Genomic DNA, 258,928 nt, shown 5'->3' on the forward strand with positions numbered 1-258,928 from the left:
GTAATAATTGCCACTGCTAGAGGAGCACAGACTCACCTTTGAAATGGCATATTTTCCTTCCACCGTTTTCTCTGTAAATATCTCAGTAAATATGGGGACATGCTAAAATCAGCATATGGAGATATGACCAAACTATTATATACTTTTCTAGTACATTTATACAAGGAATAGACTGTAGAAGGCATAATGTTTACAGACAGCTTACTAACAACAAACAAGCCAGAACCCACTACTGCTAGGCTGAAAGGATTTAGTTTCATTGAAAGACAAACTATGAAGATAATTTGAAGTTAGAACACTAACAAGAAAATGAAGGTCTCCTTGTCTGACTACAGATACTCTACCACAGAACTGTGACTATGATTCATTTCAACATCTGCCATCTCTCACCCCAGCTCTCATACCAACATAAGACTTTGGTCTTGCTTAATGCTGAGAGGCTAAGTACATCCTGATCTCAAGACTAGTTCTTGTAAACATGAAAACTTAGCACCATGTATGATGCATCAAATGCATAGACACATGCACAGAATTGCAAGAATTGCATTGATTTCTGATGTTCAGTATCACTAACCCTAAACATCCAAAAAAGCCAAGACACCTCATGCCCACTCACTCTTGACTGGAATTATTTAGCGGATTTTCTTTTTTATTGATCTCTAAGGGTTTTTTTTGTTTTGTTTTGCCTTTCATAAATATAAATTTGAAACAAACAACAAATATTAGAGCGTCCCACATGAAGCCCTATCATTGAGAGCTAAGGATTTAGTAAGTCCACCAACAGAATAAAATTCCTGATATGATAAGAAAAGGTGACAACACTGACACTAAGAATTGTTGTAACATGAGCTGTGATGAAGAAGTATTGTTCATCTCTAAAATCCTTTTCCCCTTTTGTGTTATTTATAGCTCTATTTAGCTGAAGAGATGACGCCATCCTTCTGATATGGGCTCAAAGAACTTAAAACCTTCTCTGGGGAAAGCTTGATTTAAACACTGCTGGACATTATTTGTGAGATTGAACTGCCAAAAGCAGTTACAAGACAACAGAAACGATGTCAGATGTAAACAAGCCAAACTGTCTTTTTGCTACAGTAAGGGATGCCAAAAGCAAACAAACAAAATAGGACCTTTCTAAAGTAGTGTTTTTGTGTAATGCCTTATTACAACTCAACGTGTTTCCTGAAATTCTTTGTGGCTTTTGAACAATTGTAAGGGCCTGACTCTCCATGCAAACCTCTTGATGAAATATCCCAGTCGAGCTTAAATCTGACTCCTCACACCAAGCCACATGTTACTCCCAGCCATTTCCCCAGGTAAGGCTGGAGGCACAGGTCCATGGGAAGGTGACAGAGTACTTGCACCCAGCCAGGTGCAGCTCTGCCCTGGAGCCACCCAGCTGCACTATCCTTCCCAATGGCATTTCCTTCTGTTCCCTCTGTGCAGTTCACCAAAAATGAAGTGCAAGTGTCTTCCTTAATGGCCCTTAGCTATCATTAAGATGTTTTGTACAGATCTTAGCCTTTGGAAGAGCAATGAAACCATTTTATAAATCAATAAAGAACCTTGCAAGCACTGCTTTCAAAAGCCATAATTTTGAGAAAGATTAAAACGAACAAACAAAAAATCCCAAAAAACACCAACCCTGATTTTCACAGTTCTCCAGACAGTTGTGTCAGTCACCTCCTTCCATGGCCACCCTTCCTCCCATCTGCCTGACAGCTCTGTTTTCAGCCCTCCTCTCACTCAGGATGATTTGCTTTTTCCTCATGGATTCAGCTACATTATCATTCATTTCTCTCTCTTTTTTTCTTCTTATTTTAACTGTGCATTTCCAAGCACATAAGTTTTGCAGTTGGAAGTTATAAATTTCTCCTTTCCTTTGTCATATTTAAAACGTGCTTACTCTTCCCTCACCCAGAATTCTAAAGACAGAACTTTTTTTTTCTCCTCCTTTTTCTTTCTTCATAACAATTTTATCTCATACATGTATCCCAGGATATCTTTCTAAACATCACCTTTTACTAGCCATGCTTACTGCCATACTCCCATTCAAGCAGCCAAACCCAATCTCAATTACAACTTCCCCCCATCACTCCCACCTTCCTGCTCCAGCTTCTTCTCTTCTTCAATCAAAGCCAAAGAACGTTCCTTTTGACAGTGCAGACTTCACTGCTTATCTCTGCTTTGTGCCACTACACCTGCTGACTCAAACATCCAACCTTCCATCTATCTGATTATTTTTTCTACATAAGTAACGGAGACTGAAGTTTTTTAAAGTTACAGCTCAGGTTTTATTTCAAATGCAGTCATGCAGCAGCAGCAGCAGCTTAAAAAATAATTGATGTTTATCAGTAACTTACAGAGGTGGAGAATTATGCCACAGTGCTGGAACCTCCAAAATATATATCCTTCTAGGGTTTATCTAAGCTTGATTTTAACAATATTTCAGCTATTCATTTTACCATATCATACCACCATTTGCATCGGTCCTTACTAAAATTATTTTATTGGGGTATTTCATTTTTGTTGACCTGGTAAAAACAAAATACTGAGGCAATTATTGGCACTATTTTTTTCAGATGATCGCTCTGCTGCAGCTGATTTCCACACATCCCATCAAGGCCTAGCAATCCCTGAGACAGCCACAGCTGCGCCAGCAAATGCACCTAGTTCCTTAGCTCCCCAGGGCACGGCTTTGAATTAGCTGCTGCTAAGCAGTACCCCTCCCACCGCAATTAATGTGATGCACGTTGTAAGGTTGTTTTTTTTCCTTCTATCACTACACTCATGTTGTTGTGATAAATGTCAAACTCACATGCTATTTGTGACCAAGTTGTCTTACGTGATTCATGTGGATTAAATTTTACAATACTAGTATACGGAAGCTGCTTGATTTTGACATGCATTTTTGCTTAGAAGTGATCTCAGTGGTTGATTTGCTGTTATTCTGATTCTCACAATTGTGGTTATCCTAGAGCTTATTGTCCTAGGAAGCACCTTGGTGTACCTGTTCCCTTTCCTTTTCCTGCCATCTCCCATTATTTTAGAGGTAACCAATCAGAAGCCCAACCCATCACACTTTTGCTGCTCCCCACTATGGAAATAGAAGCAGTCACAGTCCTGCTGTTCCTAGGTGGCTGCACTCGTTCTCGAGGAAGCAATAGAAAGGGGAGAAAAGGCACAAAGCGTAGTAAAGGTGTGGGAAAGCAACGCCAGAAATCTGCTGGAAGAGGGATGACTGAAGGATTAATGAACTATGTAAGCATTCTCTTCAGGGAGGGGAAGAAGAGATGGCAGTGCTCTCTATGCCAGACTTCAGGAGAGAATTTAGTCCCCACCTTAGGCAAAAGGAGAGAGCAAGCCCTTTCCCTGTTCATTTAAAATACAATTGAGAAGAGAAAATGAAGGGGTTTCACCTAAAGACTAAGAACAGCCTTTTAATTTTAGCTGCTAAATACTCTTCCTTCCTTTCTTCTTCTTCTTCTTCTTCTTTTTTTTTTTTTAATATATATATATGGTTCACTGGTTTTCTTTTCTGAATGCACTGAGTAAGAACATCTTTTGTAAGCTAGGTGCAGCCAAGAAGTCAATTACTATACTGGCAAATATTTATACATCTGTGCCAGGACTTTTCCAGGTTAAGTTTTGCATATCTTCCCCTGTATTTCCCTGCTCACCCAGTAGAAATGCACATAACTCCATACTCTTCTCTCTTTTCCATTTTAATCCCATATTTGCCCAGACAATGTAGATATGGCTGAGTAGTCTGTTCATTTGAACTGCAATACTTCTCGCAGTAAGCTGATGGTATACTTGATGTACAGTAGATCACACTGGCTGAAGTGTAACTACAGAACCCGTCACTAGCTGCTAATTACACCTGGCATCTGTGCTACTGATTACAAATGTACCAGAGTTGAATGTTTACTGAGACTTCTATTTTATGACATTAAATAGGTAGGAGAACGGATACTGTTTCAGTTCCTGTCTGAAAATGAACTCTTCCCATTCTTCTTTCTGAGGGCTGTGTCTGATGCCGTCACAGATTTCCGAAAAGAGAGCGTGAATGAGAGATGGAGCATCTGCAGGTGGTTCCACCTGAAATACCCATCTGGAAAAGACAGCTTAAGCAGCATGCATGATAACAGAGTGAAATGAGAAGCACTGAAATGACGGGCAGGACTTTATTTATCATTTATCTCATGTATTAATAAGTCAGTTTGTCATAACTGTTCCTAAGTACAACCGGCTGGGAGGGACTGTTCCATGATTATACAGAAGAACACTGAGTCTTCACAAGAGGTGCAAATGTCAGGAGGTGGGGGCTGAAGCACTGCTAGACTGCTTTTAGGCTGGAGATTCGGAGCCCTTTTGAGATTGCCCTGGGCAGATCTGGCTCTGCAAAAGGAGAAGCACACAGCTGCTTATGGGAGGAGAGTCCACAAACTCGTGGCTTTCCCAGACCCTTCCTCTCAGCTCTGGTTGCAGCTTGACATGCCGACACACCATATGCCTGCTCTGGTTGGGGTTTACTCATCTTAATCTTGCACCAAATCCTGTGCTGCTTCCTGAGGAGCGTTTGCAGCCTCTCGCTGAGCACTCCTACACCGCTGGCCACTCCGTGAACTTCCTTCAGCTTGAAGTACTCTTTCTGTAAAGGAGGATAAAGAGTGTTATTATCAGCCTCTGCATCCAACACAGAGAAAATCTATTGAAGACAAACTGTGCCCATATGTTGAGAAGACAGTAGAGAGTAATGAGAAATCTTTTTTTTTTTCCTTCCCCCAGAGGGAAGAAACATGGGAATATTGAATAATCTCCATAAATAAGAGTACCCATATGGTTTCTCTAGGACACTGTAAAATGAGGTACTTTGCTTCTTTTATGATCCCCAGACACTGCAAAAGAAAAAGGTGGGAGATGGGAACTGGGAAACTCCAATGAATTCACTCTTTGACAGAAGTGGTGCAGTCACCAAACAGGTGACAGGACTTATGTGCCATGACAACTGAGATGGAGGCTATTTCTGCTTTAAAGGGAAAACTTTCTGCCAGCTAAAGAATGTCTGTTTCAATGTTAATTTTCCAGAGCAAAAGGAATAGAACTCTTCTGGAGAAACTCTGTACAAGATGGGGATTCATTACATGTATCTTACACTATTGTCATTTTATCTACTTTGAGGAAAGTTAAGAAATAAGAGGGTTTATTCCAAGGAAAATAGGCAGGCACAACTTCCTACATTCAGAGTGCAAGGACCTCAGTAACTCTGACTGCCACATAGCATTCTCAGGAATGTTTATACACACCATCACCATTAAAATGAAGGACTTGGGATGATCATAACCTATGTAAGTACTACTGAAATGTTCACCATAGAAAACTGGAACTGTTTAAGTGTTAGGCTTGTCCTTGTATGCATGTGTGGATATGCACTAGTTACTGAAAATGGAAATTCTATAGTACCAATGTGGAATTTGTGCAGTTAAAGTATGCTTTTCTTGTACTTTCTTATACTCCATGAAAAGCAGAATACTGTCCTTTTTCAATTCTTATGTATGTAGTGTTAATATGTATATTTATCAAGATGCATAAATATATTCATTTATATTTATTATGTATTATTTATTTATATTTATTATTTATTACACAGAAATGTACCTGTGAGTGGCACTGGTAGGCCTAAATACATATTTACATAATCACGTAAGAGAAATGTTAACTTAGTAAAAGGCTTGCATTCCTTGTTCACTTTAACATCTGAATCATTAGTAGTATCATTAGCTAGTATAGTTAAAAAAAAAAATGACTGTGTTGTATAATGGTGCACAAACCTTTTGTGTTCAGCAAAAATAAAAGTACATTGGCAAGATTTTCTTCCTCGTTCTCACTTTTCAGTCATTGAGGAATGCTTCAAAACAGTGTCATGACATTAGAGGCAAAGCATGGGGGTGACTGGAGTAGAGCTGATGAACCCTGCTGGGATTATCAGCATCACCTCCCCCCTGCTGCTCTTGAGACAACTGAGAGGGCACAAGGAGGAAATCAGTAGGGGCCACTATATGATAGGTCTACGTTCTTATTCAAGGGAAGTAGGTTGCTATTACCATGTTATTTATTGTATCTACAACATCAGAGGTGTTCCTGGCGCTCTGAGAACTAAGTAAAAGATGAATGGCTGAAAAAACACCTATTGTCTTAATGCAAAGATATAGCAGTAACAAAGGCTTGTAAAGAACACAGCAACACATTATCTTGCACTACTCCATCAGCGCTGGCAAGAGAAGGTGAGAGCATTGAAGAGGTGGCCCTATGGAGCACTTTGTTCAAAGGCATCAGGCCTGGTCTGTTTCCAGTAGTGTATAGAAGAGAAGTTCTGTGCTCTAACTGGATGGTTTTATGGACCCCTTGTCGGAAGTGTGGATGCTACCCTAATTACTGAGTGACGAATAATCACGCCCAGCAGGATTCCTGTTAATCTTGTCTACCACTTCCACTGGACTTCAGCTCACTCGACTAATCCCATCTACTTGGTTTAAAGCAGTATCACACCAGAAGGATTCAATAATATAAGCAGAGCTGACATGTCACAGTGTTCACTTTCAGTGTCAATAACTCTTCCAGTATAAAAGTTCTACTTGCTATGGATGCAGGCAAAGAAATTCTTTGCATCCTCCTTAGAAAGGGAGTTGTTGGTCTAAGCACACAGAGGCTAGAAAAAGCAAGAAATAGCATGAATGTTCATACAAGGAACATGAACCAAAATAATCCCTTTCAAAATTAAGAAATTGGTCATCAATTCATTCTTTTAGTAACTATGAAAATACCTTGCTATGAAATATCTTTTTTTTTTTTCATTTATGTGATGACATGATTCTGCTAGATTTTAGACTCTTGTATCCTATAGATATGTTCCTATCCTTTACAGGCATATTCAACACGTGGCGAGCTCTGGCTCTGTACTCGCTACTGTTCATCTTAACATGAGAACGGGACTGCAACCGCGATGAGCTCGGAGCGGTACGGCAGTGCAGGCGGCGGCCGGCAGGTGGCGGTGGTGCATCACCCCGAGGACAGCACCGAGCTGCTGTTAACGACTGAGATACGCTGTACGTCTGCCTCTTTTGAATTGTGGAGAAATTGTATTTTCTTTCTCTCTCTCTCTCTCTCTTTTTTTTCCCCATGTGCAAATCAAAATGAAAGAAGCGAGAAAAGATATTATAACACAATGGCAACACTGCTGTTTCCCACCTTGCTCCCTCTTTCACACTGCTGTAGGCACAGAAGCATATGTTTCGAGGTGAAGAAGGGAGTGAAGGAGCTGGCCTCAGCCTCCATCTCCCAGGCAGGTGTGTCAGAGGGGAGGCACGCTATTTTACAGCAGTTTGTTCATGTACAGAATTCTGCCATGCCTGCATCTCAGAAGCTTGATCTGTTTTCACCGCCCAAAGGAATTGTAGCAGGGATGAGCGTGGCACAATCCATCTGGAGCTGGTGTATTCGTCATGATGATGGAGGCGTTCAAGCCCACAACCTGATCTGGTGGGTGGCAACAGGGGGTTGGAAATGGATGCCCTTCCAACTCAAGCCTTTCTGTGATTCTATGGTGAACTATATTGAGCTGGGATCTCTACTGAGAATGGAAGAAGTGAATCCTGTTCCAGGACAATGAGTGCATATGGTTGAGCTGCCTTTGAGCAGTACTGGTGATGAAGCTTTATAGCAGGAACTCTGATGGGAGAGACACGCTGAAAGAAATAGCTAAAGTGGATTAGACATGGGAAAATACTGTTTCAGTTTCTTGGTCACACTGACTAAGAGAGAAAGGGAGATAGAGGGGCTGACTAAGTGCCAGATCGTGTGCATGAACAATCAAAGCTAAAATAGTAATTTAATTTGGGCTAAGTATAAAACCTATTATGGAGGTAAAAACAGATGTAAGTCAAAGCTGAACTAACACTTCAGAGCAGAAGAGGAAACTGATCCAAACTGTTTCCTTTTATCAAATGTCTGGTGCCAGAAGAAGAATCTAGCGTTAGAGAGGAGAATTGAAGGGGTAAGACTTAGCTGAAAGCATCTTTTCACAGTATTTGTTCCTACTGAGAAGTTTTGGTTTGGGTGCTATCTTCACCCAGAAACAGAACTTCATTATGGAAGTGGTGAGTCTTATCTTGAAAACGTTAGTAGAGGCTGGGCAGTGAAACAGAGAAAAATGTGCCTGAGGCTTGCAGAGGAGAAACAAAAAATGACCTTTTAGAATTTTCCCACTACATCTGATTATCGTTTTTTCCCTTTTCCTCCCTCTCTACTTTGCTATAATTTTTCTATCACCTAGGAAATACAGGAAATGCTTGCTTGAGGATGTAATATAGAGAGTAATTCCCACGCTGCCCCTTTTGGATTTGAAAGCGGGTAAGAATTTATAGCTCAGTAAGTTAAACTTGATAATTTGATATTTCTGAGGGCAACGGCTATCTGAATGCATCCTTATACTGTCTCTGGGGTGCTGCTGCAAACAAAAACTGTCCCCATGGGCAATGATGTCACCTTTATGACTGAATACAAAGAATTGAAAACCATAACAAATATATTTTATGAACAGTTTCTCCTTTATTATGTCCTACGAAAAGCTGCATAGTTTCAAAAGGAAAAAGCAAGGAGACAGTGAGAAATTTAAATAACTTCCTTCATGGTAACTTCAAATACTGAAAAAGGAATATAAAAAAAAAAAACATTTCAGAAACACATCTCTGTCCAGAAATAATACGTTTTGCACTATGAAGATGTCAGGGTAAAAACATTACCCATGTTAGAGAAAAAAATCAAGTCTTAAGATAAATTAATATATTAGAGAAAAATCATATTACAGCTTGTACTGCAAGGCTCAGTCATTAGTGAAGTTGTTTAATATTGATGTTTCATCATGTGTTGTAATTAAAATGATAAGTTAATCACAGTTCTGACAGTTCTTTCTTGATTAATGCCCACTGTTCTTATAGGCTGCTAGTTTTCAATCATAGAGTCATGAACTCTTGGCAAATTGAGCCTGGAACCTCCATACAAAGGGACAAGATTTTTGGTGGAAATGGAATCCATGACCCTTCAAAGACTTAAGAAAATGTACCTTCCAAAATTTAAGCATCTCTGGTAATTGGATGGAACAAATAGTCCTAAAAGGAATGTGAAGTTCATGAATGCTGCAGAAGGCATATATTTGATACAGTCTGACCATCAATTATCATACCTATCCAGGTAACGTGAAATCTCCCTAGTTTTCTTTAGCAGATGTGTCACAAGGGATTCAGGGACAAGGCACTACCTAAAAAAAAAAACATAATTGTCAACATTACAGTTAAAAATATCAAGCTCCCTGTTTCTTACTCTATGACAAAGTACGGAATTGTACTCCCTGTTCCTGTAAATGATGCCTATCTTCAAAGAAAGGAAGGCAACAAAAGCCAAAACTTGATCTTTGACTTGAATTTAGTCATTTATTTTGTATGAACTATTCTCCAAATGAAAACATTTCAAAGAAAGCAACACGGAGTATTAGAGTTTCAGGCTTTCTAAGGCACATGATGGGATCTTTCCTCTTGCCTGAAGACAGATTTTTCAGCACAGCACTTCAGAACAGCCACTCAGCTATACTGCTGCTGCTTCTTAGGACCTACAGCCACCAAACACCATGCTGGGCAGGGCTCTGCTCGAGTCTGTGTCCAGCTCTGCTGCTTGAGCTCAGCAATCTGGCATGTGCCCTACCCACCCACTGGGATTTCACATCCCAATCTTCCCCAGGCTATATGATTTCAGTGCCCTGGCTGACCAGAAGCACTTTCTAACATCTACTCTCTATTTCTCTTGGTGACATATAAACATCTTACCTTTGTTGTATCCAACATAAGCATGGTGAGCAGATTACTCCCTTTATCTTCTCATCTGCATTTTTAATGTTTAAAGGTCATTGCCATCTCCCTCCTCAGTGATCTCTCAGCTCAGCAACCCCATTTTTGTCAGTCCTCCAAGACAGCTCATCATTCTTATTGCTCTCCTTTGGAGCCTTTCCAGGTCATCCACACTTTTTCTCAAAGCAACTGGGCTTGCCAGATACCCTTTTTATAGTATGGGACTTCCCATATTTAAGCCTCAAATCTCAAGTGCTGTATTAAAAACACGTGATATATTGCCTGCTCTTGTATTCTCTCTATATTTTAATAGGGGACACACGTTGTGAGGCTAAAACACAGAAAACCCTGCAGCTGCTTTCCTGCCCTGTTCTTAGATCCTCCTTTGGGAGCACAGAGGCACGATCCCGTTGGTGGTGGCTGTGACAGGAGTGAGAACTGGAGCAGCCCTAAGGAACTGAGGAGGGCTGCAGAGCAATGAACACAGTGAGGCACCAGGAAGGCAAGTCAGCCTTTTCAAACTCAGGATGCAGGAGCTCCCCTCTGCTGCCCCACATCAGGTGTAATTGATCCTCTAGCCAAGGACTCGCCAATGTGATGAGAGAAGAAATATTTGTCTTTTCTAGGCAATAGTTCTGCTTATGCAGCTCAGGAGATAGCACCCTAGGACAGTAACTTAGCTTTGGTTTGGGATTCTTTATGATCTTTGAGGTAGTAGTCAGCCAGCCATGCTCTGTCCTGCATTTGGTTGCTTGTTCTTACTAAATAACCCGTCTTTACTGCAGTTAAGCTTTTTCCACTTTGCAACGCTTCAATTTGTCAAGATCATACTGACTTCAAGTCCTGTCCTCCATCGCTCTTGCCATTTCTCCACACCTGGTGTCATCTGTGAGTTTAAGTCTACCTGCTTTTAAAGCATGCAAATTATTAAAGAAAACACTAGAACTAGACCTTGGACAGACCTTTGAACTATACGTGATGTGTCTTTAATTTCCTCAGAGAACCATGTACTCTGTTACTTGGAGCAATACATGAGCGAAACAGACTCCCACAGACAATTTCCATGGATACCAGGCAACACAGAGGTCTAAGCTTGCTTCCTCCATTTCCAGATGTGTGGAATTACCATGTTGCTCACAGCATCAGCTCTTGTCTCTGGAAGACAAGTCTGGAAGTCAGCCTGACTGTCCTCATCCCTCCCCTCCGTGCAGTATCACTGCTCCTCAGACACACATGCAGACCTAGCTGGAGCAGATCAACCCAAAGGAGGAACCATCTCAGTCCTGAGAATGCAAAATATCCACCACAAAAGACAGCAGTTGTTCGTCTGGAGGTTCTACGCAACTTGGAAATATGAGAGAGAAATTATCATTACCTTTTGCAGCCTATAAGATTTGTGACAGCCAATTACAACAATGTCCATAACTTCTGAAAATGAGAGCATTTTTTTTTCTCCTACTGGCACATCCCAACGGCATGAGAAATGTTTCCTTCAGCATATCTCACTTCATGAACCATGTTATATGGCTTCTTTTCCTAATTTTGTATGACCATCTGTGAATCTTCCCAATCCAGGTTCTATCAGAAGTGGGACCTGGCAGTTGGAAGAGATTCAAGACCAACTCACTTGATTCTTTTTCTGCTGCTCAGACTGATGACATCTCAGTGTAAAAGGAGGCTTTGAGCTGGTGTTGACTGTTCTTTCTATTCTATTTGAAAGGAACGTGCAGCCAGTGGCAAATTCATTCCTTATGGAGTTAGGATGTCCTTGCAGGACCACTAATACTCTTCTTGGTAATTCAGTTGCTGTGAAAAGCTTTGGATGACTGGAGTGGGCAGGAGGGAGGAAAGAAAAGCAACCCAAAGTAAGTTTTTAAGTTCCTTTCGTTCACTTAATGCTATTTCTGTCTTCTAACTTCTGAACAAATTGCTGTCGTAAGCTAGAACATCAAAAAATAAGCTTGTCAAAAATGGAGAAAGCAGTATAAAGCATCCACCAGCCAATAGTGGGAACAAAGGTGGCTGGAAAGCTCTACCCTGTACAGCCTGTCCTTGAAGGATTTGTACGTGCTCAGAACTACTCATGGGATTGTTCTGTGCTTGTGTGGTCAGGCCTGTGAACGTCATGGAGTAGTTTTGCTTTGCAGTGATGCAAGGAGGTAATAATTCCCACATTTTTCTCTTGGTGTCAGAGGGAAGTTAACCTGAAGAGCAGGAAGGCTGGGGATTGGGATCTCCAGTTTCTCTAAGGTGATATTTAAAGATTGTTTAACTCCAGACGCTTTGTGTTACTAAGCTCCTTGAAGATTTATTACCTTTATGACAATCATTTTCCTCTGTGAAATTTCCCTTCTGCTTAAGTATTTACAGGAAGAAAAAGCTTTCCTTCTTTTCCCCTCAAGGCAGCAATGCTTATCCTGTGAGGATTTCTGAACGAAAGGGGGGATTACTGCCTTAGCTCAGTTTGGAAGCATTTATGGGGCTTCCTGCCGTGCCTCCTGTCCAGCTGCCCTGCCTGTCTCTGTGTGCAACTCTTCAGCTTTATTTTGCAGGAAGGAATTGGGGAAAAATCCACTAACAAGCTTTGAGACGCTTTACCTCATAAAATCCCATTTGGGATATCACGGTTTTTGAGGAAAAGAGGGGACTTCACATAATGGGATTAAGGAAATTTCCATCTGTTTAGAGCCTCCTTTCTTCTGCCTCTCGTTGACAGGGGAAAAAGTTTAATCACTGTAATTGTGTTGTGGGATGATGGCTGCTGGCTATGTGCCCAAGGCCAGTTTTATCACCTTGTGGCTACCAGGGGCTGAACTGTATGGAGGGAGCCAGTGGCACCCAGGGGCTTTTGCCATGACCAATCTCTCACCGTTACAGAGAATATTTATTGTGATCCTTAGCTGCATTTTAATATTTGCCTGAAATTAACAGCTCTCTCTTTGTCTTTTTTTTTTTTTAATTTAATTTTTTTTCCACCTACTTGGGGGTGTGTTTAAAAAAAATTGCAAATCATCTTCTTTTGTAGAACATTAGTTCTTCACAGAAAATCACTTTGAACTGATTTCCTTCCCTGCTTCTTTTAATTTTGGAGTACATCTCCCTGTGACAATGATGGATCTGCATGGTGAGATTATTTGCCCTCAGAACTATTTTATTAATGGAACAACGTAGAGATACTGCAATCCACATTGTTTCTGAGATGATTATGATTTGTTTCTGAGAGTTAGACATCTTTACCTTTTCTACCCCCACCTCCAAATTTATCTGCCATCGTAGATTGGTTTCCATGAAATATTTAGAAGGCTGTTCAAGGAGTGTGTTTACACTATTTTCAGACTGAGAACTACATGACCACTATGCTACTACTGGGATTTTTCAAAATAAAAAATCTGCAGATGGACTTTTAACATGATTTTTTTAGTATCCCGTACTACGCTCACTGTTAAAAAAAAATCCTCTCCATAATGGTTTCTAAAATAGAGGTCCATGGAGAGATCATAGATGCGTACAATCTTTAAGGTTGGAAAAGACCAGTAAGATTATCTAGTCCAAGCCATTGACCAAATGCTGTAATATTTTTAAGAACACAGCAGTACTTATCTGCTGATACGTGTGTAGCTGTTTCAGAATATTTGCTGTTCAACACATTGAAGTTTTCTGAGAAGTGAAATTATTCTGTGCCGCAAGGAGTTTGTGAAAAGATACACCAAAAGGAAAGGATGCAATCTTCATTAGCACACCATAGTCAGTTGGACTGGATGGTCTTATAGGCCGTTTCCAACCTTGTGATTCTATGATAGTCCAGTCTGAGGCAAACATGTGCGACAGTCTGTGTACTTAGAGCTTTCTACTTTCTGTTTTACTGCCCAAAATCTCTTTCAGAGAGATTTTGCTCACCAGAGCATCTCACTCTGCTTTGAAGCACCTCTGCCATAGAGACCTCTGTGCTGACTCAGCATTCCTTCACTTATGTACCTCCATGTTAACACTTCTGATTTCTGTGTACATGCACTTGTTATTCATAAGTTCATAAGTTCATAAGTTCATAAGGTTGGAAAGGACCTATAAGATCATCTAGTCCAACCATCCTCCTATCACTATCTCTACCCAACTACTAAATTAAGTCCTTAAGCACCTCATCTAAACGCTTCTTGAACAGCGCTAGGGATGGTGCCTCAACCACCTCCCTAGGCAGGCCATTCCAGTGCCTGACCACTCTTTCAGAAAAGAAATGCTTCCTGAGGTCTAATCTAAATCTTCCCTGGCGCAACTTGTGGCCATTCCCTCTCGTCCTGTCATTACTTATCAGGGAGAAGAGGCCTACCCCCTCCTCACCACAACCCCCCTTCAGGAAGTGGTAGAGTGCTATAAGGTCTCCTCTGAGCCTCCTCTTCTCCAGACTAAACAATCCCAGCTCCCTCAGCCGCTCCTCATAAGACTTGTGCTCCAGGTCCCTCACCAGTTTTGTTGCCCTTCTCTGAACACGCTCCAGGGCCTCAATGTCCTTCTTGTAGTGAGGGGCCCAAAACTGAACACAGTACTCGAGGTGCGGCCGCACCAGAGCTGAGTACAGGGGGATGATCACCTCCCTGCTCCTGCTGGCTACACTATTTCTAATACAGGCCAGGATGCTGTTGGCCTTCTTAGCCACCTGTGCACACTGCCGGCTCATGTTGAGCCGAGCATCAACCAACACCCCCAGGTCCTTTTCCTCTCTACATTCTTCAAGCCATTCTGCCCCAAGCCTATAGCATTGCATGGGGTTATTGTGGCCAAAGTGCAGGACCCGGCACTTGGTCTTATTGAACCTCATCCCATTTTGCTCAGCCCAGCTGTTCAGCCTATCCAAATCCCTCTGAAGGGCCTCCCTACCCTCAGGCAGTTTGACACATCCTCCCAGCTTTGTGTCATCTGCAAACTTACTGAGGGTACACTCAATTCCCTCATCTAGGTCATCAATAAAGATATTAAACAAGATGGGCCCCAAAACTGACCCTTGGGGGACACCACTCGTTACAGGACGCCAGCTGGACTTAACTCCATTAACCACTACCCTCTGGGCACGGCCCTCCAGCCAGTTCTCCACCCAGAGAAGAGTGAACCTGTCCACACCACGGGCTGCCAGTTTCCTTAGGAGAATACTGTGGGAGACCGTGTCAAAGGCCTTGCTGAAGTCCAGGTAGACTACATCAACAGCCTTTCCCTCATCTACCTGTCTGGTCACCCAGTCATAGAAGGAGATGAGGTTGGACAAGCACGACCTGCCCCTGGTGAACCCGTGCTGGCTGGGTCTGATCCCTTTATTGCCATGCACGTGTCGTGTGATCTCCCTCAATATCATCTGTTCCATAACTTTCCCTGATACCGAGGTCAGGCTGACAGGCCTGTAGTTCCCCGGGTCTTCCTTACGGCCTTTCTTGAAGATGGGAGTCACATCGGCAAGCCTCCAATCTTGTGGGACCTCTCCAGATAACCAGGAATGCTGATAAATGGCAGAAAGTGGCTCGGCAATCACCTCTGCTAGCTCCCTCAGCACCCTTGGGTGGATCCCATCTGGCCCCATGGACTTGTGGCAGTTCAGATGGAGGAGAAGATCTCTGACCGTCTCTGCTTGAATCACAGGGGGTGCATTATGCACCCCGTCCCGGACTTCCAGGTCAGGGCAAGTACCATGTGGACAACTGTCCTGTCTATTAAAGACAGATGTGAAGAAGGCATTGAGAACCTCAGCCTTTTCCTTATCATCTGTGGTTATATTGCCTGCCTCGTTGAGTAAAGGAGGGAAATTTTCCTTAGTTTTTCTCCTGCTGTTAATATATTTGTAAAAGGGTTTCCTGTTCTCCTTTACAGCAGTAGCCAGCCTAATTTCAAGCTGGGCTTTAGCATTTCTAATTTTCTGCCTGCAGATCTTGGCCAGTTCTCTGTAGTCACCCCAAGTAGCCTGACCCATCTTCCAGAGGACATAGACTCTCCTTTTCTCTCGGAGTCTCAACAAAAGATCCCGGTTCATCCACACTGGTCTTTTGCTCCTCCGGCTTGACTTACAGGACTCCGGGACTGCCTGCTCCTGTGCCTTTAAGATTTCCATCTTGAAGAGCATCCAGGCTTCCTGGACCCCTTTACCCTTCAGGAGCAAGTCCCAAGGGACCCTTGCAACAAGTGTCCTGAACAGGTCAAAGTCTGCCCTCCGGAAGTCCAAGGTAATAGTTTTGCTAGTCACCCTCTTGACGGCACCCAGAATAGCAAACTCCACCATTTCATGGTCACTCTGGCTAAGACAATCTCCAACCTTCACATCCCCTACTAGTCCTTCCCTGTTAGTGAAAAGTAGGTCAAGCAAGGCATCTCCCCTGGTAGGCTCTTGCACCAGCTGAGTCAGGAAGCAATCATCCACACATTCTAGAAATCTCAAGGACTGCTTCCTCTGCGCAGTATTGTATTTCCAGCATATATCAGGGAAGTTGAAGTCCCCCATGAGAACGAGTGCTGGCCATCGTGCAACATCTACGAGTTGTTTATAGAACATCTCATCTATTTCTTCATCCTGACTAGGTGGTCTGTAACAGACCCCCACCACGATGTCACTCCTAAGGACTATCCCCCTATATTAATTCTTAATTCAATTGATGAGAAGAAAAACAGTGGTTTTCTTCAGGATGCCAGAATTTTTCTATTTGAACTTGTTGAAAACTGGATGAATTGCTCTTTCACTTTAAACATTTTTAATGGAAAATTTTATATTTTCAAAGGAAGCATAAAAATATTCACAAAAACTGTTATCAGTAGAGTGAGGTATTTTCTATTAAATAATAATTTTCAATTTTTCCTAAAGAGTAAAAAACTCTTCCCTCAGAAAGACCAAGGAAGTTGAAATTAATGCTCTTTGATTTTGCCACCAGCCTTGTAAGAAGCCTCAGGGACTTTTATTAGAAGCTCTGGCACCTCAGTTGCATCATTTTTATGTAAATGAAGCTCCTGTTAAATGTTAAGCAAAGTTAAATCATGCTCTGCAGAGATTGCTAAGCAGCTTGACTAAAATTTCTCTTTCCTCTTGATCTCTTGATTTTCTTGTGAATTTGACACATCTCTACCTCTCTCGTTCCCATATAGCTTAAATAACTTATTGAAATCAGTTGAACATTCCCAAATAAAATAAAAAACACAGCAAAGTAGGACAGTAATTTGGGCAGAAAACAGGGTAGGTAGAAACAATAATTTTGTAGTGCTCTCCGTAGAGAGAGTGTCCCCCTATGCGTATCATTCTTTGAGTTAATCAATGCTGTATGAATTCCACTATGAAAGTATTCTACCTCTTTTTTTTTTTTTTAAGGATTATCTAATACTAAGTTATGCTTCATTGATTCCATTAACACATTACATCTCAATTATCTTTGACTATCTCTTGTTTCACCATTTTCTCCAACCTCCACCAACACACCTGCTTGAGGGGCCACAGGACTCCAAAGTGCATTGATGCTGTGTGAATCACTGCTGGAAACTGACACTGGAAATTCATCTTCATGCTGGCCTGGTTCCTCAGCACCTATATCACTAAAGCACAACTTCAATATCATGCATATCTCCTTTGAGGTGTTTTTTTCCCCTCTATATACCATGTTGAAATTCTGCTTTTAGCAAGTTTAAAACTGGGAGCTACATTATGTTTTCAGAACTGAAAAAGAAATCTTGGTGAATAAATAAACCTTGGGAAGTATAGCTACAGGGAAACAGACATAGACCTTGTGCCATTCACAACTTAAAAAAAAAAAGTGTTTGAGCTTAGTAAAGTCAGCATCACATGGCAGATTAGAAGGAGGGCATGCTCTCCTCATGAACTTGAGGAAAACCCACACATATTCAAGAGTTCATAACTCAGCTGTAAAATGTTAACAACTGTTTTCCAGACTTCTCTTTGGTAGACACAGTTCAGCCCAGAAACTCTTCCATTTTATGAAGTATGGTTCAAATTAAGGGGAAAAAAACCCCTTAACATATATTTGGAGCTTTTTTTTTTTTCACAACACCAGGGTTCTATCAAAGTGGGAATCTTTATAAACTATAGACTATGAATAGTTGTTTTTATTTGTGAAAATTGAATATGCAATGTTAATCAGACCGACACCTAGATCTGTGTGGTACTTTTTACCAGTAGGTTTTAAGAAGATAAAGAATGAGAACCTGACTTTGCAACCAAAGAAATTAAGAAACATTGTAAGTGACATATCAGCTACTGGACTAAAAACCAAGCCATGAGAAAGGCAAAGGAAGGTATGCATGCAGTAAAAGCCTTCAAATGTTGCCAGTCTGGATTTTTTTCTGTAACAGACAATTATTGTACAGTCATGATATTCTAAATAGCAGGTTTCAGTGCAGTTTTTGCCACTGTCCAAAATATATAGGTACCTGGATATGATGTAGGCAGTTTCACACAGAACAGAAATTCAGTTCCCTCTGATCCCCCTGAGAACAAATTAGAGAACAAAACCAACCATTATTATCCTTCCCCTGAACACCTCTAGTGGTCATAGCTTTGTAAAATGTTCCTGTACAATATCTACCGAGCGTTAGCACTGTGCACTTCACACAGTGATTCATCATCTTTGAAACTGCCTTTTCTTGTAATTTTTGTTTATTGTCCCATGAAAAACTTACAAGTATTATATATATATATAAATAAATATATATAAATATATATATACATTAAGCTCATAAAAAGGAGTAAATAATACAAACTAGTAGTTTGATTTCTTGCTGCAGTATGAAGTTGGAAGTTCAGCCTTCAGTAACCTCTGTGAGCTGTTCTATATCCCTGCACAGGCACTTCAGTGACAGTACTATGGAAACATCTGTACACAGCATACAATTATTACCCTTTATGAAGACAGCATTTGAACAGAGATAATTAATTACATTAAATTTAGCACCATGGATTTAAGGGTTTGACTTCTATTAGCAAACAGGGGAGGGAAACTTAGAAGGTAGATAACATCTATTGTAGACAGGGATCATATAAATGCCTATTTCACACTTACTTAATCTTTCAAAAGCACTATCAGAGAAAAGGAGAGAAGGAAAAATCCCCTCAGATGGAAAGGTCTGCTCCATTCCTCAAAATATTGCCCTCTGGAGCTGGAACCTCTTTGTCTATCAAGGTACAGCTGAGAAAGTGCAGCTGAGAGGCAGGTCCCTGCACTTTGAAACACTGCTGTTAGGGAAGAATCCAGGAATAGACAACTGTGGAGCCTTCGGTCCAAGACTGAACAGTCAGTACTGACAAACTCTGGAGTAGGCAGCAGGACTCTGCTTTTACATATCCATATTTTTTACAGTCTAAAGCTGGAAAAGCTTTAATTTAAATCTTACTGATAACATAAAATAGAAAAAAAGCTATCGACTTAAATACTTTCTTTAGCATGTGAAGTATTTTATTAATGATTAATAATTAATAACCTTTCCTTAACCATCACAAGATAGCTACATTTGTATTTTTCTTGTTAAATATATAATTTAGGCTAAAACATTTCACTTAATTCATCTCTGATGCTACTAACCTTTTCTTACTTAAATTTGTCTTGAAAATTGATAACGATCACCATCAATAGTAACAGATGAGTCTATCAAATGTCTGTGGCCCTAGGGATGGCTCTGCTCTCCTGATCTTTTCAACACTACTCCTCACAGAACTCCTTTGCCCAGATCAAATCATTCAATAGCTGATGCTGGTGGTCAGAGTGAAGCAACTCTCCCACATCTCTCTGGACATGGCTTTCATACTTGGCTGCATCTTCAAGGGATCAGCATTTGACTCTACAACTCCCCTCCTGGCCATCTTATAATTCAGACATAGTCCCCACAAGAACCTGTAGCACAGGGGTCATAGAAATCTCATCCTGTTGCCCCCAGTTACTTTCATATATTTCAACATCAAGTAAAATACATGTACCAAAACCAAACTGGGTACGCACAATCACCTGTCCTTCCTTCAGGCAAGGCCACCTCAGAGATGCAAGAATAGTCTAGGAAAAGTTTCAGAGACTTTTTTCCAATGTACCCAAATCTAGTTACTTTGTTCCAAGGGGCCGAATTCCAGAGGTACCCCACTGTTAGTTAATTTGGCCTAAACGTCAACACAGAACAGCTGTGAGCACTTCAGGAGCCACCATCCTGCTGAACAACATTGACCATCCAGTACAAACCACCCCATCCTAGTACTGTGACTTTCTTTCTGTAGGGTTTCACCTTCTGTTGTAGCCTTTGCAAATCTCATCTAACACTGTCTCATCTGGTCTGTGTTCCAAAATCTTATTGATGCACCTGTATTTATTCATTTTTTGCTTGGCTTTGGTTAATTTCTGTCTAATAGCAGAGACAGTTGTACTTCTGGCAGCTCTCAGAAGTTTATACATCACTTAAAAGCCATGCATTTGTAGATGGATAAAAATGATCTTAGTGTTTTAATTGAAGTGTTTACAGTGCAACAGTCAGTGTTGGCAATGACAACAGTCAGTTACTGCTAAAGATACCTTTCATTACACCCGTAAACCAACCTCTACTGATTTAAGCAATTTCTGCTAGCATCTCTAGCTTATGTGCTGCTGACATTCAGTTTTTATCCTACTCATGTGTACAGTTATGGTACCCTTATTGCTGGTTAATCCCCCAGAATTGCGAAACATCAGTCTCAGATTTTCCACGTTAGCTGTTGTTTTGCCACTTCTGCATATAAGCTTGCTTGGAACCACCTCAAATCACAAATTCATTGGCTAAGTTCCTGTTACCCACAGCAACTCCATATTAGGAGCTACATGGCTCAAATAATCAGGCAGCTAATATTAAGCAAGTTTCAAGACAAGGATGAACGAAAAGAATTCTGAGGGACAGCTGTGCAGGAAAATTGAAGTAAAAAAGGAAGGTTGCAGCAGAGACCACAATGGGACAGAAGAGGAGCTCCTAGCTGCGAGCTGTCTGCAGCTCCAAGAGCCCTGGCTTTTTGCACTCTTCGAAGGATTGCAGCTGCTGATAGTGTCAACAGTCCAGAAAAAAGTAGCAGCTGCAAGAGAGGGAGGGAGAAGGACTGTATAGGACTACCTGACTGAACTCACTTCTGTAGCATAGATAGTTTCTCCCTCCCTCCTGCCATACCTCACCCATAAAAAATTTGATTACTATAATTTCATGCAGGTGGGGGGGAACTTCACTTTCATGGCTTCAGAGCTGTTTCATTTTCAGATCCTAAGGGTTTACAGAGCCTGGAGAGATCATGGGTGTGATTTTTCAAGTGTGGGGCTTGGGGGCACTCATTCCTGGAACCTGCATGTTTACCACTGCTGAAAAAAATCTCCTAGAACTTGAGGGTTGCAAACTATCAAGTGAATGTCATAAAACGAAATACAATTTTTGCAGAAAGTGGTTTCTCTGTGGTAAATTTCACATCTGCTCATTGTAAAAGCATCCTTGTAAAAGAAAAAGATTCAATATTCATGTAATTTTTTGTTAAAAGACAAAACATGCATTAAAAAAAGCATGGCATTTTAAAATCTGTCACTTATTGATTCTTGTCTTACAGAATAAACTGTGAATACTCAGTATATAAAGTGACTATAAAATAAAAACTGATTTCCCACAGTTATTTTTTCCTGAGACCTTTTTTCTTATTTAATATAGTTCCAAAGGAATACATTGTTTTGATAAGTGAATACTTTATAAGATATTTCTCTAGCACCAATTCAGAACTTGCTATTATGTTCTTCTGTACAACTGCACAGGCTGGGCATATAATTGGACATAGCTTTTAGCAGATGTGATTCAGTTTTTTTCTTCAATAAATTATCCTTTTTATCATTAGAATATATATTAAATGTATTTTTGAGACAATTGTACAGCCATTTTGGAAGGGCCTATATTAAGACCTGGAGCCTTTCATGTCTGCATTATGCTTTAGGGTCTCTGTGGGAGGCTGGGGAACAGGAAAATCCATCTGAGCTCATAATCACAGGTAACTGGGACCACAGAGTCGTCTCCTTATTTTTGAGCTGCTCTTCTGAACTGCTTGGATGGTTGTTGCTTCCAGCTGGGCAACAGCTAGCAGCACTGCCAAGTCTGTGGATGGCTTTTTGACATGGGAAATCCAACAGCAGTTTGGGGTAGGTATCTATTGTACAACCCAAAACTAGATCAGAAGAGATGGATATGTGAAGGATATTGATCTCTTACTGTGGAATTGGTTGGAGTGCTCCAATTTTCCTTCTCGGAAGACTAACAAACTGTATAACAAGAAAAAGGTCTGGTAGGAATTCTCCCTCAAATTCCTCATTTTCTCCTGCATCAACAAGTTTCAATCAGTCCTTGAGAACAGATCCAGGCATTTTTCACCCCAAGCCCTCCTGGCTGCTGCTCACAATGGACAACCAATGTTCCTTGGCTTACCAAGTTCTTATCTAGAGAGAAGCTGTCCCAAAAGCTCTGTTTAATAAAAACATTCCACCCATCACACATCATAAAAATGAAATAGAGGGGCATCAGACAGCAAACATAAACACTCCCACAGACCTCCTGCCACTGTAAAATAATTTATGGGGTTGAAACTACACTGGCATACTGTCCGTGGTAACATTCCCATTGGCTTACCAGCATCTATAGTTTCTTTGGCTGTTTGCAGAACAATTCCAGTTCTGGTTCCAGCTCAACAAGTAATTTTATTCGGGTCTGGCTCTTCGGAAAGTCTCAGATGTGGCCAGCTGTCCCTCACTGAGTGGAAAACTGTGTTCAGCTGCATCAGAGTAGCCATAGGTAAGTTCATTTTAAGCCTTGTGGCTTTTTATGGAATAATTCCAAAGAAAAAGTGAAACTGCCACTGCCTCATTTTTGTCCTCCTCAAAGAAATCACTGCAAGAGGTCTAGGCAACAAAAATATTCTTACAAGCAGTCTTTCATTCCCACAAAAGCCTCTTCCAGGGAACAGCTCTGAAAACAAATGGAAAGCCTCAGGCAGGAAGCAAAGGAACATTTGCAGACTGGACCAGAAGCACCAGACCACCAGAAGCACACTGGTATTGCAATTGGAGATACAGTGTCACACTGCAGTAAACCCACAATGGCAAATGCTCGTGCTGAATTTCCTCTCTGATGGTTTATGGGAGCATCAGAAAATTTGCGAAAGACTTTATATCCCCACAGAGACTCAAAACCGATCACAGTATTTGAGAACAAAACGTCAACCGAAAGCACTTTTCTGCTTGAATGGGGAGTACTCTTATGGTAAGACACTACTGAAAGGTGCTTCTCATATCTAACACAGCACTGAGCTTTTATTAACATACTTTTATTAACATAAATCAGATGGATATGGAATGCAGTGCTCATTACAAAATCTATATCACATGATTGGGCTGATTTCATTTGAATGCTCTGTCCTAGTGTGCATTTCTCTCTTTTTCACTATTACAGCTACTACTCTGAGAAGTTATACCACTGAAATGAACTGCAGTGTGTACGATGCCCACTACTGTACCATTGTACACGTTTCCAGCACTAGCTAGAGAATGCTAGAACAAGAGTCCTAAAGGAAATCTGTGCCATTATAAATACATAAACTTAGAAGCTTATTTCTTTTTTTTTTTGCTCATTGAAATCAGTTTCAAAAATATGGCTGGGTCAAATGTGCTTGGGATAGAGGGGAAAATGCATGGAAACATGTCGCTGCAGAGTGTTTACTGCACCAGAACAGTCTTAGATGGGGGGTAAGAGACACAGTAGATATAGGATGTGGGGAGGGAGAAATACTTCATACAAGCCATTCAATAATGCAGGAGCTGTTTTCCCAGAAAGGTCTCTTGTATTTAAAATCACCTAAATTCAAAAGGGAAAAATAATGATGGGCTATGTTCTTAAAGAAAGTTAGAAAAGAATTCCTGGTCAGAAATGAGCTCTAAGCACTTTCATGACATCGAATACCCACACATTACTAGTTCACTTTTCTTTAAAACAGAAAACCCTACATGTCCCCTATTCAGTTCTGTGAGACCTGAGGGCCCCACCTCACAAAACATTTAAGCATTTACTTAATTTTAAGCATTTAAACTCAGATGAAGCCTAGAGAACAATTGAATTCAACCCTTTTGTGCAATAGATAAAACCAATAAATTATTTTGTTAGAAACTCTGCCAAATAACAATTTTTTAAAATAGGAAAATAAAGGAAGACAAATATGAAATTAAATCCAAATCTGAGCTTGATTCTGTGTTCAGATACATAATTGTCATTAATGAGAGCACAACACTGAAATCAGAGGACTACATGGAGATCATTCAACTTCCTCAGGGCAGAAAACTGTCAGTTTCTGTTCTTTCTTCCCAAATGTGAGCATTGACTAAATAAAGTTGTCCTTGTCAGTGGTAATACCAAAGCAGAATAAGGTGTTGAATGACACGTCTGAACTGTGGATAGAAAAGCTTGATCAATGATATTTTTATAGAAGCCCTTTGAGCTCTCATTAAGGAGATTGCAGGGTATTAAGTGTACTGAGGCCTGTAATGAGCACAGAGCTTCTGGCTTCAGAAATATACCTCTTAATAAAAAGTTAACTACACTCTGTTCATTAGCAAATCCCTGAATGAAACTATAGGCAGTCTGAGGGTACTTAGAACAGTGTGCAGTGACAGAAACACTATTGTGCTTTTCCAAGTCTGATGGTGAAACATGAAATAGATTTTCTCCTATTTATACTACGCTCAAAGTTAACAAGGTAACTATCAGTAAGAAGAATTGTGGGAATACTTGGTACTCCATATCCTTAACTGCTATCATGATGGCTCTTCAAAATCCTTTTCTACATCTTCACAGAACCACAGAATCCCAGGGGTTAGAAGAGACCTCAAGAGATCATCAAATCCCACCCCCCTGCTAAAGCAGCTACCCCACAATAGGTCACACAGGTAGGCATCTGGGTAAGCCTTGAATAGCTCTGTATAAGAAGACCCTGCATCCTCTCTGGGCAGCTTGCTCCAGTGCTCCCTTACCACAAAGGAGTTCTTAACACGTTAGCATGGAACTTTCTGCATTCATCTTCTAGGCCTTGTTCTCTTGCAGCACACCACTGAGAAGAGCCTGGCCTCATCCGTTTGCCTCCCACCTCCCTCTAGATATTTATAAGCATTAATCAGATCCCCCCTACATCTTCCTTTCCCCAGGTTGAACTGACTGAAGTAACTCAGCCTTTCCACATACAGGAGATGCTCTAAGCCCTTTATCATCCTTTTGTCCCTCCACTGGACTCCTTCTAGGAGATCTGTCTTTTTTTGTAACTGAGGAGCTCAGAACAGTAGAGGGGGAGGATCACCTCCCTCATGCTGCTGCCCACGCTCTTTTTAATGCAGCCCAGGATTCCAGTGGCTTTCTTGGCCACAAGAGAACACTGTTGGATCATGACAAACACGTTGTCCACCAGAACACCCAAATCCTCCTCCACACAGCTCCTCTCCAGGAGATCAGCCCCTAACTGTACAGATGCATGCAGTTATTCCTCTCCAGGTGCAAGACACTACACTTGCTCTTGCTAAACCTTGTTGGGTTCCTCCCTGCCCAACTCTCCAGTCTCTCAATCTCTCTACGCCCCTCAGTATCTTCTATTTCTCTCTATGCCTTCTAGATTACTATCATTATCATGTATGAAGTTAATAGATAATGCAGTGGTTTTATCACACAATCTAAGTTGGTTTTAGCCATGTGTTAATCCTGAAGGAAGTATGGGGAAGATAGAGCTGTGAGGCTATGCAACCTTATCCCAGCTTCATCTGTCCCTGGCTCACTCCACACTGGGACAGCTGCTCTTGACTGTGGAGTTCCTGATCACTGGAGATGCACCTGAACTTGGATTGCTTTGTTTTAAATAAAAATTCCTACTTTAGAATAGTTCTGTGACACCTTTTCATGGTGTGACACAAACACTAACACAGGTAGCACAGAAGAGCACCCACACACAGATCCTGAAGTCATGGGGCCAAATCCATTCTCAGTATTGAGGTACTGGCACTAACAAAGTTACATCTGGGATGTATTTGGCCCCTAGCCTGTGAAAATGAAAACCTATCATGGAGTTAATGACAACGTTGAGCAGTAAGTAATTTTCCACTAGGTTCCAATCCACAGCGGTAATAAATTTCAATGAGAAAATTGTTTTCCTTCTTTATTGGCAGCCAGCTTCATTTAATCAGACTGCTAGAAGGTGGGAACTGTCCAGAAATCCAACTTGCACTTTGCTCTTCAAATACAGTATCTGGCAGCATGTGTACCTGTGACATGCCAGAACAGCCTCCCATGGCAGGCTTGCTCTACACAGAAGCAGTCAGCCTCTCCCTCTGCTGTCCCCAGAGGGCTGGGGTTTGTGAAGAAGCAAAACTGACACCCTGACTGAAGAGCAGAAAAGGCTAGTGCTCTAATGCAATAAGTATTACTTGAATGAGATATGACTGGAGGACAGCTCTCAAGATAGCAGATAAAGTCCTGAGAGGAGAGAATCTCACTGAAATATCACCACCCTCTCAAAGGAGAATGTAGGTGTTGCAGGACTTTGTGAAGGCAAAGGAAAGGAGGGTACAGGTTGAAGATGCTCATTTTGGAGTTAAACTCTGATTTCAGACCTCTAATTCAGAACCGGTAACTTTGGGGTTAATTGAAGTGTTAATTAAAACATAAATATATATATTTATCTATCTATATATAGAAAATATTCAGCCTCCCTCTTACCACTGACAACAGAGGTCTCTGTCTAGCATGTAACTTTCTGCATGCCTCCATGGAAACTTCAGCTAGAGCAGATAGAAAAACTGAATGTGCTGCTTCATGCTAGCCATACTCACATTATCATGATACACAGTAATGTAACTGGTTCAGAGCAGTCATCGTATCTATGGAGAACTCCAATGGTAGAAGTATTTCGGAAGAACTCAAAGTAATGTATTATAAACCATTCTCATTTTCTTTAATCAAAGTGAACCTTTCCAGGTGTTCTTTAGCCAAATCACTTAAGCAATGCCTAGGTTTCTCTACAAACAATGTTCCATTTGCTGGCTTATAGTTTCCTGTCCTTTGCCCTCTTTAAAACGCAGGATTCAAATATTCTACTTCTTAATCTCCAGGAATCTCTCCCTGACCCTTGTGAACTTCTAGGAAATGTCAGAGAAAGCACTGCAGATGTGTCTCTCCTACAGAGTTATGGATGTACATTATCTGTGCTTCAGGCTCTGTCTGCTTTCAGTGCATCTCTTATTTTTAGTGATGATACTGCTGCTATCTTTAACTTGTGAACAGAGTTTCATCCTCTCATTACTTTCTGAAGACAGCTACAAGTGAGGTGTTTAACAAATGTGCTATTTCCTATCACTCAATCTATTCCTCACGATCATTTTTCCACTGGCCCTGTGATTATCCATTGCCTGTTGCGTATATAAATAAGACCATTTAACATTTATCACACTAACGACTTATAAATTCCAGAACAGGACAGTTGTAGTTTTTTAATGTGAAATCAAAGTCACTTGAATGATTTGCAGATGTGATCTCAGAGCTGTCCATGAGTGCAGTAGTGAGAGTGCTTACTGTGACCAACAGCCTTCCTCAGGACTCTGGAGAACAACCAATGTTGGCAGTGTTAGAGTGAGTCTGAGGAGCTTCCACTGATGTCTGCACTGTCACTTCCCACTGTGGCTCCCCATATTTTTCCAGAACACTCTGGAAGAGCTGACAACATACTCACTGATCAGTAGGTGACTCCAGCAATATTTGTGGCAAAGATGTTAGTGCTTTTGAAAAGATTTGACACATCTTACTTCCCTCAACAGCTTTCTGGAATTCCACAGGGAGTGTTTCTAAATAAAACAGTGTATTTTGTACTTAGCACCAACTTCTCTTGCATATCCTCAGCATCCTGCCCTCTCCATAACTCCAATACCACTTGATCAAGGAAGACAGAGAATGCAAAGGGCAACCAGTATACCTATTGCCACTTAAGATGTTCCATATATTGCTTAATATTTCACACATGGTGAAAGTGCCCTACATTTTGTTTATTTTTAAAAGTATCTTGAAATACAGTAAACGTTTTTAGGAGGTGTTATAGGAAATACTTAAAACATTATGACCATCAGGCAAAATCATTGCATCTTATTGTGATATTTGTCTTTGTAAAGTGAGCACCAGAAAAACGTCCCTCTCCAGTAGAGACACAATTCATTGTTTTCAGGTAGGCATAAGTATCAAACATTTTTGTGTTAAATATATGCAATAAATATGCTCTTTCCCTTTTTTTTTTTTTGCTTTCCACTTTCCTTCTTTTTTTTCCCCCTTGTCTTTCCTTGCCTTCTTTTATCTTGCGTTTTTTCCTTGTCTTTCCCTTTCCTGCACGGCTCCTCCCAGAAGCGCTCCTAGCACTGGATTTGTGCCATCTGCCAAACGACTCGCTTTGCACCTTAAAAGAGATATTTCCAAGAGAATAAACTTAAACAACAGATTTTAACGGAAGTTATCCCCGAGTTTCTTGCCATTTTATTTTTCTGTTCTACATTCCCGCAGCGAGCCACGCGAAGAGCCGGAGTCCACCGCCAGGGGGCGCCGCACCACCGCTGGAGGAACGCTCCTCTGCTGAGGGGAGAGCACTGCTCACACAGAGCTTCTCCCCCTCCCCACAAAGACTTCTAGAAATATCACACACAGATAGAAACAAGACTACATATTGCTGACACTTCTAATCTAAACAACTCTGCCGGCTGCCCGCTTTTTGCCTCCTGTTGTTGCGCTGGCTGTGCTCCTGGATGGCAGTGCAGATTTGGTATATTCATCTGTATTCGCTTTTCAGGGACCTGAGTTGGTCTTACAACACTTGATTCACAGAGCCTGCACTCCAACTTTGTTCTAATAAAGTTCGCTAGAGATGGATCACAGGTATATAAGAACTCCAGCTCACTTCTATTCCTTACAACCCCTAAAATTCTGTGATTCTGTGAAAGAACGGACGAGGAGAACAAACATTCTTCAGCTGTCCTTTGTGACAACTTCTCTGAATTCTAGGAAAAGGGCAGGAAGGTAGAAAAAAAAGAAGGAAAAAGAGAAGACAACTGCTGGCAGTTATACTACAGTGTGTTCTGGCTTCTCACCAGTGGTGGTCTTAGAGCTGAGGTGGGTCTCCAGGTCACTGATGGGAAAATTAACCCCTCAGTATGAGAACTTCATTTCTGTGATGATCTCTCATAGAAGCTGATTTTCCCACATTTACCTGAATAGCAAGCCCATAACAAGTGCCAAGTGCTGAGAGGTGGCATATGTCAGGTTTGGCACAGTGCTACACTAATGGCACAGCTTCCAGATGGAAGCTGGCTCCTGCCATGCAACTCAGAGAGAGGCCTGGACAAACACATGTTTGCCCGTGCCCATCTGAAGGCCTTAAGGCCCTCAGCTTTCCTGGGAGGTAAGGAAATGCCTTATCACACAGAGCATATAGATTTCCCTATCAGACCTAGTTCACAGCTACACTAGTAGTACTAATCAGGAACACAGGGAAATTAATCTTTAGAACAAGAACTTTTCAGAGCATGCTAGCTAGAACTAATACATAATACCATAATTTGTCTTGCTGATGTGCAAGTGTTCACATATAATTTCCCTTCTGCAGAAGGGGACCCTTAAGTTGATTTGAAGAGGTTACTTTGCAACCAGGCAATAGTGCTATGATGGTTCATTAACATCTGTTTCTTTCATACTGTGTGCTTGGGCAAAGAGGCACATGAGTTGTACTTCCCTGTGCAACACACAACCACATTAATTGGCACAGAAACAATCTTAACTACAGTTCCACTTCCCAACATTCCCCTCTGAAACAGACAAATGAAGCCCATCAGATTTTGGCCAGTTTTGCCCTCTTGACTTTTCCAGTGTCCAACCTACATCCTGTATTCTTTCATAGTGCACTTAAGGATAAAGTTTTCAAACAAAAAAAAACTACTGCAGTAGCTTTCCTTGTTCAAAGCATGAAACCAAGCAGTTGCCTCTTGAAAAACATGAAGGTGTTGTTGTGAACAGCTCTCTAATACATACATGGGAATGGAAAAAAATAGCAGCTTTTTAAAAAGATTTAACTCAAATCCCCATGTGCAGCAGCACTGCCTCCGGCCTAAAGCCAGTTCAGTTTTTGATCCTAAGCCTTGCAATCTGAAGATATCCTGTGTTTCTACAGTTGTGTTTGTTTTGGAAGACGCATAACAAATAACGAAAGGAAGGATATATGAGATATCACAGAGCTGTGGGGAAAGGGGTTACAACTCCAAGGAGGGGGAAGCTTTGTGCGTATGGCCTCTGAAAACCAAAGAGCGTATGCAGATAACATTTGCTTTTTCTACACTTCCTTGCACTCCTTTGAGAAAACAAAAAAATAAAAAAAATAAAAATTCTCCACTGTCCTTTAATTTTTTTAAGCTGTAGCCTTTGGTTACTAAAAGCCTATCTGATCCTTAATCAGTTGATCCACTGAACAGAGGAGCAAAAATTTTTAGCACTTAAGTTTTATGTCCTATGGAAGGACATAGGGCAGAGAGGAAATAGGCACTGTAAATGGGAGTCTGCTGTGAGCTAGCTGAAATGAAGAGTTCTGTTCTTGGGAAAAAAAATAGCCATTGGATTTCTTTGTTTCAAACACTGGTTGGAATTAAAGGTCAAAATTCAGACTCACCCATAGACTATTCCCCCAGTGATGAACTTCGGAAATACCAAACTGGAATTATCACAACATTTGATTTGAGTGAAGACCACATCTTGTCATGATAAAGCCAAAGGACTTAGTTTTAGCTTTTGATTTGGTTGCTCTTTGACACAGTCAATGGCTGAAGCATGTTCTCTGGAGAATGCTGAGCTCACTGAACATCTTGTGGATTGTATGTGCAAGTAAGCTAGGGCAAAAGGAGTTAATCAGAATCTAACTCTGCAACAGTGATCATCTTCACAGTAGCTTGAAAACCACTAGAAAAGTATCACCAGTATTGAGTGGCAACAGCTTGAAAATCATCAGTACCCACAAGAGTATTGGAATGGATCTGTGCTCTTAAGTCTGTGAAGTCTTAAATACCTGTAACAGATGTAGAGGAGGACAGTCCCTCCATCTTCCATATGTCAGTCACTGATCACAGCCAGGCCAAACTTCATTAGCTCGAGGGAGCAGTATGGTAATGCATTTTGATCAAGTCAAAATAAATGGCTTTAGTATATTCAAAATTTTCTTATGTCTTGAGAACTTTAAAACACAGTGAAGGCACTGAGGAACACTGAGGACTCCCTGATTTTGGAAAGTGATGATTCAGATTCACGTTCTCACATGACTGTTGGAGTAGTCAGTTTATAAAGGTGGAAAAAAATGACTCATTTTTACTATAGTTTCTCCTACTGCAGGATAATATCACGAAATCTACTGAAAAACTGCTGTAGTCTCCAGCAAGATTTTAAGCAAGCATTATTAAGAAGACAAGGACAAAGAAAAGAGTTGTTTGCAACTGAACAGATGATTGTGACTGGCAGTTTTAAGCTACAACTAGCAGTTATTATCCTGAGATAATTTGCCTTTAGGAAATGTCAGGCCAGCACTGCCAAGCAGCCAGCACCACAGGCTTCTGGGCAAAAAAGACAGTGTTACAAGAAATGAAGATGGAAGCATTGCAAGTAGTTTAAATGTTTAGTAGTGGGGATGAGGAAGAAGAAAAAAAAGAAAAACATTATTGTTGTCCTCCTGAGATTTACAAAGGAAGAAAGCTAATGAACCTGCAAGGAAGAGCAGGATCCACACTAAGTGTCTGCAGGCATATTGCTTTGGCTTAAGGAGTCTGTCACTGTTGACTCCTATGAAAATAATCAGATGCAGAACCTTGTAGTCAGTAATCACTAAAGAGACGATTAAGAAAAGGTCTGTGATTAAATGCAAGATAAATTTCACACACAAGTGGGCAATGGAGAGGAGGACTATTGACAACATCTGATAAAAAGCAACATGCACAGAACAAGCTGAAACAAAGAGATAGGGACAATAGTGATTAACCACAATTGAGTTCTTAATGGAGACAGATTAATTTCAGGTTCTACAAGAGAAAGGAATTAAATTTGTACTCTGTTATCTGATCTTATACTGAGGAGGAGGGCAGTTGTTTTAAAGGAGATTCATATGGTTGATAAGGAGGAAGGAAATAAGAACAAATTTAAATTAAGACATGGGAAACCAGGGAGAAACAAAACAACAAACACTGACAAGGAGATGGACTAGATGACCTTGCAGGTCTTCTCTATCTCATGCTTGTTTGACTCTTTAGGAAGTCATCTGGGTCTCAGTAGCAGATATTTGAGATGTATTTATGACTAACCTTGGCAAATTTGTCCAGCTAAGGGGTCTGATCTTTCCATAACTTCTCTATAATCATAAAATTACTAAAATACAGCTCTGAGTTTCATCAGATCATCTCTTTAAAATACTGCCATTGAACAGAAGTGCAGCTTTTCTCCTTTTACAATTCATGTGTGATGATATCTGTGTTGTGAATTATTTTGGTGTTTTTCCAGCTGCCTTCCTAGATTGCTGCTGAGACTAACCAGGATATTTAGCTGTGCTGATATGCAGTCACCTCACAAAGAAGCCCCCCGTTCACATGCTGGCACGCATCCAGTCTGTATTTGGCCTTTATGGGGCCATTTCATGTTGTTGGAACCAGGCTGCTCTGGATGTCCTGGCTCTAAGAAAAAGCAGAAGGAAACATCAGCCGTGGACACTGACCCATGGAAATGTTGAAGGGAATTGCTAAGGGAACAGCCAGCCACTCACAGGAATGTCATGTAGCATTGAATTAAACCAAGGGGTACTGACTAAAAAGATAAGCCCTTATTTTTAGTATCCCACTGCAGCCTATATTTAGATGAATTGAGCTAGACTTTTGTACATATTAGCAGCTTTGACCTGATTATTGCTGAAGTGCTGCCTGGAACTGGACAGACACAGGAACACAGCTGCAACTGAGTTATGCTGGGTATAGCCAGCATCATCTTGTTTATTGTTGTTTGTACTGTTTTATTTATTTCCAATTTTAAAATATGTTTTCATTTATTTGTTCATTCAATTCTGACTATTGAAAAAGGCAATTTGCTGCAGAGTAGTGTTATAGGCTGCTGGAAAACAACATCTCCAGAGTTGTTCCTCATCCTCTACTTGTCTTCTCTTCTGGGCAGCCCACTCACTTACTTGCAGCCTTCAGCCCCTGCACAAGAAGCATTTGAGAATCGCTCATCAGGGCTGGTACTTGGCCAGGAATACCCTTAGCCAACTCTTCCTGGCTGCAGTGATTTCTGCAAGTGGGCAAGACAAAGGCCCTTCTTCCTTCATACCCTTCCTATGTTGTGATCAGGACATATCAGCCTCCAGGAACTACTTTAGTAGCAAATGATTTGCATGAACATATCCAGATGTCAGAAGTTCCTCCACTAGAATATCCCATGTCATTTATTTCAGCTCAAATAGATAATGTTTGAAGGGAAAAATCACAATAGTTTTCTTCATATTTTCTTGTCCTTCATTTTCACAAGGCCAAGGTGCACCAGCTCTTAGCACCAGCCAGAGCAAAGAGTGTCTGGATCCATTTAGAGGAGAGATCAGCTGTCGCAAATAGGCCAGGTCGCAGGTTTTCAGTAGCCCATATATGTGAAAGAGCATCTCCTACTGAAATTCACTGAGGTATAGAGGATTTGCTTTGCATATTTCTGCTACAGAGCCTCTGTACAAATAGTTTATCTAGCTTTATAAACGATGCTGTCTGCTTTCTACCTCTGTGTTAGAGTGTAGGAGAGGGCATGCTAACACAACTGGGAAAGCCCTGCTGTATACTGTCTTCTCATTCAGTACATCATAGAGAGGAAGAGAAACTTTAGCAAAGCATTTTGACTTTCCCCTAACTTTCGCTAGAGATTCATCCTATAATTTATGGTTTGATTTTTTAAAATGACTTTTCATTGGACCATGCACATACACGAGAGTCCATCAGTCAAGAACAATATACACACAACTCCTAAAGACTAGGCTCCATTTATTTTTTTTTCCTGTGGGGGGAAAAGTAAAGAAGAGCATCATGAAGAATGCCTTTAGTGTTTCCCAGTTTTTCCTAAACTGGAAAAAAAACCTGCCATTTGTGTTCTACAGTACTTTACTATCATCCTACAGCTGCACTCAGCAGATTTAAGGTCAGTGTCCACTCTTTCCTCTTTTCCCAACCCCTCTTCTCCCATGGCATCTGAGATCTTATAACCAGAAAATTCTTAAGATTTATCAGCTCTAATTATCTAGCAGTGGGGTTTCAAAGAAGAAATAGTTGCACACCCAGACGTAATACAGATGTCCCAGTGATGACATGTCAGCAGAAAGTGTTTTTCTTCTCTGCCTCCTCCCTCTTCCTTATTCCTTATCTAATCTCATTACCCTCAACACATTTGTCAGTGCTATTGACATGATGCTTGGAAGTGGGAGTGAAGCAGGAGTGGCCATGCCATGGGCTGTGGGGCAGGGAGGTCTGAAGCCAAGGTGCCCCTTGCACCTGGTGGGCATGCTCTTTAACCACTACATGCTCTCACCCACAGGCAGAGGGGATTGTTTGCAGGGGGGTTCACAAGTAGCCAACCTGTTGTCCTTGTGTGTTACACCTGAGAAACCACCCCACAGAAATCCCACTGCTGTCCTGGCTGTGTGCAGCAGTGCAGTCATCCCACAAGGCTGGCAAGCTGCAAGCCATCTGGGTAGAAAGGGCTCCCAGTGATTTGGCTTCTGCTGCACATTCACTTCATCAAAACCAAAGTTTGGATGGAGATTTTCCTTTAAAAATGCTTTTTGTCCTGAGGAAACGCAATAAAGGATTGAAATTATGTTCTCAATCCAAAATTAATCTGGACAATTGGACAAGGGAGGGAAGGGATGAAGCAAGAGCTTTGATTTGCAAGGGAGAAGTTTTTCTATCAGCTCTGTGTATAAGAAGGTGAAGTGTAAAAATAGTGTTTATCTAGGATTTTCACATTTTCTTCAAGGAAAAAAAACAAAGAACAAAAGATCTCAAACAGCCATTTTGATAAGGAACATTTCTCAAAGAAAGAGTAATGGAAGCAATGCTGAGTCAGGATTCTTCATACACGGTGATGTATGAAGACCTCCTCCTCTCCCCCTCAAGCCCATACTGCATGCAAGTTTTATTTATAGTCTTGTCACTGCAAATCATTCTTCAGCTGCTTTACAGTACAGGAGTAAAGGCCAAATTGTTTAAGTACAGTTGCACACATTTTAAATTTCAGTATATCTGCAGGCATAGTTATAACTCGTCACACATTTACAAGTGTCACAGATATGTCACGTCTCCTTCTATATCCTGTGTATTTCTGATGTGAGGAAGCCAGACATGGAGTAAGATAGGCTACTCATTAACTTCCAAGTTTTAATTCCCTTTCCTCTTCCATTAAGAGAGCACATAGATGCTGCTCTGTTCACCTGGACAAGATCTCCACAAGGACACAAACCTCCTGCTGCTCCCCACCACCTACACAGTCAGGGTGAGATGCAGCTGACCTGAGCACAGGAACCTATCCCGTACCAGAGGAGGAGAGAGGGCTTCCTCTGGCACTGGGACCATCGCAGGCATAGCCATATATTTTCTTACTGCAGGTAAAACCTTACAAACTTCATCCCTTCCTTGCTAGATATCAGGTATGTAGGGCAAGAATAGATCCTGCCTTATCTGCTAGAGATAATTAATCCCTCAAAGGGAGACAACAGTGAAACCCTTCCATAGGTAGGTCCTAAAATTTCCCAAGTAGGTCTGTACTATGCAGGGCTGGCAGCTTGGGCTGCTGAGCCAGCTTCTAAAGGGCTATGGTAATGCTACAGAGGAAGTAACAGATTTCTTGCCACTTAATATGCACTGATGGAATATGTATTTGAGTTCACGTGTATTTTAAAACATAAGACTATACTTCTATTTAATAAAAGCTGCAGCACTGATGGAAGGCAGGCTTCTTTAAAACTCTTATTATTGTAGAACACTTTGAACTGGAATACTAGTTTCAGTCAGAGCCCCTGTGACCCACATTCATGGATTCAGTGTGGGCTTACTAGATTAGAAACCAAACAAAAAATGTGTATCAAAATATAGTTTGGAAACAGGAGAAAGTTAGCAATTGAACGTCAACACTAGGCACCTATGCTTCAAGGAGAAATCCAGTTCCTGCTCCTATGTCTTTAATGTTCTTATCAGTAATTTGACAAGAAGTACGAACATTAATATAACATTAGGATAATTTAGTTGAAAAAAAGTTACACCAACATAATGCATTGATAACTGTAACATGAAGGAAAGTACAACAATGACAACAGCATACCAAAGTCCTAAGCTGCAACAAGTGAGAATTTACTCAAACAACAACAGCCATATGCACAGAAACAAAAGAAAAAAAACTGCTTACCTTCAGAAGACCCCACGCATGCAATGATCTCCAGCAAGATACCATTGCCTCCACTGCCAACCCTTAAATGAGTTTTGAAAAGGGGTGGTTCCTGGCTCCACCCCTTCTGGTCACTCAGGTGCACTGCTTGCACCTGAGCTCCCCTGGGTTGGCCCTGCCTTCCCACCAGGTTCTCAATCACTGGTTCAAGCTTGACTTAGCATTTCTGCTACAATAACACACTTCCCTTTCTAACAGAGAGGTGTGAGAATGTGCAGCAATTGTGTGCTGAAGTTAAAGAAATTTGGACTGCAAATGAATCTTTCAAGAGCACAGCTAACTGATGGATTGAATGTAATGTGTAACTAGTTCCTATGTAATTAGGGGCTCAGATGTTGCAGATTCATGCTCAAGCATAATGAATGGCCAGAGCTGTGGAAGGTGCAGTACAGTCTTTGGTTTCATGGCAATGGCCTGGTCGTTGCCTTCATACCTGTCCTGTTGGAAGCAGTGGCTTTGTTACAAGAGCGAGCAAGGAGACCTTGTCACTGTCCTACCTTCTTTACAGTGCTTTTCACAATTTTTGAACGCGGTTGCTCATCCATATTCCTTCTGATGACACATGTAACTACCAGGACTATTCCTGGAGATGGATCAGGAACAAGACAGGCACACATGGAAGTGCTTCAAAAGCCAGTTGCTAGATGAACTGCAGATGTTCCTTTCAAATACTGGTAGCTATTCTGCTCAAAATTATTTCCAAAAATACAATAAGGGAATAGCAAATTCCTTGTTTAATCAATACTTTCACTTTAAAATACTTATTTTTTCCCTCAGTGCTTGCCAACTTAGAAAGAATTTGCTGCAAATAGAAGCTAGAATTTCTCAGACAAAACACAAACACAAACAAAAACAAAAACAGAAGGTCCACAAAGGGGAAAGGTAGTTTCTGTTCTCCACTAAATGTCCTTTTTAAAAACAAATAAAGGACAATATTTCTTCATTTGTCCCAAGTCTGGCATGCTTTTAGGAAAAGCAAAACAAGAGCAGAATGCAGGATATTGTATATTACAAGTACTTCAGGCATTATGAGTGGAAAAACAAATACCTACTGCTGACAATGCTTTTACCTCAGAGATGATTTTTTTCTCTTCTCTGGCTTTCATTGTTCCCAAAGCAGTTTGTTTATGAATGTCTCAAAACTGTGAGGCTGTGTGTAAAAAAATCAGAGCTTAATGATAATCGTTTTACAGATACCGCAACATTTTAAAATGACTTTGTGACTTTTGCTTAGATAGATAATAAGGGCTTCCATTATTGACCCTTCCTTTCAGAAGCTGGCTTGGTTTTAAGCAGTGAAGTGTTTGGGCAAGTTTCTTCCTTTTCAAAAATTCAAAAATAAGAACAGAGGCAGATAAACACTTGAGTTTCAGGATCAGAAATCAAACTTTTGTTTAAAAATTGTTTAATGACAAACTACATCAGCTTGAGAAAATGTCAGAGAGTGGTTTTGAACTGTGTATCATTCACATTTATAAACTAAAAAAGCCCGAGTTCTTGCAAAGTGGGGTCAGAGAACTACATCAGGCATGCTGGAGCTGCAATACCTAGATTTCCCTGATCTCCACAGCACTAATTTACATCAGAGAAAAACACTTTCCTTTTCCGCTTCTTCATACCATATGATGTTTCAAATTCAGAGGAGAACTCAAAGGTGGATGATGTTGTCTTCCAACCTAATAGTTGTAGCAGGTGAAAGAAGATGTGAGGCTGCAGCAGATGCAGTACTTCTTGCTGATCCCCATGTCACCGTATGCACAAGTGGTTTCTTTCTCTTCCAAACACCTTGATGCCAGATGAATTCAGTGGGCTCTGTGAACACCAAAATCTATCAAAAATAGACGATGATAAGATTTGCTTCTACTGTCAAGGCTGTGACTTCTTAAATTAGCTTCAAGTCCAGTAGAGTTTCTCTTGCTGAGATGCTCCTGACATGAGGCCATATGGGTAGCACCAACATTAATCTCTCTCCAGGGATGCTCTTGCACTCCCCCCACTGGAATTTGCACTGAGGCTGCATTTGCAAACACAAGCAACATGTATCTGTGTTCCCCGAAAGAGAAGCAAAATGGCTGCGCGGAAGGAACTTCCGCATTACACACATTCCAGTTGTTCCTTTGAGCCACAGCCATAACTCCCTCCAGATGTAACCCTTCACTTCTCCCTCTTTACAAGTTTATTTTCCTTGTAAGGAAGAAAAACATGGAAAAGATTTTTGGTGGGTGTAGACCGAACTGAGAAGTACTGAATGTAAAGAATGAAGAAGGCTTTGTACAACATCCGACTACAGCCACTAAGCTTAGGCACACACAAAGCCCCGAAGTGCTAAACCCTTTCAGATGCCTCTGTCTAGGTGAAATTCATCCTCTTGCCTAACTGTACTTGGGAGAGGTGTATGCGTGTGTTTGTGTGCAACACAGGAAAAGAAACCTGAGCCTCAGTGTACGGCCTGAGCAGGGAGCTGTGTGGCTTTCTGTAGCTCCTGTTCTGACTCTGGGGCTGATCAGATCTGAAGGTGCTGCAGGCATCCCTTCTGAGGGGCTGATCAGGGCAGACGTGTGCAAGCCTGGGGCAGATCCCCAGCTCTCATGCTTCTCTGCCAATGCTCTCTAGAGGAGGACAACCCTCCACTTTCACAATTCAGTGTTCTCCTGGGGGCAGCATGGCGATCATGTTGAATTTCAGTCTGTTTGGGTGTAGGCACTGTACCGGTTGACATGTACACTTACACTCCTTGTGTGGAGGACAGCAACGCCTCCTGCTTTCTGAGGCTGGAGGGTGACTGCAGCTAAGACTATGCCTAGGCATCGTGGTGAGTAGCAGCACAATGGTAACAGCTGAAGTGCTTAAGGTGTGCTCTCTTTTAACCCAAACCTCAGCCTTGATGATCCACCTTCAGAAGAGCTGGGGCAGGTCTGCCATGTGCTCTTGGCAATGCCATTCCCCAGACACCCAACAGCAATGACGGCCACAGTCCCCAGAAGACTTTTCTAGGAGTGCTTTAGTGCACCAGACAAAACCAAAACAACAATCTCAAAACATTCACAGTGTTTTATAACTTCACCATGACACCGTGCTGATAAATGGTTATGTTGTTTACCCCATTAATGAAAGAAAAAACTGTGGGTTTATTTCCTCTGAACACAGAAGTAAAGCACAGCACATACACAAATGTGGCATCATACCATTGGCTTTTTCTCACCCATAAATACTGCTGGGGCTTTCTGTTTGCCCAGACCTTTCTGCCTGCATCTTGCTGTTCCTTCACCCTTCCAATAAACGATCCCCAAAAGCAGGCTTACAAGACATGGACAACTGAATTTAATCCTCTTGTCTAGCAATAGTTGCTACTAAGATAACGGCAGGAGAACAGAAAACATAAAAGCCTTCAGGCACCACTGCTTTATTTTTAAAAAGGCCCAGAGATAAAAGTAATAATGAGGGACTGAACAAAGGCTTCCTGCTGAGGTATGATAGATACCTGCATCATTACCACACAGCACATAGGTGTGTAACCTGCTAGCTTGGTGGGTGTCAGGTACAGAAGTTCTCTTCCTAGGATGCTCTGAACAACTGATTCAATAATTCATATTTGGAAAAAAAGTACCTGTATATACAGATGCAATAGGCATAGGGTAACTCCCTATTTTGTGTCAACACATAGATATCCTACAAAGTATTGTTTTTCTTTCTTCTTATTCCTCCTTGTTTGTTTTTTTTTTTTTTCCCTTCTTTCTGGTTTATGTTTAGATTCTTATTAGAAACATGTGATAAAATCAAAAACATGAATTTGACTGCCAAAAGTTAGGTCTCTGAAACCATATGTAGGCATCTAAAGTGCCTGACTTTTAGAGATTCTGGGCTCAGAGTGGCAGAGCAAGCTAGTGATTTAGGTATAAAAACATACATCTTCAGGTTCTTGTTTTGAGCAATCAAACAGGAAATATTTTGGCCACTACATTCAGGCAAGAAAATTTAACATGACAAATATTGGAGCATCTAACAAGTTAAACTCTTAAATCATTAGCAGAATGTGGCAAGGCTGTAAACTTTCCAAGACATTTCACTGAAAATCTCAAATTAAATAGTTGGAATTCCAGGCTCCTCTAAGTTCATTTGTTATTGCCAAGGGACCACTTTTAGACCAAGTATTGGCAAACCTGGGGCTGATTTAAGAGAAATTTAGGAGTCTTAGTTCAACAGTGCAATTGGTACCATGTATTGGTTGAGGCCGCCAGCCCCTGGGGGAACTGAGCCTTAGCTGTGCTTTTTGCACTGCAGTTCTCCCTAGGCTCTCATGCTTTGCTGCATACTTTTGGAGTTGGCTCAGCCTGAGCATTTCAGTGCCAGAGGTTTTGCAACTGGTGCAGCACCAGAAAGGACCAACAAAGAAAGGGGTGCTGCATGTTGAACAGCCCCTTGGCTGCAGCACTCAGGCACAGAGCAGAGAAAGTGGATGCTTGGCTGTATATAGGATCTGAATAACCCATCAGGATCTGAATAACCATTTATTTCTCAGGGGCACAAGGGAGTTGCTGTCCCATGACTGACACTTCCACTGACTGTATAAGGCATTGGTGTAACTGGGAGAGATGCTCTGAATTGCCTTGCTGGGCCAGAAGACTGTTATTTAGGTATTAAAATGACCAATTTAGGCATCCATAATAGGAAGCTTGCTTATTGCATTTGTGTGCTGTAACCATTGCGTATTATGCTGTTCATAATCGTGTCATTGTTTCCGTATGCTTCCTGTGTTATTACATCCATCTGCTGCTCCATATTTTACATTTGAAGTGCAGGCTTTCTGTGCCATGGCTTTGCTCAGTGCCTAGAACACAGAAGAGGCATGCCAACACTTAAATTCTGCATTTCCCTGCAAACATTGGTAGAAGCACTTGATGCTTAAATTGAACAGTTCAGAGAGGAGATCAGAAATATGCTTAATTTCTACTTTTGACTACCAACATTTGTGTTGTTTGCATGCTGATATCTGCCACCTAAGGGAGTGAAAAATGGAGGGCAAATTAAAGGATTGATTTTCCTATCAGTTTCCAGACTCTTCAAGCTGTAAATGTCATTGTCAGCATGCTGGGAAGAAAATACATCTTTCACAAAAACTTTATAGGATATTTTTGCACCTATGACAAGCCAGCCCCAACAAGGAACTGTTAACACACAGGCTCCACTGCCACCATCTTGTACTCATAGTAGTTTCACAGAGGCTTTGGATGCATGAAGCATTCCTGCTAGCTTTAATAAAAGGCTGTATGTGGGCCGAAGTTTTTAAGAGTTATCACATTTCTGGCTGCTCAGATTAAAGCAGTTCTGATTTTCCAGAGGGCACCCAAGGATTCAAAGCCCTGATCACTTCACTGTCAACCGCCTCTTGATTGAGTCAGCACCCCAGCCAAGATGTTGTCAAGGATCATATTTTCCTCCTTGTAAAACCCCTGTGATGATCTGGTTCGTGGCTGTTTGTGTATCTGTACTCCCACTCAGCATTCCTTCAGCTGGAGACAGAAGCAATTCTCTAGCACAGAGTAGAGAAAAGGCAAGAAAGGCTATACATCTCTAACTTGCTGCCGAAAAGCTTCAGAGTAATTTGTTAAGAAACTCTAGAAATCACATGTAGCTTCTGCATAACTCTATATTCAAAAGAAAAGCAAGCCTGATCCCTTGGATATCCATAGATTCAAAGATGAAAAGAGTATTTGGTATTTTTCCCCACCTGAATTGCTCTGCACAACAGCTTGGAAAACTATTATTTGTATGACAGTTCATTAGCTTTGAATGTGTCTGGATTAATGGTAATGGAATAAGCAGACTTTTTCAGCTGGCCTGAGATGAATAAATAGCTGACATCACAAGACACATAACTACTTTCTTCATTAATTTGGTTTTAATTTATTTCACCAGTTCTACCAGGTGGGACCTGGTTTCCACCAGAAGCAGTTGTTATCTGCAAGATGCGTCCCATGCTGTTCTTCAGTGTTCACTACCCAAGATGAAGATATGAGATATGAAGTGCTTTGCCCAATATTACAGGAAGTGTGCAGTGAAGTTGATGGGCAGACTGAGTTTACTCATGTTCAGTCTCAAGCCCAAGCACAAAGCTATGCTTTCCCTGCCTTGTCCTCCATGTACACTGACAAGTGGCCACTGCAGAGGAAGCTGCAGGGCCTGCAGTGATGGTGGAGAAGCTGCTAATAAAGCTCCAGAGCACACATGATGCAGGCAGATCCAGAGACCAGGCTGTGTTAGCAGCTGAGAGGAATGGAGCTCAGCTATGACAGGGTGTTGGGAGGGCTCATTTCGAGAGCCAGTTTGCAAGAAACAAACCAGCACGTGGTTCTGAGAGACAAGGGATGAACCTGGAGGAAAAACGGGGCAACAGACTTTATGTGGAGCAAAAAGAGAAGACCAGAGAAATACTGTTATAGATGAGAAGGCAGGGTTGTGTGTGTGGGAATAACAGGGTATGAGCTATCTGTGGGATGCCTGTTTAGATGTTACTACTTGTGTAACACCTCAGCAGCCCTGCAGAGATAATCCTGTTGCTTTCCCTGCTTAGACATGGCTGGATTCTGCCCAGGCCTCCCTTGGAGGAAGGAGGAGGCAGCCATGGTGTGAGATTAGCCCTCAGGAGACCTATGGTGTCCAGCTGGGGCCTCATTGTGTCATGGCAACAGCTGGTGGCAGAGCTGGGGACCTGCTGCTGTGTGGGAACACTGGGGGATTTCAGCTGGAAACACAGCAAGGAGCTGCAGGAAGGAGCAAGAACTGAGGCAGAGGGAGGGAGTTTAAGAGTCCACGAAAAGTTTTGCAAGAAGGTTTGCTCTTGAAGACATTGCAGTGAGTCAAAGTAGTGGAAACCCAGCGGTTTCACACACTGTTGTTAGCTTGAAATGGCTGGAGGGTCGAATTCATAGTCTTCGTTTTACTAAATTACTGAACAAAGACTTGGCTGGATGCTTAGTGAAATAATGTGTAATAGACACCACAGGGCTGACTGCCTTTTTGTGTGTATATGGGCATTAGAAGAGTGGGGGCGGAGACTAAAACTCTTTCCCCAGAATCAAGGAGAACATATTCTCATAACTCCTGTGGGAATTACTGAATAGTTGCAGATGTGTTCATGAGACAGGAGTCACCCTCAGGTTTTTAAACAAGAAGCAGATCGACAAGAGATTGCATCAAATCTCTATTGTCCAAATCAAGGTGAATGAAGAGGAGTCAGTGGAGCAGATAGCATAAAACAAGCAGCACCCAACAGAGCAGAGCTTTGCAGACATTAAAACCCATAAGATGCTTCAGAAACCTTCAAGGCAAAGGACTGGGAACTGTGGTATGACAGGATTTCCCCTTGTGAGAGTAACTGCTTCTGTCATGCCATCAGCGCAGCTCAGTTGCTGAGCAGGCCGACACCGAGAGGAGCAGGCCCTTCCTCCTCGCCCTGCTTTCCCACCTCATCTTTGCATTAGTGACTTTCTCATTACATTGAGCACTTTGCAGATATGCTCAGATTCAGCTATCCTCAGGAATGGCACCATCCTCCTTTACTATCAGCTCCTGTAGCCTTGCCCGCACTGTAGTAAGCACATGAAAATCCTTACATTCAGACTCAGATATGAACCAAGCAGAATCACTGTTATTAGTGTCAAAGTGCTTCATTAGTACTGAAACACATTAAATGTAGAATTAAATAAGTGGTAAACCTAAAAAAACACCAAGCAAAGCATTCATTGAGGCTAAACCTGGAAGTGAAACAGAATCAGTGAATCTTGCATTGAATCAGTTAACTTTTCAATTCCATTGCCAGTTTGACTGTGCCCCCTTCATTGGTTAGAAAGGAGCTACTGCAGTTCAACCACATCTTAAATACAATGATACTGACTTTTCAGTGTATGTAACAACATGTGATACAAGGAAAGGAAAAAAAATCCCTTTTAAAAACCACTGTAGTCCTCAGGTCTCTTGGGTCAGCTATAGGAAGAAGGTTTCCATGAAAGATTTACTTTTTTCTGGTTTGAAAAAGCTGTCTTTGGATAGCACAGTCTGTACTGTGCCAGTGGAAGATGTTGTACAGCTTTAATGAATACTAAACCAGTTACTCTGAAACAGCAGCTAAGCCCGAATCTTTCAGCAGACATTGGAACAAATTCAAGTCTAATGTCTTCACCACCTCCTTCCCTCTCTTAAAGCCAGCGAAGTGAATACAGCCTTTCACGTAGGAATGAGAAGGATTCACAAATAACTCAATAACCCTGACACAGCTGCAGAGATATTTTTTCCTGTCATTATCTAATTACTAGGGATATGCTCTTCCTCAAACTCTGTATGACCAATGAATCAATTGGTCGTTGTGGAAAAAGAAAAATCACTGTAGAAGATCATTAGTCTCGTTATCTTCTGGGGTCATAACTTCTCATCTGCTGCAGCAAAGCATTATTTCCAATCCATCCATCTTACTAACCATCTTCTTGTTCCTGTGGTAACACCTGTGTGTTTAAAGCTTTGATTTCTCCTCTGGAGCCTCCAGCTCTTACTATTTCTTTATCTCTGTCACTTATAGTTAACACCCTGCAGCCTTCTTTACTGCCTAAAGCCCTTTGTGCCTTGCCATTTTGCAGTTATATGTTGGCCAGTTATGCTTGGAGGACAGTGCTATCACAGTTCCATGTTCTTCCCTAGAAAAACAAATCTCTTCTTTTAAACACTGAGAAAATTCACTCTTTGTCCTTCTCCACAGGAAAAGTTTGTTCTGGTGTACCGAGTCACATCACAGATTTCTCATCCCGCTGCCTACTTTGATGCTTGCATTCACCCATGCTCTGCTTTTTTGATACACCAGAGCAAGTAGGATGATACAGTGCTGGATCTTTAAAAATAACATTTTCTGTTTGCAGGTTAGTTGGCATGGAAGTGTTTGTTGAAACACAGACATAAGAGTCTTGGAAGTCTCAGCAGGCACCTGGGATATCTCCCAGTGTCTCTTCTGTGCCTAAAAATGGAGAAATCCAGCTCTGAGCCTGGGTCTCCTCTGAGACCTCACTGTCAGTTTAAATATATTTTTTCGGTTTTTACTATGCTGACCTCACTTTTCCTAAATGCTATTACAATTTTAAAAGGTAAGAAAAAAAGATGATGAATTGTCTCAAGGACCAAGATCTATCACACACATACTTAAAAAATGTCAAATTTCTACAAAATTCCTGGAGTAATTTTGCAATTTCAGGGATGATTAGATTTGAGGAAACATTTTTTTTCTGAAAGAGTGGTCAGGCACTGGAATGGCCTGCCTAGGGAGGTGGTTGAGGCACCATCCCTAGTGCTGTTCAAGAAGCGTTTAGATGAGGTGCTAAGGGATTTGATTTAGTAGCTTAGTGGGTAGGGATAGTGATAGGAGGATGGTTGGACTAGATGATCTTGTAGGTCCTTTCCAACCTAATGTACCTATGAACCTACGAACCTATGATTTTCTGCTTCTCCTGAACAGAGAAGGGCAGATTGCATTTGCTGGGAAAAAAATAATGTAAACCCTCATGACCAGGAGAATGCATCAGAAGACACATTGTTTGCATTCTTGCCATGCACTTGATTTGACTGCCTTTTATTTTTCCTACTCAGATCTAAAATGTTCCCACATCCATCTGCCTTGATGTGCAGATTGCTGGGCATTTGGTCTTTACAGTGATAATAAAAGAGGGCCCACTCTGGCCCCATTTACAGGAGAAATGGGGAATCTAAAGTTGATGTTTTGTTAATATGACTCTGGGTGAATTTGTATAGAGCTGTTGGAAAATCAATTATGCCCCACAATGCACTGACCAGTTCACACCACATCCTGAGTTCTGTTCTGCTGCTTCTGCCCACTTCTGGAAAAGCAATACTGCCTGCCACAACCCAGCGATGGAACGAGCTGCTGCAGTTTGCCACGCAGTCCCTCCTGGAACAAAGGAACAGTACGCAACCAAACGAAATGCAGTGCACCAGTCAACTAGATGCAACACAATGAAAATGAATGAAACCAGCTGAAAAGCGAGCTCAACAATTACTTCCATTCTCATCTGAAATCCCCATAGGTAAGCAGGGTAGCATCTTGAACAGTTAAATGCCAGTCCAATCCAGCACACAGTCAAAACAAGCGCAGTCCTTCAATATTAAAAGCATTCCTGCTGTGTCACATCACGGCGCCTGCCTAAGCTGAATTCAAGACTCTTTATTGTCAAGAGGCACTACCATTACACTACATTTTATATGGATCTTTGCCAACAATCATAAATAAAACACTCACTCATAAACAATTCCTGAAGGCAGTTTGTCACATGGTATTTCATTAAAGAAAAATTTGCTGCAAAGTAGTGGAATACCTCAGTCCTTGAGCAGTAAGGGCTTTCTCTCCCCTATATCTCCTTCGATGCTTGGTCAGCTCCCAAAAGGCTTTTTAGCTCATGTATGTAGAAGATCCTTCCTGCAGATGGGTGACAAAAGCACAGCTAAAAGAGAAAATCGTGGCCGTTTTCAAGATGTTTAATATGGGGAACCTGTCGTGGCCTTTGGTGCTGGGAAGTTGGATAAAGTTGTAATGAAGTTGCAAATGAGTGACAGAGTGGTGACAGGAGAAAGTTGTTATTAGTAACCCGATTCAAATGTACCATTCCCTGTTAGGCAAATTCTGAAATTTTCAGAAACCAGAAAACTTCGCTTGACAGTCTTAAAAAAATGGGTAATCTTAGGGAGCTTGCTGCAGAGCACAATCTGCAGGAAGCACATGAAACAAAAGATGATGTCTCTCTGTTTATCAGACCACTGTGGTGGTCATGGCAGTAAAGAGCTTTAAAAGATTTTGAAGTAACCTCCTGTTTCCCACTCTCCCAACTATCACTGTACTCTCAATTAGCAGCTCACTGTGTCTGCTTGGATGCCTAAGGCTGAATTACTTTTACAGAAAGCTGCATCTAGGAACTCATTACAAAGCTGACATCACTGAAATGCAAATTCACCCCTGTGGGGATGTGGCAGAGGTTATCATGTCACACATTACTAATATACCAGGGGACAGATTATGTCTACTGCCTGCTGGCGTCCACCTCCAGGATGCAACATCCCCGGGGGATAAACACTCTTGGCAAGCACTGAAACCCAGAAATCTCCTTTGCAGAGTTCAATTTGCAGCCAAAACCGTCCACAAACGCTGGGATCCAGGACCGCAGTCCTTGACAGCACGCGGCTCCAGACGTTTCTATGGGGGAAGTTTAATCTACGAGGATGTAGAAATCTAAAACAAAGTTTTGCTCAAAGTAACTGTTTGTCAGATCATGTGCCTCTAATTTGGTTTCCAGTGACATTACACAGCTGCAGCCAATGGACTCCTGCCAGGCCCAGCAGTTACTGAGGTTCTTTTTGGTTTAAATTTAGTATCTGAACATGTTTTGCCCATCGTTAAAATGGAGAGTAATTGCTCAAAAGTGAACCGTGGATGTTACAACTGCAAAGAACTTATTAGGTCACCTAGTCCTATCCTTGGGGCAATGCAGAATTGAAAACACATTGGAACAAATACCAAACAGAGCCACGTTTGTTCTTTTTCCTTTTCTTTTTTTTTTTTTTCTTTATTGTAATCATTAATCAGTATATTCAAAAGTTCAGAAAACAACCACAAATGCCAGTGTAAACATGCTTCATGTATATAAGTAATATAAAGTATTGCACATACAAAAGTCCTACGTTTGGTATCGCCTTATGGTGCTGTTTCATCAGAGCTGTGCCAACGATGTGAATTTCAGGAGCTGGCAGATCTTATTTTGAAAGCTGCTTCATGCATCAGTTCAATATTTACAAAGGCTGCAAGCTCCCTATCCTTTTCTCAGGAAGATGATCCTACCTGGGATGCTTGGCATACAGAAGTGTGCACATGTGGACTGGGTTGGCCACAGGATGGTGTTTACCAGCTGATCTCCTCTACCCCTTTGGGGAAAGCTGCTGGTGGTAGCTTGCCAGGGAATTACATGTGTTCATGTCCTCCCTTCCTCAAAACCCAGAGGTGCAGCACTTCCTTTGTCCGTGTCTCCTCCTCTCAGTCAGTCTCGTGGGCACACTGTGAGCAATCAGCTGAAAGCTCCATGAAGGTCTTGCAATTTCCCTTGGATATGAAGTTGGAACACACCTGCTCAGACTTCCTAGTTCTTGCTTAGATTTCACAGGTCAGCCTGTTTGCCAGGAATGGTGAAATATCTGTCAGACCGACAGAAGTGACCTTGTCTTATGGCTCCTTCTGTCCTGAAGTCTTTAGAAGTGGGGGGGCAGTTACCCTAAAGCAGCCACACAGAGGCAGAATGGATGAGGCCATCAGACCATTTCAGAAGCTGAGATGGATGGGAAAGAAAAGGAGCTCAGGAAACAGATGTGATGTTTGTTTCAGAAAATTAACAACCCTTCCTGAAGTTTACACAAGATAGTAAATTCCTCACTTAGATTGCACAGGAAGACTTGGGCTTTCAGGCAAAAATTTGCACAGATCCAGAGCTTAGATCTCCAGCTGAGATAAGGACCAAGCTATTTTTGCTCATAGAGGTAAAGCCTCTCTTCATCAGGATCCCAAAGTCAGGAAGACCAACCAACCAAAACCCTACACCAAAAAACACCCAAACCAAATGTGTGTATTGTTTCTCTCAAAACATCTTTCCTTCTTTTTGTTCATGCTTGGCTGGTTGTCATCCTATTTTCTGCATAAGTAGAAACCTTGCTCACTTTCCCTACAAGACTTTGCTTAAGGGATCATTAAATTCTGCCATAAACTTTGGAGAAATATCTTCAGCTCTTTAAATATACTGCTGGATTCTTGTCCATAAAATGAAAACAAAAGGCAAAGATTTCTTTAGATGAACAAAATATTAGGGTCTATGACATAAATTCAATTGAAAATACAACAGCTATAGCCATTTTAAGAGAGCACCTCACCAAGTAACAGGGTAACGGCAAAAAATAAAACTCATCCTAGCTGCAAATTCCCAAGTTCTCTCCATATCACCATTGTGATCATTTAAATCAGTAATTTAAATCACAAAGGACTGCCTGTATCAACTGCCCAAGGAGCATCAGCAGTGGGGTGAGAGGGCAACTCATCCACTGCATTATACAGCCCATGGATTTTGTTATCAGGGTGTGATACTGCCAGCTCTGGGCTGAGATTACAATACATATTTGTTTATCATATGTCTTATCTTGCAAAATATTGCATAAATCCTGTTTTGAAAAACACCTTGTAGTCAAGAAAGATGTGCTCTGTGTGTTCAGTGGGTTTACTTTTCTATTTACATGCAAAATAAATGTATGTTGTTTTTTTTCTTAAAATGCAAGTTGATGATCATACCAGATACTTTTCCTGAAAAGGTAGAAAAACAAATAATTGTGCCCCATCTATAAAATTCTTCATAGACTACATTTGTTTTTCAGAAGTACTTTCATAGTACTGATTTATTACTTGTCTCCCTGAGCCATAATGTCATAAGAGTTCTTAGGGAGGTGTCAAAAGTATTCTGTGTGATACAGTAGTGTTCAGAATCTCTGTCCTGTTCCATCTTCTAGACAGTACAGCAATGCAGGTATTTTTTCCTTGGAAGATTTGGGCTTGTTTTGGAAGCATCTCAGTATACCACACGTGTTCAACAGCATCTCTTAAAATGTAGACTGACCGAAATATGGAAAAACATTCTGTTCAATGGTATGTGATTAATTTTTTTTCTTTGGCAAGGATGGCCATCATGTGGCATATTCTCAGAACCTAGCATAGATCAGATTATGACACCATTTCACTTGCAGATACAAAAGAAGATTGGAGGAAGGAAACCTTCAGTTAATCCTCATTGTGTTCTAGTCTCAGGCAGGACTCTGACTTGATCCATCACTCTCTTCCTCTATGCATCAGTAGTCTTGTTATTTGTCAGCTGTTCTCTGTCAGCCATGTCATCTTGAGGGGGTCTAGCTCTGTCAAAGAAGCCACACTGTAGAAAACAATCAACAGAAACAAAGGTGTCATGATAAGACAACCACAGGAGGTCTCAGCTGTAGTTTCATACTACACTCACTTGATCTGAAAGGTGGGGGACAGTCTATGATGGCCTGATAGACTGTGAAGTGGTTTTGTTTCTATTCAAATCATTGTCTATGGAAAAAATCAGCTTTAGGACCAAGGCATCGAGTTCCAAAGTATAGCTTTAAAAATTCAAATGATATGAAAGCTATCTTTGCAGATGATGCGAGGGTTTCTTTGAATGCTGATACTAACTAACTCCAATGAGAAAACTGCCAATTTCTGTTCAGTAAAACATTCTTTCAGAAAAGATTAGGATGACAAAATAATAAGAATGGAATATGTGTTGGGAAATGTATATGGGACAGTGCTGTGACCAAGACTAAAGATCAGTAAAGATGCCATTTCTGTCAACTAACTTTAAATGCCTAAAAGTTTATCTTTTTGGTTGAAGCTTGTTAACATAGGCCTCACAAAAGGTCAAAGCAAAGTACTACCCAGAGATAACTCCTCTCATCCTCCCATGGTTTAGAGATTTGTTGTTGCTGTTAAACCAATGAACTACAAAGGGAATCAGGACAGTTAGAATTGGCTGAACACCTGACCCACAACCTTTAGGCAGCTAAAAACAGAAGAGCAATATCCTATCATGCAGTTATTCTTTAGAGAGGAACTGTAAGGATGGCAAAAAGCCACACTAATTCCCTGTAATGTAGCAGATTCCAATAACTTGCCTTAAAACATGCAAAGGGAGTGTAACAACCAACACACTAATATAAAATGAAATCTAAAAATTAATCAAAACTGGGAGTGTTGTTACATGCTAACAAAAACTGGAAATTCCTGAAGTGTTCGGAGAAAACAAAGTTAGAGTCACTTCTTTCTGAACCTAAACATCCTGAAAAAGAGGCTCATAGGTCTTGGGAAACAGAGCCAAACTCTGTAGTATGCCCATTTATAACCACACTGTAATAATAAGGGAGGACTTTGAAAATAAGTTCCCTACATAAAGGTCAGTGACACTAGCATGTCAGAAATGCCAAAACAAAGAAGACACATGTCTATTGTTGCTTTCCCTCCAAACTTCCAACCTCTTTTTTTTCCCTCATCTGTGAGTATCTTCCAGTATTTTTTAAGGCAACAGTAACAGTAATAATGCAACATACCTTCCATAAAGCGAGGGTCAACATCGCTAGTACCAGCAGTCCTAGCAGTATTGCTAGTATTATAACCCATAAAGGGATGACAAAGGAAACATTTGGAGTGGACCAAATGACCGATGTTCTGATCTGAAATGAAAAGAACACATGAAGTGAATAAAAAATAAGGAAAGCAAATTTGACAGTAGAATACAGAGGTTATAAGCATTCACTTCAATAGCATTTTTCAGATTAGAAACACACATCGCTTGGAATTTTCCCATAGTGGCTTCATTTACTGCAAGTTTTTTTCCCTTGTTCACGATGATTACTAGAAATGGGATTTGCACATACACAAATGTACTTGCCATCTCCGATGTAAGAATCATTTTTCCTTAGTACAGTGTAGGAGAAAAAAACCCTTTCTTAGCAGTTCAAGCAGCAAAGTTCTATTCACGTTTATACTGGTATAGCCTACACCAGTATAACTTACATAGAAAAATATTCAGAAACAATGGTTGACAGCAGCCCAAACTCTCTATTCAAACCACAACAGATACCAGCTTTTACAGTTTCTGCTGACAGATCAGAATACATTTTCTCTGATTTGTGTTTCAGCCAAGCAGTCCAAAAATGAAAACCAAGCAAAAGGCACTGCCCTCGTGATACAGCCTAATGCCCAGTATGATGTTACACCCCTTAAAAGAAGACAAGACTCCATTACCTACAAAGGGGGTAAGAGTAAAACACACTGTCCCATTGTCTGAGGCTCTAGACAGCAGCAGATGTGAATAACACAACTTATGGAAGGTTTTAGTTGAGTCAGCAAACTTCTCTCTTTAGAGCTTCATCTTGACAAAGAGCAATAACACCCCTTCTGTATTTCTCCTTCTGGGTCATCCATATAAGTAACCTTCTCCTTGCTCTCCCCTCTGTACGTTGTACCAAATGTATTCTCTCAAACTCTGCTAGGAAGGCTCCTCATCAATCTCATTTAATATTTACTCTCTCCCTGCTGCTCTTAAGTGGAAAGGAATGAATCTGAGCTTTCCTTATCTCCTTCAGCCACAGTTATGCCCCTTCAGGTTTGTCTTTTTTTGTCTGTGTGTGTCAAACTGTCTTCTTAATTGCTAGGCTAGGAAGTTATTTCTCTCTGGGGCTTTCAGCTGAACCTCTCTCATTTACTTTCAAACAGAGTCAGCATGTGGCAGATGGAAGTTATTTTGTTCTTCGTGACAAGATGACAAGTTTACTTTGCAAACTGAACACGAACTCTCAAATTATCTTCCTCTTTAATACTGGAGGTACAGATAGAAAATCTGATCTTCTTAATAAGTTTCTTGACCATTGTCCACTCCCTGATCTGCTCTCACTGCAAATTCTACTTGTTTTTTGTCTATTAACTCATGGGCTGATACACCTGAAATTTAGCAGAACTCCAACTGCCAGATTCATGGAACAGCACGCTAAGTCTGAAGACTGAACTCTGTAGTCCAGTTCATAATCAATTCTATTTCTGTGTCTCTAATTTCTCTCCTCAAAGATGGCAAATTCAGCTTTTCCACAGCTCTCTCACTCTTCCTCACTCTTCTAGCAGATCTTTCTCCCAGTTACCATCACACTTGACTGGAAGATGCCTCAGAACAGTGTTTTCCACATACTTCATCTATGCTGCTAACTATGCCCTCTTTGACACAGTGCTTGCAAAAAAGGCAGTCTGTTAAGGACTCCTGACACATTTATTTTTTATAGCATCCCTCACTGTTTTGGGACACAGTTGAAATTAAGAACAAAATTTCTGTGTGGGATAATAATTATCTTCTACCAAAGCTTACACTGAGGGTGACACTGGAATTCCTGAGAGACTTCCCAGGCCTCACAGTGATGGCACTTCAACACTGACCAGTAGCCTGACATGTTTGCTGCGCTGGTCATACAGTCATACAATCCTAACAAATACATTCACATAATACACTTCTATTAGAGCAGCTGTGAATACTGTGAATACTCTACAAGACTTAATTTTTAGTCAAGACAAAAAGAAAGTATATGCAAAGAATAAATATTGGTTCTCCAATTAAGGCAAGAGAAATTCATTTCAAGGCCAACAAAGACTATGAAAAGCCATCCCTGGGTACCAGCAGATATCTTGTGTGAGTCATCATGTCACTGTAAGGATACCACTGCCATCACTTTGGGAAGTTTCTTAAGCACTGCAGAACTCTGTGGGCTCTCTGTATCACAACGTTCAGCAATAGCAGTACTTATTTCATACAGACAAAGTAGTTCTGAATGGCTTTCCTTGTGTCTCAGAGTGGTACTGTATCTGGTGTTAAAATGCAAGGGCAGAGAAAATGAGAAAAAGGTCAGTGGAACTGTCTGCAGAGATTCCTTTCAGAGAAAACCTTGTCAAGGAAAAAGATGAATTCAAGTAAAAGGCTCATCTGGCCAGGGACATCAGAAGGATGTGGGCTGCATGAAGCCTGCAGCAAGCAGCGAGCTCAGCTGTCCAACGAAGAAAGCATCTCCTTTCTGCTGCTCTGAGGCAAATCTTAAAGACCTGACTGCATATAACACAAGGGCAATGGATTTCATTAGGCTTTGGCTAAAGATGATGGCAGTGTATGGAACTACAGATAACCATGTAGCTGCTCTGTGTCTCCTCTTAGGCACTATTTCCCTTGTCTTAAGTTCCTGAGAGCCAGCGAATGGTTGTGCAAAGTGCTTGAGATTTATTTGGAGAGCAGAGGACTACATGCAGTGTCAGACTCATCCTTGTGTGTGCAGGATTATTGCACTGGACCTCCTCCTTTTACACCTGCACAAATACTTGAGGGGCTGCAGACACAGCTCCTGGTCAACAGCTTGACACCACAAGTGCTGAACACCCACAGGACTGAAGCAGGAGCGAAGGAAAAGCAAAGGAAGAAGCAGAAACAAAGCATCCCATCAGCTCTGCCTGCCCCAGTTCTCCATCTCCACAGAAGACAAACCCTCCTCAACCAGATGCTGTCCACAGTGCTCTTCCATATGATTTTGATTTAAGATCAGTCTGCATTGTTCGGCTTGGATTTCTGTTCTTCTCCATGTGGTAGGTTTACTGCTGCAGGACCAGAGCCAGGGAATGTTTTGGGGAGGATTTATCTGTTTTCATCTAAGGTGGCCAACATGAAGAAGTGGAATTCTTGCACGTGCTGCATGTTGGCACTGCCCTTCAGATGCATTTTAGCTTCTTGCTAAGTTCAGAGCTACAAGATTTCCTTATGCTGCCCTTTTTAAAATAAAAACAAATCATTTTTTTAAGTTCATGTGCCACATTTAAGCACATTCTAACTAATAAAATAAATATATATACATATCTTTTTGCTATTGGTTTTCATACAGTTTGAACTTTGCTCCTGATTTAGGTGTTATTCAACATAGCTCCAGAATCGTCTCTGTCTCCAGTGGACAGCAGAGAGGGAATGTGTGGTGCCCATCAGGTGGGAGCTGGGTTCTACTGGTGGGAACACCCAGCACCAGTGCAGTGCCTGCCAGTGAGCCCTGCACAAAGCTTTTTACCCTACTGTCCTTTAAAAGAAGCACTTCACAAGCCTTACTTTATCTGTATTTTTATCTGCGACTTTAAGAAACAGTAACTAAATTAATTACCCTAATACCAGGATTTTTACTCCAGATGTTGGCCTTTCTCTAATCTTCAGTCAGTTTGCTTAGAGACTGAGCAACAGTAACTCTTCAGTATTCCTACATGCTCCCATCCAAATTTTGCAGAATTATGTTCCTGCATGCTCTGAAAAAATGCTCAGAACAGAGTGTAAAATCTCTTTGGAGTTTGGAGTCCTAATTACTACAGACATCGATGTTTACTCTTTACAAACATTTGTACACATATATTTTGTAGGGCACAAAAGCATGTTTAAAATAAAAGTACTCGTAAGTGTAGAATAATTAAAAAAGAGTTATAAGGCTGAGCCTGAAACCAGTTCTGTGCACAGCAGGACACTGGTCAAACAATTTATAAAAATGGCTTCCCCTCTGAAGATCCTATCAAACACCTGAGAAAAAACACAGTATCTTAATCTAACTCTGTACTTTGTATAAAGAAAAATATTATTTCACCTTCCACTATATATTAATCAAGTATTATAGTCTTATTACCATGATAATATCTCTAAGAAAAAATTACATTTTATCTTGAGGGATACATCAGCTAGCAAGGAAATCCAACAGGTTATACAATAAATAATTGTAATTCCAAGCCTATCAAAATGAACAGAAATACTTCTATTGACTCTACTGAATTCTGATTTAAGCTCCACTAAGTTTCAAGCTATTTTCTATTCAATGCCAATTTTATGCTAAATTTTTAGTATAAAACATGATGATGAAAATGAAGACCTCAAGGCTACAAATACATAAGCGCATATCACTATTGGTGTTCATGCAAATATTTATTACATTAAAATTAAAGGCACACTCTCATCCTCTGTAACTGGAACCCAGTACCCTATGAGTTAAATGAAGAAGTGCTCTGTTCTTACACAATATATTATCTTAACTACATAAACCGTACAGTGCTAGCTGGTTCTTAAGTACATACTGTTGACAATTGATTTTAAGCTATTAAAATCTTTATTCCATTTCCTGCCTTGCATTGTCTGAAAATAAAAACAACCCATGAACTTCCAAAGAAATCTTTGGAAGCTTTTAAAACACAGCCACTGACCTTTTCCAGAAGAAGCAAAAATATCAAGCATTGCCCAACTTCTTGCAAGTGGAACATCAAAAGAGCTTGCGCATATAACACGTCAAGCTGTAGAGCTGGCAAAAATCCACTGCCATGTCCAGATATGAAACAACATAAAAGCACTATCATTTTTCAACATTTTACAGTTGCCATTACAGGCATTTTGCTGTAAATCATCTCCATCAAATAACAAGCATTATTCTGCTGGAGTAAGAGAAGAAAATGCTTTATCTGATCACTGGTAGATCATCTGACACTTGCTGAGAACAGCAGGCTATCACCTGGGGTACAGCACTTCAGTCCAGATGAAGGCACCACTACCAAGAGAGTTCTGCACAACATATGTTTGTGGTATGGAACACATGGTGCAAGAGAAAAAAAAAGAGCCTGAATATATCTGTCAGCTTGGCGCCTTTGAACCTTTCTGGGTGAATACTGCATTAAGCATGCAGTCTCTCTGATGAAATCACAGCTCTCCTGGTGTGAGAGCATGAAGTTCTGTCGCTGGGCCTATACAACAATGATTTTATTTTGTGTCTTCCCACTGCAAACATCAACCAGCCATTGAATCTAAACCCTATGGCTTGTATCCACTATCAGATATTCAGTGTAAACTTTAAAGTGTATTAGGTTGGTTTTAATGACGAGGAGATATCCTGTTTCTTTCTACTACACTTCAACAGACCAATACGATGTATATATATCAGGATTTAACCTGTAGAAGTTTGGACTGAGATCACCACGTAAAGAACTGTGAACAGTAAATCTTTATAAAAATGAGAACAATAAGCCTTCACATTTCACATGACTCATGCTAGAATCAAATTTTGCACTTGTATTTTACAGTAATGAAAAAAGAGTACATTTTATCCATGATATTAGACACCTGAAGAATAAACTCCTTTAAAGTTGCTCCCCATTTTCAGTGCACTGGCAATGGGAAACAAACTGAATGCATACTCCCAGGATTCATTTTTCATATAACAACCCAGAGCCATACTAATCTCTCTCTGCAAAGAAGGCAGAGAGTACTTTGATATTCAACTAAAACACCTGTAGGGATTACCAGGTACTTTCATACCCCGTCCCTGATGCTCTGTGAGGTAGCAAAACCTAGGGTGGCAAGCAGATCCTTCTGAAAATAAGGGTCTCAAGGACGTTTAATATAGCTAAATGTTGCCAGAGATAACCCATAAGCTTGTGTAAGGGAGCTGCTGACTGGAAGAAGAATATCTCTGACCATGGGAGAAACAACATTTTGGATTTTTCACAAAGAAATTCCTCCAGAATTGCTCTACTCCAGATGAGGTAATTAGATACTCGCTTCCACAGTTTTGTTGTTTTCTTCTGGGTGAAAAATCCATCCAGATTGCAATAACACAGTCCACACATGACTGCAGCAGGCAATTATTTTAAAATTGAATCAGTATCACATACCAGCAACTTCCACAGAAAGCAATAAACACGTTTCCTTTAGGTATTATTTAAAGAATTTACACTAGAAACACAGGAAAGACTGATCTCAATACTTTTACCTATAAAAACTTTCACAGCTGAGATCAGAATGACCAAATACATGTGCTTCACACAAAGGTATCATTTTCAGTCACTTACTGCTATGCTTCCCTCTGGGAGCTTCACTGGTTGTACCTTATAGGGCATGTTCTTGACTTTGAAGGACACATTGGAAGATAGAGTATAGGGATCATTTTTCCTCTGAAATTAAATAAATAGAAGAAATGATTAAAAACCATATCTGTACTTTTAAACATGAGAAATAAGCAGAGAATATAGAGAACTGATTTCCTAAGGCAAAGACGTTTTTTTTTGGTAAAGGATTCAGGTTCCTGGGACCTGTGTGCATCCATTAATTTCAGGATATAGCTGAAATACAGTGCATCTATAAAGGGTTAGATGTGCAGAATGGCACATGCATTTGTTTCTCATATTTCTCCTTGCAATAGGAGACTGGTGAGCTTGAAGCAGGGGAGATTTATGGGGTGTCTATGTTTTAAAACACTGCCTGTGCTCAGGAAGCCCAACTAGAACCAGAAGTACCTTGAGAAGATTTCCAGGCCCACATTGCGACCAGGCTGGTAGGGCTCTTTGTTGGCATCAAAGGAATGGCCGTGCACTCCCATCACAGAGCAACAATAGGGACCAACATCTCTGCACTTTATGTAGAGTGGGATTGATTTCCTATTGCAGTAGAGTTCAAAAAAACCAGAACAACTCGCCTTGCTATTTTACTACACCATGCAACTGCAACATCAATGCGTAGTTGTTACAGCTTAACAGGCTGCCTAATAAAATGTTTACATAGCTCTCATTAAGCACTTCTATGAACCCAAAGAGGTTCAGACTAAACAAATCGTAGCTGTCTGTTCTTTGTATTTCATTTAAATTTGCCTGTATTTATTAGATATTGGATTGGATATTAGAGTAGACTAGGCTAGGCTAGAGTAGATTAGACCAGGCAGCATCTTCCCTGGTTTAGAATGACTAAAAGTTATATAAAAGTTGTTAAACAGCTCATGCAGAGACTTTTAATTAGTCTTGTCACCATCTGGAAGCCAGGAGGGCACTGACACCTTCCACCCAACTGCCTGCCTCACTGTGCAGTTCTGCCCTTGACGATGACCTCCTACCCAGTGCAAGAGTCTCAAAACAGTAGCTGTGAAAATTCCCACTGTTAGGAACTCGTATAAACCCTGACACACGAAGACTGGTGTGCAAGAATCTTAATGATTGCAACGTTTACTTTAAAGGATACAAATATTTTCCACACACATATTTTGTATCCTTCTGATCTCTTGGCACCATCAGTATCTAACTGGAATTGGTTTTGAAGGCTAGGTATACTACCTATCAAGTAAATCTTTCAGAACTCATTGGAGTCTCTCAGTTTCACTGAATGCCATTTTGTTAAAGAGGTGAGATCTTGCACTCTGATTACCTGCCTCCTTTCTTGTTTTTATCCCAAGGATGGATGCCTGGTAGGTTACCATGCTCTTCTGGAAGCCAAGAAACCTTTTTCTCATTCCATCTCTGCAGCTGATTGTTCTGAGTGACACTACATGCAACTCAATCTTCCCTATCTCATGTGAAGTTGGATACTCCTGTATAAGTGCTTCAATTTGCCATGAAGATAATTAAATAAGGCCTTGGAGTTATGATTATCATTCTCTTTGCATTAGACTCCTTGAAGTAACAAAAGTTAATCTTACATACAAGAGTATTTTGGAAGCACTTATTCATTTTTGCTACCTGTCTCAATCCTGTCTGAAATACCAGAATTAAACACAGTACTCCAATACTAATTTATGGAAAGACAGAGCCTTGTAAGTAAAGCAATCCCTTGTTTTGGCAGCAGCTTCTTACAGAGTACATTGAGTAATGAATGAACTGGGATGAATTTTAAATTATCCCAGCAACCTGAGCCAAGAGTAAATTCTACCTTATCCATTTTGCAAAGTTCAGTTGCCTCTTGTGCTCGTCATAATCTCTCTGCACTTATGAAATTTCCCCCATCTTCAAGGCACTCTAATGTGGAAGTACTGAAAGCCATTTCTCATCTTCTCAAGTCAGATTTGTTATTTAATAACTATTGAAACCTGCAGTACTTCCCATTTTTATAATATTTCCTGTGATTTTTTTTCTGCATGCTGCACTGTGCTTTATTGCTTTATAAATCATTAAATTCATTCTAACCATCACACTTACTAGTTTTTTTTACTGGCTGTATTCATATCCAATGTATTTGGAATGACCCTGTCATTTCCTAAATCACCTTCTGCAAAACTCTTTCTTTCTCCTACCAAAAATTTTGGAACATTTATAAGCTCTGTTCCACTGACAAGGCTTAGCTCCTACATAATTATCCAGAATCTTTTCCTCCTTCCTAAGTGTTGTTTTCCTCTGAAATTTCCTGTTGCATAAAATGATATAAAACCTTTCAGTCTAAGAAAGGTTTCCCCCTATTCAGCTGTTTTATGGAACAAAGACTGAGGTAAAAAGACTCCATGACAGTATGGGCAACTCTTTCCTTCCTTCACTGATTGAGAACCATTTCTTTGTAGACATGACATGAAATAACCAACATCTGGGAGATGGCTTGGGTGAAGCTGGATGGTCATGCCCAAACTCAGTCTTCCCAGAATTGCTGATGCTGGAAGATGCATCTGGAGAACATCTAGTCCAAGAACATGCACAGTGTTGGGTCAATGAACAGAATACTGAGGGCCATGTTAGTTGGGTTTTGAATATCTCCAAGAATGAAAGCTCCACAAAGTAAGAGCAACCTGTTCCAGTCTTGGACCTGTTGTTTTATTTCTCTTTTCCATGTTCCACTGAGCAGGAGGTCCATTTTCCTCAGTCTTACTTTTCTTCTGATATATTTCTGGGAGCTGCATTGTTGCCCTTTAAATCCCTTGCTGGGCTCAGTTCCTGTGGGGTTTTTTTTGGGATTCCCAACCCGGCCTCTACCCCAGGTCAACTGAATCTGCTTCCACTTCTCACATTAATTCCTTTTTACTTTTGAGTTTTAGCAGGAACTCCTTGTTCACCTATGCAGAGCTCCTGCTACCTTTGCTTGACTTTTTGCATGTTAGGATGGACTGATTGTGAGCTTGAAGGAGGTAATGCTTGAGAATCAACTCACTCTCCTGGAGCAGTCTTTATTTCCAGGATCATCCCCCATGCAGTTCTTCCACGCAGATCCCTGAAAAGCTGAAGCCTGTTCTCCCGAGCTCCAGGGCTGTAGTTCTGGTACTTGTCTTGCTCTTTCTGTTTCGTTTTTAGACAACAAACCTTCTCTTCAAGTATGTGAGTGTTTACTAGTGACATTAAGCCAGCATGTTTATTCTCTTCTGGAATTCATTTGCCTATACATTAATTTTGTTCTTTCAAAATGTTGAGAGCAGCTGAACGTATATTATCAGAACATTCAAACTCCTCTCTGGGCTTATACTAGGAATAAGCAATAGGAAGAAAACTGCCTTAAGAGACGACATAGGAGCAGTCAAATCAGTTCCTTAATACAGACAGCATCTAATGGAAGAAACTACATTTTCTATCATTAGTGTTTGAAATAAAAAATAAACGGACATGATATTAGACTTAGAAAATAAACAATTATTATAAACTTTCATGGTGCTTAACATCTATGAGACGGTCTTCAGAAAAATAATGTTTTCTTTACCACATTCCTTATTTTCCATTTTCAGACTCGAGGTATTATTTAACTTATATAAGAGATTCCAAGCATTGGACTCTTTCATGAAACCTCAGCATGTTTCTGTTGCTGTACAATAATTTGCATTCGCCAATTCAGAACTCCCACTGCCTGAAAAAAGCCTCATGTTTTCAGTTCTAAGCAATTCATATTAAGCAGGATTCAGGCTATGATTTATGTGATTTATAAAAATAATCAGTAGTGGAGAGAGGGCAGGAAATATTAGAGTATTAAAGAAGCATGTATTAGGCAGACAGACTGATTGGCTAAGGTACAGTGAAGGCATTAACTCTTGAAATATCCTATAAAGACAGAACCCATAGAAAAACAAATCATTTCACCTACTATACATGGCTTATTTCATTTTCTGCTTATATCAGCAATAAGAACATCAGAGGCAGAGGAGGATACTTCCTGTGAATTAGTGCTTGGCTGGGGTTAACTACTGCGGGTTGCGCCCACTTCCACCTAGTGTTCTCAACCCGTCATAAGGCTCTGGGAAATGTTGCACATCTCCACTGCTTTATAAAAATGGGGAATATAAAAGAGTATTTTCCTGTATTTGCAGAATTCCATGCTTGCGGCAAAGAGTTTTAAAACAATGACTGTGGTCAGCATCAATTGGGAATAGGATTTTACTTGTATCAACGCCTTGGAGACAGGCAGCTGTCTCAGTCATGCTTATAATCTTCAAGTCATTGTGAGAAACAGCACTTCTTTATGCATATAAATTAGCATATGATTTTAGCATATATATTTTAAACAGCGTATATTTAAATATTCAGTGTTTACTGGAAGGAACAGGACTTACGGTTTGCAATTCAGCTGAGGGCTTCATTATGGCTCAGAGAAAAGGAAAGAAGGAGTTTAGTCTAAGAGCATGTCAGTGCCTAATGACCAACAGGAGGGGGCCCAGCCCTGCCTACATCAGCCTTCTGAAGTTCTCTTGGTGGCCAAACAACTGAGCCTGCCCCTGTGCACATCGCTGAAACAGCTGTTTGTCCAGACCCTGGCTAGGTGGTGGAAGCCGGCCATTCCCTGTGCTGCCTGGGTGGCAGATCCCTGCTGCTGTATTTGCTAATGCTTCCCTCTTTCCACATGCTCCTGTTTTGCAAATAGTTTCAACTGAAGCCCTTGTTTTCTTTAGTAGTTGTGAGACGCAAGGAACAGCCAGAAATACTGGAAAGCATTCACAATAAATATTCAGCGCAGTATTTCCCTAGGTACTATTGAGATGAACAGAAATAAAGTGGGGAGTGCTAGAAATGCTTGGAGAAATTGGAAGAAAGTTCTCCAGGTTGTGGTGGAATGCTGGCAGTTTCTGCAGGAAGCTCAGGTAAAGACCTGAGGTTTCCTGAAAATGTCTTTAAGGCACACTAAGGCTTCTTAGTCAGAGGGCAGCCTGACATGCAGGGGGTATTTCCAGCCCAAGGGGAGCCAGACTGAGAGCAGGAGTAGAACTTGAAGCAGCATGAAGAAATCTGACAGCTGACTGCCTTTCTCCAAGTTGGAAGAGTTTTAACTACCAGAGAGACTTTCTAGAATGACCTTGCTCCACTGCCATTCATCTTCTCTGAAATACAGTTTTCTGGTTAGATGCAGCCTAGTGAAGCTGCCCTACCTGAGGAGCAGGAGCTGTCTCTATAGCAAGTTGCATTTTGCAGTGGAATTTTCCCCCCAGAGCCGCTATCTCCTGCAGACAGAGTTCAGTGCCATTGAAATAATATTGGCCCTCTTGATTAATACTTGTTTCCCTCCATGTCCACCACAGTCTGGCATGTTTTAGAGAGGAGACGGTAAGCAATATGGTGTTACCTTTTAAATGTATGCTTAGGGAATTCATTAGTTTGCTTTCTTTGACCTGTACCTCCAAAAACCTGAACAACTGCCAATAAGGAGTAGCTTACATAAATGCTGAGAGTAGAGGTCATGCAACTATTTGTTCTGTAGCAACTAAAAAAAAATGGATCTCTCACTGTGCACGTGGTGAAAAAATGCTATTTGTACTAAGACAGCAAGCCCATGCCTTTGAACAAAGATAAAATGCCTTTGAAAATCAACACCTTCTCATCTCTACCTTTAATCCTTTACATTTAACATACTATCTCTCTTAAATGACACACTATATCATTTAGATGGAGAATTTTAATTTATAACAGAGGCAGCTACTTCATAAGATTTCAGATAACTTTAAAATGATTTTAATGGTTATCAGTTTAAGATGTCTATTTTTCCATAAACTTAACCTAACATATACTCCAGCACACCTAGCAAGATCCTTATGTTCTGCTCTTGTTCACATTTTGACATTATTTTGAATTAGAATGAATGAAAACAAAACCAGCCTGCACCCAAAAGAACATGCAGCTGGCTCAGCCCAGTGCCAAAGTCTCTGTTTCTGGCTTTCACTCCAAATAAACAACCAAATCCAGCATAATATGGTATTTTTGGCCACACACCGTTTTCTTTTTTTCTTATTTTGTTTTCTCAAATAACAACAATTGTTTGACATAAAGGCAGATTTCTCTGACAACTTCCTCCTATTGTTATTACTGCATGTGTCCTAAAGGGCAGCGCATCAGATTTATGGCTTTTAGTCCTCAGTCTGAATTAAACTAATCTACTTAAACTTCTATAAATGGCCACGGTCTGTCTATGGCAACTAGGGACAGATCACATCCATCCCCCTGCAAACACCACATATGCTACACCCAGGACAGTGGGTGAGGCCCCACTACAATGTCATCTGCATCTGTATAGTTACATCAACTCATTGACTGAAAGACACTGACTAACTAGCATAGAGGATTTCTGCCACACTACGAAAAGCTTCTGAGTTCACCAGTAGTAAAATAAGGAGATTCTCAACAAAATTTCTCATCAAGGAAGTGTGTGTAATTAGAGCACGTACTCTAAAAGCGATGATAGCACCAGGTGCTGAGCAAAGCAAATGAAAGTAATGGTAGGAATTCTAGCTGAAGGCCCCAAATACCAAGTTTTTGCCAAGGCTCCTTCTCATTTCCTACGCCCTTCCAGACCACTGCATTCCCTTTTGTGTCCTTGTACAGGTTTATAGGAAGAGGGAGACCCTCTTCCTATAAAGATGGGATGTGGGACTTCTTGAGCTAAGGGAGGGATTGAATTCATATTTTCCAATCATGAATTCTGCAAGAATGCTGGCTCTAAATCTTGCCAATGAATTCTGAATAAACAATGTCCTCCTTAAGTCTTTCAGGTAATGCTGTAAGTATATCACTTTGTGACTGATTTTTGCATTCTGCATTCTGCGTAGAGATAGGGTAGAAATAGTGTTGCTTAATCCCGATTTGGGTGCATACCCTCCTGAGAAAGGAGAGCCTTCAGGTAGCACCCTGATGGTTAGTGCAGGTCAGTTTGTCTTTCTGAGGTGCCCACTGCCTCTGTATGCTCAGCACGGAGCCCAAGTTTGGGATTCCAGTCTGAGACCAGGCACTTATGATGTGGGTGTTGCTGCAGCCATTGCCTTTACTATTTGAAGCACATACTTCCGTATTTAGGCCTCTAGAAAGATATTGAAGCAGTGCATGTTCAGGAACACTGAAAAGAGAAGTGTTTCACAGAGAAGCCAAAGCATGGTTTGGTATTCTAAGGGAGCACCAGCTTACACAGTGGCTGCTATCCTTCTGTTGCTTTTGAGCTTTCTCAGATTATAACCAGATTCATTCTCTCTGATAGCAATTAAAGTTTGTACAGTCAGAAGTGCCAAACTCAAGTGTGTGTAAAAGCCAAGAGAGAACAATACAACTAATAACAGCAAAAAGAAAATAAATCTGAAGCATCTTGGGAAACTCGCTCACCCTCCGTGGTTTTTTTTTCCACATTACTGCTCCCCTAAGAGCCCCAGAAGATTGTTATCACTTGTGAGGATCTTTCAATACAGGCTGAAATAGGAGCTAAGGATGAGCTGAGGTCCACTGCCTGTAAGGCTGTAAATGTCCAAAGTGCTTGGAGCCTGGAAGGGTGTCTCTAAATCAGACATATGGGGCAGATGCAGCACTTAGAAATACATTTTTAGAACTCCTGAGCATTACATTAAGAAGTACCCATCAGAGTTCAAAGAACACCAGACAGGATCCCCTTGGATCTCCTTCTCATGAGTCAGGAATGCCACAATTAGACAAATGGGGATATCACAGTGCCCTAACAGCACACAACATAACGTAGCCATGTAAGGTTGTTTCTCTTTTGCATGAATCAGGCCACTATTTGCTAGATCAGCAAGTCTGAATCCAAAAGTCAGCGTTAGTGGAGGGTTCACATTTACAGCCAGGCTTTGAAGTTAATCCAAAAAACGTCTGTGATCCTTCTTGGCCTTTGTACAATGTCTGTCTCTATCTTTGTTGGCTGCTTGAGAAATTTGGGCTGCTTTATTTACTCAAACACGTCTACTCGTAGCGCGTCATTTAGCCGCTATTTGTTACGGGAGTTTGAGCTTTAGGGTGAGAGATTACGACTGTCAAGAGGCAAAGGGGTCAGCTGTTGCCAAATAACCTAAGTGGAACAGGAAGGAGTCACTCACTACAGGATGGATCTTTTGTGGTAACAAAACATACAGGCTCATCCACAGAGCTTCAATGAGAAACACAAATTATTTCATCCACGCATTAATCAATCACTTCAAGTTCTTACCAGGTTTGCAACAGCGTATCTGTAGGGAGCATGTCTGTGAGGAGAAAATGCATACTGACAGGTTGTGCTCAGCTTTTATGGGCACAACATTTCTTCTGCAGATCAGCATATATTCACCTGGATTATAACACAGTCGTGGAATGATGCATATCACCACCATCCGGCCTTCTTTGGCACATGAAAATGTTGTGCATTAGAGCATGTATGAAACTGGGATGTTGCTGTGGAGAGGGCAACTTTTCCTCTGAGCTTCTGCCCAAATGCTCTAGTGTGGGATCATTGTGTTCTGGTTCGGAACCGCCACATCCTGACTATTTTGTCTGTATCTTAATCCTCAATTGGAATCTGCAGATTTCAGACGTGCTCACAACAGCAGTTTGCTGAGGTGTACTTTCCTTTCCTTCTGGAATAATCTTGGGAACTAAAAGTTTACAGGCTTACTAACAGCAAAGACTGCCCTTTTTAGGAAAATAATTGTGTTCTACCCTCTTTTACGGCAATGGCTGCCTAAGTGTTAATTTTAAAAGGGGCTTTGAAAAGGGAACTGTTTTGAGGTGAGTGGGAGGAAGGCAACCAGATCCCATCACTCTATTTGCCCTCTCTCTCTTCACAATATATGTTTGCACGTGAAGCAGGGGTCATGTTATTCTGGCAGCTTTTTAGACATAAATGGGAGGATGCAATAGTTCTCAGGGGACTGCTGGTTTTTATACAGAAAAAATCCTGTTGCTGTAAGTGGAGTTTTCTGGGCTTTTATAAGGCCTGTAAGTTATTATCTGAAGGAAACAGCAATGCTTCCTGAGGATATACATAAAATGTAAAATCCTCACAGCCCACTAAAAAAACAAAATAAACCAAAAGTTGTTTGATAGCAAGGGTATGCAAGGACAGTGCAGCACCAAAAGACATACCTGTATGGGTGTGTGTCATGAGGTCTCAGCACTGATGGAGCCTACAGGGGGACTCATTCCCAGGGGTATGGGGTCCACTTCTGCCTTAAGATCACTTTGTGGAAGGAGATACAGTCATAGCAAGCAGGCTTTATTAAGAGAGAAGAAGATGCTAAAGGGATTGCAGGATCCTCACTGGCTCTGACTCTGTGTTTGCAGACAACTGTGTCCCAAAGCACAGCTGTGACCCTTCTCCACCACTCACATCAAAACAGTAAGAAGGGTGCTCTGAATCGGCTTGATAAAACATCCTCTGCAGACACCTCTCTTTCTTGCCCCTGTCCCTATACAATTAGAACAGAAGCTCTGGCATATAACTTCCAGATGAATAAAATGAAGTAAGATGAGTTTCACTGCTCCTATAATAATCATACCACTAAATTTCATGCAGTTATCCTCTGCCTGATACAAAGACATGTTGTCTAGAAAAAGCTCATATTCAAGCTTTTAAAATATATACTCTTCAGCTTGTATTCTGGAAAAGATATTCTGTCTGTTAGGAGGAACTAAGAAAAGGAGACTGTGTCTATTCAGCTACTTTCTTCTAACATTACACATCCTTTGTCACAACCAAAAACTTAGAGAACCCCTCTCTGTTTCTCATTAAATTTGTTTAATCGCTTATAGTTATTTCCTGCTACATATAAAACTGGACTCAGAACACCCTGACACTCTAGGGTTAGGAGACAAAATAGCTGTAAACGACCTAGAAAACTGGGTTTCATTTACAAGTTTGCTTTTTAACAAGGCAAAGCTTTGGCCCTTACACATTTACTTAGATTTTACCTGCAGAATGATGAACAGAAAGGCTTGATTATATCCTGAATGTGACAGGTCCAGCTCTCAGTACTGCAGCTCACAAAGAGAGTTAAGCTTTGTCTTTTGTTTGGTGAGTAAGATGAAGAAGGTTCACTTGTAATATTGCTTGGACACAGCAGTGATCAAAATTATCATAAATAGTTCAAGCCAAGAATAATCTCTACCTCTCTGGCCATCTCTACGTGTTAGGGACAGTGAATCCAGTGAATCACAGAATCATACAACTGTAGGGGTTGGAAAGGACCTCTAGAGGTCATTGAGTCCAACTCCCTGCCAAAGCGGCTCCCTAGCCCAGGTTGCACAGGTAGCCGTCCAGGTTGTCTTGAACACCTCCAGAGAAGGAGACTCCAACTCCCTGTGCAGCTGTGCCAGTGCTCCGTCACTGCACTGTGAAGAAGTTCCCACACACATTTGTGTGGAACTTTCTATGCTTCAGTTTGTGACCATTTCCCCTTGTCCTATCACCAAGCAATTGGACTAAGCTCCTAAAGGAACATAACAGGGGCTAGCCAGTGTGCAAAGGGCCCACCTGCTTTCTTATTTCTCCAGTGAAGGAAGTTAAATGAGGAAGAATTTTTCTACTTTCATGTTTGCAGAAAGGGAAAAATTAACTTCAAAGGTATGAAGTTAATTACAACCTCCTGGTGTAAGCTGAACATTCTCTCTTCTTCTCCTGCTAAGGTAAGAAGCACTGTGGGGATAAACCATTCTTCTCCAGCAGCTACAGAGAACACAGGAAGGCTACTCTGCTCCTGGTAGAAAGACCAGGATTCTAATTCCTTGAAGAAGGAAGGCGATAATCTACCAGTTCCATCACAATAGGATCTGCTGTTATTTCCTAATAACATCAAACTGAAATAAAATTTCTCAGCATCCGGTGCTAAAGATTTTCACCCAAATCCAGAGTGCTGATGTTCTTATTCTCTTAGCCCGGTGCTTAAAGGTGTTATCTCTAAGAAAAACAAATCCTTCAGAGAAGCACTACAGCAATGCAGATCTGGAAAGTTTCACATTTCAGACTGGGATATATATCATGGGATTTTTTTTATTTTCAAAAACAATACACAATCTCTTTATTTTTTCAATAGCATAGAGAGGATTCCCTCTGAAGGACCTTTTGGAAAACACTACTGTATAAAGTCAAATCCATGACAACTGCATTGTACCGAAGTCATGTGGTGAGCTACAAGTTAACAGCTCACACAGCACATTCTCTCTGCCTTACATAGCTTAAATACAATTCTGAGAGCACGTGAAATTGGAATTGGAAGAATTTGGAAGGAAAAGTTCATTCTTTCCATGGTCTGCACTGCCCCATCTTTTTTAGTGGTAGGTCATATGCAGTACCTCCTTGAATACTGTATGTCATATGGGAGATGAAATTAGATGATCTTTAAGGACTTTTCCAACCTAAACCATTGTATGATTCTGTGATATGAACTTAACACATTTTCTTCTTCCCTAGTTTAACAGACAATGAACAAAAACTTATTTGTAAACTGGAAACAGTGTACACCATCTACAGTGCAGCTCCTCAAGAGATCTTTCATCTGGAAAGATGTGAAGAATGCAGGGCACCCCAAAGAGACCTAAGAGGTGATTGACTTGGGCTAGTCCAGGAAAACAATGAAAAACAGGAAAGATGCTTAAAAAGCATTGTAGACTTTTCAGAGAAGATCCAGGAGATGAGTCTGAGAGTGGCTGATAGTGGGTGAAGGGAAAGTAAGCAAGCAGCATCCATGTGATCTCAACAGGAACTACTCAGATGTTACCTTCAAAGGAAGTCAAGCTCACAAGGACTTACATTTGGTCCATTTAATTTCATAGTTTAAATTCGTAAATATTGGATCAAATAAAAGATGCAGAGATCTTTGTATAGCAAGTTTTCTGTTTGTATTACCTGCAGGAAAGTTTCAGCCCATAGCCGGGACCTGATTTTCAGCGCTGCACTCTTCCCTCTTTCCAGTTGTCCCACATTGCAGGAAATTAGGATACACTTCACATTTGTGCAGTTCTGTGCATAAAACAAGGGGAAGTCATACTCTCATTATAAAGATGAATAAAATCACTTTCAAATGCTCTGAATTATCAAAACAAACTGACTTTTCCTTTAAGAGTTAAGCAGTCTGAAAACAGTGATGTAATCTAATACAAATGAGATACATAATGAGCTGCTGTGAGAATATAAACCACAAGGGAGATGTCATCATGTTTGTGCCATCAGTGAATATAATCAACTACCGTATAACAAAAATAAAAGCAATAGCTTTCACCTGTCTAGTCTGATGAACTCTTAAAATGCCCAGGTACTCATCAGTCCTTTGAAGCATGTATTTTGTCTCTATTGATCGTTTTGTCATTTCAGTGTGGGTTTTTTTGTCCTCTCTGCCTGAAGCCTACATTTATGTTCTTAAATCTTTTCCCTCTTCCAGCTCTTCCAGCTTTCCTACTGATATTTACATTATAGCAGCCAGAATGTTTGCTAAGATTCATTAGTTGCTCTATTTAAAACTTGTGGCTCATGAAACATTGCTGATGAGCAGTGATTCTGGCTTATACACAGAAATTAAGGCAAAAGTCAAGTCAAGTAACTCAAAACCATATACACTGTTACAGTCTGCCATAAGAATGTCACAAACATTGTTAAAAGCTGACTGCAAGCCACAGAGTCCCACGGGAAACCACAGAAATGATAGGGTTGTTTGGGGTTTAAAAGAAGAAAGATCTCATAGAAAGGCTATTAAAAATGTTTGAAGGTCTGAAAAAAAATATACTGTTGTATGCATACAAATGAGTTTTACCTGAAACATTTTGATTTAACACCAGAGGAAGGCTATTGTTTTATCTGATTCATATTTTTACAACAAAGTGGGGATTTCTTTTCTTATGGATGCTTATCAACAATCCTGACAGGATATCTTGTGATCTTGATGGCAAAGGTTATTTCTCATAAGTGTGTTCCTCTGGGGGAGGAAGAATGGCTGCATTACCAGAGCCCATATTTCAGAAACTGAGATGATGGCAGACGTAATAGATTTGAAAACATCTTTAAGGAATCCTGTATCTCCATGGACAGCTTTCCCCACAAATTCTACCTTATTACAAGTTAAGTAGAAGCTAAATACTTACACACTGTTCTATAAATCTGACTGAAAATGAAACTGGAACTTGCAACTGTTAACTTTTTTTTTTTTTTAATGAGGATTTCAGAGTATCTGCTTATTTAGCTTTTCATTTTTAAACATCCTCCATCCAGATTTATTTATCTTGCAGGAAGGAGGGGAGCTGTATTCATTAATCATAACAGCCAAAACAATATATTAACAAAATAAATTATTAGTATGCAAAAAATCTACTTTTGGCTGACATTCTAGGGCTAGAACACATATTTCTATGAAGTAATGCATTCAGTCCACAGCGGTTTTTCAGAACACTGTAACAGTAGAACTAAAGGAAGAGTAACATAATGTTTTACAAACTGTATAAACAGCATAAGAAGTTCTCAGAACATTTTTCATTTCTGTGAAATTAATTTAATGAAGAAACATAAAATTTTGAACAAAAAATTGCCTTTGGCCAATCAGTCATTTTCAGCAACAACATTCACTTACCATAAATACCCTCCATGAGACAAAATTAAAAAAAACATATATATTTTTGGATGTTTAGTGGTCAGTGCTGAAGGCAGACAAAATTGGGATCAGTTTCTAACAGAATAAATGACGTTTGCTTACTTTTTTCTGCCTATCCTGAAAAACCCTGCTATTTATTCATTGGCAGTCACTGTACCCAACCCATTCAGTACAATGTGCTTTATCAAAAGCACATTGTACTGGAGGACTGCTCATCACATGTATCAGTTTAAATTATTGTGTACTCTCAGCCTGCATCAAGCAGCTGAAAAATCCCTGCCTCGTATTTTAAAATGAGTAATAAGGTGCAGACACAGTGCATACTTACAAAGTTGGTAACCATTCATAGTTGCTGCAGAAATTTCTATGTTGGCAGCATATAAGCTTAATCACTGAGGAAGATAACTGATAATTAAGGTATTACTGAAGAATGGATTAAGTGTTCTGTGGTATGGACTGGTATGTCTGAAAGCCCAGGCATTTTTCCTTCAACCTCAGTGGAGTCAGATGCTTCCCAGGACATTAAGTAGATTAAAGAATTACATGGGCATCAGCAGTGATGACTATTTAAAATGGGGTCATCACTGATTTTTGTTCTTAATTACATTATGGTGTTCATTATGTTCATTATGTTCATATTCTTTTTCCTGTTATAAAAATTGCCCAGTTAATATTCAGAAGCAGTGTAATTATTCTATTACTCCAAAACACCTACATCTGTGAGGTTCTTCCCTTCCTACCAAATTCTGGTGAAGACAAGGAATCCAAAGCTGGCAGTAAACAGCTTATAAAGAGACTGCATGGCATGAAACACACTCTGCCTGAGGTTCATAAAAGTAAAAGGAAAGCACTGACTGCATGAATCCCACGATTGACCTCCAGGTCACCAGCTCTGAGCACAGCCTCAGGACCAAGGGAGCTGTTGCCTGCAGTGCTGCAGTACCCTTGAGACTGGACATAGAATGTAGGAGTGAAAAAACAGAAAACCCATATGAAAAAGCAGCCAGGTACGTACACACTCATGTACCAGACTGACAAAACAGAACTGTTTTCCCGGTCTAGCTGGGAGATAGAGTTTTGCTCTTGCTCATAATTTTAAACACCTCAGCTGCTGGTTGGAATGTAAAAAGTGTGGTGACCTGTCCCACCTGCCTTGCTTGTGGTGCTGGAAAGGGAAGGAGTCTTATCTTCCCACATGTATGCAAGTACTTACTGGCGGGGCCAAAGTATTTGCATGTCAGAGGTGTTAGTTCACATGAAAATTTTCATTTTAAGCATGAGGTACTTTTTATGAGCCTGTAAATAAAGTGCAGCCACCGAGATTGCACCACATAGATAGTCCCAGTGTACAGATTTCAGTTAGCTCACCAGTATCTTTGCAGAGTTCCTCCTGTAAGGTTCTGCCACGGTCACCTCCCTTCTCCTGATGTAATGAGAAATTGTGGAATTGTATAGAAAAGCGGCAAGTTCAGGAGTGTCCTGTGGAATAGCAAACTACAAAGAGAAAAAAACAATTAAAAAAAAAAGTGAACATTAATGATATATGTGTACAATGATTCTAACAGATGGGTGCCCTTCTCAAAGGGCTCTTTCAATTTTGAATGAACATTGTTTTTTCAGTTTTACAATACCAATGTGAAAATATACTATCTTCACTCAGAGTATGATTAGCAGTAGCACAGCAACATATTGCTTGGCTATAGGAATTACAGTAGATAGCATTTCTTCACTCCATACTTATTTTTGTTAGACTCTTGGGGCTGGGTTCTATTCTCTTTCATTAGATAAATTCAAAATCTGGTCATTAGTTCAGATCAGAATCTTCCTTTGAAAGGTAATAATTTTACCAGCATTACCAGAAAGTAACAGGAAAGAAAGTAAATCTGAATTGTAGCAGCACAGCTTTTCATCATTGTTGACTTTTTAAATAACAACTTTGTATAATGCAACCATTTATTCATTATTAATCTCATGTTAAAATGCATCCTATTCTGCTTTATCATCATGGATTTCTGACCTCTGACTGAAAGCTGATTCTATTGCTGCCAGTTTATCTTTAATCCATACACAGAGCATTTAATGCTTCTTTCAATAAGTCTCAGAATGACTGAACATTCAGTCTCTATGAAGGGAAAGGTAAGTTCTAGTTTATGAGAATCTGATTGAGTCAAATAACGATAAAATGTAGGTAAAAGTTTGTAATAAGTTCTCAAAGGAACTCACCTAAACATAGCAACAGTATTCAGTGGGGACCTCAGATTAGAAACATATCAGATATCATCATATCATATAGAAACATATCATATCAGATACATCTTCAGAATCATAGAATGGTTTGTGTTGGATGGGACATTGAAGATCATCCAGTTCCAAGCCCCTGCTATAGGCAGGGACACCTCCCACTAGACCAGGTTATTCACAGCCCTATCCAGCCTGGCCTTGAATGATTCCAGGGAGGGGACATTCACAACTTCTCTGAGCAACCCGTTCCTGTAACTCACCACCTTCACAACGAAGAATTTTTTCCTGATATCTAGTCTAAATCTACCCTCTTTCAGTTCATAGCCATTTCCCCTTATCCTGTCACTACATGACCTAGAAAAAGTCCCTTCTCAGCTTTCCTGTAGGAAACTGAAGAACACATTAGCCATGTTGTAGCACAGAAGTGAATCTACAGCTACAATCCCACAAAACTTTCCAGAGACAAACACGGTGCTGCACTGGGTTTGGAATATTTGAATAAAATTCTAAGTCAGAGGGGGAACAATTTTGACACTGTCTGAGATCTTCAGTGAGAAGCATCCTGCAAAGTAAGAGATATTGCAATTTATTAATTGACAAAAACCATATATCCAAAAATGAGAATCTTTTTTTCTTTTGCTTAATTAGGTTAGCATTGTCTTTTGCAATAAGGGAACAGTAGAGTAGCTAGTAAATCTCTGCCTCTCCGCGTGATAACATGTGGGAATTCTCTTGCCAGGATTCTTTCATCAGGTCATATAGACTTCTATAACGATGAAGAAAAAACCCACAATATATTATGACATGACTTTGAAGAAACTCTCAATATATGAAGACAACTTATACATATGTAGATCAATGTGAATACTTCATCATTTTTACATTTACTTATTTTTTAATAGATCATAGAGTGTCAGCATCTCTACTTACAGCCAAGGCTTGAAAACAGCCCAGAGGGACTAAGAAAGACATGAATGTCACCTGCAGCAATTTAAAAGCAGAATTCCTCTAGTGGCCTAAATATTCAGCTTAAAGATATCAGGTAAAAGATAGCAGGCTAAAGGTATTATTTTAACTGTCTTGAGCCAATAGCACAGAATTGGACAACTCTGTCTCCACAGCCATTCTATACAGCATATATTTTGCACACCATGCCTTACTTGAAATTGATTCTCCTTCTCTTTAACAACAACGGCCTTTCTTGGTTTCCCCACTGGGAAAACTGCACTGCGAGCTTTGTCACCTTGAGCAGACTTCCAGGTATCTCCTGTTCCTCAATTTCTTACTCAGAACCCAGTTTAGCCTTCCTCCTTTTCTAACCTCTGCTGCAATGTGCAATGCCAGCAGAAATGTTCAGGAAGAGGACTTTTTGTGTCCCCAGACCAGAAGTGGCACACACTGCTGAGAGCTCTGCAACACAGGGGACACAGCCTCGGGACGATGTCGTGCCTTCCAGTGGGTGCACCTTACCCATGTGGTGGCCTTACTCTGTATGTTCTGTACAGTTTATTGCAGTCAGAAAACAATGCCTCCGGTATTTACAGGAGGCTGCCTAAAACTACTTCTTGCTATTAGCAAAGCAAAAAAAACCCCTCATAAATACTGGATCAGGCCAAAGGTCCAGCTTGCTGAGCCCCTTCTCAACAGCCCTGCCTTCAAACAGATGTGGAAGGAAGAACAGGAACAAGGCATGCATTTGTGATACCCTCTTCTAATAACTTTCAGCTTCCAGCTCAGGGACTTCCCCATGCAGATGAATTTTCTGTTCACTTATTAATCTACTGAACTTCTCTTTTGCAAATTTGTCCAGATCTCTCTAAACTCATGTAAACTTTTAACCCCAAATGCTTCCTCTGGCAACAAGTTCCAGACATCCAATGCTTGTTGCACGAACCGGCACTTCCTTCTGCTTGCTTTGAATCTGACTGCAGGATTCACTTGATGCTCCAGTTCCTGCGCTGTGAACACATGGCATTCCTGTGCAGGAGCAGGCTGAGGGCAGTCAGTCCCCCACCACGCTGTCCCCGCCACTTCCCATCTTGTAGATGGTATCTGTGCACAGACTGAAGCACCCTAGCATACTGAGCTCTTTTGTGCAGTGAATCGGTCCCATACATTGGATCAGACCTCTTCCTCCTCTTTACACCATTTGCAAGATTAATAACTTTGCCATCACCACCCTGAGAGAAAAAGAAGCTACAGAAAAGCCCCCAAACAGGCGTCTTCCCATGTGTATATAGGTTTACAATCCGTTTATCTTTGAGAATGAAACAATGATGGAAAGCTTTCCACAAGACAATAAAATTCAGCAGTGGGAAGCAATATATACCACTTCAATTGAAAGTGAACAATCTAAGTAATTTTTAAGGGGAAGCACCCAAACACCCTAAGAGAGCAAGGTCCTGAAATCCAAGAGGAGCCAGGCATGTCACATCCTTAGCCTTATTTGGAAATTGGAGCCAGACAGCCCGATGTTTATACAAAACCCCCGTATCCCCTTCCCATTTGAAGCAGTAAGCATGAAGTATTTGAAACCAGTTGTGTATTCATGCTGTTCAGTGCTCTGGAAGCAAAAACAAGGAGAGGATGTTTAATTCCTGCAGTAATGACTGAAGCTATCTTCTGCTAAGACAAATGGACCGTGATTTCAACAAGAAATTTCACACTAGCCTCACAAGGATTTGTTCTTGTTTAGGTGACAGATGTAGCCATTGTCAAATAACAGAGGAAAAGCAAACTCACGAAACCTAAAAAAATCATCAAAAAATACACTGCCCTGAAAATGTTATTCAGAATTTTGGCACTATTCCACCCATGGGCTCTGCCTTCCTGAGAATAACATTCCCATTTCAGCTTCTAAAGTGAAACTCAAAGCAGCATCCAGTAGCCAAGGGGAAGGATGCTGAACTCCTTTCCATTATTTGCAACCTGATCTGAGCAGCAGCTCTGAGCTCCTAGGGTTGCAAATACAAATTGGACAGCTTAGCTTCCTGTCCCTCATTGCTTCTAAAAAATAAGTGGAAATGAAGTGCAAAAGATCATAGAAAAAAAAAAATACTATCTCCAAACTTGTGTTTTGCATGCAAAATGGAAACATCTTGAGTTTCCTCTCATTTCCTTTTTCATCCTCTCGTGAAACTAAAAGAAAAGGGAGAATCCTAACTCTTCTCTGCCTTCCTTGAGGGAAATGTAAAAAAGTAGCCGTAATGTGTTTGTTATATATCAATTTTCCTATATATATTCTTGTGATTATACAACGTATTTCTGCCTGTATAAGCTAGAGACTTATCATGTAGCTCCCGAAGTGGCAAGCAAGCCTGTTGGCTAGAAAGCTGTCTTCACTTCTCTCCACTGTAGTGAGCTCAGCCTCTCCTGGTAAGCAGAAGACGAAGCACAGTTTTAGCATTTGGAATGCAGCTCTCCCCACAAGATGTTTAACAGACTACTGGTTACACTTGAGAAGTGGTGCTTATTCCAGAAGTGTCTGGAATCAGTTATGCTTAATAAACTGGATACCTTGTTTTTGATGGGATAATAAGGAGAGCTGTGCTCTGCTAAATCTTCCGACTTTGAGCCAAACCCAGTTCTTTTTGCAGGATCTGCCATCACAAACAAAGACCTTAAAACAGGCTTTGAAACCCATTGCCAATCAGCACTGTGCTGAGGAGGCTGTGACCAGGCTGTCCCTTGGTCTTGTCACCTCCTAACTCCAAGATCTGCAGTTCTGCTGCAAATGAAGAACTGCCTGCATGGAAGGAGAAACAATTTAGACAGCAAGCAACGTGTAGGAGGACCAAGAAAAAGCTAGCAGGGGATTTTTTTTTCCTTTTTGTTGTTTTGATTAAAAAAATTACAGAACCAATTCCAAGCAGGAAAAAACAAAAAGCCTGTCATGTTGCTGACAAGGTTGTAAATTTTATGAGTTAATGTTGATTAAGGCATAAAAATAATTATAGTCAGTACGAATCCTTTCATCTGGTAGCAGTACATGAAGACATTCATTTCTGGAGTATACCTGATGCAGAACTGCATTTGCTAGCTTGTTTTATAGGACATTCAGTTGCTGACATGAGTATATTACACAGCACATATCACATAAAACAGCTGCCACACTAGACACATTCTGGACTATATCTGGTTTGCTTTTTACTCATGAAAATGAGCTCATGGCCATTGAGAAAAATTTACAAAAACCTCCACCCATTGTGAAGTTGTAGGCAGAGAAAAAGCAAGAAAATGTAGACTGGGATGGAAATAACAGTGGTGACTTACATTTATTTGCATTATATTAATAGGAGAGCTTGTTTGACAGTGCAACGGTCCATGTGTCTGAATATGCAGAATGTAAAGAAGAAACTCTTCTCGACTGGACACAGGCCAACCCACATGGAGAACTGTATTGTTGATGGCACTTGGTCCTATATTGTGAAGCTGGGAAACAAACATTATTGATTTCAAAGGCAGAAAACAGTAACTAAAAATACATCAATTATCACTTCGATATTTCCAAATTTTTTATGTCTATAATCATAAAGTACTTTGGGAAAGAGGTACAGATTACTAATATTATTTTATTGATAGAAAATCTGTGATAGGCAGCAAGAAAGAACATTCTCATGTTAGTTTGAAAGCAAATCTGGGAGAACATTTTTTTTGTCTAAGATTATGTTGTAAAAAACTTTTTCCCATTTTTTCCTCTGTATGAGAGATCTGAAATGACCTAAAAAAACCCCAAACCAACAAGATCCAAACCAAAATACATTAGCAAAATACACTGTACAGATACAAACAACAAACCAGAACAAAAAATACTGAAAACGATAGGCTAAATATCATGACACAAAAGAATCACATTTCAGGGTGAAGGATTAGAAGGTATAGTGGAGCCTAAGGTAGTGGTTAAGAACTCTATTTTCAGCATTTCTCAGTTCAAAGTTCCCGAGAAAAACGAACAAGTCTTCCTGAAGTAACATCACAAGACAGCATTATTTTCTGGGGGAAAAAGAAGCACAGAAACTATAACATAGGTTTTTAAAAATTTTCTTGTTTACGATTTGAAGATGTCTGATAACCACATGAGGTTTGGGTATGTGCTAGCACTGGATTTAAGAGCTACAGAAGCAAAATACCACAAAGCTTTACTCAAATTTTCTGTAGACTTGAAATAATCCCCCTCCCCTCCCCTTCTTTTATTTTTCTTTTTTAATGTATAGAATTTTTGTTACAGCTGTACTTTGTTTTGAACCAAACAAAACCCACTTTCAATCTTACACCTTCTTCAATATGGGCTTTTGTGCTGGTGTTTGGTACTCATAATGTCTTGCTGATATCAATCACGAAAGAGACCTTCTGAATCACCAATCATCATTATTAAAACTGAAATCACATATTTTGCACCACAAACCGGTGGGTGCGACAGGAAGACTTGTTAGATATTTTCAGTTTACAGAAATATTTTAAGATGAGGAAATCACAAGTAAGAGTTTGTATTTTACAGTCTGATTCACTACAGTTCATTATATCATGCAAATGTTAATCTTCCACTGTTGGTAAGCTCTTCGAGCACTGATTTGTGAATTATAACCATATGTGAGGCATTCTGTCTTATGGCCTTGAATAAAGGTCATCCATCAGATTCCAAAGATGCTTTGTATTCCATACAGTGCACTCAGGACACTTGTTTCTAACCAGAACTCCTCTACTCATAAAAACAGACAAGTCAGTGAAAACATTTGACATTGGCATTGGCAGTGAGCTTTTAATCCCTATCTTTAATTCTTGCCAAACATCCTTGATGTTTATAGATCTCTTAAATGTCAAACACAGATTTCTAGCATCAACTAGCATCTCCTTCGCTAATGTGAAAAGGGTTATGAATTCCCAGATTAAATTTGGGTCATGTTCTGAATTAGGAATATTTACATGTACAGCTTTATTTAGATGTTGATAAAGACAATAATTCAAATTCCTCCGGATTTCATTGGGAGCAGTGTCAGGTCCTATGGAATCATGTATCATTATTACCTCATAGATGTGTTCAACTAATGGACCGATTTCTTCTTCTTTTGTAGGCTCATCTTTGGGTTCCCAGTTGTGAAGTGGCAGAACAATCTGTGGTGGGTGAGAGACTCTGTAATACATAAAATGAGTGAAAACAGTGGTTAGTTGCATTACTTTAAAAAAACATCCTAAGCTCACTATAGAAACCTGAAACCTTAAGAGCACAATCATTACCATTATGAGAGGTTCACCTACTGCTATGGAAACAATATGATGCTTCATAAAGCACTGCCCCATCCTTACAACTAGTGATGGTGACCATTTAGTTCCATGCTTCCTTGGAGAGGTAATCCCTTCCAGTTAATTGAGTGTATTTCTCTGTTGGCAAAGAGGAAGGTAGTCTTCCTGGCATCCACATCATCCTCACCGATGAGGCATATAAATACTCTATCCACAGAGCTAAGGTAACGATTTTTAAGTAACATATTCTCATACTTAAAGACTGTATGTACTCAATGCAATGCACTTTCCTTTCCCACAAACTGCCTGATGCTATTCCTTTAAAGAAACTGACAAGGTAGTAATTTATCTCATTTTATAGGTGGAAAAGTGAAGTATAGGTATGGCAAATGATTCCCATAAAGTTACAGTGGAAATTAGTTTATCAAGAAACTCAATTTAGGGCTACAGCAATTTAGGCCTACCTTACTCCAGGCTTTCCTTTTTGTTTTGCAAAGAAAGTGACAGATAGGGCACTGCCTGAGACATTGCTAAAATATTCACATTTGAACATAAATGAAAAAAAAAACCAACAGTGGCTTAGAATTTGACATCATTCTTTAGGTCTGCTTCTTTACTTTTCCCTTCTGTGCCTGGTCTCAATAAAGGACTAAGCAGTTTTCCATTACTATTTCCATCTGAATCAGAAGCATTATTTCCCACAACAAATGGAAGTTCCCTAGAGGGGCTTTATTCATATAGATGCCACCTGTAACCTCGTTCTGTTGTTGAGATCTTGGGAAATCAGATCCCAGGAGTTTCTTTCAGCAGAGCAGGTGAGCTCTGGCCCAGGCATCTGCCATCTGCTGGTAATGAAAGCACTCTTGGTGCTAAAGCAGTAGGCATTACCCATTTTTTCTTTTCTTTTTTTTTTTTCCCCCAAGAGTTACATTCTCACTTAGTTCTGCTGGTTTCCAGATTCTTTAGCTTAGAGGAAAGGCATAAAATCTCAGTGTCTGTCCTCCTAAAGCTGGGAGTTGGTTGACAAAAAACTTCTGAATTAAAATTGCTACCTTTTTTCTTTTTTGTCACAATATAACATTGGAGTAAAATGATGGACTTCTATTTACTGATGTTAATTCCCTTTTGCTTGTGTCTAAACAGAAGCATAACTGCAGATGCAGTTTACTCGTTAAAGAAGAGAACAGAAGAATGGATTCTTTTGCTGGCATTTATATAATAGTTTAGGAGGGATAAGTGTTGCCAGTTTCAGCTCTTAAGTCATATACAACAAAATAAACAAATATTTTACACAGAAATATAGTTTCTCAAACAGTGTGGGATCAGAGAAAAGGACAGCTTAATGCCATCCAGCCAAAGTACAGTTTCACGAAATGTAAGCCATCTTGGTGTATCCTTGCTAGATCTAAATACTTCCCCATATTTCAAAATACTAGTTAGTTCCTACCAACAAAAACATCAGAAGTCAAATTTACAAGCAAAACCAAATAATGAAGGAAATGAAACATATTCTAGGGAAATACTGGTGGACAGTTGGACTAGATGATCTTGGAGGTTTTTTCCAACCTTGGTGATTCTATGATTCCTATATTCTATATTCATAGTATGTCATTACAGATGAGGTACTTAGCCTAATCTTTCATAAACAACCTTGCTTCCAATGAGCACTTTAAGCATAAATTGTCTTTGGAGAGTGGGACCTTTTCTGTGTACTTAAAAAAGCCATGACATAGAGACCCTTCAGCTACCACAAAACTTTGCAAAACACAATGTGAACACAGATGAAAAGAAGTAGGCATAAGGTTTTAAAAGTCAATGCTTTCTATTACATTCCCAGCATAGTGTTCTTCTCATCTACAGAATTACAAAGTGCAAGTGTAGACATGCTACTAAAATTATGATAAAGTATATAAGAATATGTACTTTTGTTTTAATAGATTTTACGTAGTTATTTTAAGCAATTCTACTACTTACATTCAAGTATAGTAAAATCAGGTCAAATTAAATAGAAATCTGCTCTTTTGACTATCAGAACATTTCTAACACTTGAATGATTTTCTAGATGAGGATTTTAGGTGACAATGATCAGCCAAATGCGACCACTTAAAAATAAGATAAAAAAATAAGTTCTACAAAAAATGGCCACGTGTGATATACAATAAAATATCTGCCTGTTGCAAGTCCTTGCAGTCCAGATTCCTTCCTTCCTGCATCCCTTCCTCATTCCTCTACTGCTCTTTCAGCATTGGGAAATCATGATTACAGTTATAAAGTGCTTAGATTTTTATAGGAACAAAAAAGGTTCACAGCATAATCAAATCTTAGTTTTCTGAGCATCTACTCAAATCTACTCATTGAATGAACTGTCTAAGGAGTTATCTCAAATTTCTCTTGAGGAGGATATTAGAGATTTCTTCCTTTCTCATAGAGATAGTATTTCCACGCATCTACTGTGTAAGTACATATGCATATATGCTGATGCAGTTTGGTAACTGCACTTAGTTTTCCTCAGTACAGTGTATAATGATTCCAGTCTCACTTCATCCAATCCTGTGCAGAGCAGTAGGGGAACCAGAGTAAGACATTTTCCAGTCCAAATGTGGACACAGACTTTCTTTTATCTAGGAAATAATGAGCAAATAGCTCCTGTGGAGCTGTATGCTTCACCATCTCTGAGTAACAAGCAAAATCTGACAACAAAGCATTTGGGAATTTTCCCTTGTACACGCATATAACCACTAAAATGAAAACCAAGAGACTTATGAGGAAAGCAACTGGAAGTCACTCAATTAAATAATTCCTCTGTATTTAACAACCTGATCCTTAGCTCTGCAGCCAGCAACTCAAGCCTCTTTTTCCACTCAGAGGCACGCTCCTTTTAACAGCTGAGGTTGTTTTTTCCATTTTCGGTGTCTACCTATCTATTTATTACAGAGCTTCTCATTACAAAGAACACCCCATGGTATAGAAAGAATGTGATGGATACAAAAAGTCTACAAAAAGTTTTCAAAGTATACAAAATGCTTTTAATATATTTCTATGAATGTGAAGAGTAATATCATCGAAAAAATCAGAATCTTCAGTGCAGAAAGCAGCCCTTACATAAAAGACTCATTAGGCATCCATAACCTTCTCATTACTGCACTTAAACTCTGCTCCTTAACCTGGTTGCCCACCCATGGCAACAGCCAGTAGTTGTTCTTTCCCAACATCTCTCATATCAGCGGGTCACTAATTCCTGTGGTCCTTACTTTCTCAGCCTCTAGTTGTACGCATTGCCACTCATTTTGTATTCTTCACTTATTAATATGACATTCATCATCCTACCCAACTCATTTCTCTATCATCACCACTAAGTCTAAAAAATGTAATCACTGTCATTTCTGTTCTTGACAAAAAGTCACTCTGAAGTGACATTTTGGAATACTTACCCTCTGACCTGCACCTGAGCCGCAGCGGTGATGTTGATATGAAGGTTAACTAAATTGCTGGTGGAATTAATCTTGTTAGAACTGGAAAAGATTTGCACAAAGGTTAAAAAATACATGTATATTTTTAACAGAACTCTAGACTGCTATAGACACAGCACTGAACACCCACAAGGCCCACAGTTAGGAAGTGGTGCCACTGGGCATTATACAACATGGAGTTTGTTATTGTCATTCCTCACTTTTTGGAGATTTGTATTTTAGATTGATATCATTTAAGCTCACTGCACATTTCATAATATAATGAACTCAAACTTCCTTTAAAGAATCCCATGCATAAACAAAATGATACAAATTTATTTGATTCAGAATATCAATTAAGTTTCCTTGTTCAACTTTGTTATCTGTATGAATATCTTAACAGAATAAAAGGTTTATTCATGCATTGGAGGAAAACAATGATAACGAACAAGACAGGCTTTGTTATAATTAAATTTGCTTCTACAACTCTCCAAACTTGTGATTACTGCATGATAGAGTCTTTAAAGAAAAGAAAACAACACCAACAAAATAAATGATTTCTTTCCTTTTTTAATTCCCTCCCCTCCCTGGTCCAGAATGCTTATGGTATAATTCCTACAGATCACTACATTTAAAACATGATGCTCTCATTCCTTTCATTGTATTTCCTTACTGCCATCCTTGGTAGCAAAAGTAGTTTCACTTCACACATTCATGTCAGTATTGGTTACTCATTTAAAGAACAGTTTGAAGGTTCAAATTCATGAAGACAATAAAAAAAATACACAGAGATTTAGAGTATATTTAATTATGGGATTAATGACACTAAGAAAAGAGGTTTTACTCAAGTATGCATGGAAGCACTTCCTTGCTTCATGGAGACTAAGTGTCTGTTGCTGTCACAGTTTACTGTTATCACATCTGGGTAGCATCAGTCAAATGGAAACACTCAGAGGAGGCCAGCATTCCCAGTGACTGACTCCTGAGAAGGAAAGGGCAATAGTGCTTTCATCCAGGCTTTCTGGTTACAGATTACTAAAATTAGGGGCAGCTCTAATTTGTTTGTAAACTAATGCAGATTCCCCTCAAACATCAGTTGAACTTTTGATGTAATCCTTCTATAGTCAACTTTTGAGCTGCGAAGTTTATAATTTGCTTTTAAATTATAAAATAATGGTACCATTACCTTGCTAGTATAATTTTTCTCCAGTTTCTATTACAATACTACTTTCCATGGAATTAAAATACAGATTTTGATCATACATATTTGGTATTCAAATTCTGTTTGTGCACTACAGTATTTTGTAGAGAACAAAACAGTTTAAATAAAAGTGTCAGGACATCTTTCTCGCAAGGAGGTGTATAATGCCTACCAAAATCTACAGCAGAAAAGGAATTCATATTAGGTCATTTAATTTTTGTTTTTCATATTTGTTTTTCCTGTTCACTGAGGAGAAAGAAGTGCACGAACAGTAGTACTATTTGGGAAATAATATAAAAGGAGTGCGTTTTCACTGTAGGGAACATTCCCTGTACAAGAAACCTGAATGCTGCTCAGTATTTTGATATCAATTTGTGGAAGCTGTTCTGCCTTCTCAGTTGTCAAACAGGTTTCTTCCTCCTACATTTCAGTCAGTAAATATCATGGAGGATGTATGAGATGCTGCTGTCTCTTGAAGTTCAGACTTTTTGCTCATCACTTTTTCTACCAAAGCGATCTGCCCTCATATTTCACCAGCTGGAAAGACCTATCTATCCCAAAGCTCTGAGCCTACCAGGTTCCATTAACAGGGAAGTGATGAGAGAGGCTCTTATACACATTTCACACCTTGACTGCATTACTTGCATTAATGACTTGATGATGAACAGCGCTTTGGAGACGGAAACCACAAGACAGACAGTATGTATTTTCTCTCTCTCCCTGGAGGTGCCAGTTCCTGGGTTACCAAGGCCTCAGCTCAGCAGCCTTCCCCAGAGAGGGCTAAGACCTGTCCAGGGACCCCTTTGTCTTCTCTGGCATTGCTGTGTGCTTCCTAAGTTTACACACGTCCTTTCCCTCAAGGGTTACATTCTGAAAACGACTGAAACATTTTAAATGTCTCAGTTATTTAACTAAGGAAGCATGATCAAGGCCCTCATTAAAGGCCAGACATTAGCAATTAAGTCTTGGAGTGTGGGGCACCGAGGGCCCCACCAGGAGCTCCGGTGTATATTTGATGAGGACAGGCATAGCAGAAGCCCCACGGCCTACTGAAAAACTCCCAAGTTTCATGTTTGCTGTGATTCTAACCAGCCTGAACTGTGTTTTTTGGTCCCCATCAGACAAATGGTGCTCAGCAAAAAACAAAGTTTTCAAGCAGTAATATTTGATCCTCAAGAACGTGGAGGAAACTAAATGGAAAATGACAGATTCACATGAATTGAACTAAAATAGTTTTCTCTCTTCAGGACAAATATTTCAACTAGATAGTCTATAAAATATGAAGCATTTTGACTTTCAAGAAACATTTTCACATACACTGAGGCAGAAAATTCAGATAATTTCATTAAAAAAGAGTAAATATAGATATAAAAATATAGATAAAAATATAAATAAAATTATAGATATAAAACAACTGAAAACATTTTAAGAACTGGAAATACTTTCCAATTCATCTTAAAAGAAAAGCAAAAAATGCTGATCAGATTTGAACCACTCTCCACTTTTGTTTATTGTTGTGAAGCAGTAGAATACTTTTTTTTCCACAGGATGTGTTCTTAAACACAGTTCTTCGTTAAAAAAGTGATCATTATTCATTAATCATCAAGTGGAAAACCAAGTGCAAATTCTGCGAATCAAAGACCCTTGGACCACTGACCAAAATCAGCTAACCTAAAATTTAACAAAATAAAATCCTCAGAATAGCTTTAACACTACTGTAAGTAACAAGTTAAAAGCCAGCAAGACTCCAGTGCTAGAAATCCTCCTGAAGAAGGCTATCAAAGGAAAGCCCATGAAATATCCAGTGATGCCGAAGAGTTAAACTTCTTATATGTTGAACTTCAGATATCAACAGTAATTCAGAACGTACATAACCGTACTCTTGACAAAACTTCTAACCTTTTTATTTGCAGCTCAAAATTGATGCTGAAATCTGAATTTTCAAAATGCTGCACAGAAAACCGGATACCTGTAGAGAACTGGGAAAGAAACAAAATCAAGGGTTAGTTTTCACTTTTAGAAAATACTGTTTAATGTTTACTTTCACACACTTATATATGGTACTGTTATTTTTTTTCAATTACTGTAAGATAATGTAATTCTGTTATTTTTGGGAAAAATACCATCCTCCCTGTGTACATCACTGGATGGAAATCTTGTACAGACGAAAGATCAAGTGGAAGACAGCAGCAGGCTACTGAGAGCACAGCAGTGGGCCCTTCTCCACACAGAGTCTTTGCTGTACGCTGACAAGGCAGAAGAAAGAACTAACAGCTGTCTGGCCCCTCTCTGCCCTGCCTCCATCCATGCATTCCTTCATCCTGCTTCCAGGTCTTCCCTCTGTTGTCTCTGTAACTGTGACAGCAGCTGCATGCTTTAGGTGTTGCAGCACTGATGGATCACCTTTTTCTTTTAGAGGTTGAGGTAGCAGAGTCGTGATTTGGTTTGGGTTTTTACACCGCAGCTTCTAGCAGCTGTAGTTCCATTAAGATGAATAACACTTCAAAGTTATCCTTGCAGTTGAGCTTACCACAAATTGCAGCTTGTGGTCACAGAAGGCAGAGCGTAAAACACACAACTCCCCAAACTGAAGGGTGTAAGGTCTTCCATCTGTGCTCCCTTGTGTTTACGTAGACCTCAAATCTACAGACCCACTTCTTCCTCCTGCTGGTAATTTCCATTTACTTTGCAAAACAGTCAGGGAGTAAAGCAGAACAACCTAATTCAAGGGCAAATAGAATTGTGGGGCTAGCTTTAGAAAGAATATAAAACAGCATATGGTGGGGTCTCTGCAGTTCTCTTGTCAGACACGGTTACAGCCCTGGTATGCAAGTGGCAGAGTAGGAGGGGAAGATACCATCTGTCCTCCACATTAAATTAATAAAATAGTACTGCAATGTTTAAATTAATCTTTTTAATTGCCTCATTTCAACTGCATGTGTTTTGAATCTGTTCATTTTTGAAATGTGAATTTTCCATTGAGGCTGACAGCAAAGTACACAGTCTATAATCTTGTACTACTTCCCCTCCCTTCTTGCCTCCTGTATTGCCTAACAGTGAAATTTCCTGCCAGATATGCTTTCCTTTTTTAAAAAATGATGGTTACATATAACCAAGGGAGAAATAGTTTTTATGAGAAATTTATAAAAAGATATCAGGAGTGAGGACACCAGTCCTTTACCTCTGCTGATGTCTGACTAGATTACAGAGTTAAAAAAGAACTGTCTGTACAACATACTGACTTTCTTGGCGTACATGGGACAGCACTGTAAGCAAGAGGACGCAGAACAAGGTACAGACTTCTGTTTTGGACCTAAATTCAACATCACCGAAGAAGAGGGATTTTCCTCTATGGGTGTCATTTCACATTTTTAAGAAATTTCTTTGTTTTCCCCCCCTCCCCCTGAACATTACTTTGCATTAAATCTTCAACAATTTTCCCTCTTTTCTCACTTGCAGTGGTGGATCACAGAATATTAATCCACCTGTAAAATGAGACTTACTTCATTCAATTGTCCTATGCTGGAAGAAATGTTGGCATTAAAAAAATAACAAATTCAAATCTTTGAATTCTTATAATCTTAGTATCATGGTTAGAGCTAGTCTCTTTTGGGGATCAAAGTCTTCATGATGAAAATAGAGTGCTCAGTAAATTTAGCAAGAGATGAACAGATGACTTGGAATAGAGAATTAAGCTATTTTTATGACAATTTTTTGGAGATTATTTCAACAACCATTTGATGTTCCATTCAACTTTAAGAATACATTATGCTCTTTTTAATCTCTGAGATAAAACGTGTCAAATATTGACCGCCTTTTTTCTTACCATCTTCACTGATCAGTCTGCATAAATTTGTTTTCAGCAGAAAAAATATTTGATGAACCAGATTCAATCTTCCTGAGCTAACAGAGCAGGCATGAACTGCAGTTCTGATGATCTATGATATGTCTAACATACCAGGTTTAATCCCTTGTTTAATACTGAAACACAGTCCTCCTGTATGAGTCTAATGAGCTGCAGATGTTGCCTTTGTGCAGTAGTAGGACTCTGTCAATGTCAAGTAGCCCTTGACACTGCAATGAATAAGATGCTCACATGCCTTGGCTCAAAGCTCACTGAGGCTGAAGGAGCTGAATTTGCTTGAGCTTGTAACCTAGCAGTCACAGGGGCTCCTAATTTTAGTAGGACATTTGTTCTATAAGAATAGTTTAATTTTATTTAAATATTCCATGTGAAGTTGGTTTCATGAAAAGAACATTTGCTATGTTAAAACCGTCATGAAATACATGGCATTTCTGTTACTGTTGATAATCTTTAGCTTGTTACGTTTGGCAACACCCAGGAACATGCTGAGAGACAGATAGCTAGCTTTTCTTCTCGTGCATTACAATGCACATTAAGGAAAAAAGCCTCTGTGCTCTTGAAGAATTAATGTTGGTAAACGTCAAGAAACAAGCAAGATCTTCCAAGCATCCCGGTCTTCTAACTTTATTTTCATTCATTTCTATTCTGTTCCAAATTCTTCTACCAAAAACTTAAATGAAGCCTATGATTCACTTGCTAAGGTCATTCAAGTAAACTTGTCAGTATAGTTAATTTCACTGACATAGATTAAACGGTTTGAGTATCTTTCCTCTCTGTCTGTGAGATGGTCTCACAGATATTTTGCTTGCACTCTGAGCGACATGACAGTGTGATTTTCTTTCTTGTTTCTTCATATCTTCTTTCTTAGCCATTACTGAAAGGATAATTACATTTTGTGGGCACTAAATGATATTAAGTTCATGGAATTCCAAGTAATCAGAGAATAGCAATTCTGACGACAATGTTGAAGAAGCATTTTGTAGTCCATTGCAGTAATACTCTATAGGATTCATCACAAAATTCTGACATAATAATAATAACTTGATCTTAAAGTGTTGAAGAATTCCAGGGTGCTGAAAAATCATTACAGTGACTCAATAGTTAAGAGTTTTAGGAATGTTTGATTTTGACCTAACCCTCCCTTCCCACTCCCTCACAACTTCCAGAGTCCCCTTTTGACTGAGTATTTTGAGAATAACTGATCTGCTGCCAAAGTAGAATTGTTTCGCAAAATTGGAGATGGATCAGAGCAGCCTTTCATGATTTATGCAATTTGTATGAAGGGTTAGTATTTTGCTGTTGGAAGTAGGTTTGCCATCATAAATACGTTTGGCTGAAAAATCTCAAGTCCTTTCACCTTTACTAAGCTTCCAGAGCTGGTTTCAAAGACAAAGTCAGGCTTTAAGCTTTCACTAATGATAGTCTAACACTTTTGCCATTTGGCTTTGTAATGCTCTATCTTCATATGCCTTTTTTTTTTTTTTGTCCTCAATTTGGTGAGACTCCTTTGCTATAAAACAGAAAATTCTTAAACATTTGAAAAAAGAAATAGTTATGAATTCTGTTGTTTTATTTCTAAGTTTTATTTCTACTTCTAAGTCTCTCTTAATGAAGTATTTTGTCTAGGAATAGTGCATTTATGGCAGTCCTAGTGTTGATCCTGAAGTAAAACAGAATTAGTTATGCTGTAAGAATTGATAAGGGGACAGGTGAGAGTAGTACTGCTTCAGTGGCCACCAAACAATATTCTGGAAATCTTCATACTGCCAGCAGTTTGGGTCAGAGATGATGTAGTAATAAATAGGGCTTTGGATTCACAGGGAGGAGCAGAATTGCTGTAGTTTAACACCTTCCCACTCAGACCTATCCACTGCTTGTGTCTAAGACAAAATACAAACCAAAAAAGATTTGCTCCTACAAACGTGTTTTTATTCCCTTTCCTCTTCAAAACCCATAGGTTCTTAATTACTCCCTCAACAATCATCCACATGATTCTTGACCACTTTTGTCTGTATCCTGCTCTGAACTGTTTGTCATGGAGTAGTAAGAGGTGATGACAACCATGGGGAATGGATAGCACTTTTTTAATCTCAACATATGTTTAGTTCTTTTCTGCTCTCCATCTTTATCATTATATAATTCTCATGTTCTCTAGAAACAATGCTACCAAGGTACCATGTAAATGTGCAATATTATTTAGGAATAGTTGTCTTAGAAAAATGTTCAGAATAACATTTGTAACTTGAAGGAAAACTTGTCTCAAACCTCATCTTCATGAATATGAAACGATGTGAACTGGTAAGAGAATGCTCATACACTCAAGATTAGCATCAGTCTAAAGAAGCTGTCACTTACTGTAGAGAAAGAACACCAAAAGGCAGAAATAAACATTTCATACATTACAGATTGAGATTCCTTCCACTTCATAATGGTGTAACTCATGTGATTTAAATTGAGGGACACTGATTTTCTTCAGAGTACGTGAAATGGCAACCATAGGTCAAATATTATAACATGAGCTCTAACGTCATTAACCTTTTAGAATAGCAGTGTTAATTTTTCAGAAGCACAGTACTGCTTCTTATTGCACCAACAGTTTCCTGTTCAAGTAAATAATTCACTTAGGTACTGCTTATTCAGACACACACTGCTAATTGAATAGTTTTCCATTTGCTCTTCTTTAAAATTCAATTAGATAAAAATCAGGACATGCATCTGGTTTTCCCTTACATTCGCGCCAGCCACCATGGGGTTCCCAAGATCACAAACCACCATTCTAGTTTCATTTTCCATCTTGTAATCACAGCTCAACACACGCAGTGCCTGTAACAAAAGGACACCAATAAGGAGGTCAAAGATCACAGTGAAATGCATCCAGTTGGGAAAGTGATTCCTTTCTGACTGTGACATTTCTTTTGATTTCAGATCCCTACTCAGTGCACTATGAAAACATTTAATGGGTTATTGTCAGACAATGGTGAAAACTGATGCCAGGGAAAAACAAACAGGGAAGTTTCCCAGTACCTTTAGGGCCACGATGCGACCACTGTGTTTCTAGCTCTAACACACCACTTTGTTGCTGTGAATCATTCTTACAACCACAATCATTCAGAGAAAACAAGAGTAGGTTGTAAAAAAAAAATTGAAAGGAGCAGGTTTTGCACTAATTGTAATACATTCATTATCTGTCACAAGAAGTCTCTGTAATGAATGTCTGGCACCGGGAGAACTTTGTTACCCATTGAGTCTAGAATTTTATTTTAAAATCTATGGTAAAGTACTTAGATTAAATACTTCTCTAACAACACAAAACATTACTTGTGTTTCTAATTTAGCAACAAAGGAGATGGATTCCTATGCAAGTAATTTCCCTCAAAAGCTCTTAATGCAAAATGTTTCATGTGGGTTTGCTTGTCTTTCAACCCTTGATAGTCTTTATCGCTGGTTTTTCCACCTTTATAGACAACAGACAGTACAGAAGGTGGAATAGGATAGTAGAAGGAGATACAGAATAAGATAAATAAGAGAAAATACCTACATTCATGGGCAGAATAAACTACTTTGTAAAAGCAGAATGCAGCCAGAGTTACCACTAGAATACTTTCCCTTTCCTCTCATTTGCGATTCTCACAAGTTAAGCAATACATGCAGGGTCATGCTCTGTATACAGAGATCTGGGAAATCTCTAGACACTGACTACTAATTCATTCCTAATCTGTAAAAGCCAGTGTGGACATGCTGATCTTAATGCTTCCTGAGCCTGAAAAAAAAGATGTGGCATGTCCTAAGAGGAGCCCATGTGAATCTCACCTTCAGCACACACTCTGCTTATATGGACACTTTTGCAATTTGTTAGGAGGGAACACAGCACATTCAGTGAACTGCTAGCCAGTCAAGCCTCTCTACAGGAATTAAGTAGTCTTTACAGCTAGTAATAAGAGATGGTTGGAAAACTGTTCATTTTAAAGTGATTTGGGGATTTACCATTTTATTTTTGACCTTTTTATTTATTTTCATAAGTTCGTAAGTTCATAAGGTTGGAAAGGACCTATAAGATCATCTAGTCCAACCATCCTCCTATCACTATCTCTACCCAACTACTAAATTAAGTCCTTTAGCACCTCATCTAAACGCTTCTTGAACAGCGCTAGGGATGGTGCCTCAACCACCTCCCTAGGCAGGCCATTCCAGTGCCTGACCACTCTTTCAGAAAAGAAATGCTTCCTCAGGTCTAATCTAAATCTTCCCCGGCGCAACTTGTTTGTGGCCATTCCCTCTTGTCCTGTCATTACTTATCAGGGAGAAGAGGCCTACCCCCTCCTCACCACAACCCCCCTTCAGGAAGTGGTAGAGTGCAATAAGGTCTCCTCTGAGAGAGGAGACCTTAATTTTTTAAATTAAGGTTTAAATAATCATCAAAGATATACATTTACATTTTATACTTTGCAGATTCTTCATCAATGCCCTATCATACACAACTCCACATTAGCCCTTACCACACATTTTTTGGTTCTTTAAAGCTAACCAGTTAGAAGAGTTTTGCATGTAGGTTTTCTACTATTTAGAGGCAATGATTTTAAACTGAAAATGATTAATGGAACTGAATTTATATGAACAGCATCACAAAAGTTAATTTTTGCAGCATAAAGATGTGACAGTGTGTGAGAATTTCTTCAGGACGGACATTAATTGCCTTTGGTTTTCCACTGATCATTTTTTTTAAGGTGGCTAAAAGCACAGCAGGAAAAGGAAACTAGCAGGAAGTAAGCAAGGGAACTATACACCCAGTACTGTTAATATCAGTGATCTCATACATAACTCAGCCAGATGGAAGGTTTTGCCACAAAACCCTTCTACCTGTCACTGGTAGCAATTTATAACTTTATAGCAACACATGGTCTTTTTGGCAGTCTTGAGCAGAAGCAAAATCCCAACAATTAACACGTGTGCTCCCAGGGAGCATGTTAACTAAAAAATGATTGGCTGCTCTAAGTCATCCAGGCAGCCTAAAAACTTGAAACTCTTACTGGTGGTCTTAGTGATGAATTACTAATTGATGCCAGAGTAGTTAGGCACAACAGGCTGTGGAATAAAACACCTCCTCTCCTTTCTGGATCAACACCCTCCAATCTCATCGTCTGAGCAGAAGTAGATGGATTAGGTACCAGGTGCCAGAGTTTAGCTTCTCTTCTAACTGTTGTAGAACTAGTGTTTGTCCTCAAAAGGTTCAAATTATGTCTCATCTAGCCAGTCACCTTCTACTAATTCTTACAGTAAGATTTTTCAGGTAATATAAGAAAGTTACACATCTTTTTCCTATTTAAAAAGTATAATACTATAATTTAGAAATACATAGGGCTTTAGCTCAGAGCTTATCCAACGCAAAGTAAATCTGGCTGTGATCTGAAACACCCCTGCAGTTCCCAGCCTGAGCAGAGACAGTCTTGCCAAAATATATAATGTTTTTGGTGTGGAACAAATACCTAATACGGCTGCCTGATTTACTAATTATTCCACGAGAGTGTGGGTTCCAGTTGTTGCTACTAAGGGAGGACTGAGCTGTTCAGCATGGGAAACTTTTGCCAGGCAAAGAATTATTGTACAGTGTGCAGACAATGGCTTTGGGTTCACACACACAACTGTGCTATTGTAGTGTAAGAACTTACTGTAGAGCAAGCATATGCTGCCTCTGGCCCACTGCTGGCCATGGAAACGTAAGGTAATATAATGTGGTTATACATTTTTCATCGCTGTTAATTCCAGTAATTCTACACCTCCTGCATATGGCCAGTTATTGCAAGCCAACAGGTTTCCAGTAACTTGTAAAGCTGCGGTCATTTTCTCATTTACCTGGTATCTAGAGCTTCTAAGCATTTCCATGATACAACTAACGAATAACACATTTGATTTCATTGTAAGTCATTGTATTTCATTAACCAGTTTTTGACTGAAAGAAGTATCAGTATGTGCAAGACTAACAAAACCTCAAGATCATATGCTTGATCTCAAACAAAGATCACACTCACTTGGCTCTTCACTTGCATGTGCTCATGTACATCTCTGCAAAATGCCACTCCTCTAATGCAGTTGACCTTTCTAGGTACAATATATTACAGAATGAGGCCAAAGATAACAAGATAATAACAACTGAGGAACAACAAACATTGCATTTCATAAAGCTAAGAGAATTTTCAGTTGTTATTGCCTTTAACATGTAATTCAGGTGATAAAGAATAACCCAAGAAATTGTTCCCAAAAAATCAGGCTCAATGGGAAACATTTAAGGGGATAAATTCATCTCTCAGTTAACTAGGTAAATCCAGAGAAGCCCCATATTAAACTTGTTTAACACCCTATATGAGCACATCTACTTTGAAATGAAAGCAGTGTAAGGGAATGATTTGATTATAATGATCCATCAGAAATGTACCAAGTAATTTGTTTGGCTCATTACACTTCATTTGTTCAGCCCTCAGCCTACCTGTTCTGCTGATTATTATCTCTGCCTTAATGCAACAAAGTCTTCAACATAGAGAAAAGAAGCTACACAGAACTGTAAACACTGATGCAGTGAATAGTCAATGAAGTTCTCAGATTCCATGTTCATGTTATTCTCCATTAAGTGTAGGAGAATTCAGAATTGGATTTGTCAAAGGTGTATCTTACCTTCAATAAAAACTGAAGAAAATGGAAAAGTTTAATCATGTTTCCTGGGCTTTTAAAAAGTTTCTTTTGAAAGGAAGAAGAAAAGTAACATTTTTTGCCAACCTATTTCTAGCTTGTCCTCATTCTTCCAAAACACCAGACTCCCTTTTCTCCTTCCTTTAGCTCTAACACTGCCCCCTCAAGTCTATCTTTCTGGCACTGCAGATTTCATTTTTTCCTAAAATAATAGTAAGTTCTGAGTGATTTCTGTCCAGTCAAAATGATACGTGCTAATATGTGTGGGCTTTAGAGTAACTACCTCCCCTGACATCTACAGTAATAGCCAAAAGAACAGCCAAAGATTCACAAAGCGTAACAAAAGAAAAATACAACCACGTGTAGCCTGTCTTTGTTTTCTTTATGCCTTGTAGATCACAGTATGAAAAAAGACAGCATCCTAAGAGAATAAAAGAAAAAAAGTCCACAGCAAGAGGCCAGGTCTCTTTCCTTATTTGTTCACAAAAATATGCTTTTCAGAAGTTTTTCAGAAGTTTCAGGGAATCTGTGTATTATTATTCTGTATTATCATCTTCAGTTACATCATTAGATCTTGTCATTTTCATCTAATTGGGTTCAAAGCCCAATAATACAGACACTAACAGAAGGAGAGTGAGGAAATACCTTGTAAGTTATGGTCAACTTCCTTAAAAACATTTGCCTTCAGAAAGGAAATTAACTTGCTTTCTCCCACTCTCACCCTTGAGGCCCTGCTGTGCATTCCAGGCACTGACAGAAAAAAGAAAGTTCATGTTGCAACAGCCTGGGAGATTTATGTGCAGATGAGGTGATGCAGACTTGCTGTCCAACAGAGAATACATGAACACACTGCTTGTTTGTAGTATACTATTTCATCTTTGCTCTTAAGAACATACAGATTGCATAAGGAAACAGAGTATGTTCAGTACAGCTCAGTGGGACATGAGTCTACATCAGACCTCCTCTGAACACTGCCACATTTTATATTTTAACCACTTTTTCAGCATATACGTAAGACAAAATAGTTGATTTTCATTTACCTTGTTGTTGCGTTCAACGCCAGTGTAATCTGCTTCAGGTGGAATATTTATATGTAGCTCAGCTTCATAGGCTCCTTCCCCATCATTCCTTGGATTTATTATGAGCATGACACAGTTTTCTTCTCCAATTATTAGCTGATCTTTATCTCTATGCAGAACATATGACTTGTCAGAAGTTAAAATACACACAATTATGATTTACAGCAGAAAGCCAATTTGCTCTCATAGCATCTCTTCTGGAAAATATCCTGTGAATACAGAGTAAAACCTTTTCATAAAAAGTGACCCATTTGAAAAGTATGCAAGCACCTGGGAATGATAGCACTGAAGGGAAAACACACACCATGGGTAAACAAGAGTAGACTACTTGAGAACTTGGAAGTTAGCTGTATACAATTTCAAAGCATGACTACTTTCTATCTAGAGACAAATATTGAGTGGAAGAAAATACTTGCTGCCAGGGTCCCATCAGCATTTCTTCGTGGAAAGCACAAAAGTGGTGCAATTTCCATTCTCTCCTCGAGCTACTTGTACAATAAGCACACAGAAGATCTCAAGACCTGCAACAGCACTGTGCCTTTTCCCTTCACAGCTGTCCACTGATTTTGATGGCACAGACAAGTAACTGCCAGAGTTCTCCCACTTCTCCTGCTTGGCATATTTCTCCCTCTATAAGATGAATTGTTGCCATGTTTTTTTCATTTTTTATTCTGAGATTCATTTAAACCATTTACTGTATAGAGAGTTCAAGAGAATTTTCTCCCTATTTCAAATTCATTGCCATAGTAAAAAAAAAAAAAAACCAACAAAAAAACATTTAAAAGCTACTTTGAACAGCAGCTGGTATTATCTCTTGACACTCAAACAAACAATCCCACTCCTAACACTTGTAAACTACATCTATGGTAAGCTTTACATATCATGAATGTGTCTGACAAAGACATACTCTGTATTTCTCCACTCTTTTCTAAGTGAATTAGATGCACAAATTAAAACTTGGGAATTAGCTAAGAATGAGTAGATACAGCAAGCAACAAAACTGCGATTCATTCTGCTGAAGCAGCTAGGAGGTTCTGGATTTTTATACGCAGCATCACTTATTTTGTTTAACTTACGGCACAGCAGAAAGGTGCAAGTCGGGAATGCACAGGTTGTCCTCCCCACAATCTACCAGAATGTAAGCCTGTGTGTTGTAAAAATAAATAAGTAAATAAATAATACAAGTTCCAAAGTCCAAATAACTTCATTGAATATCCCTAATTTAAATGACTCAAATATCACTAGAATTTTCCTCATGATTTAATCTTGTTCTCCCTTCTAAAAGTTCCTTTCAACATGAGTACTGCATGAGACTATCTAGACTGTAACCTACATCTTTAGCAGAATAATATCTTTCAGGTCCTTTCCCACACTAACTCAGCTCACATATTGTAAAATGCAATCAAAACTATGAACACAACAAAATTTTGGAAACGCTTTAAAGCATTGCCTGGTTCTATATTTATCTTCAATTTACATTTTGAATTAATTAAAGCCTTGTGCAATTTCAGGGCCTGATATTCTTTAAAGGAAGATGACACACACAATATTCCTGAATGTTTTCTTGTTTATATACAGAATAAGATTCATGCAAAATTCATACCTGTTCTGTTACTGAGCTTCTCTGGTAATAATTCAGTATTGGCTTCACCATCAAGCTATCTTTGATATGGGATTCATCCAAGCTATAATTCAAGTTTATATTGATGGGAGATAATTTATCTCTAAATTCTGTTTCATCCTGTGAGTGATAATCACATAATAATAAAAAACAACAATAATTATTTCAGATGAGTATGGTCTCATTTAGTCTTATTGAAGGTAAAAACATGTTTCTTTGACAGGTGCTGGCCAAAATCTGGCTATTCATATTGCATTGTGAAAGCATAATGACCTACCAGTAACTGGAATGCCCAGAACACTTTGTCTCCACAGCCCCACATCTGGAAGAAGCTGGCTGAGCTGAGTAGACTCAGTATTTTTTTTGTTAACATTTGCCTAACATAAGGCGATTTAAAAGAGACATACAGAACCAACTCCTACCAGCTACTGCCCTACTTTCATTCAGAACAGAGGGAAGGTCTGTGTGGATTCGTGGAGGTAATATTGTTGGTTTATGCCATAACCACTGATTTATATGAATTAGTGATGACAGAATTCCACCACCCCTATTGTCCAGATTTTGCCTTACATATGGCTTGAGTCTTCTCCATTCCACTTCCCACTACATTATTTGAACCAGCCTTGGAATGTGCATGAGGTAATCCCAGCTGCAATTGGGCAACCAATGATCCTTTCTTCTTCATTACTCAAGTGCCACAGTTTTTTTGCAAATATTTTAAAATATTCAAAATATATAAATTTTTTTTAAATAATTCCTTTAACATATTTGTTGGAACAGAACTATCACGACACTTAATGAGTTTAATTGATTATTACACTGTGAATACCATAAGAGAGAACAATCTTGTACTTTCATACCAGGAAACGCATATTTAATCAAAATGCCCAGAAAAGTATGAAATTAATATAATCGTACACATAAAAACTGCAAAGCTCACAAAATGAAGCCTTTCTTTTTTACTTTCACTGACTAAAGATGAATCAAATGTTTACATGGGAACTCTTGTTGAGTTAGAAGAATGGTCTGGACATTTTAAGGCAGTCCTTTATTATCTCTCTTTTGTGCAATTTTGGGATCTAGTACCAGTGCAAAATGTTCTTACTATTCAAATGGCTCCCCTTCTTTATTAATCTTTTTCAATCCCTGACACCACTAACGATGACAGCCCAAAATATTTTAAACTTACTCTGAGATAAACAAGAAATTCTTGACAATAGAGTTTCTTCTGTCTTTCCATTACAATAGAGAAGTAATGATGTGACTGATGGTAATCAAAGAAGAGGGTCCTTTTAACAGCTCCTTTCTGTTTCAATGAATCTAATTGCAATTCACCTTTCAGCACTACAGGATAGAAGTAAATTGAATGTTTATTTATTTAGCACAGAAAGAAAAACAATAAGCAAATAATTATATATCACAGTTAATAACCAACATTAACATTAAAAATGATAAACAAAGGCTTAAAAGCAAAACTAGTCTAAGCCCAAGATACCTGTCTGTTCAGAAGCATGCTAGTTTTTGATTCAAAGTATAGAACATGTATAGTTTCAATAAAACTTGGAAACTTTGTTTACAGGCATATATATACTAAACAGGAATTCTGTTGTTTTGGAAAACAAACAACCAAAAACAGAATATTCTCCAATTGGGTACTGCCTTGTTTATTTGTAAAATGTCTTAAACAATAATAATCCTTCAAGCGAACTGTAAAAGCTTTGTGCTTATATATATATACATGTTTTTAATTGTTTTTTTCTTACTTTAGGAGGATTGCACTCCTATTATCAAGGCATAAGAAAAAATGTTTTGAAATTAAGTGGGCCAGAGAAAGTGATAGGAATATATAAAACATTTCTTACCTATCTCATCTGAAATACTCTGACCTTCAAACGCTGCACAGACTCTTATAGTAAAACTATATATACAAAAAGAAAAAGTAATTGTTAGCAGAAAGAGGGTTGACATAGGAACCAGCAATTCCAAAATCATACTGCTTACGTTTTCCTTTCCTTTTCTTAAAATGATGTTTACTACAATCTGTGCTAAGGCACCTAACCTACACCTTAAGACAGAGAGTCTCCCAGGCTCCACTAACACTCTGAATTACTTACCAGGATAGATATGGAGAACTTAATCCACAAATTCTAGAGACAGCTTATAGAGATCACCCTATTAATACCAATAGCAAAGTTGGGTTCCTTAGCCTGATCTTCAGTGAACCACCTTTGTATCACACTGCTTGCAAACGTCCTTTCTGTTTCATCACAGCCAAATAAGAAAGACTTACGTGATCTCAAGTGGGTGCAAGTCAATTCAAACATATCAACTGACTTGTTCAATTTTTGCTGCTTATATTGTATTTAATTCTCCTAAGTTTTACAGAGCTAAATTGAAGCACAGAAAAACTAGTTATTCAGGTTCACTATTTTCTACAATAATTCAACACGAAAGTTTTATTTTTTTTTTTATTTCCTTGTTCACAGTCTATAGTTAATTTTTTCTGAGCCTAGTAACATGCATGACAAAACGACAACTGTATTATACAAAATCACATCAGTCACAGTGAATCTGTGGCAGCATGTTTTTCAATCTCCATCGTGACACCAAAAAATGGCTTAATTACTCTACACCATTTTTCCCCACACAAGTCTCACACACTGTAACAGAACTGCTCAGGTGAAGAAAGATTTGGGTCTTCCTAAAACTTCCAAGCATCTCAGGTTACAATCATTCCTACAGAATATTTTAATGGGTTCAGAAAATGTTTTGTTTTATATAGGGATACTATGTCATCACTAGAAGATATGAAATCAGCACATTTTACAGTAATAGCTTGGGTTAAATCAAAATAGTTGTGAATTAGCCTTTGCTCTTCATCTCTTCCCTACTATTAGTTACACTGCGTACTAACTTGTGCAGTGGATGAAAACGAACTAACATAACCTTTTAAATAACCTGCAATTGTTCTCTAATTGTGTTTGTTTTCTCTGACAAATGTAATTAAACTGCCACATTTTGGGTTCACGTAACTCTCATGACCTTGTTAAACATTTTCTTCTTGGAACAAAATAAAAAAGAAAGCATTATGCCATTAAATTACACTTGACCATAGCCTTCAAATGACATTAGGAGTGTTGATTCCCATGCAGGAAATTCAATTTCAGTCATATTTCTACTTCTTCAGAGTTATGAGTTGAAAGATGAAGAACCAATCACTTTCTAGCAAACAAGGACAAGAACAAACAACAGGAAAGAAAAAAGCTTGTCTAAACTAAATTTAGACATCAGGTTTCACAGGGCAGCCTGCTATGTCATAGCATAGGTTTGTATTTCCTCAGAGGCTCATGTATTGAGCTTAGTGACCTCACTTTCTGAGATCTCACATAACCTTTGCACTGTCCTGCTTAAAAAACAGTAGAGTTAAAAATCATCTTGAGGTGGATTATTACCAGGAAATGATAAGATGGGAATTTTCAGATCTCACAAGATCCAATTTGTCAGCGTTGACTATTTTTTCTGTGATAGCTTCAAATATGTAGAATTTGTTCCAAGTTTGTTGGTTTTGGTAACTTGGAAATAGCCATGTTTAAAACACAGAAGTAATTATATCTTTTTTCAGAAGTTTCCAGAAGTTTGGGACCATTCTCTTAAGACTGTATATAAAACTGACTTTGTGTATGCTTCCTCTGTACTTCAGTTTTCCAAATTATATAATGGCAAAAATAATATTTTCCTAATACTAGAAAATGTACAATAATCCACACTGTTCATAACTTACATTTCCTGAACCTGTTCTGGTGGCAGGTTCTTTTAATTCTAATTTTGCAATGTCAGTCAGCAGACACTTGAAACAAGTTGCACAGCTGGCTAAGAGATACAGAAATCTATCCCATGGGACTGAGGAATTCTTTGCCTGTTGGAGTTTCCCGATTAATTATTTTCATATGTAGGATACAAGCTTTTATCAACTGAAGAGAAAAATTACAGCATGGAAAATAGCAGCTGGTCTTCAGTAATTTTGTAATACAAACTAAATCTTCAGGGAAAACTATTTTAGAACAAAGCAGACAAATTAAATTACGCTCTACTAGAAGTCTCATAGGTATGAACCAAATGCCTTCTGACTTACTGTAAAACAAAAATGAAAAGTAACGACAAAACTACAAGTTAAAGGAGCATAATACACCTTTCCCTTTTTCAAGCATTATCTTATAGTAGAAAGACACTTTTAGTCAGGATGCTTTTATTCACTTGTCTCATGAAAATAAATAAATAAATATTTCTTTTTCTCCAATTAAACTGTCTGTACATTTTATTCTGAAATCCTATCCCTTACAGAGGAAAAGATTCTTAAAAAGCCTCAAAAACCGAAGTTCAGAAAAAACTCCAACATACTGAATCAACAAATAAGCTGCAGCCTAATGCTGATACTTTAAATTTGTGTTAAATCTCTATCTGGGTTCTCGATAAGGGCTAAACATTTCAGTGTTCTGGAGTCACATAGTTCTGCTGAGTGCATTCTACCTTGCTCTCCTATGCAAAAATAGAGAAAAGAAGAATGCAATGCCAAATGGGAGGGAAAATAATAAAGATGAAAATCTCTTGAAAGTGCTGTCCCAGGTTTTGATAGACAGTACATCCAGCACTTCCTTGTCACTAATTGCACCCACTGCATTTAAAACTGCCTCTGGTCTTGTTGATTTTACAATTCTTTGTATTTATTAATTTGCTTTAAAACCTCTTATTCTCACCCTAATAATTGAGGTTATTTCTAGAACTCATCTCCCATACAGAATATCACCAGCACACGGAATCCTTCTGACCACCTTTGGTTTAAAAGCAGTGTAGTCACCTTATCTTTTGAGTTCTCCTTTTCACCTCATCATTCTTTCACCCAACCCATGCTCCATCAGGCTTTCTCACTCTTATGTGTTTAAATGAAACAATATGACTTTTTTTTTTTTTTTTTTTTTTACATAAACCTGTTCCTTGCAGTCTATCTGAAAGGATTTAGTGGAATTTTATATGGTACTTAAAGTGTTATACTCTGCCTTGTATTTAGTTTCCTCTTTTTAACTATTTTTCCTTGTAAACAGTATCCTATATATTTCGAGTAGCCTACTGTATCAGTTGTTCTTTGGGTTCCTCTTTAAGTGATCTTGTACTGGCGTAAAAGCACCTCTGTGGCATTAATGCTATTAGAGAGATCCAACTAAATTACTTGCAACCCACAATACTCTTTTCCAATTTGCTTCATATTTTGAATGCACTTTTTCTTTTCAAAGTTAAATGCTACTGTGGCAGAGATTTTCTCTTTTAAGGATACATCCAACATTGTCTGTTACTATCCATTCCATAGCTTTGCTCTGACCACAGACAGTCAGAAACAATAGCTACACTCAACATGGCCTGCAGGACATCTCTCTTCTACAGAGGACTGAGATCTGCCTTTCTCTAACAAAAAATAGTGAGATCATCGGCTCATTCATCACTTTCACTGTGCCACTTCCTCAACAAAGATATGTGCACTGTCAGAAGGATGTGTTATTAGTCATAGCTGTTTCACGTTTCATTAATCCAGACACTGAACATGAACCTGCAGGCTGATTCTATGTGACAACAAGCATCCTCCTTTGTAAGAAGAAATTCAATGTATCACAACTCAATTTTTACCTTATTTGTTTAGAGAATCTGTGAAATACTAGGAGGTATCAATAACAACTTTGTTCTCTATAGGTTTTTTTGTTGCACACATAGCATATTCAAATATTCATATTTTCAACAAAAAGTTGCACGAAGAGCTCAAAGTAGAAATTTAGTTTAGAAAGAAGAGAATGCTGAGGATGTTTTTTGTCTAATAATGGACTTACCAGGCCACGAAAAACTGAGAGCCAGGGGGCTGACAAGTCTTATTGTCTGGATTCACAATCATGGGGTTCAGAACAAGCAGGGCATTCACTGTCACAACAGGTCTGGCTCTGAGGGACAGAAATAAAGTTCACTACACAGAGCAGGAGCAAGTAAGTACTAAATTGCAGCAGAGAAAACAACTGAGATGGCCACAGAGAATCTCAAAATGTAGAGTACTTAAGAAAAAATACTTCTATAATGCTGCTCCTACTCAAAATTTTTGTTATTTTTGGCAGAAACCATGACAGTCAGAACCTATGATGTTTCCTTACCAAGACATTCTCAAAGTTCTTCACAAAAAAAGCACAGGTTAAGAGCAGACTGTCAGTGAAACAGTGTGCTGCACTCAACAGTAGGCCTGTCCTGGGACACGGGTGCTTCAGACATATTTCATCACAGCAGGCTTTCTCAAGAGGCCAGAGCTGCCCTGTAGGAATTGCAGCAGTCCTTTGACTGTTATTTTATAAACTGTCAGATTTGCGTTTCCCCATGAACACTGCCATAAGCAGACTTGCTATCTCCGCTTTAGATACTTCAAAATAACTAAGATAATGTGGTTAAAATATAAGTTACTCTAGAATTATCTGGAGCCAATAACGAAGTAAGCTCTGACGAAGAATCATGTCTTGAGAAGAATGACTTTGTACGCCACAAATAACCACCACAGAAAATTCTGCTGAGTATGTGAGTACAGGGCTGTGGTGATGGGAAACAACCCCCTGAAAAACAAGCTGCTATTGAGTAATCACCTAATCTGTAGTTGAGAGCAATTCAAAAAAGAAATAAAAACAAAACAAAATTCTGGTGTTTGGTGGGTTTTTTGTTTGTTTGTTTGTTTTTTTCTCTAAAGACAGCAATACTGTTTTACAGTAACTTACATAATTCTTGTAAGCTATTTTTGCCACAGTTACTTTCCTTCTATTTTAATCCACAGCTGAGCATTTATGATTATTTTTCTGCACTGCTTCGGCAAGACACCCAAATATAGTATTACTTCCTTCATTCCTGTACAAAAGGGAATTTATTTTTTTTCAAGCATATTTCTGTTAATAAAACTGTTTCTCCAATATGGGAAGTTATGTAATTGATGCACTCTATCCAGGAAGCAGAGATTGAGGGCTACTTGCTTGCTCTTGGCTTTCTTAAATTAAATAGAACACATTTTTTATTGCTCTCTGAAGTGCACACTGGATCTAATTCTCCACTTCAAATCCTGTGCTGTCATCTATGTCACTGCAAAATGATGCATTGCAAATATTTGTATGATTCCAAAATACAGCAGTAGGAACAGCAGGTCTTCTCACTGTTGGTACTGAGAGTTAAAATAAGTTAACATTCCTGGTTTATGAAATTCTTATGCTTTGACAAATGTTCATCCAGGAAACAGAACAACAGGTGCTGTTGGGAACACCAAAGAGAAGATGGAAAAATCAGGAAATACAACTACACTGTTACAGCAATGGATGGTGAATGTTTAAATGCAAAGAATTGTCTGCATGTGTGGATTAACACTGCAGCAGCAGATTTGCATTTATGGATTTACTAGCTGTTCCTTATACCCATGCTCACAGAGTACATTTACTGAGAAACAGTAATCAGCAACAACTTTGGAAATTTCCAGAGTGGCCTCTCACATTTTTTCTAAACTGAGTGTAAAGCAGTGTCTTATTTCTGTTAAATCATTTCTTAATGTACATGAGCTCCAAAGAGACAAGAGTCACTTGAAAGTCTAAATTGCTTACTAGTTTCATTCTCCAAAAAAGGAATTAATTTTCAGTGTCGTCCTTTATAAATTTCTCTCTCATGAGATTTAGTGAGGGCTTGTGACTATATAGGGCTGCGTGTGAGGTTGCTTTAAAAGGTACAAAGTACACTATTTTCTCTTGTTGTAAATCAGTTGCATTTGTTGCTCATAAGCAGTTTGATTTATCACTGTAATCAGCAGCTTTTACACACTCAACCAGGGAAACACACAAATGTGATGTTTCTTTATTTGTGATCTCCCACTAAAGCTGAAAAATTAAAAATGCTTTGTATTTATCACATACCTGTAAACAACTGCTTTTCCAGCCCCAAACGCACCTACAATTAAATCTGGAAAAAGAAAGCAGCTTCAGAAGAAATACATAAAAGGCTTGCGTACATTTTTTCCACTCTCTTGTTTATTATTTGATTTAGAAATATACAATTCAATAGAGAAAGTCTCACAGTGGATCTCACAGTGCCACAGATTGGCAATCTAAACTTAGTTGAATGAATCCATTAAAACAGTAGTCAGGGTTGGAAAAAAAAAACAAAACTCCTTGCTTGCTGTTTCCACAGTTAGAGCATTGGTTTGCTTAAGAGTCTCTGAAATCACGGAGCAACTACAAAACCCTGATGCTCGCTAGCTTGATGGATCCAGGCTGGCCTGAATGCTCCCCAGGGCTGTCTGCCCTTCAGATGGTCAGGGTTTAACAAGTTTAAACAAAGACATCACATGGGCAACAGCCTGTCCTTAAACAGAATCCACTGACTGATGTCCTCAGAGGAGAGGGCATGGACAGTTTATGGATCTGATCCTCTTTTTGTGCAACAGCCACATTTTTCTGCCTCCACTGGCCTTACAAAATATGCTTCAGGGTCAGGAACATTTAAAATAGCAGTGTTGTTTCTATCTCCTTTCTGGGACATTTATGAGTCCTCTTCATTAGTAGCTTTTATAGAGAGCTTACACACAGTCTCAAAATCTAAAGATATTTCCCCCTTAAATAAACAACTGATTGAGACATTTATCACCACAAAAGCTAAAAAATGCAAATGGCAAAAATTTCCCTGACAGCTCCCTGTTAGTAGTATGCAGAGTAACCAAAAACTATTTAATATTGTTTTTGGTAAGAGGAAAAAAAATAAAGTAAGAACAACAAAAAAGGAATAAATCCAACACTGTACTATAACCAGAAAGGGAAGAAAGAAGAACCACAAAAGAATGAAACAACTAAGAAGGAATGATGTATTTAAAAGCAAACATACAAAGAATAAAACATACTCATTTCTAGTAGTGGCATACATGCTCTAACATAAGGACCAAATCATTATGTATTCAAGCAGAGGATTTACTCAAAGATCCATTAGGGTTATACTTTGCTTTACTCATTCTAGTTTTATTCCTCTTTCTTTGCCTTGAGGGGTTGACTTCTATAACTAACATTGGAAAAAAAAAATCATACAAATCCATGAGATTTGAAAGCACATCAAATTAGGGCATTCACACGCAGAAGTTATGAATTTGTTTTGTGTTCTGCAAAAGTTATTAATCATTTCTATGAAAAAATGCATGTCTAAATTATCTGAAGTTTGGCAATTTTCCACTCCTAAAAATAGAGGGAAGTTGTTTTTATTCATTGCTTGCTAACGTCACACATGCAAGGTCAGTGATACTAAGGTCTTTAGCTGGAGGACAAGGGTTTAATGAGGAATTTGGAATTACTTGGGAAAAAAAGAAACAAAACAGCTTAACTAACTGCAATCCTTCCAAACAGAATCTGAAGAAAAGCATATGAATACCTCTGACTGGATCTTTGCTTTTGTGAGGGCTTTTTTTTCCCCCCCTTAAGGTCTGAATTAAATAGAGAGAAGTACATGATACATAAGAACTCCTTCACTCCTTCTCTATGTCATTTTTTTCAAGAGGATGAGGTACCTTTGAGATTCAAGTAAACGGTTTGGGGCCCACAGACACCATGTTCAATAAAAAGGCATAGAATGAAGAAAAGAAAGAAAAAAGGCATTGAATGACCCTGAAGGAATTTTCAACTTGCAATTCAACACAGTGCAAGGGTGGTATGCAAAGAAAGTCTCCAATGGATGCTACTAAAATCATAACTGGCAGAGTTTGCAGAACTTAATCCTCAGACAATTCTCTTTGACATGTGCTTAACCAAAGCGTAGGAGCACTGAGTGATCCTAGTGTTCATTTCAAATTTTAGTTTGCTCTAAAGAAAAGGCTTGCAATATTTCATCTGGTGAAAAATAATCCACTCCCTGAAATAAAATCATCATAAACAGTTAAGTAAAGAAGATTCACAGATGGTACCGAAGGGCACACAGTTTTGTGATCTCATCTCCTTACCTGCACCTTTTTATGTGGCCATGCTAAAGGGTGCGATGCTGACCGAATCTTCAGCCAACCAAAATGAACAAGTAGATCAACAGAATTCTACCCCCAGTTATTCACTTCAGAAAACTCTTCAATCCCCTGGCATTTTTAAAGGCCATCTCCATCCCCTGTGTGAGATGCAGCCCTGAGGAGCTGAGGCAGGGAAGACTATAGGGTGCATTTGGTACTCCATGCCTGCTCAGTCAGCACAGCAGCCCCAGGAGAAATGGCTACAGCCTGGTACGCCATCACTCCTTCTGAGGAGACAGTGGCCAAGAACAACAGCCAGAGAAGAATTATGGAATTGTCACAATTCATTTGTGAGAAACCCAGAAATGAAATAACAGACAGATGAGTCACCATTCCAGCACAGCCATATCAGGATACAGCCATGAGTGTTCACTTCATGGGCTCTGAATGGTTTGATGACAGTGTTAAATACCACACTGTGCAGTCTGTGAGCTTATTACAGAGTAAAAATAGTAACTGGAAAACAATTAGAATCCTATATGAGTAAAGGTACTACAGGAGATTTTATAAAAGACTGAGAAAACTGTGTAACTGAAAACCCTGTTGAAAACTATGAACTTTGTTTCCTTTCTCATCCCCTTAGCTGATTAAGGGCAGAAAGGTGCACAGTCAGATTTCTCCTTCTGCTTTCTAGGATTTTAGCCATCACTAACCTCCCAAAGCTCAGAAGAAAATAATAAAATTTCCTTTAAATGGACATTACTAAAGACCATAAAAAAAAGACACACTGCTATGCGTTCAGCCAAGCTTACTCATAGGTTTTAATTGAATGCTACATGAAACCATCATTCAAACCAAAACTGCTATCTTCTAAGATTCTCAACTGCCTTGATCCTTCATTTTCAGCCATTCTGTTAGCAGATATGTTAAGGATAATACCAAGATATTATTACAGTTTGCCCACAGAAGTGGTGGTTGCCCTGTCCCTGGAGACACTGAACATCAGGCTGCATGGGGCACTGAGCAATCTTATCTAGTTTTAGGAGTCCCTTTTCATCATAGTGGAGTTTGACTAGATGACCCTTAAAAGTCCCTTCTAACTTTTAATGATTCTATAGTTCTGTCACTCAAAGGCTTATGCAGTGCTCCTGTTTTTGTCTGAATGAGAACCTTCACAATACAATATCGTTATCCACTCCATCGTACCACAAACAAATCCAGAAGGAGGCAGCTACTGTTCTATCAGGACAGTAAAATGTCCACTTACTAGAATTAACTGCTTTATTCTTACAATCTATTCTGTATAATACTGTTAATTTCATTAAATAGCTAAAAGAACGTAAGAAAAGTGTAGCTATAAATTACATAGATAATGCACTCAGTTTTTAATAGTAAAATTAACATATTCTCAGGAGATTCTTGGCTTTTTATGACATCTTTGATTATTCATGTGCAAACAAAATTAACTGGTACTTTTGCCAGCTGCATCTGCTGGCAGAAACCATGCCCTTCTTCTGGCTCCCACACTCAGCAGTCCCCTCTTACCAGAGCAGAGGGTACTTCTGATTCATTTGTCTTCCACATATCTCCTGGCCCAATTTCATAATTTAATCATCCCTACATTACAATTCTGTGCTGTTGTTGGCACACTGCCTACTGTTGTCAAAAAATATGAATACTGAAGAACCCTTGCCTCCCAGAAACTTGAGTGTTTTCTCCCACTCCTTGAGTTAATATACTTAGCAGATGGAGCCGTTAAATACTCCTATTTAAGTAAGACTAGATTGAATTACTGAAGTTCTTAGGAAATTTTGTGTGATTATAACACTTGTTTCCTACTTAAAATGCTACTGAAGTAATTTGTTTATATAAAACGTGCTATTCTTAAGACAACAGGTGAGCCCAGGGTAGCCAGGCCTGAAGATGTATTCATTCATTCATTTCCCTTAACAACAAAGGCTTAAAAAAAAAAGCAAAAAAAAAAAGTGACAAAAAGGGCAGAGCTGGGTTTGCATAAAACTGGGATATCTCGAGGGTGAAGTTTATGCAGCATTTATCCCAGGAGAATCTCAAAGTTAACAGGGAAGACTTGAACTAGACTAGTGTCTAAGCAGGCAGGGAGCAGAAACAATAGTGCAGAATTTATCTGAGCAATTAACTAATCAACTATTAACAACCTTTGAATAGTGAATTTACCAAGAGCACTGCTCGGAATCCACCCACGTGGTTAAAAGAAACTGCTTAAATAATGCTGGCTCAAAAACGCTTTTGAAGAAACCACAGACTGCTGGAGGATATGCCACAAGAAGAACGCAAGTGTAATGAGTTGAGTAAGTTTCTCATTATAAACTATTTTCTCAGCTATAATCAGCCACCAAGTGACAGAGCATATGCTGGAATATGAGGGTGGAAACCTTACAGCCTCCAAATGCCTGAGCCCTGTACAGACAGATGAACGAGCTGGAAGTACAGCACCATCACCTAGATAATCACAGACTCCAAGCACTCAGCAGGACCAGTTTTGAACTGATGCCCAGAAGCAAAGAGAAACAAATTTATTTCCCATTAAACACATTTATGGCTTTATTTTGCTCCTATCAAATTGAACTATGCTTTTAGAAATAGACAGATAAAACAATAAGTAAAATAAACTTCAATTCAAAACAAAAGCCTAAGCTGAGACTTCATTCCCTGCTCCAAGCCTTGATGACAGAAGCAACACTAAGGATGGAACAAAGCTAAAAGACCCAGATTTAGCTGGAAAAGAAGTGGAAGCTGTGGGGAAGGTTACTGTTATGCTGCTCAAATATTCTAGCATAGCGGACAGACATGAAGGGTGAGTTGAGGAAAGGACTGCAGAAGATCCTGGGCAAAGCTGCTGTTCAACAAAACAGCACACCTCCTGAATTTACATTTGGTCTCTTCACCTGAAAGTACAGCATTATTGTTTTTTACTCTTTTTCTGGTTTATTACTAGATGTACTATGTAATCAAAGATGGAAAAAGAATAAAGAAATCTAGGGGGCAAATGAAAGTCTGCCCAAAGAAGTTAAAAGAATGACAAGGAGGAATGGATAAATACTCTAGTTCTATTAATTGACTACAAAAATTTGTCTAACTTCTATACGGTGACAAAGAGAAAAGCATCCATCCATTCACTGCCATCATTAGCGCTGTCTGGTACTGGAATTCTTCTCAGTAAGGAACCACACAACAAATTCATACAGTCCAAGACAGTGGTCAGGGAGTCCCTAAGGAATAACCTGGGCCAAGGATCTTCCTGAAAAGGCAGTCTGAATATGGCCACCTCATTTCAGGGCCAGTAGGGTTTCATCAGGTGATGGTGAGCTGTGCTGTGCCATGCAGCATGTAAGCCAGGAACTGTTGTCTGGCTTTGTTTATTTTCTTGCATAAGTATCACCACTGATACCAATGGAAAATATTTGAGGTTATTTTTTCTCAAGTAATAATTCTGATTTTCTTCTTGGTAGGAAAAATAAACCTTTTCTTGATCATAACAGAGCTTAGATCAGTCCTCACAGACTGAAATTCTGAACAGCTTGCAAGCCTTTTTGAGCTTGTCTTCAGACAACACTTTGACCCAAGCCACAGAAGAGAGAATTGCTGGGAGACTCTCACCTTAGACTGTGGCATTATGCGAACGTACCAGCAGCCAGACATTACAGCTGGCTCTCATTTCCCAGTCTCCAGGGTAATGAACTTCTGAGAGTAAAGTTTTATTACTTCTTTCTTTCTATAAAATGGTTGGCTTTACAATATAGTCATTAGAAAGCTTAAATGAAAAAGAAAAATAAAGTCTTTTTCTAATCTTTCACAACCCTTCTTGAACCACAGCCATAGCCATTAGTTTGGGAAGCACTGAATTACAAGCTGGGTTCCTAGACCTTCCTTAGTCAGCAACGGCTCTGCCTCTCAGTTGACACCTAAAATAAAAGTTCCTTCCTATTCCTTCGAAGTTCCGTCCATTTTTCCTCTTTGTACAAGGGCTGCCCTTCAGGACTTCCCCCAGGAGGTGGAGAAGAAAAGCTCTCTGACACAAGAAGGATTACTTGCTTCATTGCCTAGCGTGTTTGTCCTGGACTTGCATTTCCCCATATGATTTCCTTTCTTTCTTTCTTTTACCCACAGGAAAGTATTCTATTCTTGTGCTAATATTGTGCCACGGTTGCGGTGTTTTTACAGCTCTATTTTGGTGCTTCAACTCTGCGATTTAAAGAAGAGGTGGTCAACTAACAGTAAGGTTTTTTTTTTTTTACTTGTCATTTTCTGAGAGATTCTCGTCAGTGCTCTGGACTGCTCATCCAGATTCTCAACAGGACAGAGGGGAAAAGCTAGTTACAATCAATAATATATCTTAATAATAATAGTAATATTTTTAAATTAAACTATTTATGTAATAAACTCAAACCACCTAACACATGGTAAGCTGATACCGCAATGTGAAATAGTAGGATGCATATCTGAGCCAGTAACGACATGAAGGAAAAATCCACTCAATCTCAAATGAACGACTATACCAGTTCCTCAGCACAAATTTGAAAAGACTGAGGCCCAACACCCAAAGTTTTCTTGTGTTGCATCATTTAAGCTAATCAATGAAGTGATTTTTACACTAGGTAGACTTCTACTCTTCTTGGTTCCCAGTGTGACCTGAAAGAATCTTTCCCCCTCTCTATCTTCCCAATCTTAGAAATGTCAGGAATGCAATATCCTGTTTTCTTTGGTTTTGCTGGAGGGCCTCGTGTGTGGCTTGAGAAAATCTTTAAATTCTGAAACTTTATTCAAGAGCTCCTTTGTCCAAAAGAACCTCGTTAGTCATGGACAATGAAAGCCTATTAATAGCACCATCAACAACTCATAAACAAAGAGCCAGAGCAATGTTCAAAAGCCCTCTCTTCAGTCTTGTGATAGCCTGGCTTTATTACTTTGCAGTCAGCTTTTCTGTTTGTTAAGACTAATTTCTATCTTAGACACCCCTTTCTAAAAGTTTTCTTCTCTCATTTGAACAGAAAAAAACAAACAAAAACCTCTTTCAAGTTTTTGTTTTTCCACTATTATCACGAAAAGACAAAAGTCTGCTCCATCCAGAGGCATGCTCCTTCAAAGGAAGCATGCTCCTTTGAAAAATCACCATTTTCCCTTCATAAACAGCACAAGGTTTAAGAACATTAGCCTTGAAACAACCCAAACGAACAAAGTGATTTCACAGTGAGTTGGGTAATAAAGACACAGCATTCTACTGTGGATGTGAACAGTTCACTGTGACAAAGTATGCTACACTGCACTCTTGCTAGGCTTCTGAATTACAATGTAAAGAAAGAGAACAGATTTGCTTCCAGAAGAGAGAGTGAGAGTAAATACAAACACGTACAATATCTTCAACATTCAGTCAACATATGGTGCTAGGAACAGTGCTCTTTAAAAAAAATAACACCTACTCCCTAGCAAAACTCAACTGATGTTATCAAACTAACAAAATGCATGTCAGGTAAGCTAATAGTGAAGAATCAAAAACAACATCAAAAGGAAGAGTCAATATAGCAGAATGAAAACAAACAAAAAAAAGCATAGAGAGGCCCAAATGAAATATCTGCCTTTACATTCTATTTTTTTGTAATTAGATCAAAGCCATTAAGAACCTATGTACTGCCTAATGTCTCTTCAGACAGCAAAAAACAACTAAGTAACACGACCAAGTCAATCCCTTCTTCTACAACACGTGTTCTGAATTAAGAAAGAATGCCAGGATGAAGGACACATCACAAGTTCAATAAGCTGAGAGCATTCCGTTTTTGAAAGTAGGGGGAAAGGGTTAAGCTTTTTATTGTAAACTTCACATGTTTTATGTTAATGTAACTATTTGAATCCTTTTTTGACTTTCTGATCATGTGTTTTGACAGGAAAAAGGAGTATTTGTTTTGTCTGATTTTAACTCTCTAGAAAGCAAACTAGAACTGTCCAGAACTATGCCTACCCTTAAATTTGACCTGCCTTCCAAAAGGAACAGTTTAGGTATGATGCATTTTCCAGAGAACAGAAGTAAGAAATTCCCTTTCTAATGGAAAAATCTTACCTGGGTAATCATTCTTGTCTACATCTGAGTCTCCTCTTAGAGTGAAGCCAAATCCAGAAGGCATGGACTGTGAGGCCCAGGCTCCATTGAGAACCTGGGAAGGGTCAGTTTTTAACCCATTACTGTATCCATTGTAAATGAGCACTTTACCTCTTCTTTCTTCACCTGCAAATGGTGCACCGATAGCAATATCTGTAGTGCAATAAAAGAATAAAAAGAATACGTGTAATTAAAATAAGCAATAATCAAGTCCCCAAAGGAAAACAAACATAAATAGCTTCTATGTATGCTGAATGACTCTCTATACTTCTCTATGAATTCTACTTTGAAGGCAAATATTCAGAAACATTCACAATCTCATGTGTGTCAAACTTTCATAATTAAAATTTACAAAACCATTCTACGAAGGGGTTACTACATCACAATAAATTACAGGTCCACACTGAATTCCTCTACCCTATCTCCACGGGTTGTTGAAAAACCAGCATCTAATAAATTATTGTTTCTAATTCATTTCATTTTTTCATTTAAACAGGAAAAAAAAAATCCCAATTTCTTCTGTTATCTAATCAATAAAAAAAAAAGCTGTTGTAAAACTTAATTTTGTTTTTCCCAACAAAAGTCAACACAGACAACAAAAGCTACCCCTCTCAAATGTACAGTTCACTTTAGCACACAAAGGAGAAAAATGGAATATTTTATCTAGACTAAGATATCATGCTAATGAGAAATGGAAGCAGTACTGAGTCAAGAATTCAACAGGAGGCCTTGGGCATTGCAGCTGCACATCCAGCAGGTGGAACTCAATTGCTCCTCACAGTTCTAATGCATGGGAAGCAGACAATCACAGATTGAGGTTCAGCAGCTGTACTAGCTGAGGTAGCCAATAGCAAACAAGAGGAGGGTACAAATCAGAAGAACAGAATCATGCCCTCCTTTCCCTACCAGAATGCCAAGGAGACCAATCTTCCCTGCTCAGAGAAGCTGAAGGCATCTGCTGTTGCTCACAGGTAGAAAACAGGAGATCTTCCCAGCTGGATCCCATGGTGAGACTCCAAGAAAATTCATTCAGGGTAGTCTCTAACCCATCCACAACCCAGCAACTTCTTCCCACAGGATGGGATTCCGGTTTTGTGCATCCTGAACCCCAATAAAATCTAATGGCTCTTGAGCTGCCATATCCATTGCACAAGAGTCACAAACTGTCCACACTGTTCTAGAGTCTACTGCTGTGAAAAAGGGCCCCCAAGTTAAGGAGGAAACCATCTTTAAGACTACTGTTCAAAATAACTCCTTCAGCCAAAACTTCTTGGGGTTTTAGATGCAGAAATACCTGAATTGCAGATCCCTAACATCCTGGAAACAGGAAGAAAGGAAACCCGTGTAAGTAAGATGAGAGTGTTACTGACCATGTGTAGAAGACTAATGCTAGCTACTCAGGACATCCAAGCTATCTCACACAAGTAAACGAGTTAGTTCACCTGGACTGCTTCCCTGAATAACTTTGCCTTCCAGTTTACTTCATGAATGTCTTCTTTTGAGTTTGTGTGGTACTGGCATATGAGAAATAGCCCACTGAGAAACTGTTTCTTTCAGTGCCTGATTATCAGTGGAAGCCCAATTACAAAATAATGTCTGTATTTGTCCAATTCTTTTATTGTGGCTAAACTACTCCAATTACCAAGCCTCTTTCAATTCATCCCAGCATTTGAGGAAAGAAAGAAAACTCTGCTTTAAAACAAATGCAATATCTTAACTGTTTAAGTCCAATTATAAAACAACAGTACTTTGATCCAAACAAGCTAATATTCAGTAAAAGACAGCAATGTAGTGAATATGAACGTTCTATAGGTAAGCTCTTAATGGTTTGGCCCAACTATGAGTTTCATTAGGGTTAGTGTGAACTCTCTTGACTTTCAAAAGAAGTTAACAAGTTTAAAAGTCTTTTTCAGGCACTGCATAGCACCCCATATTCACTGCTTATCCATTTCTAATGCCAGAGTTACACAGTGTTGTGGTTTAACCAAGCAGGCAGCTAAAACCCACACAGCTGTTTGCTTGCTCTCCTCGCTGGTGGGATGGGTGAGAAATTTAGATAAAACGAAACCAAAAGAAAAAAGGACACAAAGAAAAAAATGTATATATCCACTTTATATAAAAATTACCATTATATCCATCCTGATTGAGATCTCCAAGGTGTGTGATTGCACTGCCAAATCTACCAAACACTTCAGTGCCTGTGAGAATTTGTGCATCTCTGAAGAGGAAAGCACTCTCCTGCAGGTACAGATAGACTTGTCCAACTTCTTTAGGCTTGCTCTCAAATTCTCGTTCCATAAACAGAGGGGCCCCAACTAAGATATCATCTAAACTGGAACAGCCAAACAAAAATCAGTGTCACTGATTGAGTGACTGAGCAAAATCAACAAAGTTCATGCATTTATTAAACACTGAGCAGAAAATTATCATAAAGACACAGTCTGGCTGAGGTAGAAAGACATTTCTGGAGTTCTAGTACAAACATTTGGTCAAAGCATGGCCAGCAGATGGGGTTACCAAGGTTATGCCTACTCCAGATTTCAGTATCTTTAAGTATGGAGATTCTATAAACTCTCTGGACAGCCTCACAGCAAAAACATTTCCTCTTAGCTATAAATAGAATTTATTGTACTCATGCTCACAAGACATTGAAGTACTCTATTTTACAATTAATGACCCAGAAGTCAGAAAATCAACTCAGAGGTGACCTGTTTGAGCAAGAACTTCCTTATGGTGAGGGTGATGGAGCACTGGCACAGGCTGCCCAGGGGGGTTGTGGAATCTCCTTCTCTGGAGATATTCAAGACATGCCTGGACGCCTACCAGTGTGACCTGGTGTAGGGAACCTGCTTTGGCAGGGGGGGTTGGACTCAATCTCTTGAGGTCCCTTCCAACCCCTATAATTCTATGATTCTATGTATTAGTAGAGCAAGATTCATCTACAGAATTTGTTAACTGTGCAAGTCAGAGTCAAAACTCAGTATAAACAAAAGAACAAAAATACCCATTTTCTACCAGATTTTTGAACTTACATACGTGAAAAAGGTTGAACACCAATTCATAGATAATTCCTCATCACTAATTCAAATGTAAGTGGGGAGACAAAGCTAAAGTTCCACTTATGAAAGTTCTTATGTTGCGTATTAGGCACATGAGTAGCCACAGAGCTAGTGCAATTTGCTGTATCAAGTATTAAAAAGATAGAATTACTAATGATTGGAAAGATCACTGGGATCATCTAGCCTAATTGTTAACCCACCCCCACCATGCCCACTAACCACACCCACAAAGTCACCAAAACACAAAGCTTAGAGGGAAACATTCTTTTTATCTGTTCTGGTGTTCCAAGAAGAATTATTCAAATAAGAGACTAATCAAAGGATACGTTTCCTGTTATGAAATAATTCACCAACATTTATTTGGTAGAAAAGAGACCCTTCACTGGACAATAAAGAATAACATCAAACAAGACTGACAGATATGTAACAAGCAAATACATTTTGAGATATGAAACAACAGCATTAGATGTATTTCTAAAGGCTGCTCAAGCCTGTGTATGCTAAAAAATTCCCATTAGACTCAGTGACACTGGTCATCCATATCAAGGATCTCTGTTATTGTAAATAAGTACCACTTGATTCCACAATTTTAAATTTAGAAAATACATTCTCTTGCACTAACATGAAATTTTGTTATAATTTTATAAATGCATAGAAAAACTTATATTCTTAATTAATCATATTTCCAATAGTGACACTTTTACAGAGACTTCATACATGAGTAAACCAATGAGTGAAAAATGCACTACGTTATTTTTTCTAATCCTGATAGAAAAACAAATACATTTGTTTCAGGAGAAGCTCAGCTACTTCTTCACCACAGACAAATACTGTGGTTCTAAGATGTATATCATAAAATTTAGTAGAGAATATACCACTTACATGCCTTTTAATCATGTTATAGAAGTTACACATTCCCGAAATTTTGATAAAGTAGTTCTCAAAATGCTATTCTTTTTAATAAAGTTTTATAGTAGATTTCCATAAAGGAAACTGTAACTCAGAATGTTAGGTCACTCTGGCACAGTTGTTCTTTTTAAGTCAAATATTACCCCATGGTAAGGATAACTGAAAAAAAAAAAAGGGAAGCAGATGCTGACTTAATATCAGAGGTGGGGTTTTCCTGCCACACTAAACATCAAAAGCCCTCTACTAATGGAAGGCGTTAGTGGCTGGGACAGAATGCCAGCTAAAGCTGTTGCCATGAAACAACAGCAACAGATCAATGTCCTTTTTTTCCACAAGTTATTTTAGATCATTAATGCTCTTGCTCTTTTTTCACAAGTGATTTTATGTACAACATGTACTAAGAGCATTGCACAGTAATACTGTAATCTATTATTTTATGACATCACAGTCCAGATGTTTCCACTGCAATTGAGACCCTGTGGTGTTATGCACTGTATAAACCACTGTGTAAAAGATGAGCCTGGCTCCAATTAATGTTTTACAAATGAAGGATTGTAAGGATAAGGTAAGATTTTTTAGAAGTGATAAGGAACCAAATGATTTGGAGCTAGTAAGCTCCCACTACATCAGTGCAAAATAAGTAGACACAGACATACCACTGAAACTCTGGACCACACAACTATCTAGAGTGCATAAAGTGGAGAGACAAGCAGACTATCTACCACCAAGTACAGACAAAAATTTCCTACACAGAAGCCTAACCTTAAGCACAAGATTCACCTGTTGAGATGAAATGCAAACAGACTAGAGCAAGAGTCCATACATAAGGGTTTTAGCATCTCAGATCAAAGTGCACAATCCTGGATTATTTTTCTAGGAAAAGCTTTACTTGTCTTAGAAAAAATGAAAATGAGTGTAGAAAATACATGAACAACCTGGGGAGCTGAACCAGAACTCAGCAGATAAAATTGGCAGTTATAATAGGGAAAGATAGGAGGAAGGGATGCATCTAAATTATGATGACCTATCTCTAAACTGCTTTTGGCAGCAGAACTACCAGAGCACTTAGTTTGCCATTGCTCCAGCTCTTGACATGTCCCATCCATACCAAAGTCCTCCATCTCTCACCCTCCTGCTTTCTCTCTTCTTTCTCAGCAACCAAGCTCAGCAGGGTAAGACAAGCTGCTTCAGCAACTCCTCTGCAAGACTGAACATAGGAATTCTCCCTCTGACAATTTTGTATTACTGTCCCTAGACAGTAATATTGAATCAGAGATTGCAGTACAGAGCATAATGTATCTTGAACCCCACCTTTAGACTCATTTCATCACCACACTACGATGCTGCCGCTAACATAAATAGGTATAATTATCCTCATTCCAGCACAGAAAGGTAACCAGCCAGTATTGCTTCCCCTCTGATAAAAGAACAAACAAAACAAAAAAACAAACCCAAACCATCAACAAACCATACAAAAACGCACTTCAAAAAGTACCAGCTAGCTGACCACCTGCTGGAACTGTATGTGGTTTCTTTGTATCCTGCTGGGTAACAAAAAGCAGGAGTATGGGAAGTGTGAAGAGGTCAAAGCATAACTGCAGAAAGCTTTGATATAGGCCAAATAAAAGGCCAGTAAACAAGTTATTCCACATTTTTTATTGGACTATTTTGGTCTAAAATGCGAGGGTTCACTTTTTCCTCTTTACTACGAATGCAGTTCATAAGCTGATGGCACAGCTTGATTTGCTAAGCTTCATTGTAAATTCCTCATTATTAGTGGGTAACTAAAGGGTATTTCAGACAATACCCTGGATTTCCCTGTTCTGCTTACAACCCTAATGCAGTGCAGATATAAATGCAAGAGTCAACCTGGAACACTTGCAGAACTGTTAGAGGAAAAGGTTGATGAAGCTATTTTCCTAGGACGAGCCTAATCTTAGAGCCAAGACTTCAGCCTTCTTACAACAAAACATCCTCCTCATTAACATTTGAGCACATGACTTGATCAGGTTTCTGCTGAAAAACTATCACTACTTCCTTCGTCCTTAGATGCACACATACACACACATAACTCAGAGTGGTTATTTCCCATTTGTTCTTTATTTCCCCTCTGGTTTTATTCACCCTTTCAAATAAAAATCCATATTGACTGCGTGTGCAGATCAGCAATGATGGACTACGTATAACCAGACATGTTTATCACATAGAGCTTTTGGTGTTTTATTTTCTGTGCAATGTCTGGATCTCAGAGGGAGTCATTAGGTATTATATGAAAAACATAGACTGGGGGATCATACAGGCTTCAACAGCAATTTGATTATATTACTGACATAAACTGTGGTCTTAGAGGTACACACAAAATACAGAACCTGCAAAGTAACCTTATGACTCCCAGGAAATAACCTGCATGGGAAATAGCGTGGTTCAGTGAGAAGTTAACTAATAAGATCCCCGAAAGTCCAAGGAGTGCCAACTGTAAATAAGATTGGTATTTCTCCGCTTTTTCATGTCAGTAATGCCTTAGAGTAAGAATAAACAAACCTTGATTGTGTATTAGAAAAGTAAGAATTAGAAAGCTTATAAAAGTAAGAATTAGAAAGATAATATGACAAAATCTGATGTCAGAAACCTGGAAAAATTTGACTAGTGCAAAGCTGTCACAAACTTGTGCTGGTTTTGTTTTGGAACTACAACACTATCACGTTATTACTTTTCTCTTTACTTGTATCCCTAACTTTTCAAGGGTTCAGTACTTCCTGATGGGAAGCAATGATATAGAAAAAGCTATTTAATGCAAAGTTTTTAAGCTACTAATAAGAAGTAATTGGAAGAACATGAGGAACGTGCAGCTGAGACATTCTGGAATACACAAGAGTATGCACACTACTAAATATAACTTTGGCTCACCTTTGTGCAGACTTCCAAAGTTCTAAGCCTCACTAATTTTAACCTCCTTCCTAGAAAGCTAGCACCAATACTTGCTTACTGAAGTCCTGTTTTTCCAAAGCATTTAATATGATTTTAAGTAAATTCAAAGTTAGCAAGTGCTTTGTTGAATGGAGCCTGAAATCCCAGTGTCATAAAGCAGTCTTAGCAGTTAATAAAGCATTCTCAAAGACAAGCACAATGGCAGTCCTAACAGCAATGGGCCTTTGATAGTACTTTGGTCCTCCAGATGATGAAAATGAATTGTCAACCAGCAGGTGCTGAAATGAGGAACCAATGATATTGGAAAAACTCTTAAAATTTGTAAGTGAGGCTCTGAATGGCTTACATGTAAAAAAACCCAAAACTTCCCTGCTTCTAACAATGGGAGAATGAGTTTCTGACTTGTATCTATTATCAGCAGCTTGCACTTTTATTTACTGTACCTCTTCTTGGATGTCTGAAATCTTAGGAGACATTTCTGCTCTACTGTGCTGCATTTAATAAATATTCAGGAAGACAAACTCACCCAACTTAGGCCTGCAAATAGCTATGCCACTGTTAGCGCATAAAGATAAACCTATGCAAACAGGAACAGAAAGGCAGAGCAGACAAGAGAAGCGTTTGAGGTATGAAGCATCAGAAAACCTGTATTTATTAATAAATATCAGGCATTGCTTTTGTCAATGTTCAGTGGAGCTGAACATATTTGGTAACCTACCCATCATTGTTAACATCAGATACTGCAACAGTGTACCCAAAATAAGACGCCATCTGGAAATAAAAAACAGACCTCATATCATATATCACTTAAAAAAAGTTTTACTAATAACTATGGTTACTAGTTCTAAAAAACAAAAATATTTTATGTAGCCACAAAATTTAAACCAATTAAACTATATCCTCTTATTATATAATACTTCACCACATTGCTGCTCGGCATTACCTGCTCACCAGTGAAATTCTGGATAAAGGTCAAGTCTGAGGAATTAATGATTGAGACCTATTAACAAAAATACATGAAAAGTTTCAAGTACACAGAGATATGATACAACATAACAGCACCGCAAACCAATTTGAAACACTGAAGGACTTTTCAAAGTGGTCAAGAAAACATCAACTATTTTCTGCTGCAACTCAGTTTTCCTATATTATCTTGGACACATCACTAAGTTTTTATGAATCTCAAGTCTCCTATGAAGAAAATGGGGGAAAAAAATATTCTTCATTTTTACAAGACACTATGAACTGCAGCAAAGCAGACTATCAGCTAATCAGTGACTACATTATTAGGAATGAAAATATATATTTACATAAAATTATAAAATGTAATACGCAGAATATGTACATACACATGTACATACATACACGTGCACACACCTCTTTCCTATGAAAAAAATGGCTTAAACAAGTTCCAAAGACACAAGGAGTTTAGGGCCCACAAAACTAGAGAATGTGTCTGTGTCTGGGATCTCTCTGTTACCCAGAAAAGTTACAACTGAAACAGTTTTGTTTTTTTTTTTAAACCCTAAAAGAGAATAGCTGTGTATCCACACATCTCCCTTCACTTCTTTTCTAACTGTACATCACCACTCCTTGGAGTTCAGTATACATACTTAGAAAGAACACACATGAGATTCCAGCCTGTGGGATAGCTTAGGCAAAGGTCTGATAGCACTCTGGGAACTGGGATACTACACCTACTTGGAGAGTGACAGTAACTGGGTATTGAAAACAGATTTCAGAATAGAGTAAGAGCTCAATATTTAAAGCCCAGGCCAGCAAAGCATTTCAACCGAGCCAGGTAAGCCTGGGAGTGAAAGCCAGTGGCGTTTTTCTCTGATTAGAAAGTTCAGGCTCAAAGAGACAAAACATAACACAGCCTTTAAGCTTCCAAATAGTCTAACATCATTTCCACTATGAAAAGGATAAAATGTAGGTCCAGTACATACGTAGCCAAAGTTCTGTGCACCCCTTGGGACTCCAGCAACCAGCTCTGAAATATAAATGATCAGCAGTGAACTGGTTAGACTGTCTGAGTAACACGTGTAACATGCATCCCTGACCACTTAAATCTTTCTTATATATAATCTTTAGGATTTTGGCTTGTTATCTGTAACAGAAACACCTGCAAATCACTTCAGTACATTCATTCATAAGATTTTAACATTCATTCAGTGCATCTTGTTGCTTGAAATATTACATGTGAACTGCTGAATACACTCTTCCACACCTAGCCAGAGGTCTCTCTCTACTAAGTGCTATTTAGCATAGTACAGCACAACAAAGCTGTTCCTACAGCTCACCTTGTTACCTGACAGCTGTAGATTGAACAAACTAGAATAGCAATGGCACCACACACCATCACACAGAAGCTAAACAACTGTCATTACAAATTTTCATTTTCCTTCTGGCTGCTTAACATTTTCTCACATCTGTTATTGGGGTGGATGTTATGAGAGTATTTGACAGGTTCTGCAAAAGATAGCTATCTAAAAGCATTACAAGCAAGTTCTGGTGAGTGGTATTGAGAGAATTCACTGAACTTGAACATGAAACGATGGACCAAACTGCCCTCTGGGATGTGATTCTGCACAGAGGCCAAAGCCTAAACAACTAGCAGGGTACAAGAAAAGCAAAATAAAGAGCAAAGTCACAGACAGCAGTTTCACTGACTAAACCTTCCCTCATTAGGATAACTATATCCATAACTGAAGAACAGGAATTTCCTATATCAGAATCTCAGACATCTGCCTCAACTGACCATTCATCAACTCCTCTTCAGGTTTATACACTCCCTTATGGTTTTATGTGTTTGGTCAGAGGGGATGGAAACAGTAATGAAGGACTACTGGGTCAGACAATGCTGCAACTCTTCTTCAGACACATATTCATGCATTCAGCTCTTTCTTATTCAAGGGATCAACTGAACACTAGATCTTCCTGTAGAAAGTTTTCTCTCCTTCTAAACACAGATTTTAATAATAGGAATTCAATTCTTTCATCTCCTGATGTGAAATACAAGGCCCAGGGGAGAACCAGCAACATATGAAACCTGATCTGTTATGCCTGTGCAGGAAAATATTCTGCATGAAAAGGGTCAGCCAATGAGCTGTCTTCAGGCACCCTATCCATACAGCACATAAACTGGAACTAAGGAAACATTTACAGAGCCAAGAGCTGTTCTCACCAACAAGAGCAAGCATGCTGGTATAGTCAGCCCAGAAGTCACTGTTAACTTCCAGCTACTGAGAGAAGATATGTGGCAGTCAGAAGTGTGTCTTCCACATACGCAGACTTCCAAACTACATCTGATCACCCAGGTGCTGAGGTCCAGCAGTCTCTATGCAGCTTGAGTATGGAACTAAGAACTGTACAGGACTGAACTGTTAGTTCCACTCATAACTACTATCACCAAACTAGTGAAATTCAGTGAGCCTGGCTGGCTTCATCTATGACACTGTCACAGCTCTGCAGAACAGATGCATGTGCAGGACACCATAACAACACATTCAGATGTTTGGGTTACTCGATCTGCTCTGCCATCATACATCTTCTAAAGGAACATACACCTCTAAAAATATTAGGTACAGATAACTCAAGGCTCACCAATGTTTCAGATGCATGAAAGGTAGGCTCCGACATACAGGCCCAAAGAGAAAATGTTAAAAGAAAACCATATGGCTGTGTATCTGTTAAGTACATGGCTTCTTACCTTCTTCAGAATCTCCAGTAAATTCCCCAGCAGCCACTGAATATCCTGTTTAAAATAAATTACAAGCAAGAAACTTAAACCATTTATTTCCAAAAATACGTAAAGACAAATAGATTTATCTTCTCATCTGCTCATCAGAATGCACATTTTCTAAAATTAGTATTCTAAAACTGTGAGGGAAGAAGTGGAAAACTACCACATTATGGTGACTCAGTTAACTGTAGTTAACAAGGATTCTAGCTTTCTTCTCCCCAGCTGAGCTGTTAGAGCATTAATACTTAATTCACCACAAAAATCAGGAAGTACTATAGTCTGCACTACTGGCAATAGACATGATTTAAGTCTTCCTACTGCAATGCATGTGTAACACTATAATATGACAGAAAGCACAGTGATAATAGTGGGTCACCCATCCCATTTCTGGCCTTTCTTTGTGAGCCAGCATAACGGTCTCAGCAATTGCACTAAGTGGGGTATAAAGGAAAGCCATTATCCCAGTACACCCCAAAACTCTTGCAGCTGTCATGGACTGAGAATGCCTGAACACTGTCTATTATTGCACTGGGTAGTACTTTGGTCTTTCCCAACCAAATTACACACAGGACTTCCACTGACAAGCTGGGACCTTGCACCTTCTGTAGGTTTACAGCCCACCCTTTCTCTTGTAAATTAATAGTTAAGGAATCTACTGCCTTTCCTACAGTTTCCTACTCTGCCTACAGTGAGCCAGAAGTCAACATGAAATCATCAACACAGTGGTACAGTTTGACATTGTTAGGATAACTCCGATCCACAAATTGGTCTTGCGATTCTTCATGACTGAGGATACCAAAGAGCGCATTTATCAAGTCTAGGACACAATGCTAAGTTTCTATCTCCCTGTTCAATGTGTCCATCAGGGAGGCAATATTGGGTACAGCTGCAGAAATGGGCAGCATGACCTTATTTAGTTCTCTGTAATCCACTGTCGTTTTCCATGTGCCATTTTGACCTTCACACTGGCCATATGGGGGAATTATACGGGCTATGTGCAGGTCTAATGATCTCTACTTTTCCTAGTTCCTGCACTGTTCTCTCTAATGGATACAAGTTTAGAAATTTGGGGTCCATTCATTACCACACTTTTGGCCCCTACATCCCACAGTCTTGAGAGCTGAGCTGGTAAGCTCTCTCATGATTTTTGCTTAAATCATTGTAACTGACTCATGAGTTTGGCAGCTGTATATGGGCATGTGATTAAGTAACGCAGTGTGGGCAGGGGGCCATCCCTCAGGTGACAGTCCTGCTGGTCTATCTTGCACTTCATTTTTTGAGTTACTACTGGCCTTATTCCTAGAGGATCTGAAGTTCCCAGACCCTCTAGTTGGATTTTATCTTCTTGGCTATCTTTTTATTCTTTGATTCAACCAAGATCAAAGGATCCTTCTGATCTAAGTCCTTTTCACCTTCTAATGATATGGTTCTTAATTTCAGAGGGGAAGCGCCATTTGAAGGTAAGGCAGCTTTCCTTGTCAGAGATGCAATTTTATTTTCCAATTGTCTAATAAGGGCTTTTAAAAGCTGGTTTTCATCTTTCAACCCTTACTCAGAGGAAGGATACCTATTAATACTTTATAGCAGAGGCCATACTACAGCAGATGCTGCTACTCCTCTTTGCTCATTTGTCAAAAAAGTCTGTCCTAATATACTCAAAAATTGAGCCATTTTTGAAGAGCATTTAATAATAGGACTGTTGTCCCTTATAGGTCCCCATTCTTCAAGAACCCAAATGGTATTCATCGTGGTGAACCCAGGAACCTGAGGGATTCACCCAGAAGTTCCTCTTTCAGTGTGTTAGGAGTCACTGAGTATCCAGTGTCCCATTTCATTTTAAGATAATCTATCCTAAATAAGTATCCAGCTGACTTACCACACGTAACACTATAATGCAATGGAAAGCACAACAATAATAGCAGGGTAGCAAAGTCTGAGCCTGCAGCAACAGTAGATAAGCCCAAATGCAACAGCCATAGACAAAGAAAAAAAGGAAAGAAGATACTTACCCCTAGAAGACCTCAAGTATGCAGAGATCTCCAGCAAAACACCCTTGCCTTCACTGCCAACCCTTACATGAAAGGTCTGGGAAGGGGTGGATTCTGGCTCCACCCCTTTTGATCAGTGCATGCACCTGAGCTTCCCCTGGGTTGGCCCTGCCTTCCCACCAGGTGCTCAATCACTGATTCAAGCTGTGACTTGAATTTCCACTACAGTGCAGGTATCCTATTTTAGGACTATATGGAAGACAGACAGATTTCCAGAGATACAATCAAGCACCTCCTGAGGTTTTAGTAAATCAGTATGATAATTGATATTGACAGACTAAAGCCATCAGGTTGTATGAGTGACTGTAATTTCAAATCTATGGGCAGAGATGAAATGATGCATCTTTGCCTTCTAAGTCCACTGCATTGTTTTCTACAATTATGTGGAGAAAAACCCATCTTGCGTACAGATATGTGAACCAACCAAACTCATAGTAAAGATAAAAAGGACACAAAGAGCCCTTTTTTTTTAATACTATTATTACATAATGAATTCAATCATACTTCTGTCGTTTAAAAGTGACAGCTGAAGCAAGCAATAACTTCAAACTCAAGTCATTCTTTTGGAATGAACAAGATAAACAGGAAAAGTTTATCTGTGCTTACATAATAAAAACCTTAACGAGACATTTAAGATCTCAACTTTCAAAACCTGTTATGCATAACTTAAAGAATGTTCTTCTCAATTGAAGTAACCAGCAAACTACTACTGGTGCTGCTGTGCTTAAGACGTAATGTGTTCAAATTCTGTCACAATTTTTTTCTTATTTATATAAGCCCCATGCTTTTAGCACATAGTGTTAATCAAGACAGAGTTTAGCTTACCCATGTAGTTGTCATCATATGTGGGTGGTGCCACTCCTGTTTGCTTCTCTCGTGCAAGTTTCCTCAGAATATCTTTGAAGGAATAATTTGCAATGATATCCGCAATGCTTGCAGTGATTACCTGACCTGGATTTAAACAGCTTCATAAATGAAAAGGATACAAAGGACAGCCACAAAATAGAGCTAGTAGAACATCAGGACAGAGCTGAAATTGAGAGTACAGCACATCTTCTCTCAGTCTTACTTCTCTCATTAATCTCATGACTACCATAAATCAATACAAGGCTTCGATTCTCTTTTGAACTATCACATAAACAACTCCAGATTCATTTCACAGAGCTGAATCAAACCAAAGTCAAGCATCTTCAGACTCAGCTTCTTCAGAACAGCAACCTTTTGAAGCTGTATAGTACAGATGTAATAGACAAATGGAAGTAATTTCTTACTGGAAAATTCAGAGCCATGCATTCCCTACCATCATATTCAACTAGATCTTCCTTTTTTAATGTCAATGAAAAAAACACACATCCGTGAAGCTGACAAGAGGGAAGTTGGTAGGCAGAGTTTGGGAATCAGCTATGTTGCAAATGTCAAAAACAGTTAAAGCAAAAATATCCTTTTTTTCCGTTTCCAAAATTATTTCAGGTTTCATCTACATGAGAAGCTACATCTGGAAAACTACAGTGATACCATAAATACATTAAAAATATATGCAGAAAGTTATGTTCAGAAACAAATATAGAAAAGTTATGTTCAGAAACAAATAGAGACAAAACTTTGAAAAGATCACATTTACTGTATAATGATGAGCTATTTTAAAAATAATATTTCTAGTAAAATGGTTTAATTAAACAGGAAATGTACTAAAATGTCAATATAAACGTATTTAATTCTATTTGTCTCTCTTCCTATAGACCTTCAGTCTGAATTTTCTCTGACTTCTCCTTATGCTCAGTGGCTTGTTAAAGAATTCCTCTGATCTGTATTTATTGAAAATAGACCAGAGACTGGTTGTCTTAAATTGAGAAAATACTGGAAATCAAGAACCACATTTTCCACAGTACTTTATGTTTCATTTCTTAGATCAAGTTAACCAGCCAGAGGAACATACCTTGCCAATAAAAACTACCAGGCCCGCCTACTATGAGGTCTCCATTCTACAAAAAGCATAATTGAATAAAATTACACAACAAAAGAACACAACAAAATGAAGCATGCATGGAAAAACAATATAAATGATCAAAAGAATATCAGAATAATGATAAGGGAGAACAGCCGTGTTCAAGGGAAGGATGTATGTATATGGATGTTCAGAAAAACCCTCAGATAAATAAAGCTAACATTACCCTATGTATCTTAATTTGAACTAAAGGCAGTATTTATTCGGTATTATTTCAGTACTAACAAAGCATCCTAAAAGTTTCTGATTATCTGTACCAAAACAAAGTCAACATAAAAGAGGACCTTCACATTCAATGAAGCAACAGCAGTGTCTTATAGAGAAATACAATTGTGCATAGTCTACAATGAGGTCTTTACTATTTGACTATAAATAGTGTGAATAACATTGTTGCTACACAACACTGAAAACAACTCTAATGATGTGGAAGACAAATGGACTCTTGGCCCTGTAATACTGGCACAGATAATAACAATAGCTGCAAAGTGTACTCTTTGGCCCACAATATTTTTATTGGACTGTCTTGGCATGTAAGAACAACCAGCTATTTCCCTTCAGCATTTCCTCTACCACCTCCACGGGAGAACAGCCTCCATCATTAGTCTGGCTCCGAAAACACCATTATATAATCTAGTTTGGTTTCAAAAAGGACAGTGTCTCCTGCTCATTATTTCCTGAAGGTCAGGTCTCTGGAAAGCAATGGAAGTGTGAAAGACTAAGACAGAAACACATACAATTTTTGGCTTAGTTATCTGTTAAAATAGACTTAAGAAAGCCAAATTAGAGTGTTGCTAACAGATGATCAGGTGATGACAGAAATATTCCTTTTATCTTTTCTTTCTTTTTCTGAACCAGAAAGTTTGAAGCTTACAAAGGAGAAAAGAACTCACAATAACTTGGCAAAATTTTCCATATGCAATAGTATGAGCATAAACTCTTGATTACTGGGACAGTGTGTAGATATAGGTGATAATTAGAACAAATACATTTGTTCAAAGTATTTCAGAGGCACAATCTTACCTTGAAAAAATCTAAGCTGAAACCTGCTTGACAAAAGCCTTGTCCTTCAGGATCTGCATTACCTGCAATTATGAAAGTAGAAGCATTTTACTGACTTCATACTGCATGCAAAAGACAGCATACACACCCCCAGAACTCTATGGCTGCAAATGCAAAAATAGCAAAATACGTGGAAAGAAGGTCGTCTTTCTTTCTCTCTCTCTCCTTTCTTTCTTTCCATTTTTTTTTTTTTTTTGTGTGTTTGTTTTAAAGAAGCAAAGCAAAGCAAGACCTGCTGCAGGACACTGAGCATGCAGTCCCTTCACGAGGGTTTTGAAAAATTGGACCAGTCACTAGGGACTTCAACCTCTCACTGTCATGAAAAGACCCTTGTTACAAGTACCAAGGACTCAATTTGAATTTTTGCCTGGAGATAGAAAAGTTAACAACACAAGGAAACCTAGAATGGTCACTACAACCTGCTCTGTCATAAACACAAAAATAAGAGTTTTCTAAGGCATACTCAAGAAATGCTGACACAGTGGATGATGGGGTCAGCACGGGTCAACGTTCAAACAACATCTTGATTATTTGTACTACAGCAAAGGAAAGGTACACATGCTCTTCACAAGGCTCACCCCTGTAACTGATATACATTTGCTCAAGTGAGACTTAAGCATAACTTTATTCTGGATGTATGTTTGCATGTGCAAGAACATCTTTCCTGTTTCTGTCCATTTTTATGTCTAAATTCTTACATAATTACACAAAGTGTGTTGGCACCCTTTTAGGGCTTCCCAATGAGTACTGGAGTGCTAGAAGTCTGCAGGATTGGGAAACTGATGCCAATGACCACTTGAAATTGCTCTCCAAATGGTATCAGCTTTTAGCACAGGCCCAATAAGACATCAGAAATATCTCTTTTACAGCTTCAGCTGCTTTCTCTGTCTGTCCATCCATGGATAAGTAATATAAGATGAAAGAAACACTTTGCAGCACAATTCAGTTTAGAGCTTTATTTCACTTTGTTTATGTGTGCAGGTTTTCTAGTAGACCACAGAAAGCATTACTGGGCTACATTACCATGCATCTGTCAGACATCAGGAAAATCCAGCTACATTATATGGTGCTGACTGCTGATCTCCACAGGAAAGAGATCTTCAGATTATGTGAAGCTGTGTATCTACTTTTCCTGTAATGTACCTAGTACTTTATTGGCAAAATAATACACAGGAGACTTGATAGTAGAAGCATCGTTTCCAGCAGAGAACACATTTTGAAGTTAGCTCGCGTGCACCAGGCAATAGCAGGCTCTCTGTTCAATGCGTATTGTGACAAGAAATGACATACAAATTTCTTTTGCTATTGGCTAGCACTCACATGAAAGAGCACCCTGTCTTTGCTAACCTGAACGGCACTGTAGCTCTGCCTTGGGGGTGTCCCAAGGAAGGGATAGGTATGCCCATCATATTTGCTATCATGCACACATTACCTTCAGGAATGATACTGAATGAACAATTCTCTGACCTGTGAGTGCAGAAACTGCAGTATGCCTATCCCAGCCAAGTCACTATACCTCTTATTGATTTAAATAATTTGGAGCACCAAGGTAGTGTGAGCATTAAGAATCATTATATTGTCTTGACATAGAATTCCAAAAAGGATGAACAACTGATATAATCTGACATGTGGAATTTACTGTAGACTTCTACGTAACAGACTTTGATTCTAAATATACATGCACCGTTTTTCCCTATTCCTCAAGAAGAAAGGCCCAGAGACTGCTACTACAGTGAAGTGGAGGCACACATACTCAGAATAGCACAGGGAAGGGAGTGGAATATCAGTGATAATGCACGTACATTTCTTCCCTGCTGGAAGTCCTTCATAAATGAACTATTGTGGGTGATACTGGCATGAGTGGTGATAGAGTCCTGTGTGTTTCTGTGTGGGGTCTGGTCTTCTGATAGTGATCTTGTGATGAGAGATTTATACTGAGTATGAGCATGAGTAATTGGTTTAAATTGCTGTCTGGTTCTTATCTAGATCTGTTTGCTACATTTTAAAGCCATTTAAGTTGAACCAATTATATCGCATCACTGTAACTGCATGCGCTTAATTTACTCTTTTCTCCTCTTTCAATTACACAATAAAAGATCCAATTGCAGGCACACAATTTAATGCTGATTTCTTTTTAAGCCTCATCCAGTGCAATAATAATACAGTAATTTTCCTTCAAGCAAGACTGCACAAAAACTGAAATCATGAAAATATTGAATGCAGCATCAGTTCCTCCAGCACAAGTTGGTTTCTATTAATACTTACTGTTGCGACAAGGAGAGTATTCAGCATAGGCACTGAAGTTCTGAATTGCTACATAGCAGGTGCCAACAGGGTCCTTCTCTGGGCTGTCTTTAAGGGTCCTCCAATGATATAAGGGAGCACAAGCCTACCAAAACAGAAACCATGCCACATGTACCCTTCTAAAACGTATTTGACAAATGCACTTTTTAATAAGCAGCTTACAAGGATTCCCTCTGGTATGGTATCATTCATGCAGGAATTATCATAACATATTGATAAAGGAAAATGCAGGTTCACTGCTTCTTGGAATAACATTATAACCTGAAAAATAGACTCTGATCTTTTGCTTATAACCCTTAGCTGATGAAATCTGACTATAACTTTTAAGTGCATGTTACAAATACGCCCTAAGCCTGCTTCACAAACAACATGCTTGCTCTATAAATGCTCACTGCACAAGACTCAGTCCCTTAGATTAAGCTGTGCATTATATATATTTGGCTGAAGACATCTCTACTCTGACCTGATATGTCTTAAGGTAATGGTTGCTACAGAAAAATCGATTTGATTTTCCTCTTCTGAACAGAAGGACATCTGTCAAGGTGTCGTGCCACACTTCCCATCCCAGGCATCAGACTGTCTGCTGTCTTACGAACCCCTGCTTCCTAATTAAAAAAAACAGAGTTGCCAGTTCTACAGAGGCAGTATGGCTGTAAAGTATTTGCCAAAAAACTACGAGCTGTCAGCTGTGCAAGTAATTCTTTAGGAGTTCCCATGTCCTAAAACTTTTCAATGGCTGGGGTGGTGGGTGGAGATACTACCACTCCCTACAGCCTCGCCTCAGTAAGACACAACCAAATCCTCCATGTGCATCCTGCCCTGTCTCCCTTTTGCAACCAGAAACCCTCTGGCGAGGCATTGTTATTTACATTACTGTATTGGCCTTACTTCTGCAATCAGTTCCAGCTGGATGAATCACTGCCTCACTCGGAGCTTACTGGAATAGTCTGAGCTTCTGGAACACCAGGTTAGGGCCAGAGACTCTAAGTCATGCCCCTGCCTAGAAGAGCTTACAGAGTAAAACATAGTAGAAAGCAAAGCCAGAGTGCAGCAAAGAAGAATTATGCAGCCTATGAGAATGAGGCGCATTTTGTAACACCGAGCAAAATAGATCAAAGAAAGAATTACATACAAACATAAATATTGATCTAATGCAGTTTATGATTGGTATATAAGTTTAAAAAGAAATAAATAAACTTCTGCCAGCTTGATGACAACAACTTCTTCTCCCTCTTTTAGTCTACAAAGCTTAGAAAAATGTGGCGATATCTCCACAGAAAAATGTCAAGCTTTTCTGTTCAAGTTTTACCCTGAGAATGTCTGAGAAGAGGTATGAGAAGCACAGCAATGGCTGGTTAGTACAGATACCGTGATGAGGTTTTCTGCTCATGTGATTAAGATTCAGCAAATGGTAATTAAGTAGTATTCTGTTTCAGTTTGTGAACTATATTCAGTGGAATCCACAAAAGGAAAGATCTTCAGCTGCTTCTCAGGCTTTTACACTGACAATTTAGAAAGATGGCATTCTTACAAATACTTTCTTTGTGTAATTACCTTTTAAATGGAAAATGCATGTATAAAAGAATGGTACCTGAAGGTACAGAACACAGAGTTTGAGAGCTGTGATAACACTTACACAAGTGATGGAGTTAACAGCATGTGCCAGCTCTGTAACAGAATGGAGTGATGCTTCACTCATTACATGTTTTATGTCAAAATCCTTCTTCAGGTTAGCCCCAAGGCATACTGTTTATGGGGAAACACTTCCTTTTGACATTTCTTCCCTTGTAACTACTTTATAGTTAATAATTGGAAGTTTTAAGCAAATCTTAACGCACGAGTTATTGTTTTGCAGTTGTAAAAGCAGCATATTATCAAACTGTTTCTTCATAACAAAATTATTTCAGCAGCATTTTCAATATAAACTGAAGTCCACTGTAAACATAGAAAGTCTATATATGTAAGCAACACTACCACTACCTTACTAAGCAATAAAACTGTTCACTTCATGCCAGGCCCCTCCACCAACAGAGAAAACGCTCAGTGAAACTGGAATACAGACACTGCACTTGGAAAGCAACCCTGACTTGGACCCTTTATATAATTTTTTTTTCCAGCTCACCTAAATTATGGCACAGCTGTTTGAAACAATTTAAACATGACAAAATAGGTCAGTGTTCTCTTACTAATTAATCTTAATCAAAAGATTCTTGGATTCCTCTACATTCTAAATTTAAATCCTTCATAAAGCATGATAATTTTAAGCATACAGTTTACGTGTAGTTACTGTGTGTCTCAGAATTATGTCCACCGTTTGCTTTAAAAATATTATCATTTGCTTCCATAGCTAATATGGCACTCTCCTATTTTGACACAGTAGCAATATCCTTCTGAAGTTATCAGTTCAACCTGATTTTACAGACTGACTTTTTACAAGTTATATACATAATCTGCATTATAAATTATGAATAATTATAGACTTTCTTCTATAATCTATCCACAGAGAGCTATTAAAGATATACTCTTGAAAAAAGATAAACATTATCTCCAAATTAATACCAAATACGTAAGACTTACCACAACTTTTTCTTTATGAGCTTTGACTGTTGCCCCAAACCACTGATTTGTCTTAAATTCAATTGGTTCCCTGGTGCCATTGACTTTAATTTTCCTGTTGTCTGACAAAGAAAGAAGAATTAAGTTGACAGCTTATTTTGAATAGTATTACCCTGTGTATTACAGATACAAGTGAACAGACTAAGAGATATATTAATTACATCATATTTACTGTCACCATTCTATCAGTTTAATATAGAAAGAGTGTTCTACTAACAAGCTTCTCATTGGTCTGAGGAAAATTACTTAATTTCACATGTGAATATTCAGATTTTTTTAAATATTAAACTTAAATTTGGAAAATGAAAAACAATCATATTCTGCATCCTCTTACACCCTCCCCCATTCCTTCTATCCCCAAAAGAAAGAAAGAAGAAGAAAGACAGAGGAGTAAAAGAAAGGCAAGAAGAAAAGAAGGGAAGTGAAGGGAAAAAGGAAAGTTGTCCTGGAATTTAAGATTGATTAACAGAAATATACAAAATCAGAAAAATCCCTAAAAACTTTTCTCATTGGTGATAGAAACGCTGGAAAAAAAAAAAAAAGTCCATGATCTGTAGTAAGTTTTTGTCAGGCAAATGAAATTTCTCAGCATGCATACTCAAGACCCAACATGACAGACAGCAAAGGACTTAGTTTTTAACAGAATTACATGTGTACATACTGTCACAAGAGACAGCTTCTTAATGTTGCTTTATATACACTCTTGCAGATGTCAGCATAAGAGAAGCCATCTGGGCGTAGACTCAAGCCAATTATAATCCATTTCAGGTTTTAATAAAAAGCAGACATCCCTTCCTTTCACCCTTAGTTCTCCGAAGTAAACTGATTTCCCATATGTTCATGAGCTATTCTCTTCCCTTACCAGTCATTCCTAATGAACTTCTCAATTTATACATAAGCAGGACATTACTCCTTCCCCCTGCATTCCCTTCTCCTTGTTTCTGGTTCCTATCAAGAAGGATTGCACAAGAATAAATTATTTTTATTCTGTCTAAGTGAAAATAAAAACATAGTGTCTACCTTGAAACACTGAAAAAAAGTAATGTTATGCTGTATAGATTTATATGTGTCCTTTACAAATGGAGGGAAAATGCAGCTGGTATAATTGTCCCTTTTAAAAAGGCAGCACTCCTTGGGATTTGGTCAACAGGCACAGAGGAGATATCTGAATCCTCTTCTAGGATGCTGGGTCACTGGTTGCCTCAGCCTGTCATAACCTCAGAAGTGCTACAGATAAAAACAGAAAGAACGGAGCCTTATATTTGGAGAAAAAGGGGATCTCACCACTGTATTTTTCTAATCGCAAACAAGAAAGTCAAATGAGAAGGGATCTGTACAAGTTTGAAAAGTCCCTGCAGAAGCGCCCTACAAATATTTGTTTCAGTACTATAAAACTGCAGAAATCCATGCTCAGAGCACTCATAGGAGAGGCATTTCAGGAATATTTGAATCTTTAAAATTCAGAAAGAATAGTTTAAAATAACCCCAGAATGACTGACTTGAAAAACATATTTTACTTACTTTAGGTCTAAACTTTAAAAGTGTGGGAGTTGGCAACTCTGACAGTGCATTATGGGAGCTGCCAGCTTCTACATAGCTGCTGGCACGACCACTTTCTATTAACTTTTTCCAGTGAAACCAGATTCTTTCAATCTTTAATGATGTCTTCCTTTCTTTCTTGTTTTTTTTTTTTTTAAGTGCTCTAGCAAATCTGAAGATGATCACTGTCCACAGATGAAGTCTTGATAGAAACAGAGCTTTTGAAACTTGAAATCATAAGCCACGGTCAGCTTGCAGCAGCCAATACCAGCCTGGCTCTGAGGACCCTCACAAACAGCTTGAAACTTAAAAAGACCTTGTTTGCCTACTGGCAAAGTATACTCAAATTTGAGAAAAGGTTACATTTTAAAATTTAGACAATTGTTTGCAGAATTTATAAAAAAGCATAGCAGAATTTACCAGTCACCATGTACAACTGAGGACAAGATCTGTGCACAGTTCTCATCCAAAAACACACACCTGAACCATGGCCTAAAAGAACCCCCTTATTTTTGTCTGACTAGAGAGCCAAGGATGACAGGCTTAGAGCAGCTGGTCTCACATAAGAGCTACTTGTTCAGTCAGATAAACTGCACTCTCGTTTTAAGAAGACAGTGAACTCATTTCTGTCTTTGGCACATCCCTCAGAATAGTGCTAAGTGCTTTGAAAAATAACTTATCTGTATCCTGACAATACCATTATAATCCAGTAAAATCTCTCTCCTGGTGTTATTTATGAGGCACTGTGGCCTATATGCTATCTCTCTACAGCTATACTGCTGTGAACAACACAAGCTTGGCTTGCATTCAAGTTGCACACAGATGTCATCTCCTCTTCTGGAGGAGCATGCCCCTTTTAGGAGTGAGTCCAGGCTACATCGCACCCCGATACGTGACCCCAGCACAAGGAGAGCTGACCCACAAGGCAGCAGCTGGATTGGGCACTCAGACCTGCCCACAGCACATCCCAGCAGTGCCTGAGCCCCAGCTGGATCTCCTCAGAGCCAGCCCAGGAGCTGTTCCAGATGGTCAGCAGTCTGGATGACTCGCAGACTTGGCTTAAAAGACAGCCCTGAAGTCACTTTCAATTGTACTGGCTAAGACAGTACTGCAGGCTAAAGCCCAGACAAGGAAGAGTATGCAAAGAGCAGTGTCTATACTTCAATTTAGGTGCAAAGATGTAATTAAACAACATTTTAGCAACCCTAAATAATCTCATTTTATGCTGCAGGAGCCAAAACTCCCATGCACTGGTGTTACTCTGCAGTCCAGCTTAAGGAGCAGTACCACAGACAGTGAAACACAGTTCTCAAAATCAGTGTTCCTTTCTCCACACTCTTGGACTTGAGCAACCCAGGGACTACCAAAGGGAAGGAGGCCTCTGTAGTATCTGGATAAGTAGAAAAAAATTGAATCCAGACACAAAAAAGCAAACCTATGTAGGAGCAACAGCACAGAGATTCATTTCTAGGAAATGAAGCCTGAAACTGGAATAAATGTAAATGCCAGTCCATTATTTGCATGTATACTAAATTTGGCACTTTCTACAGGGCTTGGCCTCTCAGTCACTAAGTAAGCACATTATGAACTCTCCTAACAGGCACAAGCATTGCTCTTGTAAATACTTCTTTGTTGTATTAATCAGAAATTAGAAAATAATTAATTAATTAGAAATTAATAAGAAATACATATTTGCAGGTATTGATAGCGGCTCACTGTGGTTCCTTTTGTTACTGAAAAAATCAGCATGCCTTGTAATTTGAAAATACTCAAATGAACAAAAGCAAACATTTAAAACAAACAACACAGGGAAATGATGCTTCTAATCCAGGTATTTGATAGACGTTTCAAGAACCCTTTCAGTTCTCACTCATTGGGAACTTTGAAAAGTATTATCTTCACTGGCTCTTGTGTGTATGTTTGCCTGTTTGTACTGGAATGGGTAAACACAGCTACTCAACAGGTATCTGATGAAGGCTCTGTTGCATGTGCCTGCTTAGACTGCAGCCAGGATGGCAAATCCGTTTTCAGTATCAGTTTTGATACATTAATGTATTTAAGTATAGCATATGTACGTATGTATAAGCATATGTATAAATACATAAATGAAACATAAAATCTAATATGTATGTGTATGACACATATTCATGTATACATGCAGAGTGGAGCTGAAAAATCAGCTCAATCTATGCAATTTTTCAATACTATGAATTAAAATATATAAACATAATAAACATTTATATTTTTGTAAGTATGTATAGGTCGAGGGAAGCAAATTTCTCCCTCAAAAGAGAAGAGGTCTTAGAATACTACGTACAGTTTTGAGGCACCAGTACAAGACTTGCAGCTGAAGAAGAGAAAGCAAAGGAGGATGTGAGTGTCATTAGCCACTGCAACAGCTCAGAGAGGCTGTGATGTCTCCCTCCTTCAGATTCAGAACTTGGCTATGCAAGACTCCAAGCAACCTACTTCAACTTTGAACTCTGAAGCCCTGCTGCATTAATAGCATGTGTCATGCTTGCAGGAAGGAAGAGAGAGGGAGGAGCTTGTACTGGCACTGAGGATCCCATATTCTAGAAATGACAGAGGAGAGGAGATGGCAGTGATTTCTTTTGGTATCATCACCATTAAAAATTCAAATGACAGCACCCATTACTAACCACAGTAATAGCCACAGGGCCACTGATACAATACCTTTAGCAGAGAGGCAGAATAAAAATGCAAGACTAAAGACAAGCAAGTTGCCTTCGACGTTATCACTACGGAAAAAAGACTCCAGTGTTTTGAGACAGTAAGGTCATGAAAAATCCCTGCAAGATGAGGAGAGCTGCCTTTGTTTTTATGTTTATCTGATTCTGCAAACATCTATTTAATTTCTGGTTTTGTATCATGCTTTAGATTCTATTCATATGAGTTATTTTAATTTGATAGATCATTATCTAAAGGGCTTTATTTGGACTTTCATTCCATGAATCAAGAAAGAAAAAAAAAATCATCAAACCCAACAGGATTTTTTGACTGAGTACAATCTGATAAAAAACAAATTAAGACCTCAGGGCACTAACAAACACAGCTAAGGGTATTTTTTCCTTTCTTTAGATAATGCTGAGATTTATAAAAGAAACTGACAAGGGTCCATTATAAATCAGAATGCTGCAAGTGAACCATGAGGCTCCAGATAAGGTCGTTCTGGCATATTCACTGAAATGTGTCAGCATTTAAAAGTACAGCAAAGTTCTCCCTCAGCATTTTCTCTTGAGATGTAAATTTTCTTTTACAACAAGATTCTAAGTTTTCCTCAGAATCTTACCAGCTAATGATTTTTTTCATGTAACTGAATCTCTTCAGTCCCACAGTACATCTTTTCCTTATACAGTACCTGGGTTCTGTTACGATCAGCTCAACTGCTGGCCAAATTAGTTCATGATTTTAATCAACTGCACACTCAGCCATGACTGACCTACATTCCCCTTACCTGTTCTTCAGAGTCTATCCAAATTCTCTCTCGTTAGTTTAGAAAATATAACTTATTTTTCTACAGCTGGTGAAGATGACTGACAGTGAAGACAGCACTAAGTCCTGGACACTTAGGGCAGGTGTTTAAAATTTGAGCTAATTTAAACATGAGAACCTGTTCCAGTTTGTTTAGTACTACCATTAAAAATAACCATTATAATGAGTTCCTGAAATATGAAGTATTATATTTTTAACAGCTCTCAAAATGTAACTTCAGGGGATGTTAAAGTTTGCTTCTGGCTGCAAGATGTTTGAGTATTTCAGAAGTTCCCCAGTTAATCAAACAGAGAGTTTTTTTCCTATTGCTCTCCTGCTACCTCTTCTGGCAGCCGAAAGGAAGAGCATCCAGACTGAACACGAGGGAATCGTACCTCAGTGCTAAAGCAGAAACAGTAATCGTAAAACTCTTCTCATAATGGAGAAACTGAAAAGGAGAAGTTCGTTTTGTGTAAGTAAGAGAGGAAATACAGATCCTATCTCTTCAATACAATGCCAATGCTTGTTCCCCTGTCCTCTGATTTAGTTTCAAAGAGTATCTCTGCCTTCCACTGAAATGCAATAGGATAGTTTTAAGGATCAGGGAAGCAAGGAAGAATCCCTGCCCCTCAGTCCCTATTTCCTGGAGTAAGGGAATACTAAAAGCCCTTCCATTATATTTTACATCAGTCCCTTGCTGTGAAGAAATTGGTTAAAGTCCCATTTGTGTTTGAAGGGGCAGTGCTTTCAGCTTCCTCCCAGCCTTGGCTCCAGCACCAAGGTTTTGGTAGCTTTGAAGGGATTGCAGAGTCAGTGCTGCATCAGCAGCAGGAAACAGAGTTTCTGTTAAAGCCCCTTCTTGGCTGCACGCCATATCACTGGTCCACTGATATGGGAATGTCCTGCTACATGACCTGCATACAGATGGCTGGACTCAATTCCCAGTGCACGTCAAAATTTCATCTTCCTTCCTCCTCTGCCCCCTGGCAGAAACAATCAATTCCATCAAGAGGACTAATTACTGACATAAGTTTGCAAGTAAATAACCTCAGTACCTTGGAAACGTCCGGATTGAACAGTCTAAGAACAAATACAGGTGACCTGAGGGATTAGTGACACTGGGAGAATTTCCACTAGAACAGTATCAGTTAAGTGATAAGACTCTCAAGCACACAGCTGCACATAGTCCTGAACCTCTAATTCTGCCATCTTCTCATCAGAACAGTTTAATCCACTAACATTTCCACACTAATGTGAGTTAAGCAGCTGCTCATAGCACTCAGACCAGCTTGTGCATCCTAACATACAGACAGTGCCACAGAGATGATTTCAGGAGTATTTTTGAGTATCAGTGATAGCAGTAGGGAATCTTGTTGGTGTTTGACTGCTAGAACACAGCACTCAGAAGTAATGACAAGGTGTTAAAAGTGTTTCCATACCTTCCACAGGGAATTGAGTGAATATGGAATCTTCCCATTAGGCATACTTAATAACCAACACAATGCCTAGTCCTCATGCAGTCTTAGTTTCTGAGATAAAAAGGAGCAAGAGAACTACACAAGCCGCAGGGATTTGTCTCTTGTCATTTAAGGTCTACAGGAGGCAAAGCACAGAGTTTAGTCTCCAGAGTGGTGTTAGGGAGGTTGGGGGCACCCTGCCAGTGACTAAGCACAGCTCCTGCACTGTCAGATCTCCACTCCACAGGGAAAACCTGACGTTGTCTTACTGCAGTGTTGGGATGGCAGGTCCAGTGGGGCTTTGCACCTCTGTTCTCCCTTCAGGCCTCTATGGCATGGATAGAATAGCTTTCTTTAAAATAAACTTGTAGTTATCGTCAAAATAGGAAGATACTGTTCAGAGGAAAATAAAGTCACCAGATGACAAGACCAGTCCATCCTGCTCAGTGCTTACCATCCTAGTATTAACTTAAAGTAGCCTCAGTTTTTTACTAAGGTGTCTATTAACCACTTGGTTCCCTCAAATCACTCTGAAAAAATCTTTCCTCTGTCTAAGGTGATAAATGCATTCATTCAATAAATATTGGAATCGGTAAAATAAAGGAAAAATGTAAATTAGTACAAAGTAACCCCACACCTGTAGCACCTTGATGTTAGGAAATAGCTAGAATCTTTACTGAAGTCACCACAGAAAAATACTTATTGCCATCACTTCTTAAATTTAGGAGGAATAAGTTATTAACAGCACTAAGGCAAATAATATCAGCACATTTGCAAGTGAAGGAAACCTTGAAATCAGGTCCATTTTCCCTCTGGAAATGGTGAAATAATGGTACAGATACTTTCATTAATTAGGTGCCCACTTTACGAACTTGTTTCCATCAGCCAAACATTGCCCTGTGAAATTACAGCATGATTTGCAATGACTGCATGCTCCGGCACCTGCAGTCAGCAGCAGAGATGCTCTGCTTGTGAGGTAAATTCCAGTCCTGATGCAATCAAAAAGTCTATTACAGTTTTGGTAAAAGTGTCCTCATTCATCCAGTGCACATTTCTGTTTCTGAACTCTGATGGCTGCTGCTGGGAGTAAAAAGTCCAAATGTCATCCAAGTGCACTGTATGCTCTCTCAGTGGAAGAGCATAACTTCACAGAGCACAGCTCCAACTGTGTGTCCAGCCCTCAGAAGCTGAAGACATATCAAAAGCCTTCATGCTCATAGTTAAGTGGTGGTATTAAATTAGTGGTTTTCATCCTCTTGCATTTGTTGATCTCTTGAGTTTGTTGGCTATAGTAGAAATTTCAGTTTCTGTGACTGCAGAAATGTCATATAACTAAGTTGGGCTACAGTATGCACAAATCTACTTCAATAAATCCTTTAGAAGTCCTCTATGGAACTCTTGTGGTGAACAGTACTGATTTAATGAGTCCTTTCCTTGACGGGTCACGCTGCCTTTTAAGTATTGCATTATACCCACAGCCTTTCTTCCCAGCTCCTCTTAGTTTTTACTTCTGATGTTAATTAAAAATGCTGACAGTGATTCTGAAGTTTTATTTCTTTTACTGTGCTTAGTGAACCTAACTGAAAGGGCTGATACTGTTTGGTTAGGTTCAAGTAAATAGTACTTAAACAAGGAGAGGTATATCAAAATGAGACTTTCCAGCCTTGAAGCACCCTATGTACCTTTCCTGATTCAGAAAACCTTCACCACACCCTTCCAAGACTGTGAGGCTGGGAGTACTCATCTCTGAAGTTAAAGGCATAGAGCTGAACACTCAGACTTTAACAATTGGTGTTTCCGCTTTAGCAGAAAGGATTGTCTCCTGGTTAAGGCACTGGAGGAAGATGAAAAAATCTATAACCAACTTCCCATATGATCTTGGTCAACCTAGACTCACTTTTTTCTGTTTCTCATATTAAATATGAATACAGGAATATCAGTATAAAATGGGTGAAATGGCAATTCTCAGAGACATTGCAGGGAGAAGGCACAGTGAGTACAAGGTGCCAGTACAAGAAAAGTCATGATCTGAAAATACCCCTACAATTTAAAAAGGAGCAGCTCACTACAGCTTGGCACATAGTGGTCAAAGGCTTCAACAAGAACTGTGTGCCATAGTTAAAACTGACTCATCCGGGCTACGGTTCATGTGAACTGCTCTGGGGAAAATGTGGTAAAGATCGAAGACTTGCTCCAGTAAGTAAAGCATTTTGGAGAGACAAAAGTGACAAAAAATATACATCTGTATTTCGGTAAAAACAAATCATCCATGGACCATTCTGGGGATGGTTTTCATGTTGCTGACACTGAAGAAAGGTGGAGTCCTTGTCAGTGCTCAGCTGTGTGAAATGACACCTTCACTGCCCTCAGTACCTGAATGGACAGCCAATGGTTCAACACTGCTGAACTCACCTGTGCTGCAGTCACATATCCAAGTACAGTGCATTTATGCTCACACTATGGGCATCTTGCCTAACTTCAACTGTCTGCAGGTCAAGTGCCTGCCCAGAGGATACAAAATGCCTCAGGCAGACTGAGGGAATAATATTTTGGAGATGCCAAGCTCTCTGGATGGTCATGTGGTGCAGTAAAAAGCCATGTAGTTCTTCTCAGGGAGCTGGACTGGATGACCTTTAAGGGGCCTTTTCAGCTCAAACCATTCTGGGATGTTAACTCAACAGTTGGTAGCATCTCTTTTCAAAGTACAACATTTGCAAATAAGAGTATGGAGTTGCCCTAAGCCCCTTCAGTGAACTTTTCTGGAGTTTCCCACAGGAAAGCCAGATGTCACTCTGTGTTTCATCACCAGATTTTCATTCCTTTTTCAAAATTCCCCTTTAAAAAGCAACGGGATTTTCATTTGTTCTGAAAGTTTTCTATCCAAACGTACAAGCAATATGTGTAGATAATAAATTCATCTGCTGGTACATGAAGCTAATCACAAGACAGAAATAAAGCAGTGTTTGCTCTACTAATGTTATTAGTATTACAATAAAGATACAGAAGGCACACTACATGCATTCCCATCTACATCCAAGTTATGACCTACATGCCCAAGTAGCCACATGCACACCAAATACTGCACTGCAAGCTCCCAGAGCAGGAGCCCGGGGCTTGTTTTGAAGAATGTCCAAATATGAAAGGAGATCTGAGTGGGGTTTGTAGCAGTGAACACAGCCCTAGGATGGGTGGGTGGCTGGAGGTGGAAGGGGTGAAGGACTGCACTTCCTTGCTGCACTTAAGCTCTTCTAATTTCATTTGTGCTCTCAGAAAAGGGCTGAACTGCATTGTGTTTGCATTTAGATACACCATGAATGCTAAGCTTAAATATAACCTAAAGAATCATAACTTTCGTTTAATGACTGAACTGTCAAACTTTGCCTAAATTAAACCAATCCATTTCCACTGTCCCTGGGAACGCTCAGTTTAAATTACTTTCAAGACCCATAAAGAGACAGCAGAAAACATAAACAGCCTGACTTGCTTAAGACATGCTTTCTCCCTAATGAAATAAGAAACATGTGCCTTGGGATCCTGGCAGCGGCTCCGGTCTACCCACACTAATCCAGCTCGCCTCCAGCCCGAGCAGCCCTAGAAGAGCCCCGTCCCTTTCCGCGAGGAGCTGGGCAAGCAGCGGCTCACGGGGCCGCGCTCCATCCCTCCCAGCCGCACGCGGTCCCCGCAGCGCACTTACTGGTGTTATCGAAGGGGATCTGCCTGCAGCGCGCGGCCGGCCAGCCGCAGTGGTACACCGCTCCTCCTTCCACGATGTCCGGCTGCGTGGTGTTGGCTCGGGGAGCTCCCACCAGGACGCTGACCCTGCGGAGCACGCTCGCGTATCACCGGCGGAGCGGGGGGGGCTCGGCGCCGACACGGGGCCGGGTGCTGTCACCCCGCCGCCCCCGCCCCGGGATCCAGCCCCGCAGCCCGCCCGCCGCCAGCAGCGGCACTCACGTGCTGGGGTCGGGGATGTAGAAGTCCACCGAGTACCCGAAGTAGCTGCCGGGCGGCCCGCTGTACACCGTCAGCTTCTCCTCGTCCAGGTTGAAGGCCAGACCTGCGCAGAGCAGGGCTGACAGGACGAGCAGCGGGAGCGGCGGCTGCCGGCACGGCATCCTCGTCCCCTGCGCGGCTCGGAGCGCCCGGAGCGGAGCGGCTCAGCGCCGGGCTGCCTGCGGCGGGGCGGGCGGCTGCGGCGCGGTTCGGCCCCGCTCACCTCACGGCACTGCGCGGAGAGCCGCGCTCCGGCGCCCCCTGGCGGCCCGCGGGGAGGAAGGGACGGAGCTGGAACCGTCTCGGCGGGGAAGTCCGGCACCTACACGGCGGCGTTGGAGCCCGCGGGGCTCTCTTAACTCGCCCCCTTAGCTCTGCCCAGCTGTCACCCTGAGCGCTCGGGCGTGGCGGAGCGAAGGCTGATGGTTTCCACACAAATGTCCCTCCACTTCCAGTGTGTTCGGGAGTTTGAACTGAAGGGTCTGATGATCGAACAGCGCCTTAAAGACCGCGTTAAAAAAATAGACCTTCATCAGGCTGTTATGTGACTGCCAATGCAGGCATTCGTACTAAAAACAAAACAAAACAACAAACAAAAAGTGCAAATCTCTCACCACAGGACAGATGTGAACCAAACCCCACCATTCAGAACTCATTAGTATCAGTAGAAGCATAGAACAATTTGATTCAGAAGAGATCTTAAACACCACCAGTTCCAACTCCGTGCACTGGGCAGGGATGCCCCCCACCAGCTCAGGCTGCCCAGGGCCCCATCCAAACCAGCCTTGTGCATCCCCACGAATGGAGCACCCACAGCTCTGGGCAGCAGTGCCAGTGCCTCACCACCGTCTGTGTAAGCAATTTCTCCCTAACATCTAACCTAAATCTCCCCCTCTTTTAAAACCCTTATCCTTTCTTCCATCACTACATCCATAGTCAGAAGTTTGTCTTTCTTATAGGCCCCTTTTAAGTATTGAAAGACTGCAGTGGAGTCTCCTCAAAGCTTTCTATTCTTGAAGATGAACAGCCCCAGTACCACCAGCCTTTCTTAATAGGAGCATGCTCCAGCCCTCTGAGAGTCCTCACAGCCTCCTCTGAACCTGCTCCAACATTTGCACATCTTTCTTTGCGCTGGGGGCCCCAGAGCTGTCTGCAGTGCTCCAGATGGTGTATGCACAGAGGTGGAGCAGGACAATGAGAATCACACCCCTCACCCTACTGGCCACACTTATTTTGATGCAGCCCAGGATACAGTTGACTTTCTGGGATGCAGGCATGCACTGCTGGCTCATGTCCAATTTTTCATCCACCAGAACTCTCAGGTCCCTGGGATTGCCCCAGCTCTAATGCAGCAATCTGTGCTTGGCTTTGTTGAACTGCATGAGGCTGGAGAGGCCCACCTCTCAAGCCTGCTCAGGTCCCACTGGATGGTGTTACACCCTTGTCTCTTGTTGACTATACCACATAACTTGGTATCATCTGCAAAATTCCTGAGGGTGCACTCAATCCCACTGTCCGTGTCATTAATAAAGATATCAAACTATGCCAGTCCCAGCACAGACCCTTGAGGGATACCACTGGTCACTGTACTCCGAGCTGTTCGCCTCATCTTTCTGGATGTGGTCATCATTAGCAGCTAGGAACTTCCTAAGTGTCTCTGTTGGTGCTTTCCTGGCCATAAAACTGTGCTCAGCTGAAGGGAGGACCTCCCATTGGCATGGTGCTGCTGTGGGCCCACACCCCAGCTCTGTGTGGGAGTGGGTGTCATGCCCTGTTCTCACAGAAACAGGCAACACTACGTTGTTGAAAAGTTGCACCAAATCGAGCTTTTAGAAAGCTCCTCTTACAAGTTCTTTATAAAAAGTAATCAGAAACAGTGAGGCTGTGTAGTGCCCACTTTGAACTCTTTTGCCCCAGTGTCTCACTGCGGTGTTGTAGCTGTTTTATTAAGAACATACGGTCTGATTTTTGGGAGCTTCTATGTGGAGCCAGGAGTTGGACCGATGATCCTTATGGGTCCCTTCCAATTCAGGATATGCTATGATTCTATGTAAAACCACATCTGCCTCATTGCACTCTCTTCCTCATCTGCACTCCCTTCCCCAACAAGACTAAACGGGACAAGGCACTGCATCTTGAAGGGGTGAAATTCTTATTTCTTCTATCTATTCAAAGATAGGAAAAAAAATGCGAACATTCTAACTTGTGCTTAATCCGCTCCATTCGAACAAAAAAGGTTTGTTTTGCAGCATTTATAACACAGACGTGTCCAAAAGTATCAGAGAAAGATCAGAAAAATTGAGAACATTCAGAATGAAACCCATTTATAAACATACACCAGCAGAGCATACCTACGAAAGCAGAGTTGTTTGTTTTGTTCTGGGGCTCTGGTTTCTTTACTTTTGTGTTTATTTTAAGTGCTTTATGGCAAGATGATTCTGATAAGATGGACATTCCTGCTCACAAAAATAAAGCAGTGTTTATTTCCATCGTTAGCCGTGTGACCTGCAGCTGGACCACATGCCTGTAATATTCCTTAATTCTTCTACTGACTTTACTCCTCCTATTAGATGAAACATAACTGCTGACATTCTTTGGCTATTCTACGTTGGACAAGGGTCACTTAGAGACCTAAGCACTTCCAATAAATCCACAGGTACCTCCATGATTTGTGGGGTACTGCCTGCCCTTACGAGTCACACATTTCTAAAGCAACTGAAGGCAACTGAAAGTTGCGTATCATGATAGCGCATGAGTAGAAATTCAGCCATCATAAATGTTGCAAATACACTTTAATACACCTTGCTCTTATTTAAAACAACAAATGTTGGATCACTGCATTTGGACAACTGGCACATTGCCCTAAGTAACCTAGACCTGTTCCAACCATTAGAAGCTTATACCAGATCTTGGGTTCCCCACACTTTCAAACTGCTTGGACTGGACTTTGAGATCTGCATAGTTGAACTAACTGCCGTTGGACTGAAGCTTAGTGGCCTGATATGCTGACTGCTTTGAATACTGCACTAAAAAGTCTTAATAGCCTCTGACTGGGAGCCACGAGAGCAAGCCCTTATCGGTCTCTTTGGCAAAACACTCTTAAAGTCATTATAAACCTATTTACTGTACAGAATAACAGGAGGGTCAGATGTAGAACCAAATAATTTACACAGACATGTGAGCTTCCTGGTGTGAATTTCTACGGCTTACATTATATGCAGTTGGTGAAGTTAACATATCATTATGGCCTTAAAAATAAATCAGTGAAAGCTTCTGCAGAAAGTTTTGCCTAAGTAAACCTTCCAGTATTTCATACAAGCCTGTATTATGAAAGCTTTAATCTTATGTTATGCTATTATTTAGTAATCTTTCTGCTAGCAGAAGTGTTTCAAAGAATCATATGGGATTTTAACATAAATATTGTCAAAATCAATGCCAATTTTGCTGCTAGATTTTCCTAAAACGTGCCACAACACAAGCCTGAGTGTCCAACTCCCATGGGAAAGCTTATCTATCCTCTTAGATATTTCCTATGAACTCTTCTGCAGGCAGGAAACTAAAATATAACTGGAGCCATTACATAGGGAGTATAAATTATGGTATCACAACGCAAGAGGATGAAATGAGAATATGACCATGCCCTGCAAAAAGCAGAACTTAACAGCCTTGTCCTTGTCAGCTACTGAATCCAAACACCCGCTTGTCTCTCAGAACCAAAAAGGATGAACTTCAGCCAATATGTGAGTGCAACAGCAATACAGTGGACACATTTGGGAGAAAAAAACCTGACATTTTTAATGACTGTTTACATGGGTTGATAGTGACAGGACGAGGGGAATGGTTTTAAACTAAGACGGGAGATTTAGGTTAAATGTTCAGAGGAAGTTCTTCACTCTGAGGGTGGTGATGCACTGGGATGCCCAGGGGTGTTGTGGATGTCCCATCCCTGGAGGCATTGAAGGCAAGGCTGGATGCACTCTGGGAAGCCTGCTCCACTGGTTGGTGACCCTGCCCAAGGCAGGGGGTTGAAACTAGATGATTTTTGAGGTCCTTTTCAACCCAGGCCATTCTATGATTTTTTGCTTGCAGTCAATTAAATTAACTAATAAACAGCAAATTCATTCAGCTCTACTTAAAGGTTTGCTAGATTCCCTTAGGCTAATAATTTTGTTAACACAAAATCCTTTTTCTTTCCCCCATGTGCTAGTTGCTGGGATGCGAATTCAGGATGACATGCCAACAAATGATTTTGTGCATGAAGTTTTGACCTTCACCCCTGCAAACACTGTCCAAGTTAGAAATCTCAGCAAAAGTAATTCATGTATGTAAAGCATCAAGGCTAATTTGAGTATGAACAGATGAAGTCTTCTAGCAATCCAAGCTTGCAGTCTGCAGAAAAAGTTTATTTCCTAGAGATCTCATGGAAATAGAACTTTTCTTCATTTACAAATGATTTAATGTGTTGACAGTGTTACCCCAACTCTAGTTGAGCTTCAAACAACTAGGCAGTTTGAGGTAAAGAATAAGGGTTCCTTTAATATGCTAATTTCCACTAGAGTACTACATTTTAAATGCTAGTACCTCACATCCGAAGGTGTATGGGAACTGTCGAATCACGGCCTGAGCCACGGATTGATCAACTGAGGCAAGCACTGAGAGTCAGCCATGGAGCACAGGTGAAGGCAATTCACCTGTGTGATAAGAAGGGGTGGAGTCTGGCTCCACCTCTCCCAGACTCCATTTAAGGGCTGACCACCAGTGGGGGAAGATCTCTTGTTGGAGATTACTTCTTTGGAGTTTTTCCACTGCAAGCCTGGGACACAGGTGAGTATTCCATTTATTTTTGGTTATTCTACCATGATAACCTTTCTAGTTACACCTCCTGACTACCATGCTACTTTGAACTGCTTATTCTGTTAACTACACAGGAGGACTTTTACTTTTTTTAATTCTGTTGTGCAAGTCTCTTAGCATCCAGCCCACATAGTAGGGGTAAGCTGAGTCACAGATATGACTCATTAAGTCAACCTGAAAGGAACTCCTTTTCAGTGAAACAAATCTCAAAGAGGTGAGATACAGTGTTGTCAGTTTTGCATTCAGTAATGCTCATGTCAATTTCAAGAGCTGTGGTTTTTAAATCAGTCCTCCTTGGAACTATTTGCAGATATACAACTACTATGGATGTTCATAGTCCAGCAGAGAATGTATCTGCAAATGTCATGCAACAATATTCTCTTTTTGCCTCTATTATCTACTTTACAGTGTAAATTCTCCAACAAAGGTGGAACTACAGATGCTATTTTTGATCATGTCAGCTTGTTCTTCTGTATGAGGATCATTCTGGAGTCACATGTATACGGAAAGAAATTTTAAACAAGAAGAAAGAATTCTGAATGTGAATCTCAGCCCTGGTGGCGATAGCAAAGGATCATCAGTGACAGTTAAGATGCAATAAATTATTCCCACCCACCTCCCCACTGAACTTATCTCAAAATCTGACACTTCTAAACCCAAGCTCTCTTTTGCTCACCTTAGAGAGGTGGTCCAGTGAGATCTAAAACATTACAAAAAAACCCCACCAAGACTCAAGGAAAAAAAATTTATTCCAGGCCTAACAAGTTGATAATAAATAAAGGAATATAATAATGTAGTAACAGATGTTCTCATGCACTTAACACATACAATAACGCTGGCTTACACTGCTGTTTGGACAAATTGAGAAGAGGTATTTGGCAATACTGTGAGTTTGAACAGTTTAGAGATTATAGAACAAGAAACTCTGCTGTTCTATTTTTTTGTACATTTTTATACAAATTCAAATAAATATTAATACATCTATTTTTCCTCTGATTTTGTGCTCAGTTTTAACATGCCCAATAACTAAGCCACAGTAATGTACAACTGCCAAGAAAGAGTATTTATGAATTATACTTATTCATAGTCCTAGAAACATATCATATCTCTGTCACGCACTGTGCAAGCTCTTCAGGTAAAATTGGATTTCAGGAAATATTGCAGAAAGTTTAAACTCATTGAAACATATTGAGTGCAAAGGCCAGTCTAGTCCACGCATCATGGTACTGTAATGTCAGCCAATTTAAATAATAAAACATGCCTATATGATTCAGAAGCAGCTGAATATGTTTTAAAGATCTGACATCTAATATTCAGATTCTCCAATATCAGACATTTTTCAAATCTTTATGAGATGGCAAAATAATGTTCAGACTTTATAAGTAGTCTTTTTTTTTAAGGATAACACACATTAACAATATGACGGTGGCCAAAATAAAGACAAACTATTATAATAGAAATAAATCTGATTAAAAAAATTAAATATTCCAATTAACACTGAAAAAGTGTTTGTAATCATTATTTACAATTCAATGATACCAGTGTATAACTTCACACAGTCAAAGAATACCACTTTCCAAGCAAACACCAACCCCTATATCCCCTTTCAAGCATTCAATAGCATCTCATTTATATGGAATCTATCAGTTTAAAGAAGGAGATCGATCTGTGGTCCACAGTAGTTCTATGTATGGCCATTTGGTTTGCAAGCAGCGTTTTACAGGGGTGTCATCGGTCTGCAGCATTGGTTCTTCAAAACCCATAACAACTGCTGTGCCTTCTACATACATGACCTGTCAAAATAAATCCAAACATGTCAGCTGAGGTTTCTTGAAAGCATAAGGCCAGGCCTATTTGATGGTTTATTCAAAGAAACAGTAAAGCTCAAGAAAGGGATAAAATAAAAAACCAGGAAATGTAATGTAAAAATTCAGTGACAAGAAGTCTACTCTCCTGTTACAGTTGCTATGCTTGATACCATTATTTTAATAAGAGACATCTTTACTGATGACCTGAATGAGGGCAGTCTCAGTGAGTTTGCAGATGACACCAAGTTGGCAGGAAGTGTCTCGGGGAAGGAAGGCCCCACAGAGCAATCTAGACAGGCTAGACAGTTGGGCTGTGGCCAGTAAGTTCAACACAACAAGTTGAGTCCTTTGGCCACAACAACCCCAGGCAACACTACAGGCTTGGGGCAGGAGCACAGTCCTCATGAGAAGCAGCTGAAGGAGCTGGGATTGTTCAGCCTGGAGAAGAGGAGGCTCAGGAACACCTTATCATTCTCTACAATTACCTGAAGGGAGGTTGTGATGAAGCAGGGGTTGGCCTCTTCTCCCATGTAACTAGCAAAAGGGCTAGAGGGAATGGCCTCAAGCTGTGACAGGAGATATTCAGGTTGGACATTAGGAAATACTGCTTCTCTGAGAGTGGTCATGCAATGGAACAGGCTGCCTAGGGAGGTGGTAGAGTCACTGTCCCTGGAGGTGTTCAAGAAACATTTAGATGTAGTACTGAGGGACATGGTTCAGTGAGAAATACTGGTGATAGGTGGATGGCTGGACTGGATGAAATTGAAGTGAAGTTCATGTGAGTTACAGCTCGACTGTCCTTTATAGTTCAGATCCCACTTGTCATGATGAGCAAGCTCATCTATTCAAAAGCAAAGCTGAAGAGGTGCTGTCCAGTTGACTGATCCAGTATAACAACTAAAATATTACCAGAAGCAGACGGCAGTTTCCAATTTCAAATATATCATTTTGCAATAAAATTATCAAAAGAGTACTTCAGGGAAAAAAAAAACAAACAAAAAAAGCAATAGAAAAGTTTGAAGAGTATTTTGCTTGTAACTATGTTCAGTTTTATAATTCCAGACAGGGAGTGAGTTTTGTAGACTGACCTTTATTAAGGCTAAATTGACAAATTTGTACATCTTACCTTTTCATTATAGTTAGATTGCTTCAGTCCATTGTAATGGTAAACAGTAAACGACTCCGAAACCCTAGAGTCCTAGCAGAAAGAAAACTGTTAATGTCATGTAATATATACACTATGCCTTCACAGTGTCTTCTCTTTACAATCAAACAAATGCATTTAAACATGAAAATGACAAAACTGTAGGAGAGTACCATTTCTTTTAGATGTGTCAGGCAAGATGAACAAAATCTTCTGGATTTCTCATCACAAACAGTTAAAAGATATCAGTAAATTAAAAGATAACAACTCCCCTTCCCCACAGTTTTCAAGAGCTAGTAATGATTTTCTGTGTTCATCTGGACACTTTAAATCACTTCAGTACTCAGGTGTCCTACTCTCCTATCTTTTCAAGTTAGACACCTTCAGTAGTATTCACAGTTGTGTGCACTTATGGCTATTTGGATGTTAGTAACTGAAATATTTACTGAGGATTAAATCCAGTCTCCAAGCCCTCATTTGAAGCCAAAGAGTAATTTACACCCATGCTTGCCTAATTGTAAACTAATTCTGAGGACCCTGTTCAGAAGATGCCTAACAGTAGATGTACTGCAGTTGTCAAGCTTAGCCACTCCAGGTGTTTAAGTGCTTCAGTCCCAAAAGGACTGAAAAGCTTCACACTGAACTGAACTCGGAAACACAAATTAGGTGCAACATTATCTCTTTCATAATTACTGGTTAGGGCTCTGAATAGAAGCTTATCCCTCTTTTAAATACACGGCAGTAAATGCTGGAATGAAGAGACAGCTGCTCTGGTTACAGCACATTCATCAGTTCACAGAATACCCCTATTTATTTTTCTCCTCTAGGGGGACTCAAAAACCTTATTAAGCTACAGGTTTCACACAGCAAGCTAGGCCATTCAGAGGAGGGAAGGCAAAGAAGAGAAAGGTAAGCAGCAGCTCTTCTTAACAGAAGTTTTGTTTCACAGACACCAATAAAACTAGGCCTTTGCACTAAAGAGAAGAGGGCACGTATTCTTTTCCTTGATGAAGGTATGCTCACCTTGAAGGAAGAGAAATGCTGGCTTCCAGTTCCTGTCCCAAAGATGTTAAGAATTTTGTGTGTGCCCCAAAAGAGGACATACAGAAAAATTCAGGAATTCCCCTCTTCAAGCACTACCTAAGCACTGAAGAGTCACACTTGCTCTCTCAATATAAATGACCTCTAAAAATTTTTCATCTCAGTCAGCAGCTCTGAAAAGGAAAGCTAAAACCCTCTCTTGCAGAGACAAAGTTCTTTCTAGGAGAAAATGGGAATTTGAATATTTTCAGCAAAAAAGGAATTATATCTGGATGTCCAAACCACTAGGTTCAAATACTGTGTGAGGGGGAATATCAACAATTCTAACTATCACTGGTGCCTGCTATTTACTCACAATATTTTAAGACAAGACAGGAAAAAATTCTGAACTAGGCATCAGTATGGGGAAATGTTCTCCCTATCTGATCCACAGAGCCACCGGTAGGTTTAATGACACGTCCATGCCCTCAGTATTAATTTATTAATGGATAGTGGCAGTTCCCAGGCCAAATTATGCCAACTGCTCAGACCATACTCTCAGGACAGTAACACTTCCCATGTTTTGCACTAGAGCTAGCAGCAGCTCAGGGGAAACTGAGTGGCAGGGAATGACATGCAACAAGGAATTAGTACTTGATGGACAAGCATTGACTTGTGGCCTCCAAGTTAACAGCATGTCCTGAAGAGTCACTCCACCAAGTCTTCACGGGACTAAGGAAATAAGTGCCCAAGACTACATGATGCTTCCTTTTCCAGTTCCCCTTGGCCAGTTAGCAATGCCACTCAGCAACAGTCAACAGGAGCAGCAGCCTCATACAAAGGATTTATTCTCCTCCAACTACGGCCCACAGTACCGGACAGTTCAGATGCACTTTGGCACAGCACATTTTACAACTACCTTTGTGATACTGATAGAAGTGTTTAATGACTCTCTAAAGATAGGTTAAACAGACACTATACTACAGCAATAAAGCTTTATTGATTACCTGCTCAGGGAAGAATTCTTGCAGAAAGGGACCCAGTAATATGATGCCCAGCCCTTCTGGGTCTAATTTGGTCTTCATGAGGTTTACACTATGACAAAAACATTGGATATAAAAGATTAAAACATTTTTACTTTTGTATGACTAAATTATTCTGTGCTACCATAGTTCTGGCTGCCAAGTACATCAGTACTATTCTATTTTTAATTCTCAGTGACAAACACACTAAAATGGCACGCAAGTTGCCAAAACAGTTATTTTTAAGTTAAAGTAATCTGTTATTTAAAATCAAATAAGCGATAATTCTGAAGGATCACCATATTTGGTAAAGCAATTTGAAGCTCATATAGTCTAAAACACAGTTTATGGCCCAAAAGGCATTTTGCTATCTTGTAAGCATTCTTGAGCTTAGATACATAAAACAGTCATCTCTTAAACACAACTCTGTAACTGCTGAACAACCTGTTTTTAAACAGACTTGAAAATCTCCAAAATTTACTAAGTATTCCAAAATAAAATTAAGTTTAACTGATACAATTTGTATTTACAGTGTGCCCTTCATATTAAAAAAAAAAAAAAAAAAGGAAAAGCAAAAAAAACCATTAGCAGTACACTGGACTAATCTGAAAGCTTTACTGAATGAATATGGTATGACTTTAAATCATTACAACAAATACCAATTATACTTTCATGCTTCTACTTAAGTGGTGTATTTCTATAGACATCAGATTGCTTACACATTTATTTGTAAATATCCTATCTTTTTGTCTACAAGTTATACTGTACACTAGAATGTCCTCACTGGGTAAAACCAACTGACTGCCTTGCACAGCCTCCTGTTTCTGACACTGGGCAGGGCAGTAGAAGATGCTTACAATAGAGTACAACAGGGCAAACATAACAGTGATAACCTTAGTTTACCCTCCCCATTTCCAGCAGTCTGCTGCTCAAAGACATCTTCAGTGAGAGGCAGTACCTAAAACACAAAGATACCTATTTTCTCTTTCCATGCATGTGCCTAATCAGCTTTTAACCCACATACTCATGGCATTTAATCAACTTCAGTCACATATTAAAACTTAAATAAGATTCTGTGAATAAGCATCTTATGTTCTGAAACTGCCACTTAGCAATCCAGTTTGATGACATCTTATTCTTGTACTTGAGTAACAATGAACACGTGGTTGATAGAGAATGAACGTCATGCATTTATACAACAGCATAACTCACAGATATTCTATTCCATATGACATCTACAACTCAGCATCAATTTAAATCTAAGAACTCCTTCCTGAGTGATAGCATCTAATCTGCAGTCCAACACTGCACATAAAAATCAAGACTGTTTTATTCCATGCACCATCAATTCACAGAAGCTCTATTCTGAGACCTCTGTCACCCCATTTTCTAGTTACTGCTGCTGCCCTTCCACATGAACTTATTCTTTTAATGCCTCGAAAACTTCTGTACTGTTGTGAAGGAATAAACCATCATATTAATCTTTACCTTTAAAATCTCACCTACGCCATATCTAACTTCATAGATTAAAGAGAAATTCCCACAGGATTTCTCTAGTGACAACTCTTTACAAAAAATAGTATTTCTAATTTCTATCATTGAATCAATTATCAATGTAGAACATAACCTTTCTTCTCATCCCACGTTTACAGATGACATATTTACATTTATATTTTCCTCATATTAGTCTTCAAATCCTTTCCTTAGTACAGTTGTCCATTTGTCACTTCCTCATTCCCCTGGCAACCTATGTTAAGTTTTTAAGAAAGAGAGGGAATTTACTAAATTTTGCTGAATGTCTGAACTGAGGCTTTTTCATTCAGCAAGGAGATTATCACCATCTAACATTTCTGATATTACTGAGCTAGCACAAGTTGATGCATATGCTCCAGTCATTTTCAGGGTGAAATCTAACATCTTCACTAATGGGGGTATAAGTGCTGAAGTAATGATTCTAATGGCCCTTGTACTACTATGACTGAGAGATGTGTTCAAAATCTCCAGCAGTGGTCAAATACACAGACAGGGTAAAATATTTTAAGCCAGCTAAACTTAGATTGATGTATGTACTCAAATCAGTGCCCTAAAGACTACCAGATGGTTTTTACAAATAAAAGGACGGAACAATCAAAAGATCTGGTTCCTCAGAAGCATTTACTAAAAGACTAGAAATCTTTACTAAATCACACACTATCTGTATTAACTGGTTTAATTCTGAAATGGTTGGTTCATTTGTAAATTCATAGCTGCTGTACAGCTTCACCTCTATCCTTCTTAAGCTCCAGGCAGGTTGTCTGACCATTATTCAACTTGATCACAGAGAATTTCCATTTCAATCCCAAACCATAATGCATAAACAGCACTCCTGGAAGCAATGCCTTTCATTTACTTAAAAATAAACAAACAACAACAAACCAATAAGACAAACAAACCCAGGAAAGTCTGTATGCTATTTGAATTGTGTTATACTTCTATTCCCCTAAAAAGACAGGACAACTTAAACCAAAATAAAATAGGTCCTCAAGACAGTAAGGTTGGACAGAATCTGTTATTTAAGAAGAGACCTAATATTCTATGGTTTGATCTCCAGTGAGGTCTTTTCCATATGGCAGGCCTTCTGACTGGCTCTTCCTATGTCAATTATTTGATGTGGTAAGGACAATAAAATATGTCAGGGTAATGTCACAAATGTCCTGAAGGCCAAACAGACAAATGAAAAAAAGTGCTCAGTGCAGAAAGGGAACTCACTGAGGCAAGAGAACAAAAGGCCATAACAAAGTTTCTCAGACCTCCTCAATGAAGGATTTTAAAACAAAAAGGTAATTTTCACTCTTTGTTGACGTGATACAAACACTAGTGTTTTAGTCATATTCTATTAGATTTTCATTTCTCGAGTGTCTTTAATTTCAATTCTCACTCCTCCACAGAGAACAGCTCAGTGACTTTTGCTGTAGTTTTTTAAAGGACAGAAAAACCATTTCAATCAAATTTCATGTCTGTGGTAAGTACAATTGCAGCCATCCTACAGAAACAAATTATGTAGATCACAACAAACTAGAACACTGAAGAGCAAAACAATCTTTTGGAGATGCAATAAATAACTAGATAGATAGATAGATAGATAGTCCAAGCACATTTCTATCCTTTCTGGGTTGAACATTTAGTGGTAAAATAAGATTGGAAGGTAAGCTTTGGCAGTGAAGGTTAACTGCTGCTACAAAACGTTAGTCCTGTCATTCACGAGATGTATAAAATACATTATCTTTTTCACTTAGTAGTTTTGACTCTCATCCTAGAAAGCAAGGTGTCACTTCAATTAAATTACGACTATAAACACATGGTACCAAGTACCTGAAAAAAAGAATGTAATTGAAACAGCTTCTCCTCAAACTTTGCATGTATACCCAACACATCCTGTCTTCAATAAGCCTTCAAGTGCCTTGGTGGGTATTTTTTGGGGTTTTTTTTTTTGTTCACTGTTTCACTTCAGTCAACACACAGGAACTTACTCACAATAACCTACCTCCTCAACATATGGTAATGACACAAGGATATATATTTTTTGTAGTCATCACTACCAGAGCTAGAGATATTTTAATTCTAATTACTCCCTTCTGTTTCATTTAAAGTTGACCTAAGAACTCCAAAACAACACCCTGTGCCCTGAGTACAGGACAGAAAAAAAAAAAGTCAAGAGAAAAACAGTGGTTAACTCATATTTCTGTACACTGAAATGTTGTTATACTTACTATTCAGGATCTGAAACAAGGTCCAGAGCCTTCATTACGTCTTCTAGGAGAGTGTCAGGTATAAAGCCATTATCTGAAAAAATCACAAAGCTCGTTAGGAAAAGAAACAAAATGCTTCCCAGGAAAACAAATTTTACTCAAATATAATACTGTACATCTTTAAAACTGAAAAATCAGTGGTGGGGTTCTAGAGGGAACACTGCTTTCTAACAGTTCTCTAACACTTGAAAAAGAAAGAAACAAGAATGCAATCCAGAAACTGTCATTCACACACTCAGAATCTTAATACTTGTTAAGAATTCAAACTATAGCAATCTCTGTTTGATACTATGTGGGTAATGACTGTACATTTTTCCCTTTTTTGAACAGTTAAAATAATGCTCGAATGTTAGGTATTATCCATTTTCCAAAATGTAATTTTCAGTTTGTGCCATACACATTTAAGAACAAAATTTCATGCTGAAAGCAGTCATAGCAGATCTACTTTATGAAAATGTAACACAAAAGAAGGCAAAATATACATAAGCTTTCCACAAATTACAAAGACTATTACCAGTTTAAAGAGCTTATGCTCTAAGAATTCTGCTTCCTATCACACAATGTACTCAGTTTCTTTTAACAGAAGCAGTTCTCAGATAATTTCTTCATTTTACTTGTAGATTAACTACTGTATTGAAAAACTTCTTGCTGTTAATACTAGAATACTTAATTCTTCTATTAACTAGTTTAACTAGACCAGGAACAAACACCATATTATCATGACATAGAAGGGACAGTAGATTTGAAAGTACAATATTTGGTTCTGTTTCAGAAGAGAGAGAGTCACTGAATGTTGAGAGTTGGAAGAGATTTTTTTAAAAGTTACCTCGTCCAACTCCTCTGCGATGAAAAGGAACACTCACAGCTAGATTAAAGTGCTCACAGCCTGGACCAGCCTGATCTTAAATGTCTCCAAGGATGGGGCATCAACTACCTCTGGGCAACCAGTTTCACTGCCTCACCACCATCAGTGTAAAAGACTTTCTCCTTATATTCAAACTAAATCTCTTCTCTTTTAGTTTGAAACCATTTCCCATCGTTATATCACCACAGACCCTATCAGAGGGCCTGTCCTCTTCTTACAGCCCTCTTCAGATACTTAAAAGGCCACTGCCAGGTCTCCCTGGAGTCATCTCTTCTCCAGCTTCAGAACAGTCCCAGGTCTCTCAGCCTGTCCTTACAGGGGAGATGTTCATTTTGATGGCCCTCCTTGAGATGTGCTCCAAAAGGTCTATGTCTCTCCTGTTCTGAGGACTCCACATGTGGATGCAGTATACCAGGTGAGGTCTCACAGCACAGAATACAGCAGGATACAGTTGGCTCTTCTGGGCTGAGAGGACACAATGTTGCCTCATATCCAGCTGCCATCCATCAGTACACCCGAGCCCTCTTCTATCCTTACTTACCTCAGTTTGCACTGATATTGGGGACTGCCTCAACCCAGGTGCAAGACCTCACACTTAGCTTTAATGAACTTCACGATACTCCTATCACTTTAGAAAGAAGTAAAGCCCTTACCCTCAGGGTCATATGTTTGGAAAACTCTCCTAGCTTGTTCTGAAGGTGCTTCCGGAGCAACAAGAGCCATATCCTTATGGAAAAAAAACAAAAACAAAGAAAAGAAAGATTTTTTTCAGAACATTCTTAAATGCAGATATGTGTTACTAAAGAAACAACACAAATAAGGAACCATGAAATTTAGTACGTGTACTATGCAGACACTGAAACAGATAGAAAAATTATTTATATAGAAAGCTGTAAGAAAAAGTTTTGAAGTCCATTTCACAGATTGGCAGAATACAAATTTGTTAGGTGCTTTGAAAAACAAAACAAAACAAAACAACTGTAGCTGTTATAATGCTTCATCAGTGACTTTTTCATCTCAAATACAATTATGCTTTCCAAAGCTTACACACAGGGGAATCACATGTCTATCTACCACTGTAAAACTGACAAAAGGCATCTCTCTGTTTTTACACCAAAGACATTTTAAAAGTGAAGTTTGACAGTTATTCATTGAAAATAAACAGGTGGTAAAAAGAATAAATGCACCATACTCAACACATTATCTAGTTTAGAAAGGTTCAAAACCACGACATTCACACAGAACTTTAAACACCAAATGCTGCTCACTAGGAGTACCTGAAGTACTCCTCTTGAAAAGTTACGCCTCCTCTTGAAAGCTTACAATGACCTAAGTTGTTCCTCACATCAAAAATGAAAGAAAAGCTTGCACAGAGGGAAACACTGCATTTGACAAAAGCCTCCCTATTGTTTTCCTTTCTGTCAAAGTGGAAACACAATGTTACCTGCTCTGCTATGAACAGGATGCACACATACACACACACAAAAAAGTTAGCATACCTCTGAATAAAACCAAACTTCCAAAAACGTGGTTTTTTTAATGTACAATATGAAGTAACTGTATAAAATAAATTTATTCTTCACAAATCACAATATGCACATCTTTTTATTTCCAGTTTCAGAAAGCAAAGTTGTGCTGAAACATGACTTAAAGGGAAGATCATGACAATATCTGCCTGTTGTAAGTGGCAACAGCGAACTCTGGTATAACACATACAAGTTCCTATTAAAACTCAGGTCTGAAAGACACATAGTGACCTATTATTCTTTGGACAGATTAAGAAATCTGCTTCAGGGAAAGAACAGAATTCCACTCTTATCCAGTTTCTCTTATTAGCTGACTCCAAATCAGCCAAGAATGTCAAGTATACACCTAATAGTACCTGGTATGTACTTAAAAGCTTTTCTGAATGAAAGCCAGCTGTTTTAGGATATACAAGAAGGGTAACAAGCAACACAACATACTTTCAAAAATAACAGGCAAGTTGAAGAGATGGAAGTCATGGGTGTAACTGGCATCAGGTGCATACAATCAGTGGTTACAAAGTTCCCCTACTGGAACAGACCAGCATTCGGTCTAGGAAGGACTGCATTAGATGAAAAGTTAGGAGGAAATATCTGACCTGCCAGCTGATGCTCAAGCTCACCTGTCTAGTGTACTTTCACTTGTGAGGGCTACCCTACTGCTGCTTGGCCTCTGTGCAAAAATTTGTATTTCTAAGGAGCATGGTGCCCAGAAGAAGGATGAGGGTTTAGTTCACTGTGATCTGTTAAGGTGTATCCATATTATATCTGTGCATTCTGAACAGCATGCAGCCCTAGATACATGGTGTGTAGTAACAGAGACAGTTGCTTGTCTTCACACTGCAGGTAATGCATTCTGGAAGGTGTCCTCCTGTGCAATATCACAGTATCACATCTCACAGTGACAGGACTTCTGAATCCATCTTCATCTAAAACAGAACTAGGCTGGGCTGCTGAGGAACCAGGACCGTTATGTCTCACTGAGCAATGCAATCTCCATCACTTCGTACCCCAAGTGAAGAAGGGTACAGGAGAAGTCCTTTCAATCTTTTACTACCTCCTGATGAAAGCAACCCACAAATTGCTTGCTTAAATTAGTGGAAATATAAAAAACACAGTTTTCTTTAATACAGTATCATCATGATGTGATTTTTAGGTTCTGTAAGTACTATTTATTTACAACAAAAAATTATTCCATGAAAAATACACCAATGGTTACAGGAATGAATGATAACCGAAGTGCTTACAAACCCCAATCACTTAACAGTGCACTTTCATATTTATGTACAATTTAAATATTTATGAAATACTGTACAGATTTACATTTCTCAGGAAATGCAAAGATTAGAAAAAAGCCTTACAAAATACTACAATTTATTTTTTAAAAGGAAAAAGATAGTGAAAGATTTGCAGGGAATGCAGAACCCAAAACTGTCCATATTTCTGTATGACAGTGCTTGAGGTTTAAGTTTATTTGGACTTCCCACATGTATAGCAAGTAGTACTATGATAAAATTTTTTTTCTACAGATTTGTTCAGTAATTCCTACAGCCCAAGTAAATTTTTTACAACCCAACACAGCCTACAGCAAGAACTGCCTCACTAATCCAGGCATACTTTATTTTAGTTTCTCAAATCTTGTCCTTAACATTCATTCCTATTTACTTCCTTCATGCCACTCAGACTATCCATGTATTTCCATCAAGTACACTTAGTCATAACTATCTCTTTTGGAGGATATATTGTACTTAAAGCAATTTATTTATTTATTTAGGTCTAGAAAATGTCTATTACCATGTATGGAAAGGTTTCTAGATAACAAAATTAAAATAGAGAAAAACTGTAATGGCTCATTTTGTCTTCCTTGTGGAAAAGAAAGATAGCCAAAGAGTTTACTTACAAGGTACAGTAACTCTACATGGTTTCAGAATTTAGTAGTAACTATCTAACAAGAGATGTAACTCTTCTATGCTAAATATGGACAAAGATTCAAATTGAAAAAAAAAAAAAACAACCAACCCTAATGCAAAACCTAACAGCTTTAATAACATACTGACTTCAACACAATTTTCATGAAGCCAAAATGTGCAGCTGTTGTACCAAGCTGCAGTGGTTGAGGAGATACTACACTAAAAGGGGTATCTTAATCTACAACAGAACACTGAAGTGACTATTAAAGGTATATACACTGCAAAATTTGATAATGTGTGACTAACTCTTAAATAAGAGATTTGGAATACCACAGAATTGGAACTGTTTCATTTTTAGTGGGCAGTATTGCAGAATACAGTGAATTACAGTGAGTGAGAGCAATTTAAACTAGTTTAAAATAGCTTCCAGTTTCAAACAGATGCCAGAGCATATAGGGCTTACTAACAACCCAATGACCAGTGTTTTCTGTATTTGGGATTTAACTCTAAAGAGATGGTATTTTAATGGTAGGTTCATGTGAATTAGCAGCTTGTGGAAGCAATATCACAAGTGAGAACTTGAAGTTTCTGTGGTATGGAAGAATATAAATGAAGTACCTTTCAAATGCAAAGATGTATTATTTCAAATACAAACTACCAAGTTATACTTGGCTTCTGCTTACAAATACTCAGTTTTGTCCATAACAACACAAACCAAACACACACTATTACTTCTGGTCCTCCCTGCCCTCAAACTACAGTGTCTAATGTAGCATTTTCTACAGTTTCATGCAATGCAAACATTATTATTATTATTATTTTAAAGTCTCCTGCAACTACCCCACAGGTTTTAGCTTGATATTCCAATTGCAGAGTATATGTGACTGCTGGCATTTTAGTATTTCAGGTCCTTAGCAGTTTCAATGAACATGTACATGAACACGTACTTACACAAGTCACAGAATGTCCCAGACCTGAAATTCTTTACATCTTTCAACTGAACTTCTAAATGTGGTTCAGCCACAAGGTCTGTGCTAAAAGTAATACTTTCTCACCTTGCAGTGAGACTGCTGTTCCATAAATAACTTAAATGTGTATATACAAACCAGTATTTCCTTTTCTTAGTGTATCAGTGTACCATTTGTATCCACTATCCAGAAACTTAGAAGTTCAACTAGTCCACATATTTCAATTGCAGCAATAAAAAACAAAGAAACAAAACCTGCTCCCCTCTCCAAAGCAACCAATTAAAGAAACCAAAGCAAACATAAACCCCCTGCAAACATATCTCCCTGGCAGCAAAGCTGAAAACACGACAAATATCTTAACAAAAACATAATTCAGCTGACCAGGCTGATATTTCATTCCACGTGCCAAAATATACACCCACCCTCAAGACTTATGAATTGTATTTTGATGTATCCCAAACATTGGAAGTTCCATATAAGGGAATCACATCAACAGTTTATTATTATAATTATTTTCAATACTAAGTACAACACGTTCCCCCAAATCACGTTTCACCCGTTGGCTCTTGTAACACACAAACAAGTCACTTTACATTACTTTGAAAAGTTCTCATCAGTAGTACCAGTTATTTTAAGATCCCATGTCTACCCTCGGAGGCAAAAATTACTCTTCGTTAAGTTTTAATGAACACATTCCAGAGTTTCTCATTCTACGAATCAAAACCAGAACATAACGACTAAGCTACATTGACATTCTGGCCATGAATTTTTACAAAGACTTCTCTCTGAAAGATTTGTTACCCCTGAAAATGAAATCTGTTTGCATATGGACTACATCACAGTTCCACACATTGCACTGCTGAGTGATACATGGAAGAATTACATGCTTTCTTCAAAAAAATTCGCCTAAAAACAATATAGAAATATTGATAATTTATTAACTACTTAATTCACTACAATTTAATCTGATCTGCAAGAATGAAGATTATTTAACATGATCTTATATTGTAGATAAACATGTATTTTTCAATGCTGTAATCAGTGGCTTTCAAAACAGTAACCTTTGCAAAATGCTTTCCTGAGAAAACAAGGCTGATGGATCTGACACCAATTCCCGTATCTCCGACTGACTTCTGATTCCATTGCCCAACTTCAATTTTATTTGACAGAGGGACTGGAATCTCAAGGCAAACCACTGAAACTGGAAGCCAGGCATGAGGAAATGCATCAGTATGCATTCCTAGCCAGACTGGAGGCAGACACTGCTGTTAATGACTGAATTTGGCAGTAGGCAGACAACCCTCAGCCACCACAGGCACAAGCTCAATCACTTGGTCTTACCATATAGGCCTTTGCAGGAGTTAAGTGGTAGGTACCACTACAGTGGTATATTTGCTACACACTATAGCATTTGGGTATGAGAAGAAAGACGTGCAAAACAGAAAGAAAAAAGAGGAGAAAAAGCATTTCAGAAAGGGTCTAGGAGTGAACCTGCTCAAAGACAGGCTTTGGATGGTCTCCTCCTGCACAACATGCCTTGGCTTGGAAGCACTTTGTACCACATAAACCTGACAAAATATTCACTGTGTACTACTGTTTTCTGCAAACATAATACTTGGGTCCTCATGGACAAGTTGTGTATCAGTCAGTAGCAAGGAAGGTTGTATTAGCAAGAGTGTCATCAGCAGGTTCTTGCCTCTATCTGGAACACAGGATGCAAGTTTGAGTTCCCAAATACAATACACTGATATACCAGAGCAGTCCAGAGGAAGACAACCAAAATGACTGAGATGGTGGAACAGATAATGTAGGAGGAGTTGAGAAGACTAGACTTCTCAAGTCATAACAGAAGAACAGTTCCTATCAACTTGAACTACCTAATTGAAAATAGGGAAGACAGAGCCAGACTCCTCTGGGAGACACACAGGGAGAAGACAAGGACAATGGGTACAAGTCACAGAACAGGAGATTCTGGTTAGATATTACTTCTTTTTCTGCAACAAAAGAAACCATGTATTGGAACAGGCTGCCCAGCAAAGCTATGGAGATAACCAAAATGCAACAGGACAAGGTCCTGAGTAACCTGCTCTGGGTAGGAACTGCTTTCTGTGAGGGCCTTAACCCTACAATCTCTACTATACCTTTCCGATCTTTTTTGTTCCATACTTCTAGAGAGTTCTAGGTTTACTATTCAGTCAACTTTGATGAGACACTGAATAGGTACCTAAAGACGTATAACAGTCTTACTGTATAAATTCCCTTTACAGAATGGTCTCTATTTTCTCTTAATTTTAATCCAATGCAATCAAATGTTAACAATGTTAGTTCTTTGACCAATGTTAACTGCTATTTGAACCCAGGTAATAAGCTTGGAAGTTCTCATCCAAAGACAGCTATCCATAAACCAGCACTGTGAAGATTTTTGAGTCTGGATACTACAAGAATAGTGTGCTAGATTTCGAGACCCTTGGGGAAAAATACAAAAACAAAACAACATGCACTGAAACAACTCAATAAAATCCCTTAATATTCCCTTTTTGGAAGGATTCCAAAAAGAGGACCAGTAATTCTGAATGAACCAGTTTCTGACAAATTCACGTATTCACTGAGATGCTTAGTTCAGAAACTTTGACAATCATACCCATATACTTGTTAAAAGTGTGGAAAGTAAACCCCGATTTTTCCCCCCTCTACATATTGAGCTGGGATCATATGACTAGAACAGTACCCTTTACCTCTGCCTTATCTCTTTGCAAGTATACAGTCATGCCAAAATCTGATGCGAATACTGGAACACACTAATGCATTTATTTACTTTCTGGAAAGGAGTACTGTACAGCATGAAACTAAATCTCTCTTTTTCCATTCTTCACTTGACGCCAGCTTAAATATTAAGAAAGCTAGCATTTTCTTAGTATGTGATTATATACTATACAATAATTTATAAATCAGCAGGAAACAAAACCAAAGTTTATTAGTCACAGCTTTTGGGCTAAGGCTTTATTAACTTTTTACAGGATAAGAACAGAAGTTCATGTCTCTCCCCTCCATCTACTCACAAATACTGAGTACTCTGCTTCATTAACAAAAGTGTTCAAATGAAAAAAAAAAGTTATATTATTATTTAGGGGCAGTAAAATCATTTTGGAAATTGAAAACTTAAGGTTTAAACATTTGAATGAGAAGATGATTTTGAAGCAGTTGTAATTTTCAGGCTTTGTTAGCTAAATAAAAGCATACATATCTCAACAGCTGTCAGATACTGGAGGGGTTCTAAATCATTTCATATAATATTCAGTGATAACTGCACAAAAGGAAGGGATCTGTCTGTAAAGTAGTTATATAGAGACATATATACAAACAACCTAAACATTACATGCAGACTGGAACAGCTGCAAACATAGCATGTGCCAAATGCAGAATTAAGATTGCAACTGGTAAGCATTAATGCACAGAGTAAGGTGGACATGCTTTGTGACCAGCAGGGGAAAAATACAGTAATGCAACACACGAGAGAACATTATATTGAAAAAAGGTGCAGACAATAAAACTTCAGAACAGTATTTGCTGGATAGCTGTGTCCTGTTGTACTACTATCTGAACAACAGCATGAATGATACTTTGCTACTTATATAGCTGGAAACTGAACTAGAATGGCATTTATGGCAGAATTCAGTTAAGTTGAAGCTGGAAAGACCAAGGCACCTGGCTAGTGGAAGAAGTAAATGATGGTGAAAAACACCATTAGCATTTTGTTTTTCACTTGAATTGGAATTACAAATAACTTTATTTTTGTACAATATTTTTCTGTAAATATCAATACGACTGATTTAAAAAAAATGTATACTATAAAAATTGTAAAACTTTAATAATGAGCTGGGATTACTATTCCTCCAAATTTCAAAAATAGAATATCTACCCGTCATGTGATGACTCAGGCCCACATGTCTTCGCTACTGTATCAAATATAGCTGGAACCAACATTGGTTTCATACCTAAAAGGGATACAGAACAATACAGTGATGTTCTCAGCCTCTTTTTCTACCTGTTGACTTTCAGAATTCACTTGACACAGTGACTTATAGTTTACAAATCTTGTTATTTAGCCATGTCCTTGATGTATTTAGTAATTGCGAGACATTCTGCATACAGTATCAGAGAGCAGCTTGTGTTTCTTCAAAAATCAGATTAGACTGACATACCAACTAGACACTAGCACAGGAAGTACCTTCATTTTTCCATTTGTGGATCTCAACACATTCCTTATATTGCCCTGCTTTTATTTCCTATTTCAACTTTCCCTCATTCTTTCTCCAAAGGCACCTAGTGCAATAAGTATTTAATTTTGAATTATTTGATCTAAATTCTACTGAATCGTAAGTTTCTAACTATTTTCCATCCCATTTTACAAGTTTTTATCTAGGCCTGGAAACAGCGGGCAAGGAAACAGCATAAAATCAGTTCCTTATCTACTTCAGCACAAAAAAATGTATCCAAATGTAATATTTCAAGAGAAATAAGTCTGTGACACAAAAGCTGGAATAATGAGCACATGAAAAGCAACACCACCTAAGTTGCCCTATACTCATCTATTTCATGTACAAAAACTGAAACTTCCTCTCTGAAAGATGGACAAAAAGCCTTTTCCTGAAAGGAAGTAATCTGCTTAGGGGCATTCAGAATTACATTTCATGGTTTGTATCAGCCAAGCATAGCAATGTCCTTAAAATGATTACAGTCAAGCACTACATAATAAGATGAATGTTGAAGATTTCTCAAGCTTTACAAAACTTATAAATAAGGCTAAGTGGATGACATTAGTCAGAGAATCAGGATGAACAGAGAAACAGCCTTCTGGACAGCAAATCCCAAACAGCTGGTTTGATTAACATCCAGAGCCTTATGCTCCCTCTCAATTTATTGAGAAATAATGTAAAGGTTATTATCTCAACTGTCCAGAAGAAATAACGCAAACACCTCATGACTGAGTTACCTCTTTATGATCTAACTAACTGGTCAGTCCTCTTTATTGCTACTCTTACCAGGAGATGCACAATGCTTTTGACAAGAGCAATAAAGCATTACAGAAACTTGACCTAATTGCTAAAGACAGTTTTTGCCACAAACAATCAAAATACCTATCACTGCACTCAGATGAGCTTCTCCAGTGTTCAAAGACATCAACTTTTTCACTACCCAATCTCAGCAACTGGAGGAACACCAGACTGCTCTTAAAGCAATCTCAACATATCTGGGTATATTACTGTACTCCAGCCTTGATAAAAGCTAACCATATCACTTCAAAGTCCATGGTTATGGCCTTCCTTTCCACGCTCTGCATTCTTTGTCAATGCACTATGTCCTTTTAATCTTGCAAAGACTCAAAAATCCTCAGAAAAACACAGTCCTACCCAACTTTATGTGGACTCAAATCACCAATGTTAAAGCTGGAAAATCCAAGTCAGATCTACTAATAACCTAACAATTTTAACACACGCTCTTGACCTTTTAATTTAGTATATAACAAATATGTTAACCGCAGTCGTTCTGGTCTGCCGCATTAGGGTGTGATTCAGCCTCCAATATCCTTCATGGGATGCAATCATGACCACTGAACTCTAACCTACCTCTGTTGTTCAGCCCCACTTGCCTATCATAGAGCTGTATACACCTTATCTTTTCAATCAACCTTTCTGCTGTACTCTGCATGCCTGAAGCACCATCAAAGTAGAAAAAACAATCTGTCTTTCATGTCTTCTTTATGACTGCAGAGGAAATGTTCAGCTTCTCCACCACCTTTTCTTCCTTCCCAAAACTCATGCAGGATACAGAAAAAAGAATATATCCTATAAGAAGCTGGTGTAACCATGCTGAGGAGCTTCAGTTATTTCTCCGCTAATTAGCTGGTTTTTATTTTTTTTTCCAGAATAGATGAAGCCCAGATAAAAAAAAATAAAAGGAGACAGATGCAGATTTTACTGTCAGCAATGACAACTGGCTGCTAACTGCAATAGCTTGAGAAACAGAAAATTAAAGAAAGGATAAGTGTTTCTCCTGAAGAGTGACCAAAACTATGTAATCGATAAGGTTTCTTATGAATACCCCCAGATAAAGAAAATTTTTTATTTCTATTAAAAAAAAAAGTATTAGAAATACAAAGATTTCAAAAATAACAGTGCTTCAGATTTAGAGAAAATACAGCCACTATCACTTTGTGGAACCCAGCGTCATTAAAAATGTATTTGCAAATATACACTACTGCATCAGCGTCGTACACTACAGTGAAGTTTAAACACTATACCCCCTCCCTGCCCTTTTCTGTGCTTCCAGTCAGGTTCTCACATTCTCAGTTAGAAAGCTATGATATAATTAACTACAAAGTTAAGTAAGCCTTTGAATCAACACTGCCTTGAGGCTATGTTCCTCTAAACTTTTATACAAAAGCATAGGCATCTTTAAACTGAAATGACGGCAAATGCTGTAACTGAAACAACATGGTTCAACACAGCACAAATAGAAGTTATTAAGCAGTGCCTTCGATGCTTTTCCACAGTTCATCTACATGCAATGTGGCAGCAAGGAAACACCTCATCTGAAGATGTCATTCAACCAATTAAAAAAAAGAAACCTAGAATTTACTTTGGTAAACAGCAGTGGATTATTTACATGGATGAAAGAAAAAGCACATTAAAACCCCCGAAACAAAAAACAAAGGAACAGACCAGAAGTGTACACTATCAAATACGCATCTGTATTAGGGACAATTTCATTAAAAAGTAAAATTGGAGTAGCTCTGCAAAAAGCAGAATAAGGTTTCACAGTCATGGTCTGTGATCTTGCAAAGCCAGAATAGAGCAGGTAACATAGAGAAGTATTTCATCTTGAGGTGCCCCTTTTTAACTGTGAGACCACTATTTCTAAAGAAACTTGGCCTTTATTGTAAGAAACCATTTGGACAAAGTAACCCTTGTGAACTATGCATTATTCAGAACAAATTAAATTCACTTGTTTAACAATAGCATTTATACTATTAAGTCTAACTCAATTGGTAGAATAGGCCCACAGATACCACAGGAAACATCCTCACATAAAATTCACTTTTTTTTTCTTTCAGAAATTTACAGCTGACAAATTCTGAAAAGTCACTGCTAATTTGATCAGTGCTATTGTCAAGAACAGAGCAGCATCTGTCTCTCTGCTCTTAATCAGCAACACAAAACCAAAACCCCACTACAGTCCAGCTTTTTCTGCCACTGCTTTCACATCTATATTCCCCCTACCAGGTATCTGGACAATCCTGCTCAGTACAATTCCACTTTATCAGAGAAACCGGAGACTCTGAAATTACACACTATGCAACCACATCCTGAAGTGGAATTCTTCAAAAATCTGATTCTGACTTCTTCTCTGGTGATTTATTTGGTTACTTTTGAACAGTACAATAGCAACGACTAGATTTTTCCACATGCATCTTATTTTCTTTCGTGGCCAGTGTCATTATCTGTTAATGTTTTGAAGTTAAAGGCCATACACTGTAACACTCCTTTTTAGCCCAGTTCTGGTAAAGACCAAATTCAGAATTCTACTACAGCAATGTCAGTGTTTGCTCAGACGTTCTACTGAGCAAGAGAACTAAATGCTTTTCTTCCTGAGAGAAGATGTTACCAAGGATACTGCAGAAAGGCCCCGAGACTAATTTAAGCCCTGATGGGGTTATGAAGAACAAATTACAGCAATCAAAGTTACAAAAAGATAAAACTAAGAACAGACCGAATATAGTGAAACAGAAACACTTCCTTTGAAAAGCATTAATACATAAACATTCAGATGTCTCAGATGGAATTTCCTTATCAGATTGTTCAAGTCTAAAAATGTTACAATGCTGCAACTGAAAATGGACAGCTGATTTTGGCAGCTGCTAACATTTAGAAGCCAGGGATAAAATACTTGCTCTGACACATTTTTTGGTATATCTCACGTAACATTTCAATTTGTTTGTATTCTTTCACACAGTGCCTGATGACACCGACACTCCTGAAGGTTCAGAATAGTCTCAGCTTGTCATAACTTCCCATTAAAAGGGTCATAAAAATAACCAAGAACTGACCATACAGTATTTCAATGAAAGCATCACATCCTCATCTCTACTTGTCAGAGCAACTCCACTTCTCAATCTCTTCCATACAACCTAGTTTCTTTTCTTTTTAAATGAAAATGGATTTTTAGAAGGCATTTAGCCTTTTACCTATTTGTATTAGCACCACCTGACAGGGATACTTAGCATGTCAGAAACAGAAGGAAGTTCCCATCTATTTCCTTTCATTTAGAACACTTCCACAGAAGGAGACATTTTGATGGGTGTTCTTATGTTTCCATAGTCTGTACAAGGCATCATCTACAGCAACGCACCTTATTCTGACTGTCTGATGGCCTCCAAAAAATCTAGCTGTAAATAACTGTTTGTTTGGAGACCGGTTAGCTAAGGTCCAGGAAAAAAAAAACACCATTGATTTTTTTTTCTGTGATAAAATGTGCTTCAATCAAAATTGCAATTTGAAAGACTTTTTTTTCAACCATTTCTTCCTACCTCCAATTCCTTCTAATAGAATGAGTCGAATAATATTTCTGCACATCCAGGATGAATTTTTACAATCCTGATGTGGTGATGAAATCATGTAGATAGATAATATCTTCATTATTTCAAACACCATTAAAAATGGGGGAAATTGCTGACTTAGTGGTAGACTTCTGTTAAAGCTCAGAATTGACTAAGTTGTCATCATTTAAGGCTATTTTAGGCAACAGCAGTTATGCGAACTTATGCACTTATGTATTATGTATTAATTCATTTTTTTATTTTGACTTTGAAATAAATGTGATTTTCAGCATAAAGATGCTGTGCTACATTTTGGTTAATCATTAAAAACTACTGGAAACATAGAAAAAAAACATTAAGAGAAGCTGTGGACAGATTTATTTTAGAACATATGACCAAACATCGCTCTGAAAGTCACAGCTAGAGCAGAAAAGTTCAGACTTAAAGAGTTGCAAATATATTCTGGCAAACAGCAACAGCAGTCTATAACATTTTCAGTACTCAAAGTGTTCTGAGACAGAAAAACAGAGCGGATATATTTCATTTCACAGTAAATAGAACAGTATTTATTGCTGCACTTCATATGAAATGTAAAATCTTAAAGAAGCAACTGAGTTTTAGAGAACAGTTGCCATTTTTCCTTGCATAGGATTGCATGCAGAAATTGAGTAAAACTTTTTGGCTGTTGAACCTTCATGCTCAATAAAGGTCCCTGAGAGAACAAAGAAGAATCTGCTCATAGTGGACAGAAAGATTGACTTTCTACGTTTCTTGGCCCAATTACTCACTTAACTACAAAAGTGATTACTAAACTGTTTATTAATTGCCAATGTTCCATATACACATAAGGGTTCAGGCTTCTGTAAGTTAGACTCAGCTTCAGAGAATTAAAGCCGTATTTGTTTTTGTCCAAACTTACTCTGAATTGCTTTTAGTTCCTCTCTTCATCTTTCTCTTTCCATTCTGAAAATTTCTCTCCTGTACTCAAACTCACTACCAAGCTAGAAGTTACATTTAGTAACAGCAACATTCAGACAACTGCACAGACTACTTCAACAACTAACTGCCCCACCATTTGGCAAGGCATTCAACTGATACAAGAATGGGCCATCAACATAATTCAGCATTTGTACTGCACAGCTGACATGTCCACCTGAAACGCTAACCATCCTCGACTTTAGGAAGGGTAACAGCAGATTCACAAAGTACTCTTACAACTTTTACATACCTTCAGGTCCTTCCTTTCCTCATAAAAAAAATAAAATAAAAATAAGAACTCTAGGAAGACCCTGCTGCTTCCTTTTCCTGCTTTTTAGTTCCCAAGATACTAATCACAAGATGAAATTTTCCACAGCCTAAGTGGAGATCAGCAAGAAAAGACAAACCATCCTCTACTGGAAGCGCTATACAAAAGGTGCCCAGACACTTTAAACTGAAACAGCTCTCAATATAAAAAAAAATAATAATAATTAATTAAATAATTGAAAAACCCAAACAAGAAAGAGCATTAGAAGAGGATTTCAACTTGGAAACGGTCGCTGTAAATATAAAACATTAGGAGATGCTTCACTCTGCACAGGCATATCTTATTTGTGTAAAAGAATGATTATGCTTATTTACATCTACAGCTTAGTATCTAAACTGACTGTGTACAATTCTGAGAAATGTTTCAAAATTGAAATTAAAAAATCACTAGTAAAGATTGTTTGGAGAGAGAGCAATGAAGAAAATAAGGAGGCAAAACAGAATGCAGATTTTTCTATGACCACAGAGTATGAGGAGAAAGAACATTTATCAGAAAACAGGAATTCAGGAAAGCTCTAGTACAACATTTACAAAAAAAAAAAAAAACAATGAAAATTACTGCAGAATACAGGCTAATTTTTCCTGTAAATTTAAAGAAATTTCTTACTTTTTTCCTCTTTTTGTTTATTTATGTAGAAAATTCAACAAAGTAATTATGGCTCTGATTTTGTCATAAGTTTTAGTACATACTTTCAAGTTTTCTATCTAGAAAAAGTCACTCATTTGTAAGATATTAAGTATAGGGAACTTCATTCCTACTAAGTTCTACTAAGTACCATTTCACGTTCCAGTATTTCTAATTAGATAGGAGTGCTCAGCAGAATATAAGCGTAGGAGAAAACAAACCTATCTTCAACTAAAGAAATAGAAATTGCCTGTTCAGAAACTCTGTCCAAGATTTTTTAAACTGAGGATTTATCTCAAAGGTGTTTTAAGTTCCACAGATTGCCACACGTATAGGTTAGAATAAATACAAGGAATTATTGTAACAGTCCTCTATCTGTTTCAAAGTTGAAGGAAGATATTTACGGTTATAGATTAAAATCAGTTGAAGTACAGTCAGAAAGATTAAACTACCAACAGGAATCAATAGATAAATCTCTCTTGCACCACCAACATTTAAGAGAGTGTATATCAGAATTATGGTATTCTAAATCACACCTCTTCTCCCCCAGTAAAGTAAGCTAAGACCAAAAGACTTCATTAAAATTTAAGAGGTATAATTAAACCACTTCAGTAAGTCTGCCTTCAAGGGAGTCTGCCTTCAACCTCTGTCTGAGGTTGCATAAAGAAGCCTGAGGTTACAAAAAAAAAAAAAAAAAAAAAGTCACATCCAACATACCTTGGCAAAAAAGACTGTGAGATGCGTTTCACTGCCCAGTATCCAGATGGGGAATTTTGGAGATTTCAAATAGGAGCCAACCTAATGTGCAATAAAAATCAGTCACAAAGCTAACCTAAAAATCTGATCAAGTTAACAATCAAGCTAATGAAAAATCAGTGGAGACAAATGCTTTGAGAACTAATATAAAAATAATGCAAAACAGTTATTGTGTAGGTCTACAATTCCTGTTTGACTTGGAAAAGAACATAACTTACAATAACTAACAGAAAGAAGATATCATTGAGAAAGTGGAATCGTCAATATCAAGTATTTCAACCTTGGAGATATGCTTCAAAATGCACAGGAATAACTGCTCCTATGCCTAACAATACTATAATTACACAGAAATCCACTTTTTACTAGCTTTTTTTTTTACTAGCTGATTTTGGATATATTGTTTCAGAGTTACTGTTTAATAAATAAAGCGTCAGTCAATACACAATGTTCTGCAAACTATACAATCCTCTTTAACAATAAGTAAAAGGAATTAAGTACAACTTGAAACAGAAGCTAAGGACAAGCAAAAAGACACTAGAAATTAAGAGTGTTAATACTGTTTCAAAAATATTATTTGTAAAGCAGAAAACTTCTCAAAATAGTCAAGGAAATTCTGTACCATGATGGGAAATAACGTGGATCAAGTTGTACACATCTGAATGCTAATGAAGTGCAATTAAATACACAAAATACCATCTATGTCCTGAATATTTCAGATTTAGAATACACTTCATAGTAGTTTTACCACTCATGTTCATGGCTTGTTTTATTTTAAAACAGTGATAGCATAAAAAGAGAACAACAATACCACAACACTCACAATTAGCAAGACACCCTGGGAACTGATATTGCAAAAAGTTTTTTAACCATTAGCATAAGCCACAGTAAGCATTGTGTCAATTAAAAAAATATGCATAAGTTCATAAGTTCATAAGGTTGGAAAGGACCTATAAGATCATCTAGTCCAACCATCCTCCTATCACTATTCCTACCCAACTACTAAATCAAATCCCTTAGCACCTCATCTAAACGCTTCTTGAACAGCGCTAGGGATGGTGCCTCAACCACCTCCCTAGGCAGGCCATTCCAGTGCCTGACCACTCTTTCAGAAAAAAAATGTTTCCTCAGGTCTAATCTAAATCTTCCCCGGTGCAACTTGTGGCCATTCATGCTTCTGACTACCTTAAATTGGTGCAGTAACATTTTAATTTCAAATAGCATCAAACAACATTTACCTAAGATAAATTCAACAACCACACTATATATCTGCTTTAGCACAATATTATTCTGTTTTAATTTGGAATTGAACATACCCTCAGAGTTATGTAATATCTCCTCTCATTGTTCACAGTGGCACTTTAAGTAATATTCCCAAAGCACAAATTAATTAAAAAAAAGATAAATTTAAAATCATAAATAAAACAGCTTACCTTACAGTATCTCAGAGATTCCATCAGTGTCAGAAAGCCCACTGTTGCTTGTTTATGTATGCCAAGAAGTTCTGTTCAAAACAAAACTCAAAACTTAGAAGAAAAATCTGGAAAGTTTCTTTAAATCACTTTTTCTTTCTCTCAAAATTGGTAAAGTAACAATTTTTAAAAGTCATGAGGTTTCAGAAAACACAAGTCATTATAAAATAAAAAGAAAAGGACAACAGTTTAATAATTTTCCTCTCACAAAGAAATAAAAGCCAAATAGGTATTTTTAGATGAAGACTGCTGGTGATAGTATCTTTTCAAAAGTTGCTGGATTTACTAGGAGATACGCTTGTAAGTTACACTAAAATTATACTCTAAAATAATAAAAACACTTTTCTAAAGGGAAAAAAACCCACAGATATATGTATATGTATGAATGAGAATGTGCACATATAAGAGTCACTTTTTATGAGAATTCCAGCTTTATTTATCCTAATGATTTCACATTCTGAATGATAAGGATTTTGTTAATACCAGTTCTGCTAGTACGAAATAAACTGCTCCCTCACTTTTATTTTCTACACCAACTTCCATTTATCATACAGTCCTCAAGCACACATAGCTGGCAGACCTATTTACATACTACTGATTGAAAGAGCACTTGCAGAGCCTTATTTGAAGCTTTTTTGAGTGCTTCCAAATCCAGTCTTGGAAATCAGTCATAACTGTAAGTATCTGAAGGAACTCTGGGCTTACAAATATGCCATATCAACAGTGAAAGCTGACTGTCACTTCCATACTTCCTTCAAGAACTTCAACTCACTGAAGGTTCTAACAGTGGATAACAATCATTACAGACATGGTTTAATTTTCCCTCACTGTTAAGAAAATCCAAACCAAACTTAGAAACACTAGCTCACTTAATACCTTTGTGGACTGTAAGTATAATTTGTTCCTTTAGAGCTGCTAGCTATACACACAGAAAGCCTTCTCTGCAGCCTAGAATTCTTAATCCTTGAAAGCATAGTTTCGGATCAATCTTCACATTTGCTTGAATTAAAACATACAGGATTGCACAGATATTACTTTTCAAAACCCCTTTATCTCACCAACGTACAACTGTGCTGCTATAAACTGCAATACATTTAGACAATTCACTCTTCATCTGAGCCACAGGAAAGAGAGAACTTGAGAACCTTCAAACAGGGGAACGGCTTTTATTCTTAAATAACACTCTTATGTGTGTATGCAGGGAAACAGAAGACAGAAGTAAATAATTAAGGAAATAGTTGTAACACAAGATTTACTTGGAAAAAGCCAGTTAAAATCAGTTAAGTTCTGTCTGATTAACAAAGAATTTGGAGTGCAAGGAAGAGGACTAAATAGTAACATTAACTAGTCAGAAAATAATGACTCAAATTATAATTAATAGGTTGCCTCAAGATGTGGCAGAGTATTCCTTCTTTTATATATTCCAGAGCTGTTTGGACATGGTCCTGGGCAACCTGCTCTGGACAACCCTGCCTGAGCAGGGGGGTTGGACCATGCAACCTGCAGAGGTGCCTTACAACTTCAATCATTCTAAGCACGACAGAAACAGCAACGTATGAATATCCTAAATAACCAGTAATCAAACTAAACAGATCATGTATCTGAAAGCTATTAGGTTAACTTCAGCCTGCAGAAGAAACTCTCACTTCACACTCAGTCAACAGTGACAACAGACAAACAAAAGACCCTGTTAGGATGCTTAAGACTATGCAAAGGGAGAGTAGCAGCACTAACTTGAACTTAGACCTTCCATACATCCTCTCCATGAAGAAGGAAGAAGCATTCTTGAAGAGAGCTTTTGATAACAATAAATATCATCTACAAAAATAATTGTATGCCTCTTGTCAGAAAGTCAGATTTTTTCCACTTTTAAAGTAGATTTTGCAAGCATTAGCAAATTTCTAAGAAGGGAGAAAATCGGAACCTTTAAGGAAGTTCATGCTCTAACTATGAAGATTTTAATAATGAAATTGTTACAAACAGTATCAGAATACTGCCACCTAGTGATGGATTGAAACATCACCAATTCTTGGCATTATTAAAAAAAAAAAGCAGTTACAGCATTTCATTTTTTCCCCACATTAAATTGCTGCGTTTCTTCTTGAAAACAAAAGGAGACTTACTTTAACTAAGATCAGTAAAGACTTAAAATACTGAACTAAATGGGATAGCACAGGCAAAAACCCAAATGCCACATAACTCCAAATGTAAAAATAAATCCTTTAGAAATCTTTTTTTTTATTATTTTTATGTATTCAGAATCTCTTCAAACTATAACTCTTAACTATTCCTACTTCCATTTCCTGTTCCCTGCTCCCCTCCAATGCCTTCTCATTTCCTTTATTCCCTTACTACCAAACTAGGAAGGCTGCATAGGCAAAGTAGTTATGCTACCAGTATGTGTTGACTAAGGAAGCAACAGGCAACACAGGAGTTTTGCACAGTCTCTCCTACAGGAAGCAATAATTTCCCCTTTTTTTTGTGTGTGTGTCTCTGGCAGCTCTCACTTGTCATGAAATTCGTGAGAACCTCTCCTTAAAATACCAGATGCAAAACTGGACTTAAACTAGCTATGTCCAAAATTACTTGATGAAAGAAGAACAGAAAAGTGAACAACTGCCATATATTTGTCTTTTAAAAATAAATACTACTCCCCATACCTTTCTACAATTATCATGTAGGTAGTTCTGGGGAAAAAAAATAATAGATAAACAGTTTAAAGGGAATACATTTATGAAAAGAGCTTAGTATTCTTGGAAAGATTTCCATCTTGAAGTACTAATGAAGTTGTCTCAGAAAGATAATCTGAAAGACAAAGGAGGGAAAGAACTAATATTTTATAAATACTTAAGACAGACACATTAAAAGCTGCAGATCCTAATGAAGTTCCTTAAATGAATCTTTAGCTAGATGAAATGTGTCTGGGAAAATTAATTATTACCTTGTGTATCAAAGAGAAAGGAGATGTCCAGAGACTAGAAAAGAAAAAATAATGTAGGGTACTTAACAGAAACAACGAAAAATGATAAAAAGAAAAACCCTGAACAAAGGATGATTTTAACCTATAAAGAATCTTGCAACAAACCAGTTATCAATGTGCATGCAGGAGAATGACCAAAATTAAAGAACAGCCAGTACAAACTCATCAATAATAAACCACAGTAATCCAGTCTTAATGCCCTGAAAAGAAGCCTGGCAAAGAGAAGAGTTAGATACAATATCCAAAATACATTCTGACAAGCCTGATGCAAAAGTATAGCCTCTATGGAATCATAATCAAGTAAAAATCTACAAAGCCTCAAAGGACATTACACTAACTGTTCATCGTAAAACCAGCACATTTCAATTCAGATTTTGAACTGAGACTTAAAGACAGACTCATGTAAGTATTTTCAGCAATGACTTACATGACAGAAAATCCTTGTAAAATACACGCTGATGAACCTGAGATGTACTTTGCAGCAGTATGGGAGAAAAGGTAAACACTTTTAGAATTAAAAGCATTTCTTCAAGACCATCCTCACTTTGTATGAAATAAATGCAATGAAAACAAATTAAAAAATCACAGTAGTGCAATATTTGGGAAGACAACATCAAGGGAAAAAGTACAAAATGAATGAAGATCTGGACAAGTACCAGCACATCTGTAACAGAATCAGTAAGTACTCATTCCATGGTAGAACCACGGAATAATTCGTGTCGAAAGCGATCTTCAGAAGTTCATCTAATCCAAACACCTACTCAGTGTAGGTCCAATTGGATCAGACTGCAGAAAGCTGTGGCCAGTTGAGTTCTGAGCACCTCCAGGGACAGGGATTCCATAACCAGGGATGGGGATTCCACAACCTATCCAGGCAACCTGTTCCAGCATTTGACCACTCTCCTGGGAAAAGTTATCTCCCTGGCACTGAGATGGAATTGCCATGTTACAGCTTCTAGTTACAGCCTCTTGTTCTTCCACTACACTCCTCCACAAAGAGGCTCTGTTTTCTCAACACCTTCTGTAAGACAGTCATAAACACCAAGCTCCCCACTTTGCATTCACCTCTTAGGATGAAACAATAGCATTCTCTCCACCTCTACCTGTATATCATGTGCTCCAGCCCACTTATCAAATGCTAAGTGAAAATTCATGGTCCTCCACTGGACTTGATAAGCTTTGTCAATGAGTCCCTCATGTTGGGGATCCCAGAATGGGACAAAAAGCTCCAGAGTCAAATGGGGAAATATCACTTCTGGCTAGATTTCTCCTAATGCAGTCCAAGATGTTGCTGTCCTTCTTCAGAAAGGCATACTCTGATGACTCACGTACAACTTGCTGTTCACATGTTTAGGCTATTCTCTAAAGAACTACTCAGTCAGTGGTGGTTAATGCTGTTGTACAGACTTACACTACAGATGGAGAACTCTCCATCTGCCCTTGATGAATTTCATGAGGCTCCCAACAGCTCATTTATGTAGCATGATGAAGTCACACTGAATAGCAGCCCACCCACAATGCACTGGCCTATCTTCCTGACTTGCTGAGACTGTATGCCCTTGCATGATCCAAGTCATCAGGTATTTTACAATCTCAGCCTATAGCTCACAATCACTGATAGCAGCATCAGTGATTTTATGCAAGTACGCTTTATTTTTATTACAGGTCTGCTTAAATCAAAGGACAGAAACAAGGAGAAATCAAAACAGAAATACACAGTATTCCAAATCTGTAGGAGACCTCACAGCATGTAAAAATATGAGCAAGCATAAAACTATAACCAACTTACTCATTCCTGAACATTCTCTGTCTCCATCCCACACATTAGAAACAGCATGCCCCGTCAACAGGAGGTTAATCAAACTTTGGCTATGTAACAGAAAGAAAAGGAACATACATTATTTCTGTAAAAGTAGTTACGTGTAACAAAAGAAAAAATATATTATTATTTAGGCAGTTGAGCAGATATTCTTTAATTAATTTTAATTACCATGTATTTGTAATTCAGCAACACTAATATGATTTCTACTCTTTCTATAAAATGATTTGATATAAAAATGCAGTCTTAAATTTGAGAATTCTTCCTCTGAAAAATCAGTATTAACATAAGTCTTTCCCCAGAACTCACACACAAGAGGGAGTAAGCAGTGAAAAGAGATTTGCTGTGATAATTGTTGCTTTTACTTATAATAAAGTTATAACTGAATCCTTCCAAACCACACCTCTTCCAGCTTACCTTCCATGACCATAAACAGGATCTATCAATGGCTCAGTTGCATCCTCAATTTCGTTTTTTATGTTTTCAGTACCCTGCAGAAACATAACAAGCATTTTTGCTGTTTTAAATGTTGTTCAATCCCAAAGACAACAGAATGTCTTCCCGAAATGTTAGGAGGCTGGTACCATATGAACTGAGACACGAACATGCTTCTCTCTCATGATAGCAAAAAGAAACACAAAGCAAGGTAATGCAGTATAGTGAAACAAGGCTACTAGGGAGGTTGATGTTCTTATGTAATGAAATGAAACCTAAACACACTAATTTCTCTTGATACCAGGAATACACAAGGAAGGATGTTTACAAAATCTGTTAATTCTCCCAGATAAGAGGAAAAAAACAAACCAGGGATTGAGCTTTTTACATTTTTATGCCACAAATGAATTGCAACATGGGTGAAGATACTATTGTATCCATTTATCTAGATTCATCAGCTGACTTCAGAGTTCATGTTTTTATAGAGAAAGGGTTATATGACCCAACTTTCTATTCATGAAGACGTACACAATAATCAAACAACCCACAAACCTTTGTCAGTATCACAGAATACAGAAAGAGTAATACTCCAAATCTGTTTGTCCACACTGAATATTGATCCCAAATCGCATCCTTCAGCTCAGGGAAGCTTTTGAATGCACGTTTGCTAAAGACAAAAAGCAAGAGAAAAAAAAAATCAATTGAGAAGAAATAGAACAGTGTGATGAAGCACAAACAAGAAATTTTAAGACCTAACACAGAACTGTCCAAGCAAAACAGCCTAAAACTAGTGTTATACACAGAATGACATAGCAGCTGTTCTGTAGTTATTCTAATTGCCACAGAGGCATTAGTATTTACTCACAAAAAGATGATAAATCTGGAGCAAGGTGTGAAAACATATCTTATATGCAAACACTAATGTTAGAGATACGTATATTTGTGAGTACTCAACAAGTTGAGTAGCTTGAATCAGGAATTCTACTAAATATTACTGAAATTATATGATAGACTACGTGCTCCAGAATAAAGTTTGCATTACACACTCCTCTGACAGACCTTCAGTTCATAAATGGTGGAGAAAGAACTTCACTATGTAAAGAGTATTCCAGAATTAAAAGTAATTGCTACATTTCTCTTGAGAAATTGATGTTATTAGATTCTAAATTTGAAGAAAAAAAAAACAACTTTCCAAGTTGTACATCCACATTTGGAAAAAAAAATCTATTTGCTGCCTACATAACTCCAAGTGATCTCATATATAAAAATAAAAAGTAAGAACTGGAGAAACGAAGAGTTCCATCAGATTCCAGTGAAGTAATACACTTGCTCTTGGGAAATTAACAGCTGAACACTGTTTTTCAGAGCACAAATATTAGCTTTCATTGAGTAACTCAAACTGGGTCATATTCTCTGCCTATCTGTACATTTGAAAAAGTATACCCAAATGTGAGTTTTTTGTGGCCAACATTAGAAAAGTTTAAATTGTCAAGGTAAAGAAATGAAATCAACTTGCTCTAAACACAAAGGGTTTAATTTCCACTGAGACAAACTGTGAAAGATCAAAGTGGCTATCAATAATTTATAGACTGGGATTGGGGAACAAATCAGTGTTGGGATTAGGTAAAGTTACAGAAACTGTAGCGGTCTCCTCTTCTCTCCTCGTGACTACAGCTTGTTCTGTAAACCTATTACTAAAACTGAAGACAATAATCAGTAATTATTATTTCAGTTCTAAACAGTATTATTTTCCACCTCAAGTGTTTTTAGTTCTCTTGCTCTCTTATTTTCCTCTTTTGGCATTTATTTTTATCATACATAAAAACTGGTCACTGTGGAAATAAAAGAGAGTTGCCTCTAGAGACAAACTCACTAGAAGCTCAAGCTCTGTATTATATCCGAGAAAGAAAAGTTTGAACTGTAAGATTCAGTTTTTTATTTGAATGCTTTATAAACATTTCCTATGTTATCTCAAACCAAGAAAAATACTAGATTACATCTTTTTTTCAATGTATTTATCAAGTATTTCAAATAGAATCACCTGTGAAGAGTGTATGAAAGATCTGACGATGGACATGTTAAACTTAATTAGATATGAATTTTAACTAGCTGTGTTTATTCAACAATTTCACATTATTACACTGCTCCAGTTTTAAAGTCTAATTCTTTTGTTCAAGATAATATTCAATTTGAAACTGTAAAATGCAAAATGACAAAAAAAAAATATATATATATATATATAAATCCAAACCCCCAGACTGCAATTGGAAATCCAACTTTAACCTGATGTGTAACAGGCAAGAAGTTCTTCAACATAGCCCTTTTAGGGCTACGAATATTAGCGTTACTTCAAAATACTGTATTTTAAATGTTACAACATATTACTTACTGAATTAATGCATGAAATCGCTCAAAGCCAAGCTCTTCCACAGCCAAGGCAGCTATACACAAGAGACACTTTTCAGCACTACACATGGCAAAAAATGACACAAGATACACACAGCAAGCTAGTATACTTTCAAGCTTTAATTATATTGTTTAATTTTTAATCCTCCCTTGACATTTTAATTTTTTTTAACTGCTTACTATTAAACTGATCTAGTGCAACATTAAGATTCCAGCATACAAAACAGTGAGAGTATTTCTATTTGGAGTAATCAATTTATTAAAAGCACAAAGCCACTGCAGTGTGCAGCTTTTAAAATATTTGTCAAATGCTAAGCCGTTGATTTTGTACAAATCATGACTGTCAAAGTCATTGAGTATATGCATGCTACAGATTTAACTTCACAGGTCAGTAAGTATTATTTCCTAGAGAAGCAAGCATGATTATTTGGATCATTTTATCAATGTTGATAAGCTGTATTTTTTCTTTTAGAATATTACTGAAATGCTTGTTTCTTGTTTTTCCCTTTTCATACTAATTCAGTATTTATCACAGAAGAGAGTAGAATTACTCCACAAAGTGTCACAAGTTCTATTTTTACATACATTTTTCCATTGTTTTCTATTAATAATGGTTAAATAACTTTCCAAATGTTACCCTCCAAGACAGAAAAAAAATACAGCATTTAGTGTCTTCCCAAGTTCAACACAGGCTTTATACCTTTGTTCCCCCTCATAACATTCTCAAGCCAGGGAGGTGAAACAAGCTTTTAAACATGTTCCAGTTGTGTAATTATTGAATTCTGAGAAGCACTCAGATATTAAGACTGTAGAAGCCTTCAAGGACCTTCACCTTTAAGTAATTTACCTACCTGCAAGTGGAGTTAACACTCAAAACAGATGGAGCAGCTTTCTGATACAGGCCACTCAGTGCTACTTTCATAATGTCTGATCACTTAGCAATTGAATATGACTGCCTATGATTTCTGTTAAAGACCTGAAGCCACTGGATTTAATACTACTGACCAATTCTTCCCACAGTAATTCTTCATAATGGCTCTTTTCTGATTGTATTTTGAAAGGTGTATTTTGTTTGCCCGTATACAGATACAACCAATTCTGATTCTCCAGCAGCAGAATAATTTCATTTCCTACCTTAGAAATAAGGCAGTGGTTTATTTTTATCTTTTGATCAATTACAAGTACAAAAACCTGAAAAACTTAGATTTCAAAGAACAAAACTAGAATTAAAAAAAATTTGTTTTTTGAAAAATATGAAATAAAATATTAATCTACATGAAAAAAAATTCCAAACCAAGCCTCTTTTTATTAATGCAAAAGTATTTTAATAAGGAAGACTATCAATGCTAAAGGATTCCCTTCCAAAGATTTGATGCCTTTTATGCAGAATGTTAGAGGGAATAAACCATATAAAAACCTTTGAACCTGGGAATTTGCACTACTACAGCCAATGCATGGCCAACAACAATCACTCCAATACATCACAAAAGCAGATGAAAAATGCTACTGCATTCAGTAAGTGTGTTTGAATCCCTGTTTTGTTCACACACCAAGATTATAGGCAGTTCCATTCTGTTACTACAGAACAGATTGAAATGGTTAGAGAAGCACTGTTTGAAACAAAGGAAAAGAAGAAAAAACCTGAAGAGAAGTGTAAAAAGACACAACCGAAACAAAGCTAGATAAAGACAGTACTTAGTAGAGAGGAAAACAACGAACTGCAATAGAGCATGAGCTGTGTGAAAAATACAGTAGTACAGAAATGCTACAGAATAATAATTCAATCATGCTGTATCTAACCACATTTCAAGTTTTCATAGTTCAAGATTTTTTGTAAACTGATTCCCACATTCAGTTCCCAAATAGCACTAGCCTGCCACAAAGAATTTCATTTTTAAGACTCCTCTGCCACCCTACATCATCTCTCAAGTCTTGCAAACTCTGACAACGTCAGTTTCTATTTTTATTGATTACAGCAATGAAGCAAGAAATAAACTTACTCCTTTGCACTAGCAACGATAGAACTCTGCATTACTGACAATACTTTCTTACTCAGATCTTCCTTTTTAGACTAACCAGGAAGAAACTGAAATTGCTTCTATAGTTAAAAATAGAAGGACTTTAACAAGAAAGCACTAACAAGTACATCTTAAATCAGGAAGCATATAGCATTATATAATTTTAAATTAAAATACTGATTAAACTGTAAAGCACATCAAACAGGGACACTCACACTCTAGCAGGAATGTAGACTAGTTCTAGTAGAATATGAACAGTCAAGGACATTAACGTTCATGACAAAAGCACACTGCTCAGAGTAAATACATTCTGCTCTTCCTAAGGGCGTTCTGAGGTATTAAGGACAAAGGCAGCACTTGCAGATTTGAAACAAACAAACAAAAAAAAAAACCAGGAAAAACATAAACAGAAGTAACTATTTCATTGTGTTAATGTTGATAAAAAGAGAGTTTATGTTTAAGAAGACCTCCTGAACACACTTTTCATTAAGTTCCTCAAAACAAGGAGGAAGTAAAAAGGAAGTAACAATCTACTGTTAACTAGGCTCTACTTCACTTTTTCTTCAAACAAAAAGCCAAAATCTGAGCAAGAGCTTTGCAGATGTATGGAAAGGCAGCCAAAATTTGGAATTTCAAAAAGTTTCAACTACTTTTAACCTTCAAAGGAAGATACACATATACATGTTTAAAACTGAACAGTTGCAGATACAACTTTCTGTGTAATATCTTTCCTTTATAAAAAATACGGTCCAAAGTGATCTATATGGTGACTTTTCTCTCCAGTTAAGTAAAATTTTAATTATTACTGCTTGAGCCCTCTAAAAGACATGAAGCATTTGACAGCTGATGAAGATGACTTGTGCCATAAAGAGCTCCAGCACTACTAATTGCTGTAGCTAGCTTTACACATACAAATCTACTTGCACAATTCTTACTTTGTAATTATGTCACAAACTGGTGAATAACAGATACCTTCCGTCAAAAGATGGCACCTTTATAAGCATGTTCTCATGTGAAGAGTTTTTCATACTTCTCAAAGGGCACATTGAGAACAAAAACTAAAAGAAAAAGAAGCTTAACTTTTAACATGTTAGATAACCCCTATTAATGATTAATAAATACATCTCAATGATCACGTGCACACAAACTTCCACATCACTGGAACCACAATAGTTTAAATATGACTTGATGCTGTATCTTAGCATAACAGGAGATGTTCAACAACCAATGAAGAAATCAAGGCATCTGCAAGAAGTAGGTAAATGAAGAATTCTAACCTACAAAAAAAACCTAAGAAAAACCTATTAACCTAAGAAAAGGTAATTTAATTAAACTGTTTTGGTATCACACAGAAGCAAACAAAGGGAAGAAGGCTACTTCTCCCTAACAGGGGATCCACAATATTTTAGAACCAATTTGAAGAGTTTCCTGTAAAAGCTCTTCTGAAATAAAGCTACAAATGACCAGTTAAAATATTCCCCTGGTGTCAGAAAGCATGCCTTTTTTCCAGATTAAAAATAAGCAAAACCAAAACACCAGGCTTCAAATTGTAAAAACAAACCTGAAAAGTCTGTGCAAATTGCTCAAATTCAAGAAAAGAACATCTGTAAGAACCCCTGTGATAGACAGCCTTTCAACAAAAAGCATCAATGCCTCTAATTAAAACAAACAAATATCCATCTATTGCTAATGAAATTAAAAAGGTGAAAACCTTATCTGTATCTTAATAAAAAGCAGAGAGCCCTCAAAAACATATTACTTTACTCAATAATAAAGAATTTAGAATAGAAATACATCTTACAAGGTTGTTCCTCTTGACGACTGGATTCTGCAGGACTTTCAGAAATACTAGCAGTTTCTTCCGTTGTTTTTCCTCTTATCCATGTTGCCAGAGAGTATGACTCAGAGTTATCAGAGCAAGCCATCTCCAGAATATCACATAACGTATGACAGAGAAGGTTTTTCTGCTCTACTTCTGAAAGATGAGAAACCTACTTGAGTTCAATTGCTGCTAATCAGTATCTCATATATGCTCCTAGTATTTTTATACTCATTAAGACTATCTAAACAATTATCTAATTTTATTAACTTTACCTTATTAGTGCTAATTGTTCTGTGACAATACTGGATCAAAGAACTAAAAAGCGATCTTTAGAGAAAGATGTTTTAACACCATTTCTAACCTATTCCCTGTTTTAGTTAATCCAATATTTATAAAACACACAAGTGCTGTGGACTGACCTGGACCTCACAAACAGGAATTCAGAGACTGTTGTTTAGCATGAAGAGCAAGGCTCTTCTGGCAAAACCTGATGATTACAAGCTTTTTGTTATGCAAAGAGAGAGAAACTTTTTAGAAGGGCCTGTAGTGACAGAATGAGGGACAATGGTTTTTAAACTTTAAGAGGGTAAATTTAGATTATATATCAGAAAGAATTATTTTACAGTGATGACAGTGAGGCATTGGATCAGGTAACCCAGAGAAGCAATGGATGGCCCACCACTGGAAGTGATCTAAATCAGGCTGGACTGGGCTTTGAGCAAGGCCTGTTCCAGCTTCTGATCCAGCAAAAGTCACCCCTGCCCATGGCAGGATAACGTACTAGGTGATCTCTGTGTTCCTTCCAACCCAAACCATTCTATCATTCAATGCAGCATATATACTATGTGTACTTTTTTTTCAGAAAAGAAAAAAATAAAAGGCAGTCTCAGTACCTGGACAGTCTCTCCAAGTAGACTTCTCGCTGGCAAAAAGCCTCTTCAAAAGGAATGCCTTTGATATCAAAGCATCAGATAATGATTAAAATACAACACCAGCAAATTTTATTTTTCACTACAAGCTCTATAGCAAAGCACTTCTGCATATTATTAGTGCTTCAAGCTCCTTGTCATTCAGTAAGGCACCCTAAGCCTGCACTGTTTACTGATATTTCTCATTCAGTGTAAATATAAAGGTGCCCTAAAATCCTAGGTTCAACTGTGGTAACATTGAACAAAGTACACTATTTAAACATCTCCAGACTCACAGAACTAAAGCAATGGACATGAAATTTTGCAGCACGTAACTGAGGAGTACCCAGTCACTCAGAAATCGAAAATCCCCTCCAGTATTTACTAAGCTCACTGATTCAAACAGTACAAATTAAAATTCGCACAACAGATTAAGGAAAACCTATACAATAATTAGTAACCACTGCATTAATTTCTGTAGTAGAGTTCCACGTATGCTCTGAAAAGGACAAAATTTAGGCTTATTAATCTTAAATCACTGCTGTATAAACACATCTTACCTGTACAGGTGCAATCACTGCACAAGGGCCACCTTCAAACTGTTCTAAAGCAGTCGATTCAGATTCACTAAAGACAAATCCTGTCAAATGAAAGCATATGGTATTTAGTGAAATACATAAACAAGTATGTTTAAATATATTCATTCCCTAACAGAAAAGACATTAGTTTTGCTCATTTTTATAAGAGTTTTCTAGACCTTCCCCTGCCTCCAGAGATGCAGCAGAATGTGATTAAACTATCTGAATAAAAAAGAGACAGAAACAGGTAGAGAAATTAATTATCTCAGCAAAGAAATAATGAACATAAAGAGCTAACAGCCAGAGAATTTTTTTAAGCTGTAGGACTATCATTAGAGTTTGTGTAGTTGAATACTTCAACCACAGTTTTTAATTTATTATTTCTTAGAAATCAATTAAAATGTGTTTATAACTTAAAACACTGTCTTGAATGTGCAAAAAAAATTAAAGAAAATCACTTTTTGAGCATACAAAACATTTTTATTCCCTATGAAGGGTATGGTAAACCTCCCACTGATGTCCTTTTTTGCCTATTAAGTGCTGCCTTTTAAGGCTGAAATAAGCCCAGTAACTCAAATATTCACCTGTAACCAAGCAAGCCTCTTAATGGTGGCATTTCAAAGTACAGACACCGAATTTAGCAAAATGCAAGGACACTTATTTTCCCTTCTCCATTAGAAGAAGTCAGAATTACTTTTACAGTCACATAATGCAGCAGATGCTGGAACCAATACTGTAGAATTGTTAATACTTTGCTCAAACTTCTCATCAAGACATGCTAATTCACAGTTTACACTTCTCAAGTAAAAGCATGTACAGAGAGAACTAACTTGATGAAGCTGATGCATAACAACTTACAGTAAGTGGCACTGCACATTATTTTTTTAAGTGCTAGTAAGACTGTGCTAAAGTAATGTTTGTGTAATCTAGAAACCATGCAACTACAGCCAGCAACTAACCAGCAAATGGAAGCAAGTGGGGACAGGAAAAAAAGGGGAATACACATGCATATTTCCTCAGCAGTGTCAGGCTCAGTGGAACATTCAATGCACCCTTCCCACAGTTTCTCCTTTCCCATAGTTCTGTATCATTACAACCTGCTGTATCAGATTTCAGCACCCCCAGCTCCTGGATGTGAATTTGAATGAGGGCAGTGCATCTCCTGGTGCAGACTTCTGCACTACTACACAACAGGCACCTTGTCCCAAGCAGCACCAGAGAGCACTGTGCATGCCTGAGGTCAGCTTTCATCACAGAAATGATACTTAACACTAGAGTGGAAAAAAAAACCTGTAAGGCGGACAGTGCAGCTGCAGTTCTTAAAAGTGGGCTTTCCCCTATATCTGACTCCAGCTTTTCTGAACCTTGTGCATTACAAGGTTCATGCCTCAGATCCAGCATCACTGAATTTACCAATGAAGCTGCATTAATCTATACCTCAACATTTGCACTACTGTGAATTCATTTCACTGTACACATGCCCTAAAAAGAAACATTACCAGTCATTTGAACTATCTGAATTAGTTTGTGCACACTCATCCATACTAAAACATGTATTTCTTTAGGTTTTTAAGCATTATAGCATGCCAGCAAAGCACACTGCAGCAAAAGTTTTTTAGTTATTTTAATGATTTAGCCACTGCAGTAAAACAACATACTTGGACGTGGTTCCACTAAACCACGCTCAGAAATCTTGACATTGTTTCATATTCTTCAAGTTTCTTAGAGAAAGCAGGAGCTGTCTCAGCTTACCCTGCCCTGTTTTACAAAACTGTCTCCTAAAAAAAGAAAGCCCAGTGAGATTCTCCAAGGTGAAAGCCAGGAAAGACAATGCAAAACCGATATTATCCAGAACCTGATGGAATACAACCACGGCAAAATCACATGCAATACTTAAAGCAGTATCTTCTTTTCAGCTAACTGCTGCTGCTGTATAGCAAGAAGAAACAAACAAACAAACAAGAACACCAACCCACCAAAACCAAACAAACCAAAGGTCTTGCTTTCCTTCTTAAAATGTCTATGAAATCTGAAGTCAGCTCAGGTAATATTTCAGACACCAGGATTTAAAGTCCTTCTGGCTTCAAACCTACGACAGCTGGCAATATCATATCTCCTTACTTTTTTGCACAACAATCACATCCTGAGCCATCTCTATAAAAACTCATCACCCCCATGCTCTTGTAATACGGTTTAACAGAGCTGAATGGTGTGCTGCTTATAGATAACAACAGCTCATCTAAATGAACAAATAAATGAATATTTCTACCCCAAAGCCTCCTTCTTACATCACCAAGCTCCATGGGACATCAGATTTCACCATTCTGGTACAAAATGAAATTCAATAAACATAGCGAAGAAACTAGCAACAATGTCTACAATTCTAGATATATGCTGCATATTTGAGTGGATAGATAGGAGGTTGAGAGAAGGCCTGGTCTGACAAATTTCAAGAAAACAATGGGTTGGGTTACATTTGGTCTTGAATCAAATAAGTGAAATTTCCATGAAGCAGGAACCCACTGTTCAGTCATTTCCCCACCTCTGTTAGCACAGACCCTCTCGGATGCTTTCCCATCTCAATTACATGGGAGCACTGGCTGATTTCACAGAGCTCCCAGAAGTGTTCCACTGACCATAACTGGGCCAAGGCACACGTTGTTAAAGTTTGATACCATTGGTAAAACAGCAACTTCAAAAACAGTTCCACCAAAGGATGTAAAGAGATAGCCCTTAGTGCAGACAGCAGGAACAAATAAGTAGAGATGGGACAACAACAACAATCACTTCTTCCACCTGTTTGCATGCTCAACATTTGTCTTGTACCTTAACTGCAAATACTCAGAAAAATATACTTATTTTTCTTTCCAATTAACTGTTTGCACTGAGTAGTATGAAACTCAATGAGATGAAAAACAGAAAAACATTGATTTTACATAAAATTCAATTATTAAAACTTTAAGTATTTAAATAACAGTCACCACTCTTCTCTGATCACCTACATGAGTTACAAATTAACTTAAATTCAAATGAACACTCTCCAAATTGCTAGTTCTACTGAAGGCTTAAATAAAGGCAAATATATATATTTTTAGAAGGAACGATACATCTGCTTGTCTGGTAAAAAAAAAAACCTTCTCTCTGGAATCTTTGATTCACATGCGGCCTAACAGTACTAAAACTCCAGTGACTTATAAGCAATACTGTAGGATGCAGCTCCTCAACCAAAGATGCAATAAAAACCAGTATTGAGATATTTAAACATACTAGACCAAGCAGAAGAGTTCCAAAAAAGGAAACCTGGAAAGTAAAGAGGAGACATGAAAGCTGCAAGGAAACAGATCTCTTTACATTGTAAGTTACACACATATATGTCAATAGTAGTACTATTCAAAAGTTCTGCTTTTGAAGTTAAGCAACTGTTTTGAAAAGACTGAGCCATCTTTATTTCCTAAGACGGGTGAGAAAACAGCTTAAGTAATTATGAAATGACACTGCTCTCAAACCTGGCAGACATTAACAGCTGAACAGCCTTGATACAGCACACCTCAGGGCTGCTCTGTAACAGCTTTATGAATGGAATCTATCTTCTGTATCAAAGAAAAAAAAGTGTTCCTAACACAAGTATTTTTCTCTAGGGTGCAGCCTCCCTTCCTCCTTCCCCAGTCACCCAGTCATTGTATCTACACCAGGAAATACTGAAGCAAAGGCCAGGCTGTTGCTTGGAGTCCACTTTGAGGACTCTGACAAATGAAATTCCGTGGGTTCAAACTACAAATTCTGCTGCAATCATGCAGAAAGATTTTTCTTGGAAGGATTAAAAAAACAAACAGAAAAAAAAAACAAACACAACAGCTTTACAGCTTTGCATTTGCAAGGTCTGGAATCCAAATAAGGTATTTAAAGTTGCCAATGCAGGACAGTGTAGGAATTACTTTTAATTCTTGAACCATCACTAACTTCAAACAGCATGCCTACTTCAGCCAGCTCAGCCAATCTGTTCCCATAGTACATCACAGAGAAGGCTATTTACTTTTGGACAGGGCAGCGACACAGACTGACATCCTGTACATCATTTCTATTAGTAAGTTTCTGTATCATCCCTTATAGGTTTGATACAGTACCAGAAAATCTCCACTGAGAAGAAATTATGCACAGGTCGTGCAATTTACACATGAAAAAAAGGAATCATCACACTACAAATATCCCAGGGCTCACTATCTCTACCTTATCTCTGGTCACCTCCCAGAGATCACAGAATATGGGTTGGAAGGGACCCAAAATCATCAACAAGTCCAACTCCTGGCTCCACACCAGACAACCCAAGAACCAGCCCATACTCTGAGAGCACTGTACAGACGCTTCTTCAACTCTGGCCAGCTCGGTGCCCTGAACACTTCCCTGGGGAGCCTGTTCCAGTGCCCGACCACCTGCTGGTGAAGAACCTTTTCCTGACACCGAAAGTGACCCTGCACACAGCTCCATGACACTCCCTCGGCCCTGCTGCTCCCACCAGAGTAGAGCTCAGCGCTGCCCTTCCACTCCCTGTGAGCCACCATGCGGGCTCCCCTCCGCTCCTGTGCTCTGGGCTGGGCACTCCCAGTGACCTCAGCCGCTCCTCACGCATCTTCCCCTCCAGATCCTTCACCATCTTTGCACCACGCACGTCCTCCAACTGCTAAAGAAAACATCTGAAAACATCCGTACCTCCTGACCCGCGCTTGTCCTGCTTTAAAGAAGACCGTTTGTGATCGCCCTGTTCTTGGAGGAAAAAAAGGCACCTCAGTGCACTCGTCTCCTCAAAATAACGGAATAAGATAACCTCCAAAGAGACCTAAGAAATACACTTCCTTTCCTATCAACATCTGAGGCAGAAGACGACCAAGCTGCAAAAAACCAGATAAACCCAACAATTACAGAGAACTGAAACTGCTGCATCATTTTCCCGAGAGCGGCGCGGAGCTGCAGGGCAGACTGCCCGCACAGGGCTCCACTCCGCAACCCGCCACAGAGCCCCGCACCCACGCGAGGACGCACGCAGGGGCGCAGGGCGGCGCCGCCTCACCCCGCAGGTGGAAGGCGCGGGGCGGGCCGAGGCCGTGCGGGCCCCGCGGGGCCCGGGCCGGGCGGAGGAGAGCGCGGGACACCGCGCACGCAGCTACCTTGCGCCCAGCGGCAGAATATGGTGTCGGCCAGCCCGCGGGGCCCGGCTTTCTTGCCCCACACCAGGTGGACGAGCTCCTGGCCCACCTCGGACATGACGGGGTGGCGGCGGCCCCCGGGGCCGGGCGGGCGAGGCGGTGCCGGCGGCGGAGGCGGTTACCGCAGCCGCTGCCCCTGCGCTGGGGAGGGGCCGGGCCGGGCCGGGCCGCGCCGGGCTCCTGGCGGAGCTGCGCAGGCGCCGCAGCCGCTTTTCGTTCTGCCCGGCAGACGCTTCCGCTTCCCGGTGCTCGCGCAGCCGTGGCAGCCCGAGGCGGGCTCGGCCGAGGAGCGGAGGGTTGAGGTCCGTGAGGGGTTGGCGCAGCTTGTGGGTTTATTGGGAGTGCTTAGCGGTGAAGCCACGCGCTGTCCTGCTGCCTGTGCTGCTCCTGGCTACCGTGTAGTCTAACCCGCAAAGAATCACAGAATGCTGTCGTAGAATCGTTACGCTCGGAAAGGGTCTCTCGCGTAGTTCAGTAGTTAGCCCATCGCCACCATGCCTACTGAACCACGTCCTACAGTGCCACAGCTGCGCGTTTCTTCAACACCCCCAGGGACGATGACTCCAGCCCAGTCCAGACTCGTGCCACTGCCTCACTGCTATTCATTACGGCTTATTCCTCATACCCAGCCTGAACCTCTCCTGGCATAACATAAGGCCGTTGCCTCCCATCATGACACAGTTAACTGGGAGAAGCAGCCTCTACCTGCTCTCAGCTCCTGGGCTTTCAAGGCGCATAGATATCTTAGGGGTGGCAATCAAGTGAACGCTCTTTTCAGCAGTGCCTAGTGACAGAACAAGGGTCAACAGGCAAGTTACTGAAAGATAACGAGATCATTATGAACATGAGGAAAGACTTCTTCATTTTGAAGGTAACACAGCACTGGAACAAACTGCAGAAAGGCTACAGTCTCCTTCTGTGGAGACACTCAAAACCCACCTGGACACTTTCCCATGTATCATACTGTAAGGAACCTGCTTTAGCAGTGCGTTAGATGAGATCTCCAGAGATCCCTTCCAACTCCAACAATTCTGTGATACTGGTCTTTATCCATGATGCGGCACATGCTCACTTTCGTTTTTTGCTGCTCCTTATGAGCTGCCCTAGATGCTTTATTTGAAATTCTGAGTAATGGAGCAGCAGCGGTGAGAATGGTGGCACAATGTAACAGAGCCTTTTAAGGCTTAATGTGAAACAGACAGTACTCAGTGTAAAGAATTCTCATCTTTAATGTGGCCTGACTATTTTAAAACAGTTGGGAAACTCAGTCATACCGACATATTTAGGGAGCTTGCTTTGTATGTTTGCTGGAAACTCTAACCTGATATACAGGTATAATGTAGTGCCTGGGTACATACATAAGACAGCTTTTTCTAGAACAGTAAAACTACTTTATCTGACAGTACCTAGACTCATAAAATAGTTTGAAATGATGAATGAAAGATAGCATACAAATTTCTCAAACCATTTAAACATCATCAGACATAAAATTTAGAAAACTCATATTTAGAATATAACAAACCAGTTTAGTAATGGAATTTTTTCCTGCTAGAGATTTTAGGTAACAAGACTTGGTATTTTTGTAGAAGACAGCTGCTGGGTTTCTTTTTTCCTAAAAGGCAATTGCAATTTAATGGGAGTATGCGGTTAGTGTTGTTTCAAGAAGGTTGTGTTGACCTTGTGTTCAAATCTTTTCGGAAGGGTGGTGATTCAGAAGGCCAAACTGGATTAAAGGTGTTCTCTGTAGAAAAAGAAAACAAAATATTCCAATGTAAAGTTTTCCTAGGTGAAATTGTAGTTTATGCTCCATTCAAAATTCTCCATCTGGAAATTGGTGTGGAATTTTGTGTCCATCTATTTCTATTCATTAGAAAATTACTACCTTTACAAAGACTGAGTATACCATCCTGCATTAACTGTGGGACCAGCCAGTGCTGGAACATTTGAACTTTCTCACATGTAATACCACAAATTGATCAGAAGATGGTGCGATTGTACTTCCAATTTTTAAGCAATTTCCAGTACGTGCACAAATCAGCATTTCCCGAGTTTCTGACAAGCCATCTCCTTCCTTCAGTATTGATTAACAGTACTAATTTTGGATTTACATAAATAATGCTTATAACGTCTACATTTTGACTTTCAGCATAGAGAAGGAGTAGCTCCAAACAAGTGAGAAGAATTTATGTGGAATTAAAAGTATTATAACAAAATCAGATTCCATACCTATTATAATAAGGGTGTTATTTAGATTTGAAAGTTCCACAGAATCACAGAACTGTAGGGGATGGAAGGGACTTCAAATAATTATTGGGTCCAACCCCCTGCCAAAGCAGCTCTCTAGCCCAGGTTGCACAGGTAGGCGTCCAGGTGGGTCTTGAACATCCCCAGAGAAGGAGACTCCACAACCTCTCTGGGCAGCCTGTGCCAGTGCTCCATTACCCTCACAGTGAAGAAGTTCCCATGAACGCTTGTGCAAAACTTCCTATGCTTCAGTTTGTGTCCATTTCCCTTTGTTCTATTGCCACACACTGCTGTGGAGAGTCTAGCCTCAACCCTTTGCCTCCCACTCTTTAGATATTTATAGACATGGATCAGATCTCTGCATCTTCTTTTTCAATTCAGTGATGTGCAATAACATATAACTTCGCTTGTGGATTTAATAAAATGTATAATGGGCTCAAAATTGTAAACATCTCATGAGGAGGAGGATAATAGAAGCATTTCAAAATGGAGCAGTGTTACAAGCATCAGCCAACTACAGACTGTTCACTGATGGGCAATTTTTATGAGGAGAAGAAAGAACGGCAAGATTTAGCAGGCTGCTGAGCCTACAGCTGAGTGATAGCCACTGCTGTATGGAAGAGGAGTTAGATGTTGCTACCCAGCAGCACCAAAAAGCCTTAAGTGCAACGCTTACTTTATCATAGAGTGGAAGACTGCTTACCAATCATATATGTGTTACTGCAGACTGATAGGTGAGCTAGCAGCTAGTACTCCTGCAGTCACAAATTCAATCTATATTCCAAATGTCTTGAAAATTAAAACGAAGAATCTACTAAGTTAGAAACACATTTTGGTAAAGAATCACAAAACGTCACTTGTTAGTGAAGTAACAGTTTTGGTATGTATCAGTAACGCTGAGATGTTGTAGCCTCAAACAACCTGTGCTTCATGTTAGATGAGAATGATTTCACGTTTAAAATGTCTCACTATCAAAATACTTCTGATTCTATTAATTTGCTCCACGTAGTTCAAATGCTTACATGAGAAAACTCCTATTCAGAGTTACCCACTACACAGATGAAAGCAAAGTAATGAGAAACGAGATGGAGACTAATTTAACCCATTTTGATGATTTAGTTGTCAGTACAACACATGGGGTTTTAGGTAGACAAATTAATAAATCTAGGAACAAGGCAGCAATCTGCCACACAGTGGTTAGAAAAAGCATTAGGAAGTTATTTTGGAAATATCACTGGAGTCATTAGCTTTAGTAATACAAAGGGTAAATGGCAACCCACACAGTTGTCACAAACAACACAGGCTACACACATGAGGTTGTCATAAATTTTGACTTCATCTCTCACTGATCATCTTTGAAGTTTTGAGTATTCCAAGAGGAGGAAACTGAAAAGGGGGATTTAGAGAAAAGTATTGAACCAGAAGTCTGATATCTTGGAATTAGAATGTCACAGGACTTTTTTTTTTTTTTTCAGTTCATTGGCTTTCTTCACTGGGGGCAACCTACCTCCTCTATTTTCTGAAATAGAATATATGCAGATTGGGAACTAAACTGCAAATGAAGACTGTGCAAATCAGCACACATATACATGGAAATCCTTTTTGCTAAACTCCTGAATCTGTTCTATTTAAATATTGTTGTAGAATGTGGGATGTTTAAGCCACACTGTACAGTTGAGGGCTTGTGGAAGATAACAGCAAACTTCCCTGTATTACCTTCTTAAATATGCTTAGAGGTAAGCAAATCAATAACGATTAAAACTAGATGCCCTACAGCATTACTTGCATGTATCCTGAACGCACAGCTTCGAGATACTTTTCCTTCAAATAGCTTCTATTAACTGAAAGTGGTTTTCCTCTTTTTTCAGTCTCTCCTTTTAACTGTTGGGCTGCCACCATGTGGTTGGTGTGGTGATTTAAAGTGAACTTTAAAAGCCCAAGACACCCTTTTTTTTTTCCCCCTCCTTTTAAATATTTACTTATTTCTTCTGTGTCAGACGCTGTTAATTTCCTCTGTGATTTTTTGATTTGTTGTGGGCTTTTCTTCTGAGTTTTTTTTTTTTTTATGAAGCATAAGAACATGCTATGTTCTACATAGTATGAAACACACTCACCCTTCTATACTCAAATTCAAACCTACTTGCTTTAGGTTGGTTCTGTTAATTTCAGAATACAGCATCTTAGATTAGTTCTCTGCAAAAGGAAGGAATACAGAACATGAGCATACACTCTCCATATGTGCAGTCCTTTATCACTTCAGTGTATTTTTTACACATTAACCCTGTTGCTGTACTTTAACACCAGCAAGCAGCTAAGTACTACAGAGTCACTCTCTCCTCCTCAGTGCAATGAGGGAGAGAATCAGAAATATAGAGTTGTGAGAATTTGGAGGTTGCGATAAAGACAGTTTTACTAGGTAAAAAGCAAAAGCCACTTGTGCAAGCAAAGCAGAACAAAGAATTCATTCACTGCTTCTCATCAGCCAGCAGAAGTTTAGCCTCACCAGAAAGACAGACACCATCCCTCTGAACGTATTGAGATGTAAAATATAATACACATACTCTAGTCAAAGCCAGGCAGGAAAGTTTCAGCTCTGCAAAAGGACTGGTTTACTACAGAAAATTCCACCCAAATATTTAGACCAGATTTTCTTTCTAGCCTGGAGATGTAGGGGAAAAATTAGTTTTTGTGAAGATGTTTGGTTTTTGAGTTTTGTGTTGGACGAAAGCAGAATGAAGAGCGTTGCTCAGATGGCTGATAGGTGGAAACAGTTGGAAAACAGTCTGTACTAAACAGAACATAACTTCTTCCCCTAACTGTTAATTTCTCACTTTTTCTGTTTCAGATTCAACTCATCTTAAATGCTACCACTTCCTTTTTACTTAGAGTACTTTTAATGATTCTTGCTCATTTTATTATCTTGCCATTGTTTTGTTTTCCTTACTAAAAGTTATCACACCAAAATAACTCATATATTACAATGACAAATACAATCCTATGTTTAGCTTATTATTTAGGCTCAACATGGGTGATACTCAAGCATAACATTTTAAAGAATGAAACCACTGGCTGCTCCAAATTGTTCAAACTGACTTTAATTTCTTTGAATAAAATTCTTTGCCCACTAGAGGGTATTGTAGTTCTTCAAATCAATGAAGATTAAGGCTACATAGTTTAAATACATTCAGTGTAAAAAACCTTTGGCACAGTCCTGTGGTAAAGAAAGCAAGGATCAGGGAGCTTTGCTGATTTATAGCAGCTGGACATCTGCTTTGGAGCACACAAAGTGAAGGATTTCAAATTTATGGTTCCCCACAACAGCTATGACTTGTCATGATTTTACATACCGTTGGCATTTTTACTGGCAACTTTTATTCCTGAACATATAGACACTCCCCCCCACCCCCTTACATTTCTGCCTATACAAAATCAGGCAGACATTTTTGTCTCTTCTGGTTTTCTTACTTTAATGCCAGAAGAATAAAGACCCTTCCCCCTGCCACTTTAAGTAAAAATTGATAGGCATATCTAGCTAAGCATCATGGCTTCACGAGATGGTTATGATCTGAAACTGTCCAGATGAATTAGGAACATATCCTCAAAGCCACTATATCTATTAGTTTAAAACTGAATAGTTAACAGGAGTTCATCCTCAAAACCGTATTTCTTTGTTAGAAAATGTAAACTATCCTTGAGATAAAGTGATACTTTGAATGATCCATAGTCCATACAGTGGAGACCATAACTGCAAGTACCAGAAACAGTTCTCCTTGAAACTTAACCATTCATCAAAAAGAAGTAAGTTTCCTTGCTTTGTAGTGCAATTCTATAACAGGATGGAAAGTACCACAATAATAACAGAGTAGCAAAGTCTTCAGCTACATCAAACAAGAACAAGCCCAAACACAGCAGATACTGAGGTGAACAAAAGGAGCTGCTTACCTTTAGAATGCCTCAGTTGGACAGGGACCTCTAGCAAGACATGCCCTTACCTCCACTGGTAACCCTTAAGTGAGGTCTGGGAAGGAGTGGATCCTGGCTCCATCCCTTTCGGTCACTCAGGTACATTACATGCACCTGAGCTCCCCTGGGTTGGTCCTGCCTTCCCACCAGGTGCTCAATCACTGGTTCAGGCCGTAACTTAGCATTTCCACTACATGTAGGAAATCAGTTTTCTTTGTGTTTTGTAGCACTTTCACTTTCAGAAATATCTGAACATAAGAAGATATCTTTTTTTCTTTTCTTCTTACTTCCCTTCTGCCTCTTTGAAAATCTTTAGGTGTTATATGGTTTTTGGAAATGTTCTTATTGTGGTCTTTCATTTGGTTTGCTAGGGAACCAGTCTGTATTTCAGAGTCTATCTATCCATCAGGCTTTAATGACCTGTTTAGCCTTCTCATTTAGATGTTTCTTATGCTATTCTTACTGCCTCGTGCAGTTACCCTGCAAACTATATGTACTTACTCTTCTCCTAATCCTTTCATGTTCTTATGCTTTCATCCTGCACTACTCCCTGGCTTCTTGGTTGATTATCAACTACCATGATCGTTATTATATTTCCAGAACATGTGACCACTGTAATCCTCCCATTATATGTTAGCTATTATAGCTTAGGATGGCTATTATGTGGTTCTCCACTCTTGTGTTTGCATCTGTTGTCCATCCTTAATATCCAATTCATGGCATACTTTATTTTTAATACAATGCAAGAGAGTTTAATACTCAGGAGACTTAGATCCCTGCAGCCACATTCCTTCATTTGTATCCAGTGTGTTCTGTATTGCTAAATCCACCTCATAGATGAGAAGAAACTAATGACTTGCAGTCATTGAGGCAGAAAGTGTGCAACTGTGCTTGGATTTTTTTTTCCAATTTGGACGTGTAGCCAGAGCAATCACAGTAGCAGTGACTGTGTGAAAGGAGAGTAATTGCCTATGCAAAGGAGACACACAATTACTAGCTTTTTGTGTGTGTGTGTGTGTGTGTGAAGATTTATGCTTAAAATCATGTAGTCCTTCTCATACAATTAGGCGTGTTGGCAGTCTTCTAGCAAAATTCAAAAGTATTAAATGACAAGTCACGTTCCTCAACTGTAGATTCAATTGAATGTAATTGAAGTTCTTAATCTCCAGCTCCAAACTTCTGCTGCTTTGTTGCTTTATATTAATGATTATATTTATGTGTGTACTGTAATACATTTGTAATATCTATATATGTGTGTAATATAGTTACATATATATCTCTTTGGTGTTGTGAAGTTTAAACTGCATTTATTGAATTGAATAGCATTCTTATTAAAGATTATTAAATAAAGCACTTTGAAGAAATATGTTTAATCACAGCAAAAATCTGTTCTTACAGTTAAATGGTTTCTGCTATTTGATTGTTAATGATCATAGGTTCAGACCATTTGTTAGGGATAAAAACTATCTTAAACTGTGAAATATTCTGGCGATTCTACATTACAGCAAGGCAAAATCTTGCCTGAGGTTTAAAATGTCATTACTGCAAAGCTGTCCAAAAGTATAGAATATTTAAACCCAGTTTTCTTTAAAAAAGTGTTAAATCTTGAAAAATAAGACTCAGGGAAAGCCTGCTCATTCTGTACAATAGTATGACTGTTGCTAGCACCACTGTTAAGAAAAAAATAATCAGCATGTAAACTAAGAATACTGTGGCAACTCTGCTCTTAAGGTGGTTGTCTGTAAAGAATAAAACGGACAATTTGATAATCACATATCTCAAGTCACTAGAAATGGTTGAGGTATTTGTTATTAATTAGTGTAGAACTGGTAGTCAGAGCTTGTTCTATAGTTTGATATTTGGTACATATCTGCATTGTGCTTTACAAAACTTAGCGTTATGTGAAGAATGCATGTACAAGTTTCCAAATCCATTCTTTTCTATTATAACCTCATCAGTTATTTTATAATTCTTAGAGCTTACAGACTTTCAGTGGCATCAGCTATGTACAGAACAATCCTTGGGCAACTTTCTTCTGCTTTTGAAAGCTTAATTCTGGAGCAGTGCAGCTGGAGACAAAACCCAAGAGCTTGTCAGGAGTTGTGAAAGCAAGTTTGTACTATGAAGAAGCACGTGATGAAAAAGGCACATTTTTGGTTGGACTCTTTTTTCACAGCACTGGAAAAAAAAAAAAAAGATGGGTAGCTTAATGTGGCAAAAAACATCAACAAGCTTTGTATGTTTCAGGGAAGAAATCTGTTCGTTCCAAGCAATTAATGATGAGAATGTATGTTCTAAATCTTTTACCTCTGAGAATTACCATGTTTGTGTAAGTTGCTACACTCACAAAATTAAAATCCTGACTATTTCTTTTGAGTTTCAGAGAGCATAGTATTTGTAATTAGCAGAAGCTTTGGGAACAAAGAATTTGCCTTACAAAATTCCAGAATAAAATGCAAGGCCAGCAAGGAATTGGTTGTGGCTTCCTGGGATTCTGGATTTTATTATTTTCTTTCTGATTTGCAACAGTTGCCAAGCAACTGCGTTCTGTGTATTTCAGCTACTCCTCATCTGTGTTATGCTTTCCTTAGGGTGCCCACAGGCCCTCTGTGCACTGTAGGCTGGCAGGAACATCTGCTTTCACCCTTTGCTGAGGTGACTGCTGAGTGGGTAAAGGAAGAGGAGTTGGTGCCTTGAATTTAGCAAGGCTGCTAGCAGTGTTGTTACAGCCAGACTGGTGAGCTCAAGGCTGGATAAATAGACAGTAAAGTGTAGGGTAAATGAGCTCAACCATGGAGCTCTGAAGGTGGTGGTCACTGGTACAGTGTTCACCTGGCAGCTGGCTATGGGCAACACAGCTCAGGGACTGATAGTGATGTTAATCATGTCTGTCTTCAGCAACAACTTGGATGACAGAATCCTCAGCAAGCTTGGAAATATTACGAATTTGTGGGAGTGGTCATTGTAATGGAAGGCAGAGCTGCTGTTTGAGGGGCTTTGTCAGACTTCAGAAATGAGCTGTCATGAAAATCATGAGTCTTCAGCGCATCCTTATGGCAAAAAAAAAAAAAAGGCCAGTTGCATCCTGAGTTGCATGAAGAGCAGAATAGCCAGCACATGAAGGGAAATTACGGTTTCTTCTATTTGGCATTTGTGAGACTGCCAGTGGAGTTCTCTGTCCAGTTTTAGACTTGCCAGTATGGGAAGGACATTGACAAAGTGGAGCTACTCCAGTGAAAGACCACAGAGATGATTAGCAGGCTGAAGCATGTGATATACAAGGAAAGGGGGAGAAAATGTGGGTTTTTTTCATCCTAATAAGAGAAAATGAATGTGATACAGGGAATATTATTGCTGTTGATGATTGCCTTGAAGGATGTAGAGAAGACAGAGCCTAACTCTTCTCAGAGAAGCACATTGGAAGGATAAGAGACTGTGACCGGAAGCTGGAACATGGGAACTCTATCCCAGTTCCCATGAGAGTGGTCAGATGATGGAACAGGCTGCCTGGATAGGTTGTGTAATCTCCATCCCTGCAGATACTCAAAACTTAACTGTCCACAGCCCCCAGTATGATCTATTTGAACCTACAACAAGTAGAAGTTGGAGTAAACAATCTGTAGTTGTTCCTTCCAAGCTACGTGATTGTATATAAGAGATGCATTATGTGGTAATTGTTGAATATGTCTGGGCTAATTCCAATAAGAAAGATCTATCTTTACTCTTCATTCGTATTTTTAAAGCACGAGGTACATGTCAATTGAGTTTCATTTTGCAGCTGAGAATATAAAGACAAAGTAACTGAAGTGGAAAAAGAAATGAGTTACAAATTTTCATTTGTATAGTATTCTACTAGAGTCTTAGAAGTGTATGAATACTATTATATTTATTCTACTTTCTCTATGTCATCTTGATACTTCATTTGATCTCTTGCCTCATAAAAACTTTTTAGGAATTGAACATGCTTTCTTTTTTTCAGATAACTACATCATGACATTTTTTGCACACACTGGTGGTAGTCCATAACACCTGTATGTTCTGTTCTCCTCCATCTAACTGGGAGGCTTTGCTGTACATTCATTATTATTATTCTAGTTCTGTGCATTCTTACTGCTGAAAGAAGTTTATTAGTATTTTTGGAAGGCACATCCTAATGGAGAGTGGAATTATTTTGCTGAAACTTAGCTGTCTTGAGTAATCACAACCATGTACAGAGATTGTGTAAGCTATATGTCAAACACTTTGATTAACAGCTTAGTGGCTGCCTACTTAGGTTGAAGTTTCTTAGTGTCTTCCAATCCTATTACTGGCTAGAGAATTAAGATTCCTTCCTCTGACAGTACAGTGTTTGAAAACTTAGAAGAAAAGTCTGCATGTAGGAAGGAACCAATTAGGGGATCATTTTTGTTCCCCAAAGCTAATGTTCCAGAGAGTAAATGCACCAAGGCAAAACCAGTCTGCCATGCATGCTTGAGTCTAAAATCTTGTCTCAGATATGTTGCCAGTGACATGCTGATAATCGATCTGCTTCTAGTCTTTCTAAGTTGTTTTTCTTGGAATTTTTTTCCCCGTATTTATATATTTCTTGTATCAAGTAATTTTATTCAGAAATAAATGGTAGTTATAAAGACATTATAGCCTCACTGCGGGATTAAATACACAAACAGTTCTGGGTGAAGAAGTATAAATTATAACAATGTACTCTATCAAGTTCCATTTTTATGCCCAGAAGATAAGGCATTAAGTACAGTTTTTACCTTGTAAAACAAACAAAGGAAAACAATAAGAATTTATTGCGCTCAATAAATGCAACAAAGGAAAAGGAATAGAATTTAAGAAATAATGTGCTAATTCAAAACAATCAAGGATGAATATTAGATATGTACGCTATATATCTAAAACCATTCAGTGTAATAAATAATATTGAAGAAAACATTGTAAATCACAGGATCTGGCTTAGTTTGCATGTATTAGTCTCTTACGTGACACCAGCCAAGCCTTATATGAAAACATAGAGCCTTTAAAAAAAGTACACACACACACACACACACACACACACACATATATATATATATACATAACTAGATTTGTGGAGGTAAATAATGAAGTGATGAAGTGCCCAATTTCCTCGTGTTACCAGATGTTGCAGATACCTTGTGTTTGTCTATAGATCTTGCTGTAGGTGGATCTCTAGCTCTCTTTGAGCTTCTTAGTAGGCATGGTCTTCAGATTACTGAACAAATTCGCTGCCAAATTTGTTATTGACTTGTTGGGAATTGGGTCAGATCTGGAAGCTTCAGCTCTTGCAGTTTATTTTTTGGAGTATTTTTCAAGGAAAATTTTTGAGATATCCTAAAGTATTTTTAGTAAACACCTTACTAGCTCTTTTGCCTGTAAGGTTTTCATAAGCATGAAAATTGTCTTCTCCTTTTAGATCTAACAGGGCATGATCAAGAAATAAAGCAGTGCCAACTGAGGCAAACAGAATTTTAAGCCCACTGAAGCCCAAATTATGATGGATTTTCAACAGATGCTTTTGAAGGGTTGGAATTTTTCTGGACTTACCTATGACCTGCCAACAAGTTGTGATATAGACTATTTTGCAAGAACCAGGGTGAAACAGCTTTCACAGGGGGAAGTTTTTTAATTAGGCATGTTGAGTGCTGAATATTCACTTTTTTTTAACAAACAGACAAATACCAGCAGTATTTCCCTGGATAGAAGAGGGGCTTTTTAGTCTCTCAGAATATTCAACATAAAAAGCTGTGTAATATGGTGTTGGAAGTGCTCTGATGTTGGCTACCAAGTACAGAATAAGAATCTTCGCTGCCTGCTCAATTCTGTGTTAATATGAAACTTGTGATGTCAGTCAGTGCCAGTGCCAGGCTCTCAAACCTGTGTTAGCTCAAAGAAATACCTGCAGGTTTGGCAGAGGCTTGCTAGATGCTCTTCTGGCAGCTCACCTGGAACCCTGAAGGCAGCAGAAATGCTACCTGGACTTTTAAATATAAATCTCAGACTCAGCGTCTTGGTATCAATTCCTGTTATCAAATGCTGGCTTCACCTATGAAAGCTTTAGATTTAAATACTTCTCAGAGACAACCCCACACCAACAATGGGAGGGGGATTTATTTTATTCAGCACCTAAATCAAACTGAGAAGCTTCAATGAAACGATCACTCGCATAGTGTATTCAACTCGTGTTATATATTCAACTCTGACTGAAACATCCAAAAGCATCTCAAAAGCCATACTGCAACAGTATGTCTATAAGGAAAAACTTGGAGATCCATCACTCAAAATACATTATCACCCTGAATTGATTGATAACTGCTTATATCTGGTTTCTAGCAGGGATGATCTTCTGTAGATAATTGTATTGTGTATGTTTCAAATGTAAAATCAGATAGACTGTAAGGTCTGGTGAAATGTACATTCCTTTTGCACCCCATTTTAGTAAATTTCTTACTAACTTTAACAAAATAATTTACATAACTATGAATTAATTAGGAGGTAGCCAAATCGCTTCTTATTGAAGGAGATAATAGAATTAAATTGGTCAAAAGAGACAAATTTCATCAAAGAAGAAAGTAGCTGTAGGACATGGAGTACCCCTAAAAATGGGGAAAGAAATGTACAAAACTTGAAAGTCTGACTGTTGTCTTTTTGAGAGAGGAATAGGTTATCTGTGTAAGGGTAGTGTTTTCTGGTTGGTCAATTGTAAGTAAGTTACATCTATGTATTCTGTAAATGTTTTTGACTGTAGTATCTGCTCTGGGATTCATAACTGAATGCTTTTTCTTTTTTTTTAATTTTTTTTTTGCATTTTATCTAAACCGTTGTTCAGCTTGAATTCCATAGGAAACAAAACATATGCAATGATTCCATTGGTCTCTCCTTATGTCTTCTTCAGCCAACCCTGATGACTTCTGAATCCTAGAATTATTTTGCTCCTGGGGTGGGTAGTCTTAGATCTTAAAGATAACGGATTTTGAGGAGTTTTGTAAAAATACATATTGGATTAGAGAAGATTTCCTTCATTTATGAAAGGACAAAGAACTTGTATGCCTGTGTAAGTATACATGGGACTGCTTCATATGCTGTAACAGAAACTGTCTGGCAGGTCACCACTTACGTGTTGCTGGCCACTGCCCCTTCATCTAGTCAAACAGCCAGGATAAAAGCAGCAGCTGTGGCAGGCTCTGTGAGGGGTGGAATATGGGAGCGTATGGGAGACAAGGGCTCTCATGTTCTGCTGTTCTGGGAAAAAGCTGTGTCACATGATTCTTGTCAGATCTCGGTGTAAAATACTTAGTATCACAGTTAGAAATACTGACAGAAAGAGTAGTTGTCTTGTTCCTTACTTTGTAGTTAACTACTATATTGTAGTGATACAGACGTTTCTGTTTTAAATAACTTTCTTTTAAAAAGCACGTTCACAGTTGGGCCCTGAACAAATCAACGCTCTTAATACAGTAGAAATACGAAAGTTTTTCTTCTTTCTCACAAGTCATCTGATATCTTCCTTAGGAGAGTCAAATGGTTTTTCAACAGTGTTTTGTTCCAGAACAATTTTTTTTTTCTGGAAAAATATAGATCTTTTTTCCTAACCATTACAAACAGTGAACCTTATTTCAAAAATGACTACAATCCTCTCTGTATTTGATATACAGATTACTTGAAAAGAAACTTTCTAAGTCAGGGTGTATGGATTAGTTCTGGCACTTGCAGTACTACAAATTATGTTGAGGTTTGCTCCAGAACTTTGGTAGACTTCAGGATCCGTTTGCAGAATCCATTGGTCCAGAAGAAAAGTAAACGATGGGAGAGTTAGGTCAATCTGTATATAATTGTTCCTGTCATTAATAAAAGGGATTAAGAAGAACAAAATAAGATGTGCTGGTAATGCTATTAAAGTGATTAAGTGATTTACAGTGCAGAGATTCATTTCCAAAATTAAGCCCCAAATATAAGTATTGTTTTCCACACTGGGTGAGTACATACAGTACCTGGCTTCCTTCCATTTTTCTGAAATATGTCATTGATAAAAGAGAGTTCAAGCTTCCTTAAACCAATTAAAATGTTTTTTGCCTCAGGTGGTAAATAAAAGCACATGATAGAACTAAAGCAGACTGGGAGAGTAGTAATCAGTACAGTAGTTCAGTATTGAACAATATTGAACACTGTAACAATAACACATAATAAATCATTTTGAAAGGTACATTGGATAAATTTTTTTTCAAGGGCAAATAAAGTATGCTCACAAAGATCAAAAGGAGACCTTAGTTATTTTCTATTAAAAGAAAAAGTGTTTATTGTTCCTTTTTAAAGCAACTTCAACTTGCTTGACTGCAAAATATTTATGACTATAGTTTTGAGTATGGGTCACATGTAAATATGTTTTGCTGAAAGCTTTTCTCTTGGAGACATTATGCAACTTTTAAATATTTTCTAATAGTAGTGCATTGAAAGGCTGTGCTACCATTAAACAAGACCTGAACAGAATGGAGGGTTGGGCAGGGAGGAACCTGATGAGGTTTAACAAGAGCAAAGGTAGAGTCTGGGGAGAAAAAACACCTGCACTAATACAGGTTAAGGGATGATCTGCTGGAGAGGAGCTCTGCAGAGAAGGACCTGGGGGTACTGGTGGACAACAGTTTGGCCATGGGCCAGCAGTGTGCTTTGTGGCCAAGAAGACCAACTGTTATACTGGGGTGCATTAAAAAGAGTGTGTACAACAGTGCGAGGGAGGTGATCCTCCCTCTCTACTGTATCCAATTCTGGGCGCTGCAGTTTGAAAAAGACAGGGATCTGCTAGAAGGAGCCCGTTGGAGGGCCACAAAGATGATGAAGTGCCTGGAGCACCTCCTGTATGTGGAAAGGCTGAATAACCTGGCTCTGTTCCTCCTGGGGAAAAGAAGACTGAGGGGGGATCTGATTGATGTTTATAAATACCTAAAGGGTGGTGGGAGGCAAATGGATGAGGCCAGGCTCTTAATGGTGTATAGCGATACAAAAAGGAGCAGTGGCCTAAAAATTGAAGTGACTTCCATACTACCATGCATAAGTACTTCTTCAAGTTAAGGGTCATGGAGCACTGGAGCAGCTGCTCAGAGAAGCTGTGGAGTCTCCTTCTATGGAGATATTCAAGACCCATCTGGATGCCTGCCTGTGCATCCTATTGTAGGGTATCTGCTTTGGCATGGGGGTTGGTCTCGGTCTTGATGATCTCTTGAGGTCCCTTCGGTCCCTGTGATTCTTTATCTAAGACCGTGGTTTGCTTGCCTAGAACCATCTCTGGAAATTCTATCCTTGGGCCAATTCCCTTCTGACTGTGTTTTTCAGGATAATAGATTTTTCCTGTGGTGAATCAAAGTTGATATTTTCTTCTGTATTTTGAATGTCAGTAAATGATTTTTAGAATTATAAGATTCTAAATTGTACAGAAAATATTGTAAACATCTTTCTGTAAAACTGCCATTCTGGGAATACTGAACAGCTTCACTTCCAGCTTTTTACTAGCCACTGTTATACTCCTTGACAAAATAAATGTTTTGAGCTGACTTTCAGGTGCCGAAGAATTAATCAAGGTCCTCTTGATCAAAACTGACTAACAGGCAAAAATCTTGCTATATATATATTGTTCATTAAATGCCAACTTCTTTGTTGTGACGTTATGCTTAGTAAAAGGTTCATGCTTTATGCACCCTTGGAACTGAAGAGAAACACACATAAAAAATAGTTTCATGATGAAGGGGAGCACTGGTTAATCTTTACAATTTCTTCAAGTTTAAGGAAGCCCCAGTAGTTGAAAACAAACAAACAAACAAAAAAAAACCTGCATAATTATCAACCGCTACTTCTCAGTCTACACTTCTAGAAGGATTTTTCAATGTTAGCGCCCTTGCAAGTCTTTAATTCTAGCAGACAGCATAAAGATATATTTGAAATTGTATCATTTGTTTGAAAGCAGAATTGATTCGGGAAGCAAACAAACAAACAAATGACTTTTTAAAAACATGAAGATTTGGATAAATAGATGTTCAAGTAAAATGAAAGATGGAAAATTACAGTCAATTCAGGGTCATTTCATTGTAGCACTGTGTAGTCACGACCCAACAGAGCTACCATTGGAAACAGTAGCTGGTGGCAGCAGCTTAGTTGCAATGGTTGGAAAAACTCAAAATATCACCAAATAAAGGTGAATGAAGATAAAAGCACTGTTCTGGACTGGAGCAAAGAGAGAGCTGAGCTGCGGTTGCCAACTGTCTCATTACCATCCCCATGAAAATCTGTGACCTGTGGGCATCCTGCAAATTGTCTTCTATGGATTGTTTTGCACTGAAGTTTGCATTCTTGGCCAGCTTTAATTAATTTTTCATATCCTAAAGCAGACAACATATTAGAAAATCTTGATATCCATGAAAAGGTACATCTCATCGCTCCTTACATCCTCAAAAGTTCTGTGGTTCATCCTGAGAGACTGCATATACTGTGGGTATCAAATATGGTATGCAACCTTGAATTAAACCAAAACATTTGATTACAGTCTTAGATGAGGGGAGAAAAAGTTCACTACAGACAGCTGATAGCCTGAGCTATCATTGATGTCTCACTTGATTGCATCAATGCTGCAATCAGTTGGAATCTTTAGTTTTACCTGTGAATTTTTGACCACAACAATATTACTAGGTTAGTAATTACAAAACTAGTCTGACCTTAACCAGAATTCCTAAGTCACTTGTTTAATCAACTGGATTCAAAATGTTATTTTATTGCTAATTAAGTTTAATTTCATACTGCTTTTACTTCACTCTTTCCTTGAGTTACCAAAGCAGATTTCTGAAGACATGTGGCTTGGATATTTCTTCTCCAGACACTAGCATGATTAATCTGTTAGAACATCTTTCTTGTGACGGTGGTCTTGGAATCCACTTCCCCAAGCGATGGAATAGAAGCAAAAATGTCTCCAAAAGTGTATTTTGCTGTCAGACTTCAGTAGCACTGAGCATTATTATGATTATAATGATTGCATACCAAATAGAAAATGAGCTATACCTCATCACAAGCACCACCCCTCCCTCCTCAAAATACCAATTCCACCCATCTCTGGGAATATCCTCCTGAGCACTCTGTGCTTCAAGGTCAGATTGCATTCAGGTGTAATCTGGCATAAATATTGTCCATATGTTTCCATTCATAAGTGTGTCACTGTCAGGCTATAGACAGTGTTATACACAGTATTTCTATTTGAAGAGAACATAGAATGGGATAAAAATCTCATGCACCTTTCCTGTTGGAAAATCTCCCTTTAGGCAAAATGATTTTACTATTCCATACATTTTTTACTGTTAAAAATTTCTTTATGGACAAATATTTACCAAATAATGTCAGGCTATCCTGGATGAAGTATGAGTAAGATTCTGAAATCTAAGTTTTGGAGATTAGTTAATATGAAGTTTCTACCTTAGTGTACCCAGGTATCCTGTGGGGAATCTCTTAGAATTGGGTCAAGCTGCCAGTGGGCAGCAGTTCTCATCAGAAAGCAACACAAATGCTGCAAAAGGAAATGAAAGTGAGTTTGATTAGCTTTTGCTACTGCTTAGGAAAGCTAAATACATTTTTTTCTGTCCTTTCCAAAAAGCGATCAAGGTCAGTAACTATTTTCTGAGAACAGATTTTGAAGAACTTCTTGATTCAGTGCTGTGCTATCTGGAATATCCTGCTTCAGTGAAAGATCACTTGACTTCTCAGGATACACATTTGCCTTCACAGGAATAATACAATGGCAAAAAAAACCCAAAAACAAAAACAAAAAATATTTGGAGGTCTAAAATGTGCAGAATAAATAATATCCTTCCTTTCCATCTTCTTTCCCTGCTACTGCCTTGGAAGCTGAAAAGGGGAAAAGTAGTTTCAGATTTATGTTTTCTGTTGTTGCTAACACAAATAAAGAAAGCGATCACTGTCTCAATTTAACAGAAAATCACGTGATGCAAGGTGTGACAAATGAGACCAGATGTGACAGATTCAAGAGACATGAAAATAACCCCACAGAATTATTAAATGATATCTGTATTTTAGCATAAGCCTTAGCACCTTGTAAGCATCCTTTTTTTCTTACATCTTGATTTTCTCAATTGACAATATAGAAGTTAATCAAGTGATTGAGCAGAACACCCAAAGTACCAAAACTAAAGGTCATATTCTTCTATCTCTTACTCCACTGATTTATCTGATCTCATTTTAAAAGAACTCCTTAGCAGCAAAGCTATTACTGTCTTCTTGTGTCTATTCTGAACTCTTCCATGCATTCCGGGATTTCTTATATTGTTTCCATATTTCTCCAGACTTTAAACATCAGATCAATATTTACTGTACAGCATCTTTAGAAACAGTTCTTAATAGCCTTCAAATGTTTGTGGCCAACTTTTGTAGTTTCACAAGAAGTTTTTTTGGTTTTTTTTTCAGGCTACTACTAGTAGCTGCCAAGCACATGGATAGTGTATTCCTGTGGGTCCTGTCCAGTGAAACAGAAGGAAAAGATGTTGCTGGGTTCTGAGCAGTTAAACAAACATACAGACATTGTTGTGGTTTAGCCTGGCAGGCAACTACACACCACACAGCTTTTGCTCACTCCCCCTGAGTGGGATGAGGGAGAGAACTGGAAACAAAAACTCACAGATATGAACTACTCACTAAGACAGAATAGGAAAAGGGAAACGAAAATGCAGTGAGAAATATATATATATATATACATATATAAGTATGTATGCAATTACTCACCAACTAAAATGAGATTTATTTTGCCATGCTGCATTTCATGTGTTATATTTTTTCAGTAGTCCTCCTGGCCTCTCCACCAACATTGCTCACTTCAAGCCATTTGGTCTGACCCATGCCTTTCCCGCCATCACACCAATAGGTCTGGCAGTGAGGTTCAGCCAGGCCAGGGTACTAATCAAGGCTGCACAATTTCTTTTATTATTTTATTTTATTTTATTTTATTTTATTTTATTTTATTTTATTTTATTTTATTTTATTTTATTTTATTTTATTTTATTTTATTTTATTTTATTTTATTTTATGTGTAGGTTATTTTAGGGATCTTATTTTTTGCCAGTGTAGTACCAGCAGGTGACTTGCTCTTTCAGGTGCTGTTCTGGTCCCCCAAGAACCTTTTCCCAGAAAGTTACTTCTTGCAACCCGTTCTGTATTTTTGTTTACCAAAAAGTGGAAAGGGAAATGAGTTGAATTTTAAAGATCTGTAGGTAAAGCATCAAATATTTCTAGCTATTATTAGAATGTTTTCTTTCTGTGCTTTGTAGTATAGCTGTACTAATGTAAGGGTGATAGTATTCATTGCGCTAAATTTTTGTTTTTTCCTCCATTTTGTTTCACACTATTTCATTATTTTGTTGTTCATCTGATTTTCATGTTTTACAGAGTGGTCACTGGTATCCCCAAGTTTTGGGATGGGAATAGGGTTGCTCACTATTTTTCTATTTCCTCTCTCCTTCTGTATACATCAAATCCCTGGCACAGTTTTAGAGCAGCTCAGTTACCTTATGGGTATGACTTCTAAAGAAGCATAATTACAACCTGAATTATCTAAATCTTTCCCATGCTTAGCTAAGAATAGGAAACCACAGTGCTGGCTTCACACTGCAGGAAGATTCACAAGCTTGTGGAATCCCGGATAATCTTCACCAAAAGCTACATTTCAGACAGAGCCGTCCAGATGGCAATTTGCTTGCTCTGCACTGCTGTGTGATCTCTGTAGTGCTGACACCTTCGCTGATCCTGCTGCTCCCCAACCCCACACTGCATTTGTTTCTGTGCTGGCCAAGCCTACTCATCTCTGTCTGCCTGGACTGCTTGCCTGTCACATAGGTGAAGACATTCGAACAGCGGTGGAAAGCACACACATCTCTTTTGACTTGAGCAACTGGTCAGTGAGAAATTCCTTTCAGGAAAAGCTGAGGGTTTCAGCTATCTTGGAATCATCCTTTTTTGGCTGTCAGGTAAAGCACCCAGTGTTTGGAAAAAGGGAATAATTGCTCGCATTTTTAAGAAAGGAAGGTAGAAAACTACAGGTCAGTGAAACCTCACCTCTGTGCCTGGGAAGGCCGTGGAGCAGATTCTCCTGGAAGAGGTGTTAAGGCACATGAAAAATGAAGAGCTGATCCGAGATAGAATATCTTGTTGGCTTACTGATTCTTTCTCTTCCTGTCTTTGGCCTTTTTGCCTCAACTGCAAAAATCTCTCCTCCTGTGCCTTTGTTTATTATATGTGCTTTCTTCTAAGCTGACACATACTGCTTCATCCTATGTTGTTCCATAAGAGAGTTTAATGGCATCCCACAACTCTGTTCTTCTGCCTACTAAGAAAGCATTCAGGTGATCAAAGTGGATCCCTTTGTAGAACAGATATTAATCTAAGGGCATAGTTGAGTTTACAGTAGGATACATACTGTATGGGGGTTTAAATATTCAATTTTCACACCATTTTATCAGAATTATCCAATACAAAACTGATGTTACATTTGGAGCAAATAGGAATCAATGGAAGAATCATGCAAGAGAGGTAAAATTAAATAACCTTCATTTCTAAGTGAAAGGCAAGAAGTATAAGCAAATGGAAGAGTTCTGTGCCCTTAGGGGATCAGCAAGGATATTAGTCCAGGCCAATGGAATGGAGAGACTGAAATAGTTGGGTTAAGTGACCTGAGAAAATCTTGCACATACAGGTTGGTAAATAGATTAAGATACACTTTTTAACACAGCTGGGAGGGGAATAGATGAAATATCAAGATCATGCAATTTGTCAGCTACTAAACAAACCAATGTGTCATGTAGATTTGTGATACACTTCTTTTTTGCTCATTTTCAGCATTTCAGAGCGATGTGCCTTAACCATTACTTCTGATCATTTTTTGCTGTTCCTGTTTAGTTATTAATTATATTCTCCAACAATTTGCCTTTAAGTGTCTGAACTTGCTGCATTGCTAAGTGCAAGGGAACGTACACTTTGAAGCTTTTTTAATGTCATGCAAGAATCTCACTTGGGAAATGTAATTACTCAAATATTATTTCATGATGGGGTCTTTTCCCCTCAAGTTAGACTCTCTTGGAAGAAATAACCTGAATTAACACCACAATGAGGGATAATAACCTATTTGAGTAGAACCTGTTGCCACTGAATTTATTACAGAAGTTTTTCTCCTAAACTTTTCTAAGTCACTTTTTTTTTTCCATACAGCAATGCTACTTTTTCAGATGGATAGAAATGAGAAGAAAAAACTTGAAATATTGTTAGGATGTTGTCTCCATCTGCTTTTAATATCATTCTCAACAATACCAGGTAGCAGTAGTAGTATGTCTCTGGCTTTATCAATAAATTCTGATCTGAATCTAGATGTCATTGACATATGTACAACTCTTTAATACCTCTAAGAAAAATAGTAGTGAACTTAGCTCTTGGCTCAATTATTACATATAAGCTCAGCTTATAGATGTGTGTGCAATAGCTGGCACAAAAACAGTAGCGACAAAAAAGATGTAGAAGAAATGGATGAAACATGGCTGTGTCATTCTCCAAAACAAGCACAAATTGAATTTTTAATGATGTACCAGGAATGCCAGCAGTATTAAATATTGTGAGATTTTATAAACAAAGAAAACGGATGGAATCATCATGTGTGTTTGGTAACAATAGTAAGAGAACTATGCTGTTTCCAATCAACAGCAGAGCGACGCTGAAATATGCTTCATTAATACACAGGCAAAGGGGCTTCACTACTAATCAGAATAAATTGCAGCATTCAACCCAGAGCTGCTACAGGTCTTTAAATTGCTTTTGCCTCTCTGTACAGATATAGCTGAACATAGCGTAATACATTTTTTACATGATGTAATTTTATCTAGCTCATACAATGTCAGGGTAATAGTAATGATATTCTAATATTAATGCAAGCACAAGATATACATATTGATGAATAATAGTCATATGTTTTTGGATCTCCTTGCCAAGTCATATTAAAATGACAAATAATTGCCATTGCTTCGGAGAAATGGTACAGGCTCTGTAGTCAGAAAGAACATTAGGGACCCACAGTGTCCATTTGTTATCCTTTGTCAGGAAAACATGGTTCTTAATGAAAGTGAATGAAAGGACACTGATTGAGGACAGTGACACTAAACCTCTTTTTCAACAGGAGCCATGACGTGAGTATTAATAAGCAGACTGAAAGGTTAAGACTCAGCTTTGAAACTCTGGAAGCACAGTAGAATCTGAAATAACTCCCCCCTCATAATACAGGGAAAATCACAGTGTAAAATGCATTGTATAAGCCTTCTGGCCACAGGAGGATATAGCAGTTGGAAATTGGTTCCTAGACAATTCAGGCAAATGCCATTTAAAATCTTAACCCAAATATATTTTTGTTAAAGTCTTGCTTTTAATTCCCCGTCTTGATAAATGATCCCTTTCCTTCTCATTATCCCTTTTCTCTTTGCTACCAGTACTATAAAAATGCTAACAACATCAACTCAGGCATTTCCTGAGCATTAGTGAGAGCAGTTGGGAAAACAAGCACACAAAGATGCAGCCAAAGTGTAAATAGTAACCCAGTCCAATGCATTAAAAAATTCAAAATATGAGTTACTTGGGAGAATAGAGAAATATCTTAGTATCTTAGAAAAATATTTTTGAATGTATAACACACTACAGTGATCTCTTACTAATTACTGAGAACCTAGAGGGGCCAGTCAAGATTGCAGAACAGTCTGAAGCAGGCAGACTCTGATCCTGCTGAGCTTTACACATATGTTCAGTCCCACTGTAGTCAGTGGAGCATATAAGCAGTCAGCGTATTTGTGTGTTTTTGCACAATGGTGGCTAGAGCTCCCATGCCTCTGTTGATAAAGCTTTGCTTCTGAAAATGCACAAACTCTGTGTCATCAGTTTCTGAACACTTATGCAGATTTACGCTTGTTTTATTGTCCCACTTTCCTATGCACAGAAAATATCTTCCAAGAATCCAGTGGTTTTAGCATTATAGGAAAAATGTCTGTAACACTAAAATACAATTTTCTCCATGCCTGGAGCAATGCTGGGAAAAATGCCCAAAGTGGAGAGGTGTCTGAATGCAGACTGACTGTGACATCATCACAACGTGGCAATGTTCACATACAGAGTACATGATATTCAAACGAAAGTAGAAGGCTGTAACAGTGCCTCGCCTCCTAAAGATCTGACAAAATGTCAAAACATTGTACACACTCAAAAAATACACCTAAATAAAACAAAAAATTGTACTTAATGGACTTTAATAATTCTAAATGAATTCAAAGTGTTGAGTTTACCAAAGCCTAATAACGTTGGCCAGGTCTATAACAGCCATTTAAAAGGGGCTGCGTTATTCTCTGATACAGAAGACAACAGCACGATTTAGCCCAGGCTGTGAAATGTAAGCAGTCTTAGGATATATAAGGTGAAATGTTTCTAAGAGAAAGCAAGAAAGTGAATGCCACCTTACAAGGCCCTGATGAAATTTCATCTGGTGTACTTAGGACATTCTGCTCACTTACGTAAAATAAAGCTGAAACAATTATAAAGAAAAGTCTCTGGATGATTAGGGAATGGAAGATCACAACGGGGTTTATTTAGCCTTGCCAACAGTAGGCTGGAAAAGGGTATGACTTCTGTTTTTAGATATGTCAGGAAGACAGACACGAGGGACTGAGAAGAGTTGGCTAAACTGAAGGGCACTGTTGGCTCAAAACAAACGAGTTTAGATGAGTAAACATGTGAATAAGTAAACTTAGGATAAAACAATGAAAAATAAAAGCCTTTGAAAGAGTGACTGTGAAAATCTTGTGTGGGAACTGTGGAAGCAAGACAGTTTTTCATAGGGGAATTGATGAATGGATAAATGGAATTATATGATTTGATTGTTTAAGATATCACAGAGCTGATGGTTCAAAATTTTTGCAAGAATATCTAATTTATTGATTCCAAATACTGTAGAATTTTTGCCCATCGTATCTCAGCATTATTGTTTGTGTTATCCACTCTTTGATTGTGTAAGAATTTAATTGTTTTTTTATTCTTTAAACGATTTAACACAAAATACTTGTGTGCTTTCAGTATCTAACTGTATCAGATACAGAGTATGGTACAGACACCTGCACCTTAATTGAGAAATGGGCTCATACATTCACAAATGCCTTATGGAAGCATGTATGCATTGCCAATTTTCACATAGAAATTGTGTAACAGAATTTGAAATTCACAACTATTTAACATTCTGCCCTTGATATGTGCACTGTCTGAACTGAGTATGAGGTACTTGTCAGTTGGGTGGTTGGTTTTCAATGAGTTTTTTGTTTGTTTGTTTTCGTTTTGTTGTAAGATTTTTCTCTTGTTTTGTTCCATTTCTGATCTTTGGTAGGTTTTATTCTTGCAATGTCAGGAGGGACAAATTGTTCATAGATCTTATTTGCCATTCCTGATACAGTATATTTTCAGTACTGTAGTTCTCATGTGCAGTGTTAGATGTAGTTGAATGAAGAGACAGAACGCCAATATCTTGGTAAATAATGAACTTATTTTTCTTGTTCATAGACTGATCTTTCTGGAATCCCTCCCAGAATCTCAGCCCTAATGAATGTAGCCTCAGTGATCCATTAAGAGGCTTGCATGGGAGGGAGTCAGTTTGGAGGAAATTTTAGAAATCTACATGAAGGATCTGAGGTTGCTTATAGTGCACTGCAGTTCACTGCAAAACATGTTTTATGTTAGTATTAAAGGACAAAAATAAATATTTTTATAATTTACCTTTAGAAAAGAGTCATTATCTTTGCATTGTGAGGTATATTATTCAATTGTGAATCCAATTCAAGAAATGCTCAGAGTTTTCAAATGGTCTTTAACAGTTGCTAAATATATTCATAATACTGGTTTTATATAATTCTTGTATTTAGGGAAAAAATGCACAAGTAAAATTTTACTATTTTTTGTTACAGCAAATGGTATCAGAAATTACTGTTGTTGAAGGCAATTAGACAGAAATGTATCCACAATTCACTTTTTAAACTTGAATTATAAAGAATACTCTTTTCCAGCTGTCAATCAGGCTTTTAACCAGTGTTTAACAACACCTGTTTGTCCTTATGGCCCTCGGTGTAGCTGGTGCCTGCTATTATAGTTAACCTAAATAGCAGCCTTACTTGAGATAGTTGTATTCAGCCATTTATTATTCACACTTTATTAGAGTGGGAGTTGAAGACATATTGCTGTAGTTCTCCATTCTTTGTGGAAATATTTTATGGTGCAACCAACGCATTCCCACTACGGGAGATGCCATCACCTTGCAATCTGCAGGTCCCCTTCACTTTGCCAGCCCTTTGTCACAGTGTGGGAAATTCAGTATATACATACCCACAGGCTGCTAATTGTCTTGGATAAGTGATGGCTGTAAGCATTTGTTGCCCAAGAAAAGCAGGAACAGGGAAAGCTCTGGGCGTAGCCTAATTCTTGAATGTGCACTGATCTTCCACTGAACCTTGTCTGTGGGCAGAGCACCCATACTGAAAGTCACACTTCAGCCTCAAGGTACTGTCTGTGTGAGCTCTGTAACAGCAATAATGTGCGTCCTCAGCAGAACGGTGCTACTGCTGTGACAGAGAGCTAATGAACATTACTTTGTGATTAGACTTGGGAAGTTTCACTTTGTGCATAGACAAATAAAGAGTACTTCCAATTACTAATTTCCCAGTTTTATTTTAATGACTTGATTTCTGCTCTAACTACTCTAGCTTAAAAACAATTTAAGACAAATCATTTTAACACATAGAACAGAAAGAGTTAAAATCAAGAGTCAGTATAACAGGTTCATAATGTTTATACATATGAATATGTATACAATAGAATATAATTTTGTTTTAGCTCCAGTTACCAGAGAAGTCCACTTCCAGAGTTCCTCACCAGCGCACAGCTTCTGAGAGGAATTATGGCACCTGAATATCTTTGGAGTTAAATGTCTTTGTTTAAATGTGAAAATAAGACTTAATTTTGCCCTTGTTTACCTCTACCTGCTTTCATTTCACTGTGTCTGAAAGGAGTCTGCTTACCTGTACAAAGTGAATTCTGTGCCTGGATTATATCCTTGCCTAAACCAGACCCAACATCTTAAATTTTTACTTCAAGTCAAATGCTTTCGGTGCCCAGTCTTGTTCCTGCCTAAGATATATATATTTTCCTTTGGTACCAGAAGGATTTTAGAATCAAATGCAAATATTCTTTGCAGTTCTATATGGAAGGTTAATTTAAGTAAATAACTAGGATAAAACCACTGACCAGGAGTTGGCTGATTTTGAGTAGATGGAGAAGTCAGCAACTATGTCAGTTTGCCCACAAAAACAGTTCTTTCAGCTTGTCTACACAACCTGCTCCTGTACAGACTTTGCCCTAAGTCAGAGGGTGATCTGCATGGGAAGATAATGACGGAGCTGGCCAGCCTGGGTGGAACTGAATAATTAAAGAACCTTATAATTTATGTTGCCATCAAATGCTGGAGGATATGGTCCTGCTGCAGGAAAAAGAACTGACTCTCATGAATCTGAAATGTTTTTCAGGAGATACTAAGAATGAATATTGAATGCATAATTAGGTTCTCTTCAAGGTAAATCATGCAATAATTATATAATCCTATATTATCTGTGTTTTGAGCAGTTCCATCACTGCTTGAATTTCTAGCTAATATTTTATTAGAATGAATGTATTTAGAAAATGGAAGATTATAGGTGCTCTCTACATGCAACATGCTTTCTTTTATTTCCTCTCTGTATATTTTATTCCTTTTACATACTTCCCTTTTAGTTTAATGGGAGTTACATACAGAATTCAGAGAGGCAAATGTACTGAAACCCCACTAGCAATTAATTTATTTTTAGATAAATGCAAATACTGCTGTTGGTAGTACTGGAGCCTTGTCCTGTAGTCATTTGGAGAACTTGCTCATTCATTTTTCACAGAGTGTCCATTAGTATCAATTGCTGAAGATTGTGATCCAGAATACTTGTTCTTGACGAAAACAATAGAATTAAGCCACAGGGCTTCAGAAAATTGCTTTCATATTCAAGCAGTGCTACACACATACAGACACCTTGTTGATGATTTTCCTGCTCTGAAGAAAATATATTGCTGCTGCCACAAACCTGTCTTTTGGTACTTTGTCACTTACAAGTGATGATAAAATTGCAACAGAGAAACTTCTTTTTAATCTCACAGGTCATCGTTTGTACTCTGGACAGTCTTCCCTTTGTCCTCTCATTTAGTTAGAAAAGGTGGAAAAATCCTTTTAGTTGCCTCTAAACTTCTCTTAACAATACAAAATCCCAAAATCAGCCTCATTGTACTCTCACATTTTTATCATGACCACTTTTTCTTCATGTTTTTTTTCCGATTAGATTGGAAGCTTGATATGGATTTTAAATAGATATTAGGTAGGCAGCTGAATTACAGTCTTTTCTATTTATAGGCTCACATCATACTATAAATCCTAAGAGAGATGTTTAATCCCTCTAATTCTGAGCAAGCCCCTCAGTCATGTGTTAAGTGTCTCACTGAAATTCTGACCATTACTGTATCCATTTGTTACAGCTAAACACATAAGGCTTTAAATTCAGTTGTAGAGTCCAGCAATTCAAAATTGCAAAAAACGCATGACATATAGAAAGAGAAATTCTGAATAAATCTGCATTTCTGTGAATATTTTGAGGATAGACCTTCACATCATGTGTACAATCAGCAATTTGCCTGGCTACTTTTTGGTGTTTTTTTTTTCTTTCTGTACTTGCTGAGAGATTTTTCTCATCTTTGTCAGCTTCTTCTTCAGCTTTATATCTCAATGAAATCACTGAGCTATTTGTGACATAAAGTTTGCTCACATGGAATTCTGATGCAGCAAATGCAGTACTTTGTCTTCTGACTGCATTTCCTCGAGTCTCTTGCAGTCAGAGGCATGATAAGAGCAAAGAAGGAAAACAGGCTTAGAACCTTGTGAAAAAAAGGCAGGAAGACAAGCAGGCACTCTTGTAGAATGCTTTCCACTGCTGGAGTTGCACACTAGCTGCCTGCCCCTGGCCTGTGCATCTGACAGTGAGTGCTCAGGAACAAGAGAAGTAAGAGGGAGGTGGAACAAAAGCTGTTGCCTTGCTTTTTATGTAGGGATAGTTGGGTAGGGATAGTGATAGGAGGATGGTTGGACTAGATGATTTTGTAGGTCCTTTCCAACCTTATGAACCTATGAACCTAAGTTGGGATTGAACACTGTGTTTCAAAAATTAAAGGGGCAGTACTGATTTCTAGGACAGGTTCTCTGCCATCTCTCACTCTTTACCCTTCGACTGTGCCAAGCAGGGTCTAAGGATGCCTCTCCTGCTTACACAAGGGCAGTGAAGAGTGAGTCCAAACAAAGAGAGATGCTTGTTCAACAGTCCCCTGCTGTTGCTCATCACCATGGGTAAGCTGCTGCCAGATTACATGAAACAATACTCTCATGAAAATCTCACCTTGATTGAGCTGCCGTGTGGCTATGGGTGCGACCATTCAGAAATTCAAAGCTTGCAGCTATGGGTGGGAGCCTCCAGAAGCCTGAGCCTGCCATGGATCCTCCTATGAGAAAGCCAAGTGTTAAGAAATATCGGGCACTTAGGTCCCTAAGTAACCATCAAAGGCCAAACTCACTGTGAGTGCCCGTGGGAGATACACCTTATCACTCTAAATGGAGGGATGTTTATGCTCAAAACAAGAACTACCTGGGTTTGTCTTCTCCAAATGGAAAGGTCCTGGGCCTCTTGGCATTCAAACTACTGTGAAACAATACTGCTTTCTCTCATTGCCTAAGCCCAGTGCAGGTTCAGTGATGAGCTGGCAAGTGCATGTTAAGCCAGAACAAGCATTATTGTTTTTTGATGGGGCTTTTCGCAGTGTTGGCTGAACTTGGGCATAGTGAATCGTTACCTAGTTTAATTCTACTGCTTGAAAACCTCAAGGAAAATAAATAAATAAATAAATAAATAAATAAACAACCCACAAAGATTTTTACCTAAATAGCTTAAGACCAACAATTAAACTTCCCCATAGTTATACTTTTTCATTCATATATTTGCCTAATTCATTTCAGTTTTATGTCAGGGATTCCCAGCTTTCCTTCTTCAAGATTTCCACATTCAGGATATACATTACTGTAATCTTCAAAAGTAGTAGCTTCAGAAATAAATGATTTAGAAAGAAACAAATTTCAGTAATATCCTGAATAACTGAAATTGTTAAGAATGTTAGTATGGAAGTGTCCAAACTATGTTTCACAATGAAATCAATAAAAAAACAACAGCCTATGATGTAGAATATTTTGTAGCAATTATTAAGACAGAGATATTTGCATTTAAACAATTTCTAAAATAAAAGTTAATTTTTTTTTTGGCCAAAGCAATTTCTCAGCATAATACTGTATCGCAAATAATTATAGAAGTGATATCTCATTACTTTTCAAATGAGTTTTGACTCAAATTCTTTTATTACACAAGTCACCTCTTCTTGACCTTACACCGATCACTTCAGTTTTTGCAAGAGAAACATAAAAATGTATGTGCTTCTATGTCAAAAATAAGTAAATAAAGGAAAGAGCAAGAGGACCACTTCAACTACAGACTGTAAAATAGGAGCTGAAAATTATGGAAAAGAAGTCTAGAATGATGAAGGGCGAAAACAGTTTTAAGACTATGATTGATGGAATTTTCTCAACGTTTTAGGAGGCTTTTGAAATGTTAGTGCGTTTCATAGCCACCATCAGTAGTTTCTGAACTCATAATTTAAATCTGTATTTATACCAGGGGCTCAATTCTGAACTCAGATACAAGCTATTTTATCCTGATGTATGTAATAAAAATAGTCACATACTCACTGTGCTTCTGCAGGCCTGCTCATGTGCCCTACCCAGAAGCATTGTGTCACGTCTATGCTCTGACACTCAGCTCTGGTTACCCCCTCACACAGACCTGTTATGCCGAAAAGGACAAATTATAGTATCATAAAGGATGGAAAAGACCACTAAGATCCTCCAGTCCAACCATCGACCCATCACCACCATGCCCACTAACCATGTCCTTCAGTGCCATATCTACATGTTTCTTGAACACCTCCGGGGACAGCGGCTCCACCACTTTCATGGCAGATTGTTCCTGTGCCTCGCTGCTCTGAGTACAAATTTTTCCAGATATCCAACCTGAACCTTTCCATGTGTAACTTAAGGCCATTACCTCTCATCTTATCACTGTTATCTGGAAAAAGTGGCCCATCCCTATTCTACTCTTCTCTGCTGCCTCTACCTCCAAGTTGCAGCAGCTACCCTGATTCAAAGTGTGCCTATCATTCAGTCACTGAGTTATTGTGTAGCTCAGTTAACATACTGCTGTATGAGACTCACTATGGTTAATGCTTTGGCTGAAGACGGGGCTTCTCCTTGTCCTGCACCTGGAACAAGATGTTATTGTGCAGACACTACAGCTGGGACAAGTGGGAGTATACCAAGAGAACGGCAAAGGGTAGAATAGAGTTTGTATTAACAATTGTATTGTGCTGAAAATTCCCACTGAGTTTATAAAACATTTAATTTAAACACCTGCACCTAATTAAGGTATTATCAACAGTTTTACAGCTCTTGCATTTTGCCTGTACATAGTTGTGACTGTTTATTTTTATTTACGTCTGTGGCAATTGTCAGTTACTTAATCATCGTTTTATATTTTGCTATCCTTTTTTTTTCCTGTTTAGTGAAGCAAAGCATCTCTATTACAGCCCTGAATCTCAGCACCGAGCACAGGGATCCCTGCAGTAACCGTGGCAACCTCCTCATCACGGTGGGCTCAGCACCGCTCACTGAGCACAGCTTACCCACCCCTGCTCAAAGCAGTGCTGAGCTGAGCTGGAGCACAGTCTTCACATGTCTCCAGGGTTTTAGTGCTGAGGCTGTAAGGCTGATGTCTGGATGCAGGTATGTGCTTAGCTTGGTGTGAGCACGTGGTTCCTTTCTATTTTTTACTTTTTTTTTTTAATTTATTTTCCCCCAAAACATTTAGATTAAGCCCATGATGTCATCTGTGGAAGAGCATTAAGGTTCTTCCTGAGATGGGTGGTGGTGCAGAGCCAAAACAGGCTACGTTGGTTTTGAGATTTTGTCATCTTTATCTATCCTGGAAAGGATAAATCAAGCTCTTTTAAATTATTTTTAATTCATTATTTGTGTAAATCATTATGACTTATCTACAGACACAAAGGTCAAGAGAAATAAATATTTTTATCATATTCTATAGGGTTCTCAAACACTATTAGCATAATCCATAATCTATTAACATAATCCATATTACATTTGTCAGTATTGTCTATTAAATTACACAGCCTTAAAGACACGTGAAATCAGTATGCACTGATAAATCATACCCAATTTTATTTTACAGGTGTTTCCCAACACTCCTTCAAATTTCATGTGTATATTTTGAAACCATTCCTAGGAATTTGAATTTTAACGGCCATAAAAGGTGGGCTGCCCCTCTCTTGTGAGATTGCCTGCTGCTGTGTGGAGGGATATCTCTACATGGTTAAAAGCACTTCAGACTGAACTACTGTAAGCTTTTCAGTCATCAGTTATCACTGCAGCCCTTGGATTCAGGCAATCTAGTATCAATGTATTCCATGTCTTGTTTTCAGTATCTTTCCAGTCTATAGGTTGTTTCGGTTTTGCTGCTTTCCAGGGTGACAACTTCAGTACATTCACATTTCTAAGAGACAGCAGTTATATTTTTTCCACTAGATCTGTTCTTTATCTAGAGAATTTCTCCTAGAAGGCTTCACAACCGTGTATGCATTCAGAAGAATAAATGTAGCTTGGAGAAATGTTCAACTTTTGTAAAAGACCACCTTGTTTTTACTAGTGTTGGAGACTTAGTTTACCCTTCACTAAAATCCAAAGGGACTGAAGTTTGCTTTTACTTGCTTTTTTCAAAATTCAGTAAGGGAAATATATTAATTTATTGATATTAGTGTAATCAAATGAAGAATTCACTTAAGTTTTGAGACTTTCTCTTCTTCTGAATTGAAATAGATATATGACATAAGGTTTATGAATAATTTCTTGTTTCTCTGTTGTTATAGAATGGAAAGGCTGAAGTGATGGACTTATGCTTGAAGTTTGAACTCCATAGAAGTCTAAAACAAAACTAGATTGGGAATGGACAAGAAGAGTTAGACTCAAGACTGTAATATGAAGTAGGGTTGAGATTTGGACTAGGTTTGAGTTGGGCCACATGGAGGCTGAATTTGATTGAGGATGAGTTTGGATTTAGTTTTATGTGGAAGAGGACATCTGTAGAGTGTCAGATACACTGCTTGTTATTATTACTGATGTTGACATTGCATGCAGATCTCAGCTAAGGACTGATGAGGAAATTATGAAATAATTTCTATTCTGTTCCTTGGTTGATGACAGTACTAAGTAGAGTTGCAGGGTTGGTCAGCATGAGAGCAGAGGTCTGGCACACATTAATTTCATTGCTTACTATCAGAAGATCCTGATGTTTACCATACGCACTTCCAACTGTGAAAATGACTGCTAGATAATTCTATACTGGAGAAACATCATTGACTAAACCTGTAGATCCTGCAAAAAAAGTAAGTAAAAACTGAGTGTATCAGACACTACTCTCCATAATCCTTTTTGCCACTCTTGGTCCTATTGTAAACAACAATCCTTAATAGCATTTTGGACACCTGATCCCAGGCCAAAATTGAATGTACCTTTTCCTTTTTTTTTTCATATTACATCAATTTTCATATTATTTCTACCGGTTCTGAACTTCACACATCTGTAATAATAGTAAAGTCTGTTTCTGCTATTTAAGGCAGTAAATGAAGTCCAGCTTTAGAGCTATCAGTAGCAAAGAATGAAAAAATTACTCTTACCTCACATGCCAAGTCCTTGTCCTGAGTCCGTGTTCTTTTAGGATCGTGTAGTAGAAGCAAGAGTTATCATCTTCATTCTGTAAGTCTGATCACGGTCCTATTAGCATTAACCACTATCCTGACAAAGTTAATGGAAACATGAACATTAACAAGTCACATCCTTATTGATGTATCTACATCAATTGATTTGAGCATCAAGACAGAAACATAGCAAGTTTCTGTAACATGATCTCAGCTCAGTTCTAAACCTGAACGTAAAACAGTCTGGGAGGCTTCTTCTGATACAGGAACAAAGCTGAAACTGTTTTTCCTCTGAGTACCAAAATTCATCCTGATCTGTGGGTCTTGAAGGAGCCCTTTCAGCTTCTCTGTTCATAATCACACACCCATTCCCAACAATAATTATAACAATTCCACCTTTACTGCTTCGTTTTCTTTTCTGTGTTTGAGTCTGTGCCAGAATCTACTTCCCAAACACTGTATAATTAGAGAGATTTATGACTTCTCTATAAAACGTTTGTGTGCCTGTGACCAGCAGGAACTCAGGATTTTTTGAATGTTATGGGATGATTTTGTCACTTGGGGTCAGCAGCCCAGACATGCTCTCCTCTGATGGTACTTTGCTTCATCATTTTCAATAGCTCTGAATACAAGTGCTTATAAACAAGACACGCTTAAATGATCTCAGGTAATATTACACATCATGGCACAGTAGCATTCCTGGAGACAATTGTAGGACTGCAGGTACAGTAATGCAATCAAAACATCAAAAATATTACAGTATCAACTTCATAATGATGGCACCTAATTACAATCATTAGGCTGTGATACTCAGGTTGTGTGAAGATCTATCTTTGCAAATCACTGAGGTGTCAGTTAGAGAAAATGCAGTTGCAAAAGGATGAGTGCAGCTGTAATTAGCTTTATGCTCACCAGCATGTTAGGGATCTGATCAAAACAGCACAATGATCAGGAAATAAAACACACCAGAAGCCAGAACAAACAATCACTTATTAGATGTATAGCTTCAATACAGCAATCGTGACTTCAGGGATATCTGGGCTTCACTATTTTGCATTTTGGTGTGTTTCTTTGCCAGGCCTTGCAGCTCAGGCTTCATTCCAAGGTAACAAGCTTGAGCCTGGCTGAGGTGTGCAGATATGCTCCAGTTTTCCTACTGTTCTTCTTCCCATTAATATTTAGTTTTTCAGAGAATCTTCAACTCATCCTGTTTCAATATGAGAGTAGAAAAAAAATCATCTGAACTTCAATAGTCCTGTGAAACTGTAATGTTATCTATTCCTACTATATTCATAAGGTGAGATAACAATCATCCTTCAGTCACTTGTGATTCGGGACACTTTACTACTAAGAGAGAAACTCTTATCTTGTACCCTATTACTGAGATCTCTGATGGTTTTGATGGTTTTTTTTCAGTCTTTATGTTGGTCTCCTGAAAACTAATTGGCAAGATTTGGTAACAAGCTTATCAATCAAGTCATAATATTACGTATATATTATAATATAATAATAATATTATACATAATAATAATATTATTAATAATAACCTGTATTTTGGCAATTTCTAGAAACACATCACAAGGTCTTTCAGAACGAAGGTGTGAAACACACTGGTTCAGATACTTCCATTCTCCCACTGTAAAAACCTATGTTACAGTAAGTTAAAAAAATGGATGCACTCTCAGATCATGTGCGTATAAATGCGTAGGAGCTCATTGTGAGGTGATACTTTTGGCACACAAACTCTGATATACAGTCATTGCTTCAAAATGTTAGAGAGTAAGTTAGAAGGAAAAAAATATAAATATCCATTGTCTTGGGGTGCCAGAAGGCATGAAATATCACCACCCAATAAATCTTGTTGGGTTAAAAAATGAGTTCACAGCATCTCTCGGACTGAATACAGGATTACTTGATTTATGGGAGTTATGAAGTTACAAGGTGCCACTTGAGAAGCCCAAGGCAGGGAGCTCTGCAGGTAGAAGGATAAATAGTGATTATATTTGATTTTCAATACAGAGATAGGAAGGAAGATAAAGAGTTCCATCATGATTCCATCACTCTTTGAGATCCTGTGCCAAAAATCTCTAACAGATACAATGGCATCAGGGCAGTACCACTCCTTTATTAAAAAGGAGTAATAGCCAAAAATTACCCACTTAGTAGAGATGCAGATTTTCATGCTCGTAAATTTGAAGATTTTCTCCTGCAAGATTGTGATATTTAGATCCTGATGCAAGTGGAATACAGTTCTCCAAAACCAAAAATCAACCAAACAAGGGAAGGATTTGCGGTTAGATTTCAAATGTGTACCTGTGATTGACAGAGGACTCTTTGGGATTTGGCCTAGTATTGGGCCAAATCCTGCTTGAAATCTAACTCTAGAAAATAGCTTTGATACCTAGTTAATGGGATAGTGATAATCAGTGCAACTATCAAAACTTGTGTAAAAGAGTATTCACTCTTCCTATTTCCCATTTGTTTATAAGAGCCATTTTCCTAATTTCTTTAAGATGCCATTAATGAAAAACAATGAGTTCTTTTAGCAGACATCCTCTAGGTATAGGCACTGTTGTCTTAGAGTAAGGAGTGTATCAGAGATCCTCTGGAGGTCTTGTCTTCTGTGTTTACAAGGAAGGTGTATCTTGGTTCTGTTGAATCTAATAACTCTTTACAAAGCAGGTATGCCTACTGAATTATACCATACCATATATAACACTATGTAGGAGCAAAAATAAGGTTTAAGAATTAATTGCTAAAAGACAAACCACAAACAGAGCCTTCTGCTTGAACTTGGACACAAAGAATCTTGGTTTTAACAGATTCTGAGCGCTTGAAACCCTCCCTAACTTCAGTGGGAATCTAGAAACTAAACACAAAGGGAAAATACAACCAGTATTGCTTAGGTACATAGATTAAGGTACCAGATTTGTTCTTTTCCTTTTTCCATTTTTCCACCTCCCAGAACCAAAATTGTTGATGTTTCATTGAAAATCTGATCTAGTGGGTGACAACCCTGCCCGTGGCAGCACATTGGAACAGGATGATCATTAAAGTCCCTTCCAACACAAGCCATTCTGGGATTCTACAAATCCATGAAAATGTCAGTGTTTAAGCAAAGCTAATGGTAACACTAATGCTTAATGTTCTTACCAACAGTGTGTTTTGCTTTCAAGTGCCTTTGAAGCTCCAGGTTTTTTTAAACATAAATTGCAGATGGTGTAATTTTCTACACCTGTGCACCTTTGAATCCTTTCATCTCTCTCTCTGAATAGGCTGAGACTGGTGAGAGGACTGATAGATGCCATAGGCTAGATGTAGAAGGGTGCTTAAATTTACTCTAAAATCTGCAGCTGAATCCACGTCAGAAGAAAACCTTGTTTCAGTACTCAGTTTGAAAAACAACTTGTTCCCCCCCCAACCCCGTTAGAAGTATGTATAAGGGGTCACAATTAATACATGAGCTCAATCATCAAAAATCTGGATTATGCATATAAAACTTTCCTCCTTGTTAAAGAACACTATGGGTTCAGTATGATTATCTGTCAGAACTCCCATTCTTTCAGGTTTAAGATTAAAATTCTTTCACTGTATTGTCATATACAATTTTATCCCAAATTTTCTTTTTGCATATTCTGGCAATGATATTCATTTTAGTAGATATCAGCTAACCAACTAAATATATCTATATACATACTTTAAAACAAGTCTCTCAAGTGGAATTAAATCTTCCTACTAAGCAGAATTAAATTTTACTTCCAAAAGGAATTCATTGGGTTCAGCTCCAGGTGTTCAAAAACACGCTGCAGGAACCAGCATCAACCCTCAGTCAAAATGAGGCTTGATGTAAAACAGAAAAACTTCTATTCCTGTATGATCCAATTTAGCACTAAACTTTATTAAGAAAGGTTTTTGTATAATAGATCAGCAACTTTGAAGTGTGCTGTACATCCAGAAATGGTTAAGAAGTCCACTTGTGCATCTCATAAATAATTCTGTCAGGTAAAAGCCAAAGTGCTGCTCTTTCTGTGGACACCTATGTATAACTGTACAATGGAATTCCCCAGGAACAACATGGCATTATTGAAAATTTGTCTTGAAAGATTTATCTTACTCTGTTAAAACAAGTCATTAAATTTATATTTTTCAGTATCATAGGTCTTCATTGAGTCAAATAAACCACATTTTGTTTACTGCTCTGGAAAGATATAAATGCTAAATACTCTTTAACTTTATTTTATGAGACTCAATATTATATTCCTCTTTTCAGTGACCTTTTATTGCCTTGCAAATAAAAAAAATAATCTAACAGACAGAAATAACAGCCAAAGAAAGGTGGGATTTATGAGCATGCCAACTCCACTAAACCAAAGGATAAACATAATAGTCTCAAAATAAAAATGGTGAATTATCTAGTGCTTTATTCTCAAAACTTTAAAATAACTTTTCTTTTTCCCCACAAAATTAGAGCTTTACTAAGTCATCATCTTAGAAGTAAAAGAGTACTTTCTTCCTTTATTTCAGTATCCTGATATGTCTAAGAAATAATTAGATATGTTTTATTTGTAAGAAGAATCTGAAAGAAACATCCATCTGGACTACAATACAACACTAAACACATCAAAGATCTCTAAGCTCTTAACACAGCAGGTTTTTGTATTATCATAGTAACAGCAAATATTTGCATAAAGTTTACAACTTCTCAATGGAAACCAAGCTTTTATGCTAGAATCTGTTTGCTTTAAAGAGTCTCAGTTTTTCAAGTTCAGTCTGCTTTGAGAAGGAATATAGTAAAATGGAAACTTGTTTTTTCTGAGACCAACTCTCACAATGTTGTCTTACACTACTCACAAATACAGTTGAGCTGCTATCATGATGAATTCTTACTGAAATCCTGAGCAACTAGTTCTTTTACAAATTCTTCTGTTCTTCTACGCAAACAGTTATAGTCTCAAAGTAAGTGATTAGCCAACTCCACTAAATCAATTCTGCATCTTAAATCATTCCATGTTTACAGTTAAATTTGATTTTTTTTTTTAATTCAAAATTCTTGCTGAAGTCATGCATGTGGTCAGATCAGATTCAAGAGTATACAGCTGATGTTGTGATTTCAACCCTTCTGTCTTTCGTTAAACATAAGAGACAAGTAAGTATTAGTTTTGCATTTTTTTTCAGTCATACTGCACTGCACCTGCATTAACAGGTCAGTACAAATGACTGACATTTATTCCATGTATACTTTCTTAGAAATTTCCATGATAGGAATCAGCTTGTTTTCCCAGCTCAGTTACATTTAGCACTTCCTTTCTGTTTCCAAATGTTATTAATCTATATTTTCCTACTGCTCACTCTAATAGCCCATGGGATTCTTTGGAGAGGGAGAAGACACAGAGAGCAGAAGGGTGGGACACAGCAAGCAAGGGAAGAACAAAAGATGGAGAGGAAAAGCCTAGGGGAATCTGAGGAAGATAAATATTTTCAAGCAAAACAAGAGGAAGTACGGAAGGATCTATCTACAGTAGATAGGGCAGGGAGCAACCATCAAGTTGTTTGTCAAACAGGACTTTTGCTCCTCTGCTCCATAAAAACGAGATGGTTACCTCCTCCCAGATTTGACATAGTTGAAAGGGAAGTGTGCAATTGTAAGGTACAAAATAAAGGTATTTATTTGCCTACATTCAGCTTTCAAATAACCTAAGAAAGGCATTAGACACAATCAGGTAACAAGGAAAGAATAGCTCACCCCACTCCAAAGATCAGGACTTTGCTGAAAAACTCCCAGAAGGAAACAATCTTGAATTAGAAAGATGCCATGCCATTCAGCTGCCAGCCCCTAAATGAGGTTAGGGAGGGGTGGACTCAGGGTCTGCCCCTTCTGATCATACAGTTGATTTGCTTGCACTTGTGCTCTCAGGGCTGGCTATGCCTCTCCACCAGGTACTCAAATCATTGCTTCAGGCCATGACCTAACTGTTCCTGTACAACAATGAGGAACGTTTTTACCTTTCCAATCCTAGTCAGGTTGCAGTCTCCTATCAATATACTGAGAAGAAACTGATGAAACTTCACAGTTGCATGTATTTCCTAAGCATGCGTTCTCTTCTGTAATAAAGACTTGACTCAGTTGTCTCTAGTCTACAGACAGTGCTCAGCCATCACTGGATGAAGAGATATGACTGGCCTTCATTGCCTGATGCTTTCAAGGGACTTTGTAGTGACTCCCATTGTTATTATTATCTCTTTGTTGGAAAAAAGAAGTGAATGAGCATCACTGCATACTACAATTTTCAAAAGCGGTACATGTAATTCTGAGCGGAAACACCAAGATTTTGCCAGCTTTTCAACTGCACAACTTAACACAGACTAAATCTGAAGTGAATTATGATGTCTCTTGGTTCAAAGGATGAAGTGAGAATTCTACTGTCCTAAGATATCAAGTATTTTATGCAAAATTACTGCCAAAAATATTTGAGAGGAAAATGTCCATTTTTGCACCAATAATAGAATTTCTTTTTGCAGTAGCAGCTGTGTCTGTTTCATGTAGATGACAGGCTGACAAATGGAAAGATTATTTCTGTTCCTTCTTTCATTTGAGAGTCATAAATCTGAAAAAGCAGAATAGATTTTTTCTTGCATTTTATAACACTTTATGGGAAGATCCAAGATGGCAGAAAGGGCATAGTTCCAGAGTATAAATAAGGTCTGTATTCATACATCCTGCAGTCACTCAGCGTAATTTGACAGTATCTATGTCAAATCAATACACAATGCTTTGTTGAACTAGTGGAGTAAGTGGATATGTCTGATAAAATAACCAGCCTGCTGTCCATGCCATTGACATGAATGCTTGTTTAATAAGATTGTTTTGATTCAAAGTCAGCTTTCATATTTATACTATCACAAACCAGGCAAGATCAGTTGTGTCAGGCATCCATTTGAGAGTTCACATTTAGAGGAGGTACAGCACTATTCATCTTTGTAATGAAATGTGCGTATAGTGCTAACATAGTTAAGTACTATGATAATTTATATTCAACCTGCATAGACAGACAAAGCTTCATCCTCTTCAGTGTTGAGACAAAGACCAAACAAACTGGACATTATGTTACTGGTCAACGTGAGTGCTTGTTGTTATCAGGCATTTCATTCTGTGCTACTCTGGAGACAGCCAATTGGAGGCCAGAGATTGCACCGTGGTCCTACAGCTCCACAGGTGTTTGGTTTTTTTTTTGTTTGTTTTCAATGCAGCAGCTCTGATACAAAGTCCTCCTCAGACAAAGCAGTTAAATTTAAGAAAAATAAATATTTCTCACATGTATCTGTGGCAATACAAAGGCAATGGATTCAGTTTTATTTGTAATAGTTATCAGCTAAAGATGGAGAAAAAGACACCCTGCACCACACTGTAAAGCATCTTTGGTGGGCTGTGGTGTCAGCAGAAACTGATCTCTCAGACCACTGACACAATTAGGTTGCAAATTATTTACTAAGCCTTAAATGGCATAATTTGTAGTTTTATTTAGCTGTTCTGATGACTGCCTAAGTCATTTAATTGGTGAACCTTTTAATTCTATCAATTTCTTCTTTTTATTCCTATACATGTATACAAACACAAGTTGTCTTCTTTCTTTTTTCAGACAAAGTATTAAGTCAGAGGGCACTTTAATGTCATCATTCAGTGTATGAGGCCTGTTTTGGTACAGCTCCCTGGTCTCTCCTAGTACATGAAAGAAAAGTCTGAGTTGAAGAGGGCAAGCCTGCACCAGTGGGCTGGTGTGCTCCAACATGATGAGTGGGAGGCACAGAGCTCGCCATGTGCCTTCCCTTGCCTCCCACTTTCTGTACTCAGCATCCATCTCCAGATGGAGTGGAATAGGGAAGAAGCAGAGAGGTCACTCCCTTCCACTTCCACAGTGAGGCCGCCTTCAGAGGATGATTCAGGAAGTGATCCTTTTTCACACATTCCACCTTCTGGCAAGCATCATACCACAGAGGATGCCAGTAACATTTCTACCTCCAGGAGGAAGGAGATAAAATTGTAAATAACATTTAAGAGTTAACTATTTTTGGCTGTGTTGCATAGGATGAAAGTCCCATTTTCTCCTTCAGAAATTCATTTTGTATGATCTGACTGAGGCAAGTCAGGGAAGGAACACAGAATACATCTCTGCAATTACAAGTGCCACAGACCAGAGATCAGCATGAGTGCAACTGATGAAAAAACGTGAAATCACAGAAGGCAGAGTTATTGCCTCAGTTGCGATGTCAGGACTCAGCAACATCAGGCAAACGTGCTGCAATTCAGACAATGGCTCAAGCAACACCACTGAGTGGTCACTGTGCCAAGCCAAGCTGTGACACTGTCCTCTGAATGAGGCAGCAGACTCAGTGCTAAAAGGGAAACATTTTTTTCTACTCCACGGACAAATACACTGAAGGAGGGCAGGTATCTGTCCCTTCAAACTCTAAGGATTCTACGATTCTATGATCTGGTTGTCTGCAGCCTCTTAAAACCTTCCATCTCTCCAAAAAGACACTGGTGGGTTGCTGATGGGCTCTATTGCTTGTCCAAGATTATTCTCAGACAAAACATTTTGGGGCCACGGCTGTTGATGATTCTCATCTTTGGATCCTCCCAAATCTGGATACTGCATTTGTTGTGGGTTTTTTTTTTTTTTTTTTCAAAAAGGGTCATCTAAACTGCAGCTTGTGCTTACACTGTAAGCAAAATACAGCTACTGAATTGCTGAGGGTCTTACTTGAGGGGGAAGAATATGTCAAACAATAAAGGGCAAGAAGGTCTCAGAAGGCTTTTTCTCATTCATAGCCTTTTTTAAGAGAGCACTTCTCTATACTGCTGTTTACAAAGCAGTGAACAGCACTGAGGAATTTTACTCCTCCACTAAGGGGGATGTGATAAGAACAGGACTTGCCAAGCTGTCTCGGCACTTCCTCTTGAGGCTGAAGGTTTGGTAGGTAATGCAAAATTATTTAACTCTTATTTGATACAGAACAAGTATTTTGTCAGTAAGATATACTAGTGTAACAACACTCACACTCCAGTCTACATAAAATGCATTTAATATCAGTTAAGTATTTGAGCATCTTTAAGTGTATTTATAAATAGAAAACCACAGTAAAGATATAATGTTTCTAGTAGTGGTTCTACAAAATATTATTCTTGACTCTATATGTCTAGCATTTCCATTTTTAAAAATAATCTAGAAAAGAGGATCCTAGTAAAGTTTGTAAATATCCCAAACTCGTGAGGGAAAGCAACAAACAAATCTGTTGACATTTGAATAAATATGTTTAATTCAGGTCCATGTGTCAGGTACAAAGACTGCTACATTAAAGAATCAACAATAAAAAACACAACACTCTGGAAAAAGTCTTGGGTTTTGGAACAGATGATCTGCTGCTAAGTGCAATGGCAAGAAAAGGTAATCAGGATCTAAGCAAGAAGCTAAATACAGTGCTAAATATATTTTCACTATGCCTCATGGTAAGAAAACTAGAGGATGTGACAGGAAAACAGAATGAGGCAGATTCAAAACAAAGGGATTTTTTTATTTTAATGCTCCATATTTAAACCATTAAACTGGTGCTCAATATTATGGATACCAATATTTATGATAATGAAACAAATTCTTGTAAGTACCTTCTGTGTACTCTTGAGCACGGAGGTGTCAGTATTTGTCATAGAGCTGAAGGCTTGTAGAGGAGTCCATAAAGTATCACTCCTTCTCTTCTTTATACTTTTCCCAAATCATTCCACAACACACTTCTGTCAAAGACAAGCTATTAATCTAGATAGACCTTGAGTCTGACCTAGTACAGCTAGTCACATATTGTTGTTCTTACTACTACTATATTTACCATCCTGATATATGATCATCTCTCGAATATTGTGTCCAATTCTGATGTTTACAGGAGGAAAATAGTTTAAAGTATTAGGAAACATGTCAAATACTAACAGGTCCTGTCCTATCTCCCTTATCAAGTGCTGAGAAAGCTAAGGGATAGTTCGCTTATAGTCAAGAAGTATCTAACTGGGGAAGGCCAAACTCTTCAGCAGAACAAAGGCCTGTGTGATGATAGGATTCATCTAGATAAATATAGATGTCTGTATCTGATCTGTTCCACCTAGAAGCTGTGCGTGTCAATACAGATCTAAGCAATATTCTCAGTGGATGGTAAAGCACAATTTGTCTAAGTCTAAAGTAGATGTCTAAAACAGGTTAGATGAATCACTCCCTTAAAGTTTCTGTTTGCTCCACTGCCTGTAAATGGTACCTGTTGTGACTCACGGAGCTGTAGACCTCTATTGGAGATGCCTGAAGTTGAATGAATCACTCATAACATCTATTATGTGATTAGTAGAGAACAATGCAGTAGTATAGTACAGATTACTTCTCAGTGTTATTAGTGACAAGAACACATTATGAAGGACCAAAATGACTTTTCTTTCAATTGCTTACTATAAAATATGGATAGGCTAAATTTCCTAGAAGATATGTCCTAGCTGAAACACAGCTGTTGGCCTTGCACCGGAGGACTCCTCTGGTCCAAGTTGCAGAGGAGGTCAGACGATTGAATCATGATTCCTCTTGCCCTTGAAAATCTGTGCCTTCAAACGCTGCTAATGAATAGTGGCATGTTTTCTATGCCGTGTTAAGTGGCTCTTGATCAATACAGATGTGCCATTTACCTGCAGGGCTTCTCCCACAGTTTTTTTTTTTTTTTTTTTTTTGCTGTTGCAGCTGCTGCTGTGTTTGTTTCAAAGGATTTAATGTTACGAATCATCTTATGAATCTTAGATATGCTGAAATGTGCCATCAGTACCAAGAGACAGATATAACAGTGCCTCAGAAGGTGGTAGCCTTCCCCCTTAGCAACTTGCTCCCTGGTGTGCCGTCAAAATGAAGCTATAGTACAGCACAGCCCTTTCTATCAATATGATGGCAACATCCAACACTGTGTGGGCAAATTTATCTTTTCATCACTTATTCTGTAGTGAAAATGGCTGAATTTAAGGCTTGGTGTTTAAGGAAAGTCTTTGCTCACTGAGAGGTTTATCTTCAGTATAAGATGACTTTATATCCGTCATTTTCAAACATAAAGACTACGGTCTGTGCAATGAGTGTGTTGAATTGTACTCATGTTTTCATTACGTATAGTGGCAGGTAAATTAATTTAACTTAGAGCTCGCAAATTCAGTTTTACATTATTTTGTATTCCTGTCCCTTTGGATGACTAAATAACACTTGCGCACTACCTGTGTTCTTTGGGTAGATGGTATGAAATCATGTTGTCAGTAAATAATGCAACAACAACACCAAAAAACTTACCATGAACTTCGTCACGTTTATGGCGTGCATAGTAGTTCCTGACACTTTCCCTTCATTGCTATTGGTGTCACTAGAAATTCTAAATGTTTAACCTTTGTTAAACTGTTGATCAAAAATGGTATAAGGGAAGAGGGCATTAAAGAACATTTTAAATTGAGAAACACCACTGAGCAGTGATCAGTAATGCTGACAATAATCCCCATCTTATTTCATTTGTTTTCACCTCATAAATGAGAATTGTTGAGAAAACTGTATCTGAAAGGTTTAAATGCTTGGTTCCTAAAGCTAGCTCTCCAGCTGCAGGTGCTCAGACATCTCCAAGGTACTATAGGCAAGCAAGCCCAGTCATAAATCACAGAGGCTAGCTGTTTACCACTATGACTGATTGCCAAAAACAGGATCAATGCAGCTCATTCCTGAAGCCTGAAAACAAGTGTATATATAAGAGAAAGTGTCAGGAAAGACAATACTAAACAGAAGGTCAAACCTTAATTCACCTTGGTTCCCAGAAACCTTCCTTAAAGCCTCCTGATGAGAATAATTTCACAGCCTGTGTGGATTGTGTTACGCCTACCCTTAAACTAAGTCATTTAAAGATAGTTACTGACTCATTTTCTTTCTCTCTTTCTCTCTTTCCTCTCTTTCCTCTCTTTCCTCTCTCTCCTCTCTCTCCTCTCTCTCCTCTCTCTCCTCTCTCTCCTCTCTCTCCTCTCTCTCCTCTCTCTCCTCTCTCTCCTCTCTCTCCTCTCTCTCCTCTCTCTCCTCTCTCCTCTCTCCTCTCTCCTCTCTCCTCTCCTCTTCTCTCCTCTCCTTTTTCCTTTCCTTTCCTTTCCTTTCCTTTCCTTTCCTTTCCTTTCCTTTCCTTTCCTTTCCTTTCCTTTCCTTTCCTTTCCTTTCCTTTCCTTTCCTTTCCTTTCCTTTCCTTTCCTTTCCTTTCCTTTCCTTTCCTTTCCTTTCCTTTCCTTTCCTTTCCTTTCCTTTCCTTTCCTTTCCTTTCCTTTCCTTTCCTTTCCTTTCCTTTCCTTCTTTCTTTCTTTCTTTTGTTTTTTATTGTTGTTGTGATGCCCATTCTTATCAAATAAGGCAAATGACAGTTAATTAAATGTAGTTTTCAGTGATATTTTTCCTGCTGGGAGAATTTGCTTTATTTTTTCAGCAATAGAGAGGCCTCTTTTTTGCTCTGTTCCAGGAGATGCTTGGAGAAGAACAAGCTCTCTGTGGCAACAGTATATAGAACAACCTATATTCTGCAGCCTTGTTATGGGGAGCTCCTGACAATCTAATTCCTTTCTCCTTGCACAAAGTAAAGTCATTACTCTCCAAAGAAAGATATAGCTTTTCCTCTCACAATCTGGTCTTTTAACTCAGGCATCCAGCAGTAACACACAGGAGGAATTCTCACAGCCTTTGGCATCTCTGCTGTATGCTAGCTGAACTATAGTTTGTTCCTTCCTAAATGCACGACACAATTGAAGGAGCAAACCATCATAATACTTCTATAAGGCAAGATCAAGGATTCTTCCAATGCTATATCCTGTTTCTGCAGTGGATAGCAGCAGACATTAGAAGCATGTAAAAGAAAGACAAACTGCAATGACTCTTTCCCAGTGTGTTCTTAACTCTGGAGGTTTGCTCCTGATGTACTTTCTCAGCTAGAGGTAAAGTCTGCTCAACACTTTCCTCCTTAAAACTTTTGCAACCCATACAGTACAGTGTTCTCCCTGAAGTTGACTCTCAAGGTATCAACAGTACTTTAAATCCAAGAATCCAAGGTATCTACAGTTAATCTCATGACATTACTTTGGCTTATGTTCTCCACTATTTACATCAGAATTGGGCTTTGTCCTGACATGCTGTCCTTTTTCCACTGGCACTGCATGAAACAAGCATGTTAATAAATGGCTAGGCAAATCCTCATCTCCAACAAGACTCACTAGTAGCATTCTTATGTAACTTTGTTGACTTTCATGGGGCTGTATTAGATGTTCACTGGACCATTCATCATGCTTAAAAGCTGAGCTAAAAGTTTCTGTGCCTGTTGCTTTTTTAGAGCAGAAATACACAGATGTGTCTGGGTAGATGGGCAAAGGAAATATTCACAATATATTCTGAAGCCAACTTGAACAATTGGAAAGACTTCTGTAAAAGAAAGAGAAGACATGAGCTTTGGCTCTAGAGTTGTCCCAGAGAGACTGGTTTCCTCATAGAGCTCCTGAAGCAGGTGCTAAATGGAAGGCCTTTGAACACTCTCCCAATTACTTCCACATTCTCCAGTTACCAGTTTTGATGTGACAAAATCTCCAACAGCCTGCGGTGGGACAGCATCTTACCCTGCAGCAGTCTCCACTCTGGCAACAACAACAGAACTTTTAGGAATAAAAACTCTGACTCATTTTCTAGTTAACTTAATTTATTGTAATTAGCTTTACTTAATTATACATACAGCTGTTCTGCACCCTCAACATAGCTCAGGGGAGTATTTAAACTGCTTATGTCTAAATGTCATGTTTTAGCACAGTAGAGAGCAAAGCATTCCTCTTTCCAGATCGGAGGGAGAGAAGGGCATCCAGCAGCCCATCTTCCCCTTCTTTCCCTCTCTTGGCACCTCCTCCTGCCTTGCTCCTTTTCCTCTTGGATGAGGAGAAGGAGGTGGCTGATTTTTTCCTCTTCTGACACTCAGCAGGCTGGAGTACAGCAGAAAGCACCCCCATGCCCTTCCCAAGCAGAGCGCTGCCTGTCCCCAGTAAGTCTCACCCAGTCTGGCCAGACCAGGAAGTGTGAATGTGCCTCAAAGACAGTTTTAACCTTGACTTTTCTGCTGGCTTTACACCACTGGGATGTAGAGGTGTTCTTCTTTCGTTATCACAAATGAAGTGTGGAAATATTAATGATACAGAATCCCACACTACAGATCTCATAAGGAGACCTTATTTCAAGTAGAGCTTCATACAGACATTTTCCCATGCTGATCTACAAACCATTCCTATGCTCCTAAAACTCCTTAATAAATCTCTATCTAAATCACCTCAGCACAAAAGGCAGCACAATTTCAGCAAACCAAGCACTTACACAATCACCTGTACTCTTCACTAGGATCGTATTGTTTATTAAAAGTAAGTAATGACAATATTTGAGATTGGAATTTTAATCTGCTTTTCCATCAGAGGAGACCATGCAAGGTCACCTTCGCTGCAGTTGAGATGCCCACGTGTGCGCTCCATGCACAGAGAACTAACGCTGTCCAATTCTTATCCTATTGCTTTTTCACTTAAAATAGTTCAATTCTAATTCTCTTCCCTCTGTTAATCCAGCACAGCTTTGATAGCTTTATATTTACCAGGTCTTTTCTGCTTTGTCAAACTTTTGTTAGCAAGATGTAGAAGGTGCCAGAACATCTTGGGGATAATTACTCTTCAACTAATTTGAAGCAGTAATGATGATTTTCTATCTTTTTTATGGTGCAAATGTTTTATGTTTTATTAATTGCACTTGTTCTTTCCTTTGCATTTTTTTTTCTTATGTCTAATGTCTTTCCAGGTTTACTACCTAAACTATTCCTATGCTGCACATCTTGTGCCCCAAAAGAAAGCCTTTATGAGAGTACTCTAAAGCCCAGATGCTGCCCTTTGGAAGAGAGAAGTATTTATGAAGAAAACTTTAGTCAGAAGCTTGTGCACTACTTGTGAGGGGGAATAGCTGGCAGATTGTGCCCTTTCCTGGGACTTAACAGAATCACAGAATCACAAAATATCCTGAGTTGGAAGGGACCCACAGGCATCATTGTCCCCACACATGGCCACCTAAAACCCAATCCCCAAGAGCCTATGTTTGGATTCTGCTTGTCTAACTCAGTCATAGCTTGTACCATAATCCTGACCAAGTACCTCAAAAAGCCTAATAGATATAGCCAACAAAAATACATATACCTTTTACAAAATTGCCTATATCTTTTCTTTATGACTATCTACATCTTTTTTCTCCTTATCCTATCAGGATTTTGCAGGTAAGGATTGGGAACCATATCTTCACAGGTACAGGGTCACCTATATCTTTGGCTGAGAAATGATCAGGCATTGAATATCCATGTACCACTTTAGGTACATGAATCTATCTCTCCCAAACCTTCCAAATGATATTCAAAGGGAATTTGCTGTTGAGTAACCTGTTATTTGTATAAATTGTCCCCTCACTCCATGCATTGCAAAGTACAAAACACTATAATGGTCTTTGTTCTCTCCTTGCTTCTATAAATTAGGGAAGCATCATTTAAGAGAGAGGAATAAAAGAGAGAATGTGGATTCTGCATGATCCTTAAGGATGTTTGTGGTGGATCAGGGACATGATGGCAGGCTCTGGTTACTCCTTTGACAGTTTTCCCTCCTCTGTACTACTGGCTGGTGAGGCGAAGGACTTCAAACAAAATCATCTAAGGCAGTAGCCAGACTAAGGTATCTTTAAAGTGAAGGTCAAATGACTTCTTTTCAAATGGTTGGTTATTTCTTGTATACCTTGCAGAAAAAAAAAAGAAAACCTCATATCTCTGCACAACAGATGGAGGCCTAGCTGTCCTGCTGGGCCTCTGAGAGTCCCTGTTTCACTAGTGAATGAAACACAGAGGCAGATACGCTCCTGATCTCTGTTCATATTCAAAGAGGCAAAGAGGAAGCAGTTTATGCTGCTTCTCATGGGTGAGGTTTGTGCTTAGTCACAAACAGCTGCTAAGCTGGAGTCAAGTCTTGGATGCCAAAGGGTTTTGTGGCATTGTAATTGTTGGAGGGACAGTTATGCATTTCTTAATTTAGGGATACCTTTGTGCAACTAATTCTTTAAAAACCTATTCTTTTTTTTTTTTTAATTTCTTACCTCTGAATGTGAATATTTCTGCCATCTCTCTTTTCTACCCAGAAAGTGTCAGAGGTTTGTGAAGACAAAGGGGTGACAGGTATCCCAGAAGTAGTGTTAAATGCAGTGTCCTTCATCCACAGTTAACAAAACTCCCTTCTAAGCCTATTGGAGCTCTTGTCACCATTTTCATCTGGGGTTAGCTGAAGTTCAGAGGTGTCTTTAACTGCAGGGATTACAAAGTGATGGACTGGCAACCTGGAAGTGACACCTGACAAACCTTGTTCATTCCTACAAAAGAAAGTCAAGTGAAAACGTTTAAAGGAGAACTATTAGAAGTCTCATAGAAGTCAGAGCCTTCTTCCTCCAAGTGTAATATACTGAATATACATATACTGAGTGATGAGTAATATATTCATGTTGTTTTCACTAGAATTTGTTGTAGACTTTCAGAATTATTGTTTCCTTGGTGCCAAAATCAACTCTTGGGGTCAGATCTTCTGCTTTTCAGTGTTCTTAGGTATCTGGGTGCCTGTGACCAAGAAAGATCTATGAGAATGCAGAATCAGGAAAACTCGTCACCAAAAGTAAGAACAGCTCACTACTGACGTAGTGCCAGTTCAAACTTGCAAATTTACATCTGACTGTTACCTCATCCTCCTGAGTGACGTATCTGTATTTATTCACCACACTGCACCCTCTTATATTTTAAGAGTAAGGCTCAAATGCAAAAAGGAGCTGAGATATGGCTGCTGATTCAACAGACCATGGCTATGTCTAAATAGCCAAGGTCCAGCAACGTGATTCCAAGTGCAAATTGGAGGCTAAAGGCTCTAGGATGAAGTTTGTGATGCTCAATATATCCAGTTGTTTGTCAGGGAGTGGTGCAGAGACCCTGAGGGAGCTGCTTTAGGATTTGCAGTCTAAGAGCCCTTCCTGAACTCAGGAATATGCAACTATGTAGTCCTTCAATATACACATTGAGGCCTCTTTACTTTGGAAAGATGGGGAAGGATAAGTGAAAGTAATTTGCAGACTTATTACATAAAATGACTCAGTGGACTTTAGCAGGGTGTGCAACCCCTAAGTTAATTGTCATTTTTATCTCATGTTTAAATTCATATGTCCCATGTCTTGGTTTAAAATTCCAAGTCTTTCAATATAGTAATATTATTATTATTATTAATAATAATAATAATAATAATAATGGTAACCACCAAACACCTTCCCTTCAGAACGGTAAGGTAATACTTGGTAGAAGACTTTCTAATTGACATTCATTTCATGTGGAAGTGTGTTACTCTGAAATTGGTAAGAAAATATTCGTGTGATTTTAGCTACACTGCTTTTGAGCTTAAAAACTTAAATCTCTGTCAGCTTCCTATGAGGAAAATAAAAACCAAAATATTTTTACATCACAAACTAGATAGGTATTGGAGGAGAACTCTAAATCCAATGCACAAATACCTAGCAACATTTCCATTTAATGGACTTTACAAAACCTGGTGGGCAAACACAATCCTAACTAAATAATGCTGATTGCACTTCTTTCCAAGAAGAGATAATTGAAAGGAATTGAACAATAAATGAAACAAATGGAGCTCCATCAAAGCAAATGATGATAAGTAGAAATACTTTGGTGCTTCTAACACTCACACTACCACGAACTGGTCAGTGTAATTAATATATATATATTGTACCTTCTGCAAGCAGTTTTTGTGTGCTAAATCTGATGTTAAAGTGATAAATTTGGAAGAGGAAGGCTGCCTAATGAGCAGGTAGGCAGCAATACATTAAAAAAACCTAATCTAGACTGCTAAGAATCTCTGGATTTTCTTTTTTCTTTTTGATGTGCCTTCTGAGGTTAAAAAATTGTACTTGTTCTGAAGATGAAGTCTAAAATGTATAAATGTTTAATGTTCCTTTCTATGCATGTGCATGACAGGCATACATATGTGCACAACAACTTCAAAAATGTGTAAATAGATGCAAGACTGGGAGGAAAATCTGTACACACAGTCAGTAGAAAAGGTTATGATTACTCACCTATGCATGTTTAAACATATAACGGTATGTCTACATTTCTGAAAATTGAAGAAACTGAAGCCCTTCATGGAGTTTAAGATATATAACCCACTAAATCAATGGAAAAGTATTAGTTGAATTCAATGAATTTTCAAATTTCCTTATTTCTAAGGTAGGAAGCAATTCCTCTACAATATTGATTTAATCACAGACAAAACACTCTTATAATTTTCTTCATCATCTCATTCAAAATGTCTGGATGTACAAACAAGAGAGAATTGACTTTTTGTCCTATGAAGATTCTTAAATGTTAAAATTCTGTACCATACATACAATATGGAGAATATACAAGATAAAGTAATGTGGGTAAAATTATCATTTTTAGGGTTTCAGAACATTTAATTTTGCTTCTGACCTCTGTGTCTTAAGTAGCCTAAAGGTCAGAAGGTCAAAGCCTTTTTTAATTGAAAATCCAACAGTCCCTTTTCTTTAAGTATTAACACTGGAAGCACCGTGGTCACTGTATGCATTTTTTTCTTTTTCTAAGTAAAAGACCAGATGCTTTCCCATGTTTTGATTGAAACATTTCTCAGCAAAAAAAGAAAAAAAACCTTTTATTAAACAAACAAATGAACATCATCATCACAACCAGCAGGGCAGGGAGTTTGTCCTCTTTTTTCCACCCTTTCCCTGACAAGTTTCCTCTAATTTTAGTAATGTATAGAGTATACTTCTGGGCATTGTCCTTCTTGCCAGTTGTTTATTGTACAAGCACAGCAAAGATGTTTTTGCTGAATGATATCTAGGATGTCAAGTGGGCTATGAGTTTCCAAATGAAAATCATTAGAAGAAAATACTATTACTTATTAAACTGTCTCCCTGTACTAGCAGTCTTTTTTTGAAGCAACGCCTGTCCATGCAATGAACTTTCAGTTTTGGGTTTAGTTTTGTGGTCATCCCACCCTCTGACTTTTTTGCTCTGCTTGGCTATCATGGGAGAACTCTTGCTTTTTTTGTCATTTTTGTTCTTGTCCTGCAGGAGATGCATTCAGGACAAATCTTTCTTAAGCTAACTGCAAGGCTTTTCTTTGCCATCCCCTCTGCTTTGTGCAAGGGCATGATGCAACATTGCCGTAATGCTTCTGGAAGATAACCCTGGCAGTGAGCTCTGTGTGTAAACTGATGAGGAGAACTTCAGAGAAGTGGGAGATGTCCTCCTGTGGCTGCCATCCACCTCCTTCTTCAATAGCTCACAGACCAAAAATAAGCTTTTGTGTTTATTTGCCATTTATATTTTCTATTTTCTCCAAGCTTCCTATAAATAATGGACAATAAGCTAATTAAAAAAAACCTCTGTGTGTGTTTTGGCTCTCTTATAGCTGAGTTAGCAGCTCTGGCTACATGCTGAGAAGACTGGTCAAGCTGCAGGCCTTTATTGCCTAGGTCTGCAATATAGTTTTCCCTCACTGACAATAAACAGCCTTTTCTTCTTCTTCTAGGTGATATTTTTTCAAACTCATGGAAAATGAAAGACTGAAGAAACACTAGATGAAAACTAGTCCTGCGTTTTTTTTTTTTAATATTATTATATATATATAACTTAAAAATTTTCTTAACCTACATGTTTATTCTTTTCAAAACTTCTGTTAACACTCCCATATTTCACCTTTGCCTTTCAGCTCACACTTGGAGCCTTTTTCAAGTTGCCAACAGAGCTAAGAGCCTCACAGGTCCCTTGAGAGCTTGGGAAATGCTGTCATCTTATCCACAGAGACTCTTATATAAAGGCACCATGTTTTAACCATCTTTAAAGTCAGGTACTGAAGTTTCCTTTTGGAGAAGCACTGTCCTAAACCTGGAGCACTCGATATTACATAGTTTCTTGCATGGTGGTATCAGACCTTCTTAAAGACCAGTAGCTCTTTGAGGACTTTTTGTGATTTCTGGAAGGGGGCAGGGGTGAGTACTGATTTATTCGTATGTGGAAGGGGATCATGCATCCTACAGTTTGAATAGCATTAGGGAGTAACCTACAAAGCAAGGCCTCGGGGACACACTAGAGTGCAATAAGAGCATTTGTTGAGATAGAGAATCGTGCAGTAAGTAATAGATTGGATTTATTTACCTGCAGACAGTTTCCTTCCATTTGCAGAGGTAGAGCTTCTGCCTGAAACATGCATTAATGTTGTAGCTGACCAGTAGTTTTCAGGTATGGTAAGAAAGTAATGAGATTTTCAATTTCTGAGGAACCAATTGTTTTTCAGCCATTGGGATATTGCAGCATTAGAAAAAGTGGACCTGAAAAACAGATATTATTTTTTTCTGCATCTGTAAAAAGCAGTACTTGAAGTAAGCAGTGTAGGAATGCTTATCAATCACTTTCCACTGTTTCAAATGTTTTGATCATACTTTCATTTTGATCATGCAGCTTTTCTTATGTAAATCAAGGTTACTTGCATGGTTCTCATGAGGAATTCATGTTTTCAAGAATGCACACATGAAATGATTTCATTTCTTCCAGCTGCACTAGAGCAAAAGTTTGCATTCAATTACTGTTGGAGTATTCGCTACTTAAAACTAAAGTGCTCTGTTTTGCTGAGTTGAGTCATCAGTAAAGGGGATGCAACATCCATCTTGCAACCAACTGTAGTCACACTCTTTAATTAATGCCTTGGGATTCTGCTTTGTCTTTTAAAAGGATAAAATCTAATTGCGGTTCAGATTAGGCTGTCTAATGAACATGACCACAGAGCAATTGATCAAAACTAATAGGGGGAATAGTTATGCCTACGTTAAGTAAACTTCTTGTTTATTTTGCATTAGGAACTTAAGGAAACATTGCTAACATTATTGATGCATTATTTACTTCACTGGCATTATATCCAAACACTTCAGTGCAGTTAAAAGAAAGGAACTCTGAGCCACACTTTCCTACTACTAGGAATATTGCTCATTCATCTTCCTTTTGCTACATTACAAAGATGCTATTTAAAGAGTTTCTTAACATAGCAAATTTAATTTTAATTTAGCTATTCTACAGGCTTAACTTCACACATGAAAAAAAACAACACCATCAAATGAAAAATAAAAAACATAAAAACAAAAGCAAAATTTTTTCCCACCTGGAGCATTTCTTTTTGTTATTGGAACCAGTACTCCTGTGCTAATTAGGCACAGTTGAAGATCAAAAGATAAACGTCTCATTTTTCAGTATGTCCTTCGTTTGCATTTAGGTAAGAATCAGGTCAGAGTATGAAATCCTCCATGCTCCAAATTCGTTATAAATATCTCACATTCAAACAATATAGCAATATATTTTTAAAGTTCTTCCTTAGTCTTAATTTCTATCACCTGTTAGGGTTTTCAAGATAAAGCCTCTTACAAAGATTAAATGTGATTAACTTGTACAGTGTGATTGTTCAGATATAAGTATCTGATATTTAGTGATGTTCAGATTTACAAACAAAAGTCAAGCTCCTTGTGCACATCTTTTCTGAGAATCAAATTTGCTTAAATATTAGACAAAAATTCAAGTATGTTACTTACAATTAATGTAAGAAAATCAGTTTAAGATACAGATAAATATCCTTTAAATGAGAGTAATTTCTTCAAATGTTACATTTGAGATGCCGCATGTTCCTTAAAATTAACTCCAACTAATTAAATCAAGAAGTATATAAAAATACCACTAGATTAAAGGTATAAACATTTTCACAGAATGGTTGGAAGATGTCCCTTGAATTCAGTCCAACCTTCTGCTTAAAGTAGAGTCAACTACAGCAAGCGTCTCAGAATCACATCCAGTTGGATTGTGAGTATCTCCAAGGGCGCAGATGCCACAACCTCTCTGGCCAACCTGCACTAGTGTTTGACCACACATAGAATAAGAAAGCTTTATTCTTCTGTTGTAGAAGAATTTATTGTATTTATTTCAGTTTGTGTCCATCACCCCTTGTCCTGCCACTGCCCCAGTAGGAGGATTCTGGCTCAGTCTTCTTTACTTCTTTACTTCTCCTCTTCAGGTATCTATCTTCAGGGGTGGCTCTACCTGAACACTTAGAAACTATTTCCATCTAGCCCCATTTGGCATTTTAAATACATTTCCCCAGAGCACACATTTCTAAGAATTGCTTTTGTTTGGAAACATGATCAGGGAAGAGGAAAGTTCACATCTTCTATAGAACTTGTTCACTACTTCATTTAGCTCCTACTAGCTGGGGAGTACTCTAACTGCATAATATATATATATATGTATATATTTTTCTGCGAGAATTTCTGGAACTACAGGAAGAAATTCTACTATTTTCAAATATTTTATCTTTGAGCATTTTGATCAGTTCTACAGTAAGAACAGCCTGGGTATCTCTAGGACACTCCATGCAGTATGCTAATCAACATATTTGAGCATACAAATTATTGCCTGGGGAAATCCCTAGAATGGCCTGAAATTCCCATCTGGAATGTTCCTGATGCAGACAGCTGAATGCTTTGTTGCGAAGGAGGGGGCATCAGATATCTTTTTTCAGGCCAGTCCACCGTCTCAAATGAGACAAATGTCTGACTGTGGGGTCCTTGGCTACTCAGGAAACTAATGTCTGAAGTGTGCACACCAGCTCAACACTGATATCCAGCAACACCACCATGGTAACTACAAAACAAGCTAAATTTTCATACTGGTAACTAGCAACATACAGCTTGAGTTCCACTGCTCTTGTCACGTTGCAAACTGCTGAAAGGACCTCCCGAGACTTGCCGACCTTAAATGCACTGACCTGTCATGGAACAAGGGTCATGGCCCATAATTTCTTTCGCTGGGAGTGTGTTGTTTGGGTTTCCTCCTCAGGGCATGCATTTTCTGCAGCCCAGTGGCTTACCCCATCAAGAGCAACAAGGGATTGAGTTTGCTTCACAGCTTGCTTTCAGAGCAGTCTTCTGCAAAATAGTGCTCCTAGATTTGAGAATTACTCAATACCAGAGTATCCAAATGAAATAAAAAAAATCCATGGAAATAACCTTCATTAAACCAATTATTTTAAGAGAACATTTTTCTTTAGTTTTACACCATATTTCCATCTTCAATTTCCTTCATCCATATCTGTAGAATGATGTTCCTCATAGGACAACATGCCTCAGTGATCTGAGTACCAACACTAAAACCAAGCTTGCGTTCACACTCCCTTGCTGGAATGAGATTTCCCAGCATTCACAAATGGCCCAAGAGACAGATGCCTACTAAATGAATAATTCTGAAATCGGTAGGTGGTATATTTTAATTCAAATGTGTCTTAAACCTCGAGTATTAAGCTTCCCACAATTAAAAATGATTTGTATGTTCCATATAACACTCCAAACATTTAATGCTCAAGAAAACTCTAGATATTTTCCGAGTTTTAATTATTTTTATAGCAGCCTTATAGAATAGTCTACAAATGTATAAACATAACATCACTCTCCAGTGTAATGCAAATTGAATGGCATGCTGGAGGTGCATGAGTGACTGGGCCTGGGAGCTGGACAAAAAGGAGAAGAATGCATTCTCCAGGGATGAGTTTCTGAAATCCAAGAACCATTCAAGCAGAGGTGGAGACCTCTTCCCACAGAGGTGGGAGTGGCATTCTGCTGGTGGGTGAGGTCTCCATTGGATACTATAAGAACAACATTCACTGACTAGTGATGTGCTGCTGTGATATCTATGCACCTGGGAGTGTGTTGCTGAGTTCTTAAAATGGTGAAATACATTCTCATTTTGTATAGAGATCAGCATGCTCAATATAGCAACAATGCAGACTTTTAAGGATCCGTGTTTCACTATTGCCTGCTATTTATTCCATCCTTATCTCATGCTAATAATTGTCGTAGGCATTTAAAAATACATTGTTGTGTCTTTCAGTGAATGATCAAAGTCAAACAAATCATTTTGCTGGCAAAAAGGGATATAGCTTATTATGAGGCTCTCAAATCTCTGAAAGTGGAGTAAGAAGAATAAGATTAGGAACTAACAGAGATTTGATCGCTGTCATATCAGCAACAAGATGTTGACAGCTAAAATAAACAACTTCTCAGGAGCAACTTGTTAAACTGGGTTAAAAGAGGATCTGTAATGATGTGGCCCACTCTAATACCCCCTGCCAATCAGATTATATTTTATTACTCAGCTGAACTCTACAGCATGATTCAGTTTGTGCTACACAAAAGGGGGTCACCAGATGCAAACACTCATATTTTCTGAAAGCATTTTGGTGGAAAAAGTGGATCAGAAGAAATGCGTGGTGTCAAGAGAAAAGACAAAAGGCTTCACAAGAGACATTTAGGGCTGGGAGAGTGCTGATATAAGGCTGACTGGTCATACTTTCCTTTCTGAAAATGTTCTCTGTGCTTCTGTGGCACGCATACAATACTCTTTTAGTGTTATATATGTGCCAAATTATACTACTATCAGACACCAGTGATTATAAGGCAAAGCACATGGGGCACACCAAAACCTTCCTGTAAAATGTACAGATGGAGAAATTTGCAGCCCCAGGAAATGAAAGCTGCCTGGATGGGCAACAGCCCAGAATATGGACAGTGCTGGCCAGCAAAGCTTTGTAAAGCCAGTACAGACATGATAATTACTAATATTTAAGAAGTAAGTAAGCAGTGATCCAAGAGGAAGTTCTCTTTGAAGAACAACCCAACCACCTCTGCAAATTACCAATATACAAATATTTTCAGAGATCTTTCCCTGGAAGTATTTAATAAGTGCTCTACTAAAAGTGTGTTATTAAAAACTTTCACAAATGAGCATTTCTTTTTTTCCTGCAGTATTGGTTCTGTGGACCCATTTGAAATATCTGCCTCTTAGAACAACATGAGCAAACTAAAAACCTCAGAGTATGTCTGTAGAGCTTGGTAGGGATCCCACCAGGGCTATGTGGAGCTGCTGGTGACTGTGTTGTTGAGGCAGATTGAAGAACACAGAAATTAACCCAATATTTACAATAGATATAAAGACAAACCTTTACCAGACTTGTTAGAAATTAAGTCACATGGCTGTGTCATCTATTTCCTTTAGGTTGCATTCTGCACCTTTCCCTCAGCTTATGGCAGGACCAGATGACATTAGAGGTCTTTTCTAACTGTAAGGATTTTATGATTCTATCTCAAATCATTCCTGTTGGAGATGATGTCATGTTCTCAGCAGAGCACATAATATGTTTGAAGGAATATTGTAAAACAAACAAAGAGTAGTTTTTATGCAGTGTTTCTTGCAGTTTAGATGTGGGTTGAAGTAAAGGCATGTGAGATCAAGAGATAAGGAAACAGCTTCTCCAGTGCTTTTTGTTTCCCTCACATCACAAAGAGGATGGGCTAGAGACTGGACAAAGGTTTAAATGGTGAGAGGTAAGTACAGGTAGGATTTTCCCCTAAAAATCTACATGAAATGTCTTTGAAATATTTTGGTTTGTTTTAGCTTGGGAAAAGAGCTGATTTATATGGAGCTTATCCCATATTAGCAGGCATGCTGTCATTAACTCGGGGAGGAAAGGCTGAGAATCCTCCTCAATCTCAGGCAAGTCATTAAAATTCACAGTCAGTCACTGCAGGGAAGGAACCAGCCGAGCAGAGCAGGGCTTGCTGAAGGGCCCTGGGCTGCCACGGTGGCTTGCACAGCAGTTGTGTTGACTTGTCAGTCACTAGCCAGCAGCTGGAGGGGCTGCTGGGGAGCAAAGTTAGGTCCAAGAGATGGATAAAATAAAAGCCTCCTCCAGAATAAAGCAACTAGCCCTCACTCTCCAGCTCCAGGTTTCTTTACAGTGCCGTCTAAACCTATTTTCTGCGATGGCCTGCAGCTTTCCAAAGCTCCCGGGCCTCCAGGGCTCAGACTGCATCAGCTATTCTTAAACATGTGAAACCAACAGGAAAGGACAAGCGACTTCCAAGGACTTAACGCTGAATTTCTAAACTGCACTCTGCTTTGACCTTCCCAATGGAAAATCAGAGGGATATCCCTTTCATGAGAACATCTTAATCTAATGCAGAAGGTAGTGCAAAGTTATGACTAGCCAGACCCAAGTCGGAGTGCTTCAGACTTCAGAGATAGTACACAGGGAATCTGGACTTTACACCAATGTAGGTTTTCAGTTATCTTGTGTAAATGTAGAGTTAAATCCAGCAGCCTATTTCTATAATAGCCAAACTCCTGCTACTTTGTCTGGAACTAAGATTCTATCTTTCATTGCATTTTCATTATATTTAATTAGCAAATTAAACTAATGGACATTTTGTGACAGATAGACTCTGCATGCTGTGGCATTTATGTACACGAAATCCAACCGTGTGCAGTACTTACCCTTTTGCACTGAAAAATGTCCATTTCCTGTCATGCTATTTCTCCTGCCTTTATCTTGTAAGCTGGAAAAAAATCTCAGTCATCTTACAGACACTCCACTGAGAAATGTTAACCATGTACATAGAGAACGTACGTGCTAGAGGTTCGAATAAAATCTCTCCAGAGCTGGTCTTTCTTCCATCTTCATATAACTCGAAACTGGGAGACACAATTTAGGCTAACCTGCTGTATATTTGCATGTATATCCAGGCAGGACACTGAGTAGTACTCTCATATAAACAGAGGAGTGAGCTGTGCTGAGTCCTGGTCAGCTCTCTGGTCTGGGTGCTGTAGTCCACAAGTTCAGGTCACATCTTAGAGCACACTTGTACAACTGTGAGGACTCAGCACTGCCTCTTGGAGATGTCAGGCTGCTGCAGTTAACTGGTAATTTGCCATGTCACAGATGTGCTTCATTTGAAATAAGTATATTAAATATTAAAGGTGCAAATTATGTGTCTACGCAGTAGCCTAAAGACATATATTTATTGATAAATTTACATGGAAAGGCCTTGTGCTATGGGTGAGAACTCTTCATAGGTATTTAGGCATTGTATTGTTCTCATCTAGTTTGCCATCAGAAATGAAAATCTTTGATTAATCCACAAAGTGCATTCATCCACATAGAAATATGAGAGAAGAACTGGGCGTGCCCTCCTTAATTATAAAGTCCCTCTTGCTGCTGTTTCAAGTAGTTGCACCATGTAATCTCTTCTGTAACATAATCTGTTTCCATTGTAGAATGTCTTAAGAGGTATGGGTTTGTTTTTTTTTTTTTGTTTTTGTTCCTGCTGATTCTGTAGGAAGGCAATTTGAGAACACTGTTTTTTTTTCTGATAGTTGGAGACCTCATTAGTTTCCAACATAAGTTTCTTTTCAGCTCACTGTTCCTCATAGACTAATACTGACTGTTAAATTAAATACTTCATGATTTCATGGTGAATTTTGTCTATCTACCCATTTACAGGACTGGAAAGAGCACTGCCCTGGATGAATACAGCAGAGTGGGAACCCTTCTGCTGTGCATCTGACTGAATCACCTGCAAAACAGCAGCCACTGCTGCTGGGAGAGAGAGCATGGGGACCCTTCATTTCTCTCCCCTAGCTCAATAAATCCTCTTTTGCTTACTTCTGTGTCTTTGATAACACCACTCATGTTTAGTTCTCCAGGCATCCAGCTTTTCTGGATGATAATGAACTGGAGTATAGCTACTGGAATCACTTTTCTGCCCTCTCCTTCATAAAAATAGACACTGTATTTGATGTTCTCCAGTCCTCTGTCATAATCCCTGATTTTATGAGATTGTCAACAGTCTTTTTCTACAATTCATATTTTCAAAATATTGGGAAGTATTCTAGTGTATCTCTATTGGAAATTGAGGACCTGTATTTCAGGCTGTATCCGGTCTATCTTAAATCATTCTCTCCCACTCTCAATCCATTGTGGCCAACTTCTTTTCTTTTCCAATTTTTTTTTTCTCATTTTCTTTGTCAGGTCTAACTCAGTTTCACTTTTGGAGATCCTCATTCTATCTTAATACTTCATAATTCCTTAGTTTTCTTTATGGATCAATTCTTCCCTGCTTTGATTGTAGTCTTATTGCTTAGCCCCAGTATTTCCTTCCAGGTCAGTAGTTAGGTCTGCAGCTGCTTTTTATAAGCAATTTGCCACTAGGCTGGTGTACAAGTTTCAGACATTTCTGTCTCCGAGGTGCAGAGAAATCTGAACTCTCTCACATGCCCATCCTGATGCTTTTCAGCTATGTTGACTTCCTTAGCTGGTTCCTTCAGTCAAAATAATTCAAAATAATTAAAATGCCTTGATCTGGCTTTCTTCCATTTGCTCATCCATCCTTCTGTCAACAGACTCCACCAAGAATGTATATGAGTATCTGAAATCAGTTCCGCCTTAACAAACGTAGGAATCTAGGTCTTAAGTGGGTAGTCTCTTGGTTTCTTGGGAAAATGTTCTTTGTTGAAAGTCCTATAAAATGCAGAATCATCTCTTTATGCCTCATAGTGGCATAGCTGTTTTTGTTTGTTGGTAGGTTGGTTTTCACAACGTGTTACCAGCTGAAGTTTGTTTTGTTTCTTAAAAAACTGCAGGGTTTATTCTCTTTATCTTGGGTGATTAACATTTTGGTATTGCTACTTTCCTCCCTTCCCTCAGTATTATTCAGATGAAGGACAGGATATACATCTTGTTCAGATAAATTCGCCTATCTGTGCCTCCATTCTCCATCTCTCAATTCATTTTCTGGGTAATTTTATCTGGCTTTCTAAAATGGCCTTCATTACTATTAATCTATGTCTTCTACAGCATTTAATTACATAAGGCTATCATGCACATCAGTTTGTATGAAAACCTTTTATATTTAAACTCTGTAATTTGAGTATATAACTAGAGCTCTCAGACTTTTTTCTGTGTCTGTGTGCTGACAGTTTTATCCTTATATGTGAGGTAGTTGCTACGGCTGCTGATGGCAGCAGTGTGATGGGGCCTTGGGCCCTGCCTTGTCTCAGCCGCTTCACAGATCCATTCAGGTAGGCCTCCCCAGAGCAAAGCAAAGGGCAAAGTAAAGGAGGACCAGAACAGATACTTTTTCTTCACAGGTTGCCCCACAGCGTGGTATGTTTGTGCCCTAATCTTAGAACCATTTTACTATAATGTTTCACAGAAATATTACAGTTTCTACATTTGATCTCGCAAATTTTGTTAGGTTCATAGGTTCATAAGGTTGGAAAGGACCTACAAGATCATCTAGTCCAACCATCCTCCTATCACTATCCCTACCCAAGTACTAAATCAAATCCAGATCCAGAGTTAGATCATGTAGGGGCGGAAAAATGATTCCATCTAAGGGCATTTTCTATAATAGAATGGAAAATGTTCATAATTTTATTTCCCTTTTTTTATTTTTGGAGGAAAAAATAAACATTTAAGTTTATATCAAATTATTCTTATTTTTGTGTTGAGACTGAACGAGCTGAAAAAGGAATTAGTCATGAATGCACTGATAAGCTGGGAAGAAACCAAAAATAATTGAAGAAAATCCAGGATAGGACAAGAATTGAAAGTAACTCCAGAGCTTGTTGAAAATAAGACATACATTGAATGCACAGACAACAGTTAGGAGAGGAAGACATTAACAGTTTTACAATACACAAAATGGAGGCTAAAGAGAATGAGTAATAAATTGTTCAGTGTGAGGGAAGGATAAGATGACATTGGGTTAATTTGCAGCAAAGAAGATTTAGGTTTGACTTTAGAAAAACCTTGCAAATAATAATGACAGTAAATTACTGTTACAGGCTACTTGTAGAGATGGCAGGATTCCCCACAATGGAAAATTTCAAGAACAGATTCCCAGCATTGTCTCTGTCTGTTCAGCTCTGAATCCTTATGGAGGGAGGACCTGGCTCAGCCCTGTGTCTCTATTATCCACTTCCATACAGAATTTCAAGGAGAGAAAAGGGAAAATGATAAAATTTTAATTTTAATTTCATGAAAAATAGATTATTATTTTTTTTAATTTCTAATGAAAAGACAAAATTTGGGAGAGTAGTTATGTAAAACAGAAGATATCTTTTTTTCTTTCTCAGAAGTTTTAATGGCAATTATTTTTCAAAACCCCTAGTTTTTGAATTTATTTCCAAGAGGAATTACTGAATAGAACCCTCTTATAATTTCAACTCAAGAGCCATTTTATCCCAGGCTGCAAATCTGTGCAGCGTGAGGAAGTAAGTTCTGCTCCTGGATTTTGCCATCATGTAGGGCTGGGCCTGAGCCACACGTTCTGACTGATCAGAGTGAAAACATGCTTATCTCTTAGACTTATCCTGCAATAAGAAAGTCTCTAGCGAATTGGATGGCGACAGCAGTATCTCTTCCAACTTGGCAACCCCCCTGCCA

At 38.7% G+C, this 258,928-nt stretch overlaps 2 protein-coding genes across 5 annotated transcripts; both read right to left on the bottom strand.

The window, feature by feature from the left end:
• Positions 1-49,787: 49,787 nt before the first annotated feature.
• ITGA8 (integrin subunit alpha 8) lies at positions 49,788-145,491 on the bottom strand. The gene is made up of 30 exons (XM_065731311.1): positions 145,316-145,491; positions 145,056-145,180; positions 134,835-134,935; positions 132,219-132,342; positions 129,915-129,976; positions 128,826-128,871; positions 127,715-127,840; positions 124,809-124,853; positions 123,046-123,089; positions 122,040-122,096; positions 121,815-121,867; positions 116,327-116,532; positions 114,162-114,353; positions 106,008-106,053; positions 103,920-104,027; positions 99,909-99,964; positions 99,236-99,390; positions 98,029-98,166; positions 97,502-97,569; positions 96,387-96,534; positions 91,396-91,488; positions 86,700-86,779; positions 83,582-83,662; positions 79,935-80,040; positions 78,183-78,341; positions 73,038-73,163; positions 69,938-70,051; positions 57,982-58,083; positions 51,648-51,770; positions 49,788-50,452 (listed from the first exon to the last, which is right to left on the bottom strand). Exons 1-30 carry the CDS (start codon positions 145,474-145,476, stop codon positions 50,366-50,368), a joined length of 3,132 nt encoding a protein of 1,043 aa, XP_065587383.1. The 5' UTR covers positions 145,477-145,491; the 3' UTR covers positions 49,788-50,365.
• A 6,027-nt stretch (positions 145,492-151,518) lies between these two features.
• On the bottom strand, positions 151,519-195,290 carry MINDY3 (MINDY lysine 48 deubiquitinase 3). Of its 4 annotated transcripts, none has more exons than XM_065731312.1 (15): positions 195,136-195,290; positions 189,956-190,035; positions 189,381-189,438; positions 188,467-188,640; positions 184,631-184,682; positions 182,794-182,908; positions 182,224-182,297; positions 181,777-181,856; positions 176,969-177,039; positions 175,500-175,580; positions 160,509-160,581; positions 158,952-159,024; positions 155,188-155,275; positions 153,143-153,214; positions 151,519-152,001 (listed from the first exon to the last, which is right to left on the bottom strand). In XM_065731312.1, exons 1-15 carry the CDS (start codon positions 195,230-195,232, stop codon positions 151,852-151,854), a joined length of 1,338 nt encoding a protein of 445 aa, XP_065587384.1. In that variant the 5' UTR covers positions 195,233-195,290; the 3' UTR covers positions 151,519-151,851. The 4 variants fall into 4 exon arrangements, with proteins under 4 accessions (XP_065587384.1, XP_065587387.1, XP_065587385.1 ...); XM_065731315.1 differs by lacking the exon at positions 195,136-195,290 and adding an exon at positions 191,632-191,636; XM_065731313.1 differs by lacking the exon at positions 188,467-188,640 and having other exon boundaries at positions 195,136-195,288.
• Positions 195,291-258,928: the final 63,638 nt, after the last annotated feature.

This window comes from Cyrtonyx montezumae, unplaced genomic scaffold (assembly GCF_038088225.1).
Source record: "Cyrtonyx montezumae isolate F1298 unplaced genomic scaffold, pur_monq_1.0 scaffold_14, whole genome shotgun sequence".
Classification (NCBI taxonomy): Eukaryota; Metazoa; Chordata; class Aves; order Galliformes; family Odontophoridae; genus Cyrtonyx; species Cyrtonyx montezumae.

Excerpts from the sequence above, each read along its gene's own strand:
- ITGA8 (XM_065731311.1), bottom strand. The coding sequence starts at position 145,476 with ATGCCGTGCCGGCAGCCGCCGCTCCCGCTGCTCGTCCTGTCAGCCCTG. Across the intron at positions 124,854-127,714 it reads ATATGATGACAACTACATGG|GATATTCAGTGGCTGCTGGG; the intron begins GTAAGCTAAACT and ends TATTTTAAACAG. Across the intron at positions 78,342-79,934 it reads TAGTTGAACACATCTATGAG|CTTCACAATATAGGACCAAG; the intron begins GTAATAATGATA and ends TTTGTTTCCCAG.
- MINDY3 (XM_065731312.1), bottom strand. The coding sequence starts at position 195,232 with ATGTCCGAGGTGGGCCAGGAGCTCGTCCACCTGGTGTGGGGCAAGAAA. Across the intron at positions 182,909-184,630 it reads CGATTTCATGCATTAATTCA|CAAACGTGCATTCAAAAGCT; the intron begins GTAAGTAATATG and ends TTTTGTCTTTAG. Across the intron at positions 160,582-175,499 it reads TCACAGTCTTTTTTGCCAAG|GATATGGCTCTTGTTGCTCC; the intron begins GTATGTTGGATG and ends TTTTTCCATAAG.